The sequence below is a fragment of the Sitophilus oryzae genome, unplaced genomic scaffold (genome assembly GCF_002938485.1).
Source record: "Sitophilus oryzae breed Bouriz unplaced genomic scaffold, Soryzae_2.0 scaffold_357_pilon_pilon, whole genome shotgun sequence".
In the NCBI taxonomy this organism is placed as follows: Eukaryota; Metazoa; Arthropoda; class Insecta; order Coleoptera; family Curculionidae; genus Sitophilus; species Sitophilus oryzae.
In genome coordinates this window covers 2,235,614-2,523,971 of record NW_022146926.1, presented here as the reverse complement: position 1 = coordinate 2,523,971, position 288,358 = coordinate 2,235,614, and the positions used below count along the sequence as shown (strand labels likewise).

The window sequence follows — 288,358 nt, the reverse complement described above, 5'->3', positions numbered from 1 at the left end:
CCACTATATGGGATACTGGGACAAAAGCATCATTGCCCTTGGAAATTCGAATGAAATTTGGTATCTGGGGGTTTTCGAGGTCAGGGATCACGAATTTGAGGTTAAAATTGAGTCCCTTTAAATTTCTTTTGATAGAGACCTTATACTCTTTGGAGAAATATTGAAATAAAGCAGGGGGAATCTGTTGCCTTTTACCAATATTTAATTCCATAGGACTGATCTTTTTACCCCCAATAAATTTATTATACTTAGGAAAATCTGGATACTTTTAGTTTTCCAGAAATTAAAAAAAAAGATACTTTAAACTCAAAATTTTTCCTTGGAGTGTATTCTAATTTGGCTGTAAAAAGCACTTCATCTAGGACATTTTAAAAAATCTGGAAAAGTTGAGTAACAATAATTTATAGCCATACCGTTAGACCTTGGAATGGTTTTAAGTGCTTCTCTACAATAAAATACCAAGTGGTATCTTTGCCCTTTGTAATGCTTAAAATAAAGATCGCACTCTAAACTGTAATCTATACCATCTATACTAAATATATAAAATCCTTAAGGACTGACATACTGATTAATCATGATCCTGCTCAAACCCACTCAACGTAAGAAGCCCAATTTTGGCATAGGTTGATTCTAGGGTAAACAGGTTCGATAAGAAGGGGATTTTCTAAATTCCAGGTTCCGAGTGGGTGAAACCACCCTCAAATATTAAGTAACATTTTTATTTAAAACAAAAAAAAAAAAAAAAACGCTTAAACACGTATATTTTATTTTTGTTTTTTTACATTTTAAGATTTTAAAATGCATACAGTGTTTCGGTAACCTGATCATTGATTAATCGATCCTGCTTTAAAGCGCTTGACGTAAAAAAGCTGATTTTAAGAAATGGATTGAGTCTTTAGGGTGTAGAGGTCTGATAAGAAGGGATTTTTCTGAAATTCTATAAGTGAAATCCATCCCTCAAATATTAAAATATTTTTGTTTAAAACCGGTGAGTTTTCGGAAAACCTCTTAAAACAATGTATATATTTTATTTTATTGTTTTGCTATATTTTAAGATTTGGTATATTTATACAGGGTGCTCTGGCAAATAGCATTGAGTAATCATTGATCTGGTGTAAACTTCGTCTGACGCGTTTAAAGTTGATTTTGGCAAACAGATTGATCTGTGGTGGGGTGTAGAGGTCTGATAAGGGGCTCGAATCTCAAAACCCAAGAGGGTGAAAACGCCCCTAAAACTGTTACACATTTCATATTTAAAATTCCGTTATTCTTTCAAAACAAGTTTCACAAGGAATTTATTTGTTTTACATCTTGAATTTTTTAAAAATCACAAGAAGTGTTCCAAAAAGTTGTGTAATTGATTAATCATGACTTGCTTAAAACTGCTTGACGTAAAAGTCTTCTATTTTGGCAAATGGATTTTCTAAAAGTCAAATTACTAAGTGATATACATAATTATCGCCATATTGTTTTTTATCACGCTGACATAAATGTGAGAAAAATTTTTCCAGTTTATATGTTAATTTGAAATTGCCGCTTTGTTTTTCTTATCATCAATCATCACCATTACAAATGATTAATCTGACGAATGAAGTCGTTGGTACACGTTAGTATATTTATATTCTTTAAAACAATTTTTAACATAAAAAAAAAAAAAAAAAAAAAAAAAAAAATCCAAATAATCTTGTTATAGACAACTGTACTCATACAGTTAAGTGTTACACCTATAATCCCAAATAAGAAGTCCATTAATATTACTATATACTTGTCCAATTTTTAAGTTTGACACCTACTTTAAAAAATATATAAAAAAAAAAAAAAATAGTTATTTTTATTACAATATTTTAAAATTAAAAAAGCTTTTAAATTCAAATACTTTTATTTCTTTTAATAATTACCTATGACTCTTAGACACGCTATACATAATGAAAAATTGAGTGGTATAATGAGGGTTGAAAAATCTATATTTAACATTTCACCCGTCTTAATTTGTTTTGATAACTATAAATTTCACCAAGATTGTGCAGTCCGGGACCAGAAACAAGATTAGGAGGTTTTTTTCGCGAATGGTTCTTTTAGGCCTGAGAAATTATTTGCACTTAATTAAGAGTCAATGTGTAAACCCATCCATAGTTAAAAAATACAAAGAAACCCTTTTTAGTGAAATAAATAAAATGGATTATAATGAATCAAAATTGACTGCTTTTTTCTGCCATGTCGCATCGTCTGTCGAAATTCACCTGAGAAAAACAGAGTATATTTTTTCACCTCTATATGTAAAATATAAAAATAATATCAGTTTGATCGCTAGTAGTAGCACATGTTACTTACGATTACTACTTTACAGGGAAGATATTACATTAAATAATTCAAACATATTTAACAAAATATTAATCTCTACTGTTTCCTCTTTTCAGTTACAATGGATTCCTTCCACAGGGAGACCGCGGCAGAAGACGTAGCAAATTCGTCTTGTACAAGCGACCGGCTGCCACGGGCGTCAAGAAATCCAGGCACTATGTCGTCAAAACACCTCATTCGTCCCAAGCGATATTGGACACGATGCAACACTCAATATCGTACACGCTCAGTAGGAATCACGCAGTAATCGTCGAGTACACTAATGATGAGGAGACTGATATGTTTCAGGTTCGGTTTGTTATATTTATTTATGCTACAAGGTTCTTAGTAGAATAATTATGATTTTACTAACAACTAGTTTTTAATCACCAGTCAGAAAAACCATTGTTCAAAATTGTTTTTTTTATAAAGATAGAAACAAATTTTTATGGTATATATAAAAAATAAAAAAAAAAAAAAATTATTTGAAATCTTGATTGAGACAAATATGTACAAAAATAAAAAAAAAAAAAATTAAAGTTATATTTTTCTATATATTTTATTCTCAAAAAAAAAAAAAAAAAAAAAAAAAAAAAGCATTTATTATAAGGGTCAAACATGTTTCATTATGTTTTGGTTTTTGAGACATTTAGAGATACTAACATGCATGCTATAATAAAATGTTAATATTTTTTTTTTTTTTTTTTTTTTTTTTTTTTTTTTTATTGTTTTTTATATTTCAAAAGAAATAAACTTTCACTGAAAAAAATTGATTGCTTCTGTTTTTTACATAGGTATCAAAAATTGCTGGTCTATTTTAAATATTTATTTTTACATAAAATTTTTTTTTTTTTTTTTTTTTTTTTTTGTATTTTTAAATAAATAAAAAAAAAAAAAAAAAAAAAAAAATAGATTTATTTATATTCAGATTTTGAATAAAGAGCAATTTTCAACAATATGGCAAACCAAGAAGACTAGTAGATCAAATGTTTTGGCAAGTCTTTATTGTGTTAGTAGCCATTTCTCAAAATCGAAATAACTATTATGAGTTTATTTTAAATTTATACCCAAGCCATTTCAGTTACTAGTATTTTCCATATTCTATAGTAGAAGTAGTTCTTTGACTTTATTTCCCTACGACCTGTAGATATATGGATTTTCTATAAAAGTAGCAATTAATAAGGCAACCCATTTTCTTTACTTCCAACGATAGGTTTCTATCTCTCTCGATATATATCGACCTAAAGATGCCTTTTGCAAACTACACTAGCAGCTCTGTGAAATAGGACAAGTAGTTTTCAAAGGAACGCTTAACAGGAAGATTCCTATTTGATATCTCTTTGAGCACAAGCCTTTGGGGCCAAGATGCTAAAATATAAAATAATAAATAATTCTTAAAAAAAAAAAAAAAAAAAAAAAAAAATAAACTGTTATAAATCTAAATCTAAATAATAATGTCCACAAACCAATGCCGATTTTGTAAATAGTTAGTCACTGAAAAATTGCCATGGTTTTATTGAAAAATCGCTTCTATTCAAAATCTGAGCTAGATAGGTATAGGAAACCCTAATGAGCATTTTTCCCGAACCTAAAAATCAAAAATAAAAATTTAAAAAATACAGGGTGTTTTTTTTTTTTTTTGTTTTTATATAAAATATAGCCTTAAAATAGATCAACAACTTTTTGTACCCCTGTATAAATTTAAGGAAGTACACATTTTTCAGTAAAGTCATTTCCCACCTTTAAACTCATAGCAGAAGAATAAATTCTGAAAGTAAATGTACAGGTGTTAATAATATATTCAATTGTATGCGTATTTATATATATATCTTAAATTTTTTTTTTTTTAACATTTTAAAAACATACTTAAACCTTATAATAAAATGCCTTTTGGGGCCCAAGAACTAAAAATGAAATCTTTAAATAAAAAAAAAAAAAACATAATAAAAAATATAACTTTGTAAAATCTTAGTTCTGAAACACCTGTACATTTGCAAAAATAATTTGAAATTGTACATTGCTCCCAATTATTATAATCACTCATAAAACATTTTGTCTCTACATCTTTACGTTTTCGTATAATCAACAGAGGGGAATGAAGTGCGCCACCCTGTACTCAAAATATAAATTCTAATTTTTGCCTAGGTTAACAGGGTAAAGGAAACTAGGGGTACCTCGAAAACAGCTCAAATTCATCTATCCAAATATCCCAAGGTTTCTAAATTCAGGCTGTATGTATGTTGGTAGCAGTGGAAACACTGTTGCTAAAATGTTCTTGGCTTTAATGTAATTTCTTGTTTATTTTAGATTGGTCGATCGTCGGAATCGCCAATAGACTTTGTAGTAATGGACACAATACCCGGAGACAAAAACGGAGAGGTCAAAGTGAACCAAAGCACCATATCCAGATTTGCCTGTCGAATATTGTGCGGTGAAAGAAACAACCCAAAGTGGGCTGTGAATATATGCAGCCGGTTTCGATACATCAATGAAATATATTTTAGGGGGTATGTAATAATTTTAGTAAACGTGTGTCCCATTTTGGTTGGAATCATAGGATATCTCCGTTAGTGAAGATAGAAGGATGGCCTTGCGCAAACTTGTCCCAATTTTTTTTGTCAAACGGAAGGTGCCGTAAACAAAATTTCATAGCCCCTTGCTCTGAGCTTCTAAAGGGTCTTATGGAAATTCTCATGCACATAGGGAGCTCCCCCGTGCAGGTAATATCCTGTGTTATTATGAAAAGATATCGAGAAGGTGAAACTGTTTATTGTAGAACTTTTACGTAGAATACAGCGCGTAGTCTGTTATTCTATACACGGTGCTATAAATCGGGGTACGAGCATTAGCTGCAGGGGTATCTCGGTAACCGTAATAGATTAGAATTAGAATAAGTGGGAGGGGGGTTAATCTCAAGTAGGACTCCTAGAGATTCATTGTGTCCCCCTCTTGAGTTGTAACTCATCATACAGTCCTAGGACTTCCTATGGAGACTCCGTGTCTTCTACAGTCGAGGAGCTATGACCCAGGCCGGGTAGAGACGAAACGGTAGCTCTTGTGCCGCCTGTTGGTTTAGGGAGGTGGCTCCCGACCCTTGGATGAGGTGGTAGCTTGTATGGCATTTGCGGAGGATGGTCTCACGCAAGTGTCAGCCACCTCACCTGTAGTTCTCTTTGGGTTTGGCTCCTGCCCCCAGTGCTAGAGGGTTTCTCCACAGCTTCATCGGTGATGTTTTTATTACTATTATTACTGTAGGGGATCTCATAGTGTTCCTAAGAGTCGCTAGGGACAGTCAATCCACTTCTACAGAGCCCCGCAAGTAAAAGTGGCAGGTAAATACAAATGGGGTGCCCCTGCTTGGGGCTGTCCGTAGCCCCGCCTGGTATCGCTATATGCCTTGGTGCAATTCTCTGGCCACGACACTACAGCCAGGGACAAGACGATGAGTGAGATGCTTTTAGACCAAGCCAAGTGCTGGAGGGGGTTCCCCCAGCATCTGACCAGGAGCTTCCCACCAACGACAAGGTCTTGCATCTCGTAGGGGAAGAACCGTAATAGATAATGGAACATAGTTAAATTAGCAAAGTTGGGTACTTTGGGATGCCTCACCAAGATGCCAATGTAAAAAGTTTTAAAAATTTTTTTAAGTTTTAAAAATTATAAGGATTGCTGAGTTTTGGAAAATCAATTTTATTTATTCCTGTCGTGTTATTTTTAGAAAATCAAAAAACTAATTCACATTCCTCATAGCCATTTTATTAAAGCTATCTGAGAGTATTTTTAAATTTTGAAATTAGCTGACAATTTTTGAGATACAGAGGCCAACTTAATTTTTTAAATACGGATCTGCATTTATTTCAGATCTTTGAAGAACCCCGGTCCTGATTTCATACCGATATGCCATAATCTCTATTATCTTTCTTTTGTTTTAATTGTTGATATTTGAACACTATTTATTTGGAAACTAATTTCCTTTAATTTTAATATATAAAAACTGTTTTTTTAAATATTTAATCTATTCATCCCATAGCAATAATTGAGATAAGCTTTCAAACTTAATGACGTGAGGTAAAACATTGAATACGGAAAATGCAATAAAAATAATATAAAGCCAATTAGCTATAAATTTAATATAATTATAAAATAATAAAATCATTTTCCTAAGATCGATTGAAATGGTGAGTAAAGGATGTCCATAGAAGTGAGTAGTCCCTGAACCTATCGCTATTACTTGACGTCATTTGTAAAAGTGTCTAATCAATTCTTCCTAACATTTACAATACAAAGAGTACAAAATGTATCTGGAATTATAAAAAGAAAGTTTAAAGAGCTTATAAATAAAATTGTACCAAAAATAATCTGTGCAATAGGGATGGTGGTAACCCTTTCGAGCATGTATAACATTAGAAACTAGTTTCATTATTAATATTATACATACCATTAGATCGCGCCATTTGATTCTTAAATTCACAATAAAAAATTTTAAAATTTGACCTGATACATATTTATTTGAATCTTCCAACTGACTGATTTTCTTTATTCAGTGTTAATTAGCGTTGATCAATATTGTTGACATGAATAGTAATAAGATTAAATAATTTAAGAAACCAGAGTCGGACTTGAAATTATTTTGGGGCCACAATCAAATAGCCTTGTTGCTGCTAAGGTATCCAAAAATAAAAAGAGCAAGTGTCGCATATCATTGTGTTCAGGAGACTGAGTTCTTTCAAACCTGAAATAAAAATGCAGGTGCGTATTTAAAAAAAATTGTTGGCCCCTGAATCTCTGCCAAATATATCAGCTGAGCTGGAGTAAATCTAAAAAATAATTACACAACAGCCGTAATAAAGTGGCTATGGGAGAATGTAATTAGTTTTGATTTCCTAAAAGTTTTCTGCTCTTCCAAAACTCAGCAATCCTTGAAAAAAATAAATTTTTTAAACTTTTTAATGGCATCTTGGTGAACATCCTAATACGCAACTTTGCCTCAATTTAACCATACATAAAACTCCATGATACTCAACTCGTAAATTCCTGAATTTGTAGCACCCTGTATAATGAAAATAATATTTTGAAGGTATGAACCAAAGTTGTAACGCAACGTAATAAAAAAAAACGTCTCTAAAAATGATATCAGGCAGTTTTAAGATATTTGCATAATTCAAAAAAAAAAAAAAAAAAATGGAAAATTATATTCAGAGTTTCATTTATAATAAAGTAAAGAAATAAAAAATAAATTTTATTTGGGTCAAGTAAATGACCTAAATGCAAAATATTTTCATGGGGTCTGTCCGTCTGTCTGTAACATCGATAACTCAAAACCGCTAAACTGATTTTAACTAACTCTGCACACAAAATACTCGTAAGCAATCTGAGAATCTGGGCTATTGCCTTTTGTGGGAGTGGGGCTGATAAGGGGGTATGGGAGGGGGTTAAAATTTTAAAAATCGTAACCCCAAAATTACAGTAGCTAATGAAACGCGGTTTTCAATTTAAGATTAGAATAATATTTGTACAAAATTTGTAAAAACATCAAAATCACCTAAAGTCGCAGTTTTGAGATATTCCGTAATTTCCGTAGTCCGTTTTGAGAAAATCCGTGTAAAGAACTCCAACTCCCATCGGACGCGACCTCAGGTGGCGGATAGGGAAAATAACCGTGACCAAAATTGGAAAATTCCTTTACTTTGAAAACTAAAAGAACTGCCTACCAACTTTTATTTATATATTTTAGTATATATGTACGTGCCTCCGGGTACACTTTGTTGGTCTTATATCATGGTCTACTTCAATAAGAAATGATATCTTTTAAATATTGCACTAAATAGTGAAAATAAATATAGAGTGTTATATATTTTTGAGCTCATAGCAAGCCGGATCATATAATTTATAAATATACAGGGCGTTCTATTTGAGAAAACATAACTTTAGTTCATATCTTCAAAAATATTTTTTTCGTAGAAAAACAAAGCCACTGTATCTTAAGCCACTTCTTGATACCTTTCACAATAACACAGATATAGGGAGTGTCCCAAATTAAAAATTTCCATAAAGACCCTGTAGCTCAGAAACGAAAAGGGCTATGAAAATTTTGTTTACAGCATCTTCCGTTTGACAAAAAAGTGGGATAGGTTAGTGCAAACCACATCCTTCTATCTTCATTAATAACGGAGATACCGTATGCTTTCAACCAAAATGGGACACACTGTACAGGGTCCGGAAATAGTTCGTCGGACATCTGTAGCTCCTAATAAAAACCTTAAGGATTTTTGTTTAAGTACAAACTTAAAAAAAAATTACGCGTAAAAAATAGTTTTTATGTTAAATTGCGCTGTAATGTCAAATATGTGTCCAAATAGTACCAAAATTAAATTAAAATATTTTGAAATTCGTTGCATAATTCGCCGTTACTCTTATTTAAAATTACTTTTTTATTAAAAATGGCCACTTTTTGATCAAAAAAAGTGAAATGCAAAAATTGTGCCTCTGGATAGTTCACCGGACCCATATACAGTATGTCCCCGGATTGTCTTTACAAAAGGAAAAACTTTTTTATTATTAACGTTTTGAGAAAAATGCATTCTTCATAAAAATTTTTACTGGTTCTAAAATGGCAAATTCCGTTTATCCTTTTTTCATACCGTTTTAGAGAAAATTAAAAAAAAACATGAAAGTATAGTTGAATTTTTTGAGATCCTAAAAATTTAAAGACGTTTCTATGGTAATATAATTTCGACGAGCGTGTACCAGCGACTTCTTTCGCGTCGAATTAATCATTTGTAATGGTGATGGTAAAGCAAAGCAAAAATTTCAATTAACATACAAACTGGATAAAATTTTTTCACATTTATGTCAGCATGAGAAAAAACAATTGGGCGATATTATTATATAACTTGGTAATATTTGAGGGGTAGTTTCATCTTGTTGGAATTTGACTTTCGAAAAATCCGTTTTCCAAAAATAAGCTTTTTACGTCAAGTAGTTTAAGCAGTATCGTGGTTAAGAAATTAGCCAACTTTTTGGAAAAATCTGTACGATTTTTTAAAAAATTTCAAAATATGTAAAAAAAACAAATACATTATGCTTGTCCAAGCGTTTTCCCGAAATACTAACCGTTTCTTAAATAACAAATATTGTAATATTTGAGGGGTGTTTTCACCCTCTTGGAATTTAAGATTCGAGAAACCCCTCCTCATCGAACCTCTCTACACCCCACATCCATTTGCCAAAAATCAGCTTTAAACGTCAAGCAGTTTAAGCAGAATCGTGATTACTCAGTGGTTATATTTTATGAAATACCCTGTATAAATTTATAAAAAATCTTAAAATATGTAAAACAACAAAATAAAATATACGTGTTTAAGAGTTTTTCCGAAAAACTCACCGGTTTTTAAATAAAAAAATATTTTAATATTTGAGGGATAGTTCCACCCCTTTAGAATTCATGAGTTTCGAAAATCCTTCTCTTATCGAACCTCTACACCCTAAAGTCAATCTGTTTCCAAAAAATCAGCTTTTTACGTCAAGCGCTTTAAGCAGGATCGTGATTAATCAATGACCAGATTTTTCGAAACACCCTGTATACATTTTTAAAAAATCTTAAAATATATAAAAAAACAAAATAAAATATACGTGTTTAAACGTTTTTTCGGAAACTTGACCGTTTTTTAAATAAAAAATATTGTAATATTTGAGGGGTGGTTTCACTCTCTTGGAACTGGAATTTCGAAAGATTCCTTCTTATTGAACCTCTACACCCTAGAATCAACCTGTATGCCAAAATTGAGCTTCGTACGTTGAGCGATTTGAGCAGGATCGTGATTAATCAGTATGTCAGTCACTTGGATTTTATATATTAGTATAGATTTCATTCTTTGATAGATGGTTATTTATCATTTTGATTAACGTCATATTTTTTGCGGTTGTTAAAGTATCACATTTTTCGATAACTATTCGTAGCAATGAACTAAATAAATGTTGTGCTTCCTTAACATTTTATAATAGCAAAAAATATAACATTAATTAAATCTATTAATAATAATCTATCAAAGAATGAAATCGAAATTTTATTACCATAGAAACGCGTTATGAGTTTTAGGACTTAAAAACGGTATGGAAATTTGAAAAAGTATAAACGGCATTAACAACATCAGAACAAGCAAAAATTTTAATGAACATAAAATTTTTCTCAAAATCTCAATAAAAAAGTTTTTTCTCTTGTAAAGACAATCCGGGGACATACTGTATATTTAAATATTTAACTGTATTAGAAAGGTTGCTTTACTTTTGTCCAAGAGCCTATATCTATAATATTAAAATTGTGTAGTTTGATTACCATTGCCTTTATCTTAATTATTGTATCGTGTGTACCGGTTTGCGACAATCCAATTTTTTCTTTCTCCGAACTGGAGTAGATATGTGTGTTCAATTTCTTTTTATGGTGCAGGAAAAAGCGTGTAAATGGCAGGAGAACGGCCGAGAAATCGACGGCCAGACGACGAACGGGGTGTTAATAATGCACCCGAGCGGCGGTTTCTGTGGGGGAGAGGCCAAGTGCGGAGTGTGGCTGGAAACGTCGGTGGGGGGTGGCATTTTCACCAAGCGAGAATCCAGATCGGCTCAACAAAGGGGACAAATGGTAAGATATGGGTATATTTAGGATTTTGATATACCGTGTTGTTTTTTCTAATTTTGAAAAGGTCAAATATCTCCCCAGATAATTTTACGCAAAAGTTGTATTAGACTTTTTTGAAGAGGCGTTGTACTTTCGTCTAGAATTTCGTTTCATTTGGAATTCGCATGTAAATGTTATTTGCAAAAATCTACTTTCAAATTAGTAAAATTTATAATACGGCCCTGAGAAAGCTATAATTAAAAAATTAAAGTACCAGCCAAAATATGATTTTATCATTGTGAAATTCGATGTCACATTTTGTTTACCATAATTTGGTCCAAATAGGCTTGGTGCATTCTCCGCCAGTGCTGCTACCATCGGACAATATCGTAAACAACTAGTACCTACATATATACAAATACATGGGTTTAAATAGCTAGTATACGAAAAATTTATATTATATAATTATTCTAAAAGTATTAGGAAGTATAATATGTGAAAATTCTAAAATAGAAATAAAAAGTAAATATTTTGATTTGATATCTTCAGAAGGTCTAACTTGTATTATAATTTACTACTTGAAGCCTGGCGCATCCGCCACACCAGGAAAAAAATACTTTTTATTTTTTTTTAATTAAATGAAAAACAAAAGATCCGGCGACGACAGTTTTTAGAAGAGCCAATTAGTAAAAAAAAAGCAACTTTCTATAGTAAGTCGTTACTTTAGTAGAGACGACACAGATAAACATTAGCATTTTATATATGTAGATTATTCCAGCTAAAAAACTTTTTAGACGAGTTCAACTACGGTAGCGAGCATAGTTTTAATCACCGGTTTTGCTAGTGGTGTCATTCAATGGCACTATTTGTCAATTGGCGCTATTTCGGGTATAACGACATTTTTTAAAGGTACATAATTATGATTTTAGATGTCCATAAAACATTTAATCACTCGTTGATTAAAAAAAATATACCATTAATATTGCAAATTATATATCCTCTCATAGTATATGTCTATTTAATTTTTTGATTATGTAACGAGCACTTTGTTTACTCACTTGTTTCGTCGTACTGCTTGAATCCCTTTTTGCTTTTGATCAAATCGGTGTGAGAAATTATGAATCTATGTATAAAATGTTGTTTCGGGAGAGTTGAATATCTGGGAAAGTTGAGTTATTGAAGGTTATGCATCCAAAAACGACCTAATTACGCTCTCCTTTACGCGTTAACATTTTTTCGGCAATTTTGTTAACATTTTAAATTGTCACACGACGCCTAGTTCGAATTCTTTTTCACTTATTTTTTACTACCTGAAACAGTGTTACATTACACAAACCTCGTACCTGTTTTACAGTCACAATAACTAAAATACTTAAATGTTATGACAAAGCCACGATTTCGATATTATTTTATGAAATACATAGCGAAAATTTCTGATTTCTGCCGTATACAGGAAGCCACGTTCGGAATTTTTTGAAATCAACTGATATACACCAAGCCTATGCAGTAATTTTCTATAAAATATGATTTTCACAACTTCCGAAAAAGTTACGATGGTTAAATGGCATTTTGCTGGTATCCCCGCTGGGTGAGATATATTAGCAGCTTAGTACCAAATAAGTCAACGGTTTAAAGAATAATCCTATAACAGGTATGAAACTAAAGCCTCGGTAAGACGAAACAAGACGAAAACAACAATGATTTGAATATTCTTCTTCATGCTGAAGAAAGGAAAAACATTGACTCCCGTCTATTGGGGAGATAGTAGGAATAAAGAGCATTATTATTAGGACACTTAAGATCATTAGCTATCACAAGAAATAATTGTCTTTCGCAGACCACGACTTCTTCCTTTGAAACACACCTGAACTGAACTTTGAATCACACCTTGAACTGAACAGCAAACAAGTCATACCCCGCGAATACTATTCTCAGTTCAGCTACTTCCTTTGTGGAAGATTATTCCAAATCAGAAAATAATTAACCACCCTTTCCAAACTACAAATTCTTGTAAATAAAATGTGACATCGAATTTGACAATGATAAAATCGTATTTTTGCTGGTATTTTAATTGTAGCTTTCTCGGGGCCGTGTTAGAAATTTTTAGTAATTTGAAGGTAGACGTTTGTACATAACATTTAAATGCCTATTTCAAATAAAACGAAATTCTAGAAGAAAGTACAACTTTAACGCCTCTTCATAAAACTCTAATACGACTCTTGCATAAAATTATCTGGTGAGATAATATTTGACCTTTTCATAGTTTACATGGTATGTCCTATGTCCCGTGTTCTGATAGAATACCGACTGTAGAATACCGAAAAACGGTATAATACTAGTAATAAGCAAAGTAAGTATCGATGTTATATATGTTATATCGATGTTTGTGCGTGGAACAATTTCTGGTCATGTGTAGTCAATATCTATGTTAGGATTTCTTATCGTTTGTTGCAAGTAGAGAACTTGTTGACCTGTTCTGTTATTGAATTACGTACATAAAAAATCCTATCTAATATGGAAGTAATAAAAGCGCGTATAAGTGAAGTCGCGTAAAACAAAGCACTCCTGTTGTTAGTATTAAATATATATTTTATTTGTATTACAGGTCGAAGATGTAACAAATGTATTACAGGATGGTACTTTAATAGATCTATGTGGGGCAACACTCTTATGGAGATCTGCTGAAGGTTTAGAAAAAACACCTGTAAGTAGCGTGAATAATATCTAACCGTAAGTGCTGTTTCACCTATTGTTTTTTTTTCATTCAAACATTTTAAAAAACCCATCCATTTACTTTTAGTGCATAGCAATTTTCAGCAATCGTGTAACTTTTTTATTTATAAACATTTTCACATACTGTCTGCGAAGAAAGTATAGGAGAAATGTTAAGAAAGTCTTTGAAAAAAAACTACAATCAATTATTTCTAATGGATTTCGCGATATTAATTTTTGAATTCAGTGGGATATTAATTTTTGAGTTCTAATAGCGCGACCACTGTCGAACACCAACTCAATTCCACTAATTTTTACCAAAACTGCAAGTGTTTTTAACTTGCACTTAAAAATTTACAAATTATAATAGACCGAGAGACCTACATAAAAAACCTTTTTATCGGTACATGGCTAATTTTTTGTGTGAAGTATCCTTATGTGTAGCCATTGTGAAATAGTCATGTCTGCCAGCGCGATCCCGGGGCTTAAAGCGGGGGCGGTCAATCGAAAGGGTGAAATTTTGACACTAAAAATATTATAAGGTACACGAGTTATAATTGCCAAATAGCTGTTATTTATTATTAGGAAACGTGTAAAATTGTTGACAAACATTTTTCTCGTGGCTGAAATGCCGGCAGACAACGCGAAAGAGGCATAGAATTTTGACAAAATAAAATCATCGCATACATGCATGTCGATTAGTGGAATGTCATGTTCATTGTTAATTAATTTAAAAAGCCGTATATGCAAAAGGGCAGACAAAAAAAATCGTTATTGAAATAATAAAAAATATATTTATAATATAATCGTATATTATATGATTTATCTATACTTAAATGGATGAGGCGACCAGCGTTCCCTAAATTAAGCGCTAGAGTAATATCGCGCTTTTGATAACTGTCTGCAGCTGATTGAGCCACGATCTTTCTGTCTGCCCTTTTGCATACGGCTTTTAAAATAAATAAATATGAAATTTCACCAATAGGCATGCAAATATGCCATAATTTTCTTTTATATATTTTCTTTTAATCAAAATATTTTAGGAAACAAAAATAAATTAATTATAAATATACAGGGTTGTTCACCACATACGACACGGAGTATTGTAGCTAAACGATTAGATTTTTACAAATTGTAAGTTTTGGGTTCGTTGAGGGACTATTAGAGCTACAATTTAAAAATATTTTTACAAGATACAGAGTGTCCCAAATAAATAAAAAATATCAAAGTTGTATTTTTTTAAATGGAACACCCTGTATATTATTGCATTTTTAGTTTCTACGATTAAAATAAAGGTAAATTTGATTAAGGTTTATTGCACTTAAACCTTGCCGTTTTTGAAATATTTTCAATTTTGCGAAATTGCAGTATAAATTTTAAGGCTTCATTTCTCCGAGGATATCAAAGTTTTTAATACTAAATATTTACTGAAGTTTATTTATTGATCAGTTATTGTGTTGTAATAATAAAAATTATATTACCTTATACAGAGTGTCTAAAAATTTATTTTAAATAATTACTAACTTTAAACGGCAATAACTTATTTACTTTAAATAGAACACCCTGTATATTTTATGAGAATCGGATGCACAATTTAATTGTCTATCAAATTGTATTATACCACTTCTTACCTATTCCTTCAAGTTTTCGTAGAAAATGCATTTTCTTCTAATTTAGACCTCATTTATCAATATACCCATGGTATATTGACATTTTAAATTCTTTTTAAAACAACAAATGTACAAAATGTACAGGCTAGTAATATATATCGTTTTTAGTAAAACGATAATATTACTAGACCATTTGTATGCAAAAAGAAAACTATTTAAATCTTTATAAAAGAGAAGAAGAATAATACCCTCGAGTATACCATTAATTAAATATACCACTGCGCAAATACTAATTAATTACATACTTAATTGTGTTCGTTAATAAATTATTCTAAATAAATGTGGATTTGAATCAGAAATTAATATAATAATAAGTTATGAAAATGAACGTATTTGTTGTTATAAATAAGCATTTGTCAAAAAATTAAATATCATTTTTAAGGTGTTACTTTTTACCACACTGTCTAATACACATACATAATTCAGTTTTTTAGTATTTGGAGCAATTATTATTAATCAACGCAAACAGTCAATTATTGTAGTTTGAATACTGGAATCATATTAATTGGTCCTTTTTAACAAATATTTAAACAGTTTTTTTTATTTTTTAATGAAATAAACGAACTATATCGACAATATCAGTATTTGTACTCTTTAAAAATTTGGTACATCTTTAAAAATAATCTAAAATGTCAGTATTCCATGGGTATATTGATAAATGAGTTCTAAATTACAAGAAAATGCATTTTCTACGGAAACTTGAAGAGATAGGTAAAAAATGGTATAATACAATTTGATAGACAATTAAATTGTGCATCTGATTCTCATAAAATATACAGGGTGTTCCATTTAAATTAAACAAGTTATTGCCGTTTAGAGCTAGTAATTATTTAAAATAAATTTTTAGACACTCTGTATAAGGTAGTAAAGTTTTTATTATTGCAACACAATAACTGATCAATAGATAAACTTCAGTAAATATTTAGTCTTAAAAACTTTGATACCCTTGGAGAAATGAAGCCTTAAAATTTATACTGCAATTTCACAAAATTGAAAATATTTCAAAAACGGTAAAGTTTAAGTGTAATAAACCTTAATCAAATTTACCTTTATTTTAATCGTAGAAACTAAAAATGTAATAATATATAGGGTGTTCCATTTAAAAAAATACAACTTTGATATTTTTTATATATTTGGGACACTCTGTATCTTGTAAAAATATTATTAAATTGTAGCTCTAATAGTCGTTCAACGAACCCAAAACTTACAATTTGTAAAAATCTAGTGGTTTAGCTACAATACTCCGTGTCGTATGTGGTGAACAACCCTGTATAAACAGTTATTATTTACATCAACAAAACTCACCTTCTTAACGGCCCTTAAAGGAACATAAAAGACCATTATTACCGATTTCCCGTTCAAAATATTCTAATAAAGTTGCAATGAGTTTTTTATTGCTATTGCGCTACCTTGTACACTTCACACTCTTTTAGTGCTAACCTCTTTTAGGTTCTAAAAATAATGTTCGACGAGGCAAGGTCTGCTAGTAAACATTTTCAAGCTTAACGTATCACAACACTATTTATTTAAACCAAAAACTCGTAATACAAAACTAAAGTATCAAAACGAATGACAATGTCAGGAAATAAATAAATAAATAGCAACTGGACGTTTTTTACAACAGAGCTACCACCTGAATCCCCAGCGCGAAATTTAAATTCCAGTTAGTCAGCGCGGCGCCGAATATGTCCATTAGTAGTGGGAACTATCGAATGAATACTATCGAAACATTCGATAGTTGCAATTCATTCGAATAATTCGATAGCTAGTAAAAAAACATTCGTTGAAAACTATTCGAATAAAAATTATCGAATAGATGCCTCATCTGCCTTGAAATATTGTATTCTAGTAATTCGGCAGCAAAAACCATTCATTTATAAAATTCATTCATTTATTCGTCAGGATCGATTATAATAAAATATTAACTGGATTTTAGTTGTCGCCCGGCCACGTAGGTTTCTTTCCGAGAAGCCCGACAGCGGTCGGTGGCAATGCTATGAAAGAAGCCGGCATCTTTGATTTTTTGCGGAGTCATATAAAGATAAGGACACATTATTTTTTTTATTGAGGTGCTAGTATTTACACAGAAAATACATTATGGAGGGCGCTGTTGCCATATATTGGTATTAGTTGATATTAGCAAAGAATATTATTGTTTGGCTTTAGTTAGTTAGGTATAGTATGTCTATATATTTTGCATTTTTTTATTAATATTCTGTTGTTATACTGCAATAATACTTGTTATTTTGGATGTAGGAAAATGATTTTTAATGTTTTTAAGCAAAGACTGGTTTAATAAAAATAATAATAACAGTAATAATTTGTTATACCTATTAACAACAAAATTTAAAATAATTTATATAAACATTTTTTTTACGTAATAGCAAAATATAAACAACAAATTAGATGTCAAAATTATTTATATTAGATCCTATTTAAAAATAAAATAGTCTTTAAATTTTTTGTGGCAACGTTGGTTTATTAAATATTAATAATTACAGAATTAATTTGTTATATTAACAACAAACTTTAAAATCATGATATATAAACATTTATTAATTTTCTAAGCATGCAGTGTAATGGAAGGAAAATATAAATAAAAAATTAGAAATCAAAATTATTTATATTAGGTACTTTATATTACTGTTTAAAAATAATATTTACTTTTACTGGCATTTACTTTAAAAAATAAATGAAATATTTCTTCGCAAAAAACTACATGTAAGAGAATTAGCATAAACAAAATGCAAACATCTTTAACTTATTTTTTTAAATTGGCACGTGTCAAACTTTCAATTTAATTTTCTCACCCATAGTTTGAGTTCGAGAACCGTTTACTTAACCACATTACTTAAATATGATTATTAAGTTCAACTAATTCGTATTATTAAAACATCTAAAATACAAATATGTATTTTTAAAATTAATTCTAAGTTCATCTCATCTCTCTTAAAAATTGCTACTTCTCAAAATTTCCCATTAAAAAATAGACCTATAGACCATATAAAATAAAATAATTGAAAGATCGGGCTACAGAAAATCACACAAATTTTCGGAAAAATTTTGACACCTGCATACGCACACAATCGTCAATTAAAAAAAAACTACTATTTTAGTATTTTAAATATTTTAATAAACGTAAAAATAGTACAGTATTTATAAGGTGAAGTTATAAAAATTTGGAAGAACTAATAATGCACTGACGCACACAAAAATCAGACGAATACTAAATTTCATTTATCAAAAGCATTCGATAGTCGTGGCTAAACGATAACCATTTAGTCGCACGGCGAGGTTGTCACATATGCTTTAGTATACAAATGAATGAATGATTTTATTCGAATAAAACCATTCGATAGTTGAAATCATTGATTCAGTAACCATTCGATAGTCTAATTCATTCGATAGTTCCCATCGCTAATGTCCATGGTTGGCAACAATGAATTTAAAAATCGCGCCCTCGATTATGTAACTAAAAGTTTAATTATTGTTATGAAATATAATTATTCATTGAAACTGTAGTAATGAGAATGTTTTTGTTTTTATTCTTTCCAGAGCAAACACGATTTAGAAAAAGTAATAGACGAAATAAACGCGGGCAGACCGCAATGTCCGGTGGGACTGAATACCCTCGTCATACCAAGAAGGGTGTCGCCCAACGAGAACCAGCAACAACCGTACGTTTACCTAAACTGCGGACACGTGCAGGGATTGCACGATTGGGGCCAAGATAAGGATTCGGGCGCGAGAAAGTGCCCTATATGTTTAGAGGTTGGTTGGGTTTTGTTTTTCATACACCATTAATTGATGTTGGTAATTATTACAACACGCTTGTCGAATGTAATACCACAAGATGTTTCGAGATTACCGAATAATACTTTTTAGTCCTCCCTCGGAGTCGTAGTGTTGCCGGGTACCGCATTGAGTGTCAGGCAAAAGTATTAGGTAATACCAAACATCGAGTTGTATTCAAAAGATTATACAACGAAATAAAGTACATATATCCTTCTTATTTTTTTGCCATTTTGTAATAAGAAATGACGGGATATTTTGTGGAACTGACAGAAATGACTTCTTTCTTTTCAAACTCTCCTTTTCATTAGAGAGTTGCGTTGCCTAGGCTGCCAGGACCATTCTAGCAAAGTACTTTTCTGCTTTTCTTTTTTCTGGGTGGTCACGTTTTATGAACCTTCACCGATTTATCCTTCTTAACGACTACTAACAATTATTGAGGCTATTAAACAGGTTGCTTTAAGCTCTGCAACTATTCAGTTATGCACGCATTCTACAAGTACTAAGCAGCTCTAAATCGCAATAATTACTGTGCATTTCAAGAAAATGTGATTATGACATTTCAAATTTAATTATTGTTTAAATTTAATTATTTAATTTACTTCTGAATTAATATTTTAAAAAATGACAATTGCAATAGGGCCACCATGCGAAAATCACTTAAATGATTAGGTATCACTTATTAATCACATCCTTCTATACATAGAGTTGTATAATTAAAGTTTTATTTACCCACAAACATTTCAAATATCGATATACAGGGTGGTCCGAACTGTATTCCGGAAACTTCGCCAGCATATTCTGCAGATAAAAACAAGTAAATAAGTTCGTATAAATGTATGTCCTAAAATGCTTACTTTTGGAGAGACAGGGTGTAGAAGTTTCATTTTTATGTCAATTTTTTCCAAGTAATTTCTTAAGTAACAGCAATATTTGGATGAAAATTGGTGTCTGGGATTTTTTTTTGACATGAGAAATTTGATTTTGATGCCAATATGACTCCTACTTGTAGAGGGCGCCACTTACATATTTTTTAACTGGTTTGAAGGGTAATAACTTTTCTAAAAAAGGTCTCTTGGTAAAAATCGCTACAAGTAATGGGTCTCGAGATATTTCAAATCGAAATTATCAATACCTGTCCTCATTGACATAAATTAAACATGTTGACTGAATAGTTATTAGACTGGAATCATAAATTTGAAATGATTTTGTGTCAAAAGTTTAAATCTAGTTAATATTTTAGAAAAAAAATGTTTTATCATTTTTTCGAGGAAAAATTTATTATTAATTTAAAACAATAAGAAGTTCCCAAATTTATCATTTCAGTCAAATGACTTATCTATTCAACATTTGTTTTATCATTAATAACATGTATTGACTACTTCCATTCTAAATATCTTGAGAACGGTTGCTCGTAGCAATTTTTACCAAGACACATATTTTACGTAAAAAATCACGGAAATGTATATTTTTTCACTCGGTAGTTTTATACAGGTACGGACGAAAAGTAATTACTCTTCAAAACAGTTAAAACACATGTAGGTGTGGCGTCCCCTACAAATAGGAGTTATATTCACATCAAAATCAAATTTCTCAAGTCAAAAAACTCCCAGACACCAATTTTCATCAAAATTTTGATGTTACTTCAGAAGTTATTTGGAAAAAATCGAAATAAAAATGAAACTTCTACACTCTGTGTCTCCAAAACTAAGCAATACATACATTTTGACGAACTTTTTTACTAATATTTTTATCTGCTGAATATGCTACCGAAGTTTCGGGAATACAGTTCGGGCCACTCTGTATACTTAATTAATTTTCATGCAAAAAAATGGACTGGAATGATTGTAAATTGTAGATTTAATTTAATGCATTAGCAATTTAGTAATATTTTATTTTGATCTTTTAGCAGGGACCAGTTGTTAAAGTTTGTATGGGATTGGAACCGGCATTCTATGTAGACTCAGGATTACCAACTTTTGCTTTCAACCCTTGTGGCCACATGGCTACAGAGAAAACAGTAAAGTAAGTGTGAAAATATTCGAGTTATACAGTTCTTTCCAGCGAAATAACTAAATAATCATTTGTATACGGTTATACAGGGTTGTTCATCACATACGACACGGAGTATTGTAGCTAAACGATTAGATTTTTACAAATTGTAAGTTTTGGGTTCGTTGAAGGACTATTAGAGCTACAATTTCAAAATATTTTTACAAGATACAGAGTGTCCCAAATAAATAAAAAATATCGAAGTTGTATTTTTTTAAATGAAACACCCTGCATATTAATGCATTTTTAGTTTCTACGATTAAAATAAAGGTAAATTTGATTAAGGTTTATTACACTTAAACCTTACCGTTTTTGAAATATTTTCAATTTTGCGAAATTGCAGTATAAATTTTAAGGCTTCATTTCTCCGAGGATATCAAAGTTTTTAATACTAAATATTTACTGAAGTTTATTTATTGATAAGTTATTGTGTTAAAATAATAAAAATTATACTACCTTATACAGAGTGTCTAAAAATTTATTTTAAATAATTACTAGCTTTAAACGGCAATAACTTATTTAATTTAAATAGAACACCCTATATATTTTATGAGAGTCAGATGCACAATTTAATTGTCTATCAAATTATATTACACCACTTCTTATCTATTCCTTCAAGTTTCCGTAGAAAATGCATTTTCTTATAATTTAGACCTCATTTATCAATATACCCATGGAATATTGACATTCTAGATTGTTTTTAAAACAACAAATGTACAAAATATACAGGCTAGTAATATCACCGTTTTTAGTGAAACGATAATATTACTAACCCATTTGTATGCAAAAAGAAAACTATTTAAATCTTTATAAAAGAGTATACCATTAATTAAATATACCACCAGTATTTCCGCCCAAATTCTAATTAACTACATACTTAATTGTGTTCGTTAATAAATTATTCTAAATAAATGTGGATTTGATTCAGAAATTAATATAATAATAAGTTATGAAAATGAACGTCTCTGTTGTTATAAACATTGCCTGGAAACTTATATGGTGAAATTTTGATAAAATAATTTAGTACACACTAAAAACACGGTATGTCGCATAGTGGTAGGAAAATTAATTTTTAGAGGTTACTAGTTTATTTGGTTGCCTGTGATATGCATATTATACAGGGTGTTTCCTAATTAATCTAAAAAATAAAAAATCGTTAGAAAACGAATTAAGGCGGGCTCTTAATAAGTATTTTTTTTTTCTCGACAACCGTTTGATGAACAAGAAAAACTCAAAAGATCAATTTTGTTGAAAAAGGATGGCCAGTCAAGAAAAAAATATATTTTCTGTAAAAAAGCAGTGGTGTACCATTTATGTTAAGCAAAAAAATCGATTTTTTTAAATTTTTAACACCCTGTAGATCAGAAAGGAAGTACTTTAGACCTAATGGTTATATAAAAATTGTTTTAAGAACACATGAGGAATCACACCATAATTTTTTAGACTAATTCGAAAACACCCTGTATATTGTCAACTTGACAATGACTGCTGATAAATCAAAAAATACCTTTTCAGTGAAAAAAGCCTGATTTTCGCAAGAAAAATTTTGATTTTTATTGAATTTGGGCCTGCGTTTGCAAATACTGGTTTGTTTTTTAATTTTCTATATATCTAAATTATAAATATCATAGTCAGAAATAGTTTTATTATTTATTAACTGTAAAAATGGTGTTTTCTTGTTGTGTTGCATCTTGCAAAGAAACAAACAAAACTGCAAAACTGTACGTGTTTCCAAAAGACGATAAGGTATGTATCTTAGATAAAAGAAAAATATATGGTATGTATTCGTTGTTTGATTTTTTTCGTTCGCTTTAAAATCTATAAATCTCGGTCTATTCATTAGACAGCCAGTCGACTTACGATCATTTACATGAAACTCTGTAAAATAAATAAAAAAATAAATTGTAAAATATATATATTCTTATGTTTTATTAAAGTTACTCTGATATACTAATATATCAGTGTAACTTTAAAAATAAATCCTTTGAATTCAAATATAAACATAAAAAACATTTACAGCAGAAAAGGCGAAGGCGCTGGGTTAAAGGTAGTCTTCACTAAAAACACGGAGGGGCGCTTTGACCCAAAGTTTTACTGTTAAGTTTCATATCTATCTTAATAGTAGATTATTTTCTTTTATCTATGGTTATAAATAAGCATTTGTCAAAAAATTAAATATCATTTTTAAGGTGTTAATTTTTACCACACTGTCTAATACACATACATAATTCAGTTTTTAAGTATTTGGAGCAATTATTATTATTGAACGCAAACAGTCAATTAATGTAGTTTGAATACTGGAATCATATTAATTGGTCCCCTTTAACAAATATTTAAACATTTTTTTTTATTTTTTAATAAAATAAACGAACTATATCGACAATATTAGTATCTGTACTCTTTAAAAATTTGGTACATCTTTAAAAATAATCTAAAATGTCAGTATTCCATGGGTATATTGATAAATGAGTTCTAAATTACAACAAAATACATTTTCTACGGAAACTTGAAGAGATAGGTAAAAAACGGTATAATACAATTTGATAGACAAATAAATTGTGCATCTGATTCTCATAAAATATACAGGGTGTTCCATTTAAATCAAACAAGTTATTGCCGTTTAAAGCTAGTAATTATTTAAAATAAATTTTTAGACACTCTGTATAAGGTAATAAAGTTTTTATTATTGCAACACTATAGCTGATCAATAAATAAACTTCAGTGAATCTTTAGTATTAAAAACTTTGATACCCTCGGAGAAATGAAGCCTTAAAATTTATACTGCAATTTCACAAAATTGAAAATATTGCCAAAACGGTAAGGTTTAAGTGTAATAAACCTTAATCAAATTTACCTTTATTTTAATCGTAGAAACTAAAAATGTAATAATATATAGGGTGTTCCACTTAAAAAAATACAACTTTGATATTTTTTATTTATTTGGGACACTCTGTATCTTGTAAAAATATTTTTAGATTGTAGCTCTAATAGTCCTTCAACGAACCCAAAACTTACAATTTGTAAAAATCTAGTCGTTTAGCTACAATACTCCGTGTCGTATGTGGTGAACAACCCTGTAGACACTTTAATCTCCGTGGTCTGTATTTTAATGCATGCGACACAGATTAATTAATGACCGGTTGATAGATAGAGAGATGAAATAAAAAGCGACATACAGTTTTGCCGGTTTGGTTTGGTTTGGTAATTATTTAAAATAAATTTTTAGACACTCTGTATAAGGTACTTAAGTTTTTATTATTGCAACACAATAAATGATTAATAAATAAATTTCAGTAAATATTTAGTATTAAAAACTTTGAAACCCTCGGAGAAATGAAGCCTTAAAATTTATACTGCAATTTAACAAAATTGAAAATATTGCCAAAACGGTAAGGTTTAAAAAAAATTTACCTTTATTTTAATCGTAGAAACCAAAAATGTAATAATATATAGGGTGTTCCACTTAAAAAAATACAACTTTGATATTTTTTATTTATTTGGGACACTCTGTATCTTGTAAAAATATTTTTAGATTGTAGCTCTAATAGTCCTTCAACGAACCCAAAACTTACAATTTGTAAAAATCTAGTCGTTTAGCTACAATACTCCGTGTCGTATGTGGTGAACAACCCTGTAGACACTTTAATCTCCGTGGTCTGTATTTTAATGCATGCGACACAGATTAATTAATGACCGGTTGATAGATAGATGAAATAAAAAGCGACATACAGTGTTGCCGGTTTTTACGCGTGTAGGCAGCATTTCTTCTATGCGGTAGTACCGCATAGAAGAAATGTATCATCCAACTTTTATCTCTTTTTAATACATTTGATTTTTGATTAAGCTGTCTACATCACTGTTTTAAGGACCGCTTAGACTCTCCGATAATTTGCGCAAACTGATTTCCGCAGGCCAAACTGTACAAAAGTTATTTATTTCAAACTAATTTTTTGTTTACACATTCAGTTAGTTTGTGCTATTTGTGTCTGACGGTTTTTAAGTAAATAACCTAAAATACATTCGACAAACAAACTTTACCGTTAAATCCATAGGTTAATTCTTAATCAACAAATGTCAGAATTTCTAAAACCGTGGTAAAATGTAGATTGTTTAGGAGGGGAGTTAATCACCGCGACCTCTTACAGATCTATTGTGTGTTCCTCTTTCTTGAGTTATAACGAGTTATAACTGATGTCTCAGGTCTTTAATAAAAGCCAGTATCTGAGACGGCTCCACAGAGGCCAGCTCCTCGATATTAGCCGTACCAAAATTCATGGCACGAACGGTCGTCGTCTCGGCGCACTCAGTGATAAGGTGTTCTGGTGTTTCCCCATTTTCCCGACAGAATTTGCATTCGCTGTTGTTCCTCACCTTCAGTCTACTGAGGTGTTCGTTGAGGAGACAGTGTCCTGTTAGAAACCCCGTGACAATCCGAAGATTAAAACAAAGTAACAAAAAAAAAACTTAAAAATAAAACTTAGTTTTTTTCTGCATAAGTTTTATTTTTTAATCCGAAGATTGTTTTTACTTAAATCAACGAAAATCTTTGATTTTTGTCGGTCGTAAGTACTGAGGAACTTTTTCGAGTGTTGGAGGACTCCCATTCCAGGTTACGGATGGAGTCTTCCGGGTTCCTCAGTTCCGCCTTTAGTGGGTTTCCGCCTTGGAAAACCGAGCGGTTCTGGTCTAGTTAGTGGAGTGTTCGCTCCTTTTCTAGCTAGATCATTTGCTATTTCATTGCCTTCTATCTCTTGGTGAGCGGGCACCTAGAGTAGGAGTACTTATTTTCTTTGCCAAATTTGTTCAGCTTCTCTAGACATTCTTTGACCAACTTCGAATTGATGGTTGAACTAACTTGATCGCGTTTAGTGCTGCTTGACTATCAAATAAGATGGCTATTTCCTGTTTTTGATAGTTTCTATCTAAGATAAATTGTACGCATTTTTCGATAGCGTAGATTTCTGCCAAACCAAAACCGTGGTAATGTTCAGTTGAAAATCAAGATAAGACAGATTTTACTGAAGACAAATTTTTGAACTGTACAAACCATAGATTTAGTAAGAACAGATATCACATTGTGCATTTTAACCCGATCAAACAATCGGAGGTTGACTACGTACTGTAAAAACCAACTGAGATAGAGAAGGCGACATTGCCACATCTCAAATTTGCGCCTATCTACTTAGTTTGATTTGCAGAAAAGGTGACTTTAAAACCTTCACCGGATATCAATAAATCTCAATTTCTTAATTAAATTAATAGTTTATTTTTAAAGAAGCATGCGTAATAATATGTTATTAACCAGAGGATATATGCGTTACTATTAAAGGACATGTTTACTGTTTAATGTGCTGAAACGTCTAGAACTATTGGTAACGTCGCTGCTAGTCTCTCCGTCCCACCACCCCTCGCGACGGCCCTTGGTCCGTTATAGCGTACTACGTTTAGCTTACGGTGTGTTTGAAGTCGGAATCAAGGCCGAAGTGAACTTTTCAGTGGTTTTCAGTAGTTTTTGTTTTTGTTTAACATAGTTTTGAATCGGCGAATTTTCAATATGGTAGGACAGTGTCAAATGTGTGGAAAAATAAGCTCAAATTACCCGAATTTGCCTTTTCACCTTGTTTCCGCCGTAATCGTACATAGGCGTCCCACAAGGGAGCCTCTTAAAATTAAAATAATTTCTAATTATATTTGTTGAATTTTGATATATTAAAACAAGAACGTAGTAGCCGGTAATTGAATTATAATTCGTCTCAATTACTACCTAACTGTTGTAGATCATAACAAATTTGAATATAAACGTTGCATTTGAAACTTTATTATATGCCAGAAAGTGACATTTTTTTATAATTGCGTCATATTTTGGTCATTATATACGATATTCTAAAGGAATTTTGCTCAACAAATAAACAAAGGTGTTTACCCGACCTTTTTTACATTTTATTGCTTAATTATATATCTGCCCTATATATCTGCCCCTTCGGTCTTGTTTTTACCACCGTACAATACAAATACCTCTTCCTAGAGTTATTTGTACGGTGTGTTTACCTTTTTTTAGAATGGGACGAACTATAAATAATTCTTAGGCTACTAGTTTTATACATACCTATATACAGAGTGACCCAGGCCTCCAAAAAAGCCTTTTACCTATTACGTTTTTGGTTTGTGATTTTTATTTCAATCTTTTCATAAGATCGGGGCCATTGTAACGCACATTTTCAAAATATTTTTGTCAACATACAGGGTGATTCAAACCGCGATACATATGCTTAATACAGTTCATGAAGATTGGGACGTTTAACTAAAATTTGATTGTCAGATTAAGCTACCTAAGTAATGGATTTGTAAATAAACGTAATATTCATTATTATGCGACAGAAATCCCATACTGTAGCACACAGATTTGATACTTTTAATGATAAATGCCCTCTATTGAGAGACTAAAAGGATTAAAATAAATATTGATTTTAGCTATAGAAGCTATTAATAATACAAGATTAAACAACTATTACACAGTACTTCATAGGAAGCTATCGATTGCGGACTAACTAAATCGTTACTAATTACTAATTTTGAAAAGTTCTTTTTAAGATCAAATAAGGTAAAACTAAAACCTAAACTATCATTTGAAATTAAATGGGAAATTCTAAATAATGTTGCCTATTCTAAACAAGAAAAATTTATTTATAAGTTTTATAACATCTCTAATTAAATTTGGACGAAAAGAATATTTCTGTTTGCTGTAGGTAATTTTCTCAGAGATTAAACGGGAAGTTCTAAGTTATCTTCTTCTCTGAGGGAAAATACGTAAATAAAAATGACTTTTTTAAGTCAAAAAAAGTTAAAAGGACAAGTTATTACAAAAAAGGACTGTCCTTTTCAAAAAAGGACAGGTGGCAACCCTATGAATGGCAAATCTACAACTTTAGTTTGAAAATATGTTCCGGCCACCTATGATTACAAAAATGTCTAAAACGTGCTTTACCATTGCCTCCATATTCTAAAAAAAAATTGAAAGAAAAGTTACTAACCACAAACCTAATATAGAACTGTTTCGGAAGCCTGAGTCACCCTGTAAGTATTCAAAAGTAACTGAGTGTTTATATAGAAGTAACTGAAAGTTTAAATTGAATATCGACGTTGGAGCGATTTTCGAAAACTACCTACTAACGTTTCAACATAAGTATATGTGGGATATTAATTATATTATTATATTAGACCTTATAACAAAACACATCTAACGAAAAAGTGTTAATGTAGTATATTAATATGGAGTAAAAATTTTACTAATTACTTTACTTTTACTTTACTAATTAAATTCGTTCCAAAAAACGATACGCCACTGGCCATTAGAACAATCCAAATGCGCCTAGTTGCCGGGGTCGGAAATTTTAGACTTCTCTGTCTCTTCTGTCCTTGTTTGACACATTGGAATGTTTGATACACTACCAACGAGTATTTATGAATGAGATGTTTGGTGTATCTTTATAATGTCTTTGGTACAAACTAACGACTTCTGTTTATGCTTTACGATCTATTAATACTACAGTTTGGCTTGCACAAGCCGATTTGCGCAAATTATCTGAGAGTCTCAACGCCCCTATACATAATTCAGACAACGCTTTTACGATGACCTGACCGGTATACACTACCAATTGATACTAAACTCAGTGTTTTTAAAATCGGTTATTTGAAATTTACGCTCTCAACAGGTTAGATTTCTTTAAGTATAGAGAAACGTAAAGTTCTACTCACGACATTTTATTTAAAATTAAAATATACAGAATAAACAAACTATTCTGGTCCGTCCTAGAAATCTGCAGCGCATGCGTACCGCAGTTCTAGGATGGTTTAAAACCAAATACGTTTAAAAGTCTTTTAAACGTATTTGTTTAGAATCGGTAATCAGAAAAACCTGAATTAAGCTACTTCATCAATTATTTCAGAGCTGTTATCGACCGTTTTATCGTCTACACAAAAAGTTTTATACGGGCCATACATTATACGATTTAAAGTACAAGTTGTACAACACCAAATCGTTTCAACCGTTGGATCAGTGGTGGATGGATAGTTAGTGGCATTGTAGTACAACTTACAGTTAGATGCGGTCGTATCGTACGGAAGTACAGCATGCAGAAAATCTAGTACAACGCAGTTGTAGATACGATATGTTTGATAGTGTGTGTGCAAGCGCTTGTTGTTAAAACCCAATCTAAACATTTTTCGTGGCAAATTAAGTACATAATTGTGAGATGTAAAAATTAACGAATACTTAAATAAACATAAAAGAAGTGCAAATTATGACAATCTATTGTAAAAATGATATACCGGGTGCGTCTCAAAAGTAGCTCACCCTTATAACTTTTTTATTTTTTTCAAATAAAAAAACGAGATTAGGTATGTTAGTATACAACATAAATTCGGACTGATTGACGTATTCAATTGTTTTCAGTCACTTCCTATTTCACCGGAAATGACTACAACTTTTGATTTTTAAATCAACCAAACCAACTCGGAATTTTTTACTTTATTCAATAGAAGATTACACTTTCTGAATAGAATAACATAATAGATATGATTAAAAATAGGATTTTTGAGAATATTTTAACCGGCCAGGACAAGACACGAAAAACATTAGACGATCAAATCTATTTTTCCAAGGCTCCTTGATTAAAAATTAGCGTTTTTAACACAACCATGGTACTCTAGATTGAAATTTAAAATACTATTTTTTAAAGCGAAAATGTCAAAAGTTGACATATGGCATGTCATTCGATTCAGAGCGTCATTTTCGATCGAATAAAGTAAAAAAATACCGAGGGTGCCATTTAAAAATCAAAAGTTGTAGCCATTTCCGGTGAAACAGGAAGTGACACTACAACCTAACATATACCAAATATGTTTTTTTTTATCTGAAGAAATAAAAAAGTTATAGGGGTGAGCCACTTCAGAGACGCACCCGGTATAAAATAAATACAAGCAGATGCTACTTTGGAACTACTTTTTTCTTTTTTTGGGATGGTTCTTCATCTTCGTCTGCAGCTATTGTCCTTTTTAACAGACACAAAACCGTGGCGAACAAGACAAAATCAACTGGGAAATGATTTATTGTATGGTATACATTAAAGTAGTAGTTTAAATTTTTGGACAACAGTGCGATCTGTCGTTCAAACGGTCGAATCAAATTTGTGTTGTACAGGGTGGGTCAAATTCGACGCTTTTAAATGGAAACACCCTTTTCTATAGGAGATAGACAAAAACTAATATCGGTGTCTGGAACTAAATTTTTGTCAAAAACATGAAGGTGAAAACCGCATATCGATATCTGTTACCGTTTCGGAGTTACGGGGTGTTTTTTCAAAAATATGCATTATTAACAAATCGCTGTAACTTTTTTGCTATGGAAAATTTTTGTATTTTTATGAAACATTTTCCAAAAAGCACCTTTTCACGTAGAATTTTAATGGCGTTTAAGTATTTAAGTTTTTTAAAATTAATAATTTAAGAATTATCAACAAGAAAATTTGATTTTATATGGGAACAACCCTGTATATTTTTAATTGTATTGAAAAGAATTTAAAATTACCTTTTCCAAAAAATATAACACACTTGATATTTTTTGCTCGATTTCCTCTTCGAGATATAGAGTATATAAAAAATTTCGCCGCTTTAAATAAGGCTTGAACGGCACCGGCTGTAATGCAAAAAAAATTTTTTTTTTTTTTTTTACAATTTAAAAACGAAAATAATATTTGCTATTGAGAGATGCAGAATTTTATAAACCAATTTAAAAATATATTTAACCAACATCAACACATTTTAAACTATATCTGATAAAACAATAAAAAATAAATAGCAAACAGACATGAGAATTTGCTGCAGGTGTTCGACCGTCTTTTTCTTTGTGTATATCGACCAATCTTCTGTTAATGGGACAGACGGGGCCGTTTCTGAACATTTCTCGAGGAATTCATTAACTCAGTGGGAATGAAAGATACCCTCTCATAACTGCCTAAGTATTTCTAATTCTTTTCTAGATTATACGGAAGGATAATAAGGAACCTTTATTCTTCCTCAAATATATCCATTAGGATTTAGATCTATGGGCACTAAGTCAGGGTTGCCTCGACGGCCAACGATTGGGATCTTGGTTAGCTATTTAAATATTCTAAAAAAAAAAAAAAAAAAAATTTGCTGATAACTTCAGCGTTCAGAGGCGCCGCCTCTTCTTGCTTGGAAAAATATGTTTTCCGGTTCCATTAAGGGCATATCATCATATCGGGTCAATAGTATATTGAAGGGGAATATAACAAAATATCAAGTGGGGTGGCTATATTTTTTGTAACGGTAATTTTAAAATTCTTTTTCGGTTAATTAAAATATAGAGGGTCTCCCAAATAAAAAATCAATTTTTTGTGAAAACTCTTCTTTAAATTATTAATTTAAAAAAAAAATTATATTATACCATTAAATTCTACGTAAAAGGTTGCTTTGGAAATGTTTTTCATAGTGATACAAAATTTTCCATAGCAAAAAAGTTACAGCGATTTGTTAAAAAATACACATTTTTGAAAAAACACCCGTAACTTCGAAACGGTAACAGATATTGATGTGGGGTTTTCACCATCATGTTTTTGATGAAAATTGAGCTCCAGACACCGATATTAGTTTTCGTCTATCTGCTATAGAAAAGGGTGTTTCCATTTAAAAGCGTCGAATTTCACCCACCCTGTACAACCTGCAGTATGATAAATCGTATGTGTGGCCCGTTTTACTTGATACGTTTTAACTGAACAGGTAAGACTGACGGGTAAAACGTTAAGTGTAGACGGGGCTTTACAGAAAGAACTTGAATGTGATTGAATCGGGGAAACGACGCAAGATGGATGCATATAAAACCACACTAAGACTGAAATCATTTTAATTTCTATTTTAATTTTTTTGTAAAATGTTTAATTTCCTTAAATAATTCTCAAGACTATATTTGCGATTTCTTTTTTAGATACTGGGCTAATGTCGTAATTCCTCATGGCACAAACGGATTCCAGTCAGTTTGTCCGTTTTGTGCTTGTCCACTTTCAGGATCCCCTGGATATATCAGACTAATATTTCAGGATAACGTCGATTAATTTCGATACACGTATTTTTAAGTTTAGGGAACTTTTTTGTTATAAATACGTTCTTAATTATGAAATATCTACTGGCTGAATACATTATTCGCAAATACGTTCTTTTTTAAACGTTATTTTTTTTAGAAATTCGACTTTTAAACGACTGCATCTTCGTATTTTAAAAATTTTTATTGTTTTTTTAAAAAAAAAACTTTTTTACATTTTGAGATATTTTACACTATATAATTTTAAGTATATGGCCTTACATAAGTTGTAATTTTTTAATTCTAGAAGATTCTAATTTGATTCTATAGTATATTTTTAACTTTGTTTTTTTTTTTTTTTTTTTTTTTTTACTTTAAAGATTCTAATAAAATTACTACTCCAAGCATCTTAAAAATGAACTAATTTGCCAATATACACATTAAAAATATTGACAGTTAATAACTTTAAACGGGATGCAATCTGAGTTATAACTGAATATTTCAACAAATTTCAGATTAACCTCAGGTTCTATACAGTTATTATTGCTTTATTATTTACATTTCTATTTATTTTGGACAGAGATGCGAATAATATTTGTCGTGATTGTAAGACTGAGTTAGTGGTATAGCATTAATATATTGTAATCGATTTAGGAGTTCTTAAGGGCTGATTTTTTTTTTTTAATTAAATAATAATGTCCAGGATTACTTAACATGTGTACATATGAACAGCTGAATATATCAGCGATGAAACCAGAGTCCCTACTTTTGTGTTAAAATTTAAAAAAAAATTAAAGTTTAATAACTTAAATTTGAATCAAAAATATATGAAAAAAGAAAAAAAAACTTTTTAAACTTTTTTAAATATTTGAGTTTTAATTTATTAAGCATAAAAAATAATATTTATTATTACATATATATCCTAATCAACAATTATATGTTTTTCAAAAATAAAATGCTAGACATATGATATTGTCTTTAAAAACAATTATCTCAGGTGAGCAATTTAAGTTATTTAATTTATTATAGATATTTAAAATTTTTTTTTTGTTAGTAATTTTTATAGTAAATAATGTTGTTATTCTATTCTCTCTTCAAAAACTTATTCTTGCTTATTTTTGAGGTTACATAATATTACACCGATGATGTTTTGAGTATAAAACTAAGCATGTACATAATGTAGAATAGGATTTCAAATGTAATTTAAAGTTAAGTTAATTTTAATAAATATTATTCACAAAGAATTTATCTGTGCCTGGATCATTATTCACTAATAAAGTGTACAAAATTTGATGCATGCCTTTCTGTATAATAAATTTCTTGAAAGTAAATTCTTTGTGTATTACAAATTTCCCCGTAAAAAAATAGCAAAAATTTCCTAAGGATGGTTACTTTCCAGTCTAAACTTGTTTCGTTTATGTGTGCTACAAATTTTTTGATGTAGTCATATGACATTGTACATTTTGACTGAAATGTTTGAAGACAATAAGTAAGAAAAAGGCCCGTTCTCAGAACAGCGGCACTTTTGTATTCTTCTTCTTTTCCCTGCTCTCTATTTTTCCATCAGCTATTCAATCAACTTCGCACCACACACACTTTAACCATTATTAAATAATAAATAAAGTACAAAATATTGATAAACAATAATTATTTTATATTCAAAAACGTTAATAAAAACAAAACTTTTTGGGTAATGTTTGGTTATATTTATTTTTATTCTCTTATCTATGGTTACTTTTCATTTTTTAGATTCATGCGTTTTTAGCGCCACTGTGGTCATTTATGTACCCTTATTCTTTCCATTTTGTGACCACTTTTTCAATAAAAGTTCCGTAAGAGTTGTTTCTCCTTACCTCTACACTCTATATGTTGAAGGTTTGCGCCATAACAACCACTGGTACCGGTAACTATAGGTTCGTTCCAACCATGAATCATAAACAGATTTGAAACAATTTGCAAATCTTGTCCAATGCGCATGTCTGTAAAATAAATTGTTTTCTAACCAATTTGAAACTACGGTTGGAACACCTGACACATTTTAATATTTCCGGTGACAAATTCAAATTACTTAAAAAACATAGAAACTCGATAAATAATCCTATTTATTGAACTAATTTTCACATTAAATCTATCGGCAACATCTCGAAAACTTGTAGTCTGGTGTCCCGTATACCACAATAGATGAGAACCTGAAATTAAGTTGTTCCCTTAAAGAAAATACCAATTTCAGCAAATGATTATTTTACTTGATGCAAAGCAGGAATATTGCCATATTGGCCAACCTGGCTATTAAATTGGAATTGGTACCACTCAATCTTGAGCACAGTTTCCTCTTGAAAATATTAACAATAAGATATTAGATAAATTTATGTGCAAAAATGTCGATTTTGATCAATTTTGATTATTAATTTGTGCTCATCTAGTAGTAATTCTAAATCCTCCTCATCACTACTTTCCATGAACGACACGTCACTAATCTCACTACTATACTCTTCGTCACTCATTGCGATTTAATTATGATATCTGTTTACAAGTCTTTAATTAGTTGAACAGCATGTTTAAATTATTCAAACAGATACGAGTATAATCAAATTTGCTGGGTTTTTTATTGGTTATGCATTTTAAGAGAAGTGAATTCTAATACGCATGCGTTTGATAAATGATAGGGAGAAAGTTTTGCAAACCGTTCTGACAGTTTTCAAACAGTTTTCAATTTAAGTTGGAACAGAAAACAAATGATTTACTAACCGACAGTAAATCCGGTTGTAACGCTTTTCAACTTCTGCGCAAACTCCTGTAAGAAACCGTTTCTTACGCGGGTTGGAACGAACCTTATAGATATGGAAATGCCAAAACAGAAAAAACGACAAATTTTCGCATACCTATTTTTTTTTTTTCAAACAAAATACTGTCCCTATTTTTTAATTAATGATGGTTGTAAAATAAAAATAGTATATAAAACCTCGAGGAAAGTTTTTATTATTGTCTCGAGATTTAGCTAATCTCTCGACAGTAATGAAACACTTCCTCCTCGATATGTAATATACTATTATTTTACAATTCATCATTGTCTTACCATTGAACTATCAAAAACTTTATTAATCTGTTTTGCTAATATCATCAAAGCAGTGTGGAGTTGAAGATATCGTTTCTGGCGGTCGTACAAAAAGATACGTCACCACTAAAGGATGGAACAAAAGAAATTTAACTTATTAGTAAGCAACAGACCAAACAAAAAATACTAACCCAAAATTACATTAACTTGTTAATTTTAGCATATCAAATTGGTCATCAAAACTAAATGAAGACACTGTAGCAAGCAATATACAAAAAGCCTTAGATATTTGGGGATCGTATGGCAGATTAACTTTCACGAGAAGTAATAGTCAGTATGCAGACATTATAGTATCGTTTGCATCTGGTTATCACGGAGACAGGTTTAACTGATACAACTCTATTTTCTTTTGTTTTTCTCTCTTCAAATAGTCAGAGAAAGATGGATTCTGACGACTACAGTTAGATTTTCAATTGCCTGGAATGCGTATTAACAGAATATTTTGATTTAAAAAAAGCGAGTTAAAATTAATCATGTCATGATCCATGGCATTCACTCAATTACTACAAAAATGACAGCAACTTTTTATTTTTTTTTTTTTTCATTATACTATACTGGGTCCAATATTTCGCAGACATAGAACTACTACGTATTTTTGGAATCTGCAAAATAATTTATGTTCTTGTTAAAAAAACGCCACCGTGCATATTCTTTGAGAAAAAACTAGCATTTCTTGGCACATCAAGCTAGGTAGGCGCATAAAATCTAGTTGGTAAACTTTATTTGTAAGTATATTAAAATAATTATACAGGGTTGTCCGAACTATATTCCGGAGACATCGGCAGCATATTCTGCAGATAAAAATAAGTAAAAAAGTTCCTATAAATGTATGTCCTAAAATGCTTAGTTTCGGAGATACAGGGTATTGTAGAAATTTCATTTTTATTTCCATATTTACCAAATAATTATTTATGAAGTAACGTCAATATTTGGAAGAAAATTGGTATCTGAGAGTTTTTTTAGTATGAGAAATTTTATTCTGCTGTCAATATGACTCCTACATGTAGAGGGCGCCACCTACACGTTTTTTAACTGGCTTGAAGAGTAATAACTTTTCTTCCGTACCTGTATAAAACTACTGAGTAAAAAAATATACGTTTCCGACGTTTTTTTACGTAAAAAAAGTGTCTTGGTAAAAATCAGTACGAGTAATGTTTCTCGAAATATTTGGAATCGAAATTATCAGTAACTGTCATCATTGACATAAATTAAATATGTTGACTAAATACCGTATGATCGAATAAAAACGGCGTCAGCGATGGCTATGAAATGAAGATCGCTGTCATTTTATATGTAAAATTATATGGGAAATGTCATCGACCGTCATTTCCAAGCCAACTGGACGCCAATTTTTTTCGATCATACGGTAGTTATTATACTGAAATCGTAAATTTGAAATGTTTTTGTGCCAAAAGTTCAAGGGAAACTGGTTTATCATCGCTACCTGTACAAACGTTGATATAATGTTATTATATCAAACATTGATATACAAATTAATTAATTTATAAATTATTGTACAAACGTTGATATAATGTTATTATATCAACGTTTGTTTTATATATAATAAAAACTATAGTCTCCATTTGATAATGTGATAAAATAAACATTTTAGAAAATGAAAGCTCCAAGCCAAACATCAGTATTTTTTCCTTATAATCCAAATTTCTTTTCAGCTACCCATTTGATGGTCCTGGTTTAGTATTGGCACATGCCTTCTTTCCATACAGATACGAAGAAGTCGGCATTGATGGAGATATACATTTTGACAACGATGAAGACTGGGCTGACAGGGCCAACAACGTAGGCAACCCGGAAGGTACTGATTTTTTCACAGTAGCATTACACGAACTAGGCCATTCGTTAGGACTGGCCCATTCTACAGTACCTACTTCTGTAATGTTTCCGTACTATAAAGGCTACGAACCTGGAGCACAGACGTATTTAGACTACGATGACATAATAGGAATGTACCAATTATACAGTAAGCTCTTTTTAACTATTTTAACTAAATATTATACAGGATTGTTCACCACATACCACACGAAGTATTGTAGCTAAACGATTAGATTTTTACAAATTGTAAGTCTAGGTTCGTTGAAGGACTATTAGAGCTACAATTTAAAAATATTTTTACAAGATAAGTAAGAAATATTATAGTTGTTTGTTGTTTTTTTAAATGTAACACCCTGTATATTATTTTATTTTTAGATTCTACGATTGAAATAAAGGTAAATTTGATTAAGGTTTATCACACTTAAACCTTACCGTTTTTGAAATATTTTCAATTTTGTGAAATTGCAGTAAAAAGCTTCGTTTCTCCAAGGGTATCAAAGTTTTTAATACTAAATATTTACTGAAGTTTATTTATTGATCAGTTATTGTGTTGCAATAATGAAAATAATACTACCTCATACAGAGTGTCTAAAAAATTATTTTAAATAATTTCTAGCTTTAAACGGCAACTTATTTAATTTAAATGGGACACCCTGTATATTTTAGGAGAATGAGATGTACAATTTAATTGTCTATCAAATTGTGATATACCATTTTTTACTTATCTCTTTAAGTGTTCGTAGAACATGCATTTTCTTATAATTTAGACGTCATTTATCAATGTACCCATGGAATATATTGACATTTTTGCGACAAAATGCGGTAAACCTTAACTTTTATATTTTTTTATTTATTTGGGACACTCGTATTTTGTAAAAATATTTTTAAATTGTAGCTCTAATAGCCCTTCAACGAACCCAAAACTTTAAACTTGCAAAAATTTAATCGTTTTGCTACAACAGTACTCCGTGTCGTATGTGGTGAACAACCCTGTATAATAAATTAATTTTTAGTCGCTCGAAGTATACCTGATAGCGGTATTCCCAGCAATGACATACCTGATCGTGAACCAGTAACAGAAAGAACCACCACAAGACGTTACCCATACCAAACTACAACTCAAACTCCATGGTGGATAACGGGTACAACTCGAAGACACGATTGGCATCATCCAAGACATCCAACCACCACCGAATCGCCTTATTGGACGACAGAAACATCAAAAGAAGTGACAGTTTCGTATCATGGAGACTCAGAATCGGTGGATGAGCATAAGGAACACGATCCAACCCATCATATACCCAAGGATAACTCACCAAGCCTTCCGTATATTTGTAACGGATACCTGGATGCTGTGGCGACCTTAAGAGGAGAGCTGTTTGTATTTAAAGACGAGGTACAGTATTATTAAGTAATTTTTAATAATAGATATTGATTAATAAGGTGGTAGACTAGATATAGATACGTACTGATTAGTTTAATCTGTTAATAATATTAATAACTAACTGAATATTGATTTATCTATTTCGGTTCACTAATAAGGAAATAATATATTTACTAATTTCCTTAATACAGCTAATATATTTGTCCCTTCGATATATACAGCGCTTGTACAGGGCGAGTCAACAACAAAGTAATATTATCAGTATCAGTTCTATAAAATAATATTATCAGTATCATTCTACTAATGCTGAATCAATAAGCTGTGCGAGAAAATCACCCTTCTTTAACTATCCTTTATATTCTTTAATTCAAACAATTAAAGGTCTAGATGTTTCAGTAATAGGAAATTTATATTGATGAAAATACCTAGAAAAAAACAAAACGAGTGATTATAAGTTTACAGACCAGTACTATTTGAAATTGCATATTTTATTTACTAAAATTAACCTATTTTAGTATTTGTGGCGATTCAGAGATATGAGACGTCTCGAGCCAGGGTACCCCACAAAAACCCGAGAAATGTTTCCAGAGTTACCAGAAGATATAAAGAAAATCGATGCAGCATATCAAAGAACCGATGGCAGTATAGTGCTGTTTACTGGAAACCAGTACTGGGTATCTGACGGTTCCAGATTTATTGAAAACAGTCCTTTACCATTATCAAATTACGGTCTTCCTGATTACCTCGACAGTATCGATGCTGTTCAGTTATGGGCCAAAAATGGTATGTAATGTAGAGTTTAGAAATAATTATATCTAAGCCTTTTTTAACTTACGAGTTTTCTGAGTATTGTACCGTGCAGTATTGTCACAGCTTATTCACTACCAGCTAAGGATCTTCGCCTTTTTTTAGTATGTGATGCGTTTCACCTACAGCGCCTGTACCAATCTATTTTACTAAAAAAAGTTTCTAATATTTTTTAAGTTAACTATGGATGGGTTTAAATATATATTCGTCATGCGTCGTCTCTTGTTTTTAACCAGTTTTATTGGTTTATTTCAAAAATGACAGACCATATTTCAATTTTATTGGTTTGACGGAACGATGAACGACAAACGGACGCCGATGCGTATAAACTCGCCTTTAGATTCTTAAGTCATAGTCTTGCCAAATTATAGGTTATAATTTTGTGTCAACTTATGTCAAATATCTGCGTTTTGGAAGATGATGCATTTTGATTCGTGTTATTACGTGTGTTTTGTGTCTTTTGAAGTCAAGTGGAGGAAAAATCCAGGGAAAATTAACTGTAGACCCAGAGCACAGTTCATAGTTAATGCTCGCTGCCCAGGCAGAAAGTCTTCGATTACATTTTTTCAGTTTTATACAGTTTTTTTTTCACAATATTTTGAAGTAATCACTTATCAGTCAAATTTTATATATATATATATATATATATATATATATATATATATATATATATATATATATATATATATATATATATATATATATATATATATATATATATTAATTTCCTGCTATGCGTTCCAGTTGTACCAACTTATTTCTTTGTAAAATATGTGACACATCTATCACTGTCAATGATCTTGTCGTTGGACAGGCTATATACTCGTCCAAATACCAGTCAAAGCATAGTCAACATGTTTTTTTTTAAACATAGTTTCAATAGAACTGAGAACCCGACTTGTAACATAGTACATACGCCGATTTCCATGCAAATCATTGTAAGTCGACAAGCTGGCTATGAATAGGCTGTGGTACTACTTTTTTCTAGTGCCCAATGCTTAATTTATATTATAAGTACTCCAGTATGTTCGAATAAGGAACGAAATAATCCCATTCTTTTTTTACTAGGTGAATTTTTCCTATTTCATACATCTCGTGTATTTTTCAGTGCGATTACTATACAGGGTCCGGCAACATAGTGCGTCGGGCATCCTTTTTAATAGTTTCAGAGATATTAATAAATAAATAAAAAAAATGTGTTTTCAGCCTTTTTTAAAAAAAAATATTAAAAATACAAGAACTGTCCTGAAATCAAAACTATATTAAGTGTTATTTTAGATTCTGTTCTGTACTTACTTTGCTATAAATATCGTAATCTTAAATCATACAGGGTGTTCAAAATTCTACACCAAACTTTCTAAAATATGAAAGTTTTTCTCTTCCTTATTTTAAATGAAACATTTTGTATATTATTCTTTTAAAAGATGGAGAATTAAAAAATGGACATTTTTTGTATTTAGAGTAGGTATTTAAAAATTTTTAACGGCTTCGCAGATACTCGAGGTATTATTTCATATATTATTATTTCATAATTAATTATATCATTATAATAATAATAATTAAATTCCATAAAATAATTGGAAGATAGAGTAATTTTTTGAAGTTGAATTAATTCATTAGGATCTCATGACAACATCATACTGTTCATTGTTTTAGGCAAAACATATTTTTACAAAAACGATCGATTCTGGAGATACAACGAATTAACCAAAACAATGGATGAAGGTTATCCGATGCACATGGAGAGATGGCGTGGTGTTCCGCAAAATTTAGATGCAGCAACAACATGGAAAGACGGTAACTACTAGCTTAAAAAGGTATTAATATTTGTTGTACCAAGCTAAATATTTCTTTTTCAAAGGAAACACGTATTTTTTCAAAAACGAACTCTTCTGGAAGTTTGACAACGACTGGATTATCGCTACTGAAACATCTCCCTTCCCTATTGGTCCTATTTGGTTCGGATGTGAAGAAGAAAATAATATGATGCGATTATTTGGAAACAATTGATTGTTTTTTATATTTTTTATAAATTGGAGAATGTGATTTTGTAAATTCATTTTCTGTGAAATTATAGAAAAACATTTGTTATTCACATGTTGGTTAAATACTCGTGGGTGTTCAATATATGGCGGTGATCATATACAGGGTCCGGCAATAGTGCGTCAAGCACCTGTAGCTCTTAGAATAAAAAATTTGGAAATTTTGTTTTTAGTGCAAACGTAAAGTATGTACTAGGATGTATTTCAGGATCATATTTTAACTTCTACAGGGTGGCTCAAAACAGTGTAAGTGGATCCCCATACAGCACGTCCAAATGAAATTACGTTTCTACAAGGGAGACACATGAGGAACAAAATATGTTAAAGTGAACCTAAGTGTTCATCTAGTTCTAACATATACATATGAGATACACGCAGGTTTATATTGCTAGAATTGTGTGATACAGTGTTTACTAGTCGTATACCGTATGCACTCAAAATTCTAAAGAGCTTTTTGTAACTTAACAAATAATTATTAAAATGATGAAATCTGACGTCGGTATATGAGCCATACAATGTATAAGTCATATGTATATGTGATACTTCGTATCATAGTTGTGCCTATAGTACACACCTTGTAAAAATGTGACATATACACATAATATAAATATCTATATAGACACTTTGTAATAGTGTACTGTTGTGTCTACATTCTATGAAGGCATGAAATGAAGGTATGCGCATGCGCGGATAACCTCAGCGTAGATACACCGACCAAATGTATCTTATGTGTCCTCTCTTCTTTCTCCTTTCTAGGAGTTGTATGTGTTAGCAGCCATTATTGTTTTATCATTCGGAAGCTCTATATAAATGTTCTGTTTGTGTGTAGTTTAAAAGAGATTTTAAGGTAAGCACAAGTTTTTAATTACCTTGTTATACCTTCCTAAGAGTATTATTAATATTATAGCAGCGACTCTTCCCTTACTCGATACCCAATTTACCAAATTTTGACTCCAATGAATGAAAACTCCAAATATTCTCGTATAATGATAAAGAGGTCAGCTCTGCAATATAATTTTTTTTAATTTGGAAATAATAAAAATCTAAATGGACCAGAGAAAGAAAGATTTAAACACTTCAAAGAACTTCTTACACTGATATTTGGTTTATTGATGGATCAATATACAGATATGTTTAATATTCAATAATCAGTTTCATATAAAATTTAAGGGTGAGATTGTTAATCTGGAAATAAAATACAACAAAGTCCAACAGAGTGCTCGTTAAATGAGTATGCTAACAAACCAACTGCTTAGAGGGAAAAGAGGAGAAAAAAATAACTAAACGAGGTCCACCAAATCGTGGCGATATACCAGTGTTTACTATTTTAGTATGTTGTTATACTAGGTACTTATATTTTTAATGCATTTTATACAAATTCTGTTCTTTTACAGCGTTTTCTTACTTCTGGTTACTGCAGTGTAAATAATTATTATCATTGTGTTATGTGCGATATTGCGTTTCATGATATAAATATAGGAATTTTATTTTTTAACCACTTAATCCATTTTATGGAATCAAAGTGGTACATTTAATATAAAACAAAAATCGAACAATTTTAAGGCTACCCCTCTTGAACTTACGATCGAGATACTTTTGGAAAATACAAAGTTTTGCCTTCCTAATTTTCGTTCTAAAAATATATAATTGGTGTCATTGAATAAATATTTCTTAAAAAGAACGAAAAGTTAGGCATCAAAACTTGTATTATTTCCTAAATTCGTTCATAAGAAGTAGTTTTATCTAGCACAAGATGTATATACGAAGCAAAATACATAGGTATACACGCGGTAGTCACAACTGCAATGTGTAAACAGAGTTTAAACGTAATACACAAGCACTGTGTATCCCTTACTGTGTGTATACGTAATTGTTATACTGTGGCTACATTGTGTGAGGCGGACGTTTAACCTTTGAGCATACGTGTTGAACTACAATGTGTAAACGTAGCATATTTACATCGGGGGAATTGTGTCACCCTGTGTCTACGTCTAATAATGTAAACACATCGTAAATGTGATTTGATGTGCTGTATGCGGGTTAATCTTTTTTAAATGGAACACCCTGTATATTCTTTTTTTTAAATAAATGAATAATTTAAAGACGAACATATTTTGTATTTAGAGTACTTCAAAATGTTTAACGGTTTCGTAGATATTTTCCACAGTAAATTTTTATTAAAGCCAGCCAAAGATTTTGGTATTTACGTTTGCACTTTAACAAAATTTCCAAGTTTTTTTATTCTAGGGGCTACAAATGCCCGACGCACTATTTTCGGACCCTGTATACAAAATTGTATATTAAATCGTTTCATGAAACTATCTATAGATACCATCTGTGTGCAAGTATTGTCCTTTAATAAATAGATACGCCTCTGGATGTGTGATGTTTTATTCATTTTAGCCTCGCAAACTGTCCAACGAAATTAGAAGCAAACACTGTTGCAAGTAATATTCAACGGGCTTTTGATATATATAGGAAGCATATGCAGGAAAAACTTTTAACAGCAGCCAGCGTCAATAGAAGTACGAAAATTAATATGTATTTTAAAACAGTCATTACTTTTACATAATGTATTGCAAGAAAGTTAATAACAGTAGATAATTAACAGTAAAATCCCGATAATATTTTTAGTAGCACGATTTTAAGTTGTTTCTAAAGGAAGTTAAGATGCGAGATAGAAAACACCTAGACAAAAAGAAAATGTCACACAAAATTAAATCCTATTTACTAAGTTCTAGTACTACATAAAAAGGTAACAGCAAATATTCGTGCGATATATTATATAAAAATCGAGACAATGTAAATAGTGATATCATCAGTTTTCTAAAATCTCAGTAGTCCCACACTTCCGAACATTTATCAAATACAATATAATTATTAACCTAATTAAATAATTTTAAAAGATTAAATTCGCCAGATTTTATTAATCATTTAAATAAATGATATGAAAACATGGGAATTCGATATTATAATAAACTATTAGTATACTAACTATATAAAAATACTACATAATTACGCATATAGTAATATAAACTATGTCACAATAATTTACAGGACATATACAATACATAAACTGTTATCTATAAAGTCTGCAGAAATGGATTTTCTTTAAGGAAATTTACTGTATTTATTTCAAAAAAAATTGTTTCTATTACTATTGCGTTTGTACCTAACTTAACAAGTTCAAAATTTGTTCACTGCAGAAAAGTTTTCAATTATTTCATAGTGTTACTTTTCAATATTTAAACGAGTTTTTCAAATTTCAAAATAGTCAAATTATTTATCTTTTTTTTCCTAGTCAATGAATATAACTATCTAAACAATAGATACAATTTTCATTTCATAAAATGATACGTATGTAAATTATAATTTGTAAATATATCTGTTGCTAATAATATTTTTTTCAAACGTTACAAAACAATTAATTTTCGCGACGTGATTAACAACATAAAAAAGTAATTTTAATGCCTAGGTATAAAAGTAGAGCACTTTTACGCTTAAGCATAAAAGTACGAAAATATATTATTCCACTGACATAAAGTGTCAAATTCAACGAGCGTGACCATAGTTTCTCGATATACAGGGTGTCCCATAAATAAGTGCAAGTATTTTAAGGGATGGTAGATCTCGAGAAAATAAACATATTTTCTCTTTATCGTTTTTCAAATAAGTCTTTACTTTGAAAATTTCCAAAAAAAGTATTTTTTGGTTTGGTTTGGTTAAAATTTTCAGAACCACTGGATCTTTTCTGGATGTTCTTTCTTGTAAATTTAATCTACTACCTATGTTGCCATATTATGAAGAAATTATGTTCTTTAACTAAAAACTAGGCATGTTTCTGGGGTTGCAGTTAAAATAGTTGCACTTATTTCTGGAACACCATGTATAATTACTTACAAGGTGTGACTTTGAAATCTTTTTATATTATTTGGACCGTTTGAAATTATTTAAAAAATTATTTGTGGCGTTTGAAAAAAATAACATGTTCTATTCGGAGTAAAAATGACTCTTTGTGCATTGCCAGTATGTCAAACGTACAGCTTCGCCGCGAAAAGTGTCATTTTTACTCCTAATAAAACAATATACTAGTACTTAATAATATGAAATGCACAAGATAACTGCTGTCACAGAGTTCTAATCATTTTAATTCAAATTAAACAGAATAAAATTAATTAATATTAACAATTAGCTTAATTTAAATTTATACTTAAGTTTTAACAACATTGTATAACAAGTAGAGTTTATCAACAACATTTTTTAAGATATAAAAACAAAACAAAATTATAATGATATTTAACATGTAAGATAGGCTCTGGTGCACAATAGGTCCCCACGCATTTAACACTTTTTTGGGATTTTTTTGCAAGATTATCTTAAACTGAATATTTTTAAGCATAAAAATTGTTGGATGAATGTGTTTTATCTTTAAAAAGCGGCAAAAAAACGTATTTTAGGTACAGGCGACGGACAGTAAATATGTTAAATTTTCTACACGGATTCAGTAAAAACATCACATATTAGTACTTTATTACCTTATATAGACGTGGAATGATCTAATTTAAGCACAAAAATGTAACGAATCTTCTTTGTAAGCATAAAAATTAAGAAAATATATTTATTTACATCAGCTCAAGCTAGCAATTTTATGACTTTTTCGATTGACAGTTAATCGATCATCGGTATGTCATCTATGGCCTTCGCATAGAATTTGCGACGTTGTCAATAAAATTACTTTATATGATTTTCTTCTGAAATAAAGTTGTTGTGGAGGGACTTAAAACGGTAAGTTATCACTTTAGTGCAACAAAAATTGAACTGTCTAGTAGCTTATTCGTTAGTGTGGATTATTTTAAAGCAATTTCTGAAATAAAATTTGCGGATTTTTCAGGTTCTACGAAAATATAAGTTTTTTTAATATATACTGTTTTTCGACGCGTAATCAATGAAGTTTTGTCATTAGGCTCAATTAGGTTAGCCTGGTTATTTGGAAGGTGGTAATGCATTGGTTAGCCTGGTTATTTGGAGGGTGTTAATGCAATGGTTAGCCTGGTTATTTGGAGGGTGGTAATGCATTGGTTAGCCTGGTTATTTGGAGGGTGTTAATGCATTGGTTAGCCTGGTTATTTGGGGGTGTTAATGCATTGGTTAGCCTGGTTATTTGGAGGGTGGTAATGCATTGGTTAGCATGGTTATTTGGAGGGTGTTAATGCATTGGTTAGCCTGGTTATTTGGGGGTATTAATGCATTGGTTAGGTTAGTTAGGTTAGATAGGCTGGTTATTTGGAGGGTGGTAATGCATTGGTTAGCCTGATTATTTGGAGGGTGTTAATGCATTGGTTAGCCTAATCTAGTGATTTGGAGGGTGTTAATGCATTGGTTAGCCTGGTTATTTGGGGTGTTAATGCATTGGTTAGGTTAGGTTGGTGGGGGAGTGTTTGGAAGTACGCAGATCACATCGATTTCGGAATCTTACTGAACAAATCCGGGAAAAATATATTTTTAAACAATTGTGCTAAATACTGTGTAATGATTTTATTGTCAATTTATTTTTATAGTGTTTTTGTTTTTGCCTCGTTTATTATATTTTTAATTTTTCGTGTTCTTAAAGTGCGTACTAAATGTAAAAAAAATGAATATAAAGTAGAACGTTTTCGTCGATTTTACACAGGGTGAGTATGGCAACACGGTGCATAACCTTGTATTTTACTGTCTTTATGAAGGTTATAATAGGGAGTTTTCGCATTGAAATGTAGTGAAAATTTGGAATTTTCAATTATTTTTTTTCGTAGAAAAAGTGGTTCATCCAACAATTTTTTTCTTTTAAACCATTCCATTAACTATGGGATCCACATTAAAAATTAAAAAAACCACGATTTCGTGGGGACCTGTTCTGCACAAGACCCTGTAAGATACAGCATATTTGATATATAAAAAGATACATACATCTTGAACCGAATGGAAGCATCTTGATACAGCATTATTTGGTTACGCAAAATATACATAAGAAACATTATTTGTTTATTGCAGAATACTACCCTATTGGTCATAGTGCTGATACGAATAATGTCAATGTTCTCTGAATCAACGTTTTCTTCAAAGCGATTCTCTGTAAAAAATTGTTTTTTATTTATTTATTATGTGGACACATGTGCTGTATCTTCCGATATATTTAATCTAAAGTTCCGCGGCTTTGGGCTTGTTATGTTGATGGACGTTATTTGATAACAGTAAATTCAACATCTCCATTTACCACGGTAGTTCCTTTCCATCCCATTGGACAAATCCTCCATTATGTTTTTCGTTCAGCTCTTTTATAACCTTTACAATTCCAGAACAGCTCGTATCTACAGAAAGTGGTGCGTTATTGCCACCCATGTCTGTTTTCACCCATCCCGGGTGAATGCAGGTCACCAACACGCCTTGACTTTTCAAGTCGATGCTTAGGGATTTTGTAGCCATGTTTATTGCAGCCTAAAAACACAGAATTTATTCTTCACTAGCAATAATAATGAGATTTACAGTTAATTGATTGAAACAAAAATATACAGTCATAAATAATGGTCATTCTTTTTTATAAAACAAAGGGAGTTTATCATTAAATAACTTTCAATTTGACGTTTAGTTACAAAATTATAATATTATTATGGTATGTCATAAAGAGAGTGTTCGCGTTTAAACAGCTAATTCACTCTCCCAATAGTTCAGTCATTGGGGATCAAAAAAGGGGCCTTCTTGGAAAAAAGTCCGGAAGTTTTGAAACTTTGCAGGTTTATAGGTTTTGGGGTCCCTAACTAAAATCCATAAAATGCACATCTCCAGACTTGCCGCCGGCGCCGCCACCTTGCAAAGATGGCGCCCAAAATCGGTATTTTGTAAATATCTCGAAAACTATGCGTTTTTCGTAAAAACTTGAAGAGAGAAAAATTAAAGAGAATGAAATTTCCTATAAAAAAGGTTCTATGGAAATTTTCGCGAAAGTCAACCGTTTAGGCGCAAAGTCCCTGGAAATTTTACAATTTTGCTTAAAGTATGATATATTATGTATAGGCGATTTTCCGAAACCAAATGTCGATTAGGGTTTACTAAAACTAGTTTTAGTTTAGTTTCTTCAATTTTGTCATAAAACAGTGGCATATCATTAATTCTTAATTAATTGTCGTGCTGGACAGCATTCATTGCGAACTTACCACCAGGTTCAGCATTGGTCTGGTTGTACCAAAGATGCCGAAGAACGGGGTTGGAAGAAAACAAAAACAGGCATTACTCCAGTCACAACGTTGACAGATCCAGCTCCGAAATCCCTATTAGCATTTTTATCCTGTAAATGCAAAACCAACAACTGTGGTAAATCCTGCGGATGCAGAAAAGCAGGATTAAAATGATCAATGATTTGTGCATAGTGCAATGGGAAATCCTGTGACAACGTCACTGAAGTGTCACTTGACGAATCCGATGAAGAGGAGTTGGGCTTGCCTGTAGTTATCCCTCTGGCGTCTGAAGATGAAGAGTTGGACGAATTGAGAGACTACCCTGAAGAGCCCAGCACAGCAGACACGATCGACTTTACATCAAAGAGCCAGGTCCGTCGGGCTTGTGCAGATAAGTTAAAGTTTTTAATTTATCTAGTGGAATAGGCCTCCGGGGAGACCACGTTAAAATAAACGCCCCATGACTTTACCTCTTGGGTGGTGTGGAAACAAGTACACATTTTCAATAATTAAAATTAATTATTCATAAATGAACGACCGAATTAATGATACGCCACTGTTTCATGACAAAATTAAAGAAACTAAACTAAAACTAGTTTTAGTGAACCCTAATCGACATTTGATTTCGGAAAATCGACTATACATAATATATCATATTTTCCGCAAAATTGTAAAATCTCCAGGGATTTTGTGCCTAAACGGTTGACTCTAGCGAAAATTTTCATAGAACCTTTTTCATAGAAAATTTTATTCTCTTTAATTTTACTCTCCTCAAATTTTTGCGAAAAACGCATAGTTTTCGAGATATTTACAAAATTCCGATTTTGGGCGCCATCTTGGCAAGATGGCGGCGCCGGCGGCAAGTCTGGATATGTGCATTTTATGGATTTTAGTTAGGGACCCCAAAACGTATAAACCTGCAGAGTAACTTCCGGACAATGACTGAACTACAATACATTACCCTTAATTTATTATATTAGCTCGAAGAGACCCATTTTCTCATGATATTTTGACGATGTTTCGAGCACTATGAAACCCCATCATCAACGGCAAAAAAATCTTCCGATTTAAATGATATTTGGTGTGTCGATAGACTGGACCAAGGCCAACTTGGCCGTGTACGACGCGTGTCACTGTGACAGTTTAGTTTTGACGTAAGAAACGTCAAAATTTGATGTCGTCCGATAGCGACCAAATTTGATGGGTAAATATGAGCGACGGTGTACGCAGGGTGTCCCATTTTGGTTGAAAATCATACGTATCTCCGTTATTAGTGAAGATAGAAGGGTGCGGTTTGCACAAACCTGTCCCTTTTTTTGTCAAACGGGAGATGCAAATAAACAAAATTTTTCATAGTCCTCTTCGTTTCCGAGCTACGGGTCTTTAGGATTTTGCAATTTGGGACTCTCCCTGTATCTCTGTTAAAGCTATTTAGTGAATTTGTTTTGTGGAACTTTTACGTAGAATACAGTGGCGTAGTCTGTTTTCTACCAAAAAAAAATATTTTTGAAAATATGATCTAAAGTTATGTTTTTAAATGGAACACCCTGTATAATTTATAAATCATATGATCTGTCTTGCCATAGGCTTCTCAAAAATATATATATCACTCTATATTTATTTTGACTATTTACTGCAATATTTAAAGTTTTTGTGGAAAATACCATATTTATTAGTAGGCCATGATTGATAATAAAAGAAACTAAAAAGAATTATTAAAAGTATACTGCTATCTGTCTCTTGTTTTATTTTGGGAACCGCTAATAAATTCTTTATATATTAGCGAAACTTAACTCTCTACCACCGCTATTTGTAAATCTTGGAATACATGTATACATAAGAATAATTTATCGTATCGGAAATTTTAGATATTCCTTAAGCTAATTTACGTGAAATATACTTTCAACAAGATGGGAAACATTCCCCTTCACTTAACTATGATATTAGAATACTGTTAAATTATTATTTTTCAAATCAATGAATTTGAACCAATGAACGCATATGATAGCCTCCTCGATTCCCGGATTTCGCCGTTCTCGATTTCTGATTTTGAGTATTTTTGAAATATGAAATATATCGTAGGCACTACAACAATGTCGAACACCTGAAAATGCTTTAATAATTCAAGATTTAGATAGTTGCAAACCCATCCCGTTATAAAAAAAGAAAAAAATATATTCACAGTTTCAGTGGTAGCAGTTATTTCAAAAGTAAAATATATCAGTCCCAAATAAATTTTTAATATGTGTATGACTATTTTAGTAAAATACCATTTTGATTTTTGTTATTTATCACGGCCTACTAATAAGAAAATGATATATATTTTAAATGTGTCGGTAAAATAGTGAAAATAAATATAGGTGATATATATATTTTGAGAAGCTCATAGCAAGACAGATCATATGATTTATAAATATACAGGGTGTTCCATTTAAAAACATAACTTTAGTTCATATTTTGCAAAATATTTTTTGGTAGAAAAACAGACTACGCCACTGTATTCTACGTAAAAGTTCTACAATAAGCAGTTTCGCCTTCTCGATACCTTTAACTATAACAGAGATACAGGAGGTGTCCCCAAATTGCAAAATTTTCCGAAAAAGACCCTGTAGTTCAGAAATGAAGAGAGAATATAGAAATTTTTGTTTACTAGCATCTTCCGTTTGACGAAAAGTGGGACAGGTTTGTGCAAACCGCACCCTTCTATCTTCATTAACAACGGAGATACCCTATGATTTCAACCAAATGGGACACACTGTACAGTCCACCTCTGAGAGGATTGGATACGACGTTTTCGTTTACATCTTCATCAGGGTAGGACTAAGGATAGGTGAGAAGAAAAATGTGGAGTCGATTCGGCATAGTTGGGGACGGGCTATAAATTTTAATAATTTTTTTTTTATATAAATAAACTTTTTATAGTATTTTTTTTTATATAAAACTAAAATTTACAAAACAGTTTGCATTTTAACTATTTTTAAGTACAGAAAAAAAAACAAAAAAAAAAAAAAAAATTTAAAAAGAAATGCTAAAAATGTGTTAATTTCTCGTTTTTTTATTTATTTATTTATAACAGACATTATAGGTTAACAAGGCAAAGGAATCCTGGCGGATTGGGATAATTTATCCTAAGATTTTTTAAACGATACGATTAGATAAAATAATATCGTACTTATAAGTTTAGTTTTGTTTTGCAAATTCAGAAATGCTAATAGACAGGTATGTCACGAGAAGGTAATTGATATTATGTCTGTATCCACAGTATATTATAATATAAATTTAAAAGAAAAAATTTTTTTTTTTTCAAACATCACAAAAGTATTAATTTTTTGCGACGTAATTGACAATATAAGTACAAAAGTCATTTTAACGCCCAGGCATAAGTAAAGCACTTTTGCGCCTAAGCATAAAAGTGTGAAAATAATATACAATTAAAACTCCCATATAGCGGCCACAAAATTTTCAAAGGAATGTGGCCGTTAAGGGAAGTGGCCACTATTGGGAACAATAAAATACAGATACCAATGTAAATTGCCTTTATTTTTGGAAACGTGCAAAGTAATTAAAATTAAGAGTACAGGCATGTAGTACAAACACACAATAAGTGTTAATAAATGATCTTCAGTTTTAGATTTTTGGCACAAAAAATAATTCAGTTGTTACAAAAAAACTTTATTACGCAAAAAAAAATTTTTTTTGAAAAAACATTTTTTTTTTATTTATACATATGTATTTTACACATAGGTATTCTTATATACATATGTACAATTGACTTTAAAAGTTACAGTGATAACCTTATTTTATATGGTGAAAAACTGATTAATGGTAGTCTGCTTTACAAATTTTTAATTTTGATTTTTGTAATTTCACTTTCAAATTTCATCAAAGTATGGGCAATATCAACCGCTAGTTCGTCTTTGTTTTTGGATACCAAAATTCTGAATGTCTCTTAATTTTTCACATACTTCATTCATATTATTTATAGATGAACACAGAATGTCTTGGCCTTCATCTTCTTCCTCTTCGGCTTGAGTGGAGTCCTGTCTGTCCTTGTTGTTTGTAAATTCCTGGATTATTCCCTGCATCTCTAAACGAGGATTTTCCGTAGGGACATCTGGAATCGACATCCAGATGATGCTGAATCTGAGGACTTCCCTGTATATTTTTAAAATTGAAGATAACTGACTTAAAGGAATGTCGTCCTCTTCGTCAAATGCATCGTCCCCTTTGACAGTTGCAAATCCCGCTTTTAGAAGCATTTTTCACATTCGATGTAACATTTTTCTATGCTGTACTTATCCACACCATAGTACTTGCCAAATTTATGCTCTCTTTAGCCTTTTCCATCGTTTCTTCAGTATTAGTAAAAGTCAAAAGTCTTTTAATAAAAATTGACGATATTTTAATTTAAAATTTTGAATAATTCCTTGGTCCAACGGCTGGCAATGAGATGTCGTATTTGGAGGGAAAAAAATTATACGAACATTTTCAGTTCTATTTTTAGTTGAGACGTATCAAAAATAAAGAACTTTTTCTACCCTGCCGTTTCATTTTGGTTTCAAAGGTTTTGAGCCAAGATGTCATTATATCTGTCGTCATCCAAGCTTTTTGTTGGATACCCATTCTATCGGCAATTTATCTACATGCGCTCCTTTAAAACATCTCGGGTTTTTGCTCTTACCTATAACTAGCGGATTTTCCTTCTCACCATGCATGCTGCAACAGAAAAGCAGTGTCACTCGTTGTTTAGCTGATTTTTTGCCAGCACATTTATCATTGTTTAAAGCAAAGGGTTTGTTTGGCATTGCCATATAATAAAGCCCTGTTTCGTCTGCATTAAAAATGTCTTTAGTGTCGTATTCCTTAATAATTGCTGTTAATTTTGTTTTCCAGTCTTCAACAGTCACTTCATCCACATCTGCAGACTCACCACAAATTGTTTTGAAGTTAATATTATGTCTCTTGCAAAACTTATTTAACCAGCCAGTTGAAGCCTTAAATTCACTAAGTTTCAAGGATGTAGATACCTCAAGAGAAGCTCAAGAGCTTTTTCCCGAATTAAGGTTCCCGATATAGGTATGTTTTTGTTCCTTGCCTTACAAAACCATTCGTAAACTAGTTGATCGATTGCAAATCCTTCTGTTTTAGGAAACTTTCGTTTTTTATCTGCATTGCATCCTTCTTCTTCAAACATTTTTTTTTTAATTCCACTTTGTTTTTAAAATGTCGTTCACTTGCGTTCTTCCAACACGAAACTTTTCCGCCAACTTCCGAGCACTGCTGTTATATTTTTCACTTTCCGCGACAATATTTTAATTTCTCTTTAATAGACAAACGTTTACGTTTCAAAGACATGGTTGCTGTTCTTTCAGAGTAAGAAACTAAACTGATTCTATATCTCCCAAAAATTTCAGCAAACTACTGACGAACTTGTATTGTATTTGTCACTCTCTGTACCTACTTCTCAAACAAATTATAAATGTTTATTGCTTGGAATTTCCTAAAGTGTACTGAAACAGCTCTTGTTAGACAAAAAAGAAGGTTCGAAGGGTTCGGTTTTTGGCCAAATTATTGGGGCAATAAATTTAATGGGTTTTTCCTTAAAATGTACCTTTGAAGCGGCCGGTGACCGCTTTCAGATTAACGTTATTGAAATATTTTAATGGCAGGAATTCCCCTAAGATTAATTCAAACAACTGAAAATTGACCGCTAACAGAAGTGACCGCTTTTTAGAAGTGGCCGAAATGGGAAGTTTTACTGTATTATTAAATTGACATAAAGTGTCAAATTCAACGAGCGTATGTCATAGTTTCTCGATATAATTAAATACAAGATATGTAACTTTTAAATTTTTTATATTATTTGGAACGTTTGAAATAGTTTAAAAACTTATTTTGTGGCGTTTGAAAAACGGCGTGTTCTATTCGGAGTAAAAATGACTTTTTGTGCCCTCGGCTGTATGTAAACGTACAGCCTCTCCACAATAAGTGTCATATTTACTCCTAATAAAACAATAATTTAAAATACAATTTGTTTTTGAGCGAATATGTCAAAAGTTGCTATACGCAGTGCCTTCTATTAAAAGATCAGCCTGGGGGCGGACTTTTGTTTACTTCATCAGCTGTACATACTTAGATATTGGGTTAGATTCCGTTTCATATTTTGTCGGTTGATTTTTGGTTTTAACTCTTTGATTTTTGGTATTATTTATTATTGTAGTGCAAAAAACTAATTATTTTGGTGTTGAAGTGACATAAACTACTACCAGATATATGGTCACTCTCGGCTTCGCATAAAAAATGAAATTTTAAAAATTACACGTTATTGTAGGTGATTTAACCTAAAAGTGCCCATACATTTTACTTATCATGATTTTTGTGTGTGTCTTTTAAGACTCTAACAATTCATCAATAAAGCTTGAGTGGAGTGTGTTTTTGGTTCTATGCCTCATCTTTGTTGTGTTCCTGGTGGGAAGGATAGTTACTAAGGATAGTTATTATACTAGGCAGCCTAAAGTGTCTGGAAGAGCAAGAAAAGTGGGTTGAGTTATAAATCAAGAGAGATTTTATTGAAAATATCTTTAATAAATTTAAAATAATATTCTCCCATGATAGTATTAATGAAAACTGGACAATTATGTTTATTTTATTCATATTGTGGAATCTCACTCCAAGTGTTGCTGGTTCAGCTTCGATAGATTCAAACACGTAAGTAGGTTTTATGATCTAGGGAAAAATAAAGAATATGTGTATTAGAGATCATGAAAAAGATTATTATTTTGAGTTCAAATTTTAAAAGAGATTTTTGTAAAGACAAGACTGATACAGTTTAAAGAAGAATGTGTTTTTGTTTGATAATATATAATGTATGTTAAGCATAACATATATTTGTTCAGTAATTTTAATGAATAGTATTGAGTTATTTATAATGCAAATTAATATCAAATATTTAAGTGATGGATGAATACAATATGAATAAAATAACAATAAAATTGGTATAGTTGCATAATACAAAATTAAGTTTTAAGAATAAAGGTGTTACTAAAAATGCTAAGAAATTCATATTTCTTTGTTTAATTAGTCTAATGTTATTTACATTTTACGTAAGAAATTATAAATATCATCGAAAATCATCTAGTTGGCTTGGAAATGAACATCGATGACATTCCTAAATAACTGTACACATAAAGTAATTAACTAAATTTTGCAATCTTTTGGAAAATTTGATATTCATGAACCTTGATTCTAAATATTCTAAATTTTGATTTTTTGAATTTAGGTTCGGGAAAAACCCTGATTGATTTTTCATTGGTTTTCATTATTTTTATTTGGTTTAAAAAAAACTGGTTCGGCTAACAGTGGCCTCCATCAGTGTATCATATGAAAAAATAGTGTCAGATATAATCAAAATTGCATATAAAATATTCACACCACGCACATAATGTTTACTGCATTACTCCATAGTCCAATGGAATAGTTTTAGTGTTAAAGAATAATAATTTTTAGAAATATGTGGTCATCTTTTGATAAGTTTATATTAGTTTATTAATTGCAGTAAAGATTATGAGGAGTGTGAATTATATTGTATATGTAATTTTTTTGGATTATATTGAACTGCAATTTTCTCATGACACAACACTAATAAAGGCTATGATGTTTTTTTAAATAAAAAAAAAACAAATAATGAAAACAAATGAAAAACTTAATCAACGTTTTTTTTTTTTTTTTTTTAGAAAATCAAAAATTTTAGAACAAACTAACATATAAGTCATGCTTGTACCTTTTTTTTAGATAATGTGTATTATTTGTAAATATAATTTTTTCGAACATTGATACTTGCAAAATATACATATAAATTTGTGAATGCAAATAATAATACATCACTATTAGTAGATATTAAAAAAAAAATGTTTTTGTTAAATTAGATCGATTTTTCAAGCCCCAATTTTAAAATATATTTACATTTTACCCATTATCTTATGTACTGCCTATTCATTATTTGTACATTGTAAAACATTTGCTGCATTTGTATGGTTCGTAGTTTATTTGCCAAAGTATTTGTTACCTGTGGAGTATATATGTTGTAGTTGTATGTATATTATGTATATTTCATTTAAAACTATATCATTTTAAAATACAAACCAAAAATCTGAGGAATAATTATGTTTTCCATGTATTCTACAATATATTTACTAATCCGTTATATCTAACTAGCGTGACGTCATAAATCTCGCCCGTAGGCTGATCTTTTAATAGAAGGCACTGCTATACGATATGCCATTCTATTCAGAGTGTCATTTTCTATCGTATAAAGTAAAAAAATACCGAGGGTGCCATTTAAAAAACAAAAGTTGTAGTCATTTCCGGTGAAACAGGAAGTGACCGAAACCAATTGAATACGGCAATCAATCCTAATTTATGTCATATACTAACATACCATGCAAATCTCGTTTTTTATGTGAAAAATAAAAAAAAGTTATAGGGTTTTTTTTTTTTTTTTTTTTGTTTAAAAAATCAAAAGAAATAGTTTCCGATAATTAGTCTTTTGCTAAAATTCGCAATTACTGCACTTTTAATTAAGTTGTGAATAATGGACTATACACAACTATAAAAATTTGTTAGTTACAACCACATCATTAATCTACATTTCAAATATCATATATCGATCTTTTCAAAGTAATCGATATATTTCTCGCCATTCCTAACAAAAAAGGAAAAAGTCAGTTTAAAGGTCAGAGGTCTTGTAGAATACATACAGTTCTAACATAATTAGAATTTGTATTCATACGTTTTGTTTGTTTTATTTTTTCATTGTTGATTCTTTTAACATAATTTCTTCTTTATTTTACTGTACCTAATTAACTAAAATTCTATTTCAACAAATAGAGTAATAAATATTAAAAATAGCCTCTGACGAAACACAATCCTTTTGGAATTTGCAAGTCAGAATCCTTCAACAAGTAATTACTATATTATCCTGTTAGGCATTTCGCGCAATGCTAAAAACATAAATATCACACCGACAACGTATGCGTCACAAATTATCCTTTATTTATCCGTTATCCTGCGATAATTACTGTGGTTTTTTGCTTGTAACGCTGATCTGATCTCCGATAAAATAACAATAAGATTTCTGTTGCTACGTGTATAGATAAACTAGAAATATAAATTTCTAGTTTAGTCTATGATTAAAGATAAAACTATTATTGTAGATTATTGTCTAAAAACTTTGGATAACTATTTTTCAGGTCTCAAAGAGATTTATCTCTGTAATAAAATAATTGTCATAAATAATATCTAATATAAATAAAACTAGCGTGTACCAGCGACTTCGTTCGCGTCGAATTAATCATTTGTAATGGTGAAGCAAGAATTTCTATTAACATACAAACTGGATAAAATTTTCTCACATTTATGTCAGCATGAGAAAAAACAATATGCGGATATTATTATATAACTTGGTAATATTTGAGTGCCAACCCTAGTCTGCACTAGTTTGGAGAATCATTTTTGGGTCGAAACGACGTTGGATACCGACGTTGGCTAGAAGCCTAATTTAGTACAAACTGCAACGTTGTTTAAAATCCTAATTCCCAGAAATACAAAACTAATATGGCGTCTAAGTCGCGTTTTATCCTAAATTGGGATAATTATAGTAAAAATATTATTTTTATGATTTAGTTAGAGACTCCATTCCACAAGTTTCTTTGTCCACCGTCCATCTGTCATCCTAGCCACATGTCCTGCCCAATTCCATTTAAGATGTAAGACAGATATCACCGCATCTCTTACTCCTGTTCGATTTCGTATTGTATGATTGGGTATTTTATCCCTGAGTGTAACTCCCAACATAGACCTTTCCATTTTCCGTTGAATGACCTGTATTCTATGTATGTTCTTTTTTGTCAAAGTAAGCGTTTCAGCTCCATACGTGAGGACAGGCAAGACACACTTGTTAAAGATCTTTCTTCTTAAACATATGGGAATATCAGATCTCAGTATATGCCTTAGTTTGCCAAATGCCGCCCACGACAAACCTATTCTTCGTAGAATTTCGTGGGTCTGATTATCTCTTCTAATACCGACCTCATGCCCTAAGTATTTATATATATGCACTTGTTCCAAAGGTATGTTATTAATGTTTAAATTTCCACTTAGTACTAGGTTTGTCATGTATTGTGTCTTTGACAAGTTAATTTTCAAACCGACTTTTTCTGAAGCATCATTCAGCATATCCAGCATATTCTGTGCCTCCTGTATGTTGTCTGTTATTAAAATAATGTCATCTGCAAAACAGAGATGATTTATCAATTTGCCATCGATGTTAATTCCTGTTGAATCCCAGTTTATCATTTTTAGCATACTTTCTAGCACAGCAACGAATAGTTTAGGGGACAGTGTGTCGCCTTGTCTTACCCCTCGATCGATATTGAATTTATCTGTGCATTGATTTGTCGATATTCTGACGTTTGCCGTGGCATTATCATATATATGTCTTATGATTGAGGAGTATCGATGATCGATGCGACTCTCACTTAGTGTCTCTAGAAGCTTCCGCTGGTCTACCGAATCGAAGGCCTTCTCGAAATCCACGAAGACAAGCATTAGTGGTCTATTATACTCAATGCATTTCTCGATAAGGACCTTGACTGTTAGAAGATGGTCATTTGTTCCGTAACCTGATCGGAAACCTGCTTGTTCGCTCGAAAGAAAAAAGTCTATTTTATTTGTCAAACGCTTGGTGAGTATTTTAGTAAATAATTTGTATACGTGGCTAAGAAGGCTGATGGGCCTATAGTTTTTAAGGTCTGTAACGTCACCTTTCTTGTGTACAATAATGATGGTTGCGTTGTTCCACTGTGATGGGGTTATTTCTTCTTCAATGCATTTATTAAATAGGACATTTAAAGCTTTGATGATTTCTGGTCCTCCTTCTTGGATTGACTCTATTACCAGTCCATCGTCGCCGGCAGCTCTATTGTTTTTCATATCTCTAAGGGCACTGATAATTTCTTCCTCGGTTATTTCTGGAATTTCTTCCGACCCCTGATTTATTACCTTTCGGATGTCGGTTCTGATCCCCTGCTGTTTTGATGTGTAAAGTTCTTGATAGAAAAGTTTAATAGAGTGTAGGATTTCCTGTTTGTGTGTTACTATGTTGCCGTGCATATCCTTGATCTTTTGTATTTCTTTTCTTCCCATTGTACTATTTCTCAATATCTTCAAACTTTGATTCTTCTCTATGACTTTCCTAATTTTTTCCGTATTCTGTTGCCTCCTATGCTTTCTGATTTCTTTGTTTAAAGTTCTATATATATTTATCTTAAGTTATAAGCTCTCTCTGTTTAAAGTTCTATATTCTTGTGTACTCTTGTCCTCCATATCTCTTCTCTGTTTCATTAAAAGTTTTGTTCTTTGATTCAGTTTTTGTTCTTTTACTTTTTTGGGACAACATTTTTCGATAGCCGTTTGAGTGGCCCCTTTGATGTTTTCGTATATTTCGTCTATCGTAGTAGTATTTTCATAATTTAGATTTGAGGCTATACATTCCTTATAAGAATCTTTATTTTCAGGGGCTACCCATTTCTTGTGGTTTTTCTTGAGTATCATGTTAGTTCTTTCCTTCTTTATATTTATTTTTATCTCGGCTCTTATAATGCGGTGTTCGCTTCCTATCGAAAATCTGTTTAATACACTTACGTCTTTGATTATATCTTTTCTATTGCTGATTATGAAATCTATTGCGTTTTTGGTTTTGCTATCTGGACTGGTCCATGTCCACTTTTTGCTGTTTCTTTTCTTGAAGAAGGTGTTCATTATATATAATTTGTTGTGGTGTGCGAAATCTATCAGTGTATCACCTCTTTCGTTTCGGCTTCCCAATCCATGATAGCTGACTGAAGTTTCCGCTTCATCTTGTTTGCTACCAACTTTGGCATTAAAATAGAGATATTATTATATAACTTAGTAATATTTGAGGGTAGTTTCAACTCGTTGGACTTTCGAAAACTCCGTTTGCCAAAAATAAGCTTTTTACGTCAAGCAGTTTAAGCAGAATTGTGGTTAAGAAATTACCCAACTTTTTGGAACACCCTGTATGATTTTTTAAAAAAATTCAAAATATGTAAAAAAACAAATAAATTATGCTTGTCCAAGCGTTTTCCCGAAAGACTAACCGTTTTTTAAATAACAAATATTGTAATATTTGAGAGGAGTTTTCGCCCTCTTGGAATTTGAGATTCGAGAAACCCCTCCTTATCGAACCTCTACACCCCACAGTCAATCCGTTTGCCAAAAATCAGCTTTAAACGTCAAGCAGTTTAAGCAGAATCATGATTACTCAGTGGTCATATAACAACAGAATAAAATATACGTGTTTAAGAGTTTTTCCGAAAAACTCACCGGTTTTTAAATAAAAAATATTTTAATATTTGAGGGATAGTTTCACCCCCTTAGAATTCGAGTTTCAAAAAATCCGTTCTTATCGAACCTCTACCCCCTAAAGTCAATCCGTTTTCCAAAAATCGGCTTTTTTCGTCAAGCGCTTTAAGCAGGATCGTGATTAATCAATGACCAGATTTTTCGAAACACCCTCTATACATTTTTAAAAAATCTTAAAATATGTAAAAAAACAAAATATAATATACGTGTTTAAGGGTTTTTTCGGAAACTTGACCGTTTTTTAAATAAAAAATAATGTAATATTTGAGGGGTGGTTTCACCCTCTTGGAATCACCCTAGAATCAACCTGTATATAACAACCTGTAATCAGTATGTCAGTCACTTAAGGATTTTATATATTAGTATAGATTAATCCACAAAAATAAAAATCCTCTCCAATTTTATGTGTTCGAATAAAAAAAACGTTATAGTAGGCGTAGAAATAATATTTCAGTTCGAGCTCTACTATGCTTATAAAAATGTTAAATATATGAATTGTTCAGCAACTTATATTTTTTTATAAATTTCTATCATCCCCTAGCTTCTAGCCACCCTATCTCGGTTAATTTTGATCCGAACAAAAAAAGTCATCTCAATCATTTTTATGTAAAATTTGACGCCCCAAAACATTTATTTGAACTTTTTTTTCTAATTCTTACCGTTTTTCCAAACGTTCGAAAACATTATTTTATTTATTTATTTCACCCCTTCTCGGGGATGAATATAAAAAAATATTTCACAATTCGTTTTTGGATCTTTCGAAATAAATTATATCAAAAATTCAAACTTTTACCAAAACTTTTGCGCATTTAAAGGCTTATTTTCTTGGACTAGTTGTTGAATCGCTTCCTCATCTAAAAATTTCACCACGCGCCACTGCAAAAATAACACAGAAACGATTAACTATTAAGTAAATTTATAAAAGAAATTATGATGAAGAGTATCGAGAGATGGCGCTTCATGGCGTTCTTGAATCGTACAGAAATAAAAAAAGCGGTCAAGGAGCAAAAAGTCAATTTTGAATAAAAAAAAAGTGAAAAGAAATCAATCATCAATCAAAAGTGATCGAACATGGATAGCCAGTCGTTATTGTGATATTTTTATAGTCACTTAGAAATATGCAAAAATATCCAGTTGGTAATTACGAGCCCTAACAACTATATGTTGGGACCAGGTCATATTATGGAATTATTGCCCTGGTTTTCCAAAATGACTGAAAAATATATGTTTAATTTTTTAAATATAAACATAGCCATATATCCTAAACAACTTGACAATATTTTTATGAATTTGTAAATCAATCCATATTTACAGTAGCGGATTTTGTTCATAAAAGGACAAATTTGCTGACAACTAAATGTCGGGACAAGTATTTTTAAATAATTAATATTATCATAGGCGGCTTTGCTATAAACGTCACAAATGTCGCAAACTGTTTACTTCAGCATTGACAGCTTGTAAGTGACTCGATACTTTGAGTAGTGAGATTTACTGTAAGAAATTTTAATTTTTTTAATTTTCAATTTTGTTAATTTAATCTAAAGTAATGGTCCGTGGAAAAGCTACAAATCAAAATCTACGCGAAATTATCATTCGTCAATACAGTACGGGAAAAACAATTCGAAAAATTTCTGATGATTTCTGAAGTATTCCAAAAACCACGGTCTTTAATACAATAAAAAAAATACGGCGAATCTGCCAACGTAGACGTTAGAGGTAAAAGTTCGGGAAGGCCAAAAGTTGTATCTCAGAGAGATTTACGAAATTTAGTAAAAATTTGCAAGTCTGCGAGAAGAAGTACTCTTAGCGAAGTAACAGTTAAATGGAATACTGTAACTGGTTTAAATATATCAAGAGAATATTGCCGAAAATATATCCACAAATGGCGGTCTGGAGTTTTACAAGGTAAACTTTATTTTGTGTGGATAATCAATTACCTGAAGATTATTGATACATATTCATATTTAGGCCAAAGAAAAACCGCTACTGACAGAAATTCAAAAGAAAAATCGCTACACTTGAGCAAAATCTAAATTATCGTGGACACAAAATGATTGGAATAAGGTCATATTTAGCGATGAGTCTAAATTTGATGTTTGCGTTGGAGATCATCGAAAACGAATAATACGAAATAAAGCAGAAGACTTTCATAAAGATTGCTTAAAGAGGGTTGTTAAATTTCCTAAGGAGATTATGGTTTGGGGTTGCATGTCAGCAAGAGGTTTGGGCAAATAAAATTTTATAGATGGCACTGTTAACGCCCAAAAATATCAACACATTCTTGAGACCTCACTTTTGCCTAGTACTCAAGAATTGTTTTCAAACGAAGACTATATTTTCCAACAAGATGGAGCATCGTGCCGTTCAGCAAGATCAACTAAAAATTGGTTCGGTAATAATAATATAAAAGTTCTATCCCATCCTTCAAGTAGTCCGGACCTCAATGTTGTAAAAACTGTGTGGCCATAAAATGAAGCAATATTTAAGAAACCACCCTCAACGAACAATTTTTGATTTGCGGACAAATCTGCAGGAAATTTGGGATAATTTTTCTCCTCAAATGTGCCAATCTTTGGTAAATACAATGCCAATTAAGAGTTCGGGCAGTTGTTAAGGCGAAAGGTTATGTAACTCCGTATTAAACAAATTTCTTGTTGTGCTGTCCCAATATATAGTTGTCAGCAAATTTGGCTTGATTTTGTCAAAATGAGCTGTTATCAAAAGTGATTTGTTTGCAAAGTTATAAAAATATAGTAAAATTGTCTAGATCATATTGTAATGTTTGAATTTAGAATAATAAACAAAATAAATTGAGTCGCTTTAATAAATTACTATTTTTATTGCAAAAAAAGACCTTGTCCCAACATATAGTTGTTAGGGCTTGTATAATTAAATAAGCTACGATAATAGTTCTTTGGTAGCATACTAACCTTAGAGCATCGATAAGGATACAAACCCCCATCCGTATTGAGCTCTACAGAGCCTAAAAACGATGACATATTTATTACAGCCGCTTTTGAACATGAAACTGGTGCGTTCACATTTTTTGCTGCTGCTCTGTATAGAAGCGGAAGTAGCGCCTAAAAATTGCGTAAAATTATTTTCTTTTCATTCGTCTCAAAAATCTTTTTTAATAAAGTGATTTTGTATGTAGAATAGAAAATAGAACATACAAATATGGGGAATTCATTAAGGTGATACGTGAGTCATGTAACCTTGATTTTTAATTAACTATTTCAATGTATGATAAAAAGACGGCAATAAGTCGTTACATTATAAAATAAAAGCGATCTTCATTTCCAAATCAACTCTGACGTCTTTTTTTATCGTATTGCACATAAAAAAAACCCGGTGCAGTAGGTAAACTATTGGAAAAAATTAAAACAAATATTTATATTTTCATAAAATTGTGTACTTATAACGAAATAACAATCTTTTAAAACAGAAAGTTCATGTAATGATATTGATCTCCAATTTATAAAGAGCCCCCACACACGCCCATTCTTTAGCACGGGCTGACTGTGCAGGCCAGTTTGCGCAATCTAACCTGGTACCACAGGTGGTTTTTTAATTTCCCCCATAAAAAAACTCGAAAGGAGTTAAATCACTGGACCTAGCAGGCTAAGATATGGGCCCCTTGTTCCAACCCAATTCTCTCTAAATTCTCCATTTAATAGTGCAATTGTAACTCTGGCGTTTTAATTGTAATTGGTAATACCATGGGCGCCGGAAGAATGAAATTTAGGGGGGGCAAGGTAAAAATGAATAAAAAATTGACATTTTTGGTAATTATTGGGAAAACTGGAAATCATCCGATTTTCACCAAAATTGGTATACACCCTATTTTGAAGTCGTAAATTACGAATCTGAATCTTTTTTCTTGGCGGTCTCTTACCGTTTTTCACAAAAACGAAAAATTATTTCAACATCGAATTTTTCTTATTTTCTCATATTTTTAAGGTTTTCTAGCACATATTTTGTTAGGTATTCAATAAACAATGATGTTTTAGCTATTTTCTGTTACTTTTTTAACCAATTCTATGCATAATAGAGGAAAATTTGCTAAAATAAATTTGTAAACAATCTGAAAATGTTAGATTATAGCTTTGTTCGGGTTCTTGATATTACCGATTCTGAACCGTCCAAGAACTTTGCAGCGCATGCGCAAATGAAATAATGTCTTCATATTTCCTTCTGCGCATACGCATCACAGTTCTAGGACGGTTCAGAATCGGTAATAAGAGAAACCCGAAGTAAGTTTATGTGTTTCTGGCATTTAAAGCAACGTTTTCGCTCATTCTGGAATCGGAAGGCGGTTGCCAGAAGAACGGCTCCTTCCCATAACTGCTATTTTACCAACGAGATCTGACTATTTATACCCACGAAGTTGCACGAAAGAGTTTTGATTGCATTGGTTACAACTTCCATGCAGAGGGTGTTAATCTTTTGTTGTTATATTATTAGATTAACTAAAAAAAGATTAACCCCCTCCGCAAAGAAGTTAAAACCAATGCAATCAAAACTCTTCCGCGTAATTTTGTGGATATAGGTGTATATTTAATTATTGTCGATCTCATAATAGGTAATTTATTTAAAATCCCTAATCACCCGAAAAAATAGAAGATATGGCAACGTTGTAAATTTTCAAATTTCTAGATTAGGTCTAGAATATATTTGTCTCTCTTATTACATAGGAGAGAGAAAGAAGGATATATCAAATGTCAAACTTCCATCTGGTCTCAATTTTCTTTGCTATTTTGTTAAGAAAAGTGTTTTTCAGTAAAATGTTGGACACTTTTCTATCCCCAATCAAGTGTGGCTTTTAGATAAACTATAATATAATGAAAATATAGTGAAATTATTACTTTACAGGGCCGAAATAAAGAAAAATTCAATGTTGAAATAATTTTCCGTTTTTCTGAAAAACGGTAAGAGACCGCCAAGAAAAAAATAGATTCGTAATCTACGACCTAAAAATAGTGTGTATACCAATTTTGGTGAAAATCGGACGATTTCCAGTTTTACCACATTTTTTATTTTTGACAGGTAACACCTAACAATTTCATAATAATGATTATTTTTTTTACAGATGGATGTAAGAAGATAGCTTTTATTTTTATTGTTTCAGTGATCCAGGGGGGGGGGCAAATGCCCCCTCCTGCCCCCCCCTGTCCGGCGCCCATGGGTAATACTAATATAGAATGTTGATTCACCTTTTCAAAAGTTTTTAATTATGCAGATAAATAATAATATAGAATATTAAATTGTGATAAAAAAATAATTAGGCAACTAGGTCAACACAAAATCAAGGCCCGCTTCGATATAAAGATAAAAAACCTAATATTTCTCTCATTCTTAGAAATAAATACACGTAATATCGTTGGAAAGGGTTAAACGCCAGCATTTGTTTAAGTTCATAGCCAACTATGATGTCCATTTAAAACATTATATTTTTTATTATTTCTGACTAAAAAAGCCAGTATAGAAAAAAACTGACTGCGCCACTGGATTGTGCATAAAAAAGTGCCTTAAGAATGTTTTTACAGAATTTTATTATTCCGGTAATAATATATAATAATGGTAAAAAAATCAAAAAGACTGCGTATCTCGGTTGGCAGTGAAAATATGAACAGGCCATTAAACGTTTCCCAGAAATCGAGCCTATGATATCTATGTCGGTTTTGCTTTATCTAGTTAGGAAATAGGTTTTCTCTGTTAAATCAGACCAATTTCGACCACCCTGTAAAATAAAGATTTTTTTATATCTGTCACTGTACTATTTACCACTTTTTTATTTTCCATAAACATAGCGGGCTTTTTATAATGACATAAAAACTATTTATTTAAGTTTGACATTTTGTTGCAAATTAATAATACGCTGAACTTTCTTTACGAGCACAATTGGCCGAAATTTCCCACACACGTGCCCATATATGATTGTACAAATCAGGTTTGGACAGGCGCACAGTGGGGTATTTGACACAGACAGTTGATCGAAATTATTTTTTTTTTAATTATTGCTAATTTCAATTAAAGAGGAAATAATATGAACAAAATAAAGGATAATTCGTCGATTCTAAAAAAAGAAAGAAAAATCACTGTTCCAGTGTTTGTCCGTGGCAATGCCACTAATGCCAGTAGTAATATCGCAACTAATATTACTAATGCTACGACTGATCCGCGAACAATGCCCATACCACTAAAGTCGCTACTAATGCCAAATTGTGTTATACTGCTAATGGCACTAATGCGATCGCTTTGTACACAACGATTCCATCGCGGTTTACACCTCGCATTAGTATATCACTGATTGGCAAATTAGAGGAAACCAAGAATGTTTTTCTCATTTTATCAGCAAAGTCGCAAAAAGTCGCAGTATTTTATTTTACTGTATGAAAGCCCAATGTTTACTAAGTAAAACGTATATAGACAATATGCTGAATTCTTCGAAATGCGCAACTAAATCTCTAAGTATAATAAAAATGTCACAAATTTAATCAAATTTCCTGAACGCCCAACTTTTAGTTGCAAAAAAAATCGTTGGTATAGAGAATATCAAAATGAATAATACGTTTTTGTCGAATACATACCTGCAGCAATCAAAACAATAATATAAACGTAAAAAGAGCACAAGAACAAAAACAATTTATAATTTTAGACATAAAATTTAGCCATTTACCTCTTATCTTTGAGAAGTAACAACTTTGACGTTTCGTTGAAACAAATGAATGCAACTAAACACACCCATAGCAACGCCATTCATTGCAGACATGATTTAACTTATCATTTATCTTTTTTTGGGAAATCTTAAACACATTTGGTTTTTCGAATTTCGATCACCTTTTTCATGCTAATACCCCACCGTGAGGCGGCCTGTGCGAAAAAAAACTGGCGTCTGTGGGGAGCTTCAGTAAGTATGAAGAGATTTATCCGTATCTCTTATGCCGGGTCCAGACCAAGGCGACTCAAAATAAACACGATTTTGAGACAAAAACAAGACAAACTTGTGACAAAAAACGGGGAATTCTGACAAGACAAACTTGAGACAAATTGTCCACACTGCAAGGACAAAAGTACAACAAAGTCAAAAGTTTAGTTGTTGCGAATGAGTTTTATTAACCATGTGTGATTTCACTGGTCTCCTACTGTTGGCAACACACGCCATCCACACTGCGATCTTTACCGACTCGAGACGGGATATTGAAAAGTCTCCGAATTTTGAAAGAAAACAAAAATGAGACAAAAATGTCGCAGTTTTGTCGCAATTTTGTCGTAAAATTTGTCGTAAAACATGAATGTTTCTGTCTTGTCGTTGTTTTGTCTGCTTGGCCTGGACCCGGCATTAAATTAACTAGAAACATATTTCCAGTCGGTGGATACCTATTCTAAAAAGACGTCACGTTTCCTTAGAACTGACTATTGATGAGATTTTATATGTAAAATTAGTAGGTGGTGAATATCATCGACAGTCATTTCCTAGATAACTGGAACTGGAAACCATTTCTTTTTTATCACACGGTAGATACCTTGGTTAACATTATAGGTCCAATAGTATTGATGGCAAATGTTTCAGCCAATTGTTCGGCTTTTACCATATTTATCCTGGTGGATTTCGGAGAATATCCGGCATTATTGAATAAAACATTCAAGCCATCATCTCCGACAATAGATTCCACGTCTTTTGCAAAGCGGTCAAAAGTATCCGTATTTTTTACGTCTACGAAAGAATGGCAAATATGAATTTTACATAATCAAAAAAAATTTCCTTACCTAGCGTTAAGATGTGGACATTTCTATTTTTTTCAGCTATTTCCCTCAATTCCTAAAATAAAATATATAATATATGCCTATTTTCGTAAAACTTATATTTTAAGGAGATAAAAATAAAGTATACCTATGACTAAACAAAATACGAAATATACAGCGTGTTTTAAAAACCATGTGCTATCTCTCGTGGGAATATTGCTCACGTAAAAAAAATATTTTTATACGAACATTCTGCTTTTGTTTTGTAGCTACAGGGAGTTAAAGTAATAATAAATAATAAACAACGGTTTATTGTACAAAAAACCAAAATAGCTTCATCGACAAAGCATTTACAAAATAAACAAAAGCACAAAAAAATATACAAATAATAAAAAATATCATAGAATACAAATCAATTCAAAAAAAATAAAAATAAAACCTATGTACATGGACATTGCTGGACACAAAAAAAAGGCGTATCAATAAAATTTTACAATAGGAAAAATGTAAATGAATATAATCATGTAAAAGTTATAAAATATTAAATATTAAATAATACTAGATCTTTAACCAGTGTGTGAGATGATCAACATTTTAAAATTCAAAATTGTTCATGATTAAACATCAACAAAAAAGTCGTTTACCGCATATAGGGCTCTCTCCCAGTAAGTACACACACCGGAAAAATCTAGGAATATCATTTTATTAATGTTAAAAATAAATGTTTTGAATAAACAACCACATATTTGTAGGCCGATTCTTTCTACTTCGATTGAAACGAAGTAGTCACACTAGTTATTTCTAAATTTGGGATATTTGCAGAAGTGTTTGTGCATTTTTGTCAAATGTATAAAAAGCACCTAGCATCAATTGTTCGAATTTAACCTGTACTGGCTATGTTTTTATGATAACTGGCCAGAATTCATTCAAATAACTCTGTTTAGTATTAAACGACATTATGGAGCGTAGACATCTTAACAGAGACGAAATGCTAAGGGCCATGGATATGCTCGAAGCTGGAATGCGCCAAATCGACGTAGCTAGAGTGTAATATCGCGATTAAGTGCACGCTACCGTGAAAGTGGTGATGTTGCTGAAAGGCACACAGGGCGACATCGCATTACTACCCCTCAGCAAGATCATTTTTTACAATTAAATGCTCGACGCCGACCGACTCTTACAGCACCAGAGCTTAGTTTAATTCTCCAGGAAACACATAATGTAACCGTTAGTCCTGACACTGTTCGCAATAGATTAAGAGAAGTCAACTTAAGAAGCAGACGCCCCTGGAGAGCTCAACCCTTAACGAGAGGAAATCGAGAGGTACGATATTTGTGGGCTCAAGATCATGTTCAGTGGTCGAATGAACAATGGGCCAATGTTCTCTTCACGGATGAGTCACGCTTTGGAATTCATCCGGATTCGAGAAGGCTTAGGGTATGGAGAGAACCGGGAAATCTTATTCGGTTGGATCATGTTCAGGAAGTGCACCCTTATCAAGGTGGAACAGTTATGGTCTGGGGAGGAGTCCAGTTAGGCCGAAAAACCGATCTCGTTTTTCTTGAAAAGTTTCTAATAGGAATCACATATCGTGATTTAATTGTTGAGCCTGTCGTGTTACCATATGCCAATGATTTTGGGAGAAACTTCATTCTCATGCATGACAATGCACGGCCTCATACAGCCAGAGTGGTAAGTGAGTTTATCAATTAAACATCTTACCCTGGCCGGCACAATCTCCTGACCTCATCCCCATCGAGCACGTATGGGACGCGGTCCAAAGAAGAATTTTGAGAATGGGTATGCCTCGTGAAACTCGTAGGGATCTGGTTCGGGCCGTGAATGCACCGTGGCAGGCTGTACCTCAAGAAGAGATTGACAACCTGATCAGGAGCATGGAGAGACGATGTAGGGCTGTAATGAACAGTAGAGGAGGCCATACCCTTTATTAAGTAAAAATGGTTTTATCTTTTTTTTTAATTCACAGTTTAGAATAAAAAAAATCGTGCATTTTTCTGAATTCAATAAATATCAATATAAATTTGGAAATTTCGGTAAATTTCGCATTTTTATTTCCAATACGTCCTTTATTTGTTTATTTTAATTTTATTATATCAGAAATGCAAATAATAAAATTACTGACGATGGCTGGATAAAATTGTAATATCTCTAGACTTTTCCGGTGTGTGTATTATTTCAGAGCTTTGCGAAATGCGGGAAAGAATGAAAGTGACTTGATATTGTTGCGGGCCCGTGTGGACTCGACCTAACCTCACAATATGGCCCGCCCTCGTATGACCTTAACATCGCATAGACACCGCAATGATTCATTCGTTCGAGAAGAATCGAGTCCCACTGGAATGGACGAGTACATACGAGAACATTCGAAAACCTTGTCTACGCACCTAACGATCTATGGACAATTCTAGAGTTCTTTACCTGTCGGTATAAAAGCCGGCGGCGGTGGCCTACAGGGGGCAGTTATAAATATACAGTTGACGCGCTAAAATTCAAAATAACTTCTTAGTTATAAATCGTTTGTAAATAGTTCTATAAGTCTTTTATCGTTATTATTTTTGTTAATTAGTGTTAAATAAATAGTGTTTAAATAAATTGTGACTTTCTATCCAACGGAACCGACGAAAAACGTAACAATTGGTGTCAAGTGTGGCGTGTGTGATAGACTAGTAAAATAAAAAGACAGACAATGGCTCCGAAAAAATTGTTGAAAGACTTGAAAGTGTCGGAATTAAAAAGCGTTCTGGAAGAGAGGGAATGCGAAACAGATGGAAAGAAAAGCATTTTGCAAGCTAGACTAAGAGACGTTTTGGTGGAGGAAGGTGAGGATCCTGACACATTTTGCTTTGAGTTGGAAGGTGACCTTGACTCGTGCCTACAAAAATTAGACGACAACTTGAACAATTTGAATAGTAAAATAATTGACTTGGAATTTAATTTAGAAGAGAAAATCAGTGATAAAATTATGGAAAATTCCCAGGATTTAATCAATACATTAGAAGATAAGATCATCGAAAATTCTAAAGATATACAGGCCAGCTTTAATAATAAAATAGTAATTTTGGAAGAAAGTTTTAACAATAAAATAACAGAGATTGAGGAAGATGTAAATAGAAAAATCGAATTTTAAAACAAGAAATAGCAAAGGCAAATTCACCAAAATGTCAAGAAACATCGGAGGCACCGAAACTAGTCGAAAATAAGTATATCTCAAAGTCAGTTATTAAGCCTCCACAGTTTGACGGAAAGACCGCTTGGGCCAATTATTTTTGCCAGTTTGAGGCCGTTGCGAGAGCGAACGGATGGACAATCGCTGAAAAGGCTACCGCTTTGACTGTCGCACTGCGAGGAGATGCGACTGATATTCTGCAGACATTGTCACCATCGGAACAGGGAGATTATCAGCAATTGGTACGACATTTAGAAATGAGGTACGGCCAAGCTCATTTGGAACATGTCATTCCCAGCTAAAAAATCGCATTCAAAAGTCAAATGAGTCTCTGCAGGAGTTTGAAGCCGACGTAGCCCGCCTCGTTCGCCTTGCGTACCCTGCTACGCCAGAGAATGTTATGGAGCGGTTGGCAGTACAGGCATTCTCCGACGACTTACGTGACAACGAGACAAGACAAGCACTTCTCCTAGCCCACCCAACGCACTTGGTGGATGCTTTAGCACGTGCCCTAGAATTTGAGGCCGCGAAACAAAGTTCTCGGTCTTTAGGAAGAGTACGGGCCATCGACGAATGTTCTGACGAATCCGTGGAAGGGATTATTCGGAAGATAATGGACCAGTACATGGGCAAGAAGGGACCGATTGTTGCTGGAACTGCGGACAGGTGGGACACGTGCGAAGCCGTTGTAAGGAGAAGAACGAAGAACCGGCTTCGTCGAGGTCGGAAAACTACTAAGGGTCGAAATGAAGGCACACGTCGACCTGCACCCAACATGCCCCAACGAAAACTGTTCAAGTCGCCTCGCTACAACACAAATTCAACAGCATTTTTGTGGATGGTTTTGTTGATGGAGAGTTCCGGACCATGCTGTTGGATACAGGTGCGACGAAAACTATCATCAGACCGGACATTCTTAAAACATCGAAGAAGGTTAAAACAACACAATGGCGACTACGTACAGCTACAGGAAGCTCCGCTCTCATCCATGGAGAGGTAGATCTTAATTTTGTTATCGGAAGCACCTGTTTTAATCATCGAGTGTTAGTAGCAGACATCGAAGATGAACTTATTCTCGGAATGGACATCATGACCACTAGAGGTTTTGAGCTAAACCTCAAACAAGGAATTTTGAAAATAAATGAAGAAGAAGTGGTTCTGCATCGAAAATGTGAGGAGACGCTTCGCGTGGTGGTAGCAGAAGATGTTTCGATCCCTGAGCGCTGTGAGATATTTTTGGATGGTTGCCTAGAAGGTAAAATGAATAATGGGAGTATTATTCTGTTGGAGCCAAGGAACCATGACAGCGAAATAGGACGAGGGATCGCTGTTGGAAAAGCCCTGCTACGAGCGAAGAAAACTGTACCGGTGAGAGTAATGAACACGAATTATTATTCTGTATCCTTGAAGAAGGGAACCCTCTTAGGGTACTGTTGTTCGGTCTCCTCAGTCGTTCGAAGCGTGGAAGCCTCCAAAGTTTCGACTTCAAAAATTCCGGACAAAATGGTGAAGGAGTTAGTAAACGTTAAAGGATTATCTCCCGAAAATAGAAGAAAATTGAGAAACCTGATAATCAAGTATCAAGATGTGTTTGATAAAGGAGAAGCAGGACAGAGAGGTCGTACCAATTTAGTACAACACAAAATTGATACCGGAGATGCACGACCAATCAAACAAAATCCGAGAAGACTTCCGCTCGCCAAACGTGAAGAAGCTGATAAAATCCTTCGAGAAATGAAAGAAGAGGGTGTCATCGAACCATCTAACAGCCCGTGGACATCGCCGGTAGTACTAGTAAAGAAGAAAGACGGTACCACCAGGTTCTGTGTTGATTATCGGCAGCTCAATAATGTTACCAAGAAGGATAGTTATCCCCTGCCGAGGATAGACGATACTCTAGACACGCTGGCGGGGTCAACGATATTCTCTACGTTAGATCTGAAGAGTGGATATTGGCAAGTCGACATGGCGCCGAAAGACAGAGAGAAGACAGCGTTCTCGGTGGGCTCCGGACTGTGGCAATTTACCGTCATGCCTTTTGGATTGTGCAACGCGCCAGCTACCTTTGAGAGACTAATGGAGTCTGTGTTAAAGGGACTATCCTGGATACCTGTTTGGTGTACCTGGATGACATCATAGTGGTTGGGAAATCCTTTGACGATCATCTGAAGAATTTGGAAGAAGTTTTCAAGCGACTAGGGAGCTCTGGTTTGAAACTTAGCCCCAAGAAATGTCATCTGTGTCAAGAAAAGGTACACTACTTGGGCCATGTAGTCTCCTCCCAAGGAGTTGCGGTAGATCCACAGAAGACCAAGACAGTGGAAGAGTGGCCGATACCTAAAGATAAACATGAACTACGAAGCTTTTGGGACTATGCACATACTATCGCCGCTATGTACAGGGTTTTGCCACCATCGCAAAACCATTGACCAGACTTTACCGAAGGCGAGAGGCGTTTCTCTTGGGACTCAGATTCTGACGAGGCATTCCGAAAATTGAAGAAGGCCCTGACTAGTGCGCCCATACTTAGCTACCCTCTTGGCAACGGAAACTTTATATTGGATACCGACGCTAGCAATGTTGCGTTAGGCGCTGTTCTGTCTCAGATCCAGGATGGTCAAGAAAAGTCATTGGTTATTTTAGTAAGACCTTGTCAAAACCGGAAAGGAACTACTGTGTAACCAGACGAGAATTACTAGCAGTAGTTAAAGCAGTGGAACACTTCTACAAGTATCTCTATGGAAGAAAGTTCTTGTTAAGAACAGACCATGCTGCTTTGAAATGGCTGTTGCAATTTAAGAATCCTGAAGGGCAGGTAGCTAGATGGATTGAACGATTACAAGAATTTGACTTCGACACAGAACATCGAGCTGGGGCAATCCATCGGAATGCCGACGCACTTTCCAGAAGACCTTGCGCTAAGGACTGTAAGCATTGTTCCTGAGCTGAAGAGAAAGAAGTGAAACTCCTAAGAACAACTGTGGTTAATGATAGTTGGCAACCCGAAGATCTTGCAAATGACCAAACCAGTGACCCAGAATTAGGTTTAGTAATTAACTGGAAAAACGCAGGCCAAAGACCAACGTGGGAAGAAGTCTGCAGATATTCGCCGAACGTAAAGTCATACTGGGCTCAGTGGAATTCTTTGGTAATAGATAACGGACTACTTCGCCGTGTGATCGAGAGACCGGAGGGACAAGAAGAGAGAAGGCAGATCGTCATTCCAAAGAAGAGGGTCCCAGAAGTATTGGAGGAAGTTCACAATGGAACCAGCGGTGGACATCTTGGTGTTACCAAGACACTTGGCAAGCTGCGTGAACGGTTCTACTGGGTGAACTGCAAAGAAGATGTGAGGGCCTGGTGTAAGAAATGTGACATTTGCGCAGCCATTAATGGGCCACAAAAGCGTGGTAAAGCCCCTATGCGCCAGTACAATGTTGGTAGTCCCTTCGAACGAATAGCGATCGACGTGGCTGGTCCTTTCCCGGAGACGAACGATGGCAACAAATACATTGTGGTAGTAATGGATTACTTCAGCAAATGGGTCGAGGCCTACGCGTTGCCAAATCAAGAAGCGTCCACGATTGCTGATGCCCTTGTTAAAGAATGGATCTGCAGGTTTGGTGTTCCCATGGAGCTTCATTCAGATCAGGGAAGAAACTTTGAGTCCAATCTGTTCCAAGGCGTCTGTGAAGTCCTGAACATCCGCAAGACCAGGACGACTGCTCTACATCCACAATCCGATGGGATGGTTGAACGCATGAACAGAACTATCAACCGTTATCTGGCCAAAGTAGTCTCTGACCACCAAAGAGACTGGGACAAATTTCTTCACCTGTTCCTGTTGGCCTACCGTTCATCCGTCCAAGAATCTACAGGGCAAACTCCAGCCAGCATCGTTATGGGACGGGAAGTGCGCCTACCCTGTGATCTGAAATTTGGTTGCCGACCGGGAGAAGAAGTCGCCGGAGAAGATTATGTCCACACACTACGTCAAAGGATGGACGACATTCATCAGAGAGTCCGCCTAAATATTCAAAGTGCTAGTGACCGAATGAAGGAACACTACGACATTCAAGCTGAGCATGGAGGATACCAACCAGGGAAGTTGGTGTGGCTATATAACCCGCAGAGACGTCGTGGGTTATCTCCGAAGCTACAATCCTCGTGGGAAGGGCCATACGAAGTCATGGATAGAATTAATGACGTCGTATACCGTATCAGAAAATTGCCAAAAGGAAAACCGAGGGTAGTCCATTTCAACCGTTTGAGCCCCTACCAAGGCGAAATAGAAGATCGTGCTGGGACCGTGAGAACCTGCAGCTTTGATCCCCCTGATTCGGAGATGTCCTTTGACGATTTCATGGCCCGATACAACAGCAGTGAGAAGGCTCGCTATGGTGTAACCAAAGAAGATCAACGAGACCTCTTTTCCGTGCCTCCTGATTATTCGCTCGCTCATTGTGTGGCTCGAGATTTGCGGATGTCCAGAGGAATCGCTGCGACGTTCAATGAGAAGTTTGGGCGTGTCGGAGAACTACGCCGACAGGATCCAGAGGTTGGAAGCGTCTTGAGGCTAACCGACAATGCACATGGTCAAGCAAGGCACATCTTCTACCTGGTCACCAAGGAATGGTCCCCGAGTAAGCCGACTTATCTCAATCTATGGAAGACCCTGATTGAACTGAGAGAAGCCCTGCTAAACAACAACATTGCACGATTAGCCATTCCGAAGCTGGCGTGTGGACTCGATGGTTTGAGTTGGCGTACAATCCGGAACATGATTGAAGTCTTGTTCAGATTTACGGGAATCGAGATCCTCGTTTGCTGCTACAACCCAAAGCTGAGATCGGGAGAGAAAACTGTAGACTGCTATTTCTACCAGACTTCGCAATGTACCAGGGGCCAGCTTTGCAAATACCTTCATTCACCGTATAATCTCGGGACGAGCATGTGCCTAAGAAGGGGCAGTGTTGCGGGCCCGTGTGGACTCGACCTAACCTCACAATATGGCCCGCCCTCGTATGACCTTAACATCGCATAGACACCGCAATGATTCATTCGTTCGAGAAGAATCGAGTCCCACTGGAATGGACGAGTACATACGAGAACATTCGAAAACCTTCTCTACGCACCTAACGATCTATGGACAATTCTAGAGTTCTTTACCTGTTGGTATAAAAGCCGGCGGCGGTGGCCTACAGGGGGCAGTTATAAATATACAGTTGACGCGCTAAAATTCAAAATAAATTCTTAGTTATAAATCGTTTGTAAATAGTTCTATAAGTCTTTTATCGTTATTATTTTTGTTAATTAGTGTTAAATAAATAGTGTTTAAATAAATTGTGACTTTCTATCCACACGGAACCGACGAAAAACGTAACAATATTCAAAGGCAGATGATTGTACTTTTTTTTGGCATTGTACAGTATGAGCCTTTAACTAGTTCTGAGCTCGGGGTTGGCAGATAAAGATCGTGCTCCGCATTCCTATGTGGATATGGCCTTTCGGGAATAGCAGATATGTGCTTGCGGATTAAGCAAACGGATTCAAAAATGAATAAGGAAGGAAGAGTCGTTATTTTGAAATTTTTTAAAGAAATTCTGGCAGTGAGTTCTACTGTTCAGTCCCAAATAAATATCGAACTGCTTTCTTTTGAAGTTTGAAAATACGATCAAAGTATTTTTTTATTTATAATAATTTTCCTCCAAGTGCTTTTAGTGATTCCAAGCACATCATAAGTGATACATATTTTAATGTTAAAAATGTGTCGACAGATTCACCAGAGACGTTCATGTGGGTTATGTTTTATCACTGGTATATTTAAAAAAAAAATGTACGCCACTGACTTTTTTCTCTTATTATCAAAATTGTGTAGACCGTTTAATGCCGATTAAGTTGTATCTTGATATTTTGTCGATTTCAATCTCCTTGATGAGATAAACAAAATTTTATATATCACAATAATTAATAAAATTAAAATAAAAAAAATAATAAATTATTTATTTAATCTAATTTATTATTAAATTTTGTTAAAAAAATTTTAAAACTGATTTAGAAGATTAAAAAATAATAATGGCAAGTTTAAAAAACATTTTTTTAAGAGTTTTAGCATTCTTAATCTAAGGTTTTAGCTGTAACTTTCATATTTTTTGATGAGGAATTATTGAGTACTTATATTTAACACTTTGGTCAGTTAAGGGCATGACGAATTTTAAAGATTGGTATATTAGACTTGAACTAAGCCAAATTAATAAAATTGCGTTTATCTCTATGGTGTATCTCATCAAGGAGACCAAAATCGGCAAAATATCAAGATACAAGTGAAAAAAAAAGTCAGTGGCACACATATTTTTTTTTTGAAAAATATTCCAGTGATAACACTTCTCCATCAAATATAACAACGCTTTTTTTAGTATTAGAATAGTAACTTTTACCATCAAAATTTCATTCAAATCGCTAAAAGCACTTGGAAGAAAATTATAACAAATGGAAAAACGAATGATTTTAGAAAGGGGGTTCCCTGGAACACAGCCTGTAGCTTCGAAAAAAAGCATAATCGGACCTATATGTTGATATGAATTTACGCGAGAAATTTCCCCACGAGAAATGACAGATGTTTATTCAAACACCCTGTATAATATCCAGAGAAAAAATGAATAGAGGAATTCCGATGATTTATGGAATGATAGCATTCTTAATCTAAGGTTTTAGCTGTAACTTTCATATTTTTTGATGAGGAATTATTGAGTACTTATATTTAACACTTTGGCCACAGTTAAGGGCATGACAAATTTCAAAGATTGCTATATTAGACTTGGACTAAGGCAAATTAATAAAATTGAGTTTATCTCTATGGGTGTATCTCATCAAGGAGACCAAAATCGGCAAAATATCAAGAGACAAGTTTTAATAGGCATACGGTTTACACAATTTTGCTAACAAGTGAAAAAAAAAGTCAGTGGCACACATATTTTTTTTTTGAAAAATATTCCAGTGATAACACTTCTACATCAAATGTAACAACGCTTTTTTAGTATTAGAATAGTAACTTTTACCATCAAAATTTCATTCAAATCGCTAAAAGCACTTGGAAGAAAATTATAACAAATGGAAAAACGAATGATTTTAGGAAGGGGGTTCCCTGGAGCACAGCCTGTAGCTTCGAAAAAAAGCAAAATCGGACCTGTTGATATGAATTTACGCGAGAAATCTCCCCACGAGAAATGACAGATGTTTATTCAAACACCCTGTATAATATCCAGAGAAAAAATGAATAGAGGAATTCCGATGATTTATGGAATGAACGATAAGCTTTTATAAATTCACAGTCTTAAAATCTATCAGACATATTATCTAAAACTTGCGTGCTAATTACCTACTATACCAGCCTATCTCTATTAATTGACTGTGTTTGTAGGGGATAATGGAGTATTATTTACTTTACAGAAAATTACACGTAAAAGCAGTAATTATACGAACATCAGATCAAAGTAGATAATTCAGAATTGCTATTAGAAAAATGCGAAAGAGCTATAACAGGTCAACTCCAGTCAACTCCAAGTTTTTAACTCTATGGACACGTTAATACGTCTGTCATTATCAAGGACGCAAAACTGTCATTTGTTTTTCATTTTCCGCGTGGTTTTCCGTTAAGTTTTTAGAAAACGTAGTAGGCTTTCGTGATAACTATCGTTTTATTAGTAAATTAATTTAATATCCGTTTTTAGAACAATCAAGCATTTTTTTTCTGTTTCGAGTGTTTCTGACTTGTTCTCCACTACAAGACAATACGCGAAAAAGATTAAATAATTTATATACCCAATTCGGTGGAAGAATAGGTGTTGGGTTTATTTATTTCGAATGATGTAATTTCGCAGCGCACCGGTTTGCATTACTCATTAATAAGATTTTTGCCTCGATATTCTCAGTTCTAAAAGTTTCCTTAGTCCTTAAATTGAATTAAAATGCCGTGTTGGGGTTGTAGAGCCAAATCTTACAACACGAAATCAGTGCAAAAGACGGGTAACGAGAAGAATAAGAATCAGTCCAATTTAAAAAATAAACCCGAAAATAACGAACTCGGTTGTGCCGCTAATATTTCAGCTAAAAATATTTCTGGTAAGTTTATAAATTTATTTTTTTAAACAGAATTTGAAGAGTATTCATATAACAAGCTGGTGTTCTTCCAAATTAGAATATAGAAAAAAATAAATAAACGTTTTAAAATAACTGTCAACGCCTAAAATTATTGAAAAATGTTTGGTAAAATTGTACATTAACGTTACAATCTAAATTATTTTACCGCAAAACAGTTATCTATATAGTTATATAGATACTCTCTGTAAACTTAAGAGTATGAGTTAGAATACGCTAGAAATTCGATATAATCAAAAAACAATAATTTTTAGAACAAAATAATAGTACTTAGAATCAATGACAAAGCAAGTTTCTCGAGTTGCCGTGTAGCCTCGATTTCAAGCGCAACCGCGATAAATTTACTTGTCTATGGTTATAAATTTAAAATTCGTGACGTAACTCCAGAGCAGTGCGTTTCGTTTCGTTCTTCATTTGACGTTTACCTAGCGAAGGAATACCAGTAAAAGTTTACTTTTGTTTCCTTACAATTTAATTGTATTTAAGTGTTAATAGTATTCTGTAGAGAAATAAATCAATTAGAAATGGCTCCGGCTGGTAAGTAATTGTTTTTTACAGCTGGTTTATTTCTTTTCTAACCTACAAAGTAAAAAAGTTTTACTCACTGGTGCTTTTTCAATAATCCGGCAAGTTGCTATGACGTTTTGTGGTGGATTTGTGTCATTTACCAGATGTTTTACAATTCCTAAACCCAGTCCTCTGTTACACCCCGTAACTAAAATAGATTTCATCTCGACACCGCACCGAACCAATTGAATTATTTTGAATTTATGATTTCAAAATTCAAGGACGGCCGAGACGGAATTTTTGATAATATCGCCCTGTCATTGTCATAATGGCGTCAATTTTTTCTGTGAAACATGTCATGTTTACTGGTGTCTGTAAGTTTAGAAGTACAAAGTTTGTCCTTTTGAAAAATGTTCTAAGTACTCCCAGATTTGCCAGCACACTGAGCCGAACCCGTAAGTAAAAGTGTGGCATTGATCTAAAAATTGTACATCTACTATTGAGATTTGTGATGCAATTTTCGTTTAACCTTCAAAGATCAATTATTTTAGAAAATCCTAGTTTATAATTAATTAATCACCCCCACTAGTTTGTGATGTATATTATTGTCATTGTCTCTTTAAATTTCATTAAAAATAATACAGCTACTGATAGTATTTATGGTATATAGCAGCAATATTGGGATTAATCAACATTTTTTTTCAACATCAAAACATCACCTGATTTATTAATTATAGGGCACTTTTTTACTTACATTTTCCTAAGAATATATTTATTTCTACCAACTCAAAAGCCAACGAATATCATTTATTTTTAAGTAGCATAGTTGTTTGAGTATCATAAGTAGCTGACTTTTAAAAAGTAAAGTCAAAAAATTTAATTGTTAACTTTGTGAGATGTCATTGCAAAATGGCAGATGGTTTTTTAAACCTATCCTAATAATTAGACATGCAACCATGTAATAATTCATTTGCAAATAGTTTATATTATACTAGAAGTCATACAAATATAATGTCTTTTTTTAGCAGGAGAATATGATTACGATTTAGTGGTTATTGGAGGAGGATCGGGAGGCTTAGCCGCTGCAAAAGAAGCTACGGCACTTGGAGCTAAAGTAGCTGTTTTGGATTACGTCACTCCAAGCCCCATAGGGACAAAATGGGGCCTAGGAGGTACCTGTGTCAATGTGGGTTGTATTCCAAAGAAGCTTATGCATCAAGCTGCTTTACTAGGTGAATCAATTCATGTAAGTTTCCAAAACTATTTTTTTTTGATCTTATTTATTTAAAATGTTACTGGTTTACTGCGAAATATGTCAGGTGAAGAGGTTCTAATTAATTTTGATTTGATTTTACACAGGCATTGTATTCTAATAACCATAAGTGCTAAAAATAGTTTGCGTTCAAACTTGTAAATAATTGAATTCCTTAGATATTGCTGATAAAAATTGGAGTGGTTTTAATTTTTCATTACACTTGAGGGGACTCAGGTCAATTATTTTAAAACCAAAGTAATCAATAATTCCCAAAACTTCAATTATTTGGCATGATTTTTATTTTTGTCTGATATGATTTTTTCTACGTAGGACGCTAAAAGTTATGGTTGGCAAATAGGCGATAATGTAAGCCATAGTTGGGAATCATTAAGAGATGCTATACAGGCCCATATTAAATCTGTTAATTGGGTTACGAGGGTAGAACTTAGAGATAAGTAAGTATACTGAAACTTACCCAAAGAGAACACTTTTAACGTTTTCCTTTATAGGAAAGTTGAATATATAAATGGATTAGGAACATTTAAAGATGCTCATACAGTTCAGACAGTTACCAAACAGGGTGAACGTAATCTTACCGCCAGATATTTTTTGATTGCTGTGGGAGGCAGACCGAAATATTCAAATATTCCTGGAGCTCTGGAATATGGCATTACTAGTGATGATATATTTAGTTTAAATCGAGTACCAGGAAAAACTATCATTGTTGGAGCTGGATGTATCCTTTTTATTTTATTATGTACACTCAGATGAAAAAAATCGCAACGGAGAATTTTTTTGTCAAATTTAAAGTGTTATATTTTTGTTATTTTTAGCTCTATATTCGTGAATTTTTCAGCAAAGTGTATATAATTATATTAACTTTAATTTGTTTTTGAGTGTATTATTATTATTTATTACGTTATAAAATGATTATTTAGTTTCCTTATGTAGTATATAGACATTGGTTTAGAATGTGCTGGTTTCCTAAAAGGTTTGGGATACGATGCTACCGTGATGATTCGTTCTGTGCCTTTGAGAGGTTTTGACCAACAAATGGCAGGCATTATTGTAGAAGAAATGCGAGATAAAGGTGTTAAATTCTTACACAAGTAAGTAAATCAGTATTGTAAATATTATACAAAAGCTAATTTAGGGTGCCTTCATAAACATTTAACCACCATTGGTCATCAATGAACACATTTACTTTTAGACTTGACGCTGTTTTGCTAACTCATATGTTAGCATCATCAGCAGATGATTATAATGTAAAGTGACAATCTGCGTTGAGTTGCCGGAAGCCCAGTGGGCACCGATAGCGGGCGTGGCAAAATCCAGCCAATCAGTCAGAGCCCACTGAGCGTACAGTTAGATTTCTGCCACTTTAGAACAAAGAACAACTTGAAAGAATTGGACAGTTGTTACATATTCATTGCCAGCCTCTGGATGTTTACATGCATTAATGCTGATGCCGACTTGTTTAATTAATTTTAACTTAAGATTTATAGACTTCTTTAATTAATTTTATTATTCTGGCAACGCAAGATTTATCCGTCTACACGTGATCTTATCTGAGCTAACATGCTTCTTAAATCTAGTTAATATTGATCTTCTAGTTTGCCCAACATGTTTCTGATTACAATCTTTACAAGAAATTTCATAAAATTCCCGACCTTTCCAGTGGAGGTGTTTTATCCTTTGGATTACCTAATAATTGTTGTAATTTATTATTAGCACTATACACAAGTTTATAATTGACATTCTTAAAAATTCCTTTTTAGACCACGGATAACTCTCTATCAGACGGTATCGAAAAAAAATATTTAGACGTATCTTTCTCCACTTGAAAAGTCGAATTTTCAGAAATCATTAACCTATACCTACCTTTTCTAATTAATTTATCAACTAGTGAAGGAGAATATCCATTACACTCAGCTACATTCCTAATGTAATCTCTTTCTATTTCATATCTTTCGTTGGAAAGTGGGAAACTAAGTAATCTATGAACTAAGAAATTTAAACTAGCTATTAGGAATATATCTGCGTGTGGTCGTATTTTTCCTATAGATATCAAATTCCAGGCAATTATTGCCTGGATAAAACACCTCCACTGGAAAGGTCGGGTATTTATGAAATTTCTTGTAAAGATTGTAATCAGAAATATGTTGGGCAAACTAGAAGATCAATATTAACTAGATTTAAAGAACATTTAGCTCAGATAAGATATGGTAGACCGGATAAATCTTGCGTTGCCGAACATATTGTTGATAAAGAACATTGTATAGATCTTAATAATTTCAAATTAATTAAACTCAGTCTCAAATTACAGGCAATTAGATGCATATGAAAGCATCAGAATTAATAAATGTAAAGATGGTATGAACAGAGGCAACGGTCCAATTCCTTCAAGTTCTTTGTTCCTACTACTCTAGTGGCGGAAATCTAATTGTTACGCTCAGTGGGCTCTGACTCGGTTGGCTAGATTTTGCCACGCCCACTCGGTGCCCACTGAGCGAGTATATAAACGCTCAACTTGTAGATTGTACTTTAGTTTATAATCATCTGCTGATGATGCTAACATGGTTAGCGAAACGCGCGTCCAGTGTAAAAGTAAATGTGTTTTGGTGTATTGTGGTGATTTAGTGTTTTTATTTTGCTGTGTAATCACCAAAGGTTCCAACCCTCAACTTTAATTTATAGTTTCCAGTTGACAATATTTCGAAATAAGAAATAATCTACGTTATATATTATTAGCAGTTGTGATCGATTAGCAATTGTGAAAAATCCTTTTATTTTCAGTTTTATTAATCAGTTTAAGAAAAGATTCATTAATTTTTTCATTTTTACTCCTAATTTTCTTATAGGTATTATTTTAGCCTTTAGAGCTTGAACTCACTGACGACCAGGTTGCAACGACCTGGCCGGATGTATTGCGTTTATAGCTCCGGCCAGATGAACGACCAGTTTCAACAGAGTTGTCAGATCTAACGATTTTTTACGTTTTACCAATTAGAAAATATTGTTTCAGAAATGTTAAAATGTCCGAGTTAACTAAAAAGCGAAGTTGCTATTCATGAGCTTATTAAATGTTCTAATATTAAATAATGCATTTAAAATATTCTTGGATTTTTCGTTAATAAATACTGGTGTGGTAAATGGAGTAAGTAAAATCTCCAACCCCGACTACACGATAACGTCGTTATTTCCACGTTTATCAAATCCGCGATGTCTGCTATTCCATCAGTCGTTTCATAACAGAATATTCTACATCCTACCTCTATGTAATTTAATATGTGTAGAGTGAGACATGTAACTCGTGAGATTTTCAGCATTATATCAATTAAGGACAAAAACAGTATTGTTCCTAAAGGTGCGTCCAGACTTGAGCATTTTAGCCCGAACGAACCGAGCGCGCACGAACCAGCAAGACAAATAGGCCGAACAAAAACCATTGTATACACGCGACCGACAAAAAGGGAGATATTCTGTTTCTTTTTTCTACTGATATGGACTTCTACTGATGGTTCTTATCGACTTCAGAAGTAAACATATTAGGACCATCGTAAAAAAAGGTCGTCAGACACTGACTCTAAATATAAGCAGGTAGAAAGTTTAACTTCCAGTTATTTCAATGTTTACAATATAAATTCCTCTTTTTTATTGTTACTGAGAATCTACAACAGTAAATACTTCTATTTTTATGAATGTTTAAGTTACTTTTACTCTTAATTTTTTTTTTAATATTGTACCTAGTAAAATAAAAACACTAAATCACCACAATACACCAAAACACTTTTACTTTTACACTGGACGCGCGTTTCGCTAACCATGTTAGCATCATCAGCAGATGATTATAAACTAAAGTACAATCTACAAGTTGAGCGTTTATATACTCGCCCAGTGGGCACCGAGTGGGCGTGGCAAAATCTAGCCAACCGAGTCAGAACCCACTGAGCAAAACAGTTAGATTTCCGCCACTAGAGTAGTAGGAACAAAGAACTTGAAGGAATTGGACCGTTGTCTCTGTTCATACTATCTTTACATTTATTAATTCTGATGCTTTCATATGCATCTAATTGCCTGTAATTTGAGAGTTGTTTAATTAATTTTAAATTATTAAGACCTATACAATGTTCTTTATCAACAATATGTTCGAAACGCAAGATTTATCCGGTCTACCATATCTTATCTGAGCTAAATGTTCTTTAAATCTAGTTAATATTGATCTTCTAGTTTACCCAACATATTTCTGATTACAATCTTTACAAGAAATTTCATAAATACCCTACCTTTCCAGTGGAGGTGTTTTATCCTTTGGATTACCTAATAATTGTTGTAATTTATTATTAGCACTATACACAAGTTTATAATTGACATTCTAAAAAATTCCTTTTAGACCACGGGATAACTCTCTATCAAACGGTATTGAAAAATATTTAGACGTATCTTTCTCCACTTGAAAAGTCGAATTTTCAGAAATCATTAACCTATACCTACGTTTTCTAATTAACTTATCAACTAGTGAAGGAGAATATCCATTACACTCAGCTACATTCCTAATGTAATCTCTTTCTATTTCATATCTTTCGTTGGAAAGTGGGAAATTAAGTAATCTATGAACTAAGAAATTTAAACTAGCCATTTTATGTTCAACACTATGATGTGATTCATTAGGAATATATCTGCGTGTGGTGGTATTTTTCCTATAGATATCAAATTCCAGGCAATTATTGCCTGGATAAAACACCTCCACTGGAAAGGTCGGGTATTTATGAAATTTCTTGTAAAGATTGTAATCAAAAATATGTTGGGCAAACTAGAAGATCAATATTAACTAAATTTAAAGAACATTTAGCTCAGATAAGATATGGTAGACCGGATAAAACTTGCGTTGCCGAACATATTGTTGATAAAGAACATTGTATAGATCTTAATAATTTAAAATTAATTAAACAAGTCTCAAATTACAGACAATTAGATGCATATGAAAGCATCAGAATTAATAAAAGTAAAGATAGTATGAACAGAGACAACGGTCCAATTCCTTCAAGTTCTTTGTTCCTACTACTCTAGTGGCGGAAATCTAACTGTTACGCTCAGTGGGCTCTGACTCGGTTGGCTAGATTTTGCCACGCCCACTCGGTGCCCACTTGGCGAGTATATAAACGCTCAACTTGTAAATTGTACGTTAGTTTATAATCATCTGCTGATGATGCTAACATGGTTAGCGAAACGCGCGTCCAGTGTAAAAGTAAATGTGTTTTGGTGTATTGTGGTGATTTAGTGTTTTTATTTTGCTGTGTAATCACCAAAGGTTCCAACCCCCAACTGTAATTTATAGTTTCCAGTTGACAATATTTCGAAATAAGAAATAATCTACGTTATATATTATTAGCAGTTGTGATCAAAAATTCTTTTATTTTCAGTTTTATTAATCAGTTTAAGAAAAGATTCATTAATTTTTTCATTTTTATTCCTAATTTTCTTATAGGTATTATTTTAGCCTTTAGAGCTTGAACTCACTGACGACCAGGTCGCAACGACCTGGCCGGATGTATTGCGTTTATAGCTGCGGCCAGATGAACGACCAGTTTCAACAGAGTTGTCAGATCTAACGATTTTTTACGTTTTACCAATTAGAAAATATTGTTTCAGAAATGTTAAAATGTCCGAGTTAACTAAAAAGCGAAGTTGCTATTCATGAGCTTATTAAATGTTCTAATATTAAATAATGCATTTAAAATATTCTTGGATTTTTCTTGGATTAATAAATACTGGTGTGGTAAATGGAGTAAGTAAAATCTCCAACCCCCACTACACGATAACGTCGTTATTTCCACGTTTATCAAATCCGCGATGTCTGCTATTCCATCAGTCGTTTCATAACAGAATATTCTACATCCTACGTCTATGTAATTTAATATGTGTAGAGTGAGACATGTAACTCGTGAGATTTTCAGCATTATATCAATTAAGGACAAAAACAGTATTGTTCCTAAAGGTGCGTCCAGACTTGAGCATTTTAGCCCGAACGAATCGAGCGCGCACAAACAAGCAGAACAAATAGGCCGAACAAAAAGCATTTTATACGCGCGACCAACAAAAAGAGAGATATTCTGTTTCTTTTTTTTTTAAGTAAACATATTAGGGCCATCGTAAAACAAGGTCGTCAGACACTGACTCTAAATATAAGCAGGTAGAAAGTTTCCAGTTATTTCAATGTTTACAATATAAATTCCTCTTTTTTATTGTTACTGAGAATCTACAACAGTAAATACTTGTATTTTTATGAATGTTTAAGTTACTTTTACTCTTAATTTTTTTTTTAAATAATGTACCTAGTAGAAATATAGTCTAATGGACCCTGTTTGAAAAACGTTAAATTAAATATAATATTTAAAATACAGTTGTCCTCCTTGTGCATGACTACAATACAACTAAAAAACTAATTTAATAAAAAAAACAAGTGGTTGTAGAAAAACTTATGTGATTTTTTTGAAGGTATAATAACAAGTATAGTCTATAAAATGAATAACTTTGAATTTTGACCGTTATTTTTTACCAACATGGCAAATATAAAATCCCTCTATCCAAAAAGTTACTGATATTCTTTAAAATGAGTGCCGGAACGAATCAGATAGGTAACTCTTTTTACTTTCGTGAAATAGAAAAGGAAAATAACCAAACAAGTGACAGTTCTTCCTCTTCTTGCAAAAATCAATGCGAAATTTATGCGAAATGTCATTATTGACAAAAGTAAAATGTCATCAGCCTTTCACATTTCTAAATATCAGACCAATGCCGTCTCTAATAGAACAGCCTCGGAGCGAGATTTATGACGTCACGCTAGTTAGATACCACGGATTAATAAATATGTTGTAGAATACATGGAAAACATAATTATTCCTCGTATTTTTGGTTTGTACTTTAAATAATAATGTATTATTATTTGCATTCACAAAATTTATATGTATATTTTGCAAGCATTAATGTTCGAAAAATTATATTTGCAAATAATACAATATCATAGAAAAAAAGGCGTCAGCGATGGCTATGAAATAAAGATCGCTGTCATTTTATATGTAAAATTATTCTAAAACTTTTGATTTTCTTCGGATTTAGGTTCGGGAAAAACGCCGATTAAATTTTCATTTGGTTTTTCATTATTTTTTTTGGTTTAAAAAAAAACGTTATAGCCTAAAATATATAAAATAAGTAAAAAAAATAAACGTTTATAGCCTTCATCAGTGTTGTCATATGAAAAAACTAGTGTCGAATATAATCCAAAAAATTACATATACGAGGAATAATAATTATGTTTTCCATGTACTCTACAACATAATTAATCCGTAGTATCTAACTAGGGTGACGTCATACATCTCGCTCAGAGGCTGTTCTATTAGAGACGGCATTGCATCAGCATGGCCGCAAGTTGCTAACCTAATAAAATTTACACTAGCAAAGCCCGCGGGAACTGTCAAATTCAAAGTTATTCGTTTCGCAGACTATATCATACCAACCATAAATAGAGTATGTCATATAAAAATGTTTTGAATTTTTACTAGAATCGACCCTTGATAAAAAAAGGGACTAGATTTAAGTTTCCCTTTGATCCAGTCTCTATACTATTTCTTTGGATTTTCTGCACGTGTGCAAAAACTACACTAAAACACTATATCTTATAGAAAATAAAATATTGTGCGTTGAATTTGAGGGATTTCATCTGAAAAATTATTAATTTGGAAGAAAACCGGCAACAAGCGGCAGAAAATAATAATATTTTAGTGGAGTCTACTGGTCGCAACGACCAACCGACGGCCTAGGACGTTAGTGTGCGCGGTATCATTTGATTTAATGGTTTTAGAGGTATAGTAAACGCCACGAATGTTTGGGAGTGATTCATCGCTTGATGAAGTTAGAATCGACACGCGCGCTATCATTTTTACATTAAAAACATAAATTTTTACCGCAGACGTAGGTTTTTAAAGGCCCGGTCTAATCATCTGCCTGCGCTCCTCCTACTTATTCTAAAATGTTTGGTTTGGTGATTGGTTTGGTGATTGCGTGATTGACAAAGACGATACTATATCGCGTTTCTTTGATTGATTCGTTTTTGTGCGTCAGTCCATTGGTGTGCTTGCAGTGCGACCAACGGGGCATTCCATTTTATATTTATAACCAAATATATGTTTTGACAAGACTTTGACAGTTAAAACAACAAATTACAACAGATTATATATTGATTACTATAATGATTTGAAACACCACGGCACTGAAATTAAGTTTTATGTCACCTTGAATAGATTAGTTCACATGGTAGAGACCGATAAATCACTCCCAAACATTCGTGGCGTATACTATAGCAGCGGCCTGGCCGGTGCGACCTGGTCGTCAGTGTGTTCGAGCTCTTAATGTATATGTTGTTATAAATTTTATCATCGTTCTTAGGTGTTTACCTAAATCAGTCGAGAAGCTTGATTCAGGCAAACTGAAGGTATCATGGGTGAACGAAGCCAGTGAAGAGTTCAATGACGAGTTCGACACTATTTTGTTCGCTATAGGTCGTCGGGCCTTGACCAAAGAATTGAATTTGGAAAATGCAGGCGTTAAAATAGCTGGTGATGGTGAAAAGATTGATGCAGTCAACGAACAGACCAATGTTTCACATATATTTGCTGTAGGCGACGTTCTTTATGTAAGTATTGCTATTTCCTGGTTATATTACTCATTAAAAATCATATTGTTATATACGGTAACCGCAAAAAATTTTCCGATGCACGTCATCATATCAAAATTGACACTAAAGCCTATAAACCTGACTAAATAAAATTTTAGCAAAAATGTTGGTTGCATTGCGCATGTTGGTCACATTGCGCCGTGTTCAGCAACGTTGTCGTTTGTTATTTAACAATTATCATGTCAGTTATTGTTTTGTATAATATTGTGTTGTTGAATCTTTGTGAGTAATTATCGTTTTTTTTGCCTATTTTCATAGTATTTTTTTAAAAATTATACTTTTAAGCACAAACAGTTCTTTTAAGAACTAAATTTTCGAGTTTTTGTATTGCGTTTCTTGAAATTGTGTGTTGAAAATATCTAAGCATTTAAACAGTCGAAGCAAAGAGCTTGTAGCTTCCCTATAAGCTATTTTGAATGATAACGTGACAATAAAGGTGCTTTATTACCCTTGATTGCAGTCGAAGAAGTAAGTTTGATTGGTAACGTTTTAGTAAATTCTGTGACTATTAGTTTGTGCATTAATGGCACCCTCTTACTTGTTATTACCACTTCTGATGTAAGTTGTACATCAATAAATTAAATAAATAACCCATAATAACGCTTAGAATAATCTTCATAATGAATTAGTTTTTGCCAATATGTAATAAGTAAAATAAAACGAATAAATAAATTAATTACTAAAATATTAATTATTAAATTAAAAATAATATAATATATATTATAAATATTTTGTTTCCCAATTTTACACTAAGATGCATCCCATAAATCGATCACAATCTGGCAGCGCTGTCAACATCGCTTGTAACTAAAAGTTGATGACGTGCATCGAAAATTATTTTGCGATTACCATATTTCAAGTTTTTTTTTGTTATTTAAAACTATACTACTAAAATTTCGTTAATTTTTTGCAGAAAAAACCTGAATTGACTCCTGTAGCCATTCATGCAGGCAGGCTACTTGCAAGGAGACTTTTTGGAAACAGTACCATAAACATGGATTATGATAATGTGGCAACTACTATTTTCACTCCATTAGAATATGGATGTGTTGGTAAGTTCTTTATTTTTTTTTAATTGCTACTGAAAAATTCATACTTTTGAATCAACTAGTCATAGTTTGATCAATTGAAATTGTAAAACTTGTTGAAAACACTAACTGTATTTTTTTTTCAGGTATTAGCGAAGAGGTTGCCATCAAACGTTATGGCGAGGACAACATCGAAGTGTACCATGGATATTACAAACCAACAGAATTTTTCATTCCGCAAAAAAGTATAGTGCACTGTTATTTGAAGGTGGTCGCTCTTAGGGAGGGAGACCAGAAAGTACTCGGCCTGCATTTCATTGGTCCTCAGGCTGGTGAAGTCATACAAGGTTTTGCGGCGGCCTTAAAGTGAGTAGCCCATACATTTCAGTTTGTTTTGTCTCATGTTTCCGTTTTAGTCAGATTGCCACTCCTGAGTTGTTCCAAATATTTTTCTGTACTAAGTCAATTTTTTTTCTCTCAAAATTAGTAACAGTTTGTTTTTAATTTGCCAATAATTGTAGTAAACATAATGAATTAAAATTCTAACTCATACACCTCTTAAAATGAATTAATCTAAAATGTTGGAACTCTTATTATCCCTTAATAATATTCAAAAACCTTCAGGATAACATATATGGCAAACTAATTTCTTAATTCTCATTGAATACATGTTCTCCACAATAAAACATTTAATTAATTATTGTGGAGAACATTATCTAGAACGTAAACCAATCTGACTCATTTAAGCTTGAGGTGGACTCAGTCAAAGTATACTTGTATCAATTACACTTGGACCATTCATTGAAAGTATTGGGAAGATGGAGATACGGTGGAGACACCACTCGTTCTGCGGCCAACGCATAAAAGACTCATTTTCTCTAATTCGGCCAGCGAAGGCATATCGAAGATTGTGTGTAACCGAAAGCTACAATGTTGCCATATTAAAATGTATAATTTCCGTAATACGTTTGGCGAAAATACCCAAGAACAGTTAACCTAATAGGACTGCTCATTCAACCAAAAGTGTTAGCCAGGTGCATGCGAAAACTCCTCGCTTTGTGACGCCATTGTAGTCCTTGTCATGGTTATTAATCCTTATCCGACAAGCAATAATACACACACGAGCATTATTGGTTGCCGGCTGCAAAAGGTTCATTATTTAGTTTATATATAACACCTTATATGCATGCAGTATAGAAAATTAACTGTGTAAATCGTATTAAATACTCGGATAATGCATTTTCAAGAACAGTAGTTCCCAGCATCACCTTTTTCAGGCATTCTTTTTAGAGTATTTCCATATTTTGCTTTAAAATAATAAACAATATCGTAAGCACTTAGTAAGCATTTTGTCACAATCCACAACACAAAATGAACGTATTTATACACTCTATAGCTCTGAAAACTTTAAAAACACCTTTTTCACATTTAAAATTGACAAAATAATTAACTCAAAATTGCTCAGCTGTTATTTTTATAAGTATACCATATGCAACTAATAATACACACTATCATGACAAGGACTACAATGACGTCACAACTGTCAGCTGAAGCGCGGGAAGAGGCGAACGTACGTCTTATGAGGATGAGCGATCCTATTAGTTTACCGTTCTTGGAAAATACCTGTATTGTTTATGTATTGAAAATTTATTCGTGTTAAACATAGAATGGTAATTATTGGGAAAACTGGAAATCGTCCAATTTTCACCAAAATTGGTATAAAGCTTGATTTTCATGCATCCGTTCTCCGACGATACGTTGATACGATATTAATTTCATTGGTTGTATTTAAAGGCTTCGATTGGTTAACCGTTTCTAACCAATCGAAATTTTTAAATTCAACCAATAAAATTAATATCGTATCATCGTATCGTCGGACAACGGATGCATGAAAATCAAGCTTAAACCCTATTTTGAGATCGTAGATTACGAATCTGAACATCTTTTTCCTGATGGTCTCTTACCGTTTTTCAGAAAAACGGAAAATAATTTCAACATTGAATTTTTCTCTATTTTAGCCCTATAAATATAATAATTTCACTATATTTTCATTATATTATAGTTTATCTAAAAGCCACACTTGATTGAGGATTAGAAAAATGTCCTAGGGAGGATTAGCACAAATGTAGAAGTTTGACATTTCATATATACTTCTTTCTCTCTCCTATGTAATGAGAGAGACAAATATAGTCTAGAACTAATCTAGAAATTTGAAAATTTACAACGTTGCCATATCCTCTATTTTTTCGGGTGATTAGGGATTTTAAATAATTCGGGGGGAATCAGGGAATATTTCGCATGATCGAAAAAGTCGTTCAGTTCGCTTGGAATTGACGATTATTGACATTTACCATAATATTTTACATTTGGCGCACAACGGTCTTTCATTTTAAAGCCAACTTAAATTGTCTAATGAAAGAAAAATCCGTTTTATTAACGTACGGTACCCAAATCCGTAAATCTACGGAGTAATCCTTAGTTCTAGGAACACTGTCTCCGGCAACCCCCACTCTTTCCTCTGTCGACTGAAAGCAGAACACGACTATCAAGGTACGCCTATAAGATAAGGATAGTTCGATTCTTATTTTCCTGCACTGTCAGTTTTTTTTACATCATCTACTGACCGAGTTGAAGTGGGCGCTAAAGTTGACAGTGACAGTTATTTTTGCATTTGACGGACGAGCGCACATTGCGTTGGAAGATAAATTTAGCGGACAAAAGCGTTTGGTTAGAAATAAGCCAAAAATGTGTACTGATTAAGATTAAATATAACATTCCAATTGATTACAAAAATGCAGAATATTCTTTGTATTTCGATACATTTTTATCAACCAAATTTGGTCGTTTTTCTGCTCAGCAAGGCAGAGATCATACGAAAACAAAACATTTACAAGTGCTTATACATTTTATTAAAAGCCAAATTTATGTATGAGATTACTTAAAAGATATATATTTTAAACACCAAAAAAAAATATATTATTTGTTAAAATCCCTCGTGCCTTTGTTCTGTAGATATCAAATTTCACTTTTTTTTCAAATTATCGAATCGATATTGAATGATTTTAGATCTTTTGAGTTACCAATAGTTTCCAACACAGGTAGTCACATTCACAAGGAGTTCAAGCTTAACAGTTGAATGCTCAAAAAGATCCATTCAATCGGACTTAGTATAAAAACAAAACAACTCCATCAAAAAGGCACTGAGTTTAAAAAATTTGTATTCCTTAATACTACTCTATATATTGAATTTACAATGATCCGAGTGTAAAAATTAAAATATCATCTTATTATTATTTTTCAATTAAAATATATTTTTTTAAAATAAATTATTAGAGGGTGTCACAAGATTAAAAATTAATTAAAAAAAATTGCTAAAGAGTTTATTTATTCATAATTTTATGTATTTGGCAATAGTTTACAATACGTTTTTGTGTGTCAATGTACGAATTAATACATAGTTTTTTATCTTGTATTTATTTATTAATAATTAAGTTCTTAATAAAGAAATTAAATTTAGACCATATAGTTGCTATATATTAGACCGTTTGCTACGTTCTTAGATTTTAAGTCCCAAATAATTGCTCTTGAGATTTTGTCCCGCTAGAATAACCATCCGCCGCACTGTGGAGCGCTGGTCAGCGCGTGACGTAGCATTCCACGGCGACTACGGCAGCGGCGATTTGACGCGATCGAACAGTCCTTTACAATATACACTGCTGGCAAAGGAATATTAGCAATAGGAGGTTTTCAATGCGATAAAAAAAGATGGTAAGGCTGCAAAATACACTGCAGTGCAACAGAGACGGATAAAGTGTCTTTTCCCTACCATCGTATAGAGGAAGTGATCATAGAAGTGAAGTACGACGATAGAGCCCCTGCGAGGGGGGGCGTCGGGCGGGTCTTTAAGACCTTTGTGTGGGGGCTACCGCCTGCTAATAGAACAGAATCGAAAAAATAGAAAAGCGGACGGACATGTTGCCATTCAATTAAATCGAAATTATTTTGGCTTGTCAAAATCCTAAATCTTCTAATCCTATTATCTTGCCTACTTTAGATGAAATATTAAATAAAGTACGAAACAATTATAAGAATGTTTTCTCTAGGCACATTATAAACTTTCTTTCTTAAAACGAAAAGTAACATGCAAAACTTTGGAAATCATTCTAAAATAGCAAGTGCATTTCTATGAAATGGCAATATTGTACGATCTTCCTAGCAGTCGCCCCGACTCAGTCGGTCGGCGGCGGCGCTTTACAAAGCCGCGGCTGTGACAAAGGAATTATGCCGAAAAAAACTTTATAAGGAGTAGCCGAACAGGGTTGCCTGGTTTCTTAGATTATAATTCCATAGGAGAACAAAATTTATCTGTAGCATCTTCAAAAAATAATTAAAATTTTTTTTTTTGTCAATAAAATATAATATTTAAGTCCAAACAAAATTAGCATTCCTATGTGTCGTAATAATAGATCACTCAAATAAACATACAAATATAATAAATATAACAAGAATAGAAATAGCTTAGGTTATTATTTATTTGATATTAAAAACAAATATTTGAATTAAAATAATATTAATATATTAATAAAACATATATAACTAGACAAGTAGGGATAGCAGTCAAAAATTAGTGTAGCAGTCACTTTTACCTTTGTACAAATTTTGATCAGTGATATCTAAACTTAATTTCATTTCAATGGGGAAGCTGTAGCAACTTTCTCACCCTCTTTTTCATATTAATAATAAAAAAAAAAAAAAAAATCACTAAAATATTTGTCCGAATTTAGGTTGTTTCTTAACTTTTAAATTTTGTTTTGTTTACATTTTTTGGGAAAATATGGGTTCAACTTTAGTAGATGAATGAAATAAATCTTTTTCAAAAGATATCAAACTTCTTCGGCTATGTGTCGCCAATACCGCACCTAATAAGTAGTAATAAGGATTTTTAGGAATATCTCTGTAACTCTGCACTAGACAGAACGATGACCTGTATGTGTTGTTATACTAAATTAAAAATTTAATCGAAACAATTAAATAAGTCAGATCATACAGATTCCAACGCGGCAGTCGCTTAATTTTAAGTCAAATAAGTCAGCTTTTTAATAGTGCTTCTATTGTAAAACTAAAGACGCAGTTGAATATATAGTTAGACTTTTTCCTTTAATCGGGTTTATCGGTGAGTTACCAGACGAAACCGGTAGTCCTGGCAACTCTGTGATGAACTGACGGGATTCGGAATAGCGAGGTGCGAATGTGGCGCGGGAGGGAAATAAAATATGGCGATAAATAAAGGGCAGGGAAATAAAAACACTAAATCACCACAATACACCAAAACACTTTTACCTTTTTACACTGGAGGCGTGTTTCGCTAACCATGTTTAGCATCATCAGCAGATGGATTATAAACTTCTTTTTGAGTTATAATCATCTGCTGACCTTTGATCGATGCTCAACATGGTTCAGCGAAAACGCGGATCCCAGGTTAAAAGTAAAAAGTGTTTTGGTGTTGTGGTGATTTAGTGTTTTTATTTGCTGTTTAACACCAAAGGTTCCAACCCTCAACTGTAAAAGGGCAGGGAGATGGGTATCATGAGTGGATGGGAGGTGGCGGAACTTTCCAAAATTCTTTTATCCCCCTTTATTTGGGGGGGGTTGTCTAAGTAGGACCAGTCGTAGTGAAATGGAAAAACGGGAGAAGTTGTTGTCGCCATCTCTGTTTAAGCATAGACTTTTTATAGGCGTTTCATTCCAATGCATGTAATTCCTATGCCTAGAGATCCATTGCCGGGCCTGTATACAGTCCTTGGGTACAGTATCCTTTATCTGCTGCGTGCAATGACTATCAGCGTGCAGCGGCGCAGAGCTAAACTAAATCTCGCTACATATCGGAGATATTTTGTGCCACGAATAGCTAATAAGGTTGCGCATATTCTTAGTTCTTCAATCAACGTTTGGACGCTGGTGGGATCTTACCAACTGATTTAAAATAGGTTCATATGATCCAAGTGGCGTCCAATTGATCCAAGTATACTTTGACCATGTCAACTAGGCTTTAGTGTTTTTAACATTTTTTTTTATTTTATTGTGACATTTTCAGGTGCAATTTAACTGTAAATGCTTTAATGAGCACTGTTGGCATTCACCCAACAATAGCGGAAGAGTTCACTAGGATAAATATAACCAAAAGATCCGGAAAAGACCCCAACCCAGCTTCCTGCTGCAGTTAAGCTAATTTTACAACACACTGTAGCCTAAATCATGTATACTTACGGCATATAACTTGTAACCATACAAATCTGACCAATATATGTCAGATTATCTTTTTTTCTGTGTTTTTTAGACATAAGATAAAAAATTCATCTTTTTCCTTTTTGAAATTTTGTTGAAACTATCACCATGCGCACTGATACAGTTTTACAAGTATTACTTCATGCGTAAGTCGTTGTATTATAATTCGGCCACTTGGTGATAATCTACATATCAACATGTACTTCACACTAGCATAAATGTGATGTTTCTGCAAATAATCCGGGATTATTATTTGTCTTTTTAACACTTACACCCAGTAAATATTGATGTAATCCAAATTCCATTACATTTTTAAAAACAGTATATTTTTAATTACTTTAAAATTATTTCACTGAGTGATGTTGAAACCTAATTTTACATTTTTTTGTTAACTTATATTTACACTCGGTTTATATGAAAAACACAATGTATTAGATCAAAATCTATTAAGTTTATATTTAAAAAATAAAATTTTAACTTTTTACTAGCTAGGTCTTTCTTATTCGTATACTTATTAACTACAGTTACTTAGTGATAAGTTCCAGAAGGTGATTACCTATGATTTCAAATATCATTTATCTTTACCGTGTCATAGGTATTAAAAATATCTTTTTTATTTAATTTAATCTAAATATACTGTAAAATTACATGCCTGTCTAATGAATTTGATAATATTATAGAAGTGACAACATAGTACTTCTCGTAGTCTAAGGTGCATATCTTTACAATATAAAACCACAGATTAGTTACAGACATACCTAGTAATACGCCATCGAATGTGTTGGGGAGATTGAATTCTATCTCTGCTTTGCTGAAAGTTAGAATGCAGCCATCGCGTGCCGCCACAGCGTATCATTGTTTTACATTACTTAAACGGGTTATTTTTACCGCAGACGATACGTTGTTTAAGGCCCTTTACGCTCTAATCCATCTTGCTCTCTGCCTCCTGCAACAGCCTGACTTATTGTCTAAAATGTTAGCCGGTGAATTGAACAAAGAACGATATATTTTCGCGTTTCTTTGATTGATTCGGTTTTGTGCGTCAGTCCATTGGTGTGCTTGCAGTGCGACCAATGGCCATTCCATCTTATATTACCTTTGAATAAGAGTACTAAGGAAGGAGCATATCAAAATCTTAGGTACACCGCGATGGGCCTCAAATTTGGCCGACTTAAATTCCGTTTATCAGTGTCGTTCTCAATTTTATTTTAAAAAAATGTAGAAATATTTTTTTTTTTTAAAAATACAGTGAGAGTTTGAAAAATTAGACTACAGAATGATTTGTTAGTTTTACTCTTTTACGTTGCTGATAAATGTTCGTCTCTGATAGGTACGTTATTAACGTCGTTATAAAAAGGACTGATTCCTTGAGTCTATCAGTTCTAATAAGTAAGCTAGATAGAGTTTCTATAATAAGCTAATGTTTTTCAGTTATTGTCACAAACATCCGATACGCATAGTGAAGCAGGTAAGTCAATTAACGTATCTAAAATCTTTGAATCCTAATCTGTCCGACAAGTAAATTATAATAAATTTTTTTTTTTTTTTTAAAAATAATAAATTTAGTAAATCCTTAAGTGAATATCATAAAAGATCGGCGTTTTACTACACGTATGTATATCTATATAGTACTTACTAGCGAAAAAGTTGTTCCGATTATTTCACTCAATTTTTCCCGAGATCTACCGCACGCTACACAACCAATATTTTAGAGTCTTTTTCGATAATAATCGCGATAGTGTCCACTGTTAATTTAATTGCTGCCACAATTTCCATCTAGATTTACTACCTTTAATCAAAACTATCAGTAGTAGAATAATTATATAAAATAAACATAAAAATAGTCCGTTAAAGAATGACAAATCCACAAAATTTCCAATCAAATTCAAATGTGTCAAATTGAAACGTCAAACAGAAAAACTGTCAAGGGACCCCACCCTAGAGGCTTTCTATTGGCGCTTTTTTCGCCCTCATGCCATGAATACATGGATAGCCATTATGCTCCTTCCTTAGTCTTACTCTCCCTTATTCACAAAGTATATTTCTTACATATAACCAAAGTATATGGTCTCTTGACAAAGACTTTGACAGTTAAAACGACAAATTACAACAGATTAAATACTGATTATATTGATTATTATATGACTTGAAAACGACCACGCACTGGAATTTAAGCTTTATGTGACCTTGAAAAGATTAGTTCAAGTCATATGATGGTGATCGCCCGATGGAATCAACTCCCAGCATTCTTACCCGTGTCTGGCGTTTACTTATATTTCCAACTTTGGTGTTTCTTTACTAGTGTTTTATTTCGTGGGCTATCCATATTTTCGGAATCCGCCGGCCACTAGTTAGGTTACTAGGTTGCGCACATAGCACGCCAATTTATGGCCTCTAAAACAATTTGTGCACTCAGCGCTGACCGATGGTATGTCACTTTCGCTGATCGTGCACAGCTATTGAGATATTCAGATAGAAACACCGCAGAAAATAGCCGTCATGCGATAGTATTTACGCGTTCTGTTCCGTATCACCCACTGAAGTGTACGTACTGACAACGATCATGCGCGAGTCAATTTTTAACGCAACACCCGCTAATAAGGTTACCGCCTGACGTAATCTGCGAATCAATTACACCAAGAGCCCAATTTCTTAAATAACGTTTAAAAATTGCTTAATGGGCATGTGCGGGTATTTGGCAACCGGAGCCGGCCGGCAAGATCTTTTATATTTAGGTTCATGTTTGAATTGGTTTTGAATTATTTTAGGTTTTATTAGGTAATTTGATAGTTAAGTAGCTGGGACTTCAGTTTTAATTAAATAAATATGGCCCAAAATATGGATTCCACCTCCTTCAATATTAAAAGACCTATAAAGAGGCTTAGCTTTACAGCAGATGACGAAAACTTGGCCCTTCCATTAGAGAATTTGTTGCTGGTTGCCCTAACCCACTGGCAGACGTTTAACAATAAAGCACTGGGAAGATAAGCACTTTACCCTTTAGTTTTAAAATAAACAAAAAAAAAAAAAAAAAAAAAAAAAATAATTCAAAGTTAGGTTAAGTTTAAATAGCGGACGCGACGCGAACAGAATTCTTTCCGATCCGAAACTATAAATGAAGAGAGTTACAGTTAATACCACCTCACGTAAGGAAATAACACCTGGCAACGTCCATGCACGCTATTCGGTTTAGCGATATCTCTCTATTACGCTGTTTATTGTTATTTACGCGAGTTTATTTTTGCGCACAGGAAATTTTACTCGTTTGCACATCGTCATAAAAAACAATTTTCGTACCACGAATTAGGGATAAGATTTTTATCTGTATACATATAGTATACTTAATCTGTGATAAAACTAAATTTTAACGGTATACAGTGTGTGGCAAAAAGTTCTCAAAAATGATTTTTTTTCTTCCAAAAATAATTGAAAACTCATATTTTTTTTTAAATCCCTCTATACTTATGAAACTTTAGTACAAAGACATGATACTAAATAACTGATATTTTTTAATTTGTCTTTTTTCAATATTTAGTGACCTAACCTCACTTTGTGCATACCGGGTGCGTCTCGAAAGTGGCTCACCCCCTATAACTTTTTTATTTTTTCAGATAAAAAAACGAGGTTTGATATGTTAGCATATGACATAAATTAAGATTGACTGATATATTTAATAGTTTTTAGTCACTTCCTGTTTCACCGGAAATGACTATAACTTTTGATTTTTAATCGGCCCCCTCGGCATATTTTTACTTTATTCGATAGAAAATGACATATTATACGTCAACTTTTCACATTTTTGCTTCAAAAAAATTGTATATTAAATTTCAATCTAGAGTACAAAGACATTATAAAGATAGACCGAACATCTCATTCATAAATACTCGTTGGTAGTGTATCAAACATTCCAATGTGTCAAACAAGGACAGAAGAGACAGAGAAGTCTAAAATTTCCGACCCCGGCAACTAGGCGCATTTCGATTGTTCTAATGGCCAGTGGCGTATCGTTTTTTGGAAAGCATAATTAGTAAAGTAAAAGTAAATTAAATTAAGTAAAATTTATACTCCATATTAATATACTACATTAACACTTTTTCGTTCAGATGAGTTTTGTTACCTATAGGGTCTAATATAATAATATAATTAATATCCCAAATATACTTATGTTAGAAACGTTATAGGTAGTTTTCGAAATTCGCTCCAACGTCGTATTTTCAATTTAAAACTTCAGTTATTCTATATTAACTTTCATTACTTTGAAATTTACAGGGTTTTCAGGCTTCCGAAACAGTTCTATATTAGGTTTGTGGGTGGTGACTTTTCTTTCAAAAAATTTTTTTTTTTCACCCCCCCCCCCTCCCTGGCATAATGGAGGCAATGGTAAAGCACATTTAGACATTTTTGTAAACATAGTTGGCACTCGGAAACATATTTTTCAAACTAAAGTCTGTAGATTTGCAATTAAATTTCCATTCCAGAAATACCTAGGCTTGCCACCTGTCCTTTTTTGAAAAGGACAGTCTTTTTTTGGAATAACTTGTATTTTGATTAAAAAAAGTCCATTTTTATTTACGCATTTTCCCTGAGAAAATTACCAATAGCAAACAGAAATGTATTATTTCGTCCAAATTTAATTAGAGATGTAATAAAACTTATAAATAACTTTTTCTTGTTTAGAATATGGCAACATTATTAGAACTTCCCGTTTAATCTCAAATGATAGTTTAGGTTCTAGTTTTACCTCTTTTTTTTGATTTAAAAAGAAACTTTTCAAAAATAGTATTAGTAACATTAGTTAGTCGCAATCGATAGCTTCCTGAGAAGTACTCTGTGTAATAGTTGTGTTAATCTTGTATTATTAATAACTTCCTATACTATATAATCAATATTAATTTTTTTTTTTTTTTTTTTTTTTTTGAAAATATAAGACAAGGTCTTTCGATCAACAAGGTAAAGACAAGGAAAATATAAGACAAGGGCTTTCGGTCTTCTTGTATTATGATGGCTCTGACGCGAGGCAGTTGCCTTTTAGTCTCTAAATAGAAGGCATTTATCAAGTATCAAATCTGTGTGCTGCAGTATGGGATTTCTGTCGCATAATAATGAATATTACGTTTATTTACAAATCCATTACTTTTAAAGGTAGCTCCATCAGATTAATCAAATTTAGTAAAGTTCCCAACTTTTCGATTGAACTTGTAATTAAAGCATATGTATTGCGGTTTGCATCACCCTGTATGTTGACAAAAAATATTTTGAAAATGTGCGTTACAATGCCCCATCTTATGAACTAAAAAAAAATTGAATAAAAATCACAAACCAAAAAACGTAATAGGTAAAATGCTTTTTTGGAGGGTCACTCTGTATATAGGTATGTATAAAACTAGAAGCCTAAGAATTATTTTACAGTTCGTCCCATTCTATAAAAAAGATAAACACACCATACAAATAACTCTAGGAAGAAGTATTTGTACGGTGGTAAAAAACTTGTCTAAACGAAGCCGAAGGGGCAGATATAATAAGCAATAAAATGTAAAAAGTCGGGTAAACACCTTTGTTTATTGTTGAGCAAAATTCCTTTAGAAGATCGTATATAATGACCAAAAATATGACGGCTAATTTAAGAAAAAAAATTGTCTTTTTTTTTTTTTTTTTTTTTTTTTTATTTTTTTATGATCTACAACAGTTAGGTTTAAGTAATTGAGACGAACTATAATTCAATTACCGGCTACTACTTTCTTGTTTTAATAGATCAAATTCAACAAATATAATTAGAAATTTTACTTAATTAGTGAGAGGCTCCCTTGTGGAACGCCTATGTAACGGCCGTTTGATTCGCGCCAATGGCGCGGCGAAACAATATTCTACCTGTGAAAAGACAAATCCGGGTAATTTGAGCTTATTTTTTCCACACACTTGACACTGTCGTACCATATTGAAAGTTCGCAGATTCAAAAGTACTGTTAAACAAAAACAAAAATACTGGACAAAAACACTGAAAAGGTCAGTTCGGACTTGATTCCGACTGCAAACACAACGTAAGCTAAACGTAGTACGCTATAAGGGCCGTCGCGAGGGGTGGTGTGACGGACGGCTCATTTTCCTTCTGGAAGACTAGCAGCAACGTTGCCAATAGTTCTAGACTTTTCAGCACATTAAACAGAAAACATGTCCTTTAATAGTAACGAATATATCCTCTGGGAATGTCTCTCTCTTGCTTAACACTGGCAATTGTAAATTCATATAGCAGTAAAGTAGTCTAAGAAAAATTTTTAATTATAAAAGTACGTTTTTAAGGATTGTGATCATTATTATCCTAAATGTTATTGTGCTGTTACTGTAACTACCTGTGTTTAACTATTGGTAACTCAAAGGTTCTACATCATTCAATATATCGATATTTGAAAAAAAGTGAGAGTTTGATATCTGCAGAACAAAGGCACGAAGGATTTTAACAAATAATATACGCATAGTAAAAGGCATTTGAGAATTCTAACAAAATTGGTTTAATTTTTTTTTTTTTTTTTTTTAAATATTTTGTTTTCGTTTGATCTCTGCCTTGCTGAGTAGAAAACGATCAAATTTGTTGATAAAATGTATCGAAATACAAAGAATGCATTTTTGTATCAATTTGAATGTCTACTATTTATTCTTATCAGTAATATTTGCTTATTTCTATCTCAGTACTAAGTTTGTTTGTTCCACTGTGTGCTCGTCCGTCAAATGCAAAACTGTCACTGTCTAAAATCTTAGCGCCAACTTCAACTTGGTCATCAGATGACGTAAAAAAACCGACAGTGCAGGAAGATAGTAACGAACTATCCTTATTCTATATCCTTGTTAGGCACTATTTTAAAAAATACTTTTGTATATGAAAATACTTACACCTTCAAATAGATGCTTCTTGTCAGTGTACGACCTAGTGTCCACACGCCTTTCGTATTTGGAGGCTACTTGGATTTTAGGCTAAAAACAAACAGAATGTAAATTTTATGTAACGCAAAATATAGAAAATAAAGTGTAACTTACTGGGTATTTGCCTGTGAGGGCTTCAGGGTCTAGACCCTTTTTAAGGGCCTTGTGCCTCAGTTGCTGTTTCTGTCTTTCTTTCAGTTCTTTAAGCTGAAATAAATAGTCATATTTAAAATTGAATTATATACCTTAGGAAACAGCGTTGTTAATTTTGATGTACTTAGTAACTTATTTTTTCAAAACCTATAATTACGGTGCATTTCAGTTGATTAAAAAAACATTAATATAGCACAAATTATATTTCATCCTCTCATAGTATATGTCTATTTATTTTTTTGGATATGCAACGAGCACTTTGTTTACTCACTTGTTTCGTCGAACTGCTTGAATCCGTTTTTGATTTTGATCAAATCGGTGTGAGAAACTATGAAGCTATAAAATGTTGTTTCGGGAGAGTTGAATATCCGGGAAAGTTGTGTTATTGAATGTTATTGCACCCAACAACGCCCTAATTACGCTCTCCATTAGGCGTTAACATTTTTTGGGCAATTTTATTAACGTTTGCAATTGTTACAACACGACGCCTAGTTCGAATTCTTTTTCATTTATTTTTTACTACCCGAAACAGCGTTACATCACACAAACCTCGTACCTGAGTGTTTTATAGTTTCAATAACTGCACTAGCAAAAAACTAAAATACTTAAATATTATGACAAAGCCACGATTTCAATATTATTTTAATGCGATCAACATGAAGTGTTGAATGGCTGCGCTCGGAATTTTTTTAAATCAACTGAAATGCACCGTAATTATAGGTTTTGAAAAAATAAAGTTACTAAGTACATCAAAATTAACAACGCTGTTTCCTAAGGTATATAATTCAATTTTAATCTTATTATTTATTTCAGCTTAAAGAACTGAAAGAAAGACAGAAACAGCAACTGAGGCACAAGGCCCTTAAAAAGGGTCTAGACCCTGAAGCCCTCACAGGCAAATACCCAGTAAGTTACACTTTATTTTCTATATTTTGCGTTACATAAAAATTTACATAAATTCTGATTTTTTTTTGTTTTTCAGCCTAAAATCCAAGTAGCCTCCAAATACGAAAGGCGTGTGGACACTAGGTCGTACACTGACAAGAAGCATCTATTTGAAGGTGTAAGTATTTTCATATACAAAAGTATTTTAAAATATGGTACCTAGCAAGGATATTATAGAGATAAGGATAGTTCGATTACTATCTTCCTGCACTGTCAGTTTTTTTACGTCATCTGGTGACCAAGTTGAAGTTGGCGCTAAAGATTTTAGACAGTGACAGTTATTTTTGCATTTGACGGACGAGCGCACAGTGCGTTGGAAGATAAATTTAGCGGGACAAAAGCGTTTGGTTAGAAATAAGCCAAAAAATGTGTACTGATAAGAATAAATAGTAGACATTCCAATTGCATGAATATTCTTTGTATTTCGATACATTTTTATCAACCAAATTTGGTCGTTTTCTGCTCAGCAAGGCAGAGATCATACGAAAACAAAATATTTACAAGTGCTTATACATTTTATTAGAAAGCCAAATTATGTTGAAGATTGCCAAAGGTATGTACTTTTCTACTGTATGTATATTATTTGTTAAAATCCTTCGTGCCTTTGTTCTGCAGATATCAAACTTTCACTTTTTTTTCAAATATCGATATATTGAATGATGTAGATCTTTTGAGTTACCAATAGTTACCAACACAGGTAGTCGCAGTCACAGGGAGTTCAAGCTTAACAGGTGAATGCCCAAAAAGATTCATTTCAATCGGATAGTATAAAAACAAAACAACTCCATCAAAAGGCACTGAGTTTAAAAAATTGTCTTAGATACTTAATATATGAATTTACAATTACCGAGTGTTAAAATTAAAATTAAAATATCTATCTTATTTATTATTTTCAAAATAAAATATATTTTTTTAAAATAAATTATAGAGGGTGTCACAAGATTACAAATTAATTTAAAAATAACTGCTAAAGAGTTTTTTGATATCATAATTTTATGTATTTGGCAATAGTTTACAATACGGTTTTTGTGTATCATGTACGAATAATATCATATCGTTTTATTATCTTGTATTTATTTATTAATAAATTAAGTTGTTAATAAATAAATAAATTTAACCATATAGTTGCTATATATTAGACCGTTTGCTACGTTCTTAGATTTTAAGTCCCAAACATTGCTCTTGAGATTTTGTCCCTCTAGAATAACCATCCGCCGCACTGTGGAGCGCTGGTCAGCGCGTGACGTAGCATTCCACGGCGACTACGACAGCGGCGATTTGACGCGATCGAACAGTCCTTTAGAATATACAGGTTGTTAACTCGACAGTTACTTATAGGGGAACAGAATGGCAACACTGCCTATTGAGAACGCATGCATTATTGATTTTTCTGCCGATTCGTCCCGTCGCGTCGTCATCGACGAGCGGGCCGAGGTTGCCATATTTCAACCATAAAGCTCTTGCCGCGAGTAATAAACAAATTAACAACCTGTATACAGTCCTTGGGTACCTAGTACCTAGTTATACTTTGACGTTAAATCTTCTTTTTAAAATATTTTTAAAAAGTTCTACTACCAAAAAGTGGACCTCCCTATACAATAGCTTCATTTTTTTCCCATAGCAACTGTTAAAATTGCCTTATATCTATCAAAAATAGTAGATAAAATAGTACTTTAACCGCAATTGTAGATTAAATGATACTTTAACAGCGAGGATAGGTTAAAAACTTTATTTCTTCTCGCGCGTTTTTTAATTGCTTCCATTTTTGAAAATTTTTGTATTCCTTTTCATAAGTTATTCGGGATTTAAATCCTCAGCCTGAATATCTGTTATTAATTTACTTATTTCGTTTTGAGCCATTTCTGCCTCCAATTCAGTCAGCAATCGACACGAAAGAGAATTAAAAAATATTGACTCAAAACTGACAACTAAAGAGGCAGCTTTATTTATTTATCAAATTACATAGAAACCAATGCCAACCCAGCACAATATTTTTTCTACTCGTAATAAATTCCTTGAAATAATAATTTCTGATATTTTTTTTAAACGTAACTCGCTGTGGGAAAAAATATTGTTTTATACACGACGATAAAAGTTCTACTCAAGAAATTTTTTATTTAAGGGAACAGTTTTTAAATATCTCGAAGGACTAAATAATCTTTGGTTAAAAAGAGAAGAAAGATTTTGTACCCAACGTGAGTTTCAAAAAAAAATTATTTTTTTTATTTTTATACCCCTTTTGTTAAATTAATTTTAGTTGATTACCTTTAGTTGATGTTTTCTTTTTCTTTTATCAACAGGGATATGAAAACATTGTTAAAGACCTGAACGAAAAGACCTGGAAAGAAAAATTGGGACAATTCGATTCCAGACAGAAGGGTAAGATTTTTTTTTTCGTTATAATAAAGATCTTATTAAGCTCTAAAAATATTTTGACAATTTTTTCATATTTTTTATCTTATTCTTTAATTCCTGCCTAACTACCTTAACGTGAAACTAGTTTATAGAATTCCCGCCTTAACTTAGGCATTACTTATGCTATGAGAGGCCCGAGAAAACCACTAAACTGACGTCACGAAAGTGGACCAACTTAACTAATATACAGGGTCCGGCAAAAGTGTGTCGGGCATCTGTAGCTCCTAGAATAAAAAACTTGAGAATTTTGTTTAAGTGAACATACACCTAAAATACGTACTAGGATGTATTTAAGGAAAATATTTTAAATTCTACAGAGTGGCTCAAAAAAGTGTGAGTGGAACCGGATAATTTTTTTGTAAACGGAACACCACATATTATTGCAGTTTTGGCTTCCTTTCTGATCACTTTATATAATCCTAAGATATGAGTAAATATATTTTAATAGTTTCAGAAATCAGCTTTAAACCATTATGGTGAATATGTCGACACTTTTTAAAGCTAAAAAAGTGTCGACATATTCACCAGAATCCCTGGAATATTTTTCTAAAGAAAGCATGTACGCCACTGACTTTTTTGTGCGCGTCCAGCCCTACTTTCGTGACGTCACCGGATCTTTCTAGCGTTTTGGCCTCTGTATTCTGTCGTTTCCTTCTAGTTTTTCGATTACGTGTTCTTAATTACGCACTGTGTTGTACGTCCACAGCACGCCTGCCCAAATGGTTCGGCGAGCGCCCGGGCAAGAAAGCCGGCGAACCCGAGACTCCAGAAGGCGAGGAAGAAAAACAGGTGGTAGACGATGAAGACCTGAAAGAACCAGTCTTCGAACCCGAACCAGAAGAAGAGGAAGAAGAGGAGGAGGTTGAAGAAGAAGAGGAGGAAGAGGATGAGGAAGAGGAGGAGGAAGAAGAAGAATAAGCTTTCCTCTAAACGTCAGGTGAATATATTTTGTTATACAGAAGATTTTTGAGCGTGCCTTAGAGATCTAGATTGGAGATTTTTTGCACATCATTGTTTCAAAACGAGATCTGTCGATTAATAGTATTTTCAATATGGCGGCACTTCCGGAAATACCGGAAGTTGGCAAGCTAAATAAAATCAAGAAAAAAATACGCTTTAAAACTAAATCACTAACTTTGACGTTTAGGCTATAAAACATTTCTTGACAGGCACTTTTTTTTTCATTCAAAAATGTTTAATATTTTTTTTTTGTCAAAAACAGTTAATGTTAGATATAGAGTGTTTAGTGATACCAAAATTCATAAAATTTTACACTGAATTTAAATATGTAATAAAAAATGGGGCACCCGTTTAAAATAAGAAAGTTACTGTCAACTTCCGGTATTTCCGGAAGTGCCGCCATATTGAAAATATTTTTAATCGATAGATCTCGTTGTGAAACAAAATGCACGCTCAGCCTGGGATACCCTGTATATCTATTAGACCAATGCCGTCTCTGGCAAATATAAAATCCCTCTGTCAAAAAAGTTACTGATATTCTTTAAATTGAGTGCCTGAACGAATCAGATAGGTAACTCTTTTTACTTTCGTGAAATAGAAAAGGAAAATAATAAAACAAGTGACAGTTCTTCCTCTTCTTACAAAAATTAACACGAAATGTCATAATGTCAAAAGTAAAATGTCATCAGCTTTTGACATTTCTAAATATTAGACTAATGCCGTCTCTAATAAAACAGCCACAGAGCGAGATTTATGACGTCACGCTAGTTAGATACTACGGATTAATAAATATGTTGTAGAATACATGAAAAAAATAATTATTCCTCGTATTTTTGGTTTGTATTTTAAAAATGATATAATTTATATGAAATATACATAATATACAGTTAATAAATACAATATATATATACCTATTTATGGTAATAAATACTTTGGCAAATAAACTATGAACCATACAAATGCAGGAAATGTTTTACAATATACAAATAATGAATCGATTCATAAGATAATGGGTAAAATATATTTTAAATTTTGGGGTTTGAAAATCGATCTAATTTAACAAAAACATTCAATATCTACTAATAGTGATGTATTATTATTTGCATTCACAAAATTTATATGTATATTTTGCAAGTAACAATGTTCGAAAAATTATATTTGCAAATAATACAATATCATAGAAAAAAGGCGTCAGTGGTAGCTATGAAATAAACATCGCTGTCATTTTATATATTGGCTGTTCTATTAGAGACGGCATTGCGTCAACATGACCGCAAGTTGCTAACCTAATAAAATTAACACTAGAAAAGCCCGCGATAACTGTCAAATTCAAAGTTATTCGTTTCACAGACTATAGTAGGCATTCTTTTTACTTTTTTTTAATTTAGTTTTAATTTTTTTTTTCAGGATTTTTTCAATATATATGCGTCCACCCAAGACCCGGAGCAATGTGGACCTCCAATAAACTTATTTTTATTATTTTTAAGTTTAAACTTACATTATTTTATTCTGTTAATCATTAAAATCTGTTGATAAATAAAGATATATTCCTACATGTAACCGTCTTGTCTGTGAGTTTTATTTTAAACATTACTTTACTATTGTTTATTTATATGTTAATTATTAACTGTTTTAAAATAAGATCAATAAATTATTTGAAGGAAAACAATTTTGTATAATTATATGTAGCGTATGATAAAAAAAACGGCGTCAGCGAAGGCTTTGAAATGAAGATCGCTGTCATTTTATATGTAAATTTATATGGGAAATGTCATTGATCGAAATGGCTGAAGCCGTTTTTATTCGATCATACGGTATCTATTAACATAGAATTTTTTTGACTGCCTTTGACAAAGATCGATATGGAGTAGGATGCACTAAATTTTCTTTCTCTTAAGAGAAAATTAATTTTGATAGTATTGAGCACTGGGCAGTAAAAACTTCCTTAATAAATAGCAGGATAGACTATAGATACGCACTTAATAGCCAACATATATAGCGAAGCAACAACAACAATTAAAATCCACGAAGGAACAAAGCCAATTCGCATAGGAAGGGGTGTCAGACAGGGTGACACAATATCCCCTAAATTCTTTAACCAGGCATTAGAAGACGTTTTCAAAAATTTAGACTAGGAAGAAAAAGGTATCAAAATATGTGGACAATACTTGAATCACCTAAGATATGCGGATGATATCGCCTTAATAACAGAAAAGAAAGAAGAACTGGTAGAAATGCTGGAAGAACTGGATACAGCAGCTACAAGAATAGGCCTCAATATGAACTACACTAAAACTAAAATCATAACAAACACAGATGAAAACATAACAACCAGAATAAACCAAGAAAATATAGAACAAGTTGAAGAGTATATATATCTGGAACAAATGATTAAACTGAAAAAGAAAACCAAACAGCTGAAATAAAGAGACGAGTAAGATCATCTGTGGCTAATTCATATCCATTTTCCCTCCAATTTTTCTCCATTTGCTCCAGAGCGACCATGTCGAATCCCTAATATACAGGGTGTATACAAAAGTACCAAAAAAAAAGGTTTTCAATAAAATTCTCACTTACCTCCTGAAATAACTTTGTTTGTCATCGAACGATCTTATATCGACTCTCCGCTCATATTTTGAGGCTAGTTAATTTTTAGGCTTAAAGTATCAGTTAGAGCAACGTTTTTATATTTTTGATAAAGTTTTGACTACGCTTATAGTGTATGCGGTAGCAATACGTAACCGAACGAAGTACAACAGTATGCAACTAATAATACACACTATCATGACAAGGACTACAATGACGTCACAACTGTCAGCTGGAGCGCGGGAAGAGGCGAACGTGCGTCTTATGAGGATGAGCGATCCTATTAGTTTACCGTTCTTGGAAAATACCTGTATTGTTTATGTATTGAAAATTTATTCGTGTTAAAACATAGAATGGTAATTATTGGGAAAACTGGAAACGTCCAATTTTCACCTCGTGGGCTCAGTTATGCAGCTCATTTGACGATATGTTGATAGATATATTTCATTGGTTGTGATGAAGGCTCTGATTGGTTAACCGTTTCTAACTTCAATCGAAATTTTTAAATTCAACCAATAAAATTAATATCGTATCATCGTATCGTCGGACAACGGATGCATGAAAATCAAGCTTAAACCCTATTTTGAGATCGTAGATTACGAATCTGAACATCTTTTTCCTGATGGTCTCTACCGTTTTTCAGAAAACGGAAAATAATTTCAACATTGAATTTTTCTTTATTTTAGCCCTATAAATATAATATGAATTTCACTATATTTCATTTATATTATAGTTTATCTAAAAACCACACTTGATTGAGGATTAGAAAAATGTCCTAGGGAGGATTAGCACAAATGTAGAAGTTTGACATTTCATATACTACTAGCACCTCTCTCCTATGTAATGAGAGAGACAAATATAGTCTAGAACTAATCTAGAAATTTGAAAATTTACAACGTTGCCATATCTTCTATTTTTTTCGGGTGATTAGGGGATTTTAAATAAATTCGGAATCAGGGAATATTTCGCATGATCGAAAAAGTCGTTCAGTTCGCTTGGAATTGACGATTATTGACATTTACCATAATATTTTACATTTGGCGCACAACGGTCTTTCATTTCAAAGCCAACTTAAATTGTTTAATGAAAGAAAAATCCGTATTATTACCGTACTGTACCCAAAATCCGTAAATCTACGGATTAATCCTTAGTTCTGGCAACACTGTCTCCGGCAACCACCCACTCTGTCCTCTGTCGACTGAAAGCAGAACTACGGTACAGTACAAGGATACTATAGAGATAAGGATTGTTCGATTCCTATCTTCCTGCACTGTCAGTTTTTTTACGTCATCTACTGACCGAGTTGAAGTTGGCGCTAAAGATTTTAGACAGTGACAGTTATTTTTGCACGAGCGCACAGTGCGTTGGAAGATAAATTTAGCGGGACAAAAGCGTTTGGTTAGAAATAAGCCAAAAAATGTGTACTGATAAAATAAATAGTAGTTTTATTCAATTGATACAAAAATGCATGGATATTCTTTGTATTTCGATACATTTTTATCCAGCAAATTCAGTCGTTTTCTGCTCAACAAGACAGAGATCAAAACAAAAATATTTAAGTGCTTATACATTTTATTAGAAGGCCAAATTATGTTGAAGATTGCAAAAGGTATGTATTTTTCTACTGTACAGTATATTTGTTAAAATCCGTGCCTTTGTTCTGTAGATATCAAACTTTCACTTTTTTTCAAATATCGATATATTGAATGATGTAGATCTTTTGAGTTAGCAATAGTTACCAACACAGGTAGTCACAGGGAGTTCAAGGTTAACAGGTGAATGCCCAAAAGATTCATTTCAATCGGATAGTATAAAAACAAAACAACTCCATCAAAAGGCACTGAGTTTAAAAAATTGTCTTAGATACTTACTATATATGAATTTACAATCACCGAGTGTTAAAATTAAAATATCTATCTTATTTATTATTTTCAAATAAATATATTTTTTAAAATAAATTATAGGGTGTCTAAGATTAAAAATTAATTAAAAACTGCTAAGAGAGTTTTCATATCATAATTGTATTTGGCAATAGTTTAAAATACTGTTTTGTGTGTCATATACGAATAATATCATAGTTTATTATCTTGTATTTATTTGATAATAAATTAAGTTCTTAATAAAGAAATAAATTTAACCATATAGTTGCTATATATTAACCAGTTGCTACGTTCTTAGATTTTAAGTCCCAAATAATTGCTCTTGAGATTTTGTCCCGCTAGAATAACCATCCGCCGCACTGTGGGCGCTGGTCAGCGCGTGACGTAGCATTCCACGGCGACTACGGCAGCGGCGATTTGATGCGATCGAACAGTCCCGCACTATACACTACTGGCAGAGGAATATTAGCAATAGGAAGTTTTCACGACAAGATGGTGGGCGGCTGCAAAATACACCGAGGCAAATAGAGACGGATAGCGGTCTTTCCCTACCATCGTATAGTGGAAGTGATCATAGAAGTTATACGACGAGAGAGCCCCGGCGAGAGGGGGCGCCGGGCGGCTCTTTAAGACGCTTGTGTGGGGCTACCGCCTACTAATAGAACAGAATCGAAAAATAGAAACAGGACGGACAGTGTTGTCATTCAATTAAATCGAAATTGCCAATGTATCAAAACTCTGCAAATCTTCTAATCCTACTATCTCGTCGGCAATTTAATGAAATATTAAATAAAGTACGAAACAATTTTAAGAATGTTTTCCCTAGGCACATAACACAACTTCTTTCTAAAACGAAAAGTAAATTACGTAAAATCCTTTATATCATTTCTAAAATAGCAAGTACAATTCTATGAAATGGCAACGATCTTCCTAGCAGTCGCCCCGACACAGGTCGGTCGGCGGCGGCGTTTCACAAAGCCGCGGCTGTGACAAAGGAGTTAGACCGAAAAAAACTTTATAAGGAGTAGACGAACAGAGTTGCCGGGTTTGTTAGACTATAATTCCATACGAGAAAAAACCGCAGATCTCAACAAAACTAAGTACGGAAACGAAATAAAATATATTATTAAAAAAAAAAAAAAAAAAAAAAAAAAAAAAAAAAAAAAAAATAAAATACATAAATATAATAAATATAACAAGAATTAGAAATAGCTAGGTATATTTACTCGATATTAAATACCAATTGAATTAAACAATAATAATAGGTTAACAAAACATAAAACTACAAAAGCATAGCAGTCACAAATTAGTGTAGTAGTCACTTTTTACCTCGAAATCTTTGATCGCGATATCTAAAACTGAATTTCACTAATGGAAAGTTGTAGCAACTCTCAACCTCTTTTTTTTTCTGTATTAATATATTTTCATCGAGAAATCACTGCCATTTGTCCGAATCTTAGGTCGAACATTTAAACCTTAAATTTTGTTTTTGTTTAATTTTAACACAAAAAATAAATAAAAAAAAAAAAAAAAAAAATAAAATAAAAATCTTTCAAAAAGATATCAACTTCTTCGGACATGTCGCCAATACCACGCCTAATAAAGAGTAATACATTCTTTGCGAAACGAGTCCTCACCCTAACCTACACCCTCATGTGTGTTATTACCAAACAAAATTCTAATTTCAAAGTCAAAATAATAAAGTCTGATTATAATGTAGATTCCACCGCGGTAGCCTGCCGGAATTCTTTAAACAAATAAGCTTCCAGCTTTCAGCGCTTCATTGCAAAACCAAAGACGCAGCTGAACAGTACTGTTAGATTCTTTCTTAAATTGGTAGATCGTTAGCTTACAGACGAAACCAGTAGACCTGGCAACTCTGTGATAAACTGACGGAAGTCGGAATAGCGAGGTGCGGAGGCGCGGGAAGGGTAATAAAATAATGGCGATGCGCGCGGTGAGATGGTAATTGAGTGGATTGGGAGGTGGCGGGAATTTCCAAATTTTTTTATCTTATTGGAGTTTGTCTAAGCAGACAGTCGTAGTGGAAGTGAAAACGGGGAAGTTGTTGTCCATCCCTGTTTAAGCATAGACTTTTATAGGCGTTTCATTCCAATGCGTGTAATTCCTATGCCTAGAAATCCATTGCCGGGCCCAAGGCCAGTCCCTTTGGGCAATAGTATCCTTTACCAGCTGTTGTAAATGAATATCATGCGCGGCGCAGAGCTGTTCAAATCTCGCTACATATCGGAGATATTTTGTGCCACGAATAGCTAATAAGGTTGCGCATATTCTTATTTCCTTTCTTCAATCAACGTTTGAACGCGCTGGTGGGATCTTTAAATTAAACTGATTTAAAATAGGTCTAGCGCTAATCCGCAAATCCACCTGAACGCTACCTTAATTCAAGGCGTCAACTAGGCCATGCTTTAACATTTTTTTTATTTTACGTGTACATTTCAGGTGCAATTTAACTGTAAATGCTTTAATGAGCACTGTTGGCATTCACCCAACAATAGCGGAAGAGTTCACTAGGATAAATATAACCAAAAGATCCGGAAAAGACCCCAACCCAGCTTCCCAAGCTGCATTGGTTTTAATTTTACAAACACACTGTAGCCTTCCAAATCATGTATTAACACTTACGGTATATAACTTTAGCATACAAATTCAATCCAAAGTATGTCGATTATCTTTTCTGTAGGTTTTAAGACATAAGATAAAAAATTCATCTTTTTCCTTTTTGAAATTTGTGAAATATCACATGCACAACAGTTATACGGTATTATCTGCGTAAGTGTATATGATTTCGGCACTTTATAATACACAAACATGTACTTCACACTAGCATAAATGTGATGTTTCTGCAAACAATCCCGATATTTATTTGTCTTTTAACACTTACACCCAGTAAATATTGATGTAATCCAAATTCCATTACATTTTTAAAAACAGTATATTTTTAATTACTTTAAAATTATTTCACTGAGTGATGTTGAAACCTAATTTTACATTTTTTTGTTAACTTATATTTACACTCATTTATATGCGAAAAACACAATTAGATAAATTATAATTTAAGTTTGCATTTAAAAATAAATTTTAATTTCAAAAAAAAAAAAAAAAACTTTTATTTATAATTTATTAATAATAGCTTCACTGAAAGCTGTACCTATGATTTCAAACTTATTTCCACTGCTATAGGTATAAAAATCTTTTTACCTCTCATTTTTCATTGTGATGAGATAAACCGTTTGGGTGCCATAATAATATAGAAACGTGGAGAACTTATAAATTTAGTAGTGCATATCTTGCCATAAAACCACAGGGATTATACAGATATAAAATGAATGGGTTTCATGATTCCATCGTTTGATGAAGAATCGATACCAGCAAGGGCTTAATATTTTTTACATTAAAAATGTAAATTTTACCAAAAAGACGTAGGTTTTTAAAGGTCTGGTCTAATCATCTCGTCTGCGCCTCCCAGTAATTTATTCTAAAATGTTTATTGGATTTTAATAAAAGACTATACTATAATCAGTTATCTGATTGATTCGTTTTTGTGTCAGTCCATTGGTGTTCTTGCAGTGCGACCAATGCATTCCAGTTTATATTTACCTTTGAATAGCAAATGACTAAGGAAGGAGACAAAATCTTAGGGTACAATCCGCAAGTGATTAGCCCCAAATAAGGGCCTCGACTTAAATCTGGTTTACTGAAAAAATGTCCTTAATTTTATTTTAAAAATGTAAAACTATGATGTAGTAGACGTGGGGTAGACCAAATACCCGTTGCTTTATTTTACGCTGAATAATAAATGTTAGTGTGTTGGCTAAAATTGTTATAAAAATATAATTCAATAAAAATAGATAAGTTATAATAAGTACGCATTATCACAAACATCCGATACGCTACTGGCTATAGCCAAATAACGTATCTAAACTTTGACAAGTAATACAAATAAAAGCTAAAATGTACATATTTTTTTTAATTATTTGAATTTCATAAATGATCGGTTTTACTACATGTGGTTACTATATAGTCAAATTTACTAAAGGAAAAGTTGTTCCATTATTTCACCTACCGTTTGCTTAGATCTACTCGCACGCTACACAAACTAAACTATTTTAGAGTCTTTTCGATAACTGCGATAGTGTCACTATTAATTTAAGTGCTGCCACAATTACCATCTAGATTTACTACCTTTATGGCTGTAACTATCAGTATAGTAGAATAAATAATAAATAAATTATAAAATAAGTCTGTAAAGACTGACAAATCCACAAAATTTCCAACCAAATTCAAATGTGTCAAATGAATCAAAATGAATCGTCAAACAGAACTGTCAAGGATCCCCACCCTAGAGTGCTTTCATGGCGCTTTTTCCGCCCAACATGCATAAATACATGGAGAAAGAATAAGTGTTCCTCCTGTCTCTTTATTCAGCAGGTCACATATGTAACCAAATATATGTTTGGACACGGACTTGGATAGCTAAACAACAACAAATTGCCAAATAGATTATATTGGGACACATGATTTGAAACACCACGGCACTGGAATTAAGCTTTATGTGACCATGAACAGATTAGTTCACAATGTAGCGACCGATGAATCACTCCCAAACATTCGTGGCGTTTTACTTTTACAAACTTTAGAGAGCTTTTTCTTTATTGTTTTTCAGTCCAATTTTCGTGAATCGTGCACTAGTTAGTGATCTGCTTCAGGCAATAGCACGCCCAATTTAAGTGGGTCTTCAAAATAGTACAGCGTCCTGATCGGCAATAAAGTCATTAGAGAGATATCGCAAAACTGAATAGCGTCATGCAGTAATTACGCGTACCTTATCATGGTTACGATATGCGCGAGTCAATTTTTAACGCAACGCTCGCTAATAACGTTACCGTTTGACGTAATTTGCGGATCTATTACACCAAGCGCTATTCCTAAATAACGTTTAAAAATCTGTTTAAATGGGCATGTGTGGGTATTTGACAACCGGAGCCGGCCGGCAAGATCTTTTATTTTAGGTTATGTTTGAATTGTTTTGAATTATTTAGTTTTAGTGATTAGGTAATTTGATATTTAGCTGGGATTATTTTAATTAAATAAATATGGGCCCAAAATATGGATTCCACCTCCTTCAATATTAAAGAACCTATAAAGAGGCTTAGATTTACAGCAGATGACGACTTGGCCCTTCTAAAAGAATTTGTTGCTTGTTGCCCTAAAACCCACTGGCAGACTTTGAACAGTAAAGCACTGGAAATAAGAACTTTAGCCCTTTGGGCCTGCAACACCTACCTATAAAGTACCAAAGTTTTAAGTTCAAAGTTAGTTAAGTTAAGTTTAAATAGCGGACGTGACGCGAACAGAATTCTTCCGATCCGATAACTATAAATGAAGAGAGTTAATACCCCCTCACGCAAAGGAAATAACACCTGGCCCTATTAACGTCCACGTATCACACCTATTTAAAGGATATCTCTCTATTAGCTAGCCACGTTATTCACAAGCATTTATTTTCAGCAAAGCACAGGAAATTATACTCGTCTGCATATCGTCATAAAAACAATTTTCATACCAATGTATTGGGATAAGATTTTATCTGTATGTATATATAGCAGGTACTGAATCTGTGATAAACTAAATTTTAACGTACAGTGTGGCAAAGTTCCTCAAAATGATTCTTTTCTCCAAAAATAATTGAAACTCCATATTTTCTTTAAACTCTATATCATGAAACTCAGTGCCAAACATTGGCCGATACTAAATAGAACTGATATTTTAATTTGTCTCTTTTCTTTATGGACCTAACCACTTTGTGCATAAATTGGTAAAAGTTCTTAAAGTGGGTTCCACCCCTCTGTTAACTTTTTTATTTTTTCAGATAAAAACGAGGTTTGATATGTTAGCATATGACATAAATTAAAGATTGACTACATACTATTAGTTTTTAGTCACTCCCACGCACTGGAAATGACTAAGTAACTTTGATTTTTAATCGGCCCCTCGGCATATTTTTAATTTATTCGATGGTGAAAATGACATATTATACGTCAACTTCTCTACATTTTGTCGCAAAAAAAATTGTATATTAAATTTCAATCTATACAAAGACATTATAAAGATAGACGGAACATCTCATTCATAAAAACTCGTTGGAAGTGTATCAAACATTCCAATGTACAAACAAGGACAGAAGAGAGAGAGAAGTCTAAAATTTCCGACCCCTGCAACTAGGCGCATTTGGATTGCTCTAATGGCCAGTGGCGTATCGTTTTTGGAAAGCATTTAATTAGTAAAGTAAAAGTAAATTAATCAAGTAAAATTTATAATTCCATATTAATATACTACATTAACACTTTTTCTTTAGATGAGTTTTGTTATAAGGTCTAATATAATAATATAATTAATATCCCACATATATACTTATGTTGAAACGTTAGTGGTAGTTTTCGAAAATCACTCTAACGTCGATTTTCAATTTAAACTTTCAGTTACTTCTATATGTATAAACTTTCAGTTACTTTAATATTTACAGTAAAAAAAAAAAAAAATTCTATATTAGGTTTGTGGTTGGTGATTTTTCTTTCAATTTTTTTTTTTTTTTTTTTTATTTAAAGCATTTTAGACATTTTATAAATTTAATAAAAAAAAACATATTTTCAAACTAAAGTTGTGATCTACAATAACTCCATTCCTGAAATACCTGTTGCCAATTCGTCCTTTTGAAAAGGACAGTCTCTTTTTAAATAATTTGTATTTTGACTTAAAGTCATTTTTATTTACGCATTTTCCCTGAGAAAATTACCAATAGCAAACAGAAATATTATTATCGTCCAAACGACTAGAGGATGTTATAAGTCCTATAAAATAAATTTTCTTGTTTAGAATAGGCAACATTATTTAGAACTCCCCGTTTAATCTCAAATGATAGTTTAGGGTTCTAGTTTTAATTCTTTTTTGATTCTAAAAAAGAAATTTTCAAAATTAGTAATTTAGTAACGATTTAGTTAGTTAATCGCAATCAATAGCTTCCTGTGAAGTACTGTGTAATAGTTGTTTAATCTTAATCTTGTATTACTAAATTTTTTTCTAAAAAAAAAAAAAAAAAAAGTTTTTGAAAATATAAGACAAGGTCTTTCGATCAACAAGGTAAAGACAAGGAAAATATAAGCATTGTATGCGCTTCGGTCTCTTGGTATTATGATGGTTTGACGCGAGGCAGTCAGTTCTTTTAGTCCTAAATAGTTGCATTCTACCAAGCATCAAACCGTGTTGCAGTATTGACTTCCGTCGCATAATAATGAATATTACGTTTATTTACAAATCCATACTTTTAAAGGTAGCTCCATCAGATAATCAAATTTTAGTTAAATGTCCCAATTTTCATGAACTGTATTAAGCATATGTATTGCGGTTTGCATCACCCTGTATGTTGACAAAAAATATTTTGAAATGCAAGTGCGTTACAATGGCCCCCATCTTATGCAAAAAATTGAAATAAAACCACAAACCAAAACGTAATAGGTAAATGCTCTTCAAGGGTCACCTGTATATAGGTTTGTATAAAACTAGTAGCCCAAGAATTATTTACAGTTCGTCCCATTCTAAAAGAAGGTAAACACACCGTACAAACAACTCTAGGAAGAGGTATTTGTATTGCGGTAAAATTGTCTAAACAAGGCCGAAGGGGCAGATAAAGCAGTAAAATGTAAAAAGGGTCGGGTAAACACCTTGTTTATTTGTTGAGCAAAAATTCCTTTAGAATATAGTAATGACCAAAAATAACACGCAATTTTAAGAAAAAAATGTCACTTTCAACTTTTAAAACAAAAAAAATTCAAATTTGTTATGATCTACAACAGTTGGGTAGTAATTGAGACGAACCACCAACACCGCTACTACGGGGTTCTTGTTTCATTAGATCAAATTCAACAAAATATAATTAGGAAATTATCTTTTTAATTGTGAGAGGCTCCCTGTGGGACGCCTATGATTACGGCGCGGCGGAAACAATACCTACCCGTGAAAAGACAAATTCGGGTAATTTGAGCTTCTATTTTTCCAATAATATATCTGACACTGTCAAAATTCATGTTTGCACCCTGGGTATCTCAGCACGTTAAACAAAACAAAAATTACTTGCAAAACACTTTGGCAGATCAGTTCAATTTGATTCCGACTTCAAACACACCGTAAGCTAAACGTAGTACGCTATAAAGTGGTGGGACGGACGGCTCATTTCATTCTGGAAGACTAGCAGCGACGTTGCCGATAGTTCTAGACGTTTGAGCACATTAAACAGTAAACATGTCCTTTAATAGTAACGCATATATCCTCTGGGATGTCATTATCATAACGCATATATCCTCTGGGATGTGTCATTTTCTATCAAATAAAGTAGTGTGCGGAGTCGGAGAGTGCCATTTAAAAATGAAAACTTGTAGTCATTTCCGGTGAAACAGGAAGTAGCCAAAACTAACAATAAGTCAACAATCCCACTGAGTACAGTACCATGATACAAAGAAAACAAGAAGGATACGGTGCAGGCTGGTCGTCACTACGTCGTGAACGTGATAACGGCACCATTGGTCGAAAGGCTCTGCGCGCTAATTTCAAATTGTCAACAGATGACACAATAAAACATCAATTCTTTTCAAACAAGTCAAGTCGATTTGATTTGAGCATTAGTTTTGGGGGTTAAGGTCGTAATTTTCCATATTTTAGGAACTTTGTTTCATAATTAGAAAACGTTGATTTAAATTAATTTAAAAAAATTAAAAGTTATGAAGTGGTTTCACTTTTGAGATCGCACCCCGTAGATAGAGGTACCTTTTGTAATTCCCATCGTGTATTGCTAGTTAACTGATATACATTAAGAAAAAAGTTATTTAAAACATCTATTAAACATATCATATAAATTATATAAAATTTTAAAAAGTCAATAATTAAAAAATTGTTGCGAACTTTCTAGCACTCCCTGTATTTATAAATCACGCTTTGAAAACATCACTAAAAATGCCACGTGTACATATCCTTACTGGACTATATAGATAAATCAACAAAAGCAAGACTCTTCAGCAAGATTATAAAGTCGACCATTGCTCTTTGAAGGCCAGTTGAGTCAGAAATCATCGCTCAGTCGCACTCGTCAAACTAACCCAAATAAAACGAAAACGTTTTTGCCTTGAACCATCCTTGAAAGAACTGTTGAATTCTGATTTTGTGTTTGTTTATTATTACTATTATCTTTATTAGCGTACAAAACGAAAACAAAACAATTCTATTATATTTTATATCATGAAGAAATATAATAATTGTACTGTGATTATACATATTATTGTGATTGCATCGCTAACGTAGACAAACCGAAGGTCCTACAAATTGGATCCGTAAGTTATAAGAATCTGCATTCCTTTAATCTTTTAAGGATTTAAATTTTCGTGTTTCATTTTATAATAATTTTTAAAAAATGTTTTTTTGATATATTTTCAATTCTGTGAAAATGCAGTTTATACTTAAAAAAGTTGTATATTTTACAAGCAAAAATTAAAAAAAAATATTATAAATATATAATTATTTCGTACCCTTTGAAGAATAATGCTTTTATTCCGTTTACCATAACTGTTGTTTTTACCATCTTTTGTTATTCTAATAAGAGAAATACGTTTTGCCGCATTTAACTTTTTATATCTGTTATGTCCAGAAGTTATTGTTTATTTTACCGATGGAAATAAATTTCTATTTGATTTTAATAAACGCTTTACCAAACATCCTTGCTTCCTGCGCTACAATTTCAAGCAAATACACAATCCATAAGTAAACCGTCCTCGTCTAAAAGGCCAGTTGACGCAAGCGCGGTAATAAACACTTATCAAACTTGTTACCGTTTTGCAGTACAGCGTTGACGCGTCTTGCTTTTGTTAGTTTGTCTATGCTCATTGACTTAATAATTAATTAACCATGCTACCGTCATTTTACAACTAAAACACTTTCCCTATAGCATGACGGAAAATCTAAAAAGATCACAACCGTAAATTGTTTTATAATTTTACAATTTTCATATAAAAAGAAAGTTCATTGTTAAAAAATATATCAATACAAAAATAAGTTTAAAAAAATTGTTTAGCTTTTTTAAGGACACTTTCTGTCAATTTGGGATTTGCCTGACTCTTGGTACTCCTGCATAGACATCCACATTTGTTGGAATGTACCGATTGCTGCTAAAATTGATCCACCTACCCAGGAGCCAAACCTCCTCTCCACAGATCCATTAGCAGCTATCATTTTCAATCTTGCTGAACTAGGAGTTCTAACTGACAAGTCTCTACTTAAACGGTCACTAAAGCCCTTAAAATGAAAAAAAAACTATGTAATTTCACTTATATAAATTTAAATAGCATGTAAACTATACCTGTACCAAAGAATTTCCTCCTGTTAACACAACCGAACTGTATAAGGCTGGTCTAATATCAACATCGCACATTCCTGCACTTGTAGCAGCTGAAAATTTTAATTTAGTGATGCAGAAACCGAATTATGTCACCCATGTCATACCTATGTAACCGGCGCCCAACATTGCATGATCAAACAATCCTTCGGCTAATTTAAACCGCTCGGTACCAAAATCCTGATGATAACCAGTTGGAAATTCGTAATGTACAGATGGAATGTTACTTACTACCCTTTCATCGTACTGACTTTCTGAAACCTAAATATACAATGATAAATGAGTGGGATAAAAAATAAATAAAATGTATAGGCGTGGCAAGGATACTATAGAGATAAGGATACGCAATTCATGCTAAGCGATACGCCCTCTACGCCCGAATTTTCGAACTATCGTATGGGCCATTCCTTTTATTGATTTGCATTGTTCGAAGCTGACGACTCTTATTTCCCGTTTATTCTTTGTGTTTTATGTTGTGCTTTTCGTTTGAAATTAAATAAATATGAATCATTATTGCTGTGTGCCAAAGTGTAATTCTTGGGCAAAGAAAAACCCCGAGATTCGTTTCCAAAGGAAGGATTGTCGAAAGAAAAAAAAACGCTTTATTGTACAAAAAGCCAAAACAGCTTCATCGACAAAGCAAAACAAAAAAAGCACAAAAACAAATATACAAATAATACAAAAAATACAAAAAATTTCATACAATACAAATCAATTCAAAAAAAAATTTACGTCATAAAATTACAAATAAAACATATATGGACATTGCAGAACACAGGCGTATCTAGAAAATTTTACAAAAGGAAAACTGTAAATGGATAAAATCATGTTATAATAACATAAAATCAAGAGTTATAAAATATTAAATACTAGACCTTTAACCAGTGTGTGCGATGATCAAAATATTAAAATTAAAAATTTTGCCATCGATAAAGTTTGTATGCCATTTCGTCGTAGATAAGCGCATCTCGTATATGGTTGAATTGTTCATGATTAAACATCAATAAAAAGTCGTTTACCGCATATAGGGCTCTCTCCAGTAAGTATGATTTCAGAGCTTTGTGAAATGCGGGAGAGAATAAGAAAGTGACTTGATATTCGAGAAGGCAAATGATTGTACATTTTCTTGGCATTGTACAGTATTGAGCCCCTTAACTAGTTCTGAGCTCGGGGTTAGCAGATAAATATCGTGCTCCGCATTCCCTAAGTGGATAGTTGTGAGAAGGCCTTTCCGGAATAGAGAATATGTGCTTGCGGATTAAGCAAGTTAGATTCAAAAATGAATAAGGAAGGAAGAGTCAGTATTTTGAAATTTTAAAGAAATTCTGGCAGTGAGTTCTACTATTTAGTCCCAATACGTGTCGAACTACTCTCTTTTGAAGTTTGAAAATACGATCAAATTTTGTCGCGCAGCAAGTACCCCAGAATGAAAGGGCATAACGAAGATGCGACTCAAAAAGAGGGGCAGCGAATAGACCATTCTAGAGGTTGATGAGTTAAGTTCCTTAGACACTGATCTTAGCGCAAAACAGGCAGAGCTTAGTTTCTTTGATAAGGCTTCGATGTTGCAAGTCCCATTTTAAAGAGTTGTCCACAACAGTCCTAAGAATCTCACGATCGAGTCCTCGACGTCAATAGTGGTGTTATTAAGTACAAAAAGGTTGTATAGTACTTTTATATGACAAAACTTTAGTTTTTGAAAGGTTGAGGCATAGAGAGATTAGAATCGCACCAAGATTTAATGGTGCGTGACACCTGCGATATAGTATCATATAGTAAGCGTAACATCTGGGCCGCTCCAGTGAAACTAACTATCGTCCGCAAAGAGGCAGATTTTACCGCTAATGTCTAGATTTGCAATGTCGTTGATGCGCACCAGAAATAAAATAGGGCCAAGTACTGAACCCTGAGGGACACCACATTCTATAGCTTACAAGAAGACATAGACGTATCAATCCTCACAAGCTGCCTTCTGTTGCCAAGATACGACTTAAGCCATTCGAGCGGCACTCCCCTGAATCCATAGTTTTGCAATTTGTTAATTAAGATATTATGATTTACACAGTCGCAAGCCTTAGAGAAAGCCTTTTTATATTATTATTAACACAACTTATTATATTATTATTAACGATTTATTGGGTAGTGATATTTTTTTTCACTTGTTTTGGTACTTATTTTTTTTTAATAATATACATATATTTTTTTGCATGTTATTTTTAGTCATACATTATATTTTTACTTTATACCTATTGACATAAAAATAAATACTACCATTATATAGACACACATTTTTTATTTAATTAACTAGTTACTACTCTGTGCATGTACATAGCAGAGTTTGGCAGGTTTTGGCAAAAAAAGGTCCTAATTCCATTGTCATCCGTTTCAATATTGGAATGTTTTACCTTGTCTATAAATAAAACAGGGCATTTCATCTACAGGAATAGGCTTATATCGCTCTTTGGTAACTACCTTTTGTGTTGACCAAACACATTTTATGTCAGTTGGAGATATTTTTTTTAAACTCTCAATGTCCTCTCTAAACAAAATACAAATAAATAGCAATCAAACTCAAAAATAAAACTAAAAATGTTGATTTTGCCTGACACATTTTACAAGAACGGCCGAAACATGTTTGTATTTACCACTGTTACCGGCTTTACAAGAACAATGCATTTCTTTAATCTTTACAGTGGCTTCCTCAGTGGTTAAAGTTCCCTTAATTTCATTGGATCCGAATTAATGGCACTGGATTGTAAACACAAGCCATAAACATTAATCCAGTCGCTTGTGAATTCGGTTTTTCCAACCAAAATTAAATGCCCTGCATTAAGGACATTTTCCCCTTCAACCACACATTTGGAATGTGTGGATCCGTCCAAATACCGCATATATTCCAAAATGCTTAATCGCATGATGAAAACCGAAGTCTTTTAACAAATAATAAATGTTCACAAATCACAAAACTGTCCCAAACCAACTAAAAAAACTCGAAAACAGACATCAAACACACAACGCAAACCACAAGAAAACAATTAAATGGCGAAATTATGCGGAATGGCCCATAGATTAGTACGAGTTGTCGCCGCTATGGCGCTGCGATCTTATTTTGAATTACCTATAGTTCGATTCCTATCTTCCTGCACTGTCAGTTTTTTTACGTCATCTACTGACCGAGTTGAAGTTGGCGCTAAAGATTTTAGACAGTGACAGTTATTTTTGCGTTTAACGGACGAGCGCACAGTGCGTTGGAAGATAAATTTAGCGGGACAAAAGCGTTTGGTTAGAAATAAGCCAAAAAATGTGTACTGATAAGAATAAATAGTAGACATTCCAATTGATACAAAAATGCATGAATATTCTTTGTATTTCGATACATTTTTATCAACCAAATTTGGTCGTTTTCTGCTCAGCAAGGCAGAGATCATACGAAAACAAAATATTTACAAATGCTTATACATTTTATTAGAAAGCCAAATTATGTTGAAGATTGCCAAAGGTATGTACTTTTCTACTGTATGTATATTATTTGTTAAAATCCTTCGTGCCTTTGTTCTGCAGATATCAAACTTACACTTTTTTTTCAAATATCGATATATTGAATGATGTAGATCTTTTGAGTTACCAATAGTTACCAACACAGGTAGTCGCAGTCACAGGGAGTTCAAGCTTAACAGGTGAATGCCCAAAAAGATTCATTTCAATCGGATAGTATAAAAACAAAACAACTCCATCAAAAGGCACTGAGTTTAAAAAATTGTCTTAGATACTTAATATATGAATTTACAATTACCGAGTGTTAAAATTAAAATTAAAATATCTATCTTATTTATTATTTTCAAAATAAAATATATTTTTTTAAAATAAATTATAGAGGGTGTCACAAGATTACAAATTAATTTAAAAATAACTGCTAAAGAGTTTTTTGATATCATAATTTTATGTATTTGGCAATAGTTTACAATACGGTTTTTGTGTATCATGTACGAATAATATCATATCGTTTTATTATCTTGTATTTATTTATTAATAAATTAAGTTGTTAATAAATAAATAAATTTAACCATATAGTTGCTATATATTAGACCATTTGCTACGTTCTTAGATTTTAAGTCCCAAACATTGCTCTTGAGATTTTGTCCCGCTAGAATAACCATCCGCCGCACTGTGGAGCGCTGGTCAGCGCGTGACGTAGCATTCCACGGCGACTAGGACAGCGGCGATTTGACGCGATCGAACAGTCCTTTGTGCATTTCAGTTGATGTTAAAAATTTCGACAGTAGCTCTTGATATCAAGTATAGAGAAACGTTAAAAGATAGACAAATATTTGTGACTCTAAAGATACATTTATTTTTTTTATAGTTATATTAGTATGTATTTAATTTACCTGAAGTACAGATTGCTGAAAATCTTGTACGGTTTTTTTGACCATGTATGTCATCCATGAATTGGAAGGTTGAAACGACAATTTCTTTTTAACAAACCTAGGTTTATCTTTATCCCTAACAACATCTTTGCTGGCAATTAGAGCTGCAGGTGTTAAGTCAATTCCCATTTGTTCAAGCATTTCTCGAGCTCTAATAACATTTTTTTTTTAAATTATTTAACACATAATCAAATCATATATTTTACCTTAATATTAAATAGTCCCCTCCTAAAGGAGATTTTACAACAGCATTTGATATGACATAGCCGTCTAACACTGGAACAGCACTTGTGTGTGTAGCACCACTGTCTATAACCAAAGCAGTGGCCCTACCGGTAGCAAAAGCAGCCAACACTGCATTTTTAACTAAGAAGAATGCAGGTACTTTGTATTTTTCAAACATTAACTCTGTTAATCTTTCTCTTTTTTGTCGCTGGTTCCAAGGAGATTCTGAGAAAAGCACCGGATGGTAATGAGATTCTGACTGTATAATCTAAATAAATTAAATGAAAACATTAAGTAAATATATAATTAATAAGCTTTGTGTTTTACTTTGTCATAAGAATAATCCAATATTTTTTCAAACATGTCCCAATTTTCTATCATACCATCTTTCATATAACTATGCAGCTCCATATTGACACGTGGGGTATGTAGAAATGTAGTATCAATATAATATTTATGCTCTAAAAGACATTAATTCAACATTATTTTATTATTTATATAAAAGCTATTGAAAGAAAGAGGCAAATCCAAATTACGTATTTCAATTGATACAAAAAAGAAAATGGTTGTTGTGAAATATTATAAATACGTACGTGATTGAGACGAAACATTACTATCGTCAGGTTTAGACTCTGCTTCTAATTTAATAGCTTCGTCAGGAGCTACACCGACTACAGCCGGTATTTCAGCCTTTGGTGTGTCTTCTTGAGCGTATCCTACGCGAAGTGAATGATGCCCTGGATCAAAAACCAACGCTCCAATTTCATCGCCTCCGTACAGCATTCCACCAGACATTGTTCTAATCTCTAAAGAAAAATCTAAAACAACTAAAACGAATCGAAACGCTCAAATCACAAAACAAAATTAAACATTGAATTGTGCATTGAATCAAACTTTTAAAAAATAGGTTAGGATTTTGACATTGGATTTTGACTTTGACGTTTTACAGAATTGTTTAATTGGTTGTATAATATATTCGGGTTTTTAACTTAAAGAAATTATGAAAATGTTTTAATTTGTTCATAAAAAATAATATATTAGAATAAATGGGTTCTATTCAATTAGATATAATTGTGCAACTTAACAGTTTATTTGTAGCTATAATATAAATATATATCTAGCAAATTAATGTGGACGTAAAAACTATTTTTGTAAATAATTTTGTTCAAGCAACATTGTTATAGTATTTTCCCTTTAAAGAGTTATTAATAAATCCTGGTTAATCAGAGAAAACTGCTGGTTTTGGAATTTATATAGAATTTTGTAATAGAGAAACTGAGAAGTTCAATTTCACACGGTTCCTAAGAATTATCCTAAGAATATAACTGATATAAGCATCTATTTTACCAAACAATGAAAAACATATTGATCACAGGATGGCCAGGTAAATTTTTGAACTTTTTAAAAATCCACTCGTAAAGCCATAAAAACAAATTATTGATATCTGAAATAGAAAATACAATATCAATCGAAACGTTTCAGTAGTTCTTTCAGAAATATTTTGATTTTTTTATGCAATATCCAAAAACAATATAATATGTGAGTATGACAGATTGTCATTCATGGGTTGATTTCTGTTTAATGATTTTTTAAGTGTAAATTAGTAGGTACTTCGACGTGCAATCAGGTGCAATTTTCTAATTTGGAATCTTCTTAATTGAAAAAGTAGATGAAGCATTCGTTATGTAGCTATCATAAAAATCACAGATAAAAATGCTAAAAGAACAATAATGAAAGTGTATAACTAGTTGCCTATACTTCAACTATACTTGTCTACCTTAATCCTTATTTAATAATATCCCCTTATAATATCAATATCACTAATAATAATAAACTAATATTTCGTGATTGAATGCCTATATGCCTACTTACTACCTATACCTACTGTACTAGTATACAATATGATCGAAAAAAAACGGCGTCAGCTATGGCTATGAAGTCAAGATCGCTGTTATTTGATATGTAAATTTATATGGGTAATGTCCTCGATCGTCATTTCCCAGACAACTGGACGCCGTTTTTTTTCGGTCATACGATCTAATGTATTATCGAAAAACAAATGACATTAAGTCTAGTTGTTCCCCATATAATTTTACGTATAAAATGACAAAGATCTTCATTTCATAGCTATCGTTGACGCCGTTTTTTTTTTCGATCATACGATATTTACCAGCCAATTCTGGCGCAGCAGGTGAAGTGCGGGTCTGATATTTGCGAAATCGACTGGCTGTTTAATGAATAGGCTGTAGTTATTTTGTTTTAATTATTTTGTTAAATTTTGTAATTTTAAGTTTAAATAATCACTTCCTGCATTTTTTCACATTTACAATCATGTATGTGATGACTAACATTGTTCCCTATATGCTCCTTCATTAACCATTAAAAAATTCTTGGTTTTAGGTATCGGTAAAACTACAACAATCAAAAAAATAACTGATAATTTACGAGGTAGAAATGTAACGTTTGATGGATTTTATACAGATGAAATAAGAAATGAAGCCAACGAACGTATCGGATTCTCTGTTCATATGTTGAATTCCGGCCAAACAGGCATCTTGGCAAAGAAAGTGTTTGTTAATATGTTCTGTAGAATTATTATACGAATATTATTAAAATTAATTTGTACTTTGCAGCGACAATTCTTATGGCATCGGCACTCATATGGTTGGAAAGTACATGGTATGTGTACAAGACTTTGAAGAAATGGTCATGCCAATGCTTACCAACTTTGTAAGTATAAGCTCTGGTAAATGGTAAAAGAGCTCAGAAGTTGTTAACAGTAGTTGACAAAACTGATTTCATGCGAAATACGTAATCACAGTCTATTCGTAACCAGCTTGCCGACTCCCGATCATTTGTATGGAAATCAGCGTACCTATTTAGATATTCGCTTATATTATGTAATATATCAGGTTCTAAGTTCTATTGAAACTTCTTTTAATATAACGGAGACTGACGTTCTGAGTGTTGGTATGGGTACGATAACAGGTGCGGTAGATGAAAACAATTTTGGGAATACTAAATTTAAGCAAACGTAACATGCGAACAGCTGGTAGCGGATAAGCTGTGGTACCTACCTAAATATCCAAGTATATTATTCATACCATATTCATACTAACAGCTGGCAAAGGTTAGTCTTGGGTCGAGATTTCCGTATGTAAGAAGAGTAAAATGCGTTTATAATGTACTGAACAAAGAGAAAACAGTAAACACGTTGCCAAACATATGAAATAAACCGAAAAACTGTGCATATTTCTAAAACGGCCTACACACGTAACGATTTATCGTACTGCGCGTTGAACTGCAGATCGTAAAGAAAATCGTACGGCTTGTAGTACAGCCATTTTCTATACACACGATGCAACACATTGTACTGCGCAGTTCAGCTTATTCACTTTTCGTCGAGAAGGGCTACCGTTATGTCAAGAATTTCAAAGAAGAAAGCTGCCGTGCTTGTAGCTGCGGTATTGCTGATAGATAAAGATGATGAACAAAAGGAAATCAAAAAGCGAAAATGATGTAAAAAGTGGTTACTAGAGAGAAAGAAATATTCACATATTAAAAACAATTGATTGTAGTTTTTTCAAAAACTTTCTTAACATTACTGTTATACACCCAAAAGTAACAGTTGCCAGCACGGTATGTCATACCTATACAGGGTGTTTCAACCAAGTTTCTGCCAACATTTGCCATCTCTCGTGTGGGGATTCCTCACGTAAAATTTAAATTTATTTTTCATACCAACATAGATCCGATTCTGCTTTGTTTCCAAGCTACAAAGGGGTTTAAATCTACATTTTTTTTCAATTTACAATTTTCTTCTAAGTGCGCGAATTAAATGTTGAGGGTAAAAGTATGGTTGGTGGGTTGTATGTAAACTTTTTAATGTGAACCGTTTTTGAAAATAAAGTCCCAAATTTAAATAATTGTAATTTTAGCTAACCCTGTATAACGGTTTAATTTTCATAGATTTAAATATACACTTTTTTTAGAATAAAGATATTCTTATAATCGATGAAATTGGTAAAATGGAATTACTCAGTAAACGGTTTGAAGAAGCTATCTTCCAGTCCTTTAAGGATAGGAAATACCCCATCATTGCTACTGTTACTCAAAGACCTTCTAGTATTTTAAATCGCTGGAAGAATGATGACAATCATTATTTATTCACTGTAAGAATAAAATACTTTTTTTTATATTACAGGCACGTTAAAAGCTAATTTGTAAATTTATTTTTACATTACAGGTTAATCAACATAACAGAAACACTATATATGAGGATATATTGAATCATATTGATTTGCATCATTAAGTACCTTCACAGCCTCTTCAGTACCAGCCGGTCAACTTATTTTTTTTAATTATTATTATTTTCGCTCCTACCTAGATATTTGCCTGTGAGATCACGTGTCAGATAACAAGTGAGATTATGAGCTCTAAAAAAAATAATTTTTTGCTAAAATTTTGAGAACCACTGGATCTTTTCTGGATTTTCTTTTTTGTGAATTTAATCTAATACCTATGTTGCCATATTATCAAGAAATTATGTTTTTTAACTAAAAACTAAAAAAAATTCCAAAAAATTTTTCAAAAAATTTCGAGTTTTCAAATTTTTTTTTTGCGAAAAAAACCTCATAGGCGTGTTTTTGGGGTTGAACTATACTACCAGTTAAAATATTTGCACTTATTTCTGGGACACCCTGTATATACTGTGTCAATCATCTGCTGATGATGCTAACATGGTTAGCGAAACACGCGTCCAGTGCAAAAGTAAAGCGTTTTGGTGTATTATCATGAATTAGCGTTTTATTTTCCCAAGCAGCATTTGGACGTTGGGACAACGTTGTGTCACGCGACCAAACGTCGGCACAACCTCGTGCCAACCCTAGTCTGCACTAGTTTGAAGAATAATATTTAGGTCGAAACGCTGTTGGATACCGACGTTGGCTAGAAGCCTAATTTAGTACAAACTGCAACGTTGTTTAAAATCCTAATTCACAGAAATACAAAACTAATATGGCGTCTAAGTCGCGTTTTATCCTAAATTGGGATAATTATAGTAAAAATATTATTTTTATGATTTAGTTAGAGACATATGTCAGATGGCAGTGAAGGAAAACAAAACAAAAGTATTTAAGTGTGGAGGATGTTTGAAGATCATAATTATTGAAACACTTTAACCGACTCTGTAACTCGTTACCCAAGGTAAAAAGTTAAACGCAAACAACTTTATTGATAAATGTATTGTTTCTACTTTAAAAAATACTAATGGGCCTTGAAATTAAAGAAGTTTTAAAAATTTTCTTGAATTTTTTTTTTAGTAAAATGAGAATAATTTATTCGCATTCGAAAAAATTGTTTCCGCGTATTTTTTAGGGTCAAATATTTCAAGTTAATGTATTCAAAAAGCAGGAATTGCTATTTTAAGAACGAAACATTTTCTTATTTAACAACATGGCGGCTTTAACTTTGTTGTTTTGGAGATTAAGATGGAGTAGTTCGAGTAGTCGCATACTGGACTAATAAAGTCGCAGTTCGGCCTTAACAGGTAGTATACTAGTCGCAAGATTGCCTAATTTAGTCATTCTAGAGTCTAGCTTGTGCCGCCCTCTATAATCTAAATAAACGAGGAAGTGTCGGTAATATATGTCGATGTATATTTAAATTTAGTTTTATATGTACCTTTCTTATGTCCCATTTTAATTAAGTTTTTTTTTTATAAAAACAAAAACAGCACTGAACTGTCTGACTGAACAGAACAATGAATTGAAAATTTAAGATTTAAGGTTATGGTTCAATACAGTTGCAAAAAGGTAGTGACTCTACGTCCTACCAACGTAAGAATAAGGAAATCTAAACAACGTTGGAATTAGTAAAACAGACGACGTTTGCATAACGTTGGAATAGGTCCTGAAACTGACGTCGGAAAACTCTATATTGTCCAACGTTGTAACTACGTTGTCCGAATCACCTGAAGATCACTTAAGCAAAAAAGGTTACAAGACAACGTTTATTCGACGTCGCAGAAGCTTCTACTTTGCTGTAGTACTAGTCCAACGTCGGCACAACGTTATAAAAACGTTTAAATTTATTTTAATACCCAAGATAGGGAGCTAACTATTTTTTGTAGCTAATCCAACGTTGTGTTTAGTAAACATGTGGTCGCAAGTCGTGAAAATGCTACTTGGGTTGCTCTTAAAAATATATTTTTAACTTATTTCATCAATATCGATGTTTTAAAAAGATCGATTTAATTCGTGCCTCCCTAAATCGAACGTCATTAGCACAATGCTCAAATGATACGGTAATGGAGCTGTTAAGTTACGTCTCCCCATCCGATCTAATGGAAGGAGCATTTTTCGTGACTGCACGTCTATTATTGTAATGTTTTAATGCACGCCCGATTACTACAGATTACTAAATGATAGGGTTGGTCCCCTTTCTAATAGACTAATGCAACGGCGACAGCACAAAGGCACAAAATAGGGTGTAAAGCCCCGATTTACATTACTCGACCCTAAATTCCCCCGAAGTTTTCTTACTTTAAAATATTTGATAATTGAGAAGAACATTAAGAAAGTTTTTCTTTTTATTCTGTTCAGGTCGTTTTAGAACGTTGAACTTAAAGAATAGGTGATAACTACTAGGTGAACCACAGATTAGGTATCCTATAAGTATACAGATAAAAATCTTGTCCTTAATTCGTGGTACGAAAATTGTTTTTTATGACGATGTGCAAACGAGTCAAATTTCCTGTGCGCAAAAATAAACTCGCGTAAAATAACAATAAACAGCGTAATAGAGAGATATCGCTAAACTGAATAGCGTGCATGGACGTTAATAAGGCCAGGTGTTATTTCCTTTACGTGAGGTGGTATTAACTGATTAACTCTCTTCATTGATAGTTATCGGTTCGGAAAGAATTCTGATCGCGTCGCGTCCGCTATTTAAACTTAACCTAACTTTGAATTTATAAAACTTTGAAAGAGCTAAAGTGCTTATTTCCAGTGCTTTATTGTTCAACGTCTGCCAGTGGGTTTAGGGCAACAAGCAACAAATTCTCTTAGAAGGGCTCGTCATCTGCTCTAAACCTAAGACTCTTTATAGGTTCTTTAGTATTTGAAGAGGTGGAATCCATATTTTGGGCCATATTTATTTAATTAAAACTAATCCCAGCTACTTAAATATCAAATTACCAAATAAAACTAAAGCAATAATTCAAAACAATTCAAACATAACCTAAAATAAAAGATCTCGCCGGCCGGCTCCGGTTGTCAAATACCCGCACATGCCCATTTAAGCAATTTTTAAACGTTTTCAGAGGTTATTTAGAAAGAGCGCTTGGTGTAATTGATCCGCAAATTACGTCAGGCGGTAACGTTATTAGCGGGTGTTGCGTTAAAAGTTGACTCGCGCATATCGTAACCATGATAAGGTACGCGTAAATACTGGATGACGCTATTCGGTATTCCGATATCTCTCTAATAACTGTGCCGGTCAGGCGCTGTGCACAATTTTAGAGGCCATAAGTGGGCGTGCTATGTGCGCAAACTAGTCATCTAACTAGTGCCCGATTCCGAAAATTGGAACCACGAAAAACAATAAAGAAAAAACAAAGATTATAATCTGTATAATCTGTGCTTGAACTGAAAAGCATATTCTGCAGATAAAAATATTTCGTATAAATGCATGTCCTAAAATGCTTAGTTTCGGAGATACAGGGTGTAGAAGTTTCATTTTTATTTCGATTTTTTCCAGATAATTTCTGAAATAAAATCAATATTTGGATGAAAATTGGTGTCTAGGAGTTTTTTGATATGAGAAATTTGATTTTGATGTCAATATGACTCCTGTTTGTAGGGGGCGCCAGCTACATGTGCTTTAACTGTTTTGAAGAGCAATAACTTTTCGTCCGAACCCGTATAAAGCTACTGAGTGAAAAAATATACATTTTTGTTATTGTTTACGTAAAAAATGTCTCTTGGTAAAAATCGCTACGGAGCAACCGTTCTCAAGGTATTTAGAATGGGAATAGTCAATACCTGTCATTATTGACAAAAAATAAACGTGTTTAGTAGATATAGTGAACTTTTTATTTTTTTAAATCAATCAAAAATTTTTCGAAAAAATGATGATAAAACAGGTTTTGTTGAACTTCTTGCACAAAAACATTTCAAATTTATGATTTCAGTGTAATAACTATTTAGTCAACATATTTAATAATTAATTTATGTCAATTATGACTGGTATTAATAATTTTGATTCCAAATATCTCGAGAACCATTACTCCTAGGGATTTTTACAAAGATACCTTTTTTACGTAAAAAACATCGTAAATGTATATTTTCTTACTCAGTAGTTTTATACAGGTACGGACGAAAAGTTATTGCTCTTCAAACCAGTTAAAAAATATGTACGTGGCGCCCCGAACAAGTAGGAGTCATGTTGATATCAGAATCAAATTTCTCATGTCAAAAAACTCCCAGACACCAATTTTCATCCAAATATTGAAGTTACTTTATAAATTATTTGGAAAAAATCGAAATAAAAATGAAATTTTTACACCCTGTATCTTCGAAACTAAGCCATTTTAGGACATACATTTATACGAACTTTTTCACTTACTTTTATCTGCAGAATATGCTGCAGAAGTTTCCGGAATCCAGTTCGGACCACCTTGTATATGCAGAAGTGTTATCCTACCACTGCATATTATATATAGTATAAGTCTGTCCAACGAGAAGATCCTTGACAGTGATAGATGTGTCTGTCATTTTAATTTCAAAGTAGTTTATTTTATTTTACAAAGAAATAAGTTGGTACAACTGGAACGCATTGCAGGATATATTTAAAATTTGATTGACAAGATGACAAGTGATTACTTCAAAATATTGTGAAAAAAACTGTATAAAACTAAAAAATGTAATCGAGTTATTTTATTTAATAAAAACGGTATGTGTTAATACAAAACAAACAAGAACAAGGCACTACATACCAAAAAAATATAAAAAATAACTATTATTTACTTTCAAGCTTTATGAAACTACCCGCATTTATGATTATATTTATCAATATAACTTATGTACAAATACAAATTTGTAATATTCCACAGGTATAAATAAAACAACATAGGTAAATACAACAACTATTTTATTAATAATAACACCTACCAAATTTTATACCTTAAAGGTGGATTAATTACCTTTAATCTTAATTTTTTTAAACCAGTACCTTTTGACATTATTTTTCTGCACCAGTACTAAAATCCATTATTTACCTATCGTGTGATGTCGATATTTTACAGCTACTCCAGTTTTTAGTATGTGTTTAGTTTGATCCTTATATACGAAATGCACTTATCTACGACGAAATGGTATACAAACTTTATCGATGGCAACTTCATTGGTGTATAAGACTTTCTGCCTGGGCAGCGTGTATTAACCATAAACTGTGCTCTGGGCCTACAGTTAATTTTCACTCGATTTTTCCTCCACTTGACTTCAAAAGACACAAAACACACGTAATAATACGAATCAAAATGCATCATCTTTCAAAATGCAGGGTATTTAACAAAAGTTGACACAAAATTATAACCAATAATTTGGCAAGACTTTGACAAGCGTCAAAAATGACAAAAATCTAAAGGCGAGTTCATACGCATCGGCGTCCGTTTGTCGTTCATCGTTCCGTCAAACCAATAAAATTGAAATACGATCTGTCATTTTTTAAATAAACCAATAAAACTGGTTAAAAACAACAAAACACGACGTATGACGGATTTATATTTAAACCCATCCATAGATAACTTAAAAATTATTAGAAACTTTTTTTAGTAAAATAAATAGATTGGTATGGGACGTCATCTGCTTTTCTTCTGTCATCGTCTGTCGAAATCTTAAGCCGGAGTCTCATGCATCCGAAATCCGATGGTACGACATCCGAAATTTGAAGTTATCGTGTGAAATAAAAAAAGCCTGTCACATACATCCGAAAGTTCGTTCCGAAATTTGACAGTTTTAACATTTTTCTGCTGCGCTGAATAGATATTCATGTCATGTTTTATTGGAGAAACACTTACAAAAATAACTTCCTCGCCAAATATCCCGAAATTGCCCACTTCCCACTAAACTTGTTTTTAAAAACAAATGTTTTCAAAAAAAGTGAGGTTAAAAAACACACGATATCGTACAAAAGTTAAACAAAATTTAACTTTATACGACGTCGGATGATTAGTTAAAATTATCGGATAAAAATTGTTGTCAAAATATTTCGACCAATAGGAGCACCGTCGGATCGTCGTGTCATCGGATTTCGGATGCATGAGACTCCGGCTTTACCTGAGAAAAAAAACAGAGTATACTGCATATTTTCTAAAATAACTATAATTAAAATCCTATACAGGGAATTTAATATGTATTTTCAGAAAAGTTTCATCACTATAAGCTTTTGGTTAACTAACATTCTCACGTTTGACTACCATAACATTCACTAGGTACCATAATAATCTTAAAAATAAAAAATATTATAAATGGGTAGTATTTTTGCAAAAACTGCTTTAAAATGAAGGAACTGACTAATTGCATATTAATTAATAAAAAATAAAAAAAAATCGATTTCATCCAGACTGTCTGGAATGCGTCCCCCCGTACTCGAACACCTGTTACAGAAAAAAAACCCACCCCCGCATCACAAAATAAGCCTAAACAGTGTACGACATCCTAATAAAAACAGGGAGTAAATAAAGTTAAAAATCCATTAATTTCCCAAGATCCACTAGGAGCCTACGCCACTTGCACCACGCAGGTTTCCAGAGAGTCATCCAGACTATAAGGGGGGCGTGTCGCTGGATAGTCCCGCCCACGGTGGCCGCCCCGGGTCCTGCCGGGTCTCCGTTCAGCAGGAGCAATCCAGTGCCGTTCGTGCACCCCTCAACACCGCTCACTGATGCAACGGCGATGTCAAATTATGCGGTGCGTTCGCTGAATCTGTTGTTTCGTGTCACGCTGCGGTAAATCGACGAAACGTTGTTCCATGTAGAGCGTGCGGGTTTGTTATTCACGTTGAATTCGCGACACATATTTTTTCCAGTAGGATTAGACGAAATGTTGAGGTATTTTGTGGGGATAGTTACCTTAATTCATATAGGTAAGTGAAGCATTATTATACCGGGTATTCCGGAAACTTCGGCAGCATATTCTACAGATAAAAATAAGTAAGTTCGCATAAATGTATCTCCTAAAACGCTTAATTTCGGAGGTACAGGGTATAGAAGTTTTATTTTTATTTCGATTTATTCCAATAATAGTCTCTGAAGTAACGTCAACATTTAGATGAAAATTGGTGTCTGGGAGTTTTTTGACATGATATACACACACCGGAAAAGTCTAGGGATATTACAATTTTATCCAGCCATCGTCAGTAATTTTATTATTTGCATTTCTGATATAATAAAATTAAAATAAACAAATAGTTTACAGGACGTATTGGAAATAAAAATGCGAAATTTACCGAATTTTTCAAATTTACCTTGATTTTTATTGAGCTCAAAAAAATACACACATTTTTTTTTATTCTAAACTGTGAATTAAAAAAAAGATAAAACCATTTTTACTTAATAAAGGGTATGGCCTCCTCTACTGTTCATTACAGCCCTACATTGTCTCTCCATGCTCCTGATCAGGTTGTCGATCTCTTCTTGAGGTACAGCTTGCCACGCTGCATTCACGGCCCGAACCAGATCCTTACGAGTTTCACGAGGCATACCCATTCTCAAAATTCTTCTTTGGACCGCGTCCCATACGTGCTCGATGGGGTTGAGGTCAGGAGATTGTGCCGGCCAGTGTAAGATGTTTAATTGATGAGCATTGATAAACTCACTTACCATTCTGGCTGTATGAGGCCGTGGATTGTCATGCATGAGAATGAAGTTTTTCCCAAAACCATTGGCATATGGTAACACGACAGGCTCAAGATTTAAATCACGATATGGGATTCCTGTTAGAAACCTTTCAAGAAAAACGAGATCGGTTTTTCGGCCTAACTGGACTCCTCCCCAGACCATAACTGTTCCACCTTGATAAGGGTGCACTTCCTGATCATGATCCAACCGAATAAGATTTCCCGGTTCTTTCCATACCCTAAGCCTTCTCGAATCCGGATGAATTCCAAAGCGTGACTCATCCGTGAAAAGAACATTGGCCCATTGTTCATTCGACCACTGAACATGATCTTGAGCCCACAAATATCGTACCTCTCGATTTCCTTTAGTTAAGGGTTGAGCTCTCCAGGGGCGTCTGCTTCTTAAGTTGACCTCTCTTAATCTATTGCGAACAGTGTCAGGACTAACGGTTACATTATGTGTTTCCTGGAAAATTTAACTAAGCTCTGGTGCTGTAAGAGTCGGTCGGCGTCGAGCATTTAATTGTAAAAAATGATCTTGCTGAGGGGTAGTAATGCGATGTCGCCCTGTGTGCCTTTCAGCAACATCACCACTTTCACAGTAGCGTGCACTTAATCGCGATATTACACTTTGCGGTGTATTTAATGCTCTAGCAACGTCGATTTGGCGCATTCCAGCTTCGAGCATACCCATGGCCCTTAGCATTTCGTCTCTGTTAAGATGGTCTACGCTCCATAATGTCGTTTAATACTAAACAGAGTTATTTGAATGAATTCTGGCCAGTTATCATAAAAACATAGCCAGTACAGGTTAAATTCGAACAATTGATGCTAGGTGATTTTTACACATTATATATTTTGTTTGCTTAATTTCAACGAATATTGATCTACTTGATTGTTAATTGCTGCCGTGATCTCTACGAGGGAAAACAAGAACACAAGAGCTCTTTCTATTAAATAGTTTAATTTTATTTTTAAAAATATGTGTTCAAAATTTATTTTCATTATATGTATTTAATTTTAACTGTAAGTCTTATTTGTTATATCAACAAACGTTTATGAATAATTTTTACCTTTTATTTCGATTCAATAAAGGTAAAACAATTACTACAAAATGTCAATTTCTATTTGACATTTTTAAATTTGCAATTCTCTTTCGGCTTCAAGAATCAAAATTCTAGTTTTCTCTCAAAATTCTCCGTAAAAAATGGTTTTCGTGTGCCCCACGAAGGAAATATCCGAAAATATCACAGAACTATCATCAAAAATTAAGAAAACCTTGAAAGATGTTGAAAACTCGATGAAGATAGGTGTCAAACCAATATGTTTACCTTGTTGTGTTCCTATGTATGACTATCCTTCAGAAATTAAAAATAACGGCAAGGAGGACAACAATAAAAATAATTATAACTTTGATCCACCTCAAGTAATGGTAAGTAGCACACGATTTTATAATTTGAGTTTAAGAAATATGTCAAAGAATTGTCATCACCAGAAGTTATTATCATGACAATTATTTTTGTAGGTTTGTTATAGAGAACCTTACCAGAAATCTAAAGAAAGTCACAACGGTTCTCACAAAGAGGAGGGTGTTATTAGATTGAAGACTTCGAAATCTAGAGAATTAAGAGCGAGTATTTTGTATACTGGGTGTTTATGCGAAAAACGCAATGGATTACAGGTATGACTACCATACGACTGAAAAAAGTGTGAAAGTTGACTTGGACACCGTTTCTATGAATTGCCTGAAATTTTTAGTCTGTCTAACGACAAAATCCTTGACACTGATAGATGTGTCTGTCGTTTTAATTTCAAAGTAGTTTATTTTATTTTACGAAAAAATAAGTTGGTGCAATTGATATTATTTACTTCATACCTTGTTACTTGTTAGCCATTTTCTTAATTAATTTTTCTTACAAAAATTGGTTAATCACACCTCATGAAATTATGTAATTTTTTTCATTATGATTTAATATTGTTTTGTATTAAAAAAAGCAGAGTAGTAGACACCAATATACAGGGCATAGGTGTGACCAGACTTCTTAATAAGGGAGGGGCCAAAGTTAAAGATTACGATTTTTTTATACGAGCGTGCGCAAAGAAACATTTTAAGGTTTTTTATGGGTTTTCGTTTGCGGTCTTTTTTTATTTATTTTTTTGGTTTGATATTTTTTGAATCAAGAATAAACTACCCTTAGGACAGTATATATTTCATATCCGATAAATTATATTGAATCCTCTCTACACAAGATACTTAAGTTCTAATTTTGATAAATATTGATACAGGGTGTGTTATTAAAATAAGACATTTTTATTTTTATTACTTTTTTAAGTACTTACGACGCCACTAGATAAACTTATCAATAACCAATTATAACCAATTATCAATTAATAATCGTTTTAAGTTTTCAGATAGCTTCCATGCCTAATAATTAAGATGCGATACAAAAAAACTAAATATTTTCAATTTATTTTGTTTACTTTAAAAAATTGTTTTTAAGTTTGCTAATACAAATGAATAAAATGAGTTACAAAATAATTAAAAAACCCAGTTTTCAATGGAATCTGAAATATGATTTTTATTCGTTTTATTGAGGAATATTTTAAAAAATCCTAAAACAATCACTATTAACTTTGAAAAATATGCTCTAAACAAAGATTTATAATACTATAACGAACTAAAAGTCAACATCTTCGATCATCTTCGACCAAACTTAAATCGATTATTAAGTAATTAATAATTGGATATAATTGGTTATTGATAATAAACAAGTTGTTTATCCAGTGGCGTCGTAAGTACTTAAAAAATAATAATAAAAATAAAAATGTCATATTTTAATGACACACCCTGTATCAATATTTATGAAAATTAGAACTTAAGTATCTTAGTTAAGGAGGATTCAATATAATTTATCAGATTTGAAATAAATACTGTACTAAAGGTAGTTTATTTACTCTCGACTCGAAAAATATCGAACCCCATTAAAACGTACGTTTATGAGGTAACGCATTTCTTACCCTGGGCAAAATGTACGTCTTATAGCCATACAGCCTCCTGCAAAAAATGAAAAGATCGCTCAACAAACAACCAAGATATTGACTTGTATCCAATTTAAGTGGGACACTCTGTATATAAAATATGGCAATTCTTTCCCGATTTAACCGACTCTTTAGCCCCAGTAGTTTCCGAGATAATCATAAAGAACATCGTAGAAAACTCACCCTGTATATAGAGTCTTCATTAAAAAATACTATCAAGTCTGGCATTTAAACTTAACTAAAGTAAACGCCACGAATGTTTGGGAGTGATTCATCGCTTGATGAAGTTAGAATCGACACGCGCGCTATCATTTTTACATTAAAAACGTAAATTTTTACCGCAGACGTAGGTTTTTAAAGGCCCGCTCTAATCATCTGCCTGCGCTCCTCCTACTTATTCTAAAATGTTAGGGCGATTGACAAAGACGATACTATATCGCGTTTCTTTGATTGATTTGTTTTTGTGCGTCAGTCCATTGGTGTGGTTGCAATGCGACCAATGGGGCATTCCAGTTTATATTTATAACCAAATATATGTTTTGACAAGACTTTGACAGTTAAAACAACAGATTATATATTGATTATTATATGACTTGAAACACCACGGCACTGGAATTAAGTTTTATGTGACCTTGAACCTTTGAATAAGAAGACTAAGTAAGGAGCATAATGCTATCCATGTATTCATGCATGGTGGGCGGAAAAACCACCATAAAAGCACTCTAGGGTGGGGATCCTTGACAGTTCTGTTTGACGATTCATTTGACACATTTGAATTTGATTTGAAATTTTGTGGATTTGTCAGTCTTTACGGAGCTTATTTTATGTTATTTATTATTTATTCTACTACTGATAGTTGTATAAAGGTAGTAAATCTAGATGGAAATTGTGGCAGAACTTAAATTAACAATGACACTATCGCAATTTATCGAAAAAGACTCTAAAATAGTTGGTTGTGTAGCGTGCGGTAGATCTCGGCAAAAATTGAGTGAAATAATGGAACAACTTTTCGCTAGTAAGTGACTATATAATATACATACGTGTAGTAAACCGATCATTTATGAAATTCACTTAAATTAACTAAATTATATATTTTTCTTGCATTTTAGCTTTTATTTATAACTTGTCAAAGATTAGATGTCAAAGAATTTAGATACGTTAATTTGACTTACCTGCTTCAGTAGCGTATCGGATGTTTGTGTTAATAAATACTTATAACTTATCTATTTTTATTAGAATTATATATTTTTATAACAATTTTAATAACTACCAACATTTATTCACAACGTAAAATAAAACAACAAATTATTGAGTCTACCCTACATCATAGTTTTACATTTTTTAAATAAAATTAGAACGACACTGATAAACCGGAATTTAAGTCGGCCATATTTGAGGCCCATCGCGGTGTACCTAAGATTTTTGATATGCTCCTTCCTTAGTCTTCTTATTCAAAGTTTATAACCAAATATATGTTTTGACAAGACTTTGACAGTTAAAACAACAGATTATATATTGATTATTATATGACTTGAAACACCACGGCACTGGAATTAAGTTTTATGTGACCTTGAACAGATTAGTTCACATGGTAGCGACCGATGAATCACTCCCAAACATTCGCTGCGTTTACTTTACTTTGTTTTTGTTTAATGAATGTCCTATCTCTAAATAATAAAAAAGTTAATGCCTGTTTAAAGTGGGACAAAATACAAACAGTGCATACAGAAAGGACGAAAACTTTCACTTTCAAAATAAAATAAACCAGAAATAATATAATTTTTAGGATGACTGTCCAAGGACCGGTTGTCACGGTTCCCCTGAGTGTCTCACCAGTCCTCCGAGTTGTGGCCCAAGCGAATTCTGTGACGGTAAACATTTAGGCAAGAAAAATTCGTACCGTCACACGAATGGCAATGGATCGTCCAATAATAAGTCGAACGGAAACTCTCACAATAATGGAGGAAATGGAAAACCTAAAGCTAGATATAAGTGTTTTACGGCTACTGTCGATAGCCCGGTATTATGTTATCCACCTCGCCAGCCTTGTCCGTGCCCTAATGCATCGTCACAGCAATAATTTGTGATATGGTTTTTTTGTTGTTACGTTTAAAAGTGTTTTGATAATTGAATAAATTTAATTAAGAGTTATATGTATAAAATGAATTTTAATTTTAATATCTGTGTTGATTGTAATCGCAAAACATTTTCCGATGCACGTCATCAATAATATCGACAACGACACTAAAGTCTATAAATCTGACTAAATGAAATATTGGCAAACATGTTTAAATTTGCAAGCTAATTAAAATCACCGAGCAGTTCTTCATTTTACTTTATAGAGCCAATGATTGTAACAGATATTTTATTTAGATTAAAGCTGCAAAAATTTGTTTAAACCTAATTTTATTATCGCTGTGTTGGTCACATTGCGCCGTTTTCAGCAAGGTTGTCGTTTATTATTTGACAATTATCCTAATGTCAGTCATTATTTTGTATAATATCATGTTAAATAAAAACACTAAATCACCACAATACACCAAAACACTTTTACTTTTACACTGGACGCGCGTTTCGCTAACCATGTTAGCATCATCAGCAGATGATTATAAACTAAAGTACAATTTACAAGTTGAGCGTTTATATACTCGCTCAGTGGGCCCCAGAGGGCGTGGCAAAATCTAGCCAACCGAGTCAGAGCCAACTGAGCGTAACAGTTAGATTTCCACTAGAGTAGTAGGAACAAAGAACTTGAAGGAATTGGACCGTTGTCTCTGTTCATACTATCTTTACATTTATTAATTCTGATGCTTTCATATGCATCTAATTGCCTGTAATTTGAGACTTGTTTAATTAATTTTAAATTATTAAGATCTATACAATGTTCTTTATGAACAATATGTTCGGCAACGCAAGATTTATCCGGTTTACCATATCTTATCTGAGCTAAATGTTCTTTAAATCTAGTTAATATTGATTTTCTAGTTTGCCCAACATATTTCTGATTACAATCTTTACAAGAAATTTCATAAATACCCGACCTTTCCAGTGGAGGTGTTTTATCCTTTGGATTACCTAATAATTGTTGTAATTTATTATTAGCACTATACACAAGTTTATAATTTACATTCTTCAAAATTCCTTTTAGACCACGGGATAACTCTCTATCAAACGGCATCGAAAAATATTTAGACGTGTCTTTCTCCACTTGAAAAGTCGAATTTTCAGAAATCATTAACCTATACCTACGTTTTCTAATTAATTTATCAACTAGTGAAGGAGAATATCCATTACACTCAGCTACATTCCTAATGTAATCTCTTCTATTTCATATCTTTCGCTGGAAGTGGGAAACGTTTCCCCGATAGCGGCTCCAATTTTGTTAAGTTTGCGCATACCACCTGTAACGTCATACGCCATACAAAAAATATCCATATTGTTCAATTGCCACTAATAAAAAAAGACCTAAAATAGGGAAGAATTAGGACATAACCCCAAAAGTTATGTCAAATCATCGAGCTTGACATCTGAAAAATTATTTTCACATTTTGACACAATCAAATTTCACAGATGACACAATCTGTTTGACAATTTGAAATTGGCGCGCAGAAGCTTGCCGACCAATGGTGCCGTTTATCACCTGTGACGTAGTGACCAACCTGCGCAATATCATACCTTGTATTCTTTGTATCATGGTAGCGACCCATGGTACAAAGAATACAAGGTATGATAATTGCGCAGGTACGTCACAGGTGATAACTGAGGCACTTATTGGTTAGCACGCTCCGCGCGCCAGTTCAAATCGTCAAGATATTGTAGTAAACTTGTTTTTTTTTTTATATACCGTCATTGAATTAACGCTAAGCAAGTTACTGTGGAGCAGTGCGTAAAGAGTCAGGATAGGAAGCGAGAGACCGGATTTCGAATCTCAGCCGGGACATAACTTTTTATTTAATTTTTTAAATACTGTTGTATTCTATAGTTTATTTTTGTAGTATAAAAAAAACTATTTATTCTGTTATTTTTTAATCTCCGGTATTAATAAAAATTGATTGTTGGTACAATACCTCATTTAATATAAAATAATATTCTACTTTTTGAAATGTATCGGGCCCTAATTGTACCTAAAAGTAATATATTTTTAGTGATATACCATATTGTAAACTATTTAATATTTCAGTCACTTAAAAGTTAATTTGCATTGAATAATTGCCTACCATTAAAGGAAATTTGAGCTATAATCCTTGATGGGCATATTCTGGGTATGCAAATAGGTACTTCCTCTAAATTTTGGGTTTTGTTCAACCGATTTATTCTCAAAACTTGAAACATCTACATATAAAAGAAGCACAGGTCACTAATTATAATAAACTTCACCCTTGGAATTACTTCTATCACAATTACAATACATTCATCTGCATTGGCATTTTCTACTTTTCGATGGGAAACAATAAAATTCCCAACATTTTTTAAATGATGTAACAATTCCTCTTGTGGTTACTTTTCCATAGATATCCTCACCTCTGTCCTCATGTGAATTCAGAGACAATGAACATGAAAATTATTTACCATAAACACCGCAAACTAAAAACCTAATAAACAATTTTATACCTAATATAGAAATAAATTTAGTATTCTTACCTATTATCGTCCAAATCCATGTTAATAGATAATTAATATTTTGGATTTTTGTCTTTTATTTTAAATATATTTTTGGAACTACTGGTTTTAGTAATTATTAAATTAAATGAACTAAAAGTCTTAAAACAAACAATTCTTAACCATAACCCCAAAAATGCAGATCTCCTGTCAACTTTCTTTATTTTTTATTTATTCCTGATTTTCCTAGTGACGTCACAGGTGGTATGCGCGAACTGAACGAAACTGGAGCCGCTATCGATCATACCTTGTTTTCTTTGTACCATGGTAGCGACCGATGAATCACTCTCAAACATTCGTGGCGTTTACTATAGCTAATCTTAAGAGTATTTTATCTTATTCCAGAATATTACAAAATAATTTCATTCTTAAAATTCGTCAGAAACCAACATAACAACACACAGTCATGATACAAAGAATACAAGGTATGATATTGCGCAGGTTGGTCACTACGTCACAGGTGATAAACGGCACCATTGGTCGACAAGCTCTGCGCGCCAATTTCAAATTGTCAAATAGATTGTGTCATCTGTGAAATTTGATTGTGTCAAAATGTGAAAATATTTTTTCAAATGTCAAGCTCGATGATTTGACATAACTTTTGGGATTATATCCTAATTCTTCCCTATTTTAGGTCTCTTTTTATTAGTGGCAACTGTACAATATGGATATTTTTTTGTATGGCGTATGACGTCACAGGTGGTATGCGCAAACTTAACGAAATTGGAGCCGCTATCGATCATACCTTGTTTTCTTTGTACCATGACACACAGTTCTGGTGATGAATAGCACAAGCTTATAAAAAGCGTACTTTTATCAAAAAGAGGGTGAAAAAGAAAACGGTGTTAGATTTTTAACTCTCCCTAGCCAGAGATCAACCGGACCGAGACGAGTTGCAGAAAAAAAGACCGGTTGCACGAATCTACCACGCACGAAGAGGGTCTCCGAAAACAGGAAATTGCCTTTTTACATAAAAAGCGCCACTAACAATAAGTCACTTAGGCTCGACGCGTCATTTACTGTCATTGTTCAACGTCACGATAAAGCGTTACTTGTCATTTTGGGCAACGAGTTCACGAAAAGTCATTCCATAGACGATTCGATCGGAATATATTTGAGGTTAGTATTTTAACAACCGTCTTCATTTGAGATGTCTATTATTTTACCAAGCAGTTCTTTATTTATTTATCCGATATTTTCCAGGTGTAAATAAATAAATAAATGCCTTTATTGTCAAAAAATTTTACAATTTGTAGACAAAGATAAACTAAAACAAACAAACAAACAAAAGAAAATACAAAACATTATACAAATTACATTGTCAGCCTTATTGTTTAAAATAAATATTTATAAATGTTTACAATGTCAAAGAATAAAAAAATAAAAATAAGGTTCAAAAATATTTAGTAAGTTTATAGTAAATATTAATGAACTCTAAATAAATTCATTTCGATGTCATTGGTAAATATAGTAATAGCAAACATTAGACCAGTGTTAAGCGTACAAAATTTATCACAGAACTTCAATACGCTGACGACTGCGCTCTAGTTGCAAACACGGTACAACAATTACAAGAAATGTTGAACACATATACCTGGGCATACGAGGCTTTGGGCCTTAAGCTGAACATCGGCAAAACTAAAATCATGTGCACTCCCCCGGAAGATCACAACAATGCTATAAAATCGGAGAAGAACTATTCGAATATGTGGCGGAATTCAATTACCTTGGCAGTTTGATTTCGGAAAAGGCCAATATTGACTCTGAAATTCAGCACAGGATTAGTAGCGCCTCAAGAGCATTCTGGAAATTAAAAGACAGGGTTTTCTACAATCATGACTTGAGTACAAAAACAAAACTTGCAGTATACCGAGCAATTATAATCCCCACCATGATATATGGGAGCGAAACCTGGGTGCCTTACCGCCGACACATGAACGCATTGAACAAGTTGCAACAGAGACACCTTAGACAACTCTTAAGAGTCCGGTGGTTCCATCATGTCTCAAACGTATCGGTCCTTGAAAAATCTAACTGCGAGAGTATTGAAGTCATGGTCACAAAATCCCGCTTAAGATGGGCTGGTCACGTATGCAGAATGCAAGAAAACCGCATACCAAAATCTCTGCTTTACGGTGAGCTTGTGGACGGTAAGAGGAGGCCGGGTGGACAACTGAAAAGATACAAGGACATTTTCCACGAAAATTTAAAGGGAATTAACATGCAGAATGAGTGGGAAAAAGCAGCTCACAATAGAACTCAATGGAGAAGGGTTGTAAACTCAGTTAACAGCGGCAACCAAAAAGTAGAGAGGCAACAAAGCAATGAGATTTTTGAATGTCCGGAGTGCGGTAGGCAGATAACATCACGTATCGGGCTTTTCAGTCACAGAAAAGCTCATGAAAGAAAACGCCTTGCGTGACCATTTTCTTTATGTGTGTCGAATACTCGTCAGCGAGTAACGGCTGTATGTATATATGTATGGTAAATATAGTAATAGCAAACATTAGACCAGTGTTTACAAGATCAAATTCGATTATCAAAATATAAGTCATTTACTGCATAGAAAGCCTTGTCTAGTAAATAAGATTTGAATGCTTTGCGAAATGAAGAAAATGATGTTATGGATTTGATTTCAAATGGCAGGTGATTGTGCATTTTTTCCGAGTTGTATAATACTGAACTTTTAACTAACTCTGAGCGTGGGGTAGGTAGATAAAGATCTTGCTCCGCGTTCCTGAGTGGATAAGTGTGAGATGGCCTTTCTTGAGAAGCTGAAGCATCCTTACTAATCTTGTCTCATGATCCTCACTAAGTCCAACGCGTTAGAGAATATTTCGAGACGTCAACCAAAAAATGATGGAAACACAATTTACCCTGTGAATTAAAATGACAGATACAACTAAAAAAAGCTTTTTCCATATAAGTTAATACACAGCCTCCTTTTTGGCACTCACAGATTGAAATTTAAAATACATTTTTTTAAACGAAATTGTCAAAAGTTGATATATGATATGTCATTCTATTCAGAGTGTCATTTCCTATCGAATAAAGTAGAAATATACCGAGGGTACCGTTTAAAAAACCAAACTTGTAGTCATTTCCGGTGAAACAGGAAGTGACCAAAAACAACCTAACCTAACCAAATCTCGTTTTCTTAAAACCAACTAAAAAACTCAAAAAGTTATAGGGGTGAGCTACTGTTGAGACACAGTTAATTTTCTTTACAAAAATTGACAATCATATCTAACGAAATTATGTAATTTCTTCTTTTTTTCTTTATTAAGACTTGATATTGCTTGAAATTTAAAAAAAAGAGTTAACTCCAGAGAGGATAGAGGACTAAAAAAATGTTACTTGTCTTTTTGGGCAACGGTGTTCACAAAAAGTCATTCCACAGGAGATTTGATCAGAATATATCTTTCTAGAAATCCAATAACAATTATTACTTACAAACAACTAGTTTTTTGTGAATATTTAGTAGTTAATTTGGAATTTTAACTGGATATTGCCACCTCAACGGATATCTTCACAAAATAAATTTAAGTGACCGACTCAGCAAAGTATGTAGATAGGAGAATGTAACGATTTAGTATATGCTATACCACTACTTTTAGGCGCGGTCTCTTCAGTTATAAATAAATAACTTTTATCTAACAAATAACCATCTAAAAGATAAACAATCTAGAGCCTGATATCTATAGGATATAACATTTGGGTATTTTCATACAAAATAATCCAATAGATAACAATTTGGAGGACGGCCGCCTACGGACCGGTAGACACTCCGTAGAGAAAGTGTTGCCAATATAAGATATTTGAAATTGAGATGGTTATATATGAAAAGTCGATACAACAGACAGAGACAAAAACTCGGAATTTCAAATCGTTAGATTAAAAAGTGAAGTTATTGTTCAGTTGTCAAAAGATCGTCAAAATGAAATTAAAAACAATAAAATTCAACTAAAATATATTTTGTGTTTAACTCCAACTAGTCCTATTATGGTATAGGCTATTTAAATTTACCTTTATGGAAAAAGGGAAAGATAATTCAATTTTAGCAGTGGTGGTGGTGCAATAGATCTATTGATGGAATGCGATTTATAAGAAATTAAAACAAGAAAAAATAATCTGTAAGTAATTTATAGTTTAATTACATAATATTACTGTTATATTTATTATATTAACATTTTAGTACAATTGATAATTGAAAATATGGAAGAAGCTGGTGAAGTGCAAGCAGAGATTTATAAACCAATCCTAAAACCACCATCTGGTAAGTTATTAATATTGAAAATTAAAAATAGCATAAGACTGTTAGTAATAACAAATATGTTGTTCTAGGGCTTCTCATAGTAAAGAAATAGGTAGGATAGCATCAATGATAGTAATTAAGGTGAGTTTTTATTTTATAAAATAGATAAATGCACTTATACTTTTGTCTTAATAATAATAAATGAATAGTACCTATAATAATTGTTACAGTTACACATTATATGTACAAATTATTTATTAAAAAAAATTAAATAAAAACAATTTTGTCATATTACTTTTATTTTTAAGAACTCAAAGTGATGGAACTTCAAAAAAATAAAGAAAAAATCTTGTCTAAACAAAGTTGAACTAACTGGAATTCAAAGGACCACAATACAGTGTTTTAGCAAGGTTTAGCTAGAGAGTTACTTAAAAAACAGCATGGAGAAAAGATGTACCGTATGATCGAAAAAAACGGCGTCAGCAATGGCTATGAAATAAAGATTGCTGTCATTTCATATGCAACTTTATATGGGAAATATCATCGATCATTATTTCCCAGCCAACTGGACGCCGGTTTTTTTTTCGATCATACGGTATAAGGTACATAGTGCAAGAAATTAAACTAAAATTGTAACACAAAAGAAATAAAAGCAAATGTGAGTTGAATAACAGGTTTTATAAGGTTCCTGTTATAATATTAATGAATTAAGATATGCGAATTAAAAATGAAATAAATAGTTTGATTTAAAAAGTTTTATTTATTTTTTACCTACTTTGGAGCTTTATTAAAAACTAGTTGAAGCCTGGCGCATCCGCCACGAGATCAGGAAAAGAAATACTTTTTATTTTTTTTAATTAAATGAAAAACAAAAAATCCGGCGACGACAGTTTTTAGAAGAGCCATTTAGCTATCTTTTAGTAAAAAAAGCAACTTTCTAGAGCAAGTCGTTACTTCAGTAGAGACGACACAGATAAACATTAGCATTTTATATAATATGTAGTAATGGTTTATAATTGAAAGGATTTAAATAAAATAATTAAAGTTACTGTTTTATCACTATTATCCTAACTTAATGCATTCTCTTCGTTCTGATGCTCTAACAGAACAGAGACTCTCTTTATTTTGTAACAGTCCTTATAAAGTCCGGCACTAGCAACAATAGTTTTTTGCACCATTTCAATGTGTTTATTAGTGTTTATACCCCATACGCTCTAAAATGATTATAGCCTTCATACTCAGAATAGGTAAGTCTTTTCCAAATAATCTAAAATCGAATTTATTGGAATAAACGAAATCTTCAATAATAACAATGTTTTGGTTATGTTAAGCAATTTTGTCAAATAACAAATAAAATCAATATCTCCTCATGCCTTTGCTCATGCGTCAAATTTTTATCCGACAAATAAAGCACTATTTGGCAGTTCGGGCGCCAGATAGGATATCTGGGAGATAAGTTTAATTTATCTAATAGATACTGTTATCTATAGGTGAAGATACGTGTTTTTCTGCTATCCGTCAAATAAAATATATCTGGCAGATTATAACACGCTATCCGTACCTGAAAACACCGGGGGTTAAGGTTATTACCGTTAATCAAAACGTCGATTTTTGGCAAAAAAATCAAGTACCTATTAACCCCAAAGCCATTTACCATTGGGGTGTGCTGGTGTTACATTTTTCCTGCAAATATCTACAATTTTTGTTGGTGCAATCGGACATAATTCACATTAAATTCCAGCCAGCGTTGCTGGTCGCTATTAGCTCATTTGTACTTGTCACTTTTTGGACGATGTGTGGTGGCGAAGATGGAAATAAAAGAAACATATTTTTGCGACCCGTGGCCACGACAGCGTCATCGACTTGCCGTAATGAAGTAATTCATGTGAGAAGATGATAAGAACGAGGAACTGGATCGATAGAGTCACGGCTCGACGCCGATTCCTGGATTTCGGTCTGCAGTCATCAGCGTCGTGCTGAAACTTGTGTGTTTTCATTTGTGACAATGTCTGTCTTGCACCGAAACACTAGAACAACAGCGTACAGAAACTGTGTATGATGTACTCTAACTGCAAATAGGTGCGTAATATTAATTGTATTTAATGTAATGCGTTTATTAATATACAGGATGAGAACCGGTGAGAGGATTTTTGTATAGAGAAATCTGCTCCATCTGTCTAAATTATTTTTAGCATTACAGTGTTGTCACTTCACACTAAAAGGGGTAGCATCTTTGTTATTTTATATGGAACACCCGGTATAACTATTTTCATATCTCATTATACTAACCTATACCAATCTCTAATAGTTTTCGAGATAAAAATACAAGTGTTAAATAGTTAGGTTACTAGTGTGTTGTAACTTCGAAGCCACACCATTTTATAGAAATTATTAAGCCTTATTAATAAATTAGTAATTCAATTATTTATTTAAATTAACATTAACATTAAATGAAAATGATTTTTTTTGTAGTTGGAAGAAATTGTAAAATCTTGTATGCCGCCAGATGCTGTCCTTCCACTGCTTGAAATAGGCTCTGTCATTACAACGGCTCGTTCTGGAACACTTACAGCACCTTGAATCTTTTTCGCAAACTCTATTTTATTGTTGATGGACTCTTAGATATATCCTTCCGCAACCGTTGCAGATCGCCATCCTCCCTGTCTTTTTAACGTTATCATGACTTCTCATGTTCACTTTTGCCAGACTGGCGGATGATTTTCTCATTGTATTGGCCAGTGTATTGCTCAGGATGTTGTAGGCCCCAGTACTTGCGGAAGATCTTCCTGAATCATTTTTCTTTAAAATCTGACTTGCTGGTTGATAATTCACTATTTTATAGTTAAAAAATCGCGATTTATCTAAATGACGTCAGTGTCAGAGACAGAAGAAATAAAAGAAAATAAAAATGGATAATTTTCGGACTGTGCCAATTGGTTACTTATCGACCAGATACTTTTTATCTATTAGATATGCTATAAAAGCTGGTAATTATTCAATTCGACCATTGTAAATACCCGACAAATTCCGCAAGGCCGACGAGGCCGATGCTTTTCACTGATAAGAAAAAAAATTGTTTGTTTAGATAAATTTCGAGATATTTTTTCTTTCTGAATGCACATTTTTAAAGTGTTTTATATTCTTTGTCAGCTTGATCTATTATACTGGTCGCACGTATCGAAGTTCTGTTTCTTCTAGTTTTAAAAAATGTTCTTATTTCTTTGTAGTTGTAGGGGTTGTAGTGTAAAATTAGATTTATTTTATTAAGTTTAATTATAATGTTTAGTGTAGAATACCAGAATTAGTTTAGTAGTGTTTTTATAGTTTATTATTTTGGAGTTAAGTAGTAGGTGAAGGGATAATTTGGTTATTTTTATTTTGTTTGGTTAATTAGTAAGTTTGATCATTTTTTCAGTGTAAAATACAAGAAGTAGTTGTGTAGTGTTTTTATAAGAGATTATATTCGTTTATTTTGTAGATGAGTAGTAGGTGAAGGTATTTGGGTATTTTTTCTTTTTGTTTTTCTTCTAATTGTAGTAATTCTATTAAGTATTGTGATAGATACACTATATCTTCTTTCAACTTCAACAAATCAATTCCATTATAATCTACCGTATGATCGAATAAAAACGGCGTCAACGATGGCTATGAAATGAAGATCGTTGTCATTTTATATGTAAAATTATATGGGAAATATCATCGATCGTCATTTCATTGCCATCGCTGACGCTGTTTTTATTCGATCATAGGGTATTTTAGACAAAAAGTTTTCAGATAAAAGTTGTAGATAATCACATACCTAATGAGTTTGTGTTTTCTGTTTTTTTTCTAAAGCCTGTCATTTTTGACATATGACACAAACATTATGTTTTTTTTTTAAATGGAAACCCTAGTTGGCCATGACTTCATAAAGAGCCCCATTCTTTAAGCTTTTCAGCGATATAGGTATAATATGTTTTTTTTGAACAATTACAAGTTATAGCCAATTCTTTTCTTTCTTGGCTAATTCCCATACCAATAATACCATGCCAATTAGTTGGCATCAAAAATGTAAAAAGTTTTATGTTTTCAAAAAAAATATCGTAAAATTGGTAAAGCACTCAATTTAGAATAAAATAATCTAAAAATGAAATGATTCTTTTATAAACCTGCATTAAATCAAATTAAAATAGGTATGTAACTTTTTTTAAATATTAATTAACACCAATTAGCATTATCATAAATTATAAATAATGTACCAACATATCGAAATAATAATTTCTTTGTTAATACGGTTTAGAATTCTTAAAATAAGAGGCAAAATTAATCCACAATTTACAATAAAATAAAAGTTTCGTTTAAATTTCTTAATCAGTTGATCACTATTAAAGTTCGCAGAAACCCGGGCTATATTATTACATTACTCTGAGGAAAATAACGAAAATAATCGATATTTTGACTCCGCCCCGAAAGGTTCACGATTTGTCCTCCAGTTGGCAGCACATTTTGTCTAGTCGGTTGAACAACTTTAAGAATATATAAACAAGGCTTATATGTATACAGATAACACACTAGTACCATAAATATCTATTATCCCACTAGTAGGCAAAATGTCACTTTAAACGCTTATTCATATTAGTGGATAAAACTCCATTATTATATAAATGTATTTTCCTTTACTTCTAGTTGCGATCAAAAAAACCCAAATCCACTAAATCTGGAGAAACAATTTCTTAAAGCCGTTAACCGGAGGTCGAAGGCACGAAAATAAGGAAACAATAACGGAGGGCAATGATTGGAGAGTAGTGGCGGGGTGGCTTCGCACGTCCCGTGGGGTGGATTATTGCAAATCCCGGTCTCGAATCCCGGCAGATTCGAAACCGAAACTGGAATAATAACATGATCGGGATCGGCCGTTCGATGCCTATCGATCGATAAACGCGTGTCTAGCGGCTCGGGAGCGGAACATTCTTCCGCGCCACTGACACGGAGCTGACAACGCGATCGGCCTACTATCGCGAAAACCGGCCATGATAAATTCAAAACATTCAGTTTTAAGGCACTCTGCATACAAAAATAAAATTATTGAATTTTAAAATATTATTCGCAAACTAGGAGAGGGAAATCAGGCGACGAACAGAGATAATAGTTGTTAAATAATATATATTATTTTGGTTCTTGAGTTTTGTGACAATGAATGTTATTAAAGGTAAAGCAAAGTAAATGTCTTCTCATTATTTAACTAATGTTAACTAAATCATATTATTTTGTTTTCTTGTTGTAATTCTGTTCTGAAGCTTTTTCTTATTTATTTGATCTGATAAAGATAATATATAACATGGGTATGCATTTAATGGAATCTATTTATGCTGTAAATAATTTCAGTTTAAAAGTAATCTAAATAAAATCGTTTACTGTTTGTTCCTCCGTGTCGATGTTTGTGGTTTGTGACAATAAGGGCCTTATTGAGTGTACTAACATTTTTCGGCCGTCCATGGACGAATATCTTAGCTCGCAGAAGAGGAACCAGAAACAATAAATAGAATAACTTATGATCTAAAGATATTTGTACCAAACCTTCAACTTTAGCGTCGATCTCCGGAACCCGGGACTTCGTACCTACGGGTGGGGACCCGTTAAACTAACTCTCTTCAGTTTTGAACGATATAAATGTGGCATGTTTTGAATGTATTAAACTATAAACCTAGGTATGAGGACAGTTTCTATATTATTATTATTATTTCTCTTTTATTAAAGTTCAGGACAATATACTGTTGCGTTTTTTAAACAACTACCACTGCGAACGGCAGCTTTTCATCGGAGAGCAGTCGTGGATAAGGTATTTCACTGGAAAGAAAACTAATTAATAACAATAAACCAAAGAAATAGATATTGGGCGCCAGGCATGTACAATTTTAATAATTATTATAGTGGTTATTTGTTGAATAAAACTATGTATGTAAATAATATTAAATATGTTCTATGAAAAGACTATGAAAAAATACAATGCGTGTAACGTTATAGAAAATATAAGAAAAGTAGCATTACTTTATTTAAATTGTTAAATTTTATGCGGTGTTAAATCTGATGTGTTGCAACCTGTAGATTCTAGAATCTATGTCTCATTATTCATCTGTTAATATAGTGCAATAATAATATCTATAGAAAGTAATACTATTACAAGGCGTAATATAATGAAACCTAAAATCTAAATCACATTGTAACTACTGAATCGACATAAATGTTCTTAATAATCTAACCACTAAATATAGTCTGTACGATATTATTTAAAATGTACGTTACTGTTTAAGACTGTAAATATAGAAAATCTAAAACATAAAAACTAGAACGTAAATCTACACTTAGCTGTTCTTTATGTAATCTTGCTTCAAACAGTAGCAGCGTGAGGTGGTCTCGCATCTCTGTACTCAGCCATCCAACACAACCAAAGGGGCCAGCATGAGACACCATAAATTGGTACAGCCGTAACTAACTAGCTTACAGCTGGGAACGAAGCAGCATAGGACTCAAGCTACATCCACGCTGTGGCACTTATATGTAAGAAAAAATCATTCTTACTGGGGACACTCGTCCACAGGACATCCGTACATAAGATAATGTCCGTACATAAGATAATGTCCGTACATAAGACACTACCCGTACCTTGGACACAGTCCGTACCTTGGACACAGTCCGTACCTTGGAAATAGTCCGTACCTTGGACCCTCGAAATACTTCCGAGGGCTCAATAAATAATAAACAACATGTCCTTTCTTCCATGTGACATTCTGGAGGACAAAAGAAAAGGGACGCCAACGTGCCAACAAAATACAAATACAAGTTGGGACATCCGTAACTCTACCCTAAAAATATTCAATAATAATATCGAATCTATAAAAGGTAATAACTCATCTTTACCTGTAGCCTCGAAATAGCAGCTGATTCAAATTACACAGCAAGACTTAAATAATCACCATTTCCAAAAGCTGGGATACAACAGAGCGTCAAAACAAAGTGAGGTTAAGCACGGAGACAGTTGACAGAAGCGATGTTGACAGCGCCTCCTCAGAGCAATAATATCATATATATTATATATAAAATATATTATATATAAAAAAGACATGTAACGAACTAAAAACGTTACAATACCTAGTTAGATTCCCTGGAATAGTTATCGGGGTTTTCTCTGCCGTGCTCTTTTACTCGTGAACTCCATGCAGAGTACGGCATTCCTTTCATTTCATTTAATAAAATAAGTAGGGCTATTTAGCGTTTTATTTACATAACCTATTCTCCTCAAATTTCCCAAAATATTGCTTCTGTCGAAGCGCATCCGAGTTAATCACAATAAAAAATTATTTAACACAACGTAGGTTCCTTTCTTTCATTTAAATTATTTGTTATACAGTTGGCCAAAATATTACCTGTTCAACTTTGTTGATGAACTTCGGCGGCGTCACGACGCGACGTGACGGTGGCAGTGAGACAAACAATTGATAATTTTTGAAAATTCCCATATTTGAATGAAAATTGGTCCAGATATTTTTAGTCATCTAACCCTAGTTTGCACACCGTTAAAAAGCAAATCTAAATTGAGCATATACAAATTTCTTGCACATGCAAAAACTTGTCATAATTTAGTCATAAATTATTCACGTTTTTTTGTTACTTCGTTTTAAGGTGCTCCTTAATGCCATGCTAATTACTTAAGGAGTTTTCTTGGACCTATTTTAAGAGAAAATCTTCCTATAAATGTACTTCCTAAACATCTTAACTTCTGAGATACAGGATGGTAAAATTTTCTAAAAAAAAATATTTTTTCATAACTGTGATTTTATTATAGATATCTTTGTGATAGTTGATACACGTCTTCTATGGGTCAAAATACCTTTTTTGGTGTACAAATAATTTTATATATTTCAACCAGTGTCCATACGGGTTTTACATTGAATATTTTTGGAGAAAAAAGTGGTACACCACTGACTTCTTTTAAACTAAAAGTTATTTTCAAAATATCCATTCATTTCTAAACATTTTTTATCTCCTGACTTTTTTGCCCGCCGCGCGCCGCGTAGTTTTTACTTAAAAAACATTCAACATCAAAGATATTTAAAAAAAAATAGAAAATTTTACCACCCTGTATCTGAAAAGTTAAGATGTTTGGCACATATATTCATATGAAGTTTTTTTCTTAGAATAGGTCCAAGAACCACCCCCTTAAATATTAACATGTCATTAAGGAACACCCTGTATATTATCGATTTTTTACAACATTTAATACACCATAAGCTGTAGTACAAAAACAAATATAAATTCCGAAATCTCCGTAATAAAATTTGTTAATACTTATTTAGCAAACTGTCTGTTAACCTGTCTATTAAGCTCTTCTTCCCCCTAACGACGACTCAACGCTGCTTGGTGATTCATAAGAGATTCCTTTTGCGCCCCCGTCCCCTACTCGTTCCTTTGAAGTGGTCCAGTCGTGCCGAGGCCGTGTTCTGCCGGTTTAATAAAAATCCACGTTTCAGGCAGAATGGAAAAGGATTTTGTTTGGAAAACTATAGATAAGAGAACAATGTTTTACTTGGATTGTATACTACTGAGAGATATTATATTTGGTGCACAGGGTGTCCCATTTTCGTGTGTTTTACAGGGCTTCTCGTATAGGAGTAGGAATGCAAACATGCGGTTTTCACATTCCTGGACTTCTTTTATGACATTAAACTCTTGGTTTCTGAAATACAAGGCGAATTTGAAAATGCTGCATTTTTCCAGTCCATTCGTGTCTTGGTAAACTTATCTATTGAAGAGAGACCCTTTTTAATGGGATACCCTATATATTATTATTTTTTTTTAACAGAACGTCAATCCGTCAATTTCGTCCTGTATTTCAGGAACTAAAAGAGCTGGGGCAAATCTGTGTTTAACATCTTTAGTTACTGAATATCAATTTGGATTTCTAAGCAACAAGTCCACAAATGACGCTATGTTTTCCCTCCTTAATAAAGTTTACTCCAGCCTAAACAACCATCATTCTACAGCAACAATGTTCTGTGATTTTTCGAAGGCGTTCGATTGTGTAAATCATAAGATCCTAATTAATAAACTGCAGCACTATGGGTTCAGGGGATCATCTCTCGAATGGTTTAAGTCGTATCTGAGCAACAGAAGTCAACTTGTGAGGGTGGATACCACGTTGTCTTCTAGCAAGACAATAGAATGTGGAGTACCACACGGCTCAGTACTAGGCCCTATTTTGTTTCTTCTTTTTACTAACGACATTGCTGACATAAACATCAGTGGCAAAATATGTCTTTTTGCGGACGATACTAGCTTCACTTGGAGCAACAAGGGCATCACGGCACTTCATAGGATTATATCAAACGATTTAATCACCATTAAATCTTGGTGCGATTCGAACCTCCTGAGTCTCAACATTTCTAAAACTAAAGCTTTGTCGTATAAAAACTCGTTGCAGCCTTTTGTACTTAACAACACCACCATTGACGTCGTAAAATCTGTAAAATTCTTACGGCTTGTTGTGGACAATTCTCTGAAATGGGACATACATATCGAAGCTTTGTCGAAAAAATTGAGCTCTGCCTGTTTTGCATTAAGGTCTGTTTCTAAGGAGCTTAACTTGTCAGTGGCTAGTTTATTATGCACTTTTTGAGTCGCATCTCAGGTATGCTCTTCCATTCTGGGGTACGTGTTGTGCGACTCAATTTGACCCCATTTTCAAGCTCCAGAAGAGAGCTGTTCGATATTCACTGGGACTAAACAGCAGAACTCATTGCCGGGACTTTTTTTAAAGAATTAAAAGTATTGACTCTTCCTTCCTTGTTTATATTTGAATCCGTTTGCCTAATACGTAAACATGTATCAGCTTCTCAAGAAAGGCCATCTCACACTTATCCACTCAGGAACGCGGAGCAAGATCTTTATCTACCTACCCCACGCTCAGAGTTCAATATTATACAACTCGAAAAAAATGCACAATCACCTGCCATTTGAAATCAAATCCATAACATCATTTTTTTCATTTCGCAAAGCATTGAACTCTTATTTACTAGACAAGGCTTTCTACGCCGTAAATGAATTATATTTTGAAAATCGAATTTGATCTTGTAAACACTGGTCTAATGTTTGCTATTGCTATATTTACTAATGACATCGAAATTAATTTATTTAGAGGTCATTGATATTTTGCTATAAACTGGCTAAATATTTTTGAATATTATTATTATTTTTTTGTTCTTTGACATTGTAAACATTTATAAATGTTTATTTTAAACAATAAGACTGACAATATTATTTGTATAATGTTTTGTATTATCTTTTGTTTGTTTGTTTGTGTACCTTGTTTTTTTACTTTGTTTGTTAGTTTACCTTTGTCTACAAATTGAAAATTTTTTTGACAATAACGACATTTATTTATTTAGTTTCATAAAAAATTGAATAGTGATGTGAAAACCGCATCTTTGTATCTCTACTTATAAAAGAGAAACCCCATAAAATACACGAAAATGGGACACCCTGTACAATGAGATAAAAATACAATTAAATCCTTTAAGTTTTTAATCATGTTTGTGCCACCCGATATAGCCTTTAAAGACGTCGGAAAAAAGAGAAGCTTTTGGAGTTAAAGCGGACGAAAATTAATCAAAAATCATATCTTTCCGTTCGCAGCGGCACAGTCGCAGCAGGAGCAAAGCTTCGGTCCCTCGATTAAGCAAGCAGAAAAAAAAACGCTAAAAGCTGGTATTCGTCAAGCTTTATTTGACGAAATGTCACTCGGCCTGTCTATTACGCGCTCTTTGTCCTCTTTTCCAAAAGAGCGCCTTTCATGATTTTCGTTTTAGTATCGTCATGTTAATCATATCTTTCTTTTAACTCAACAGCCCATTTTAGGATAGACAAAACTTTATATCAAATAGCATAATGGTAAAAATACTAGAAACGTAAAATTCATATAGAAAATTTTATGAAAGTGCTGATAGATCATGCATCTAGCTCGTTTGCCAGCTCAGAATGAGAATTTAGAGTTAGTAACTTGTATTTTCCTTAGAGGACACTATCATATTTATTTCAAACCAATAATCAACGAGAATATTCATATAATTTAATAAAATTACTGTAGATTACTATAAATAATGAACTGTAATTTCTGTATTATTAATCCGGTAAATGATGGTGTTAAATAATTGTGATTGATTAAAATTTTATTTTAAGATCAAACTTTTGTTAACAACATTCTGAGAATTTGAATAATGTAATGACAAGACAAGTGACATCTGTCTAAAAAAGACAGCGATTTATAGTGACAATTTGCTTATGTAAAATTTAGAGTGACAATTTTGATTATGCAAAAGAAATACATATTCTATGAGTTTACTGGTTGCCTCACAATTAACATTAATTTAAAAATAAATCCCCAACATGAATAATGAACAAAATATTTAAACAAAAACAGATCACACAAAACAAATTGTTGGTTAGTAGAAGTTAGTAGAAGTAGTCAGAGATATAGATGTAGTAGTATTTTGGTTTAATGGCCACAGCTGCCAAAACTATCCGGTCGGGTGATAGAATTATTGTTTTTTAATAAATATTAAAAAAAAACATTATAAAATTATAAAGCTAGAATAGTATACGGTTTTATATTAAACTCTAATTTTAAGTTTATAAAAAGCACTCATAAAAAAATACATAGTGCACAGACAAATTTTTTTATAATAATTCTTAGACTAGCTTCTTAAGGTAAAATGGAACAAAAACTAACATCAAAGACCCATCCAATAATATAATATCTTTATAAAATGAACTATTCGTATCTGAACATCATTATAAGACCATGAATGGATCATTGCTTTTGAATTTGTCGTTTATAGAGATATTTTTATTATGGACGGTGGCAACAAGAAGTCATAAAATCTCCCCCATCATCCGGAGCATCCGGTAGGGGTGGGTGACATGGCCGGAGGGGGTCACTCCTCCCCCACCACCACCTAACTCGATATATTATTTGGACTTTTATTGGGTTGTGCCTCAGAGTAACAGAGAACAATACCCGCTGCTCACTAAGGTTCCCTTCAGATGTTTGACGTTTGTATAGTTTCAGTATAAACGTCTCTCCAGCTTTTTCAATTTCTTCAGGTGTTGACTTTGCGTTGTTAAAAATATCGACGATACTATCAAGGTCATTTTCTTTATTAAATATTTGTACGTGTTGTTGTTTTCCTTTTCCAAAAAATCCTTATGCTGTGTCACGCCCGCTAATAGCGTGAATATATAAAATTGATTTTTTTAAATTACGTATAGTACTGGATGATTGTTCTCGAACTATACATTCGTTGTTTCACATTACCTATGAACATCAGCAAACAAGATTGTCTAAAAAGATGCAGCTGCATTAAAGCTGGCATGAAATGTACAACTATGTGCGGAACCTGTCGTGGGCAAAGTTGTTCGAATACTGAGCACTGAGGAATATTTTTAATAAGAATACAATTTCCTGTGCGACTAATGGTTTTCGAGAAAAACCACCGCAGTGCGTATTGGGGGTGAAGCTCACACTTCAGAGTTAGGAACTTACAGTTGAGGGTTGGAACCTTTGGTGTTACACAGCAAAATAAAACCACTAAATCACCACAATACACCAAAACACATTTACTTTTACACTGGACGCGCGTTTCGCTAACCATGTTAGCATCATCAGCAGATGATTATAAACTAAAGTACAATCTATAAGTAGAGCGTTTATATACTCGCCCAGTGGGCACCGAGTGGGCGTGGCAAAATCTAGCCAACCGAGTCAGAGCCCACTGAGCGTAACAGTTAGATTTCCGCCACTAGAGTAGTAGGAACAAAGAACTTGAAGGAATTGGACCGTTGTCTCTGTTCATACTATCTTTACATTTATTAATTCTGATGCATCTAATTGCCCGTAATTTGAGACTTGTTTAATTAATTTTAAATTATTAAGATCTATACAATGTTCTTTATGAACAATATGTTCGGCAACGCAAGATTTATCCGGTTTACCATATCTTATCTGAGCTAAATGTTCTTTAAATCTAGTTAATATTGATTTTCTAGTTTGCCCAACATATTTCTGATTACAATCTTTACAAGAAATTTCATAAATACCCGACCTTTCCAGTGGAGGTGTTTTATCCTTTGGATTACCTAATAATTGTTGTAATTTATTATTAGCACTATACACAAGTTTATAATTTACATTCTTCAAAATTCCTTTTAGACCACGGGATAACTCTCTATCAAACGGCATCGAAAAATATTTAGACGTGTCTTTCTCCACTTGAAAAGTCGAATTTTCAGAAATCATTAACCTATACCTACGTTTTCTAATTAATTTATCAACTAGTGAAGGAGAATATCCATTACACTCAGCTACATTCCTAATGTAATCTCTTTGTATTTCATATCTTTCATTGGAAAGTGGGAAACTAAGTAATCTATGAACTAAGAAATTTAAACTAGCCATTTTATGTTCAACACTATGATGTGATTCATTAGGAATATATCTGCGTGTGGTCGTATTTTTCCTATAGATATCAAATTCCAGGCAATTATTGCCTGGATAAAACACCTCCACTGGAAAGGTCGGGTATTTATGAAATTTCTTGTAAAGATTGTAATCAGAAATATGTTGGACAAACTAGATGATCAATATTAACTAGATTTAAAGAACATTTAGCTCAGATAAGATATGGTAGACCGGATAAATCTTGCGTTGCCGAACATATTGTTGATAAAGAACATTGTATAGACCTTAATAATTTAAAATTAATTAAACAAGTCTCAAATTACAGGCAATTAGATGCATATGAAAGCATCAGAATTAATAAATGTAAAGATAGTATGAACAGAGACAACGGTCCAATTCCTTCAAGTTCTTTGTTCCTACTACTCTAGTGGCGGAAATTTAACTGTTACGCTCAGTGGGCTCTGAATCAGTTGGCTAGATTTTGACACGCCCACTCGGTACCCACTGGGCGAGTATATAAACGCTCAACTTGTAAAAAAAAAGTCTCCTTTTAGTATGTATAACCTCAACATATCAAAACTTATATGCTAATATCAACGTACTACTATCTAGATAACTTTTTACGTTCTGCAGACCAAAACCGTTTGACTGTTTATGTTTTTTTCGTCGCTCTGAATATCGCGTTTGGGCCTTTATTAGGTTGTGTTGGGGCGTCGCCTATAATCATCGCTAAAACTGCCAAATTGATTCGGTTACGGTCGTTTTCGTCGAGTCAGCCCGAATGCGATTTACGACTCCTGCTGCAGCGGGTGATCGGGGAAAACAGTAAGTCGGAAAACTTAGAGTAGGTGTTTATTATCGGATTAGTTCTGGAGGAAATACTCGGGAAAACTTGTTTGCTTTATAGCGATATAGTTTATCGGCGACCGGTTGGGCTGATGTGTTTTTGCTACTTGTTGTTTACCCAAGTAGCAAAAAGAAATTCTAAAAGGATTGAATTATTTTATAACAGTCGAATAGCGTTGGCTTAAGGACTGCTTGATTTTATTAAGCATTTGGTTTCGACCATTCTGTTTTTTTAATAAAAGTTGTCATATTAAACTATTTTCTAGTGGTTTTTACAACGTATCCTATAACGCATTAAACGATAATTTCTTTTAGTATGATATAACACTTAATAAGACAATGCTCTATGATAACAAACATATTATTTTATTAGACTCTTATACCCACCATGTAAGAGTTCTATAATATTCATATAACTAGTAGTCACAAGATCATATAATAGTTACTTAAACTTGTCTTATTAAAGTTGTATTACGTTGTATGATAGAATGTTTTATTGCGTTAAACTACGGTGCTGTATACAACACCAGTTATATAGCCTTATATGATAAAATTATGATTAACAAAATAAATTCGCTGTAATATGTGCATTATAAAACTGGTAATGTATAATATAACCTCATTTTAAATTAAATGGTATACCTAGTTATTTATTTTGTTATTGTTGTTGTTGCAAAATTAATATCTACGTACGAGTATAATCAATCACAGCTGTTATGAATTCTGGACAAAGTTGGAAAAAGTTAACAAACGCAGTGGTAGTTATAAAGAGCATGTAAGAAAAAACTCCTCGAAATTACGGCAAATAATTCCGTAATTCCCTGGGTTCTCAAAAGCCAAAATCTCTCGGGTTGTCTGGCTTCTTCAAAGCATTGTTGCCACGTTGATGTAAAAGTTTTACTGTAGTAATGTTTGTATTGTTTTATTGTTGTTTTTCCAAGTCCTTAGGTTGCCGCTCACTCGTCGGGCACGCATGAAATGCATTGCGTGCATGAATCCATGAAAATCTGATCATATTTGTTAGTTTAAATACTAATCAAATGAGATTTGGCAACATCTATTTGTCACAAATCTCAATATGTCCAAAATAGTTCTATAGTGCCTGGAAATTCTGCGTAAGATCAGATGCAGATCAAATCATGTAGATGAAAATATCTAGGAAAATCTTTGTTTGAGGGGTAGGCAACCTTAATAGCATTTTCAAGAGACATGAATTCTCCATTGAATATAGGAATAATATACTGGGTGTTCCATTTAAAATAAAAGAGTAACATACTTTTGAAGGTGACCAATGTTCAATATTAATTTTGTCTCACCCTGTATAACTTTTTGGATTACGTTTTAATTTGATTTAAAGTACAATAGTTAACTTAACTACATATTAGGTTATACCGGGTAAATTCCAATTTAGGTAGCTTTTATTGTAATTTAAAAATTGTTCCTTATTTCCTTGAAAATATTAAATATGTCAAAAACCTTACATTTTAGTCATATACTTTTCTTATAAAACTCACCTTTGTTTTTCTCCAAGAATCCGAAAATCAATTAATATATAGGGTGTTCCATTACAAAAAACAAAACTTTGATATGTAACTTTTTTTTGAGGACACCCTGTAGAACTCTCTATATTTTTAAAAAGTGCTCTGAATTAACCTACATATACTCAGAAAATTTCATTTCAATACGAACTGTCGTTATCCTTGGAGCCTCCGTGGCGTATGAGAGGCGCCACCCTGTATACACATTCACAACATTTCCTATTTTCTTCCTATTTGATATACGATATTTTAATAAAAGCTAGTCGTATCCGTTCCGGTCCGTTCCATTTGCTCTGCAATCCTCAAAGTAAACTAAAGCAAAGTTCGTTAGAGCTTATTACTGCTTGTTTATGAGTCTCGTCCTACTCGAGTTTCTCTGCTTGCCGCCATCGTCTCTGGCTGCCGGCTTTTAAACAAGTTTTCGAGATCTATTTGCACAACTGGCACCGGCTTTTTCTCTCCAAGTTTCCCTCTATATTGATGTTTGCACAAGCGAGCGCTGATATATGTTGACTTTTCGCCCTGGGAAATCGGGCGCCGGGCTCTTAGAAGCCGGAGAAAGTCGATCTGGATGCGGTCCGAACCGAACGCAATTGACCTCCTTCGATTGGCAGATTTTTTAAGAACTAAAGAGAGTAATAATACTATTTGGTTCTCGAATGGTTTAAGTCGTATCTGACCAACAGAAGTCGACTTGTGAGGGTGGATACCACGTTATCTTCTAGCAATCCAATAGAATGTGGAGTACCACAAGGCTCAGTACTAGGCCCTATTTTATTAACGACATTGCTAACATAAACATCAGTGGTAAAATATGTCTTTTTACTCACGACACTAGCTTCACTTGGAGCAACAAGGACGTCACGACACTTCATAGGATTATATCAAATGACTTAATCACCATTAAATCTTGGTGCGATTCGAACCTCCTGAGTCTCAACATTTCTAAAACTAAAGCTTTGTCGTATAAAAACTCGGCGCAGCCTTTTGTACTTAACAACACCACCATTGACGTCGTAAAATCTGTAAAATTCTTAGGGCTGGTTGTAAACAATTCTCTAAAATGGGGCATGCATATCGATGCTTTGTCGAAAAAATTAAACTCTGCCTCTTTTGCATTAAGATCTTCCATTCTGGGGTACGTGTTTTGCGACTCAATTTGACCGCATTTCCAAACTCCAGAAGAGAGCTGTTCGATATTCACTGGGACTAAACAACAGAACTCATTGCCATGACTTTTTAAAAAATAAAAAATATTAACTCTTCCTTTCTTATTTATATTTGAATCCGTTTGCCTAATACGTAAGCATGTATCAGCTTCTCAAGAAAGGTCATCTCACACTTACCCACTCAGGAACGCGGAGCAAGATCTTTACCTACCCCACGCTCAGAGTTTGGTTATACAACTCGAAAAAAATGCACTTATCACCTGCCATTTGAAATCAAATCCATAACATCATTTTCTTCATTTCGCAAAGCATTAAAATATAGTGAATAATTTTGAATCTTTATTAATCTTATTTTTTTACTCTTTGGCATTGTAAACATTTATAAATGTTTATTTTAAACAATAAGACTGACCATGTAATTTCTATACTTGTTTTTTATTCTCTTTTGTTTGTTTACTTTACCTTTGTCTACAAATTGTAAATCATATTTAAGACTCACCCTGTATAGCATACAAAAACCTAAAATTGACATCTTGATTTTTTTCTTTTTGATAGCAATTTTTGATTTGCAATTAATACACTTATTACATGACATAAAATATTACATATTATACGTTTTGGATAACTAAATAAATTAAAAATTTGGTATTAACTGTAAAATTCTGACAACTTTAGAAATTTTTTCGTGTGTATGCGGTTAAAAATTTCGAGTCCAGTGAGCCAGAAACGAAATGAATGGGAGGCATAAAATCGATTCATCATACTCTGTTGAGACGAGGATCTCGGTCCATCTTTAATCCTCTTGCTCCCCATAACCAATCGGAAAAAGGATTGTTTTCGGTACAATGGCCTTTTTTACGGCGAATTTCGAAAAGGCTACATGATTGAAGTAAAAATAAATCCGTATAACGTAGTTCTGTTTCTAAATTTAAAAATGTTCCAGTGATATTCTTTTATATAAATAAAATATTAATTTTAGAAATTTATTTTTATTTCTATATTCATTATTTGTATATACAGGCAGGGCCGTTCCTGGCGAGCGTGCAGTGCGTGCACGCACGTAGGCGCAACATTTTGGGGGCGCAAAATCAAAGGGCCAATCAGTACTTTGTAACAAAAAACCGATACGCTTTCTTGCCAATAAACAAATACTTAAACCATCATAGGATAAAGTTTGCTTAGCGTCTTTTTTGCGTTGGCCGCACCGAATAAACAAGTCTAGGGCAATCTGTCGGCAACACATTGATCTCATCTATTTATTTTTCATTTTATTCATTTTATGGAAAGCACTGTTCATTAAAATCTTGTATCCTATCTTATAGGGCTTGTTTCTCTCTACAATTTCCTGTCTCACAATGTACTGTTTGTGTCGGGGAAGGGATCATAGTTTCATAGATGTCGATTTTCGAAAGAAATCGGTATATTTATTTTATTTCGTATATTTTTCATTTTATTGATTTTATGGAAAGCACTGTTCATTAAAATGTTGTATCCTATGTTATAGGACTTGTTTCTCTCTATAATTTCCTGTCTCACAATGTACCGTTTGTATCGGGGAAGGGATCATAGTTTCATAGATGTCGATTTTCGAAAGAAATCAGTACATGTATATAATTTCGATTTTTTTTTTCATTTTATTGATTTTATGGAAAGCACTGTTCATTAAAATGTTGTATCCTATATTATAGGGCTTGTTTCTCCCTACAATTTTCTGTCTCACAATGTACCGTTTGTGTCCGGGAAGGGTTCATAATTTCATAGTTGTCGATTTTCGAATGAAATCAGTACATGTGTATTATTTCCGAATTTTAGTTTATTGTTTTTATGTATTTCATATAAAATGGGTCAGTTTTTCTTTAGGGTACTATTTATGTTACTAAATATTTGTGGTTTTGTTTGTTTTATTTATTTAATAAATGTTTTTATACTTTAATTAGAATAGTTTTTTTACATTTCCAATTACATATTGCTCGTTTGTCGCAGAATATAAATTCTTTAAATTTTTGAGGTTAAGATTAAAATATATAATTGATTTAAATATAAAAAGGGCGCACCAAAGAATGCTGCACATAGGCACCAGATACCCCAGGAACGGGCCTGTATACAGGAACATATGTTATTTAAGACTCAACCTGGATATATATCAAAATAAGTGCAAATATTTTAATGTATAGTATATTTCAACCCCAGAAACACGTTTTTGAGGCTTTTTTTCGCAATAAAAAATCAATTTTTTCAAAAAAATTTCGAAAACGTTTTATTTTTTTGATAAAAAATCTTACCAGCCCTGAAAATAACTGCACCTATTTAAGACTCACCCTGTAGATTTATATATTTAAATAAATAATGTCCTCCTCATGTCCTAACACGTCTTAAGAACAGATTTTGAATAGATTGTATCCAGAGTATATCTCTTTAAATATTATTCAGAAATTCAAATATGCATATAAAAATACTAGTGAAACTTTAAAATATAAATTTGGTTTTAACGTAGAAAAAAGAAGAGTTCCTCATTACTAAAACCATTACATTAATTACATGCAACATACAATTTTAAACTAAAAAATATAAAAGAAAAATTGGCTCTCTTGTTTTTAAAAAAAATATTTTATTATAATATAATAAAATAATTTTATTGATACGCCACTGATTAATATATCTTTCATCGATTTTGTCATTTATGGTTATAAATCGTCGGCTTTCGAATTCGATATCATTCCTTGATAGACTTATAAAATATCGTTCTGCTGAAATTCAACTTCTATATTATTTGTCTTGGCTTCATCAATTACAAACCTTTTTTTTCGTTCATAGTGTTACAATTTTATTAACTTTCCATTTGCTTTAATGGTTTGTCCACATAATACTTATTCTTTTTTTGAAAATGTATACGTTTGTTTTATACACATAAATATAAAAAATGTCTGTAACTCTGTGATGGATTCAGCTCTTCAAAAAAGTCGTATAGTTATATTATATATGTTTTTACTTTTTGGTCGGTATTTACATGTGTGGAAGTAAATCGTATAGGGATTTTATTAAGTCGGAGTGAGAGAAATGCGACGGTGTGCTGTTGCGGCGTTGCCGGTACGCCTTTCACTATCAAGTAAAGTAAAATCACGATCGCAAACCGATAATTTATTTTTAAAAACTTTTTTTCGAAAATATATCTAGATAAAATCATTAGTTATGTTTCTGAGCATCTAAAATGGAATTATAAAATATAGGTTAGGGTGTCCATTTTGAGAAAACGTCAGTAATCGCGATAATTTGAAAACTCAACTTTTGAACACATAACACGCGATAACTTAAGAACCAATTTAGATATTGAAACTTTTTTAATTTGGAAGATCGGATCTTTTTCAATATTTTTAGATGAGCTCTTTAGATCCATTCAAAAAATTTAAACAAAACATCCATATACTTTTAGTGCATAGCAATTTTCAGCAATCGTTTAACTTTTTTATTTATAAAGATTTTCACATACTGTCTGCGAAGAAAATATAGCAGAAATATTAAGAAAGTTTTTGAAAAAACTACAATCAATTATTTCTAATAGATTTTGAGATATCGATTTTTGAATTCAGAGTTCTAATAGCGCGACCACTGTCGAACACCAACTCAATTCTACTTATTTTTACCAATAATGCAAGTGTTTCTAACTTGCACTTAAAGATTTTCAAACTATAAGAAAAATTACAACGACTCGTTAATAAATAAACAAATTAAGTATCACGAGACATAATTAAATCGTAAAGCTGAACGCACGATGTACACCTTTTCCTAGAACTTTAAGTACTGACAGAGGTACTGATTGGGTCGACCAGTCGACTGTGACAAATCTGCTATATCCCGATATCCCCTTCCACGTCTCTTAGCGATGTGCACAGTTTCTCGGTTTATTTCATACGTTTGGCAACGTGTTTACTGTCCTCTCTTTGTTCAGTACATTATAAACTAGAGATGAGCAGAAAATCGCAAACTGCGATTTAATCGCAGCGATTGTAAATTCGCAATTGCAACCTGTGATTCCTTTCCATAGCAAACTGCGACTTGCGATTGAAACATATATTTGCCGATTTTGGATTATATTTTTTGATTTTGGTTTTTTAGGCAACCAATATTACACCAGTTGCGATTTGCAATCGCAGTGGGCACGCGAACGAAAATCACAGCATTGCGATTTTCGTGCGCACAGGCGGTGCATCGACACGGCACTGAGAAGCCGAACGATGAGCTGGGAACGAAACTCGCAATATTGCGATTCTCGTACGCACCGGCCGGCGGCGGCGCATCATCAACACGGCAGTGGGCAGGCGAACGAGGAGCTGAACGAAAATCGCAGCTCATCCCAGCATTGCGATTGCGATTTTCGTTGGCACCGGCGCGGCGCGGCATCGGGAGTGGGCACGCCAACGAAGAGCGTCGATTGCGATTTTCGTTCGCAGCTCCCAACACATCGGCCTAGACTAGATCGCAAGATCACATTCGCAATCAGGGCCCCGTAATTTTTATGAAGCGTTGGAAAATAGGCTTATATATGTTTGTATACCGCATAATATATATAATTTATTAGTTTTAAATTTTGTTAATAGTTTTAGATTTATAATATAATTATGGATTGAGAAGGTTAAAAAATTCTTGTTTTCGGTTATGACTAATTATAGTTACAGTTGCTCCCAGGTAATGATTCAGGTAAAATGATTCATAAGGACAGTTTTGGATTCAAATTATAAAAAGTTACCTATTTTTATCCTTTATTTACTAAAAGATATAGAGCACGGAAAAGAAACAGCCCTTTTTATTTATTATATTTTGTTATATACTATATTATTATAAACATTTTTATAACAATCCATAATATAATATAATTTTCTGAATATAATAACAGTTGTGGATCGGCTGCTATGTTAATTTAAATACATCCTTTACAATCAGTTTTTTCATTTTAGAGAAATTTCAAATATAATAAAATGTGATATTGTCCTTTCATTTATCTAAAAGTTCGAAAGTTTGCACTTGCACTAGACGGGCCGTATCAAAGCTGTCGGCGTCGGCTTCTTTTGAGTTACATATTATAAAGAAAATGTTTTTAAAAGAAAAAAAGATGAAATAAACAGTTTTTTTTTCTAGTTATCTTAATTAAGGTTTGTTGCCGCCAACCTTTTTTATAATAAATTTTTCGTTAGTATACCTACAGACTGTCTAAAAGCACATTCGAATATTTTGAACATTTTATGTATTTTTAATTTCCCTCTTAAATTTATTCGGTCTGTTCTAATCAAAAATGTTTAAATAAAGGAACTAAGTTATTTGTAGATTTTTTTGGTATTGAATTTTTAAAATTTTAAGTGCAATATGTGTGCAGCAAAAATATCATAAAAAACACGCACTACAAATTTTAAAAGGCACATGGCATCGAAACACCCAACAGTTTCTTTGTAAGTTTTTATTAAAAAAAATTATTCCGCTATTTATTCTGTTTTTTATTAGAAATTTTGGGATTGAGCTTCCCAGTTTACAACGTACCAATTTAAAAATATCAAAATCGCAATCGCAGGTTACAGTCGCAGCGATTTATAAATCACAATCGCAGTTTCAACTGCGATTGGAAAATCGCAGTTTTGCTCATCTCTATTATAAACGCATTGGACTCTTCTTACATACGGAAATCTCGACCCAAGACTATCCTTTGTCAGCCCTTAGTATAAGTTTTCGCCAAGATTTGTGTGTCTAGAAGCGTTATATGCTTTTTAAATCTTTCTATAATTAGTGTTAAGTTTTTTGTCAATTTTTAGTAAATGATGTCTACAGAATGACTTCTAAAAAATTATCATCTATTGTCATTCCCCAGCCGTTTTTGACGCCGTTTTTTTTTCAGTTATATCGAATTAAATATTTTTTACATGTTAACTATTACTCTCAAAAACTTTAATACAAAACTTCTACGCCTACTATTACGTCGTTTTTTTTAGTATCCTTATGTTGTTTTCATACTTTACTAATCTATGATTTGCATATTCCTTTTTCACGTCTATATTTAATTAGCGCCCACATCAAATTTAGCAGCCAATTCACAAGTAATTAGAGTAAATATTAGAAGCCTACGTAACATATCCGATAGCAGTTTAATTTGATTGTTAAGTATTCTGCAAGTGGGAGTTTGTAAATTTCGCGTGGGATGCGCTTTGTACTTTTGACGCAAAATACCTTTTGCTAACGTAGGATTACTGAAAGGGCCCTTTCGCTACAATTTAATTTATGTATTAAAGTGTAATTACTCAAATTAACATTATAAATGTCGAATTCAAAATCTAATTTAATTTGAAGGAAGGTTTATAATGATTTTATGTTTATATCAAGTTATGCCATAACAATTCGTCTGCAACTTCTGGGTCGTGACTGTTGTTATAATCTTCGAAAAGTTCACAACATTTGGTACTCCAGCCCGGAATATAATCTTTCCTGTATCCTCTCGAAATATATTTTTTTGCCATGCTATTAATCAAACCAACAAATCTGGGATAGTTTTGCGAGACTGGAGGGATCCATTTAATGTTCTGATCTAGCTCTAGTGTGAAACCCTTCCCTTCTTCGATTATTGAAATTAATCGGTTTTTCCCATCACTAATTATTACATACCAGGTATGACTTAAATCTTTTTATGTTATTTGGAACGTTTGAAATTGTTTAAAAACTTACTTGATGGCGTTTGAAAAAATAGCATGTTCTATTCGGAGTATAGCCTCAGCTATATGTCAGACGAGTCAGTCAAACGTACAGCCTCGCCACAAAGAAATGTAATTTTTACTTCTAATAAGACAATATACTATTGTAACAAAATTTTACTAGTAAAAACTATTGAGTTGAAATATAAAAATAACATAGTAAAAATATTTACTTCCGTTATTTCTCCCTCTTTTTATGCAAGCGATAGTCGATTTACTCCTATGAATACAAAAAACTCTTGTCGCATACGGTGTAGACTTAATCGGAACCGTATCCCCGAAACCCCGTTAAAAGGGGAGAAAGCGGTATAGGGGCTGAAAAGCGACAGAAAAACCGCTTTCCCAAATACCGAATACATTCCGCCGATATCCTCACGTAATACACTTGAGCGTTTGTGGATCTGAAAGACAGCTATTGAGACATCGACGAGAATTGGGTCTTCGGCACGTTAAGAAATACTCGGGCGCATAACTTTTAGGGGTTATATTGACAGGTCATTCTCTAGAATCGCTCTTATTTTGTATTATGAATATTTAATTAAAATATAAAGACAAATATTTTGATTTTTGGAGTATGACGCTGTTTTTGTCATCGTTTTCTTGAAATTTTTGATCAGTGGTGTCTCCCACCAACGGTCTCCCTATTGAACAAAAAAATTATTTTTACTGTTAACTTTTAGTAAATGAGCAGATACAAATATATAATATAAATAGACATAGACAGTTACTTGTAAATGTCTATTCAATATACCGGGTGTCCCAGGCTGAGATTTTTTGCACATCACTGTTTCAACGAGATCTACCTATTAAAAATATAGCTGTCATGGAATTGGGCGATTAAAAAAAATTCATAAATATTTTTTTTCAAATGGAAACCCACTTTTCTTTATTTCACTAGTGAAAAGGTTTTTTAATTCGTTACTTTATGATTATACATGTTCCTATACCTAAAATAAATCGTTTTTAAGTTATTTAAGATTTAGTTTTAAAGCATAATTTTTTCTTGATTTTATCTAGCTTCCTTTGGAATTAAATGTCAAATCATCCGACAATTTATTTCCTTCTGTCAAAAAGCTAATTATTTGAATTTCGTTTGTTATAAATACTGCTCTGGTAAAACTTTATTAAGGTGCGTATTCACTATCCGAACAAACGAACGAGCGAACGAATGGAATTCGGTATATTTGGACGAGGAACCGAACGCATGCGGCCGTTCGTTCGTTCGTTTGCTCGACCATCCGTTTCGAGCTTTGAATAAGAAGACTAAGGAAGGAGCATAATGATATGGGAGGAAAAAGGACTCTAGGGTGGGGATCCTTGACAGTTCTGTTTGATTCATTTGACACATTTGAATTTGGTTTGAAATTTTGTGGATTTGTCAGTCTTTACGGAGCTTGTTTTATGTTATTTATTATTTATTCTACTACTGATAGTTGTATAAAGGTAGTAAATATAGATGGAAATTGTGGCAGAACTTAAATTAACAGTGACACTATCGCGATTTATCGAAAAAGACTCTAAAAATGTTGGTTGTGTAGCGTGCGGTAGATCTCGGCAAAAATCGAGTGAAATAATGGAACAACTTTTCGCTAGTAAGTGACTATATAATACACATACGTGTAGTAAACCGATCATTTATGAAATTCTCTTAAATTAACTAATTATATATTTTTCCTTGCATTTTTGCTTTTATTTACTACTTGTCAAAAATTAGATGTCAAAGAATTTAGATACGTCAATTTGACATACCTGCTTCAGTAGCGTATCGGATGTTTATGGTTGTAAATAATTATTGTAACTTATCTATTTTCATTAGAATTTTATATTTTTATAACAATTTTAATAACTAACAACATTTATTTACAACGTAAAATAAACTAACAAATTATTGATTCTACCCCACGTCTACCCTACATCATAGTTTTACATTTTTTAAATAAAATTAGAACGGCACTGATAAACCGGAATTTAAGTCGGCCATATTTGAGTCCCATCGCGGTGGATCTAAGATTTTTGATATGCTTCTTCCTTAGTCTTCTTATTCAAAGGTTTAGAGTCGGTACATCAAAGGAGTTCAAAAACGAATGGGTAGATGTTACTCGTTCGGTTCTAAAATTCGGTCCCGTCCATACTACTACCGAACGAACCAACAAATGTTCGTTCGTTCGTTCGGATAGTGAATACGCACCTTTAAAATGTATCAATAAATAATATCACATGGCAAGATATAGTTTTCCATCGCGTGACGTTTAACGTCATAAGCTACAGGTTAAAAAGACAAAAAAATTATACCCTTTAAAACTAAATATATATGAAATCAAAAAGTAACGAATTAAAAAACCCTTTCACTAGCGAAATAAAAAAATGGGTTTCCATTTCAAAAAAAAAATGATTTATGATAATTGTTTAATACCTCAATTCCATGACAGCTACGTCCAATATTATATGACATTCGAACAATTTAATTTTTGTAATAGATAAACACAGGTCCTCTCTTTATGGCACAATGGCTGTGGTAATCACTAAATTTGTCGTTTAGGCCAGAGAGAAACTAAAGTGAGAGGGCTTGTGGAATAGGGCATTTCGTAGGCAAGTTTGTCACCGCGCATCCCAGACGCGCATAGCGTTTAGGCGGTCAAGAAAGGAAATTTTCAACTTTGCAAGTTAAACATTTGACAGGATTAATTAGATTGTCAGTAACTTTTTCTATTTCTTAGTTCTAGAAGGAGATAACTAAAAGCTGTTGATAATCGGAGCAAATCGGAGTAATAAATTGTTTTTGACTGAATGTGCCTGTTCTTTTAGCTTGTCAGAAGAGAAGATTATTGTCATTATTGATTATTTCAGATTCCACGATTATTCGGCATTTTCGTAATTTTTGTTTTGTGGTTGAGACCCAGACAAAACGTTTCCTTTAAGGGTAAGTTTTATCTCGGTAATTATTTTAACATACCTAATAGTAATAGTGAGTGCACATAATAATCGTATATTGCTAATTTAATTTTTTTAATTTAAAACATCACATTCTTTTTTGATACCTATGGAACGACTAGGTATTATACCTGGTATTATTTCCAGTAATACAAATTATTTTCTTCAACTGCTAGGTTCTTGTTATAGAATAAAGACTATCAAAAACATTGAATACCTACGGGATACCTACTGATACTCTATGCGAGCTTCCAACCGTGCTTCCCTGTTCACTCCCAACCAAGTTAGATAAAAAAGATACTGAAGACTGCAGCCTTGAGTTGGAGTATGGCAAGGAGTATGGAGTTAAATAAATTATTATGTTCCTACACAGTATTTTATTTATAGGTTTTAATGCTTTAAAGTCTAATAATAAATTTTCGTTGTCAACAAAATAATCTAAAAAAACTACGAAGATTTCTTATTATAAACTTGAAAGATTAAGATTCGGTTCAAATATACAAATTTTAAATTTTTGGCGCCAGTATATAGGTATGAATGCAACCTACTATATCGATAATGCGCTCATAGTTCGGGTTAGACGCCAAAGGTCGCGCCACTAATACAGTCTTCAAAAATTAACGTTGATCGGTCTCTCTCACTTTAGTTATTAGTGTTCTCTCTGGTTTAGGCTATACAGATTCTTTTGACAGGAAGTTTTTTTTCCAAAAATTTTAAATAATTTTTTTCTCAAAAACGGTTAACGGTGTAGATCTCTCGAAACTTCTAATGCATGCTCAGCCTGGGACACCCAGTATATATCTTAAGATTAAATGATCAGAAAGGAAGCCAAAAATGCTATTATAAACAGGGGTTCCGTTAGGTTAGAACATTTTCCTAAAATACATCCAAAAATTCCTAAGTTTTTTATTATAGGAGCTCTACAGATGCTATTATTGCCGGACCCATATAAAGTATAGTAGGAAAAACTTCGAACCGTAGCAACCCCTATTTGCTGAATGAATTCATTTGATTTAATTCATTAATTAGATTACTGAATTTCCCAAATACGTCACTATATTTATTTAATTATAATATGTTTCAGGTTTATCTAAAAGGCATCCTGAACCCTACTACGGAACGAAAATCGGACCGCTACAAGAATTCGCTCATGGCATCAAAGGCACCGTGTACGCAGTGGACGAGAGCACGATATTCATTAAAGGATTCTCCTACGACGGCACTGGCCCGGACGCTTTCTTCTGGATTGGGAATTCACCCAGACCTAGTCCAGAAGGGACGATTATACCGTATCCCGAGGATTACCGAGGAAGGTAAAACGAATCTTTAATTCAATTTGATTAGTGTTACACAGAGCACAGGGTCGTAGAAATGAGAATAAAATATTTTTTAAATTCTAAAAAAATTATACCGTGCTGGGAACTGTTGCTTTTGGGTCGGTGTTTACATGTGTGGAAGTAAATCGCATAGGGATCTTATTCGGTCAAGTCGGAGTGAGAGAAATGCGACGGTGTGCCTTTCAAAGTGTTTCCCTATCAAGTAAAGTAAAAGTTTATAAGATTTTTTATTCGAAAAGATAACTAGATAAAATCATTAGATATGTTTCTGAGCATCTAAAATGGAATTATAAGGAGATCGTTAGGCTGTCCATATTTTTATAACGAGAAAACGCCAGTAATCGCGATACTTCTTATTTTCTTATTTTGAAGATCGGTTCTTTTACAATATGTTTAAATAAGAAAAATTTGATAAGGTTGTTTTTTTCCATTCAAAGATTTTAAAAAACAACCCATCCATTTACTTTCAGTGCATAGCAATTTTCAGCAATCGTGTAACTTTTTTATTTATAAAGATTTTCACATACTGTCTGCGAAGAAAATAGAGCAGAAATGTTGAGAAAGTTTTTGAAAAAGCTACAATCAATTATTTCTAATGGATTTCGAGATATCGATTTTTGAATTCTAATAGCGTGACCACTGTCGAACACCAACACAATTCCACTTATTTTTAACAAAAATGCAAGTGTTTCTAACTTGCACTTAAAATTTACATATACCCATAAAATTTTTTGTTTCTACATCTTTCCGTTTAATTAACCGAGGCGAATGAGGTGCGCCACCCTGTATAATAATGGTCGATCTTCAAGTATCACAACATAATTGATTTAACCCTTAAACTCGTAATACAAAACTAAAGTTTCAAAACGAATGACAATGTCAGGAAATAAGTAAATAAATCTGGCAACTTGACATTGTTTACAGCAGAACTATCACCTGAATCCCCAGCGGGAAATTTAAATTCCAGTTAGTCAGCCAGGCGCCGAATATGCCCATGGTTAGCAACAGTGAATTTAAAAATCTCGCCCTTAATTACGTACCTAACTAAAAGTTCGATTAGTATCAAATATACGTATATTATTCGCAACGTTTTATTTTCTAAGAAGTATTTTTAAATTCGACGGTAAATTACTGAACCGACAAGCTTTTACTGCCCTTTTCTACCTTTTTCTCAATTGCAAAATCGCAGATAATTAAAAATCGAACCTTTGACTTTTCCTTTTTCGTCCCTTGTGCCTCCGTCCTCATCACTTTTATTTGCGTCACTATCCGTCCACCCTCCGGAACGAAAAAGAAAAGGTAGAAGGTAAAACGTTGGGGGTTGGATGTCATTAAAGCAGATTAAATTCTCAGAGTAATAAATGATATTGAAAGTTTGAAACATCCCATACAATCAACCCGCAACTGATGACATGGCAACTTGGGAATATCGTGAGCCGGGGGACTCGCAGACTATATTTAGAGAGGGGAAGCCTTTTAAAAGGGGGCCTACGAAAAAAGGGCAGGCCGGAAAGGCATAACGGTGATTTTAGTAATAGTCTGATATATGATCAAGCCAATAAAATAAATATAAAATTAGAAATATTTCGATATAAAAATTTATCTTGTTGAAATATAATTTTATTAAAATATTATTTACAAACATTAGTAAAATAGAAGTAAAACTTACTTACACTCTTTGTGGCAAGGCTGTACGTTTGACGATGCATAAAAGATGCATCCAAAAGTTGCAAATAATATAAAGATTTAAAAGTAATGCCTTTTATATCTAGAAACTAAGGTTACACTCGTTGAATTTGACATTTTATGATTATAATAATCAATTGTTGTGGAGCGCATACGTTGCAAGGCGCTGCTATAGCGGTTGCCAAGAACAACCGCCAAACAAAAACAGAAATAATTTTCTTTTGCCAAAGTGAGAACCTTCAAAAATTATAAAATCTTTTAAAATTTAAATCACCCTCATTGAAAAAATACCGAAAAGTGTTTACAGCGTCCATTTTCAAAGTAATTATTGCTAGCTTGTGACTTTAATTTAAATTTTATTTACCCAAACCCGTAATAATTGTAAAAAAGTGGCACTTAAAAGCACTTAAGAGGCGAAATAACAAAAACAATGCCGCTAAATATAAAGAAATACAGAACCTGACTCGACGGAAGATCAGACAGGCCAAAGAAGACTGGGTCCGTAGAGAGTGTGAAGCCATTGAAGAGTATGAGAGAAAGTATGATAGCTTTAACTTGCACAAAAAAATCAAAGAACTGACTGGAATGGCGAAACATAAACAACCGACAGTAATTAAGGATAAAACTGGTACGTTAATCATTGATATTAAACAACAGCTGCTTCGTTGGTCTGAATATATAAAAGATCTTTTTTACGATAATCGTCCGGACATGGTGCCCAGTTTCTCAGAAGCCACAGGTCCTACCATTTTGCGAGAAGAAGTATTACACGCAATTAAACAGATCAAGAGTGGCAAAGCGCATGGTCCTGATGAACTTCCAATCGAGCTTCTCAAACTTATAGATGATGAAGCCATTGAAATTTTAGTTAATCTTTTTAATGTTTATACACTACGGGCATTATACCAAAGGATTGATTAATGTCTAGTTTTGTACCGTTGCCCAAGAAACCCAATGCCAAAGAATGTTCCGACCATCGAACAATTGCCCTGATGAGTCGAAAGATGGTGTTATCGGAGGATTGCATGGACTGACAAGGTTACAAATGTAGAACTGCGACGCAGAATTCAGAAGGACGCAGAGATGATTAACACCCTTAAAAAAAGAAAACTTGAGTACTTTGGACACATAATGAGAGGACCTAAATATGCTCTGTTGCAGAACATAATAGAAGGAAAGATAATGGACAGAAGGAGCCAAGGAAGAAGAAGAACATCATGGCCCAAGAATTTAAGAGAATGGTTTGGAATGACTTCAAACCAGTTATTCAGAGCAGCCGTTAACAAAGTTAGAATTGCCATGATGATTTCCAACCTCCATTAGGAGATCGAACCGCAAGAAGAAGAAGAAGGCACTTAAAAAGCTGTGTGAACTGCAAAAAGCATCGTGGATCGTGGCATAACGTCGGTTTCCAATGTTTCAGAAGTATTTCCATACATGTTCTTATATAAAACACGTATTCAGTAGTTGGATACTTGTAAATCAGCCTTAAGTTCTAACTGTTATTTATAAATAAAAGTATTTCCCACCACTACAAAAAAAGCATAATCATTATTAAAAGCTTAACGTCATTAAAAACTATGATTTATAGATCAGAGATTGAACTCTTATTATGCTATCCAATATTTATTTGAGGTTATTGAACTAAAAGCGAAAATATTTACGTTCGCTGCACCAGCCATCAGACTGTAAATACAAAATCAATAATATTATTATACTGTTAAAAATATATTTTACAAAGGAAACATAAATATACAAACAGGATTTACCCCGTCTAATGTTTTTAACGATCTGTCCTTTACCGAGATTACGAATAAAATCTATAGAGACAAACAAAGCATTATTACATGCAACCAGTTGTATAATATTTTCTTAAACTTTGAGGACTAGACGGGGTTTTTAGTCGGGTTCTTTGTTCGCTTTGGTCGACGCAGCTCGCCGTAAAGGGGTAAAACTGTAGCTACCGGCAACCGTTCTATAATCAGCTTATGTCAGTATCGCATTGATATTGCAATAGGTTTAATGAGAGAAAGAGAAGCCTTCGAAGGGGGAAGTAAGGAGCTCAATATCCCATGGAAATAAAACCCTTTGTTAAAAATGCTTTAATAGGTCGATTTTTTCGTATAGATAGATAGACGATGAATGGTGATTGTTATGGAGACCAGTGGCGTAACTGGTATAATTTCAATTAAGTTTATAATCGGCTAGTAGGGTGAATATGCCAGTGGTCGGACAGTTTAGAAAAAGCTCAGTTTAAATTGTTGATTAAATTTTCTTTTTTCCATAGCAACTGTTAAAATTGCCTTATATTTATCAAAAATGGTAGATAAAATATTACCTGAATAAGCATATATGTAGGGCTTTTTGGCCCCTTTTTCCGCTACTCGTATTTTTTTGTTCATTTATTACATATACTCTACCTAAGCCTTCTTAGCTCCATCTACGGTAACGTGGATGAAGCAAGCATGTTTGTCCAGTAGGCCGCTGGTTTTGAATTTTGGCGGTACGATCTGTGATTGTCACAGCTACCGCTAGATGGCGTAGAGCGTCTAGCACTCTCGCCATAGTAGTATGTTTTGTACTCAAATGCTATTCTCTGCTTTTCGTTGGTCAGATCGAGGGTTACAGCAAAGTCGGCCTGACGATGGAGAAAAATCTCCAAAACCGTTGGATATGGCGTTTGTCGCCTCAGGCTGAATATCTGTTGGTAATTTACTTATATCGTTTTGAGTCATTTCTGGCTCCAATTCAATCAGCAATCGACACGAAAGAAAATTAAAAAATATTGACTCAAAACTGACAACCATAAAATAATTAACTAGAAAGAAGTGTCAACTCTGTGTTAAATCGTGGAAACACGATACGCCACCGAAAGCCTTCGATGTCGTCTGGAGAACTAATTTTCCAATTGACAGATTGTCATGATAAGGACATGATGGCTTAATTTTCACTTCCGTTTCCGGTTATTCAATGGCGGGCCCTCTTTCAGTTCAAATGTATTTTGTATTTTTTCTTTTCATAAATAAAACCAAAAAATAATTTATTCACATATATTTATTTGAAGTATGGAACAACGTGACTAAATAAATATAAAAATATAGAGGATTGTATTGTTTCAATACCAATTAGTTAATTATATGCACTTTTAACGTAAATTAGTTAAGGTATAAGCATGACTTACAGTAATTTGTAAATAAACACACGTATTCGCAGACTTCAAGGACAGAAAACGGACACAGGGACATGAAAACGATTACAAAATTATTATTATACAAAAACCTGAAAACAGAAAAAAAAAGGTTTTATGCTAAAATTAACAATGTAAAAATATCAATAGGTATATAGTTATTAACGTAATAAGGCCGATAAACAACAAATAACGGCCGGGCTGAAGTTTGTGATCCGAGGCGATAGCCGAGGATCATAAGCAGCCAAGGCCGTTATTTGTTATCGGCCGTGTTGCGTTCTAGATTTTTCGTCATACTGCAGATTTTTTAGAGCAATAAACACTACTATTTAATAACAAATTTTATTGAACAATAACACAAGTAAGGATAAAAAATACATAATGTCTTATACTAAAATTCATTTTTCATGATAATGAACATGGAAATTAAAAAGTGCACTTGTTGTTCTTAGAAATCTGTAATCCTTCCCAGGGATTTACAGATTTTATAGAAGAAGATGATGCTACTGAAGAATGGCAAATATTTGTATCCACTAAAGACACATTATTTTTGGAGCTATCATGAAAAAGTTGATTTGTTATTTTCATTCTTTTGGAAACTGATTTTTCTATGTAAGTTTCTGCCACTGTTGAAGACTCCCATCCTCCTAGCTCCTTTAGCGATAGTAAATCACCACCATTTTCGGCGAGCATGGTTGCTGATGATCTACGAAATGAATGCCCTGTATAACGTTCTGGATTCTCCAAGTTCAAAAAATTTTGCAATTTTCTGCGGTACGCTCCCGATGGTATGTATACCGACGATTTGCTTAACACACTTGCCTTTCTTGTAACCAATGAAAAATTTTGGATTGTCAAAGTTACGAGGACGCAGGTTGATGTATTTTTGTATAAACCATAGGCATCAAGCGGAAGGCCCGTTTTTGAATAAGAAATTTCCTATCTTTCTTATTTTTAGTATTTCTTAATGAGACAAGAATATTTTTCTCCGAATCTTCGAAATCATCAACTGTGAGTGACCAAAGCTCGCTGCGCCTACAAGCTCCAAGAATACCAAGCACCAATACAATTTTTCGAGTAACCAGGTGTAATCATCGGCATCCAGTAGAAAATTATTTATGTCATTCTCCGACAGAACTTTGGCTTTTTTGGTGAATAACCTTTGTTTTTGCGCCTCAGAAACATGAACAGTTTACCAAATCTATGAACAAATATAATTTAGATGAGTATGATTAAATATCGAAGAATATAATGGCTTTTTACCTTGATATGTCGATGTTTTCATATACTCTCAACGCAAGCTTCAGCATGGATATCTTGTCCACAGTGATGTAGGAGAATACATTTCAGACATTCTTTTAGCATAAGCCAGCAATACCGCTTCATTTACGCTGTTTATACTTCTATCCTGCCGCCACTTCAAAAAATTGTCATATTCCTGCTGATATCTCTCTCTGGTTATAGTCGGAAGTATAATTTTGAGTAGCCGCAGCCGCTTCCTCCTGTATTTCCAACGGAATTTCTCGCGACATCTCGCTATGGTCTATTTTCCCAATTTTTGAAAAGTCCAACTGACAATAAATAGTCATTGTTGCAGGTGACAGACGTTACGATTACCTTAGAAACTTAACGGCCGCCGGCCGTTATGATAACGTCCGGCGGACGTTATATGCATCTTTCCCATTCTGATTTTGCTTATGTTATAATAATATAACAATATAGTATGACGAAAAAATATAAATATACTGTTTAAAAAAGCGTCCATTATTCCCAAAGAGACCTGGCTTATAAATCAAAAAGAAGCAAAAAGAGACTTTTAGTCGGATTACATAATCAGATTATCAGTCCGATTTATTGCATTATTGACAATAAATCGCACATATTGGAGATAACTAATGTCAGCTATAGTTAAAAATGATCTTACCTTGCTGTAAATTGTTTCCATTTTCAAAAAAATCGCCGATCAAAGAGATTATAACACCATTTTCTTGCATCTAAAAAATGTAAAAACAGTGTTTATTTACTACCTATTTTCATATACATGGGACATACCTACTACTGCAGAAACGTCATTTTCTCCAGGATTCTTCATGTAATATATATGTTTTATATACTTTATTACCTTTATATTTATAAATTTCAGCCGAAATATTAAATTGAACTTCCAAAACGAAGCTAAACGGAATGAATTAAAATGGCGTCGAATATTTTCGAATTTGTTCTAGAACAAATCTGAAGTTGTCTCTGAAACTGAAATCTGTCAATTCTAAACTGTGAAGTTAGACAATAGTTAGACAAAAACAATGCTGTCTTTGTCTAGGCGGCCATACTTGTCGTGAGGAGAATGACAGGAATGACACTAATGACTGTTTCCAATTTTCCTATTTCACTGTCAACCCCCTGCTGACAACAGAGACAGCTTTATTTATTTGTCAAATTACATAGAAAGCAACGCCAACCCAGCACAATATTTTTTCTACTCGTAATAAATTCCTTGAAAAAAAAAATCTTTGAATAAGAAGACTAAAGAAGGAACATATCAAAAATCTTAGGTCCACCGCGATGGGCCTCAAATATGGCCGACGTAAATTCCGGTTTATCAGTGCCGTTCTAATTTTATTTAAAAAATGTAAAACTATGATGTAGGATGGACGTGGGGTAGATTCAATAATTTGTTGTTTTATTTTACGTTGCCAATAAATGTTGGTAGTTATTAAAATTGTTATAAAAATATATAATTCTAATAAAAATAGATAAGTTATAATAAGTATTTATTAACACAAACATCCGATACGCTACTGAAGCAGGTAAGTCAAATTAACGTATCTAAAATTCTTTGACATCTAATCTTTGACAAATAATAAATAAAAACTAAAATGCAAAAAAAATATATAATTTAGTTAATTTAAAATTTTTCATAAATGATCGGTTTACTACACGTATGTATATTATATAGTCACTTATTAGCGAAAAGTTGTTCCATTATTTCACTCAATTTTTGCCGAGATCTACCGCACGCTACACAACCAACTATTTTAGAGTCTTTTTCGATAAATCGCGATAGTGTCACTGTTAATTTAAGTACTGCCACAATTTCCATCTAGATTTACTACCTTTATATAACTGTCAGTAGTAGAATAAATAATAAATAACATAAAATAATAAGCCCCGTAAAGACTGACAAATCCACAAAATTTCAAATCAAATTCAAATGTGTCAAATGAATCGTCAAACAGAAATGTCAAGGATCCCCACCCTAGAGTCCTTTTTTTGCCCACCATGCATGAATACATGGATAGCATTATGCTCATTCCTTAGTCTTCTTATTCAAAGCTTGAAATAATAATTCTGAATATTTTTTAAAACGTAACTCGCTATGGAAAAAACTATTGTTTTATACACGACGATAAAATTGCATTATCGTCTCCCGAAATTAATCTTTTCGGTCGACGATAAAATACCATTTTATCGTCTTCTATAAATAGCTAAAATTTAAATGATTTTAAATTAAAATTAGGGGTTCTTCATATTTAAGCCATCGATTTTTAAATTGTCCCTTTCCCTCTATGCAGCTGACATTGTTAATATACTGATGTGTAAGAGATAACTAGGTGTCAGCAAACCGACAAAGATTGATTATCGAGATTTTCTTGTTGGGGTTTAACCCCTCTATGAATATTTATAGTGGTTTGTGCAGTTCGCCAGCATCTGTTGCTTTTTATGGGAAGAATGATGACCGTAATGAAAATGCACTAAGTTAATTAACAACACTAGTGTAGGAGGTCATTCGGACTATCATTGTTTTTGTTTATTTTGCTTACGTAACGTTTCGGTCAGAAGTATTACTGACTATATACAGGGTGTCCCAGAAATAAGTGCAAGTAGTAGTATAGTTCAACCCTAGAAACAGGCCTATAAGTTTTTTTTCGTAAAAAAAAATTGAAAATTCGACATTTTTTGGAATTTTTTTTTAGCTTTTAGTTAAAAAACATAATTTCTTGATAATATGGCAACATGGTATAGATTAAATTTACAAGAAAGAAAATCCAGAAAAGATCTAGTGGTTCTGAAAATCCACAAAAGATTTATACAGTGTTCTTTATCAACAATATGTTCAGAAACGCAAGATTTATCCGGTCTACTATATCTTATCTGAGCTAAATGTTCTTTAAATCTAGTTAATATTGATCTTCTAGTTTGCCCAACATATTTCTGATTACAATCTTTACAAGAAATTTCATAAATACCCGACCTTTCCAGCGGAGGTGTTTTATCCTTTGGATTACCTAATAATTGTTGTAATTTATTATTAGCACTATACACAAGTTTATAATTGACATTCTTAAAAATTCCTTTTAGACCACGGGATAAATCTCTATCAAACGGTATTGAAAAATATTTTGATGTATCTTTCTCCACTTGTAAAGCCGAATTTTCAGAAATTAAAAACTTTTATCAACTAGTGAAGGAGAATATCCACTACACTCGGCTACATTCCTAATGTAATCTCTTTCTATTTTATATCTTTCGTTGGTAAGTGGAAAATTAAGTAGTTTATGAACTAAGAAATTTAAACTAGCCATTTTATGTTCAACACTATGATATGATTCATTAGGAATATATCGGCGTGGTATTTTTCCTATAGATATCAAATTCCAGGCAATTATTAGTATTTCTGTCTCTAATACATCTAGAAATGATAATCTGTCGTTGTTCTCAATTTCATGTGTAAATTTAATGGAAGGAAAACGATTATTTAACTTAGAAATAAAATTATCTATGGTGTCTGAATGTGTGTCAAAAACGGCAAAAATATCATCCACATGCCTAAACCATACTCTTGGAAAATACTCAATCTGATTCTTAGCCTCCACTTCAAACCTGCTCATGAATAAATTAGCCAAAAATGGATTGGATGTAAGCTCAATATATTCAATCACAGTTTTGTTGTCGAGACCATTTGCGTTCAGTAATTCCTTCAAGTAGCCTAAAGTATGTGGAATTGGAACACTTGGGAACAACGAAGATACATCAAAGGCACAAATTAACAACAGATGCGAAAGAACACTGAATTACGCGTTCAGGTTTCTGTGACCTTCAGAAAGAGTTCATAGACAATCCGCATCAATGTATAGTTAGGGTTATTATTTGTTTGGGTGAAAATAATCTGCACCAATATGTTATCGAGGCATATAAAAAGGTCCACAGACTTCGAGACATACGAAAAATCAAGTCCATTTAGCGTGTGTCGCAATTTTCACACCTTAAAAAATTAGTTTTTTATAGCCATAGCAACTGCAGCGACTATGAAAAAAGCTGTGTGATTTTCATAGAAAATAAGGGCACATGTAATTCATTTGAGAATGTTATAAATCGCTAAAAGAGGTTTCAAATCTCTTGGATTTCTATTAATATTAAATAACTTTTATTAAAAATTGAACTAAAATTGTTAGTGTCATTAAAAACAATTCAAATTCAAAAATTGTATCAGTCAAATTCCCTCATTTAAGATGAATATTAAAGTAAATATAAATACAGCTCATTCTAAGCTCTACTTATCTTTAAGAAAAATTTAAATCATTGTTGCAATTGGGCCTTAATGCCATTTCGAATGAACAATAGTATTAATAATGTACATTATAATAATAATAAATTTTATATCATAGTGTGTATTAAAACTACTAAAACACTTTTAAATTGGTATTATATTAACAACTTTTGTTTTTTAATCCAAGAAAAGTTACCAATTTTTTCAATCAAAATATTTGTGGTCCTGAAAAGGACCTTCGTTTTCCCATGTTCGTCAAGGTAGATAATGGGTAAACGGTAAAAAAACAGGATAATGAAATTTAAAAAATTACAAAAATTGTTCAAAAGTGCCTCCCTCTTGCATTAAATAGGCGTGTCGGGTTTGCCGAGCGGTTTCCGATGCAGTCGCTTTCTTTCGCATCTGTTATAGGTAATTTGTAGCGATGGGAACTATCGAATGAATTAGACTATCGAATGGTTACAGAATGAATGATTTCAACTATCGAATGGTTTCATTCGAATAAAATCATTCATTCATTTGTATACTAAAGCATATGTGACAACCTCGCCGTGCGACTAAATGGTTATCGTTAAGTCAAGACTATCAAATGCTTTTGATAAATGAAATTTAGTATTCGTTTGATTTTTGTCTGCGTCAGTGCATTATTAGTTCTTCCAAATTTTTATAACTTGCCTTCTAAATACTGTGCTATTTTTGCGTTTATTAAAATATTTAAAATACTAAAGTAGCAGTGATTTTTTTAATTGACGATTGTGTACGTGTGCAGGTGGTCAAAATTTTTCCGAAAATTTGTGTGATTTTCGGATCTTTCAATTATTTAATTTTATACGGTATATGGTCTATTTTTTTAATGGGAAATTTTGAGAAGTAACAATTTTTAAGAGAGATGAGGTGAACTTACAGTTAACTTTAAAAATACATATGTATTTGTATTTTAGATGTTTTAGTAATATGAATTAGTTGAACTTAATAATCATATTCAAGTAATGTGGTAATGCGGTTAAGTAAATGATTATCGAACTCAAATTTTGGGATGAGAAAATTAAATTGATTGATTAAAGTTGTACACGTGCCAATTTAAAAAAAAAGTTAACGATATTTGAATTTTGTTTATGCTAATTCTCTTACATGTAGATTTTTGCGAAGAAATATTTCATTTATTTTTTAAAGTAAATGCCAGTAAAAGCAAATATTATTTTTAAATACTAATACAAAGTAATAAAAAGTAATACACATATAAAATTTTGATTTTTAATTTTTTATTTATATTTTTCTTGTATATATACACTGCATGCTTAGAAAATTAATAAATGTTTATATTTCATGATTTTAAAATTTGTTGTTAATATAACGAATTAGTTCTGTAATTATTATTATTTAATAAACCAACGTTGCCAAAAAATTTAGAGACTATATTATTTTTAAATAGGATCTAATATAAATAATTTTGACTTTTTTGTTTATATTTTGCTACTACTTAAAAAAATGTTTATATTAAATGATTTTAAATTTTGGTGTTAATAGGTATAACAAATTATTACTGTTATTATTATTTATTAAACCAGTTTTGCTTAAAAACATTAAAAATAATTTTCCTACATCCAAAATAAAAAGTATTATTGTAGTGTAACAACAGAATATTAATAAAAAACATGCAAAATATATAGTCATACTATCCCTAACTAACTATAATACCAAAGAATAATATTCTTTGCTAATACCAACTAATACGAATATACGGCAACAGCGCCGTTCAAAATGTAGCACCTCAATAAAAAAAATAATGTGTCCTTATCTTTATCTGACTCAAAATCAAAGATGCCGGCTTTTTTCATACCATTGCCACCGACCGCCGACCGCTGTCGGGTTTCTAGGAAAGAAACCTACGTCGCCGGGCGACAACTAAAATCCACTTTATATTTTATTATAATCGATCCTGACGAATAAATGAATTTTACAAATGAATGAATTTTATAAATGAATGGTTTTTGCTGCCGAATTAATATATTTCAAGGCAGATGACGCATCTATTCGATATTTTTATTCGAATAGTTTTCAACGAATGTTTTCTTACTAGCTATCGAATTATTCGAATGAATTGCAACTATCGAATGTTTCGATAGTATTCATTCGATAGTTCCCACTACTAGTAATTTGTGTCAAAGGAGACTAAAATTTCACCCTCGTGTATTGTTATATTTTTAATTTTATTTGTATTTGATATTTTAATTAGTATGATGTGGGTAGTAAGAACTCTTTTTCTAATATAATCGACAATCTAAAAACTACTCATATAATATTCAAACTCCTATATTATTGAATTCAAGCATTTTATTGATGTTAATATGACAATAATTTCTGCTGCCACTAAATATAAGATGCAACAGTTGCTATGTTGGTCAAACCATGTAATAAACCCCACAGAAAGAGACTTTTAAACATTCCCACAATCCCACAAATATTTCTAAGGGAGCCGAGCCCCAATTATCCTAATGGTAATATCCGTATCCTCTGAATGATTTAAGTATATTCGCCACCCATAGTGTATCCGTTCAAAGGGTGCCGACAGACACCCCCTTTTTACTCCCCTTCACTGTTGCAACACTCCCCCCCTCTCCACCTCACACCGCCCCCAGTCGTCTAGTGCCCGGGGCGCATATTTAATCAAACGCCAGCAGCCAGCCAGCAGGACGATATCTTCTCTATGCTGGAGCACAGCGGAACAATATCCGTGAACATTAGCCAAAATTATATCAAGTTGAAAAATAGAGATCCTAGCGTAATTCAAGGTCTTTAAACTGTAGAGGGAGAGACGCTGATGTTGCCGTCGATCTGAACGTTGTGCCATAGTTAAAAAATAAGTTTTATGATTATTTTCTTTGTGTTTTTTTATTAGTTTGGACGTTTTACTAAATTTAATTTCATAAGGTTGGAAAAATAGGAAAAGGACGAAATACCGGGTGCGGGTCTCTAAAGTGGCTCACCCCTATAATTTTTTTATTTTTTTAGATAAAAAACTAGATTTCGTATGTTAGTATATGACATAAATTAGGACTGATTGGGTTATTCAATTCTTTTCGGCCACTTCCTGTTTCACCGGAAATTACTACAACTTTTGAATTTTAAATGGCACCTCCGGTATTTTTTTTTTACTTTATTCGATAGAAAATGACACTCTGAATAAAATGACATATCATATGTCAACTTTTGACGTTTTCTCAATGCAAAAAAAGTAAAATATCTAACAACTATCTCAGTTCGAAGAACTTAAGGTGTAGAAGCAATACAAAGCCAGGACAAATATTATGACATAGAACTTTTAGAAAATAATCTGCCGTATAAAGGGAGCTTAGTAGTGATGGGCAAAACTGTTATTTTTAGATAGCAGTTGAAACTGTTATAGTTATTTATAAAAAACAGCTTAAAATAACAGCTTAAAAATAACAGGTTTCTTTATTTTATTGCTAAATATCTGAAAGAGTATGAGGCGGTCACCGCCAGGCGTATTAACGCAGTTGCAAGTTGCAACAATGACGTGCTCGGTGGTAGTATTTCCAGGGTGTCATAACATTTCTAAATATCGATTGTTAACTAAAATACCTCTCTAAAAATGGTGGTTGTTTACAAATAAGTGCTGTTTACAAATTGCGATATAAAAAAGCCAAAATGCCGCCACTCGTCTATACCTATACATTCCGATCTACCTACGCCCTGCATCTCGATCCGCGTAGATCCTGAATTGCGTAGCAGCGTACAGGGTGCATCTCACTCGACGGGCGAGAAGCTCTTAGTTATGATTTTACCATTTGCGGTCAAAAAATAGCAATATAAGAAAATGTGTAGTATATTCTTCATAATTAAAACTTAATAACCAAGTACTGAAACATACAGCGCTATAATATCTCGACCTCCGCCCGTTATGCTCGCAACAGGTTGAATAACAATGTATCTAAAACAACTGATGCGTTATTCTCCAACCTGTTTCGAACCTCCATCGACAATCGACCGATGCAGCAGCGTTACTTTCCCACTCCGATTATCTCGACCGCCGCTCTGTTATGCTCGTAACAGGTTAAAAAACAACGTAGCTAAAACAACTGATGCGTTATTCTCCAACCCGTTGCGAGCCTCCATCGACAATCGACCGATGCAGCAGCGTTTCTTTCCCGATGGTTGTCGAAATAACATGTTTTCCATCCATACTAGTTGTTTTTTGGAATTGCTTCAAGCAGCATCGAATTTCCTGGCGGTGCAGAGCGCCGACTTCGTTTCACGAACAATCGATCTCTGCGTGTCGTTATTTTATATCTGTTATTTTTTAAAAGTAGTAACGGTTGCGTTATGTTATTTCTAAATAATTGTTATAAAATAACAGATAGTTAAATAACAACCCATCACTATTAACTAGGGTGTTTTTGATAATGCTGATACTATCAAATATGTTTCTTAACTTGTTAAACCGTTATATTATCTTATTAACATTTGAAGACATAGATACAGTTTTTTAATATATTTTTTTATTTAGATGAAGACATAATTTAGATTATGCACGAATAGTCCCAATCAATTGAAAGCCAGAATTGTCCAAGTCAACAAATTCAAAAATACAAAATAAACAAACAAAAAATTGGTCAAGTGCGAGTCGGACTCGCGCACGCGCACGAAGGGTTCCGTACCATTCATTACCCATACAACATTATATATATATATATATATATATATACGCATATATATATATATATACCATTCATTACCCATACATATATATATATATATATATATATATATATATATATATATATATATATATATATATATATATATATATATATATATATATATATATATATATATATATATATATTATATAAATATTATACTATATTATTATAATTTTTTTCCGATTTATCTAAAATTTTGAATGAGCGTATAAGTAATTTAAAAAAAATGAAGGAACACATTACTAAAGATTGTATTAATCAATAATAAATATGTAAAAAGTAAAAATAAATATGTAAAAAGTAAAAATAAATATGTAAAAATATGTAAAAATTAAAAAAACGATTAAAAAAAAGTCGCCTGGACTAGGATTCGAACCTGCCTTACTACGGCTCCGACGTCATAGCAGCGTTAAGTCCGAATGCTTTAACCACGCGGTCACTGAGGACTTGAAAGATTCTATGTAAAATTCTTACTTAAAAGATAATGTTTAGTGAAAGTACTTTTTTATTTATAAACATTTATTTAATTCTGTTTTTAGTATTTTTTCTTATATCGGCATCATAGATACATTATCTATAAAAATTTCAACTATCTAGCTATAACGGTTCATAAGATAGACTTTGTGACAGACGGACGGACGGACAGCGAAATCTTAGTAATAGGGTTCCCGTTTTTAGCCTTTGGGTACGGAACCCTAAAAATACTTTTTTCTACAAAATCTACTTTCAAGCGAAAATTTAAGTTGGTCCCAATGGGTGTTACAATACCAAAGTTAATATCTTATGTGAGTATTTTACAGTAAGCCGTTAACTTTGGAGCCACATATCTCAAAACTACGTTTTTTGACTTAGACCACTTTGGTTTTCAACAGTTCAACTATTCTATATCATTCTACCAATCAATTAACATATCAATTATTTTGACTCGTTTTTGTGCGACTCGGTCCACTGGGCGACGCCGTTTCATTTGCATTTAAATCGAGACGGCAGGCGTTCGGCCGGTAATGCAGATGCCGATTCGACCGGCGAATCTCGCCGACCAATCACGGACTGGCGTAGATGAGTTGATTATTTTAAATGGGCCACGGGGCAAGGGGAAACGGTATATTAACGGACTCATAATGAGACCTCGTTATCAGATCTTGTTAATTGAAATTTGTTTTATTTGTTTGTTTAACAAAATGAAACGTCGCCGTTGACGTGTGTTACGTCAGGGTAACGTCGAGCTATATGTGTTTTGATTTTATGTGTAATTTGTTTTATAAAATTATGATTTATGTCAGTTGGTCAAATCTATTTGACCGATTTTGAAACGCAGATGTGTTTAAGTTGATTCGTTCATCATTTTTTGGATAGATTCATCTATTTCTACTTCAACTATTTCTATTTCACCAGTCCAAACAAAAGTACAATACGCCGGACGAGAATTAAAAACAAAAGCAAATAACGAAGTTATAGCCGAAAAAAAAAAGGCGAAAACTGCGAATCTGCTGTTGTTAATGCCGGCTTGTCCGGGCATTAGCGATTACATTCCGGCCGATTGATCCGGTATATTTTCCGGACGGCGGCAATTGACGAGCGCTTTGTTTCAGGGATCCGCCGCTGAAAGCTCACAACAACACCGACATAATCCTCAGACTGCCCAACGGGAAGAGGATCAGGGATATACGGTGGCTGTCCGTTTGGTGTCGACGCTTTACGGTGAGTGAATTTTTATAATTTTTATTACAATCGTTGATATATTATACATCATTTATTTATTATTATCATCAAAGTATTATATTATTAGTTATCTTTTACTCAAATTATTTGTGCCTTAATTAGTTTTACTATACTACAGGGTGAGTCTTAAATAAATGCAAATGTTTTCAGGGCTGGTAGATTTCGATAAAAGAAACATATTTTCTCTTTACCGCTTTTCAAATAAGTACAAAATAACAGAGTTATTTTACTTTGAAAATTTCCAAAAAAAAAACTTTTTGCTTAAATTTTGAGAACCACTGGATCTTTTCTAGATATCCTCTCTTGTAAATTTAATCTACTATCTATGTTGCCATATTATGTATGTACCTAACATGATACTGGTACGCCTCACTGATATTTTGACGATTGTTTCAGATAAACCAAAAAACTATCTGATGAAATATTTGCTATAAAAGTTTGTCCAAAATGGTTTAGAAAAAAAAAACAGAGAATTTAACAATTTTTAAACTTTAATAGAGAAATGTCTCTCATACGTTGACAAATTATGCATAAACATTATTCATGAATTATGTCAAAATATGAGTTAGTTGTATAGTGTATAATAGAGCTTTTACTTTTCAACACATTGGCAACACTGTTAAAACAGAACAAATTTTATATACTTTTTATTTTTATTCATGTATTATTCTTTATACTATTATGACATTTGGGGCAAATTAAAATTTTCATGTATTTTAAAGTTATTTTATAGTATATATTGTGTTTTAGTGTACCGATTTTAATGATTTTTTAAGCAATTTGTAGTTAAAATATTTGACTTTTTAGTATCTCTTTCTAAATTAAAAAGTTGCCATCTGTCAATTACACGAAGGAAAACAAAATGAGGATATTTTGGTGAAAGTTCCAAACACCCTGCGGAGTACGTTAAAAAAGCTATCTAGGTCTATCTATTCTCGATAGTTTGTTTTTTGATTCATCTCAAAAGCTTTATTTTTTTGGAGAAGTAACCTAGCCAACAGACCTATAAAATAGAATTTATAATTTATGTAACGCCACTGTCTTTGAAAAATCATATTATTATTGTCTGTTAGGTAGTTACACTAGCAGATATGGTTTTAAAAAGTGCCAAAAGTACCATGATCAATTAAAGCAGCAATAGCCAATCCTTAAGAACTTAAAACCATCTCTACTAGAGTAAACATCAATAAACAATCATAATATGACTTTTCAATGACAGTAACGTTAAAAAAGCAATAAACACTATTGTAACGTTTTTAGTTCGTTACATGTCTTTTTTATATATGATATATATGATGTCTGGCGTATCGTCATCGGATTCCATATCGTTCAGGCCTGATAATTTATTTGGCACGCTTGGCGTAATTTTTACGTTCCCTAGTCGCCAACCCTGTTATCGTTTGACACAACCCTGTTATCGCTCTGAGAAGGCGCTGTCAACATCGCTTCTGTCAACTCTCTCCGTGCTTAACCTCACTTTGTTTTGCCGCTCTGTTGTATCCCGGCTTTTAGAAATGGTGATTATTTAAATCTTGCTGTATAATTTGAATCAGCTGCTATTTCAAACCAACAGGGTAGAGTTTTGGATGTCCCAACTTAACTTGTTAAATTGTTGTATTTGTATATTGCTGGCACGTTGGCGTCCCTTTTCTTTTGTCCTCCAGAATGTTACATGGAAGAAAGGACAGTTTCTTTGTTTATTATTGAGCCCTCGGAAGTAATTCGAGGTAGGTTTATTTTGTTTATTAGACCTTGTTTGGTTTTAAACAAGAGTTTCATATTTTTAGGGTCCAAGGTACGGACTATTTACAAGGTACGGACATTATCCAAGGTCCTAGTAGTGTTCCAAGGTACGGGTAGTGTCCCCATATTGCCACAGTATGGATACAGCGTCAGTAGCTACGGCTGTAGTGATTCATGGTGTCCTCATTCTGGCCCCTTTTGTTGTTTGGGCCAACAGGATCGCCGACAGACAGTGCAGAGATATGACCCCACCTCACGCTGCTACTCTTCGAAACAGGATTGACTCAAGAACAGCTAAGTGTAGATTTAGGTTCTGGTTTTCAGTCGATTTTCAGTTTTAACTTAACGTAAATTTTAAACGATATCGTACAGACTATATTTAGTGGTTAGATTATTAAGAACATTTATGTCGATTTAGTAGTTACAATATGATTTAGATTTTAGGTTTCATTGCATTACGCCTTGTAATAGTATTACTTTTTTATAGATATTATTATTGCACTAACATCATATAAAATATATCAAATTAATTAAAGTAATGCTACATTTCATATATTCTCTTAAACGTTACATGTCTTGTATTTTATCATAGTTACTTTCATAGATATTTAGTACAACTCTTAATACCATTTTTTTGACATATAACCACTATATATTTATTAGAACTCTACAATGTCATGTACCAGCAAAGAACATCATGAATAAATATAGTCATTAGTTTTAAGTAATATACAACTGTGTTTTCTTTCTTTGTACATGCCTGGCGCCTAATATCTGTATTTATTTGTTTATTGTTATTGATTAGTTTTCTCTCTAGTGAAATACCTTACCCACGACTGCTCTCCGATGAATAGCTGCCGTTCGCAGTGGTAATGTTTTAAAAAAAAACGCTACACTATTTTATAAATGTGTTGATAAGGACCCAAATCCAATGCTAAAATTGCAAAAACTAAAAAGCCACTACTGTCCCCAAGCAGCATTTGGACGTCGGGACAACGTTGTGTCACGCGACCAAACGTCGGTGTGCAACGTCGGCGCAACCTCGTGCCAACCCTAGTCTGCACTAGTTTGGAGAATAATTTTCGGGTCGAAACGACGTTGGATACCGACGTTGGCTAGAAGCCTAATTTAGTACAAACTGCAACGTTGTTTAAAATCCTAATTCACAGAAATACAAAACTAATATGGCGTCTAAGTCGCGTTTTATCCTAAATTGGGATAATTATAGTAAAAATATTATTTTTATGATTTAGTTAGAGACATATGTCAGATGGCAGTGAAGAAAAACAAAACAAAAGTATTTAAGTGTGGAGGATGTTTGAAGATCATAATTATTGAAACACTTTAACCAACTCTGTAACTCGTTACCCAAGGCAAAAAAGTTAAACGCAAACAACTTTATTGATAAATGTATTGTTTCTACTTTGAAAAATACTAATGGGCCTTAAAATTATAGAAGTTTTAAAAATTTTCTTGAATTTTTTTTTAGTAAAATGAGAATAATTTATTCGCAGTCGAAAAAATTGTTTCCGCGTGTTTTTAGGGTCAAATATTTCAAATTAATGTATTCAAAAAGCAGGACTTGCTATTTTAGGAACGAAACATTTTCTTATTTAACAACATGGCGGCTTTCACTTTGTTGTTTTGGAGATTAAGATGGAGTAGTTCGAGTAGTCGCTTACTGGACTAATAAAGTCGCAGTTCGGCCTTAACAGGTAGTATACTAGTCGCAAGATTGCCTAATTTAGTCATCCTAGAGTCTAGCTTGTGCCGCCCTCTATAATCTAAATAAACGAGGGAGTGGATAAACATCGGTAATATATGTCGATGTATATTTAAATATAGTTTGATATGTACCTTTCTTATGTCCCATTTTAATTAAGTTTTTTTTATTAAAACAAAAACAGCACTGAACTGCCTGACTGAACAGAACAATGAAGTGAAAATTTAAGATTTAAGGTTATGGTTCAATACAGTTGCAAAAAGGTAGTGACTCGACGTCCTACCAACGTAAGAATAAGGAAATCTAAACAACATTGGAATTAGTAAAACAGACGACGTTTGCATAACGTTGGAATAGGTCCTGAAACTGACGTCGGAAAACTCTATATTGTCCAACGTTGTAACTACGTTGTCCGAATCACCTAAAGATCACTTAAGCAAAAAAGGTTAAAAGACAACGTTTATTCGACGTCGCAGAAGCTTCTACTTTGCTGTAGTACTAGTCCAACGTCGGCACAACGTTATAAAAACGTTTAAATTTATTTTAATACCCAAGGTAGGGAGCTAACTATTTTTTATAACTAATCCAACGTTGTGTAAACATGGGTCGCAAGTCTTGAAAATGCTACTTGGGTCTTATTCAAAAGTGAATATCTCCAATAAAAATAAATATATTGAGATGAATCAAAAAACAAACTATCGAGAAAAGACGTACCTAGATGATAAAATAATTTTTAAATTTCTTGCTTTGTTAACGTACTCAACAGGGTGGTCCAAACTTTCATCAAAATATCATTTTGTTTTTCTTCGTATAATTGACAGACGGAAACTTTCATTTTTAATTCAGAAAGAGATACTAAAAAGTCAAATAATTATTTTAAACTTTAAAATACATCAAAATTTCCAGGTGCCCGTTTTTCCTGCAGGTGAGTGTATATCGCAGGTGTATATTAATAATTAAAAAATAGGCAAGGAACTTCCAATTAAATGTAATTCTATATCTTAAACGCACCCAAAGGAAACACGACAAAAACATTTACGAAAAAAAGTTATATCCCTCAACTAATGTAATCATCCGAATTTCCCGACAACGAGGCTCTATATCATAACTGACAACTTCATCGGGGGCCCCGGCTCGCTCTCTCAACTTTTACAAATGACCACCTCCGCACAGAGGCGCTCAAAAATTAGCATTTTATCTAATATGCAATAAATAGTAGGGGGGAGTGGCGTGGGAGGCGCGCGTTTTGGGGGAAGCCGGCGCGGCGCGGCGCTATGATTTACCGCCCGACCGTAAATGGGAGCAGTTTAGCGTGAAGGACGCAGTCGTTCGGAGACGAATCTGAGGCTGTCCGATTAGGAGGAAAGCGAAACGTCGTCGGAGCCTAAAAGGGGGCCCACACAGCATCGACCGGAACGAAATATGAGAATGCGTTCGGGTGGCGGAGCGTGAAGCAATTGCGTGATAGGGTAAAACCCCTACATGAATTTTTAACATTACTTCCCAAAAAGAAAGCTTACAAAGCACGTTGGTGTATGTACGGGGTATTTTTTCGAGAGTGGCACGCCCCTATAACTTCTATATTTTTTCAGATAAAAAAACGAGATTTGGAATATTATTGTATGACACTAGCGTGTACCCGCGACTTCGTTCGCGTCGAATTAATCATTTGTAATGGCGATGGATTAGAAGAAAATGCAGAGATGCAAAGGAACAGTGGATGACCGAGATGTGTAGTGAAATCGAAAATCTTCAAGAAAAATACGACACATTCAATTTACACAAGAAGGTGAAAGAAATGGTAAACTGTAACAAGAAACGTTCCACAGCTATCTTACGGGACCAAAATAATGACATCATCTTAGGAATAGAGAATAAACTACAACGATGGAAGGAATACGTAGAAGAACTATTTAATGATAGCAGACCGAACACTCCACCGAAAGCGGATGAAAACATGAACGAAAAAGGACCTGAAATTACCAAAGACGAAGTAATTCACGCAATACGATCCCAAAAAGGCGGAAAAGCAACTGGCCCAGACAATATTCATGCCGAAGTTATAAAACTGATGGCTGAACAGGACAGAAGGGGGTTGCAACTGCTGGTATTCATATTCAATAAAATCTACCGTACAGGGACTATCCCAACGGATTGGCTACGCTCGACATTTATTACCCTTCCAAAGAAAACCCACGCTTCGAACTGCGATGAATACCGCATGATAAGTCTGATGTCCCATGTCCTCAAAATATTTCTCAGAATAATTCACACCAGAATTTATAAAAGATGCGAATACCAACTAGACGAAACTCAATTTGGATTTCGCAGTGGCCTAGGTACTCGTGAGGCGTTATTCGGATTAAACGTTATCACTCAGCGTTGCAGAGACATGAATGTCAATGTAATCGCTTGTTTTATAGATTATAGAAAAGCCTTTGACTGCGTTAACCATCAAAAACTTATAGAAGTCCTCAAAACAACCGGAATAGATAGAGAAGAAATTCGATTGATTACAAATCTCTACTGGCAGCAAAACGCAGTGGTTAAAATTGAAGGAACATCGTCAGAAGAAATCACGATTAAACGAGGTGTAAGACAGGGCTGTGTGCTGTCACCGCTCTTATTTAATATATATTCAGAGGCTATCTTCAAAGAAGCTCTAGAAGGAATCGAATGTGGAATTAAGATTAACGGGAAAGTGATCAATAATATCAGGTATGCCGACGATACAGTTGTGCTGGCCGAGAATGAACAAGATTTGCAGAGGCTAATGAATGAATTAGTTCGGCATAGTGAAAACTGCGGTCTCCTCATAAATACCACAAAAACGAAGGTTCTTGCATTCACCAAAACACCTGTGCAGATTCACCTGGATATCAACGGTGACCCAGTAGAGCAAGTGTCTTCATACAAGTATTTGGGGTGTATTGTAAATGATCAATGCGACCCGAAGAAAGAAATTAGAAGCCGCATAGAACAGGCTAGAAAAACATTTATAAATATGAGACAATTTTTCACAAGGTCAGATTTGAGTTTGGAGCTACGGGTACGCATGGTCAGATGCTACATTTTTTCAGTTCTCCTGTACGGGTGTGAGAGTTGGACTCTTGACATATCGTTAGAAAAAAAACTAGATGCCTTCGAAATGTATATTTACCGCCGTATATTAAGAATATCATGGGTCCAAAGAGTTTCAAATGTGGAGGTTCTTAATCGAATGAGAAAACAGAAAGAACTCATGCTTACCATCAAAGAAAGAAAAACACGCTACATAGGCCACATAATGAGGGGTAAAAAGTATGAACTTCTCAGATTAATAATTAAAGGCAAAGTCCAGGGCAAAAGATCTATCGGCAGACGCCAGAATTCCTGGCTAAAGGACATTCGTAGATGGTTTGGTTGCTCATCAATCGACATATTTCGTATGGCTGTATCTAGAATGACGTTAGCTATTTGGATCGCCAACTTTTGAAAGGAGACGGCGTCGTAAGAAGAAGAATGGTGATGATAAAGCAAAGCAAGAATTTCCATTCACATACAAACTGGATAAAATTTTCTCGCATTTATTATTATATAACTTGGTAATATTTGAGGGGTAGTTTCATCCCGTTGGAATTTAACTTTCGAAAAATCCGTTTGCCAAAAATAAGCTTTTTACGTCAAGCAGAATCGTAGTTAATCAATTACCCAACTTTATGGAACACCCTGTATGATTTTTTAAAAAAATTCAAAATATGTAAAAAAAAACAAAATAAATTATTCGTTTTCCCGAAAGACTAACTGTTTTTTAAATAACAAATATTGTAATATTTGAGGGGCGTTTTCACCCTCTTGGAATTTGAGATTCGAGAAACCCCTCCTTATCGAACCTCTACACCCCACAGTCAATCCGTTTGCCAAAAATCAGCTTTAAACGTCAAGCAGTTTAAGCAGAATCGTGATTACTCAATGGTCATATTTTATGAAACACCCTGTATAAATTTTTAAAAAATCTTAAAATATTACAGTTGAGGGTTGGAACCTTTGGTGTTACACAGCAAAATAAAACACTAAATCACCACAATACACCAAAACACTTTTACTTTTACACTGGACGCGCGTTTTGCTAACCATGTTAGCATCATCAGCAGATGATTATAAACTAAAGTACAACAGTTAGATTTCCGCCACTAAAGTAGTAGGAACAAAGAACTTGAAGGAATTGCACCGTTGTCTCTGTTCATACTATCTTTACATTTATTAATTCTGCATCTAATTGCCTGTAATTTTTTTTTGTTTCGTTTCTTTGACCTGTATACTATATATTTTTTGTTTTCACTCTTGGCTTTAGGTCGTTGGGGTTGCAAAGATGTTTCTAGATTTTGTTCATTATTTTTTTATTTTATGAAGACATTTCGACAGTATATGTCTTTTTCAAGCCTCTTGAACGTAGATTCTTACAGAGTTAAAATTTGTTAAAACTGGACAACACAATAACACATATTAACTATTGTTTTAATTCTTTTTGGACATTACACTTTACTATAGAGCACGTACGTATTTCCTTGCAGATCGCTCTGTATACAACACATTTATCATTTCAATACCCGATGTCTACTCATAAATATGATCTCATAAAATAAAATGATGATCTCATACCGATGATCTCATAAAATAAAAAAATAATGCACAAAATCTAGAAACATCTTTGCAACCCCAACGACCTAAAGCCAAGAGTGAAAACAAAAAAAAATTGCCTGCAATTTGAGACTTGTTTAATTAATTTTAAATTATTAAGATCTATATAATGTTCTTTATCAACAATATGTTCGGCAACGCGAGATTTATCCGGTCTACCATATCTTATCTGAGCCAAATGTTCTTTAAATCTAGTTAATATTGATCTTCTAGTTTGCCCAACATATTTCTGATTACAATCTTTACAAGAAGGTAATCCAAAGGATAAAACACCTCCGCTGGAAAGGTCGGGTATTTATGAAATTTCTTGTAAAGATTGTAATCAGAAATATGTTGGGCAAACTAGAAGATCAATATTAACTAGATTTAAAGAACATTTAGCTCAGATAAGATATGGTAGACCGGATAAATCTTGCGTTGCCGAACATATTGTTGATAAAGAACATTGTATAGATCTTAATAATTTAAAATTAATTAAACAAGTCTCAAATTACAGGCAATTAGATGCATATAAAAGCATCAGAATTAATAAATGTAAATATAGTATGAACAGAGACAACGGTCCAATTCCTTCAAGTTCTTTGTTCCTACTACTCTAGTGGCGGAAATCTAACTGTTACGCTCAGTGGGCTCTGACTCGGTTGGCTAGATTTTGCCACGCCCACTGAGCGAGTATATAAACGCTCAACTTGTAGATTGTACTTTAGTTTATAATCATCTGCTGATGATGCTAACATGGTTAGCGAAACGCGCGTCCAGTGTAAAAGTAAAAGTGTTTTTGTGTACTGTGGTGATTTAGTGTTTTATCTTAAAATATGTAAAAAACAAAATAAAATATACGTGTTTAAAAGTTTTTCAAATATTAATATCAATATTTCTACACAATTATATAATTAATATTAGAAAACAAATTCATCCTGTCCAAATATCCGACATATTTTTACACAGGTTATAGTTTTTATAGGACCAGAACCCGTCGGCGACGTTGCCAAAGCAAATTTTCTAGAATATTGGAGAAATTTACCGGGCAGAAACAGGCAAAAAAGTTCATAGTAGAACATTCGCCAAAATTCACGGCAGACCTAATAGGAACAGCCCGAAAGACAGTCAAAGCTGTAGTGGATCTACTAACAGGGCATTGTAAGCTGGATAGGCATCTAAAGCTAATGAGATTAAAGCTAGGCGCAGGTTCTGTGAATCTGAAGAAGCAACTACATGTCGGTTATGTCGGTGCGACTTCCCCTAGGAGATGCAAGACCTTGTCGTTGGTGGGGAAGCTCCTGGTCAGGTGCTGGTGGGAATCCCCCCTAGCACTTGGCTTGGTCTAAGAAACATCTCACGCATCGTTTTGTCTCTGACTGTAGTGTCGTGGCCAGGGAATTGCACCAAGACATATAACGATACCGGGCGGAGCTACGGACAGCCTCAACCTTGGGGCACCGGGGGGCACCCCATTGTATTTTACCCCTTACTTCTACATGCGGGGCTCTGTAGAAGTGGACCGACTGTCCCTAGCGACTCATAGGAATACTATGAGATCTGGTAATAATAGTAATAAAAACATCACCGGTGAAGCTGTGGGGAAACTCCCTAGCGACACTGGGAACAGTAACAATCCCCCTCCACTTATTCTAAATTCTAATGTCGGTGCGACAGCTTGGCAAATGTGCGTTTTTTTCTACTAGACAATGATAGGTCATTGACCGAGAGATATGGAGGGTTATAGTTCTAACCAAATTAATTCAAGTTACATCCAGAGAGGACCAAAATACGACCTAATCACCTCAAAGAATCTAATGAGGTTATAGATACAGATCAATTTTTTGTAAAGGAAATATCTAAAATGTTCTCAGAATATTATACTATCAAAATACCGTTATCGCTTTGTATGCAATAAATGCACCACAGTAATTCAAGCCGTTTACCCAGCATTACAAGCCCGTAATTAGCCAAACCCGTTCAGCTACATCTATTTTTCAATCGGCCATTAGCGCCACCACACCGGCACCTTTGTGCGCTCGCCGCAACACCACTAAATCATTAATTAAGTTCGGCCTGTTTTGTCGTTAATTATTCATGGCCTCCCGCGTCATCAACGCCAGACGCAGCAGCGACACACCGCACACACAGACATCGGCGAGAGTGACACTTGTATTGTCAAACCGTTCCGCTCGTCTTTTGTCTCTGCGACCGATCTAATTTGGCTCGAGTGGGCTCGCAGGAACAAGGAAACGGTCGGTCGACGTTTTGGACCTCGATAGAGTTCGTTTTCGGGAGCCTAATTGGGCTGTCGGAAAATGCTGGCCAAATTTGCTGAACAAAACAATTTGTATGCTTTAAATAGTTAGATTAGAATTTTTTCACAGAGTAAATAATGTTATACTAAAAATGTCTATCAAGCCTATAGTCTGTAAAACGAATAACTTTGAATTTGGCAGTTCCCGCGGCCTTTTCTAGTGTTAATTTTATTAGGTTAGCAACTTGCGGCCACGCTGACGCAATGCCGTCTCTAATAGAACAGCCTCAGAGCGAGATTTATGACGTCACGCTAGTTAGATACTACGGATTAATAAATATGTTATAGAATACATGGAAAACATAATTATTCCTCGTATTTTTGGTTTGTATTTTAAAAATTATATAGTTTACATGAAATATACATAATATACAGTTAATAAATACAATATATATATATATATATATATATATATATATACCTATTTATAGTAATAAATACTTTGGCAGATAAATTATGAACCATACAAATGCAGCAAATGTTTTATAATACGGCTGAAATCGTACTCCATAGTCAATGTAGATAGTTTTTGTGTTAAGAATAATAATTTTTAAAAAATATGTGGTCATCTTTTGACAAGTTTGTATTAGTTTATTAATTGCAGTAAACATTATAATATATAAATAAATTTTGTGAATGCAAATAATAATACATCACTATTAATAGATATTGAATGTTTTTTGTCAAATTAGATCGATTTTCAAACCCCAAAATTTAAAATATATTTTACATTTTACCCATAATCTTATGTACCACCTATTCATTATTTGTATATTGTAAAACATTTGCTGCATTTGTATGGTTCATAGTTTATTTGCCAAAGTATTTATTACTATAAATAGGTATATATTATATTGTATTTATTAACTGTATATTATGTATATTTTATGTAAACTATATCATTTTTAAAATACAAACCAAAAATACGAGGAATAATTATGTTTTCCATGTATTCTACAACATATTTATTAATCCGTAGTATCTAACTAGCGTGGCGTCATAAATCTCGCTCCGTGGCTGTTCTGTTAGAGACGGCATTGGTCTAATATTTAGAAATGTCAAAATCTGATGACATTTTACTTTTGTCAGTTATGACATTTTGTGTTGATTTTTGCAAGAAGAGAAAGAACTGTCACTTGTTTTATTATTTTCCTTTTCTATTTCACGAAAGTAAAAAGAGTTACCCATCTGATTCGTTCAGGCACTCAATTTAAAGAATATCAGTAACTTTTTTGATAGGGGGATTTTATATTTGCCATGTTGGTAAAAAATAACGGTCAAAATTCAAAGTTATTAATTTTATAGACTATATCAAGATAATATACATGCAGGGTTGTTCACCACATACGACAAGGAGTATTGTAGCTAAACGATGAGATTTTTACAAATTGTAAGTTTTGGGTTCGTTAAGGGACTATTAGAGCATTGGCGTAACTACAGGGGGGCCCGGGGGTGCCGCCCCCCCCCCTGGTACTGCTGGGCACCCCTCAGAGAAATCCTGAATTATGACTCTTAGTTACGTATTAATTTTTATTTGCTTGTGATGACGTTTTCTAGTTTTGTTTAGTTAATATTATTTTGTTGTGTTCAAAAAATATGGTAATTGTTATTTTTTTAGAAAATTTATAGGTATTTAAGTAATCTACAGGAACACGGTTTGATAACCAAGGCTATGAAATTTATTGATAGAGAAATTCATGTAAACGTTTTATTCAAAAACTGTGTTTTTTAAAATTATTTTTCATTTTAAAAAAAACAAAAGCCCTAGGCCCCCCCTAGGCTCAACACCTTTTAAAGAGTACAGATACTAATATTGTCGATATTTAGTATTAAAACTTTGATACCCTTCGAGAAATGGAGCCTTATTTTTTACTGCAATTTCACAAAATTGAAAATATTTCAAAAACGGTAAGATTTAAGTGTGATAAACCTCAATTTTACCTTTATTTGAATCGTAGAATCTGAATATAGAATAATATACAGGGGGTTCCATTAAAAAAATGCGACTATAATATTTTTTTATTTATTTGGAACACTTTGTATCTTGTAAAATAATGTTTAAATTGTAGCTCTAATAGTCCTTCAACGAACCCAAAACTTACAATTTGTAAAAATCTATAATCGTTTAGCTACAATACTCCGTGTCGTATCTGGTTGCGAACAACCCTGTAAACGTATTTTTTATTACGAGAGGATTGAACGGATTTTTTAAACCAACTTATTTACCAAAATTTATTTTTCCAATCCACTTCAAACTGAAACATGCTTTGACTATTTATGTTTCTATTTATTTATCAGATGATTATTATAAAAACTCAACTCTACACAAATTTATTTAATACGATAAGTCCCGGCAATACTTCCTCAAACAACGTTTCGTTTGAAATTTTGCGCGAAACAAGTCGGTAAATGCCATTCTCCCTTTTGATAAAGTCTCTTTAATGCTCACAAACGACGACCATCCTGCGCTAATTGCCCGATATTGTTTATAAAAACGGACGAAATAGACTTTAGTCTCGCTCTCTTAAGCCTCTCCTCTGTCACTCGTTTCTTCGTCTTTCACCGCCACCTCATCATTTCTCAGTGGCGTGCGTATAATGTAGGTAAAAAAGGCGTTGATTAACCTAGAAAATATAATAAGTTTTTTATATAATTACTAACTCTGTGGCGAATTTATCTCTTCAAAAAGTCCTATGGGTATTTCGCCACTTTCATCATCATCATCATCATCATTTCAGCTTATTCAACCATTTTCAATTATGGTGTAGCCTACCTCACATACCCTTTATGTAGTTGCACCTTGGTGATCATGACGAAAAAAGTTGCCAAACTAATAAAGTGAGTGTCCTCCGCGGTTTCTTCGCACTTCTGCACACGAGTTTGCCATAGACTGAATGAGGCTCCGAATAATCTCTTAAGGAAAGGCGTTCCACTCCTCTCGAAGATTTTATCCCAAAGTTTAAAGATCTGGTGCTTGTAGACGACTTTGTAGTCTTCTCTTTAGTAGGTCCGAAAGGTACTCAATAGGATTGAGATCAGGGCTATTAGCTGGCCAATCCATAATTGTGATATTGGATTCTTCAAGGTATCGAATACCCAAGTAGCAAATTTTATTTTATAAAGGCTGTATAAACAGCTATGTGATAATTTTTATAGGATACCTCAATTCATATAACGTGCTATAAGACCGTAATATGATAGCTTTACAACCAAAAAAGGCCCATTTTTATACAACCGTTTAGTAGTATAGAAGTTCTATAAAAAGTGTATACAACTCTTATGCAATTATTTTACACAGCGTTATATAACTATTATAAAACTTGTTTTATTGTGTATTACGTGGTCGCATCTAAGAAACAGAACAATAAAAACATTTGATCATTTAGCGAGGTAAAAGAATATTTTATTTTTTACCGAAGAATATTAGGAGCAAATTATATTTTAAGCGTGTCGTAAAATGAATCTAGAGGATGTGGATTGTTAAAAAGGAGACTTTACTCGACAATGAAAATGGCGAGTAGAGCCAGAAGGTACAACAAATATGTAATATAAAAGATCATTAATAGGGTTTGAAAACTAGGGACAATTTTTGTTGCGCCGAAAATTTTACTGGTAGATTATAGGTATGTATTTGGCAAAAAATTAAAGCGCTTTAATTTCGATTAAGGTTTACGTATAAATTTAAACAATAAAATAAAATAAAATTTTCAAAAATTCTTGTTTTTAATTTAATTAAACACTTTATTACTGTATGTGGGAAACTTATACAAAATAGTTCTCAAAAATAACATTTTACAATGTATTTTGATGTTTTTAATTTTGCTTCATATAATGGCGGCCATAGGCCATACACAAATTCTGCCTTAAACATGGCGAATTATAATGCAACCATTTTATTATAAATGAATCCCTTAAATAAGTCTTTGTTTTAAAATAAAACGGTATAGGATAAATATCTATCATTACGCAGAATTTCCAGGCACTATAGAACTATTTTGGACATATTGAGATTTGCGACAAATAGATGTTGCCAAATCTCATTTGATTAGTATTTAAACTAACAAACATGATCAGATTTTTATGGATTCATGCACGCAATGCATTTCATGCGTGCCCGACGAGTGAGCAACCTAAGGATTTGGAAAAACAACAATAAAACAATACAAACATTACTACAGTAAAACTTTTACACCAACGTGGCAACAATGCTTTGAAGAAGCCAGACAACCCGAGAGATTTTGGCAATTTGAGAACCTAGAGAATTCTCGGGATTATTTACCGTAATTTCGAGGAGTTTTTTCTTGCATGCTCTTTATAACTACCACTGCGTTTGTTAAGTTTTTTCCAACTTTGTCCAGAATTCATAATAGCTGTGATTGATTATACTCATGCGTAGATATTACTTTTGCAACAATAACAATAAGAAAATAAATAACTAGGTATACTGGTATACCATTTAAATTAAAATGAGGTTATATTATACATTACCAGTTTTATAATGCAGATATTACAGCGAATTTATTTTGTTAATCACAATCTTATCATATAAGGCTATATAATTGTGTTGTATACAGCACCGTAGTTTAACGCAATAAAACATTCTATCATACAACGTAATACAACTTTAATAAGACAAGTTTAAGTAACTATTATATGATCTTGTGACTACTAGTTATATGAATATTATAGAACTCTTACATGGTGGGTATAAGAGTCTAATAAAATAATATATTTGTTATCATATAGTATTGTCTTATTAAGTGTTATACCATACTAAAACTAATTATCGTTTAATGCGTTATAGAATACGTTGTAAAAACCACTAGAATATAGTTTAATATGACAACTTTAATTAACAAACAGAATGGTCGAAACCAAACGCTTAATAAAATCAAGCAGTCCTTAAGAATACGCTATTCGACTGTTATAAAATAATTCAATCCTTTTAGAATTTCTTTTTGCTACTTGGATATAACTACTCTTGCATTATGAGGTCTGGTATTATTCTGTTGTAAGATGAATTCTGGGCCATGCTGAGCAGCAAATGGAATAACATATGGTTCAAGAATCTTATCGCTGTAGCGTTCAGGAATAATTATGCCGTCTAGAAACGCATGCAAGTCCGTACGCCCATTTAAAGTTATACCTCTCCATAACATGACGAAACGTCATGTTAGTAGTGTGTGTCCAAATACCGTTCATTCGGTCTTCTGTATCTCTCCGCCGGGCATTATTATGACTTAGTCGAAAACGAGACTCGTCCGTAAAAAGGACGTACCTCCACTGATCCACGCCTCAGTGAAGATGTTCTTGAGCAAATATCCCTCGTACCCTACGATGATTAGCAGTTAAATCTTGCCTTGATCGAATGTTAACTTCATGCAGTCTATTTCTTATAGTTTATTTGAAATTTGAGTTCCTGTGGCGATCGTAAGAAGATCTTGTAGTTCTTGTAGAGGACACTACCCACTAAACATCACCCCTCGCTCCTGCCACGTCTACCTGGACCCGCTGGACGCATCTCCTCAAGTAGACGCCGGACTGTTCCTTTTTTTTTCTTTACCCTTGCTCTTCGCTATAGTTTGCCTCTAGTATATTTTGGACCAGTTTTGAGATGGCATCAAAGTTTTCTCTTCTTTCTGTTACCGATCTTAAGAAGGTATCTGCGGAGATGTTGCCACCAATCGTCATGCGTGCCTCACATCTTTCCTGTTCCCATCTTGGACAAGCAAACATTGTGTGTTCTGGAGTATCATTGGGTTCAGCACAGTATCGGCAGTCCGCGACTTCCCTCTTTCCAATTTTACACAGGTAACTCCCAAAATTTCCGTGGCCACTCAATATTTGAGTAAGATAGAAGTTTACCTCTCCATGCTTTCTTTTAATCCACATATTTATATTTGGGATGAGCTTATATGTCCATCTTATCTGTCCTTTTTGTGATACTTCCCATTCTGCCTGCCACTGCTGCACTGTGCGGTTTCTCTCCATCTCTCTGCTTGCCCTGGTTTGTACTTCACCCTTGAGAAAGAGTCGTTCTCTTTCTCTTGAGAGAAGATGCAAGGGCACCTGACCCGATATCACCAAGGCTGCCTCAGTTGAAGTAGTCCGATACGCCGAGCAGACCCTCAAAGCCATGACTCTCTGTGCACCTTCAAGTCTTTTTTTATTTACGTGCATATTGGTTGCTTCGTTCCACACAGGTGCTCCATACATAATAATATTCTGGCACATATGCTAACACTCTTCTCTTTGCTGGTGTTGGGCCCCGAACGTTTGGCAGTATTGCGGACAACGCTTTAGCAGTTCGTTGTGATTTCAGACACACCTCCTTGATGTGCAGGCCCATCGTGAGTGCACGGTCTATGTGGAATCCAAGATAGTTGACTTGCTTTACTGGATTTATTATTATATCCTTAAAATTAAACCTTATATGGTCAACTTTTCTCTTGCGGCTCAGTAAAATCGCCTCTGTTTTTTCCACAGCTGTTTCGAGTCTGTGCTCACGCATCCATCTGGCTATGATCTTTAGTGTATCATCCACAGTCTGCATTAGGTCGAGGTCGTTTATTTTTTTTTGTTATTATCACAGCAAGATCATCGGCGTACCTAGATATTAAGAATAATATTAACTTAATATCTAACCGACACTTTCCGACAAGTCGGAATTAACTATCTCTGCGCTGTGGTTGTCATTTTGTGGATCTGCCCAAGCTCACCTGATGATGGAGTAGGGCTCCGAAACCGGTAGTGAGAGCAGGTTGATCCACATTATGATAAACACAGCGTAGAATTAAATTTCTATATAAGCAGTTAAGTGGCAAGAATCCTTATATAATTTTATTATTAAATATAACTTTATAATAGCTGTCTTAATAATATATGTAAACATCAGACATAATAATAAGTAAATTAAAAAATAAGTAAAGTTCATTTATTTCTTTTAGTTGCCTTTCTCACCTGGTATCTGCCAAGGTTTCACAGGGCGAACCCCACAAACACGCCAGTATTCAAAGCACATGAGAGCACTACTGAGAGCCTAAGGTTTCATCCTTGTAAAAATAAGGGGATCTTACTCTACGTGTGATCCCTAATTCGTTTTGATTAGTTTATATTAATTACTTATGCTATTCTTATTTTATTTGATTTTGCCAATTCTTGCTTTTGAGTTGCACTGCACGCCACTGCCGTTTCCCTCTCACCCCGTTATTGAGCGCCAAACGTACGCCTTCATTAGAGGTGAAATTTCCATGCGGCACGTTTCGACAGAAGGTTGTACTCGTGAAATTACAGTTTCACATTTTATCGACCTGCGTGCGATGGTGCGTCGGCGCGACGCCGCGCTCCCCCTCGGGGTAAAATGGCTACCGGTGTAGGCTCCCCCCCGTTTTGACGGCGCCCCCCTTTCCCCCCGATGTCCGTTAGAGCGCGTAACGTTATTGTAGAATTTATTATAGTCGCTCGCTTACGGTATTGTATATTATGTATATACCTAGACGTAAATATAGACTGTAGTACGTACGGCTTTGGGAAAGTGGATTATATCATTTTCCGGCTTAGTTGCTCGGAATGTCTCCAGTTTTCCGTAGATTGTTTGCTCTATGTGCTTCGGTAGCGGACTATTTATTTGAAGAAAATATAAAGATATAATAATCCCATCAAAAACGTAGAATGTAAAAAAATGCCAAGTCTCGCAACCACTATAAAAAATATGCGAGATCTCATGTAAAACCAAGTCAATTTATTTTATTTAGTCTTTCTTTAAGCACCTATTCAACAATTTTGTTATAAATTGTTAGTATCAATATTAGTCATCTTTATTTCTGTAATAATTATAGTGACTTGGCAATTGAACAGCAGCATAATTATAAAAGAATAATTTACTATCTCGATTACTAAGTAAATATAAGATAAATTTAATTAGAATAAAATATCATATCGCGCAATTGCCAAGTCGTTATAATTATTACAGAAATAAAGGTGACTAATATTGATAGTAACAATTTATAACAAAATTGTTGAATAGGTACTTAAAGAGAGACTAAATAAAATAAGCTGACTTGGTTTTGCATAAGATCTCGCAACTTTTTATAGTGGAAAAATTATGTTACGAGATTTATTTACAGGCTATGTTTTTGATGGGATCTCATTTCTTTTTGTAGGTTATCCTCCTATTTTAAGCCGACCATATACCAACAGGCATGGTAGGCTACTAAGATCGGCAAAAAAAGTTTTTTTAATTTCACTCAAAATAAGTTATTTGGGTCATAAATGACTGTCTGTCTGTCCGTCTGTCCGTCTGTAACACGATAACTCAAAAACTGCTAAACCGATTTTAACCAAATTTGGCACAAAAATACTGTGGCACCCGAGAATTTGGCCTTTAGTTTTTGGTGGGGGTGAGGGGTTGGTAAGGGTGTATGGGAGGGGGTTAAAAATTTAAATAAATCGTAACTCCAAAATTACAGTAGCTAGGAAAACGCGGTTTTCAATTTAAGATTAGGAATAATATTTGCAACAAAATTTGTAATAACATCAAAATCGGTCAAAGTCGCAGTTTTTGAGATATTCCGTGTTTCCGTAGTCCGTTTTTGACAAAATCCGTGTGGAGAACTCCAGACTCCCATCGGACGCGACCCCAGGTGGCGGATAGGGGAAATAACCGCGAACCAAAATTGGAAAAATTCCTTTACTTTCAAACTAAAAGAACTGCCTACTAACTTTTTATTAACATATTTTAGTATGGGCAGCTACCAGAACAGTTAACATAATAGGACTGCTCATTCAGCCAAAAGTGTCCGCCAGATGCATGCGAAAACTACTCGCTTTGTGACGTCATTGTAGCCCTTGTCATGGTTATTAGTCCTTATCCGGCAACCAATAATACACACACGTGCATTATTGGTTACCTAATGCAAAACGTTCATTATTTAGTTTATTTATTTAAACACCTTATATGTATGCAGTATAGAAAATTAACTGTATAAATCGTATTAAATACTCGGATAATGCATTTTTAAGAACAGCAGTTCCCAGCATCACCTTTTGAAAGCATTCTTATTAGTGTACTTCCATATTTTGCTTTAAAATAATTAATAAACAAAATCGTGGGCACTTAATATGCACTTTGTCACAATCCACAACACAAAATGAACGTATTTATACACTCTATAGCTCTAATAACTTTAAAGACACCTTTTTCACATTTAAAATTGACAAAATAATTAACTCAAAATTTCTCAGCTGTTATTTTTATAAGTTTACCATAGGCAACTAATAATACACACTATCATGACAAGGCCACGAAGGCTTTGACAAGGACTACAATGACGTCACAACTGTCAGCTGAAGCGCGAGAAGAAGCAAACGTACGTCTTATGAGGATGAGCAATCCTATTAGTTTACCGTTCTTAGGGCGGCTATACATGCCCCGGCACCATTTTTTTTCTCAGGTTATCCACTCACACTTTTTTGAGCCACCCTATAGAAGTTAAAATATTTTCCTAAAATACATCCTAGAACGTACTTTACTTAATTTGCACTTAATCAAAATTACCAAGTTTTTTATTCTAGAAACTAAAAATGCTCGACGCACTATTGCCGAGCCCTGTATATTTTCAACCACGATGCACCACCACCCGATGTATGCACTATTAATGATTATCATTATGTAAATTATCAAATATCTCAAAAGACAATATTATTTTAATTGTATCAAAGTATTTTTGTAGAACAAATATGTTTTTGAAATGGTGTTCAAAATATACGCCGGTTTTCTATTGTTATGCAGTTTTTAAAAATATTTAACAAAAGTTAGAAAGAGTTAAAAACAATATTGAATTTGTTCTTTTGTTTATAAATGATTTAAAAATATTTTTCAATCGACAAATTCAATGAGGATGACATTTACAACCCACTAAAATCAGTTGAGCAAAACGGCTATATTTACCTCGGATCTTTTTTTAACTCCCACATTACCCAGGCTTTGTACGTATTTGAAAAACATAGTAATTTATTTATTTCAAATTTGTTATGCAGAAAAAACTAATATTATTTTATTTATGAAAACAATTGTTTGAAGTGACCACGGGATGATTTAATTTTTTAGAATAGGTTATGTTATTATAAATATTTTATTATCCATACTACTTTAACATAGCGATATTTTTAGAAGTATAATAATAAAAGTATCTAAATTCCCCTAAAAATGCTTAACTATTTTTTGATTATAAATTTTGAATTACAATTTTCATAATAATTCGGGTCACGGTACGCATTTTCTATAAAATTATATATTTAATAGGTCGTTTTATATTTATATAATACATTGTAAAAAATATTAAATTATTTTTTGTTGTAAACAAATTATTTAACTAATTTCAGTCACATCTATCACTTTAAAATCATTTATGCGATACAAATATCGATATTTCCTTAAATAGTCTGTATAATTTTTCCTTAAATTTAAGGTCAAAAATTTGGGTTATAAGTTAAAGAAAGTCAATATGTTCGATCTGCCTAAGTCAATTGATTGTATATTACACAAGGAAAGAAAATTGCTCAAATCTTTGTTATTTTAAATTCAACCCTATGCATATTGTTTAAAAGAATCAAAAGACTAATGAAATAGCTTTTCAACGATACCTATATCATATTCCTATACCTAAACATTCCGGTTTCTTAAGCAGAGCTATTTAAAAATGAATAATTCTACTATCATAGTCTTATTTCAAACATTTTGTTACCATGTCAATTTTAGAAATTTAACAAGTAAAAACAAATTGATCCTTATAAGGTTTGAATATTTGTCATGGTAACGATAAACTTTAAACGAAACGACTATAATAGAAGTCAATTTTTAAATGGCTTTACTGAAGAAACCAGAAGGTCGTATATGATGGATAAGCAATTTTATTTGTTTCGCGTTTTAGAATAATATACATAGGCTTGCGTTTAAAATAACAATGATTTGAGCTATTTTGTAACAAAGGGAAATAAATACTTTTTAATCTTCCTGTTTGATATCCAATAGATTGATTTAGATAGATTTGGCAAATTTCAGCATTAAATATGCGGAATTTTTGATTTAACCAATGCTTACTCAAGATCATGTTTTTGACAATTTTACACGTTTTATTTTTTATCTCGAAAACTGTTAGAGCATGGTATAGGTTAGTATAATTAAAAAATTATGCGATACGAAAATAGTTTCAAAAATGTAATAAATCATCAGGTGTTCCATTTAAAATGACCAAGATGCTATTACTTTTATTATGAAGTGGTGTACACTGTAACACAGAAAAAAAAGTTTAGACAGATAAAGCAGGTGCCTTTAATATAAATTAAATTTAAATTATATTAGTACTAGCTAGTTTAAACTAATCCAATAGTTACACCTAGGAATAAAGATTTAATTTTCAACGAAAAATACCAAACACAACTTTTATATAGTTCAATTTTGAATTTTTAGGAACTCTTTAAACTCTGACCTGTTTTCAATGTAAACTGAAGGTCAAAAATGAGGAAATTAAAACTTTGATAAAATCTATTAACAAAATTATTATGAACCCACGTTTATGTATTTTTAAAGCATATTTTTAAACATTAATACACATTATATTATATTAAAACAGATAATATAATAATCTGAAAATACCTCCAATTAAAAAAATTAAGAAATTTTTATAAATAAGTTTTTTACTTACATTTGTAGGTCGACTTTGGAGAAGTATTTATCCCACCTAACCTAGAAGTACCCAGACCTCGAGTCCTGCCAGAATTCAAACGCATAGCCCACGGCCTTAGGTCTGATAACATCAGCATTTTAGATGCCAAAACGTTCTACATTCCGAACTTGCATTACGACGGCGGCGGTCCAGACGCATATTTTTGGGTTGGAAATGGATCAGACCCTGCATCATTTGGAATTAAGGTTCTTATTTCGCCTTTAAAACATAAAAGTAGAAAGTTATAATATATTCCAATATTATAAAAAAACATGTATTAAAAATAATTTTAAAAGCTAACTTACTAAATGTTAAATAGAACTAGTGGAAATGTATTTAATTTTTTGTTTAATTTTTTATTTAATTTTTTATTTAATTTTTTTATTTAATTTTTTATTTAATTTTTTATTTAATTTTTATTTAATTTTTTATTTAATTTTTTATTTAATTTTTTATTTAACTTTTTATTTAACTTTTTATTTAACTTTTTATTTAACTTTTTATTTAACTTTTTATTTAACTTTTTATTTAAATTTTTATTTAACTTTTTATTTAATTTTTTATTTAATTTTTCATTTAATTTTTTATTAAATTTTATATTTAATTTTTATATAATTTTTATTTATTTATTTTATTTTTATTTTATTTAATTTAACATTTTAAAAATTGTTATGTAGCAAAGAATGTTTGAAACAAACTTGAATGATTAATATGAAACCAACTTAGCTCTAAAAAATGTCTATACCTATGTATAAGGGTATTTCGCCACTATTCAGTGGCGAAATAACCATATATGATTTTTTAGTATCTAGTACAATAAAATAAAAAAACGGCGTCAGCGATGGCTTTGAAATAAAGATTGCTGTTATTTTATATGTAAAATGGTATGTGAAATGTTCGATTGTAATTTCCAAGCCAAATGAATGCCGTGTTTTTTTTTCAATCGTACCATATTTTATAAGGCGTTATAATAGACTGTAATGGAGCATAGCAACAATGTTCCAAAATTATTTCTCTAAGGTGCCCAATGAAATGGGCTCTCTGGAACCGTTAAGGAGCTACCTAGGAGAAGACATAGAGATACAGCTTCCTGGATCACTCACCGTTTACGACATCGACTGGTTGGGTGTGTGGTGTGTACAATGTCGGCAAAATTTTGGACACGTCATGATTCCTAAAGATCTAGATGTGCCACCCGCTTTGGGACAAACTAAGATATCTGTGAGTAATGTCTTAATGCTACTTAAATATTTCCTGATCAAAAAGTCAGTCTATGAAAGTCTTACTTTACGAGCTGCACTATTTTCTTTTAATAATAAGAATTATTCATCCATAAAAAAGAGTTTCTTTAATTCTAAACTTCTGTTATTAAAATAAAAATATGTTCATGCTCAACATTGTTTTTTTCAGCCTCCATGGTGGTATAATCCAGTAAGTACAACAGTTGACTCAACTTCAACAGTAGAAATTTAGATAAGTTAAACTAAACATACTATTATGCTTGTAATTCTTCAATATATTAGTTTTGCATATATTATTTCGGTATTTTCTTTAGCCCTAATTTTTCTTTTATAGCTCCGATTTGAATAAAGCCGATTCAACAAAAAAAATACCCATATATAAATTTTATTTTAAGAAAAAAACTAAGCAAATAAACTAAACAAATAAAAGAAGAAGATATCTATATAACACAAAATTAATATAAGACAAAAGCATAGAACCCATTAAACAGCAACATTTCACCTAGTTACCGATAGTTAGCAAGCAGCTTTATTTTTTACACCCTTTGATTTTGGTCTTGCAAAATTTTTATTTGTATTTTTATTCATTTTTCGTTCGTTTTGTGGTTGTTCATATTCTGTTTTCTCTTTTCTCCACTAAAGACGACCACAACACCCGTTCCCGCACCCACAAATTGCAGAGAATTTTTAGATAAAAGGTTACAAGTGAGGTGGATGATAAAAGATGATCAAGTGGAAATAACGCTATCGGCTAACATACGAGAGGGTCGCTATATGGCTTTTGGATTGTCTGGTGTGCATGGAAAAGCTCACATGGTAAGTTGTTTATTTAGAATATCCTAAAACGTACAATAGTATTACGTCGTTTACTTTAAAATCATTTACTTGTTTACATATGGTCACTTATGCATTGTGTGATCACTTATGCAAATGTAAGACCAAACCAAGACTTCCTTCGTCTACAATACTTCGAAGTATTGTAGCTAAACGATTAGATTTTTACAAATTGTAAGTTTTAGGTTCGTTGAAGGACTATTAGAGCTACAATTTAAAAATATTTTTACAAGATACAGACTGTCCCAAATAAGTAAAAAATATTATAGTTTAATTTTTTTAAACGGAACACCCTGTATATTATTCTATTTCTGGATTCTATGATTGAAATAAAGGTAAATTTGATTAAGGTTTATCACACTTAAACCTTGCCGTTTTTGAAATATTTTCAATTTTGTGAAATTGCAGTAAAAAATTTAAGGCTTCATTTCTCCAAGGGTATCAAAGTTTTTAATACTAAATATTTACTGAAGTTTATTTATTGATCAAATATTGTATTGCAATAATAAAAATAATACTACCTTATACAGAGTGTATAAAAATTTATATTAAATAATTACTAGTTTTAAATGGCAATAACTTGGTTAATTTAAATAGAACACCCTGTATTTTTACCTATCTCTTCAAGTTTTCGTAGAAAATGCATTTTGTTATAATTTAGACCTCATTTATCAATAATCCCATGGGATATTGAAATTTTAGATTTTTTTAAAGAAATAAATGTACAAAATGTACAGGTGCTAAAAACGATAATATTTCAAACCGATTTGTTTACAAAAAGAACCCAAGACTTACAGTGTGGAAAAATCTAATCGTTTAGCTACAATACCCCGTTGACTCCGTGTTGTATGTGGTGAACAACACTGTATTATAGAGAATCAATCAAAGACATAATGAACTAATGTAAAAGTAATAGGATGAAAATTAATAGTATATCTCCGGTAACAAATATTTTCTGAATGAAATTCATTAACTTAATTCTTTTAATTTTACTATAAAACAGCTTATTTTAGAATAATAATAATATTACTGGAATAGTATTATTAATGGAATTTATCTATATTATTGGAATAATTAGTTATCCAATAATAGATAAATTCTAATATTTATATATTCTAATATATTCTAATTCCAATATAGATAAATTCCATTAATTTATTACACAATTTGCCTTTTGCCTTTTTCAAATATGCTAATGAGCCACCCTCCTTTCATTTGAAAAAATTGAGATATGATTAAAAATACAAGATGGGCAGCTTTTAACCGGCCAGGACAAGACACTGAAAACATTAGACAATCAAATCTATTTTTCCAAGGCTCCTAGATTAAGGATTAGTGTTTTTAACATAGCCATGGCACACTAGATTGAAATTTAAAATACGATCTTTTAAGCGAAAACGTCAAAAGTTGACGTATGATATGTCATTTTATTCAGAATATCATTTTCTATCGAATAAAGTAAAAAAAGACCGAGGGTGCCATTTAAAAATCAAAAGTTATTAAAAAAAAAAACAATTGAATACGTCAAACAATCCTAATTTATGTCATATACTAACATACCAAATCTCGTTGTGAGCCACTTTTGAGACGCACCCGGTATATAATTTATAGAGCTAATTGAACGAAATATTTTTTTAGCTCATATTAATTATTGATTTACATGTAGGTAAATACCTACAAGATATAAATTTAAAAACATAAATTAACTATTTTAGGTGGGAGCCGACGTGACCGTGGCGTACTTTGATAAAAATTCAAGGAGCTTCCACGCAGATGATTATTACATATCGAATTTCTCTCAGTGCGATGGAAAGTCCGGAGTGTGTCCTGATGAACGCATCGGAGGTCGAAACGATGTGGTAGTTCTGCATGGAGAAGTAGAAAATGGAATCACCACAATTAAATATTCCAAGTAAGTCAATAGTCCAAACAAATTAGAGGGGTCATTTGGTCACTGCGTTGAAAAGCTAGTTAATGTTTTGACTGGTTCACTTGACGTGAAAAACATACCTAGATTCTAAGTTTGCACGGTTCCTCGAGCGCCGCTGGAACCAGAAAGCCGCAACGTAAATTAAAGAGATTTAAATTCCGAGTCGAATGAGTACCACATTCATTCAATTCAAAGATGAAGAATGGTGATATTTACCTATTTTTATTTCAATTATTAAATGGAGGCCTTAGGCCCATTGTGATACCTTTTTGTATTGTTGTACCAAACCTTCCACTCATTCTTTCTTTGCGTTAAAGCACTGCCAGCCCCTCTTTGCAAAGTTCCAGATGTCGCTGATGTTGGTTTCTGCTGCTTCCTCTAGTTCCTCCAAAAAACCGAGCCCTAAAGTTTAAAAGCGTCGGTATTTCAATGCCGGACAGTGGCACAGCAGGTGCTCTATGGTTTCTTCTTTCTCTCCGCATTCACTGCAGTAGTCGTCGTTGGAAATCTTCCATCTCACGAGGTTACCTCGTTAATAGGTTCTTTTTGTGCTCTAGTAGCAGAGCTGCAACAAGTCGGTTTTAAAAAGACTTAAATCTTGAGTCGTTTCTAAAATCAAAATGCATGCACGGCACCATAATTATAAAAAGGAATAATCTACTATTTCGATTACTAGAATTTTAGAATTAGAATTAGAATGAGTGGGAGGGGGGTTAATCACTTCGACCTTACAGATCCATTGTGTCCCCCTTTCTTGAATCATAACTCATCATACAGTCCCAGGGCTTTGACAAAAGCCAGTATCTGGGACGGTTTTATAGAAGGTAGTTCTCCATCTCCAATATAAGTCGTACCAAAATTCATGGCACGAATGGTTGTCGTCTCGGCGCACTCAGTGATGAGGTGTACTGGTGTTTCCCCATCTTCCCCACAGAATCTGCATTCGCCGTTTCTTCTTAGTTTCAATCTACTGAGGTGTTCATTGAGGAGACAGTGTCCTGTTAAAAACCCCGTGACAATCCGAAGATTGTTCTTACTCAGACCCAGGAGGATCTTTCTTCAGATCATAAGCCCTCAGAAACTTCTTCGAGTGTCTTAGACCATTGCAAGATTTCCATTCCAGGTTGCGGATGGAATCTTCCAAGTTCTTGAGTTCCGCCTTGAGTTGGTTACCACTTGGTCCAGTTAGTGGAGTGTTCGCTCCTTTCCTAGCTAGATTATTTGCTTTTTCATTGCCTTCTATCCCTTGGTGAGCAGGCACCCAGTGTAGGAGGACTTTGTTTTCTTTGCCTAATTTATTCAGCTTCTCTATGCATTCTTTGACCAATTTCGAATTGATTGATACTGAGTTGATCGCCTTTAACGCTGCTTGACTATCAGATAAGATGGCTATTTCTTGTTTCCGATAGTTCCTATCTAAGATAAGTTGTACGCATCTCTCGATAGCGTAGATTTCTGCCTGTAGGATACTAGGGTAAGTGCTCATTGGTTCGGAGTAATTAGCTCTAAGTTATGGTATGGTCTTTTAACTGCTGGGCAAGCGTTTCGCTCTTCCAATCCTTCTTATTGCTCAATACTACATTGACATGTTTGTCAAAGTTGTACGTTCTTGGCATATCGTCCACTGGGAGTTGCAGGAGTGGTATTTCCTTTTTGATTTCGATTACTAAGTAAATCTAATAAACGGTGCACTTAAGAATAAAGTTTTTTGATTACGATAGAATATCATATCGTGCAATTGCCAAGTCATTATAATTATTATAGAAATAAAAATGACTAATATTGATTCTAACAATTTATATCAAAATTGTTGAATAGGTGCTTAAAGAGAGACTAAATAAAATAAACTGACTTGGTTTTACATGAGATCTCACAAATTTTTATAGCGGAGGAATTGTGTTGCTAGACTTGGCATTTTTTTACATTCTATGTTTTTGACGGGATAATATTTTCTATTCAAATTTTAGGCCTCTTCACACCAATGAAGCCATCAACGACAGAGCCATTCCCGAGGACGAACCTGTGAGCGTGATAGCCGCCTTCGGCCCGTTGAATTCCCGTATGGAAGCCAGCGGCCATTCTGCTAAAGACAAAACCGTCGTGGATCAGCAGATTAATTTTGGGGATTTGTACGATAATCAGTGCACCCTTAGGCCGGACCAAATCCCGGCAGCCGATGGCATCGTTCCGTGGCCAGCCGCAAAAATAATCGGTAATAGAGTTTGATTAAATTTAAACAAGGTTAGGAAAGAGAGGAGATTATAATTTGAAGAAAATACAATACACATAACAAATATCGCACAAGTATTTCTTAAAACATATTGAAACCGACTTTTCTATTTATTTTTGCTATGATATTTTCAGGTGAGACAGTATTTCATGTTAAAATAGGACCTACTGGAGGTGCAAGAGGATACTCGAAGATCACTGGTTTAAGTTCATGGGGAATATGTTACTATATCAATGATAAGCTGATACCTGAACTTACAGTAGAACGAGGTCAAACGTACATATTTGTGGTAGAAACTGGAGAATATAACACAAATCCAGCTAGGTAAGTCCATTAGCGTAACTAGTGTGACAAAACTTTCCAGATTTGTCCGTTAACATGGTAGTGTGGCCTTTATATAATTATAATTAAAATAATTTATTGAGCGGTAGGCAGAACTTGGATAATGAGAACACCGACTTTTCAGAGCGTAAATATAGTTTATCTTTTACATATAAAAACAAAATATAACCAGCTAAAAATCGAAATTAAGGCATCGCACTTTTATGGCAAGGGCTCTTTCTAAATTCAGTTATTATAAACTCTATTGCCACTTACCTTATTACGTCAACATCCGTCAGCATTTCATCAACAACAAAAACCTGTCGAATATTTCATTGATCCCCTTGTAGATTTACCTCTTCGGTCTTGGACTCATACTTTGGATTGAACCACTCGACCGGTTATCACAGTGTTCTTTTAAATAACTTAATATTTTAGTGATTAGGCGAAATAAAGAAATAAAATGCCGATTTTTCACAACACCTAACTATATTTAATATAAAGAAATAAATAAATAAAAAAATAAAGAAAAAGATTTAACAACAAAACATTTACAATTAATGAAAAAGAAAGAAATTGAATCAAAAATAATTAATGACAATTAGAGAATTGAAATTAAAACTCAGAGATAATAAAGTTAAAAAAAAAAATACAAAATATTCTTCTTATTAGTCCAATTTAAATTATCAACAATTAGCATACACTTTCAAATCTCTCTTAGAATTATCATTGGCAGAAAATTAATATATTAAAAAAGTATTCACTGAACAATTAAATTTAAATTAGAATTTAATAAAAAGTACAATTGCAAAATAATCACTTATGCAATGACATCTAAAATTTACTAAAGCCTTTAGAACAAACAGAAAGTCTTAAATCATTAATAAAGAAAAATATTAGAGTAAATCCAAAAACAACAATTAAAATACTGTAAGCATGAATAGCTTAGAATTTCCTAACTTGAGAATTTATTTGAGAAAATCTTTAGATAGAGAACTTACTAAAACAATTAAAAAGACCACTGGATAATATAAGATCTACACGGAGTAAATTCGACCGTCTAATTTAAAAGTCAGTACCGAACTAATTTTGAAGATGAAAATACTGATGCTGGTACTATCTCGGACAGGCGTTACTACATCTTCGGCACGCCCCTGTTTGAGGAACCTTCGAATACCCATCAAATGCATATTTCGCACCTTTTAATTGGCCGAAGGGCTGCTTCCCCGAAAGATCCCTAGATTTCTTTCACCCTTGTTTCTGGTCCTTGTCCCGTGAGGGCATCAGCATGTCCTATTTATTAATTAAATGTAATTTTTAAACCCTTCAGTGTAAATCTTACTCTTTTACCAATTTGCTGAATAACATCCATAATCTACCTTAACTAATGCAAATGATACCGAATCATAGGATTACCTTAAAAAAAACCGCCTAGAAATGAAATCTTTATTTCTTCATTCATTTGTCTATTTCTATTTAACTCTAGGAACGGAAAAAAAGATAATCCTATTTCTATCATTTTCAGACATTCATCTCGTGAACATTTGCATTCTGATTTTAAAACATATATTTAATACTTTTAATTTTCAATTTAAAACCTCTAGCGAGGGGATGATTTAATTTTACTTATTTCGTTAAGCATGCCTATGTGCTTTTTCTGCGTTGTTTATTTTGAGATATCCCTAGGGTACACACAACTGGTACCACTCTGTCAAATAGAGTCTTGATAATAAGGGATGAATGTTTGTTCTACCTTACCCTCGTTTATGTGACTTTAAATTATTTAGAAGATTGTATTATTAATTTGCTTAGTTAGTTTCTCAGGATATATGCGTACTTTTAGAGAGTTTATGTGTCTTGAATATCATTAGATTATTTGCTTAGGCCTTTTAAAATTCGTTTGCCTATGTCAACTGATAACTTCGTAAACTGAAATGGTTCCATCTTAGAATAACAAACCAAAAAGATAAAGTTTTACAAAGCTTGATATTATTCTATTACACTAGCAATTCATCCTGGGGGGGGTGTGTGCTAGTGGGAGCCCAGTATTTTTTTATAAATTTTATAAAACATTAACAATAATAACAATAAAAACTAAATACATTTAAATGAAATCTTTACATGAATCTCTCTATCAATAATTTTGATAGACTGCTTTATCAACCCGTGTTCCGATTTACTACTTAAATACCGACAAATTTAAAAAGAAATAAAAGCTAACACACATTTTTTGAACAAAACAAAATAAAAAATAGTATTAACTATAAACAAAACCAGAAATAGTTATTTGTGTAACTAGCTGCAATCATGCTGAATACAACAAATATACAGGGTGGCCCATCGAAAACGTTCCGCAAGGCATAACGGCCAGAGTAATTTTTTTTTTCAGAAAATTCAAAAACACGTCAATTTTGTTTGTGAGGGGGACAACTTTTGCCCCAAAAAAGATTACAAAATCTTCAACCTTCTCTTCAGTGAGTATTATCAAAAAAATACAAGAGATAAAAAAGTTTCTAAACAAACTAAACTATCCAATTTAATTTTTTTGCAAGTGTTTGATAAGATTTTTCTTTAAATTTCGTTAACAAGAATGATAGGGGTCGTTTATTTCAACCCCTTCCACTCATTTTAAAAAATAATAAAAAAAAAACAGCAAAATTACCAGAAAGTGTGTTTTCATAACAGTAATGCTTCCATAAAATTTTATTAGTCTATCTCTTTTCGATTTCAAGATAAAAAATAAAAACATTATTTTTCCGCCATCTTTGTACCGCAATATCTCCCTAATGGTTGACTTTTGACCCAACGTTTATGAAGCAAACTACCCTTTATTTTGAACAAGGAATCACCCCCTGAAGTTTTTCGCATTTGTTTTGAAACACCCTGTATATATGCCAGAAGGCCTAGTCTTGGAGCTTACGCGATGTTATTAAAAAAAAATAAGAAACGAAGACCCAAAGCATTTAAACAATTTTCTGCGAATGTCAGAAGTCGATTTTACTTTTTCTTTTTATAATGTTGTTTCACTCCTGGTTTGCTTGGGTACGAATATTATGTAGCTTCCGCTGAATCTCAGCCTCAGTTGTGTTGAATTTGTCAGCTAAAAATTTTATTGCTTTTTGCTTTTCCGATTTTTTTGCCACAATTCCGGAAATTCTTCAAATGAATTAATCACAGTGATGGTATCTTCTTTCGACCAAATACATCTACTTTAATATCGTTATTTAACACGCCTTCGAAGATCACTTGCACCAAAAACTTTCAACAAGACGGAAATAAATTTTAACTTGCCAGAGCACTCTCCCAACCTGTTTACACTTGCAAGCGTCTTTCGCCGTAACCACTTCCCCGCCAGTTTTGTGACTTGCTGGGAGAGTACTTTCGGATACTGTTTACATTATGCAAGTTTGGTAGAAGTGCTCTCAGACATATACTTGTGATAATTTACTTGCCCGTGTAAGAATGAGTGGGAGGGGGGTTAATCACTTCGACCTTACAGATCCATTGTGTCCCCCTTTCTTGAATCATAACTCATCATACAGTCCCAGGGCTTTGACAAAAGCCAGTATCTGGGACGGTTTTATAGAGGGTAGTTCTCCATCTCCAATATCAGTCGTACCAAAATTCATGGCACGAATGGTTGTCGTCTCGGCGCACTCAGTGATGAGGTGTACTGGTGTTTCCCCATCTTCCCCACAGAATCTGCATTCGCCGTTTCTTCTTAGTTTCAATCTACTGAGGTGTTCATTGAGGAGACAGTGTCCTGTTAAAAACCCAGTGACAATCCGAAGATTGTTCTTACTCAGACCCAGGAAGATCTGTTATTTTTCTTGATCATAAGCCCTCAGAAACTTCTTCGAGTGTCTTAGACCTTTGCAAGATTCTCATTCCAGGTTGCGGATGGAATCTTCCAAGTTCTTGAGTTCCGCCTTGAGTTGGTTACCACTTGGAAAGCAGAACGGTTCTGGTCCAGTTAGTGGAGTGTTCGCTCCTTTCCTAGCTAGATTATTTGCTTTTTCATTGCCTTCTATCCCTTGGTGAGCAGGCACCCAGTGTAGGACTTTGTTTTCTTTGCCTAATTTATTCAGCTTCTCTATGCATTCTTTGACCAATTTCGAATTGATTGATACTGAGTTGATCGCCTTTAACGCTGCTTGACTATCAGATAAGATGGCTATTTCTTGTTTCCGATAGTTCCTATCTAAGATAAGTTGTACGCATCTCTCGATAGCGTAGATTTCTGCCTGTAGGGTAAGTGCCCATTGGTTCGGAGTAATTAGCTCTCGGCCCAAACACTCCGATCCCTGTTCCCGTATTGGTTTTGGAAGCATCAGTATACCAAGTTATGGTATGGTCTTTTAACTGCTGGGCAAGCGTTTCGCTCTTCCAATCCTTCTTATTGCTCAATACTACATTGACATGTTTGTCAAAGTAGTACGTTCTTGGCATATCTTCCACTGGGAGTTGCAGGAGTGGTATTTCCTTTTTGAGGGTGTTCCAAGCCCCTGATCTGCCAATTCTCCCAGTACTAATTCCGTTAGTGACCATTCTAATCATTGTCGCATTGGCATATCTACCAATGACAAAATGTGCAGTAGTGTTAGATCTAGAATGACCTCCATTGCTGCTGTTGGACAGGTTCTCATGGCTCCTGTGATGCAAACACATGCTAGTCTCTGGACTTTGCATAGGTTTAGCCTTGCCGTCCGTTGCCCTAGTTTTGTGTACCAGGCAACTGCTCCATAAGTAATCATGGGTCTTACTATCATGGTATACATCCAGCGCAAAATGTTAGGGGAGCAGCCCCATGTAAACTACGCTTTGTTATGATTTAGCCTATAAGTAATCATTTACAGATATCACCCGTTATACATCACCAATTCGAAGGAGGGCGCTTATGGTCAACTTACTGGAGAGAGCAGACGCAACCAAGAGATATACGCCGGGGTTGATCTAGATTCTGAGGGTCGTCCTCGACCAACAGCTGTAGGCAGGTACTGCGAATGGGCACACAAAAGTATCGACAAGTCAATGGAATCAGAAACCTTCGAAGACTATCTACGCACTCTTCGAGTGGAGTGTGACGAAGGCGAGCCGGCGTACTTGAACTGGACGGTGCCTATGGATGCACCGGATTTGTTATACTACCAGGTAAAAAATAAAATAATTAACTAAAAAGAATAAATTAATAACTAATTTATAACTGAGAGAAGTTCGTTATGTAAAAATATGTTGGCTCCTTTCAAAAAACGCTAACCGATATTTTTAAAGCGGGTTGGCTTACTTACTTACTGCCATTATTCCATAGATAAATTAAACAAGTTTAGATTGGAAAGTGCCCATAAGGACAATGTAAACACTATTTGGCGCTATTCTTGCAACGGTCGCGATCCAAAACTTTTGAAAATTTCGGAGCGGTTCGGCTTTTTCCGGAATTATATCGCCAAATATTGGTTATTCAAATTTATGATTATTTTCGTTTAATTTTATAAATAAAATACAGTGTGTTGCATACAAGAAACTTTATTTTATATAAGGACGCATATATGAAATACCTATGAAACATTGGAAACCGACGTTATGCCACGATCCACAATGGTTTTTGCAGTTCACAGTTCACAGCACAGCTTTTTAAGTTTTTAATGCCACTTTTTCACAATTATTACCGCTTGGAGTAAATAAAACTTGAATTAAACTCACAAGATAGCAATAATTACTTTGAAAATGGACGCTATAAACACTTTTCGGAATTTATTTAATGAAAGCGGTTTAGATTTTGAAAGATTATTATGATTTTTGAAGATTCTGACTTTGACAATAGAAAATTATTTCTGTTTTTGTTTGCCGTTGTTTTTAGCGACCATAAAATAATTAACTAGAAAGAAGTGTCAACTCTGTGTTAAATCGTGGAAACACGATACGCCACCGAAAGCCTTCGTTGTCGTCTGGAGAACTAATTTTCCAATTGACAGGTTGACATGATAAGGACATGATGGCTTAATTTTCATTTCCGTTTCTGGTTATTCAATGGCGGGCCCTCTTTCAGTTCAAATGTATTTTGTATTTTTTCTTTTCATAAATAAAACCAAAAAATAATTTATTCACATATATTTATTTGAAATATGGAAGAACGTGACTAAATAAATATAAAAATGTAGAGGATTGTATTGTTTCAATACCAATTAGTTAATTATATGCACTTTTAACGTAAATTAGTTAAGGTATAAGCATGACTTACAGTAATTTGTAAATAAACACACGTATTCGCAGACTTCAAGGACAGAAAACGGACACAGGAACATGAAAACGGGAGCCTTATACAAAACCCTGAAAACAGAAAAACAAATTTTTTCATACTAAAATTAACAATGTAAAAATATCAATAGGTATAAAATATAAATATACTGTTTAAAAAAAGCGTCCATTATTCCCAAAGAGACCTGGCTTATAAATCAAAAAGAAGCAAAAAGAGACTTTTAGTCGGATAACATAATCAGATTATCAGTCCGATTTATTGCATTATTGACAATAAATCGCACATACTGAAGATAACTAATGTTGGCTATAGTTAAAAATGATCTTACCTTGTTGTAAATTGTTTCCATTTTCAAAAAAATCGCCGATCAAAGAGATTGTAACACCATTTTCTTGCATCTAAAAAATGTAAAAACAGTGTTTATTTACTACCTATTTTTCATATACCTACATGGGACATACCTACTACTGCAGAAACGTCATTTTCTCCAGGATTCTTCATGTAATATATATTTTATATACTTTATTACCTTTATATTTATAAATTTCAGCCGAAATATTAAAATGAACTTCCAAAACGAAACTAAACGGAATGAATTAAAATGGCGTCGAATATTTTCTAATTTGTTATTTGTTCTAGAACATGAAATCTGTCAATTCTAAACTTTGAAGTTAGACAATAGTTAGACAAAAACAATACTGTCCTTGTCTAGGCGGCCATACTTGTCGTGAGGAGAATGACAGGAATGACACTAATGACTGTTTCCAATTTTCCTATTTCACTGTCACCCCCCTGTTAGCGACCGCTATAGCAGCGCCAGATCGCGTATAACGGTCGCGACCCAAAATAATTTCGCGACCTAAAATTTTTACGGGCTTTCCAATCTAAACTTGTTGCATTTATCTATGCATTACTCGCTGACGAGTATTTGACACGCATCAAAAGATGGTTATGCAAGATGTTTTCTTTCATGAGCTTTTCTGAGACTGAAAAGCCCCGATACATGATGTTCCACTCTTCCGCACTCCGCACATTCAAAAATCTCGTTGCTTTGTTGCGTCTTTACTTTTTGGTTGTCGCTGTTAACTGAGTTTACAACTCTTCTCCATTGCGTTTGACTGATGCTGCGGGTTGACACAGTCCAAGTGTACAGGGTGGGTCAAATTCGACGCTTTTAAATGGAGACACCCTATTCTATAGGAGATAGACAAAAACTAATATCGGTGTCTGGAGCTCAATTTTTGTCAGAAACATGATGGTGAAAACCGCATATCGATATCTGTTACCGTTTTGGAGTTACGGGGTGTTTTTCAAAAATATGCATTTTTAACAAATCGCTGTAACTTTTTTGCTATGGAAAATTTTGTATTTTTATGAAAACATTTCCAAAGCAACTTTTTACGTAGAATTTAATGGTTTAAGTATAATTTTTTTAAAATTAATAATTTAAGAGTTATCAACAGAATAATTGATTTTTTATTTGGGACACCCCCTATATATTGTTAATTTACTGAAAAGAATTTAAAATTACCTTTCCAAAAATATAGCACACTTGATATTTTGTTATAATCCCCTTCGAAATACAGAATTTTTAAAAGTTTGTCACTTTTAACTAGTAGGCTTTGGACTCCTTATTGATGATATGTCCTTAATGGAACTCGAAAACATATTTTTCCAGCAAGACGACGCACCGCCTCTAAACGTTGAAGTTATCAGGAAATTTTTGCAGCCAATTTCAAGAATAATTGAATAGCTAACCAAGAGCCCAGCCGTTGGCCGTCGAGGCCGCATGACTTAGTGCCCATGAATCTAATCCTATGGATATATTTGCGGAAGAATAAAGGTTCCTTATTCTTCCATATAATATGAACAAGAATTAGAAATACTTAGCAGTTATGAGAGGGTATCTTTCACCCCCACTGAGTTAATGAATTCCGCGAGAATTGTTCAAAAACTGCCCCGTCTGTCCATAACAGAAGATGGTCGATATGTCGAACACCTGTAGCCAAATATCATGTCTTGGTTTGCTATTTATTTTTATTGTTATTAGATATAGTTTAAATGTGTTGATGTTGGTTAAATATATTTTAAATTGTTATAAAATTCTGCATCTCTCATAGCAAATATTATTTCCGTTTTAATTGATGCTCATAGCTAGCTTTTTTTTGCATTACAGCCGGTGCCGTTCAAAGCCTACTTATTTAAAGCAGGCGAATTTTTATATACTCTATATCTCGAAGAGGAATCGAGCACAATATCAAGTGTGTTATATTTTTGGAAAGGTAATTTTAAATTCTTTTCAATAAAGTAAAAATATACAGGGTATCCCATATAAAAAATCAAATTTTCTGTTGATAATTCTTAAATTATTAATTTTAAAAAAATTATACTTATACTATTAAATTCTACGTAAAAAGGTGCTTTGGAAATGTTTTCATAAAAATACACAATTTTCCATAGCAAAGAAGTTACAGCGATTTGCTAATAATGCATATTTTTGAAAAACACCCCGTAACTCCAAAACGGTAACAGATATCGATATGCGGTTTTCACCATCATGTTTCTGACAAAAATTGAGCGCCAGACACCGATATTAGTTTTTGTCTATCTCCTATAGAAAAGGATGTTTCCATTTAAAAGCGTCGAATTTGACCCACCCTGTACTTGGAACAATAGCAATAACTATATTAGTGGTTTTATTTAATATTTTTACGACTTTATGTATAGAAAACAATCACAACTTATTCAATACTCATCTCATTACAACTATGGAGTGTAGAGGTGGGGGAAAATATCTTCGTGCATTAAAAATGATCATAAAAAAGGGACTAAGGACTTAAGATGGCGCTGCTGTAGCAAAAATCCTAAAATTTAAAATATGCGCCAAAAATTTTAAGAACAAGAAATGATTCGAAAGAGATAAATAATAAATCATCGATTTTTATTCGGCAGCAGTAGGCTGGGACTCTAATATATAAAAATAATTATTTTATATTCTAAAAAATAAAAACAAAGCTTTTTTGGGTAATGTTTGGTTATGTTACTATTATCACAGATTAGGTATCCTATAAGTATACAGATCTTGTCCCTAATTCGTGGTACGAAAATTGTTTTTTATGACGATGTGCAAACGAGTCAAATTTCCGGTGCGCAAAAATAAACTCGCGTAAAATAACAATAAACAGCGTAATAGAGAGATATCGCTAAACCGAATAGCGTCCATGGACGTTAATAAGGCCAGGTTTTATTTCCTTTACGTGAGGTGGTATTAACTCTCTTCATTTATAGTTATCGGATCGGAAAGAATTATGATCGCGTCGCGTACGCTATTTAAACTTAACCTAACTTTGAATTTAAAACTTTGAAATTGTTTTGTTTACTAGGTATTTTAAAACTAAAGGGCTAAAGTGCTTATTTCCAGTGCTTTATTGTTCAACGTCTGCCAGTGGGTTTAGGGCAACAAGCAACAAATTCTCTTAGAAGGGCTAAGTCGTCATTTGCTGTAAACCTAAGACTCTTTATAGGTTCTTTAGTATTGGAAGAGATGGAATCCATATTTTGGGCCATATTTATTTAATTAAAACTAATCCCAGCTACTTAAATATCAAATTACCTAATAAAACTAAAGCAATAATTCAAAACAATTCAAACATAACCTAAAATAAAAGATCTCGCCGGCCGGCTCCGGTTGTCAAATACCCGCACATGCCCATTTAAGCAATTTTTAAACGTTATCAGAGGTTATTTAGAAAAAGCGCTTGGTGTAATTGATCGGCAAATTACGTCATTAGCGGGTGTTGCGTTAAAAATTGAGTTGCGCATATCGTAACCATGATAAGGTACACGTAAATACTGGATGACGCTATTCGGTTTTCCGATATCTCTCTAATAAATGTGCCGGTCAGGAGCTGTGCACAATTTTAGAGACCATAAGTGGGCGTGCTATGTGAGCAAACTAGTCACCTAACTAGTGCCCGATTCCGAAAATCGGAACCACGAAAAACAATAAAGAAAAAACAAAAATTATAATCTGTATAATCTGTGCTATTATTCTCTTATCTATGTTTACTTTTCATTTTTAGATTTATGCGTCATTAGCGCCACTGTGATCATTTGGTAAACCCTTATGCTTCCCATTTTTGTGACCACTTTTTTAAATAAAGTCCCATAAGAGATATTTCTCCTCATCTCTACACTCCATAATTACAACTCATCAAATATACAGGGTGGTCCGAACTGTATTCCGGAAACTTCGGCAGCATATTCTGCAAATAAAAATAAGTAAAAAGGTTCGTATAAATGTATGTCCTAAAATATTTAGTTTCGGAGATACAGGGTGTAGAAGTTTCACTTTTTTCTATTTTCTCCAAATAATTTCTTAATTAACGTCAATATTTGGATGAAAATTGGTGACTCGGAGTTTTTTGACATGAAAAAATTTATTTTGATTTTAATATGACTCCTACTTGTAGAGGGCTCCACCTACATATTTTTTAACTCGTTTGAAGAGTAATAACTTTTAGTCTGTAACTGTATAAAACTACTGAGTAAAAAAATATTCATTTAAGACGTTTTTAAGTAAAAAAGGTCTCTTGGCAAAAATTGCTGAGTAATGGTTCTCGAGATATTTTGAATCGAAATTATCAATACCTGTCATCATTAACATAAATTATGCATGTTGACTAAATAGTTATTAGGCTGAAATCATAAATTTGAAATTCGTTCGACAGAAACTTTCAACAGTTTCATCATCATTTTTTCGTTGAAATATTCATGATTAATTTAAAAAACAGTTCCCAAATTTATAATTTCACTCAGATAACTATCTGCTCAACATGTTTTATTTCTATAAATTATAGATATACCGGGTGCGTCTCAAAAGTGGCTCACCCCTATAACTTTTTTATTTTTTCAGTTAAAAAAACGAGATTTGGTATGTTAGTATATGACATAAATTGGCATTGATATGACGTTATTGTTTTCGGTCACTTCCGGTTTCACCGGAAATGACTACAACTTTTGATTTTTAAATGGCACCCTCGGTATTTTTTTTTACTTTATTCGATAGAAAATGACACTCTGAATCGAATAACATGTCATATGTCAACTTTTGACATTTTGGCATATGGTTTATTTGAAATTGTAACATGCGGTTCATAACGACAATTTGACTCAAAATACCAAGTGTTTGGTATCAAATTATTCGTAAAAAATTGCTTTTTCCAAATATGCTAATGAGCCACCCTCGTTCGATTTGAAAAAATTGAGATATGATTAAAAATACGATTTGGGCATCTTTTAACCGGCCAGGACAAGACACTAAAAACATCAGACGATCAAATCTATTTTTCCAAGGCTCCTTGATTCAAAATTAGTGTTTTCACAGCCATGGCAGACTACGTTGAAATTTAAAATAGAATTTGTTTTTGAGTGATTATGTCAAAAACGGACATATGATATGTCATTCGATTCAGAGTGTCATTTTCTATCGAATAAAGTAAAAAAATACGGAGGGTGCCATTTAAAAATCAAAAGTTGTAGTTATTCCCGCCTAAACCGGAAGTGACAGAAAACAATTGAATATGTCAATCAATCCCAATTTATGTCACATACTAACATACCAAATCTCGTTGTTTTATCTGAAAAAATAAAACAGTTATAGGGGTGAGCCACTTTTGGGACGTATATATTCCATTCTAAATATTTTGAGGACGGTTGCTCGTAGCGATTTTTACCAATAGACATTTTTTACGTAAAAAATGACGGAAATGTATATTCTTTCACTCAGTAGTTTTATACAGTTACGGATGAAAAGTTATTACTCTTCAAAACAGTTAAAACACATGTAGGTGGCGCCACCCTACAACTAGGAGTCATATTGACATCAAATTTCCCATGTCAAGAAACTTCCAGACATCAATTTTCGCCCAAATATTGACGTTACTTCACAAATTATTTGGAAAAAAATCGAAATAAAAATGAAACTTCTACACCCTGTATCTCCGAAACTAGGAATTTTAGGATATACATTTACACGAACTTTTTTACTTATTTTTATCTGGAGAATATGCTGCCGAAGTTTCGGGAATACAGTTCGGACCACCCTGTAGAATATGTGGATTTCCCGATACAAAATAATTTATTTTACAGTGTTACGTTCACCTCAACATAGGTTGGAAGATTCACGTGGTGGATCCAGGATACATTTCAGAACAAAATGGTTCAGCAAATATCAGCAAAACATCAACTATTAAAATATCACCGCTGGTTTATATTTTCACGACAATAATATCAACTGAGACAATAATTAGGTCAATATATAAGAGTTTGTAACAATTTAATTTAGCCTCTATTTTGGATATTTTCTGTCTGATAAATTTTACACTATATCATAAAGAACTATAGTTTGTTCTATGGTTTTTTTCCAACAAAGTCAAAAACTGCTCCAGAACAGTTTAGGTACTATACTTTATATGTTCTGTCCCAACTAATGGGACGCCTTTCTCCATAGTTGAAACAAATGTATGGTTAAAACATACTGAAATGTAACTTTTAAAAGTAAGTAATAAAAAAATATATACAGGGTTGCGCCTCTCACACGCCGCGGAAGCTCCAAGGAGAACGGTAGTTTAAATCGAAATAAAATTTTGGCAGCGTATGTTGGTTAACTGAAAGCATTTTATAAAAATATATAGAATTATACAGGGTGTCCCGAAAAAAAGTTACACATCAAAGTTTTTTTTCCTAATGGAACACCCTATATATTAATTGATTTTCGGATTCTAGAAAAAAAATAAAGGTGAGTTTTATTAAAGAAGCATATACCCAAAATCTAAGGATTTTGACATATTTCACATTTTATGAAAATGAAGAGTAAATTTTAAATTTCGATAACAGCTACCTACCTAAATTTTAGTTGACCTTGTATAGCCTGATATTTAATTACAGTAACCATTGTATGTTAAACCAAATTGAAATTTGACACGAAAAATTATACAGGGTAAGACAAAATTAATATGGAACTTTAGTCACTTTTAAAAGCAAGTTACTGCTTTATTTTAAATGGAACACTCAATAATTTTCCGGTGTTCAATGGGGAATTTATATATCTTCAAAATATTATTAAGGTTGCCTACCCCTCAGACAAAGATTTTCCTAGATATTTTATTTTTTATGATTTTGCGTCAGTAGATCCTTATTATTTGAAAAAATCTAGGTGGCTGTGTGATATACCTTTTGTTAATTTAACAAAAATTAAAGATTGGAGAGTAAAATACTTAACGGTAATAAAAAGATACACGTTTAAAACATATTTTAATTATTACAGAATTAAAACTAGGTATAAACCTATAATTATGTGACAAAAATTAGCTAAATGAAATCAAATGCTCAAAATGCTTCCTTTCCTGTTAAATGCATAAAATGATTGTCTTTTCAAAGGGATCTTTTCATTTTAAAAGGCATTATGTGGAGTTCTACCTCGAAAAGCAGCTACAATAATTTCTCTCATGTTGTCGACAATAGTTGGTCGAGTTTTGTAAACACTGTCTTTAACATATCCCCATAAAAAACATACTAGATAAAATCAAAAGCATTTAGGTATTCTATTAATTGGTAAATGCACACTGCATTCACCATCTAATAGAATCATATCAATTCTTTCTGATGTAGGATAAGTTTGCATTTTCGGCAAATTTCTGAAAATTTTTTTGTTTTAACTGACACAAAATGATAACTAGTTGTTAAAGTTGGACCTTTTTATTTGTTTGTCTATGAGTTGGACTAATTAGACAGCTATATTGAAGTAACGTCAGATATATCACAGATTTTATCAAATAATAAAGATCTACCAAATCATGTAAATGAAAATATCTAGGAAAATCTTTGTTTGTGGGGTAGGCAACCTTAATAGTATTTTGAAATACTATATACTAGGTGTTCCATTTAAAATAAAAGAGTAACATGCTTTTAAAGGTGACCAATGTTCAATATTAATTTTGTCTCACCCTGTATAACTTTTTGGATCAAGTTTTAATTTGATTTAAAATACAATAGTTAGTTTAACTACATATTAGGCTATACCGGGTAAATTCCAATTTAGGTAGCTTTTATTGTAATTTAAAAATTGTTCTTTATTTCTAGAAAATGTTAAACATATCAAAAACCTTCAATTTTAGTCACATACTTCCATTATAAAACTGGCCTTTATTTTTCTCCCAGAATCCGAAAATGAATTAATATATAGGGTGTTCCGTTACAAAAAACACAAGTTTGATATGTAACTTTTTTTGGGAAAGCCCTGTAGAACTCCCTATATTTTTAAAAAGTGCTTTGAATTAACCTACATATGCTCACAAAATTTCATTTCAATACAAACTGTCGTTCTCCTTGGAGCCTCTGCGACGTATAAGAGGCGCCACCCTGTATTAATTTCTCGTGTACCGTATGTTGAAGAAAATGTATTCAATAATTTTGTCTAATATGAACATACCCACAGTTATTAATTTATTTCTCTAATACGGTATTTTCTTCAAAAAAAAAAATTAATAAAATTAATTTAAAGAAGCCTTTAGGGATTATTTTCTACTCAATGAGCATTTTACTCTGTAAACTTTATGTTTTTTGTTTCTTTTAATATCGTTACATATCACACAATATTAAAGTATAGTTATGAATTAATTCTAAGGTTTGTAATCTGTCTAATATTTATGTAATATGACGTCAATTTTTTATATTTAAATTTACTCTAGAGGTAACTGTACCGTTAATTTAGGAAGATATCCTGACATTTTGATCTATAATAATAATAATAATATTTAAACTAAACTATTTAGAATATCCAAAACAAATAAAACTTTATGTATTTTCTCGAAGTTTTAAAATACTCGGTATTAATTCGATATATAAATGTGTAATTTTAAAAATATACATATTTTGTTAATATTTTTAGTAACGTAATTTAGGAATGTGTCGCTTTTTCTATTATTGACAATAATATTAAAATTAGATGTACAATAATTATCGTAACTTGACAATAACAATATTAATAATAATAGATTTAACTTGTCAAAATATGAATAGATTAAATACTTTTTTATCTACTATACTACTTACATATGTATTTAAATAAATTTTAATGATATATCAATATTGATTTATATTTAATTTTATTATAAAGTATATTAATGTACTATTTGTCGTAAAATTTAAACAAGTATATTTAAATGGATAATTACTAATAACACTCTTAGTAAAATATATACGGTACGATCGAAATAAACGGCGTCAAGTTGGCTTCAAAATGACGATTAATAACATTCACCGTAAAGATTTACATATAATTTTAACAAGGATTTTCATTTTCAAGCCCACTCTGGCGACGTTTTTTTTTTCGTGGGTATGTTATTTTTTCATCATAATTTTATTTTGAAATAAATATTTTATAATACATAAAAAATAATTTGGAGAAAGTCATGTATAAATGTCTAGATAAGGATAAATGTGATATAAATAAAATGCATCTCATCGTTTCATCATCATTTTAATGCCTAGGCATAAAAGTAAAGCACTATTATCTATCTAGGAAATATATTATTAAACTGACATGAAGTGTCAAATTCAACGAGCGTAACCATAGTTTCTCGATATGTAATTACATACAAGGTTGCAGGAACGTTTAAAATTGTTTGAAAATTATTTATGACGTTTGAAAAAAAAATAGCATGTCCTATTCGGAGTAAAAATTACTTTTTGTGCCTCGGTTGTATGTCAAACGTACAGCCTCGCCACGCAAAGTGTCATTTTTACTTCTAATAAAACAATATACTATTTATTTATATACAGGGTTGTTCACCACATACGACACGGAATATTGTAGCTAAACGATGAGATTTTTTCGGTTCGATGAAGGACTATTAGAGGTACAATTTAAAAATAATTTTACAAGATACAGAGTGTCCCAAATAAGTAAAAAATATCAAAGTTGTATTTTTTTAAATGGAACACCCTGTATATTATTACATTTTTAGTTTCTACGATTAAAATAAAGGTAAATTTGATTACGATTTATTATACTTAAACCTTACCTTTTTTGAAATATTTTCAATTTTGTGAAATTGCAGTAAAAATTTTACGGCTTCATTTCTCCAAGGGTATCAAAGTTTTTAATACTAAATATTTACTGAAGTTTATTTACTGATCAGTTATTGTGTTGCAATAATAAAAATAATACTACCTTATACAGAGTGTCTAAAAATTTATTTTAAATAATTATTAGCTTCAAACGGCAATAACTTGTTTAATTTAAATGGAACACCCTGTATATTTTACGAGAATCAGATGCACAATTTAATTCTCTATCAAATTATATTATACCATTTTTTACCTATCTCTTTAAGTTTCCGTAGAATTATTTATCAATATACCCATGGACTATTGACATTTTAGATTATTTTTAAAGATGTACCAAATTTTTAAAGAGTACAGATACTAATATTGTCGATATAATTCGTTTATTTCATTAAAAAATAAAAAAAAACTGTTTAAATATTTGTTAAAGAGGACCAATTAATATGATTCCAGTATTCAAACTACATTAACTGACTGTTTGCGTTGATTAATAATAATTGCTCCAAATACTAAAAAACTGAATTTTGTATGGGCATTAGACAGTGTGATAAAAAGTAACACCTTAAAAATGATATTTCATTTTTTAATAAATGCTTATTTATAACAACAGAGACTTTAATTTGATAACTTATTATTATATTGATTTCTGACTCAAATCCACATTTATTTATAATAATTTATTAACGAACACAATTAAGTATGTAATTAATTAGTATTTGGGCGGAAATGCTGGTGGTATATTTAATTAATGGTATACTGTTTTATAAAGATTAAAATAGTTTTCTTTTGCATACAAATGGGCTAGTAATATTATCGTTTTACTAAAAACGATAATATTACTAGCCTGTATATTTAGTACATTTGTTGTTTTAAAACAATCTAAAATGTCAATATTCCATGGGTATATTGATAAATGAGGTCTAAATTATAAGAAAATGCATTTTCTACAAAAACTTGAAGGGATAGGTAAAAAGTGGTATAATACAATTTGATAGACAATTAAATCGTGCATCTGATTCTCATAAAATATACAGGGTGTCCCATTTAAATTAAACAAGTTATTGCCGTTTAAAGCTAGTAATTATTTAAAAAAAATTTTTAGACACTCTGTATAGGGTAGTATAATTTTTATTACTGCAACACAATAACTGATCAATAAATAAACTTCAGTAAATATTTACTATTAAAAACTTTGATACCCTCGGAGAAATGAAGCCTTAAAATTTATACTGCAATTTCACAAAATTGAAAATATTTCAAAAACGGTAATGTTTAAGTGTAATAAACCTTAAATCAAATTTATCTTATTTTAATCGTAGAAACTAAAAATGTAATAATATACAAGGTGTTCCATTTAAAAAAATACAACTTTGATATTTTTTATTTATTTGGAACCCTTTGTATCTCGTAAAAATATTTTTAAATTGTAGCTCTAATAGTCCTTCAACGAACCCCAAACTTACAATTTGTAAAAACCTAGTCGTTTAGCTACAATACTCCGTGTCGTATGTGGTGAACAACCCTGTATAAGAGATGCATTTTTAGATTAGGGTATAAAATCAGGTGCTTAGCAAGTAGGTACATAAATTTTTGGAAGATAGACGTTGAATATCTTGGAAGTAGATTTTAAACCCTTATAGGGTTTAAAATCTACTTATTACAACCTTCTAACAGCTACGCACCTGTTAATATTAAATAAAATCTCTAAAAGAATACTTATTTTGCACGGTGTCATATTCTGTTAAAACATATAATGCCGTTTAAAATAACAATTCAAATCAAAATATCTCAACAAATGCAAATTAATTGATTAGTAGTAAGGAAGTGAATAATATTAATTGATTAATTTACATGTTGCAATCATGAATATCATGAGAGACATATCGAAATCTAATAATATATTAGATGAATGCACGTATATAGTTGGTTATAATATGAGATGAAAGTATAAAATGTTTAAAAAAGAAAATTTAATTTTTTTAACGATAAAAAACGGCGTCCGGGATGGCTTGGAAATGAAGATCGCTGTCAATTTGTATGTAAAATTATATTGGGATCGATCGTCATTTCCAAACCCACTGGACGCTGTGTTTTTTTCTACATACGCGGTATAACAGATAACTTACTTGAACTTAGAAAGTCTAAATCAGGGCAAAAAACTCAACTGTTAATATTACAGATCTCGTAGATTACAAAAATGTTTTAAGTGGCATTTTGTAAATAATTGTCAAGTGACATTTTTTTAATACGTACTTAAGTTATCCCGATATTTTTGACTATGTATTTTTTGCAAAAAAAAATTAAAAAATTAAAAATCTATAAATAATATACGATATAAGTATTAGCTAAAAAACTTGTAGATTACTAATAGAGAAGAAAATATATTGAATGAAAGATGTTAAGAGTGGATATTTTCAAGTAGCTTTGTTTTAAATAATACCAAATAATAAGTGTTGTTATTGATTATCCATATAATATACCTATGTACTTATAAAATGATCTTACATATTCTAGTATATTGGAAAAAAATATCCCGCTGGATTAATCTTTGTACTTAATTAATCCTATACTTATTCAAATTCAACAAATTTCTATATATTCTAAAATATGTAGGACTCATTTAAGCTATATTTAATATATCATAAATATTGTGGTTTGATAATAAAAGTAACATACTTGACAATACATATAATATTCATAAATATCTCTTATACTTAAGAACTCAAATATCTATTTCGTAATTGTTGTAAATTTTCTGAAAACCGTTTATATCTATTTATATGTGCATTATATCCTACATTTATCATTATACAAATTAAAATATCTTTACAAAAATCTTAAGATGGTATCGAGACAACTCTAAATAAGAATAATACATCATCTATTTTGTATGTAACTTGCTATATATATTTCTAGAATTTCAATGATTTATTTGATATCGTAACTTTTTTAAAACAAATATCGATAACTCAAAACAAACCAAACCAATAACAAAGATTGCAACGAAGTGTTAACTCACAGTATTTGTTCTATATTTTTTTAATTATAGTGGAGGTTTATATTTATAGTGCATTTTAATAATTATTATAAAAACATTATTAAAAATTTAGAAATCTTCAGATAGTACATAATTCAAATAGTTATGTCAGCTTATTTATAAAAATAAAAATTGACAATAATAATCATGCAAATGCAAACAGCATACTAAAAATATTATTCACAAATGTTTTTGCGTCAATTTATAAAATACTAAATATATGAAATTTCAACAACAGATTTTATATATTAATGATTCTGAATTTGGAACGTAACAAAACTACTTTGAACAAATTTTACAAATTTTTTGAGGTAGAGAGTTAAGTTTGATATTCGCATTAAAAATATTAAAAAGAGTTTATATTTATATAAACATTATTAATATGACAGTACAAACACTCCCATAATCTTTAATTTGCTATTTATGAACAATGTCGTCCCTACAATCCACTAACAATACGATATGCAGTAAAAAGAAGTAAAAATAATAATAACAGATAAAATCAATATGTATATATTCATAACTTTTATTTCCTGCTTTGAATAAGAAGGCTAAGGAAGGAGCATAATGCTATCCATGTATTCATGCATGGTGGGCGGAAAAAGCACTCTAGGGTGGGGATCCTTGACAGTTCTGTTTGACGATTCGTTTGACACATTTGAATTTGATTTGAAATTTTGTAGATTTTTCAGTCTTTGCGGAGCTAGAATTATGTTATTTATTATTTATTCTACTACTGATAGTTGTATAAAGGTACTAAATCTAGATGGAAATTGTGGCAGAACTTAAATTAACAGTGACACTATCGCGATTTATCGAAAAAGACTCTAAAATAGTTGGTTGTGTAGCGTGCGGTAGATCTCGGCAAAAATCGAGTGAAATAATGGAACAACTTTTCGCTAGTAAGTGACTATATAATATACATACGTGTAGTAAATCGATCATTTATGAAATTCACTTAAATTAACTAAATTATATATTTTTCTTGCATTTTAGCTTTTATTTATTACTTGTCAAAGATTAGATGTCAAAGAATTTAGATACGTTAATTTGACTTACCTGCTTCAGTAGCGTATCGGATGTTTGTGTTAATAAATACTTATAACTTATCTATTTTTATTAGAATTATATATTTTTATAACAATTTTAATAACTACCAACATTTATTCACAACGTAAAATAAAACAACAAATTATTGAGTCTACCCTACATCATAGTTTTACATTTTTTAAATAAAATTAGAACGACACTGATAAACCGGAATTTAAGTCGGCCATATTTGAGGCCCATCGCGGTGTACCTAAAATTTTTGATATGCTCCTTCCTTAGTCTTCTTATTCAAAGATTTCCTGTTTTGAACTGTTGTCTATAAATAACAGCTGTAAGTGTAAGATACCGTATGATCGAAAAAAAAACGGCATCCAGTTGGCTTGGAAATGAACATCGATGACATTTCCCATAAAAATTTACATATAAAATGACAGCGATCATCATTTCATAGCCATCGCTGACGCCGTTCTTTTCGATCATACGTTATATACACTATATAAATATCCATTTTTGTTGCGAATATATACAGGGTGTTCCACTTAAGATGGATACAAGCCAATATCTTGATTGTTTGTTGAGCGATCTTTTTCATTTTTGGCAGGAGGCTGTATGGCTATAAGACGTACATTTTGCCCAGCGTAAGAAATGCGATACCTCATAGACGTACGTTTTAATGGGGTTTGATATTTTTCGAGTCAAGAGTAAACTACCCTTAGGACAGTATTTATTTCAAATCTGATAAATTATATTGAATCCTCCTTACCCAAGATATTTTAAGTTCTAATTTTGATAAATATTGATACAGAGTGTGTCATTAAAATAAGACATTTTTATTTTTATTGTTATTATTTTAAGTACTTACGACGCCACTGGATAAACAACTTGTTTATTATCAATAACCAATTATCAATTAATAATTGTTTTTGTTATGGTGGTTTGGTCGAAGATGTTGACTTTTAGTTCGTTATAGTTTTATAAATCTTTGTTTAGAGCATATCTTTCATAGTTAATAGTGATTGTTTTAAATAACTATTTGGATTTTTTAAAATATTCCTCAATAAAACGAATAAAAATCATATTTCAGATTCCATCGAAAACTGGGGTTTTAAATTATTTTGTAACTCATTTTATTCATTTGTATTAGGAAACTTAAAAAACAATTTTTTAAAATAAACAAAATAAATTGAAAATATTTAGTTTTTTTTTGTATCGTATCTTAATTATTATGGAAGTATCTGAAAACTTAAATCGATTATTAATTGATAATTGGTTATAATTGGTTATTGATAATAAACCTGTTGTTTATCCAGTGGCGTCGTAAGTACTTAAAAAAAATAATAAAAATAAAAATGTCTTATTTTAATGACGCACCCTGTATCAATATTTATCAAAATTAGAACTTAAGTATCTTCGGTAAGGCAGATTCAATATAATTTATCAGATTTGAAATAAATACTGTCCTAAGCCCACGGCCACACAGAAAGCATTTTTAGCGTTTTGCGTTTTTAGCGCCTCAACCGCTTTTTGCGATTTTACCGTTTTAAGCGCTTTTTTTGATTTGTGTCCATTAAACACACGCAAAAGACGCGACAGGTCTGCAGTTTCTATCAAGATGTCAATTAGTAACGTCGCAAGCTCGTGGATTCCCGGCCCGTCCAACAATCAATCCTGTGAGAAAGAGATAGGCGAGATCGGCGCCGTTAGCGTTGAAGAGACGAAGATAAAAGATGCTGGGATTGAATTGTGGACGGGCCAGGGCATATATTCGGAAACAAACACAATCTACTGCTAGTGCCAGTGGTGTGTGTAAAAATAATAATTATTATTTGCCATTTATTTTACGAATTTTAGTTTATATGTGTATAGTTTTTTTATGTTGTAGTATTACGGTTACTTGTTATAATTATAATATAATATAATAAATAATTATTATAATTATATAGTAGAATAGTAAATATTACTACAGTTGCTAACGCAATTTTAGGACATGATTTATGAAACTTTTTAGAGTGAAACTTTTTTACGCGCTCTGGGAGTAAAAATTCAAAGCCGTGACATACGAGCTAGTGAGTCGGCCCTGACACACGAGCTCGCTGTAACGAAACGTGTTGACGGCTTAGAAATACGTAGTGACGCGACATATATTTGTGAGCAGTCCACGTGTTTATCAAAAATATTGATATTTTAATACAAATTTTGTAAAAGTGAATAAAATTATTACGTGTAAAAAAACATTTGTTACACGTAAAAAACTATTTTTATTATTTTACGCGAATAAAACTGTTACACGTAAAAAACTATTTTTTACGCGTATAAAACTATTTGTTACTGGTAGAAAACTATTTTTTACGCGTGTAAAACTATTTGTTACTGGTAGAAAACTATTTTTTATGCGTTTAAAACTATTTGTTACTAGTAAAAAACTATTTTTACGTGTATAAAACTATTTGTTACGTGTAAAAAATTATTATTTTACGTGTCAAAAACTTATTGATTCTGGTAGAAAACCTTTCTTACGCAAAAAAAAAATATTTTTTACGTGTAAAAAACTATTTGTTACACGTAAAAAGCTAATTTTTACGCGTCAAAAACTTATTGTTTCTAGTAAAAAACTCTTTTACCCAAAAAAATATTTTATACGTGTAAAAAAACTATTTGTTACACATAAAAAAGTATTTTTTACGCGTCAAAAACGTTAAAAAACTTTTTTACGCAGAAAAAAACACTTTTTACGCATAAAAAACTATTTTTTACGCGTAAGAAAATATTCCTTTAATTTATTACTTTTTCAACATTTCAGACTACACTTTTTCAAACATTTCCTTCAAATTTTTGAATTTGATAAAATCTTCCTAAACAGTAGATGTTCTTTATAAAAATATTTTTAGATACCTGATATTCTAAAATGAAAAAAAAAACATACTATTTAATTTATTTTTATTGTATTATTAAATATAACGTCCGCCTATGACGGGGTCTCATCTTAGAAAACGCCAAAGACGCTACAGAAAACAAACTGATTTGTTTTCATTTGCGTTTTTTGCGAGACACGCCGAACGCTACACGCTTTTGGTGTGGCCACTCCTATATAATCCTGTTATTTTATTTTAGTCGCTAAAGACGCTTCACGCTAAAAACGCAAAAAACGCTTTCTGTGTGGCCGTGGGCTAAGGGTAGTTTACTCTTGACTCGAAAAATATCAAACCCCATTAAAACGTACGTCTATGAGGTATCGCATTTCTTATCCTGGGCAAAATGTACGTCTTATAGCCATACAGCCTCATGCCAAAAATGAACAAGATCGCTCAACAAACAACCAAGATATTGGCTTGTATCCATCTTAAGTGGGACACCCTGTATATACTTTTCTTAAAAATATATGTTTGTACGTGTAAATGTACGTCTTATAGCCATACAGCCTCATGCCAAAAATGAACAAGATCGCTCAACAAACAACCAAGATATTGGCTTGTATCCATCTTAAGTGGGACACCCTGTATATACTTTTCTTAAAAATATATGTTTTAATAAAGTGTAACGCATTTATTAAAATATTAAAAACAGGTAGTTTGATCATATTATACTATAGGTATATCTAAAATAAAACGCGTATGATGGGCAAACACAACAACCATGGGTAAAAAATGGCATTAGTATTAAAATTTTGCAATAACAAAGCATGATAATATAAATAATTATACCAGAGAGATTAATGAGTTTTCAGTTTAAGTTAATTTACAAAACCTGTAGTTACTAAATAGGTAAATAGAAAATCTAAAGACAATAATCATTTGTGAATTTATTGAACAAAGTGGCGAACGTCAATTACCAACTTATATAAATATCATGATGATATCAATTTACTGATGACAATAACTATGGACACTAATTTTTAATAAGTATATAAAATATAAGACAATAAAACTTGCTCTACCTGAATGTAGTTATTAAAAATTATTTATCTTAATTTTTTTCAGGCAAAGTAAAAATTTATTCTTTGTACCGTTTTATAAATATATAGACAATTTTTGAAATTTGATGTTATTCTATAATGTTTAAAAATATTATGGAAAATAATAAAGCTTCATTTTTCTTCAGGTTTGTTATTTATTTCTGTTTGTGTGTTAGAACATTGTTAATTATTTATTGGAAAAGTGTATATTTATGTTTAGAAAAAAAATGTTTATCAATAAATATTATTAAATTTTATGTGTTATAAGATCTTGGTGTATGAAATAATTATGTAAATAAAAATTCTTTTATGTAAAGGAAACTGTTTCATTTTATATCCAATATATGCAAATCAATTACTAAAGAATACAAGGACGAATAACAGTTGCAACCAAATTATTACCATACCACCAAACAGTGCCGTGGTACACATTTTTCTTAACATAGCCGCTTGAAGAGATATTTATATTTCTGATAAATGTTTTGACTACGCGTTTGATGTATGCCGGTGGTATCATACTAATTAATTAGGAAAAAAACGTATTAAAATGTTAACAAAAGGTACAAAACTAGTATCGACGAATAGTACATATCAAGTACATATAATATCAGAAAAATAACTATCCACCCAAGTAGCATTTTCACGACTTGCGACCACATGTTTACTAAACACAACGTTGGATTAGTTACAAAAAATAGTTAGCTCTGTACCTTGGATATTAAAATAAAGGTAAACGTTGTTGTAACGTTGTGCCTATGTTGAACTAGTACTACAACAAAGTAAAAGCTTCTGCGACGTCGAATAAACGTTGTCTTCTAACCTTTTTTGCTTAAGTGATATTCAGGTGATTCAGACAACGTAGTTACAATGTTGGGCAATAAAGAGTTTTCCGACGTCACTTTCAGGACCTATTCCAACGTTATGCGAACGTCGTCTGTTTTACTGATTCCAACGTTGTCCAATTTCCTTATTCTTACGTTGATAGGACGTCGAGCCACTACCTTTTTGCAACTGTATTGAACCATAACTTTAAATCTTAAATTTTCACATCATTGTTCTGTTCAGTCAGACAGTTCAGTGCTGTTTTTGTTTTGGCTGTACTTAAACTGCCGTTAAACGGTAGCTTACTAAAATGCCGTTAATAGGTATGACGTCGTTGATGTGACGCACTTGACGGTTTTATGAAATATAGGAATTTTATAAGGACTAACCAACGCTATCCACCCCACCAAATAACCAACTTAACCAACGCAACTAACCTCGACACTGATAAAAAATATAAAAAAACAAATATAAATTAGTAAAAATCAACCAGCCCCACCAAATAACCAACTAACCAATGAATTAACACCCTCCAAATAACCACGCTAACCAATCCAACCAAAAAGAGTGAAACCTTTGAATAAGAAGACTAAGGAAGGAGCATAATGCTATCCATGTATTCATGCATGGTGGGCGGAAAAGCCACCATAAAAGCTCTCTAGGGTGGGGATCCTTGACAGTTCTGTTTGACGATTCATTTGACACATTTGAATTTGATTTAAAATTTTGTGGATTTGTCAGTCTTTACGGAGCTTATTTTATGTTATTTATTATTTATTCTACTACTGATAGTTGTATAAAGGTAGTAAATCTAGATTGAAAACTAGAAATTGTGGCAGAACTTAAATTAACAGTGACACTATCGCGATTTATCGAAAAAGTCTCTAAAATAGTTGGTTGTGTAGCGTGCGGTAGATCTCGGCAAAAATTGAGTGAAATAATGGAACAACTTTTCGCTAGTAAGTGACTATATAATATACATACGTGTAGTAAACCGATCATTTATGAAATTCACTTAAATTAACTAAATTATATATTTTTCTTGCATTTTAGCTTTTATTTATTACTTGTCAAAGATTACATGTCAAAGAATTTAGATACGTTAATTTGACTTACCTGCTTCAGTAGCGTATCGGATGTTTGTGTTAATAAATACTTATTATAACTTATCTATTTTTATTAGAATTATATATTTTTATAACAATTTTAATAACTACCAACATTTATTCACAACGTAAAATAAAACAACAAATTATTGAGTCTACCCCACGTCTACCCTACATCATAGTTTTACATTTTTTAAATAAAATTAGAACGACACTGATAAACCGGAATTTAAGTCGGCCATATTTGAGGCCCATCGCGGTGTACCTAAGATTTTTGATATGCTCCTTCCTTAGTCTTCTTATTCAAAGAGTGAAACCAATGCAAGAAGATCACGCTATAAGCAAAAAAAAATAAAAAAAAGTCTTGGTCGGAGTGAGATTTGAACCACGGACCATCGCTTACGAAGCGATCGCCTCAGCCACTGACCCACAGGTGCTCTTGCAAAATTCTTAAGGCCAGGCATTACTTTTCGCCGACATGAACGACGTCACAATATCTATTAACGGCATTTTAGTAGGCTACAGTTTAACGGCTGTTTAAGTACATCGTTTTGTTTTTATAAAAAAAACTTAATTAAAATGGGACGTAAGAAAGGCACATATAAATAAATTTAAATATACATCGACATATTACCGATACTTTATTCACTCCCTCCTTTATTTAGAATATAGAGGGCGGCACCAGCTAGATTCTAGGATGACTAAATTAGGCAATCTTGCGACTAGTATACTACCTGTTAAGGCTGAACTGCGACTTTATTAGTCCAGTATGCGACTACTCGAACTACTCCATCTTAATCTCCAAAACAACAAAGTGAAAGCCGCCATGTTGTTGAATAAGAAAATGTTTCGTTCCAAAATTAGCAATTCCTGCTTTTTTAATACATTAACTTGAAATATTTGACCCTAAACAACACGCGGAATTTTTTTCGAAGGCGAATAAATTATTCTCATTTTACTAAAAAAAAATCAAGAAATTTTTTAAAACTTCTTTAACTTTAAGACCCATTAGTATTTTTCAAAGTAGAAACAATACATTTATCAATAAAGTTGTTTGCGTTTAAATTTTTTGCCTTGGGTAACGAGTTACAGAGTTGGTTAAAGTGTTTCAATAATTATGATCTTCAAACATCGTCCACACTTAAATACTTTTGTTTTGTTTTCCTTTACTGCCATCTGGCATATTGTCTCTAACTAAATCATAAAAATAATATTTTTACTATAATTATCCCAATTTAGGATAAAAAGCGACTTGACGCCATATTATTATAGTTTTGTATTTCTGTGAATTAGGATTTTAAACAACGTTGCAGTTTGTACTAAATTGGGATGCTAGCCAACGTAGGTATCCAACGTCGTTTCGACCCAAAAATTATTCTCCAAACTAGTGCAGACTAGGGTCGGCACGAGGTTGGGCCGACGTTGCGCCCCGACGTTTGGTCGCGTGACACAACGTTGTCCCGACCGACGTCCAAATGCTGCTTGGGCAATTCAATAAAAAAAAACGCTAAAAAGGTGGAGTGGACTGTTTATTTACCTATGAAACGTGACTCCTGGCTCTTCCTTATCGCTGCGGCTTTTACACTTGAAAGCTGAACAACTAATCACCATTGTAACAAAGTTTATACAAGGTTCACTACACAGAAACTATTAAAAATCGCAGAAATTATCGCTGATGACTTATTCGTTAAAACCAAAAAGATGGCGTCTTCACAAATTCTCCTGCAACCTGTATATATGGGCGTATATTGATGCATATAAAATGTTAATGTTTATCTGTGTCGTCTCTACTGAAGTAACGACTTTCTCTAGAAAGCTGCCTTTTTACTAAAAGATAGCTATTGGCTCTTCTAAAAACTGTCGTCGCCGGATTTTTTGTTTTTCATTTAATTAAAAAAAAATAAAAAGTATTTTTTTCCCGATGTGGCGGATGCGTCAGGCTTCAACTAGATTATCATAATTTCAGGTTTAATCTTTTTAGCATATATTTATAAACAAAACGTTTTTTTATTTACTATAATTTATTACTGAATATTCACACCAAAAAATGAAATATAGATATATTACATAATTAAAAAGCAATAAATTTGAAATAATATAAACTTATAGAATATAAAAAAATATCAATTTAGGAGCTAAGATAACTAAAAATTAATGTTTTTCAGCTATTCTTAAGATTAAGGTACTCAATACAGTTCACAATATACATAAGTTTCATCAATATTTCTAATTCATTTACACATTAGGTATCTAAAAATAAGCCGCAAAAAAAATGAATTTAGACTACACTTAAGTTCTAATCTCTACATATTCAGATCAAATTCACCGCCTTATGATCGAAAAAAAGGCGTCAAGTTGACTTGAAAATGACGTTCACGATATAATTTCACATATATAAAAAGATCTTCATGAATAAGCCAACTCAGACGTCTTTTTTAGATCGTTTCTTACTTATTTATATAATAATAATAATAGCTCCCTTATATAGCGTTTAACGCCTTGGGAGTAGCAAGGTACAGCTTGCCGTGCTAGAGCCGTTCGGTATACAAGAAAGGTAATTTGGCTAGCACTACGCTTCAACCGCCTATATTACCTCAGGATTGTGAATCCCAAGTACTCATTTAAGGCTGAGTCGACCAAGGTACCCAAACTATTTTTATTTTAACAAAAATAGTCGGCTGATGAAATGCCGGGTGTGGGATTCGAACCCACAACCTTGAGATTGGTAGATGAGAGCTGTACCTCTACGCTTATTTATAATCTATACTGTTACTTATTTATAATCTTTTTTATAAAGCTTTTTATAACTATTTTGGTATTTTGTTCCATATATATGCTATTAATATTCAAGTTTATTATTACCTACTTACTATACTAAGTTTACTGATAATCATTTAATTATTTCATTATGGCAGAACATGAACCCCCAAAAATCGTTTTTTTTTTAAATTATTTTTTAGATTTAAAATATATTTATCATTTAAAACAAAGTGAACTGAGTTTATTAAAAGCAAAATAAATTAAGGTAAAATGGTTTACTGAAACAAACAATAAGAATATTTTACTATTAACTTCAAATTCTAATTACTCAGTATCCAAACACGACCTCAAACGTCAGTACCAGAGAAAATAGTTTTTTTTAATACAGTATCTAAAAGTTTGCAACAAATAGGAAAAAATTAGAGTTAATGCAAAAAAAATGTTGCACAATCGATTTAAAGCCAATAATTTTTTTCTGGAGATTTGGTATCCAAATAATCATATTTTATCCGCTACATTTCCAGCCAGTTAAAAGATGCTCAAATCGTATTTCTAATCATATCTCAATTTTTTCAAATGGAACCAGGGTGGCTCATTAGCATATTTGGAAAAGTTGGAATTTTTTACGAATAATTTGGTACCACACACTTGGAATCTTCAAGTCAAATTATCGTTATGAACGGCATGTTACAATTTCAAATAAACCATATGCGAAAATGTCAACAGTTGACAGATGATATGTCATTTTATTCGGAGTGTCATTTTCTATCGAATAAAAAAGAAATATACCGAGGGTAGGTACCGTTTAAAAATCAAAAATTGTGGTCATTTCCGGTGAAACAGGAAGCGATCAAAAACAATTGAATTAGGACATAATCCCAGGCCATAACACATAATAATTACACAATACATAATTAGGACAATAAAGTTATGTAAAATCATCGAGCTTGACATTTGAAAAGTTATGACACATTATACACATTTATTATGTGTCATATGTTTGAAAATTTGAAATTGGCGCGTGGAGCTTGCCGACCAATAGTGCCGTTTATCACCTGTGACGTAGTGACCAACCTGCGCAATATCATACCTTGTTTTCTTTGTATCATGATAATTACTTATAAGGTATGAGTTTTAAGTCTTTTTATATTATTTGGAACGTTTGAAATTGTTTAAAAAATTATTTGTGGTGTTTGAAAAAAATAGCATGCTCTATTCGGAGTAAAAATGACTTTTTGTGCTTCGGCTGTATGTCAAACATACAGTCTCGCCACGAAAAGTGTCATTTTTACTCCTAATAAAACAATACACTAGAAAGTTTTATGGTTTAACGGGCTTTGTGAGTTAAAACATAATGATATTTTCAGTTTCTATAATTCTTGATCGAAAATAAACGGCGTCAGCGATGGCTATGAAATGAAGATCACTGTCATTTTATATGTAAATTTATATGGGAAATGTCGTCGATCGTCATTTCCCAGCCAACTGGACGCCGTTTTTTTTTCATATGGTACAAAGTTAAAGCAAACTTGACTCTGATTTGTTTTACGCTAAGAAAGATTTATTTCGTGTAATAAAGATTTAAATGGTGTATTAAGTACATAATATTTATTTAAATGTCAAATAATATTATTGAAGCAAGTGCCAAGTTTTATTTTTAATTAAGAAAAAAATTAATCAAGAATGTATAAAAGTTTTGTTTTTAAAAAAAAATTATCGTAAATTCGTAAAACCTCAATTTAGAATAAAATGATCTAAGAATGAAATAAAATTTTATAGCCCTGTGTCAAATCGAAATAAAGTAAGTGTATGTAACTTTTTTTAAATATTAATAATTACCAGTAATTAGCATTAATGTACCAACATATTGAAATAATAATTTCTTTGTTAATACGGTTTAGAATCCTTAAAATAACAGCAAAAATAATCGAAAATCAACAATGAAAGAATAGTTTTGTTTAAATTTCTTATTCAGCTGAGCCCTATTATAGTTCGCAAAAATCCGAGCTATATTATTACATTACTCTGAGGGAAATACCGCAAATAATCGATATTTTTGACTCCGCCCCTAATCACATGCTTCATTCCTTTAAAGCTTCACGATTTGTTCACCAGAGGTTGGGCAACTTTAAGAATATATAAACAAGGGTTATATGTATATGTCTAATCCCCCTTTTTACATATTTAAAGTGAAACGCCATATCAGTTGACACATGACATGTACCAAAGTTATTTTTTTATTGGGCACTGAATTAATTCCGCAAATTTTTTTTTAATAACTCAGTAATAAGAAATTTTCCAATTTGTTGCAAAATTTTTGGCATCTACAACAAATATGCTTCTTACTTATAGAACTGACATAGCCTTAATAACATTCATTAACTTTAAATATCCAAAATAACGCTATAAAATGACATAAATGTTTCTGCTCCAAAAAAAATATAATTAGAGCAAATATTTCAAGTGAACTGTATGATTAAAAATTCATAAATTTAAATTTTTAGCTTTCATTTAAAAGCTAGAGAAAAAATGGCTAATTATTGGGAAAACTGGAAATCGTCCGATTTTCACCAAAATTGGTTGTAGATTACGAATCTGAACTTTTTTTCTGGCGGTCTCTTACCGTTTTTCACAAAAACGAAAAATTATTTCAACATCGAATTTTTCTTATTTTCTCATATTTTTAAGGTTTTCTAGCACATATTTTGTTAGGTATTCATTAAACAATGATGTTTTAGCTATTTTCTGTTACTTTTTTAACCAATTCTATGCATAATAGAGGAAAATTTGCTAAAATAAATTTGTAAACAATCTGAAAATGTTGGGTAATGTGTTTCTGGCATTTAAAGCAACGTTGCCAATGCTAAACCTAAATTTAGCGTGTTTTTTTCGCACATTCTGGGATTACAAAAGGCGGTCGCCAGAAGAACGGTTCCTTCCCATAACTGTTAACATGTTTTACCAACGAGATCTGACTATTTATAACCACGAAGTTGCATGAAAGAGTTTTGATTTCATTGGTTACAACTTCCATGTGGAGGGTGTTAATCTTTTGTTGTCAAAAAAAACTAACCCCCTCCGCAAAGAAGTTGAAACCAATGCAATCAAAACTCTTTTGTGGTTATAAATAGTCCTTATGTAACTTCTTTCCGGAGGGGGTTAACCTTTTTTTAATAGAATATAACAAAAGATTCACACCCTCCGCATGGAAGTTGTAACCAATGCAATCAAAACTCTTCCGCGTAACTTTGTGGATATAGGTAGGTATATTTAACAGTCAGATCTCATAATAGTCCCTAATCACCCGAAAAAATAGAAGATATGGCAACGTTGCAAATTTTCAAATTTCTAGATTAGGTCTAGAATATATTTGTCTTTCTCATTACATAGGAGAGAGAAAGAAGGATATATGAAATGTCAAACTTCCAACCGGTTTCAATTTTCTTTGTTATTTTGTTAAGAAAAGTGTTTTTTCAGTAAAATGTTGGACATTTTTCTATCCTCAATCAAGTGTGGTTTTTAGATAAACTATAATATAATGAAAATATAGTGAAATTATTACTTTATATGGGCCGAAATAAGGAAAATTTCAGTGATGAAATTATTTTCCGTTTTTCTGAAAAACGGTAAGAGACCGCCACGGATAAAGTTCAGATTCGTAATCTACGACCTCAAAATAGGGTGTATACCAATTTTGGTGAAAATCGGACGATTTCCAGTTTTCCAAATAATAATTACCAAAAAATGAACAAACATGTTATATCTAGTTTAACTTGGAGAATAGATTCGAGTTAACATCTTGTTTCATACAAACCACTTCTACCAATATATCTAACCCATTTAATAACGTCGTGATCCGAATAATTGAGTTTGGGCTCAAAAACTTTCAAATACCTAACCTTAAAACCTGAAGGGGCAAACGGAACTTCGAAATTCATGGAAATTGGTGGACGCGTCCATTTCTTTTTTGTATCCGTTTCCAATAGTTCAATTTCAGCAGAGAGTTGGGTCTCCTTCATACCAGCCATGCGTTTAATCCTGAAAAACAACACATTTAGATTTTTAACAACATAAAAGGCTATAATATATGGTAATCGCAAAACAAATTCCGATGCACATGATCAACTTTGAGTGACAAGCAATGGCGACAGCGTTGCCAGATTGTGATGGATTTATGAGATGAATCTTGTGATTACAATAAACACTTACTTCCATACAATGGCATTTTCTGAAGCTTTGTACTTAGCCTTTCCTTTTAAGCAAATTAATTGAACACCTGAAGTATTCAGCGGTGTTGGAATCTTAACCTCAATTTTCTGTCCTAGCAATGAAGGTTTAAAGTTGCTCTTGAGAACAACTTTCACTTCCATTTTTGTGCGTCCTACTTCCCGAACTAGAGGAATAACCCTAAATGGCAATGATATGTCTTTTGTTGTTCTGTATCTATAAATAAATATTTTCATTATTAAAATGAAAAATTTTACCCGTATTTTCTGTTACCTCATAAGCTCAAATTCTCCATCGGGCGGAATAAAACTAATGGAATGCTCAGTTTCAAATTTGCTGAGTTTCACGCATTGATGGAACTGACAATCGTCAATAACCACCACAGGTTTGCCCGAACGAGCTGGATCTGAGTCAGTAGTGGAGCCCAAACTTCCTTTACCTTTTGCCTCCATAACAATTTTATCATTAATTCCAAACTTACATTCTGGCATTCCGGAAAGATATGACTTCATCACTACCTTTCCAGCTACATGAGCAGAAAGAACTTGCCCTTAAAAATAAATTTTAAAAATTTAGACATTCAAACAGCTGTGAAATTTAAAAAAAATACCTTGTGGTGACATTAATAAGTTCACATATTCCAAAACATCTAGGAATAATTCATTTCTCCGATACTTAATACCCTCTCTTCTCCAACCTATTTGACCTGTAACTTGGGAGGTTATTTGAGCTTGTTCTTCTTTAGTTGCTGATTTTATTCCTTGCTGAGTAATAAACGTCTTTAGAACGCCAGTATCGGTGTTTTGTGGGTATCCAAAATCAAGAATTTCTAGAATGAAACAATATTAAACAGGTCAAAATATAATAAAATCGTACCATCTAATAATTCGTAAATCAAAACAAAATTGTTTTTAATGTTCTCCTCTGATATCTTTCCAAAATAAGACTGCATCACTTCAATAATCTTAAGCAGAAATTCAAATACCATGGCAGCATTAACATTTTGTTTAGTAACAGCAGCAATCCAAATGTTAGCTCTCTGAAAATGCAACTTTAAATATCTAATAACTGCTGGTTATTTTATTGTTACCTTTATATGAAAAAAGGAAGTACGAGCTATATTGGTTACTGGAGACCTCACTTGCTGTCTGGCATGGATTACATTCACTCGAAACGCATCAACAGCATTTCGTCCGATATCGTCTCGATATACACGCGAAATCAGGACTTCGCCCTTATGGTTATAAACAAACAACCCACCAATCATTGTGTCCTGTTTTCCGACCTCTCGACGTGGTTTTAACTAAATTAAATGAATGCAAAGTTAATTATTCCTGATACTAAATTAGATGACTATTTATGTTTAAATCATCTTAAATATATAACTGAAAAAAACTTACGCAATTTCTAAGCCTCCATTAGCTGAAAATTTTAATTTTACCCTCTTTCCAAACGCCGAAAAGGCAGGTCAATAATTTCCTTACAAATTTCCACCCACTTTTTGAATGTCAAAGAAATCAGCTGTCAAAGGAAAATCTGTAAACGTCATCATTCTTCTTTTCGAAAAAAGTGGTGTCAATCGCTAAAGCCTACTGTCTGCTATTGCCTGATGTGTAGCCACAGAACAGATTAAATAAAATCTGTATAAATCTACCCAAAGATTAAACTATAAAAAATCCTTTGAATAAGATAAAATCGGTCACAGAGGAAATCCCAGAGATATAGCAGCGAGATATCCCTTCCATATTTCTGGGAAATCCGTAGGAAATAATCAATTATCAATGGATAGAGCATAAATAACAAAAAGTTTCATGTAATTTATTTACAATAATAAAATTTTGAAAACAAAGTTATCATTTAGCGTTGAACTACCACCATTAACTGTGTCTTTTTCAAAATTCAACCTATGAAATTTTCACTGTTCAAATGTTTTTGTTTAATATATACAGGGTGACTAGGGGGTGAGTAAAAATATGTTATAATTTTCTGCGCCCTTTTCAGATACAACAAATACAAAATAAATCAAAATTTTAAGTAAAAGAACCCTATATCTTGTGACATAAACAGACAGTAATATAAAAAAACAAACAAGTAGTAGTATAAAATTAAAAACCGTTTAATTATCACAATAATAATTAATATTGTTCACTTAACGAATTAGTAATTCAGATTTATTGTACCTAATGCTACAGCATTTGATTTTATATTTATACAAATAATGTATAGTACCTATAATCACGTGGGCTGCGATGTACCGAAAAAACTATACAGGGTGTGAGTCTTAAATAAGTATTTTTTCATTTTACTCATCATCTCGCGCTATTGAATTTTTTTTGTAATTTTCAGTTAAAATATATAAAATCTTGATAATATGACAACATATAGGTAGTAGATTAATTTTATGAAACTGAAAAATAACGAATAAATGAGTGTTAAGAAAAAAAATAAAGAACTATTTTTAATTTATTTGAAAACTGGTAAAGATAAAATAGACAGGGTGAGTCTTAAATAAGTGCAAATAATTTTAGGGGTAGTATATTTCGACTCCAGAAACAAGATTATAAAGGTTTTTTTTTGTTGTTAGTTAAAAAATATAATTTTTTGATAATATGGCAACACAGGTAGTAGATTAAATTTAGAAGAATTTTAGCGAGATCTACCAATCCTGAAAATATTTGCACTTATTTATAAGACTTACCCTCTGTATATATTGACATGGTAGTTTTCTTTTTTCTCGAACTCAAATACAATTCTTAGAATAAGCAAACCTGCAAATTCAGGAAGTAATGCGTATATTTTTCCGTCAATTACATTAAAGACCCATTCATTTCAAGAGTAAAGTTTACCTTACAGTTTTCTTTGAAAATTAATTTCGGTTTATTCAGCATTCAGCGTAACGAACTGCACAAGGGTAGAAAACAGTTGCCAAACCTCTCAACTTAAAGTGACATTTCCGATTTTTTTATTAAATCCGGTTTTTTTATCTCTACTGTTCTGATAAAATTGAATAATTATCAAACCCTAATTTATTCTAAAACAAATAACTAGACACAAACGCTTGAAATCGTGGCTTTGTCATAATATTTAAGTATTTTAGTTTTTTGCTAGTGCAGTTATTGAAACAATAAATCACTCAAGTAAAAGTACGAGGTTTGTGTGATGTAACGCGCTGTTTCGGGTAGCAAAAAATAAGTGAAAAAGAATTCGAACTAGACGTCGCGTCGTATTGTGACTTTGCGACAATTTAAAATGTTAATAAAATTGCCGAAAAAATGTTAAGGCGTAAAGGAGAGCGTAATTAGGGCGTTGTTGGGTGTAATAACATTCAATATCTCAACTTTCCCGGATATTCAGCTCTACCGAAGCAACAATTTATAGCTTCATAGTTTTCCCACCGATTTGATGAAAAGCAAAAATGGATTCAAGCAGTTCGACGAAACAAGTGAGTAAACAATGTGCTCTTTACATAATCAAAAAATTTAATAGACCTAATTATTCTGATTTAGAAATAACAGTTTTGCACACACAAATCTGGCCTAATGTTTGTTCAAATATGGCAACGCAAAAACGGCATGGAAGAAAAGTGGAAAAATTAATAAAGGCACAATTTCCTCGATTCGTTCGGGAAAACTCGGGTCGGAAAAGTCGGGCCAAGTCGATTTACAGGTGGTTTAAACCACGGAGTTTTGGAGAAAATCAAGCTAGTTCCTGCACAGGCCAGCACAAGTGCAGCGGCTATCGATCCAGCAGGCCCTGTCGTATGTATGCCTTCCTAAATTTTCTACAACTTTAGTCGAATTGTTTAACCTAGAAATATTCGAATTTTTCCTCGATCTTCTTCAACTGTGCTGATCAGATTTAAGGGAAAAAGGTAAGTTGAATGATTAGTTTCTGTGCTGTATAAATTTGAATCATTTTCTGGTCGTCAATATGTTTACAAATAACGATTGTTATAATTTTTTTCGTGCTTATAATGATCTTGCTGAGACATTTTCAAAATATTTTCTTAACAGCTATATTAAATATTTATATGAGTGACTACCTAATTGAAAATATAATAAATAGTAAATAAACTATAAATATTACACTTATTATATAAGCTTTATAACAATAACAATATTACCGACTAAAATTTCATTATTAAGATGAAATATTAATTAATTATTTTTTATTTAAAATATAACTGATAAAAACATGTTAATATTTAATATTTTTTATTTCCTTTGTGCTAATTTTTATATTTTATATAAAATTTGACTAAAAAATTATAAAATAAACTAGTTCATCTAATAGATAGATAATATAAAAAATTTAGTACATTATAATAAACACCTGATATACAGGGTGGTCCGAACCGTATTTTGGAAACTTGAGCAGCATATTTTGCAGATAAAAATAAGTTAAAAAGTTTCTATAAATGTATATGTCCTAAAATGCATAATTTCGGAGATACAGGGTGTAAAAGTTTCATTTTTATTTTTCGATTTTTCCCGAATAATTTCTGAAGCAACGTCAATATTTGGGTGAAAATTGGTGGCAGGTACAGTACGTCTGTCCATTCTGTAGCTACGGGGTATCCGTGAGAGGGGAAACGATATTCTCTCGATGGTTTTCGTAAAAAAATAGACGACGCGTCCCATCAATAAAAAGTCAACAAATTTGCAAGTAGCCAATAAAATGAGTGGGCGCACGGTGGGGTATTAGCATGAAAAAGGTGATCGAAATTCGAAAAAGCAAATGTGTTTAAGATTTGCCAAAAAAAGATAAATGATAAGTTAAATCATGTCTGCAATGAATGGCGTTGCTATGGGTGTGTTTATTGCATTCATTTGTTTCAACGAAACGTCAAAGTTGTTACTTCTCACAGATAAGAGGAAAATGGCTAAATTTTATGTCTAAAATTATAAATTGTTTTTGTTCTTGTGCTCTTTTTACGTTTATATTATTGTTTTGATTGAAAATGGCTCAGCAAGCTGCAGGTATGTATTCTACAAAAACGTATTATTAATTTTGATATTCTCTATACTAACGATTTTTTTTGCAACTAAAAGTTGGGCGTTCAGAAAATTTGATTAAATTTGTGACATTTTTATTATACTTAGAGATTTAGTTGCGCATTTCGAAGAATTCAGCATATTAGAGAATATACGTTTTACTTAGTAAACATTGGGCTTTCATACAGTAAAATAAAATACTGCGCATTTCTTATATTTTTGTTGATAAACACGAGAAAACATTCTTTACGTTTCCTCTAATTTGCCAATCAGCCGATATACCGTATGCCGAGGTTCTAAACCGGATGGAATTGTTCTGTACAAAGCGATCGCATTAGTGCCATTAGCAGTATAACACAATTTGGCATTAGTAGCGACTTTAGTGGTATGGGCATTGCTCGCGGATCAGTCGTAGCATTAGTAATATTAGTTGCGATATTACTACTGGCATTAGTGGTATTCCCACGGACAAACACTGAACAGTGATTTTTCTTTTTCTTTTTTTAGAATCGACCAATTATCCTTTATTTTGTTCATATTATTTCCTCTTTAATTGAAAATAGCAATAATTTATATAAGGTCTACATAAAAAAAATTTCGATCAACTATCTGTGTCAAATACCCCACTGTGGGGCGGAGCGATTTGCGGTGACGCACTCGTCAAATCGACGTATAAAATATATTGCTGTTTATTTAAATGTTTTTGTCCGCATTCCTTTCATAGACACAGATCCAGCAGATGTACTGTATATATAGTTTTTTGACATAAGACATTTGATTTTGATGCCCAATATCACCCCTAGAGGGCGCCACCTACATATTTTTAACGGGTTTGAAGAGTAATAACATTTTGTCGGTACCTGTAGAAAACTACTGAGTAGAAGAATAGACTATAAAAAAGTCTCTTGGTAAAAACTGCTACGAGTAATGGTTCTTGAGATATTTGCAATCGAAATTATCAATACCTACCTGTCATCATTGACATAAATTAAACATGTTGACTAAATAGTTATTATAGTCTGTGAAACGAATAACTTTGAACTTGACAGTTCCCGCGGGCTTTTCTAGTGTATATTTTATTAGGTTAGCTACTTGCGGCCATGCTGATGCAATGCCGTCTCTAATAGAACAGCCTTAGAGCGAGATTTATGACGTCACGCTAGTTAGATACTACGGATTAATAAATATGTTGTAGAATACATGAACATAATTATTCCTCGTATATGTAATTTTTTGGATTATATTCGACACTATTTTTTTCATATGACACAACACTGATGAAGGCTATAAACGTTAGCTATGACGTTTTTTTTTGAAACTTAAAAAAATAATGAAAAACCAAATGAAAACTTAATCAGCGTTTTTCCCGAACCTAAATCCCAAGAAAATCAAAAATTTTAGAATAATTTTACATATGAAATGACAGCGATCTTTATTTCATAGCCGTCGCTGACGCCTTTTTTTCTATGATATTGTATTATTTGCAAATATAATTTTTCGAACAGTGATGCTTGCAAAATATACATATAAATTTTGTGAATGCAAATAATAATATATCACTATTAGTAGATACTGAATGTTTTTTGTTAAATTAGATCGATTTTCAAACCCCAAAATTTAAAATATATTTTACATTTTACCCATTATCTTATGTACCTATTCATTATTTGTATATTGTAAAACATTTGCTGCATTTGTATGGTTCATAGTTTATTTGCCAAAGTATTTATTACTATAAATAGGTATATATATATATTGTATTTATTAACTATATATTATGTATATTTCATGTAAACTATATCATTTTTAAAATACAAACCAAAAATACGAGGAATAATTAAGTTTTCCGTGTATTCTACAACATATTTATTAATCCGTGGTATCTAACTAGCGTGACGTCATAAATCTCGCTCCGAGGCTGTTCTATTAGAGACGGCATTGGTCTGATATTTAGAAATGTCAAAGGCTGATGACATTTTACTTTTGTCAATTATGACATTTCGCGTTAATTTTTGCAAGAAGAGGAAGAACTGTCACTTGTTTTATTATTTTCCTTTTCTATATCACGAAAGTAAAAAGAGTAACCTATCTGATTCGTTCGGCACTCATTTTAAAGAATATCAGTAACTTTTTGGATAGAGGGATTTTATATTTGCCATGTTGGTAAAAAATAACGGTCAAAATTCAAAGTTATTCATTTTATAGACTATAGACTGAAATCATATACTTAAAATGTTTTTTTAAAGAAGAGACATTTTCTGCGTAAAAAGTCACGGATATGTATATTTTTTCATTCAGTAGTTTTATACAGGTACGGACAAAAAGTTATTACTCTTCAAAACAATTAAAACACATATAGGTGGCGCCCCCTACAAATAGGAGTCATATTAACATCAAAATCAAATTTCTCATGTCAAAAACCTTCCAGACATCAATTTTCATCCAAATATTTATATTAATTCAAAAATTATTTGGAAAAAATCTAAATAAAAATGAAACTTCTACACCCTGTATTTCCAAAACTAAGCATTTTAGGACATACATTTATAAAAACTTTTTTACTTATTTTTGTCTGCAGAATATGCTGCCGAAGTTTCCGGAATACAGTTTGGATCACCTTGTATAAATTTTTATTCTGTAATTCCATGATTAATTTCATAAAATTGTTTCAAAATAATTTTAACTATTTCATTTATTTTTCAGTTTTATTTTTTATTTTATCTATTTCTTTTTTCTTATTAATAATTTTAATACTTGTTTAATATATTTAATTTTAGATATGGAATGTTTATTTATTTTATTATTTTTATATATTTATAAAAATAATGAAATATTTTTCGATATTTTGTAAAATTTAAGTTATAAAAATGAACTATGAGTTGACAAAAATTGTATTGATTGGTATTGATCTAAAAATATTCTATTTTTTCCTTAAATATAAAGGACAACAAAACAAATGGATAGATATAATTATTTTCACATTTATTTAGAATTATCTTTTAACCTATAACAATAAATGGCCTATGAATTATTTTGTGGTGCCAATTATATTTGACATTACCTTTTTTCTATAAATCAAAATACAATATTGTTAGCAATTAATTTAATAACCTACTATGCAAATTTATTAAAATTTAAATATTTGTCCATAAATATAAAATATATATTTATTCGATTTTATTAGAAGAGATAATTTTGAAATTAACTAGATACAATAAATATTATTATTTAAAATTGGAAAAGAAAATGTCTGAAAAAAATTGGACAAATTGGTAAATACAATAATAAACATGTAATATAAAAATACATATATTTTATTATTTTATCACATTTATTTGGAGGTTAACTTTAAACCTATAGCAATTAAAGTTGTATGATTTATTTTTTGTCATACGCTCCCAAAAACAGCTATTTTACGGACTCATTTCAGTCCGTAAAATGTTTCTTTTTCGGCCTAGGCCGTAAAGGTCGTCATGGCAACCTTTATGGACTAAAATGTCTAAATTCGTTATTTGGTTGTTTTATTTTGTCATTCGAAATTTGTCACAAAATCACATAAAATTATACATATTTATAATTAAATTATTAAATACTAACAATATCAAAAGCTAAGTTATTTGTTTAAAGTAAGTACCTAGGTACTTACTTTTCGTGAAATAATTTAACAATACATCTTCATTTACAACAGGTCATTTTTGTCTTTCCATTCATTAAAAAACATCATATTCTTTCTGGTAAATGGCACGAGACTTCACAGAGTAAATCCAACACGATTTCTTTGGCCTTATTAACCAATATGTTCGGGATTTTGGAATTTTAAAATTGTTGATAATTTGTGTGATTTTGTGACAAATTTCGAATGACATGTCAAAATGCGATGAAATAAACAAACTCGTTACTAAGATGAATTTATAAGCCAACTTTTTCAAACATTATAATTTCAAATATGGAAAATTTGCAAATATTAGAAGAGATAATTTTGAAATTAACTAGGATACAATAAATATTATTATTTCAATTTTGAAAAGAAAATGTCTGAAAAAAATTGGACAAATTGGTAAATACAATAATAAACATGTAATATAAAAATACATATATTTTATTATTTTATCACATTTATTTGGAGGTTAACTTTAAACCTATAGCAATTAAAGTTGTATGATTTATTTTATAATGCCAATATATTTGAAATTACCTTTTGTTTTTAAAATTTCAATTTCGTAAACATTTAATAAATTATTCTCAATAAAGATAAGTTAATTAATTATTGTCTATAAAACCAATACATTATTTCTCTATATTGAGTTTCTATTGAATAATCCAGTGGCGGTGCACTGATACAGAGCCGACTGGTTGATATTGAGGCATTGGAGCCAGGGACCCAATGCCGAATGTTGCAAGGATGTCCAAAATTTCTAGTTACGCCACTGGAATAATCTCTTATTCCTTTCTATGAAATTCTGGATAAAATATATATTCCTACCTTAAAATTATAATTTCAAATATTACAATTAGATTATTTTAAAAAGTAATTAAAGACACTGCAAATATTAAAGAAAATAATTAAAGAAACCACACATATTAAATACGTATTTGGCAATTTATACATGAAAATATGAATTTATTATTTAATGCAGCTAATAAGATGCAGAATTACCTATTGTTTTTAAACAATTAATTTAAATAATACTAGTTTTGTTGTCATTTAACTAATTGAATATGTAATGAGTAGTAGTGGGAACTATCGAATGAATACTATCGAAACATTCGATAGTTGCAATTCATTCGAATAATTCGATAGTTAGTAAGAAAACATTCGTTGAAAACTATTCGAATAAAAATTATCGAATAGATCCGTCATCTGCCTTGAAATATTGTATTCTAGTAATTCGGCAGCAAAAACCATTCATTTATACAATTCATTCATTTATGAAATTCATTTATTCGTCAGGATCGATTATAATAAAATATTAACTGAATTTTAGTTGTCGCCCGGCGACGTAGGTTTCTTTCCGAGAAACCCGACAGCAGTCGGTGGCAATGCTATGAAAGAAGCCGGCATCTTTGATTTTTTGCGGAGTCAGATATAGATAAGGACACATTATTTTTTTTATTGAGGTGCTAGTATTTACACAGAAAATACATTATGAAGGGCGCTGTTGCCATATTTTGGCATTAGTTGATATTAGCAAAGAATATTATTGTTTGGCTTTAGTTAGTTAGGGATAGTATGTCTATATATTCTGCATTTTTTTTTATTAATATTCTGTTGTTACACTGCAATAATACTTGTTATTTTGGATGTAAGAACATGAAAGTGATTTTTAATGTTTTTAAGCAAAGACTGGTTTAATAAATAATAATAACAGTAATAATTTGTTATACCTATTAACAACAAAATTTAAAATGATTTAATATCAATATTTTTTTAAGTAGTAGCAAAATATAAACAACAAATTAGATGTCAAAATTATTTATATTAGATCCTATTTAAAAATAATATAGTCTTTAAATTTTTTGGCAACGTTGGTTTGTTAAATAATAATAATTACAGAACTAATTTGTTATATTAACAACAAATTTTAAAATCATGAAATATAAACATTTATTAATTTTCTAAGCATGCAGTGTAATGGAACGAAAATATAAATAAAAAATTAGAAATCAAAATTATTTATATTAGGTGCTTTATATCTCTATTTAAAAATTATATTAATTAATTATATTACTTTTACTGGCATTTACTTTAAAAAATAAATGAAATATTTTTTCTTCGCAAAAAACTACATGTAAGAGAATTAGCATAAACAAAATACAAACATCGTTAACTTTTTTTTTAAACTGGCACGTGTAAAACTTTCATTTTAATTTTCTCACCCCATAGTTTGAGTTCGATAACTATTTACTTAAATGATTATACAACCACATTACTTAAATATGATTATTAAGTACCAACTAATTCATATTATTAAAACATCTAAAATACAAATATGTATTTTTAAAATTAATTGTAAGTTCATCTCATCTCTCTTAAAAATTGCTACTTCTCAAAATTTCCCATTAAAAAATAGACCATATACCATATAAAATTAAATAATTGAAAGATCGGACTACGGAAAACCACACAAATTTTCGGAAAAATTTTGACCACCTGCACATGCATATAATCGTCAATAAATAAAATTAAAAAATAACTACTATTTTAGTATTTTAACTATTTTAATAAACGCAAAAATAGCACAGTATTTATACGGCGAAGTTATAAAAATTTGGAAGAACTAATAATGCACCGACGCATACAAAAATCAAACGAATACTAAATTTCATTTATCAAAAGCATTCGATAGTCGTGGCTCAACGATAACCATTTAGTCGCACGGCGAGGTTGTCACATATGCTTTAGTATACAAATGAATGAATGATTTTATTCGAATAAAACCATTCGATAGTTGAAATCATTCATTCATTAACCATTCGATAGTCTAATTCATTCGATAGTTCCCATCGCTAAATGAGATGAACTGCTAATTTAAAAAAATAGACAATTTCTTTAAATTCAAAACATTCATTTTTAAGACACTCTGTATACATAAATAAAATTATTGATTTTTAAAATATTATTCGCAAACTAGGGAGAGGGAAATCCAAAACTCCAAAAAGTGAGAGAATTAAATTATAAAATATTAAAATATAAGTAAATTATCATTTTAAATTTCTTTCAAATTGTCACACCTACATTTCTTATCACTACTTACCAGTAATTAAGTTTATCTTACCAGTAAGAAGTTGAAGTCTGTATGACCATCGTTTAGCAATTTCAATTAGCTTTCCAAAGAAGTGTCACAAGTGGGGTATCGCTATCTTGAGATTTAAGAAGTGAGGGGGTGGCACCTAGGGGTGGGTCGGGGTGGTTTGAAGAATACCTCATTTGCCTAATTTCCCACTTTGTAACTTATGCTGAAAAAAATCACTTTTTCAGCTAATGTCCACCTAATTTTGTGTTATGTAGTTTTTTAAATTCACCCCAATAACTTTATGATCATTGTTTAGGATTTTCATGGCTTTCCAAAAGGTGTCACAAGTGGGTGTTGCTACTTAAGATTTTCAAGTGAGTAGGGTGCTGCCATAGACTTTAAAAATAAAATGTCATGGACTACACTATTTACATCTCAACGCGGACAAACAACCTTTTTGTACACATGCTTCATTTCTGGGCACAGTCGACTGAGCCTTCCTCATCGAGCCTATGTTGTCATTGCCTCATTATTATCAATATTTTTCTTGTTATAATACACATATACATTGGAGATATTAATCTCTACAGCTCTAATAAAAGTAGGTTTTAATATTCCATAGATGCTTAAATAGTCCCACTACTAAATTATAAGTCGATACTGTTTAGTAAGGATAAGTTCTTTACAATATGACAACAACACTGATTAGAGGCGAGGAGCCATTCATTCATTTATTACCTTGTAGTACGTAACACGTGGTAGTGCTTGTTGCCGCTATCTCCTGGCTGTATTAACGCATTTTCTTAGCTTGTAGTCCTAAGTGTTTATTTTATTGACTTTCTGTTCAAAACTATAAAATATGGTTCACAGTGCCACCTCTAGAAAGGAAATTTGACTTTAAATAATCCATTCTAAGTCTTGAAACGATCTTGACCGGTAGCAACCTCAATTTTACCCATTGGCAGTCAATGTAGTGGCGCTATGCAGAAAGGCTATTTAGATAATATTTTAGCAAATGTAAAATCTGAATTTTTCTTTTGACATTACATTATTTACGTACTTACATTGTAACAAAATCATAATTATAACTCTTACACAATTAATAAATGTTTTATTAAAAAATATATTCCGGTTTATTCTAAAATTACCTCAGAATCTAAAATAACGTACAAGAATTTTAAAATGATATTACATTATGAAACAATATTTTTAATATACCGGGTCGTCTCTGTTGTGGCTCAACCTCATAACTTTTTATTTTTCAGATAAAAACAGATTTTGTATGTTAGTAGGTATATGACATAAATTAGATTTATTGACGTATTCAATTGTTTTTTGGTCTCTTCCTGTTTCACCGAAATGATTACATCTTTTTGATTTTAAAGGCACCTCATATATTGCTACTTTTATTCATAAAAATGACACCTGAATAGAATGAAATATCATATGTCAACTTTTACATTGTCATTAAAAATATATCCCATTTTAAACTTAACCAGCTTTTCAATCCACTAAGTTTTAGACCCCATGAGCCTTGGAAAAAATAGTTTTGATCGTCTAATAGGTTTCTGTGTCTTGTCACGGTTAAAAGTGATGTACAAATCGTATTTTAATCATACATATGTCAATTTTTTCAAATGGAACACAAGTGACTTGTATTAGCATATTTGGAAAGCATTTTTATGAATATATAGATACCACACACTCTGGTATTTCCGAGTCAAATTAATGTTATGAACTCTGCAAGTTACAATTACAATTAAACCATATGTCAAAAGTTGACATATGATATCTCATTCTATCTACAGGAGGCTACTTTTCATCGAATAAAGTAGAAATATACCTATGGGTGCCGTTTAAAAATTAAAAGCTATAGTCATTTCCTGTGAAACAGGAAGACCAAAACAATTGAATGCGTCAATCAACTGCACTCTATTTCATATACTAACATACTAAATCTTTGCTTTTTATTTGAAAATATAAAAAATTATGGGATGAGCCACTTGAGACGCAAATCTGCATGTTTACTATCTGTACAGTCGACCGAGTTAAATAAATGTCGAGCCTATGTTTCAACAACATTCCTAATATTCACAATCATTGCTTTAATTGTTATATTGCACTTTCTAATTGAACATAATAATTCTACAGTTTCTAAACCAGGTTTTAAAATTACAACAACTATATTTAAATAGTTCTCTCTCCTCTCGCCGACTCATAATTCTGTGAATAGATCCTGTTTTAGATTTAATATTCAGGTTTAAAATTTGACTAAAATTAATAATTTATTATTAATTTCAAAATTACCTATTTCGATTCAAATTTATCTATAACGTGTAGTATTTTATTATCATTATCCTTTTGGACTCTCTAAATTGTTTTTTTCTAAACTTTTTATTTAAAAAATGTCTAAATCTTAATAAAATATAAGTGTTTTAATGACTGATATATTTAAAACCATAAAATATAGTTTGCCATGCCAAAATTGGTAAGAAATTTGCACTTCAAGATATGGACATTTAAGTCAACCTCTGAGAAACGAAAGACAGTACAGGTTTCTCGGCAGAGTCGTCAGGGAACGACCGTTACGACAGAGACAACCTATCTATCGCTCGTGTCGCACTCGTTATAACCTAAAACAATAACACAACAATAACAAGACAGTGTCTGACCGCATGTTCCAGCTATTTATGAATGAGATGCTCAGTCTATATTTTATTTTAAGTCTATGGGTGCCGCCTAAGGGTAGGTAGGGGTGGTTCAAAAAATACGTTATATGTATTCCCCCTCGATATTATAGAAACGGTATTTTTTATTTTTTTGATATCTTTTTTGGTTTAAAAATTATAGCCATTGTAAGTTTTCAGTGGCCCACCCCGTATAAGTTTAAATTATTTTCCATAAATGTCAAATAAACAATTCTTTGTTCGTATTGTTTGCCATAGTCTCATCTTGTTCTATTACAGTAAAATTATTTTTGAATCAGATTTTCTTTTACAACTATATTTAACACTTGACATTTTATAAAGTATAAAAATAATGCCGAAGGGAATGAACTTATTATATATTTAGATTTAGATTGATTCAAAAGATAATTGTTATACTGATTATGTGTAGGTACAATGTTTATAGTTATAAGAAATATTGTTTTTTGAGAGATAAATACATAATAAATTATGAATTCGATGCTGGCAATGAATATTTTCGAAATGTTAAATAATACTAAATTCGATATAAACTTAATATACCTGCTATTTATAAAAATACTAAATTTAGTCGCAAAACTATAAATAATGATGTTTAAAGTATCAATCTGACTTATCTTATCAGATATTTATGATTAATTGAAAAAAAAAACGTCTTAGCTATATTTTTTTCAGATGTAACAATCGTTCAGTACTAAATGCACAACTCGGGCCAAGATTTTGGCAACTCCATTGCTATGGCAGAAGTGGACAAGAACTGGAAGTGTTCCGAAACTAAAAATGGATATCTTAAGGTAATGCTATGAAATAATAGTTTTCATAATATGTGTCCAATATACAGAGTGGTCCGAACTGTATTCCGGAAACTTTGACAGCATATTCTGCAGATAAAAATAAGTAAAAAAGTTCGTGTAAATGTGTGTCCTAAAATTATTAGTTTGGAATATACAGGGTGTAGAAGTTTCATTTTTATTTCGATTTTTTCTTCAGACTTCAGAAATTATTTGGAAAAAATTGAAATAAAAATGAAAATTCTACACCCCGTATCTCTGAAACTAAGCATTTTTGGAGATACCTTTACACGAACTTGTTTACTTATTATTATTTGCAGAATATGCTGCCAAAGTTTCCGGAATACCGTTCGGACCACCCTGTATAGGTATACAGGGTGAGTCTTAAATAAGTCTAAATATTTTCAGGGCTTAAAGTCCAAAATATCCGAGTTATTTTACTTTGAAAATTTTCAAAAAAAAACAGATTTTTTGTTTAAATTTTAAGAACCACTGGATCTTTTTTATCGTTTCTTTTTTCATGTAAATTTACCTTTAAATGTTGCCATGTTATCAAAAACTTTTGTTTTTTAACTAAAAACTATAAAAAAACAAAAAATGTTTCAAAAAATTCTAAAATTAAAAAAAAAATACGAAAAAAACCTTATAATTGTGTTTCTGTGGTCGAAATATACTATTCCTAAAAATATTCTCACTTATTTAAGACTTACCCTGTATAAGATTACCAATATAATGTTGCACCCCATTACCTGTCATTAGAGTTTTGTTTTGTACAAACCTACCTCTGACCGATCATAGCTAAAAAAAGGCTGGGAAATGACAATCGATGACATTTCCCATATAAATTTACATATAAAATGACAGCGATCTTCATTTCATAGCCATCGCTGACGCCGTTTTTTTTTTTCGATCATACGGTATATAGTTTATTTAAATCTGTTCATCGTCACTGAAGAAAATTACTAATTACCACAAAATGACTCGAATCTAGAAGTAAAACAATCTTCCTTAAAAGTAGAAATGATTCGCCCTATTTAATAAATAGATTTATGAAACACGATTTAAAATAGGAAAAGGCTCGATTTCCGGAGAAACACAAAAAGAAAATCTGTTTAAAATTGATTTTCCATTATTAGAATTTATTTCCATTTTCAGGACGTTTTTATTATCTCGGAACTGGCGCTGTTTCTTATTTTTCTTTCCAGTCTCTTTTTTATTCGAGGATTATTCCGTAATTATTCGTTGATAAAATTATTTCTGCGGTATTTTTAGACAGACAAGCACTTCTTCATTTTTATAATGAATCAATTATTTGCTTTGAAAATTCTTATATTGAATATAAATTTTGTTTGAAGCAATAATTGTCACTATTTTCGTATAGGCATGATAAATAATTTTCAGTCAAATATCTCTCAATTCATCATTTAAGTTTTTTTAATAGTTTTGTAATGGAAGAATGGTTGAACATAGTTAAATACTTGATAAATTAATATAAAATACACAGAAACTACAAACAAAATCAAATAAAAAAAGTATTGAAAATTTAGTAGGTATTTTTCTAATTTTCTAAAATTGACGGCCTTTTTGAATGAAAGTCATAGCAAATTTAACAAAGCTGTACATATTTGTTTATAGTTTTAAAAAATAAATTAACTTGTAATAATGCCAATTATTTTATTTTTTCAGTATTTTGTGGAGAAAAATTACCATATTATTAGAAATATCTAATAAGAAATAATTTATATGTCAGAAAAGTTATTTTAAAACATTTTTTTATTAAACACACTTTATTTTTTTGTATTATTTCAGCACTATTATAAATTAATTATTCGCTAACTTGACAATTTAAATATAATTCGGTATTCCAAGTTAATAATGACATTTAATTATTGATGTCAAGTAAAAAAAATAATATACCGTTAAACATAAATATTTTTTAGAGCTGGTAACCCCTATATCTACTTTTGAGGCAGTTGTTTCTTGTTTGTTTTTAAATGTTAGACAACTGTCCTAAGCAAATTTGAAACAGTTTCTCTGTTTACAAAACAACTTACGTAAATACTGACTAGTTTATGTGCATGTAGGATATGAAATTCTTTTAAAATGAAAATATTTTATTCATATTTGAGAAATATATGTGGTTATGTAGGGAAAAAAAGGTTGTTGGAAAATAGTTCCCAATTTATAAAAGAAAATTAATGAGTTTTCTCTTTCACCCTTATACTATTAATGAGTTTACACCCAGTTACAGTTTAACCAAAACGCTTTAATTCAATAACTTGAATTAAGGCGTTTTGGTTAATAATGCCAATATCATTTTTTCTATTCTAGGCCAAGAAGCCAAACCCGGAGCCGCATCCAGTGGCCACAGTAGTCCAAATGTCTGGAAGTGGTCCGAAGACGATCGTGGTGCCCAACGCCAAGCCATCCAAGGAGAAGTGCCTGTTTGCGACGGTGTTAGCTTTGATCATCTTCTGCGGCATTCTGTTGTTGATGTTACTCAGTAGCAAAGGAAAAAACTGTCAAGGTAAGTGAATTAAAATAGTTATTTGTGTAACTAGTGCATAAAGCACATATTTGTCGCACGGCGCATGAGTCATCATGCTGAGTGCAACAAATATGCTTTTTGCACATGCTGCGCACAACATTTTTTCTACGATCGAAATGAAATTCTTATTTAAATGTTTATTAAAAAGTTTTTACAGTAATTTACAGAATAATATTACCAATAACAATGACACTGTAAACAAATATTATTTTTTTAATAACTTTTTCTGAGTTCATCTTAATTTTAATCTTACACATTATTTATACAAGTCGAACGAGTGTATAGTCTGTCCAACGAGAAGATCCTTGACAGTGATAGATGTGTCTGTCATTTTAATTTCAGAGTAGTTTATTTTATTTTACAAAGAAATAAGTTGGTATAACTGGAACGCATAGCAGGATATATTTAAAATTTGATTGACAAGATGGCAAGTGTTATAACTTATGTACAAATACAAATTTGTAATATTCCACAGGAATAAATAAAACAACATAGGTAAATAAAACAAACTATTTTATTAATAATAACACCTACCAAATTTTATACCTTAAAGGTTGATTAATTAACTATAATCTTAATTTTTTTAAACCAGTACCTTTTGACATTATTTTTCTGCAGTACTAAAATCCATTATCTACCTACCGTGTGATGTCGATATTTTACAGCTACTCCAGTTTTTAGTATGTGTTTAGTTTGATCCTTCTACCATATACGAGATGCACTTATCTACGACGAAATGGTATACAAACTTTATCGATGGCAGCATACAAACTTTATCATTGGTGTATAAAGCTGGATTTATAAACTCGGGAGTTGAGGTTCAGTTGAGGTTCAGTTGCCGTTCAAAATGTTCAACGCTATGAAATGAACGCGCGCATTTATAAAGTCAGTTGGTCGAAAAGTTGGCAGTTCGTTTTACGTTCAGCGGAGTTCAAAGATGGTCAATGTTTATGTCGGCAGTTGCGGGCAGTTGGCGACCGCTGGCGACGTAAGGCGGCGACAGCCAATGAATAAGCGCCTGTCGATCACGTGAAGCACAGTACGCCGATGCATTGGAAAATGACCCTTATAGTTGTTTCATTATTTCTGTTAATGTGATGTTTATATTTTTGCGTAATCGTGGATTACTGTGTTTGAACTTTGACAAATACCAGAAGTATTTTTTAAATCAAAAGAAAAACGTTCGAAATTTTCACAATTCCAAACCTAACCAAAATACCGAAACTGACAGTTAACTAAATGCTTAAAAATATTGAACCAGTAACTGCCGCGAACATCCAACTGCAACTGAACCTCAACTGAACGCCAACTTTCGAGTTTATATTTTCGCAGCTACTCAGTTTTAGTATGTGCTTAGTTTGATCCTTCTACCATATACGAGATGCACTTATCTACGACGAAATGGTATACAAACTTTATCGATGGCAGGTGTATAAGACTTTCTGCCTGGGCAGCGAGTATTAACCATAAACTGTGCTCTGGGTCTACATTTAATTTTCACTCGATTTTTCCTCCACTTGACTTCAAAAGACACAAAACACAAGTAATAATACGAATCAAAATGCATCATCTTCCAAAACGCAGGGTATTTAACAAAAGTTGACACAAAATTATAACCTATAATTTGGCAAGACTTTGACAAGCGTCAAAAATGACAAAAATCTAAAGGCGAGTTCATAGGCATCGGCGTCCGTTTGTCGTTCATCGTTCCGTCAAACCAATAAAATTGAAATACGATCTGTCATTTTTTAAATAAACCAATAAAACTGGTTAAAAACAACAAGACACGACGTATGACGGATTTATATTTAAACCCATCCATAGATAACTTAAAAATTATTAGAAACTTTTTTTAGTAAAATAAATAGATTGGTATGGGACGTCATCTGCTTTTCTTCTGTCATCGTCTGTCGAAATCTTACCTGAGAAAAAAAACAGAGTATACAAAGAAGTTTTCGAACGAGTTTTTTACGCTATTTTTTCTACGACTACAAATTAGCAGCAGACTCACTCAGTTTTCGCCAGTTTTGTGAAATAATTTGCGATGTAATGATGACACTTTTCTGACGGCTGCGTTGCGTTTGGCGTTTCAGCTAAACATTGGAGGTTAAAAATGTTAAAATTGGCACATGTCGTGTGCAAAATGACACATGTCGTGCGCTAAACCTTAGCACACAGCAGTTTGCAAAACGCCAATTTCAGATGAGTTTTCCGTGTGTCAAACTGCATTTTCTAGGCTAGTCGTAGAAAAAATAGCTACTTTTTGCACGATCGCACAGTGGGCAAAAATCCAGAAGTATGTTGCAAAAATTCTTTTATTGTACGATTTCATTCAAATTTGGTAAAAACATTCTATGCCAGTAGCCCGTGAACCCAGTTAGTTTTGGCTGACTTGAGATTGGCTGGGGGTGGTGAAATGAATTCATAAAATGGAAAAATCATCTTTTGACTAATACATAATTGTTAGGTTAGGTATATATATTGACATCCTCTGTATCTTTTTTATTCGACGTTTTCGAAAAAAGTGTCTTGAATTAAAGTTTAATGGTCTGGAATACATTTTTCAAAACAGTCTTCTTTGCATATACAGGGTTCCTTAGAAATCCTGTGCGTGGCCCCAACTTTCTTATTTAAAATTTGTACCTAATTTTTTTATTTTTTTTTTATTTTCTCCTAAAAATCCTAACTACTTTTATGTAGCATATCCTATACCTAATTTGAAATAAGATAGTTGAACCACGCCCAGATTTTTTGAAGCACTTTGGATATGCGAAATAGACTTTTTTGGCAAATTTATTCAAAACCACTTTCATTTGAGACAGTTTTCGGAAACGTCAAATAAAAAAGATAAAGGGGGTGTCAATGTATAAAAGAAAACCCTAAGTATACTAATCCAATCGAACTTTTATTCAAGATTGTTTGTCATTTGAATTGTTGGGTCTCTAATAATACCAGACAATATGTGAACAATATTTTATTATTATATTTTAAATAAGTAACAATATTCTGAGACTTAAACAATGACAATTTCGAAAATAACAGAATTTATACCTATTAAAAATATCTAAATTTTATTTTACCACCTACTATTTACTGATATTTTGTTTTATAACAGCTGGAAGCAATGGTCACGAAGTGCACATTTTTAAATCTGAAAGAAAAATCCATTTCATTTAATTTAAAAAATTAGGTACTGTCAAAATTTGTCAATTTGTCAAAAAATGTCATTTGACATTTATGACATACCTCTTCGGAAATTTTGAGAAAAATTACGTAACTTTATATTTCATGTTCTTCTCTAGCTACTATTACAATTAATTTATGAGAAGTATCCACATAAAGGATCTTACTATACACATACGCATGGAGACATACGCTTCCAATAAGTTTAAAGTTGCGATTTTTTTGACTTAACTTTTCTAAGAAATATATATATATATATATATTATATATATATATATATATATATATATATATATATATATGCCACTATCAAAAAAAACCTTAAATGATTATGTTCTACTTTGACCTTTACCTAGTTTTTATCCAAAAATCAAAATAAAAGATCCTTTTTACTTACCTTGACATTAAATTTACCGCAACCGGGAATCTACGTAAAACACATTATGACAATTTCACAATAATTATTGACAGCAAGCTAAGGTCGTTCGATTCAATTGTTATAATACTGTGTCACTTGAATGCAACGCCTACTATTTAAAAAATTGTAGAAAAAGGCAGTTATTGGACACAAATTAACTGAAAATGTAGGTTTTGCGCAAAGTTCGTTTTACAGCCCCTCGAAAGAGACTCCGAATATGTTTTTTTGTTAGTTTTATGTGGTTTCCTCTTAACTAATATGTTTCCAATCTAATGTTATTGCCATAAATGCTAACTGTGGATGTTATTTTTGGCAACTTGGTTTGGACATATTGCCTACTGTGGATCGTAGGGAAATATCATTTTTGCGAACATCGGTTAGAAATTAATCTCATAATATATTATAACTTTGACATTATCAGTAGATAATGTCCTAATATGAAATATGTAAAAATAATTATTAAAATCGCAGACAGTGATTTAAATTTTAATGAATCGTTGATAAGTAATACGCATTATACCGTATGATCGAAAAACATGGTATCAAAGACGGCTGGGGAATGATAATCGATGATAATTTTGGCTAGGTCAATCTCCTAGACGTTTTTTACTAAAAATACATAAAACTTCAATCTAACCTGACCTAACCTAAACAAAAACTGCGTCAAATTAAAACTAATTATGGAAACATTAAAAAAACTAGAAACTGTCCAGACACACAATTCTATATATCTCCAAAAAAATCCCTAATTTTAAACTACGTTATTTAAAAATCATTTTTACTCAATATAAAAATAAATAACAACCTTATTAAGGCTACTGGCAGTAATCCATTAAATAGTAAAGAAAGGTACAGGACTAATGACGCTAATTATGCAGTATTGGTGTTTTTCGTATTTTTAGTGATTTCTCAAAAATTCTTTTTTGAGAAATCTCTAAAAATACGAAAAACACCTATGCTGCACAATTACCCTAATGACGTCAAGGGCTTGACCCTACCAAAATTATCCAATTATCGTTCCCCAGTCGTCTTTGATGCCGTTTTTTTTCCATCGGATGGTACTTTTGTTATTTACTGTATATAAGATTAATTGTCAAAAATAATTTTATTAACATTTCGAATAGTTTTTTCCACAGCCGTGTTGGTTTACCTCTAAACTCTTTGATTTAATAAACGTAATAAAAAATTATATAAGTAATTTTAGAGATTAAATCAGTTAGAACTTAAGAGAGCGAATTAAAAGAGTATACTGAACATATATCATAAAGCATTTCAAGTGTAACTTTAGTATAAATATTTAACCCCGATATCGATTCCGTTTCAATCCAGCAAGGAATGTAAGTCCGGAGATATTTATTATTTATTCCTCGTAACTTTAGAGAAAGCAATGTTCAACTTTGCAGAAGTTAAATTTAGGTTTATTTTGGTATTTCCTTTTTCTTAAGGAATATTAAATTAAGATTACTGCTATAACTTTAACCTGTTTTTAATATTTGTATTTTATTTAAAATCATACTTATAATAAGAAAAAACATTCCTGGATATTTGCATTATTCTGAATAGTTTAACTTTATTTTGACCATAACACGATTGTGTTTAGTCAAACAATTTAGGTAAAATACCACTAGTGCTTTTGGTTTCATACCGACCCAATATTGTTACCGATACTCGCCTATTATATCTCAAAATAAATGTATGGGAAATATGTGCATAAAAATAAAAGCGCTACATCCATATAGATCGTTATTAAAATTATTAAAAAATGAAAACTTACAGAGGCATGTTTCGATAAAGTTTAAAAGCATATTATGTGCTTTAAAAATTAATGGCTTTATATCAATATATTGACTTCTGTTGTACACTTTTGTGTATTATTTATTTTTTTTGCATAGAGGTCATATATTTTTTAAAATATATGATTTACGTTCATGTTTTTAAAGTATAAAAAGTACATTGGTAAAAAATGCAATTTTGAACTTGATCTAAAATTGAAGGAGGTAAAGTTTAGAAGAATAAATTGCAAATAACTTAGGAACTTCACTAGGAATCTAAATCCCATGTAAATTTTAATGGGGCCAATTATTGGCTTCCCTAATTATTTTAGAGAATAATTCTATTTAGGTTTATTGAAGAGCACTAAAACCCACATTCAAAAGAATAACTTTAGATGTTTTTGATTAGCTCGTTTACGAGTTATCGCCGATTTCTTTTTAAATATTTCTCCTTTCTTCTGGTCCTGTATTTACTTATGAGCACCAGTCAAGGTAAAAGATAACTGTTAAATGAAGTTGTCATTTCAGAAATTTACCTAATTAGTGCTTTATTATTATTGAAAACTCATTCCTACATCGGAAATCTTAAAGATGTATTTATAAATATAAATTAATATGAATTAAAGTAAAATAAAGTAATCAATTACAAGGTTAATTATATTATTATTACAATATTCAATAACTTATTAATTTAGGTACTATTAAATTGTTAGAACTTTAGGATTTAAGAAGATGTTCAAATATTCCTCCATCGACTGTTAGACAATAACCCAGGCGATCATAAAATTCTCTTTTTACATTCGTTAGTTGGTAAACTGAAATTCTATTGCATTCGGCAGAAACAGCATTTTTTAACTCGTCTAGATTTGGGTATTTTTTATCCTTCTATATCCTGTTTTTTAAATTAAAATTGGCGAAATATCAGGAGACCTTGCTGGCCAATTTACTGATTTTTGTATGATTTAGGCCAATAACGTTTCCGTTAAAACTATTGTCTAAATGTTCCCGAACAGCCAGGGTACTATGTGCCGGGCGGCCATCTATTTGGTACCAAACTTCCTGATTTTTCCTAGCGGCATCATGTAAAGCAGGTAAAATATGATTTTCGAGTAGTTCCAAATAATATTCTGCATTTAAATTTCGCGTAAGAAATAATGGCCCGATAATATTGTGTCCGAATATCCCTGCCCAAACATTTACTTTCTGTGGATATTGCGTCCTTGTTTCGACAAACCTGTGTTGGTTTTCTTTGTTCCAATATCGATAATTTTGAACATTGGGTTCATTATTTAAGGTAAACGTGCATTCGTCAGTGAAACATATGTTTTTTAAAAATTCCCTATCCGTGTTTGTTCTTTCCATCATATCAAAACAAAACGCTTGCCGCCGTATTTCGTCCCCATTTCGTAGCTCTTGGTGCTTTTCATATTTGAAGGAATAGTATTTATGTCGTTTCAAAATTCGAAACGCTGTAGTGTGATTTATTCTTATTTCATCCTCAAGTTTCCTTGTGCTGATCTTTCGATCGTTCTCTTCCACGCACAATAAAACTTCCAAATCGGTATCATTTCTTGCATCTTCTCTTTGTTCCTGCCTTGCTTTACATCTGCAGTTATTTATTAGGGTACCTTTGGTCTCAAATCTCTGGATATTCCTTGCGATTGTAGATTTTCCAGGTATCGGTCTATTCGGATACAGAGCAGCAAACATGTCCGACACCTTTTGATAACTATTTCCTTGATAATACCATTTAATCATCATTATTTTTTCTTCGGTAGTGTAATTCATGGCTGATATTTTCGATGTAGGTATGAGTTTTTAATAATAATAATAAAGCACTAAATAGATAAATTTCTGAAATGACAACTTCATTTGACAGTTATCTTTTACCTTGACTGGTGCTCATAAGTAAATACAGGGCCATAAGAAAGGAGAAATATTTAAAAAGAAATCGGAGTTAACTCGTAAACGGGCTAATCAAAAATATCTAAAGTTATTCTTTTGAATGTGGGTTTTAGTGCTGTTCAATAAACCTAAATAGAATTATTCTCTAAAATAATTAGGGAAGCCAATAATTGACCCCATTAAAATTTACATGGGATTTCCTATGTCCCGCTCGACGATGCAACACCTATGGTACCTATACTTGTTTCCATATATTTGTCAACAACGAACTTTGTCAACAACGAACTACTATTTGTCAACAACTTTGTCAACAACGAACTACTATTTGTCAACAACGATATTGGACTTCCTCGCACTAATGGGCCACCCTGTATATCAATACTTATAAATGGAGTAACTGCCACAAACGTTTAGATATGGGAAATAAACATTTATATATTTGAGATGACGGTAACATAAAAATTTACTACTTTTATGACAAGCCCATGCCCCGCTCTCGGCAAGTTTTACGTGTTTATTTTTAAATTGCTCACTAGGCGATCAGTCGGAAAATTGTCGAGAGAAAATGGAAAATATGGTCTATCGATTTAAAAAAAAGACAACTCAGATCTGACCTCCGTGAAAGTTTTATTGCTACCTAACTTTACTGTCTGATAGCGTGAAACAGTTTCATTCCGTTTTATTCTAAAAATAAACATATATAGATTTAAATATAAAAATATTATAAAAAGACTATACCATTACCCTTATTTTATTATTGATAACTAAGGTTTTAATTTTATATTTCTGATACTTTTTACATTACAAACTTTAAATTTCTACTGAACTTGCAATCGTTGATTGAAAGAATTGGGAAGATACGCAACCTAATGGGCAAATTCGTGACAAGACTGATTTGATTTCCTCTTACGTTTCAAGTGCTGTACGGTGGAGCCACCAACCGTTCTGCGGCCAACGCATAAAACACTCCTTTTCAATGCGACAGTGTTGCCATATTAAAATGTGAAATATCTGTAATGTTTGGCGAAAATGTCTTTGGATGAAAAATCCGCGTTTATGAATTTATTCGTGTTAAATAATATAGAATAAACAACAAAAATATACATTCTTTTATAGATATTGAATAGGTTTGGAAATGACAACTATTGACATTTACCGTAATATTTTACATATGAAATAACTGCGATCTTCATTTCCAAGCCAACTCTGACGCCGTTCTTTGTTTAATCGTATAATATTATATTAAATTGTTGAAAATTATAGAAAATCTGTATTAATTACCTACTGTGCCCAAAATCCGTAAATCTACAGATTAATCCGTAGTTCTGGCAACACTGTCTCCGGCAACCGCCCACTCTGTCGACTGAAAGCAGAACTACGGTACAGTATTCTTTATCCGCTGCGCTTTAGACGACCATCAGCGCGTAGCGGCGCAGAGCTAAACTAAATCTCGGACATGTTTTGTGCCACGAAATAGCTCATAAGGTTGCGCATCTTCATTTCTTCAATCAATGTTGCAATGCTCTGTTAGTAGACCTACAGAAGTTTTGACAGTTTTCCTATATGTATTTCAGATAATGTTGTAAATTTTGGAAATTTAGATTGGATTAGTATTTCTTTGTAAGCATATAAACTTTTTTGGTGGTTATATATTTTTTTTTCTTAAATTTATAGGCGCATTCTCATGACTCGCGTACTTTACAAACATTTGTGCTTTGATTTAAACCTTTTTTGTTGTGATTCTGTTTTCTATTTAATTATTACGAATTAGGTTCTTTACGAATTATAATAGAATATCTATCTACTAATACTTACTAAAAGTTACTAATATCAAATAACAATCTAAGCTCCTTATAAGTTGCTCGAAAGCTGTTTTGTAATAATTAAAATTTTAGTCTCACTTCTCAAAATATAAACTCTCATATTCGGAATTTGAATGTCAATTCCTGGCATATCATATTCGGAATACCTTATCGATCTGGACCAGCATCTTGTTAACACGAGCTCAACTATCTCTATTAGCCGAAATTAAACCGCATTGGTGTAAGTGGGTTGGTTAATTCATTAGGAAGTCATTATAACTGATTAGTGTACATATCCAAGTTATTATCGTATTATGGTATCACCGAAATTACGAACTAATTTACAAGTTACACCACCTTTTTCTTTCACTAGAAGTATGTCCTGATTAGAGTGCAATATAGAGGGTACAAATTAAAATACTCGTATTAATATTCAATAAAATGAAAAATATACCAAATAAAATAAATGTACCGATTTCTTTCGAAAATCGACATCTATGAAAATATGAACCCTTCCTGGACACAAACGGTACATTGTGAGACAGGAAATTGTAGAGAGAAACAAGCCCTATAACATAGGATACAACATTTTAATGAACAGTGCTTTCCATAAAATCAGTAAAATGAAAAATATACGAAATAAAATAAATGTACCGATTTCTTTCGAAAATCGACATCTATGAAAATATGAACCCTTCCTGGACACAAACGGTACATTGTGAGACAGGAAATTGTAGAGAGAAACAAGCCCTATAACATAGGATACAACATTTTAATGAACAGTGCTTTCCATAAAATCAATAAAATGAAAAATATACGAAATAAAATAAATGTCCTGATTTCTTTCGAAAATCGACATCTATGAAAATATGAACCCTTCCTGGACACAAACGGTACACTGTGAGACAGGAAATTGTAGAGAGAAACAAGCCCCATATAATAGGATATAACATTTTAATGAACAGTGCTTTCCATAAAATCAATAAAATGAAAAATATACAAAATAAAATAAATGTACTGATTTCTTTCGAAAATCGACAACTATGAAAATATGAACCCTTCCTGGACATAAACGGTACAGTGTGAAACAGGAAATTATAGAGAGAAACAAGCCCTATAACATAGGATACAACATTTTAATGAACAGTGCTTTCCATAAAATCAATAAAATGAAAAATATACGAAATAATATACATGTTCTGATTTCTTTCGAAAATCGACAACTATGAAAATATGAACCCTTCCTGGACACAAACGCTACATTGTGAGACATGAAATTGTAGAGAGAAACAAGCCCTATAAAATAGGATACAACACTTTAATGAACAGTGCTTTCCATAAAATCAATAAAATAAAAAATATAGGAAATAATATACAAGTTCTGATTTCTTTCAAAAATCGACAACTATAAAAATATGAACCCTTCCTGGACACAAACGGTACATTGTGAGACAGGAAATTGTAGAGAGAAACAAGCCCTATAACATAGGATACAACATTTTAATGAACAGTGCTTTCCATAAAATCAGTAAAATGAAAAATATACGAAATAAAATAAATGTACCGATTTCTTTCTGAAAATCGACATCTATGAAAATATGAACCCTTCCTGGACACAAACGGTACATTGTGAGACAGGAAATTGTAGAGAAACAAGCCCTATAACATAGGATACAACATTTTAATGAACAGTGCTTTCCATAAAATCAGTAAAAT

At 32.4% G+C, this 288,358-nt stretch overlaps 11 protein-coding genes and 1 long non-coding RNA gene across 17 annotated transcripts in view; 8 read left to right on the top strand and 4 right to left on the bottom strand.

Annotated features, from left to right (window-relative positions):
* Nucleotides 1-32,423, top strand: part of LOC115884774 (protein pellino-like) — a 48,745-nt gene extending 16,322 nt beyond the window's left edge. Inside the window, exons 3-9 of the mRNA XM_030903449.1 lie at nucleotides 2,415-2,649; nucleotides 4,648-4,797; nucleotides 10,667-10,978; nucleotides 13,560-13,658; nucleotides 18,892-19,107; nucleotides 21,038-21,153; nucleotides 32,183-32,423. Coding sequence (XP_030759309.1) covers nucleotides 2,415-2,649; nucleotides 4,648-4,797; nucleotides 10,667-10,978; nucleotides 13,560-13,658; nucleotides 18,892-19,107; nucleotides 21,038-21,153; nucleotides 32,183-32,309 — 1,255 coding nt within the window. The 3' untranslated portion in view covers nucleotides 32,310-32,423. The remainder of the gene's footprint in view (nucleotides 1-2,414; nucleotides 2,650-4,647; nucleotides 4,798-10,666; nucleotides 10,979-13,559; nucleotides 13,659-18,891; nucleotides 19,108-21,037; nucleotides 21,154-32,182) is intronic.
* A 2,406-nt stretch (nucleotides 32,424-34,829) lies between these two features.
* Nucleotides 34,830-41,608, top strand: LOC115884773 (stromelysin-3-like). Its single transcript, XM_030903448.1, has 8 exons — nucleotides 34,830-34,856; nucleotides 35,405-35,490; nucleotides 35,551-35,712; nucleotides 37,064-37,371; nucleotides 38,237-38,619; nucleotides 39,123-39,390; nucleotides 41,071-41,211; nucleotides 41,276-41,608. The coding sequence occupies exons 1-8, from the start codon at nucleotides 34,830-34,832 to the stop codon at nucleotides 41,422-41,424; spliced, it is 1,524 nt and encodes a 507-aa protein (XP_030759308.1). The 3' UTR covers nucleotides 41,425-41,608.
* A 5,452-nt stretch (nucleotides 41,609-47,060) lies between these two features.
* Nucleotides 47,061-80,956, bottom strand: LOC115884808 (C-factor). The gene is made up of 5 exons (XM_030903500.1): nucleotides 80,804-80,956; nucleotides 68,879-68,930; nucleotides 68,635-68,825; nucleotides 64,039-64,188; nucleotides 47,061-47,930 (listed from the first exon to the last, which is right to left on the bottom strand). Exons 1-5 carry the CDS (start codon nucleotides 80,927-80,929, stop codon nucleotides 47,706-47,708), a joined length of 744 nt encoding a protein of 247 aa, XP_030759360.1. The 5' UTR covers nucleotides 80,930-80,956; the 3' UTR covers nucleotides 47,061-47,705.
* Nucleotides 79,843-116,816, top strand: LOC115884806 (thioredoxin reductase 1, mitochondrial). 5 transcript variants are annotated; one of them, XR_004050619.1, is made up of 10 exons: nucleotides 79,843-80,162; nucleotides 81,731-81,951; nucleotides 82,291-82,415; nucleotides 82,470-82,696; nucleotides 82,919-83,069; nucleotides 90,406-90,652; nucleotides 91,608-91,746; nucleotides 91,869-92,088; nucleotides 97,817-98,052; nucleotides 116,566-116,816. XR_004050619.1 is itself a non-coding variant. In XM_030903496.1 (9 exons), exons 1-9 carry the CDS (start codon nucleotides 80,009-80,011, stop codon nucleotides 97,944-97,946), a joined length of 1,614 nt encoding a protein of 537 aa, XP_030759356.1. In that variant the 5' UTR covers nucleotides 79,843-80,008; the 3' UTR covers nucleotides 97,947-98,119. The 5 variants fall into 5 exon arrangements, 4 of the variants coding, with proteins under 4 accessions (XP_030759356.1, XP_030759358.1, XP_030759357.1 ...); XM_030903496.1 differs by lacking the exon at nucleotides 116,566-116,816 and having other exon boundaries at nucleotides 97,817-98,119; XM_030903498.1 differs by lacking the exons at nucleotides 79,843-80,162; nucleotides 116,566-116,816 and adding an exon at nucleotides 80,565-80,735 and having other exon boundaries at nucleotides 97,817-98,119.
* Nucleotides 104,908-105,139, bottom strand: LOC115884809. Its single transcript, XR_004050620.1, has 2 exons — nucleotides 105,037-105,139; nucleotides 104,908-104,973 (listed from the first exon to the last, which is right to left on the bottom strand). It is a non-coding gene; the product is annotated as an uncharacterized LOC115884809 (long non-coding RNA).
* Nucleotides 105,874-110,955, top strand: LOC115884771 (troponin T, skeletal muscle-like; the record flags this gene model as incomplete). Its single annotated transcript, XM_030903447.1, has 5 exons — nucleotides 105,874-105,981; nucleotides 106,058-106,138; nucleotides 108,321-108,399; nucleotides 109,142-109,372; nucleotides 110,803-110,955. Coding segments are annotated over 4 exons (480 nt in total), but the record flags the coding sequence as incomplete, so codon positions are not given.
* A 6,862-nt stretch (nucleotides 116,817-123,678) lies between the features above and the next one.
* LOC115884795 (actin-like protein 6B) lies at nucleotides 123,679-129,871 on the bottom strand. The gene is made up of 7 exons (XM_030903478.1): nucleotides 129,566-129,871; nucleotides 129,300-129,433; nucleotides 128,954-129,240; nucleotides 128,709-128,898; nucleotides 124,428-124,581; nucleotides 124,285-124,373; nucleotides 123,679-124,220 (listed from the first exon to the last, which is right to left on the bottom strand). Exons 1-7 carry the CDS (start codon nucleotides 129,765-129,767, stop codon nucleotides 124,005-124,007), a joined length of 1,272 nt encoding a protein of 423 aa, XP_030759338.1. The 5' UTR covers nucleotides 129,768-129,871; the 3' UTR covers nucleotides 123,679-124,004.
* Nucleotides 129,872-129,973: 102 nt separating this feature from the next.
* LOC115884796 (nucleoside-triphosphatase THEP1) lies at nucleotides 129,974-133,495 on the top strand. Its single transcript, XM_030903479.1, has 5 exons — nucleotides 129,974-130,356; nucleotides 131,373-131,541; nucleotides 131,606-131,702; nucleotides 132,965-133,144; nucleotides 133,219-133,495. The coding sequence occupies exons 1-5, from the start codon at nucleotides 130,326-130,328 to the stop codon at nucleotides 133,282-133,284; spliced, it is 543 nt and encodes a 180-aa protein (XP_030759339.1). The 5' UTR covers nucleotides 129,974-130,325; the 3' UTR covers nucleotides 133,285-133,495.
* A 6,397-nt stretch (nucleotides 133,496-139,892) lies between these two features.
* On the top strand, nucleotides 139,893-239,083 carry LOC115884777 (protein Skeletor, isoforms B/C). Its single transcript, XM_030903453.1, has 12 exons — nucleotides 139,893-140,117; nucleotides 180,609-180,837; nucleotides 197,599-197,707; nucleotides 219,884-220,102; nucleotides 220,917-221,117; nucleotides 221,307-221,327; nucleotides 221,780-221,953; nucleotides 223,687-223,883; nucleotides 225,869-226,113; nucleotides 226,266-226,455; nucleotides 231,309-231,603; nucleotides 238,859-239,083. Exons 1-12 carry the CDS (start codon nucleotides 140,075-140,077, stop codon nucleotides 239,039-239,041), a joined length of 2,106 nt encoding a protein of 701 aa, XP_030759313.1. The 5' UTR covers nucleotides 139,893-140,074; the 3' UTR covers nucleotides 239,042-239,083.
* Nucleotides 141,986-146,071, top strand: LOC115884778. Its single transcript, XM_030903454.1, has 3 exons — nucleotides 141,986-142,302; nucleotides 142,396-142,551; nucleotides 145,696-146,071. Exons 1-3 carry the CDS (start codon nucleotides 142,078-142,080, stop codon nucleotides 145,987-145,989), a joined length of 675 nt encoding a protein of 224 aa, XP_030759314.1. The 5' UTR covers nucleotides 141,986-142,077; the 3' UTR covers nucleotides 145,990-146,071.
* Nucleotides 239,084-259,051: 19,968 nt separating the features above from the next.
* On the bottom strand, nucleotides 259,052-261,318 carry LOC115884797 (AP-2 complex subunit mu). The gene is made up of 7 exons (XM_030903480.1): nucleotides 261,191-261,318; nucleotides 260,881-261,093; nucleotides 260,667-260,829; nucleotides 260,401-260,619; nucleotides 260,064-260,340; nucleotides 259,773-260,006; nucleotides 259,052-259,601 (listed from the first exon to the last, which is right to left on the bottom strand). The coding sequence occupies exons 2-7, from the start codon at nucleotides 261,055-261,057 to the stop codon at nucleotides 259,355-259,357; spliced, it is 1,317 nt and encodes a 438-aa protein (XP_030759340.1). The 5' UTR covers nucleotides 261,058-261,093; nucleotides 261,191-261,318; the 3' UTR covers nucleotides 259,052-259,354.
* Nucleotides 261,319-263,194: 1,876 nt separating this feature from the next.
* The window catches only part of LOC115884764 (neprilysin-1-like), a 58,853-nt gene continuing 33,689 nt past the window's right edge, over nucleotides 263,195-288,358 (top strand). For both annotated transcript variants that reach the window (XM_030903435.1, XM_030903433.1), the window contains exons 1-4: nucleotides 263,195-263,232; nucleotides 263,297-263,661; nucleotides 274,899-275,017; nucleotides 277,346-277,541. In XM_030903435.1, the coding sequence (XP_030759295.1) occupies nucleotides 274,922-275,017; nucleotides 277,346-277,541 (292 nt within the window). In that variant the 5' untranslated portion in view covers nucleotides 263,195-263,232; nucleotides 263,297-263,661; nucleotides 274,899-274,921. The remainder of the gene's footprint in view (nucleotides 263,233-263,296; nucleotides 263,662-274,898; nucleotides 275,018-277,345; nucleotides 277,542-288,358) is intronic.

Coding starts and splice junctions, on each gene's coding strand:
- LOC115884797 (XM_030903480.1), bottom strand. CDS start 261,057: ATGATTGGTGGGTTGTTTGTTTATAACCATAAGGGCGAAGTCCTGATT. Junction 260,830..260,880: donor CTTCCTTTTTTCATATAAAG/GTAACAATAAAA, acceptor TTGCATTTTCAG/AGAGCTAACATTTGGATTGC. Junction 260,620..260,666: donor GATTTACGAATTATTAGATG/GTACGATTTTAT, acceptor GTTTCATTCTAG/AAATTCTTGATTTTGGATAC.
- LOC115884808 (XM_030903500.1), bottom strand. CDS start 80,929: ATGAAATCTATTTTAGTTACGGGGTGTAACAGAGGACTGGGTTTAGGA. Junction 68,931..80,803: donor GGATTATTGAAAAAGCACCA/GTGAGTAAAACT, acceptor ATTTTATTTTAG/GAATTGAGGGAAATAGCTGA. Junction 64,189..68,634: donor GACCTATAATGTTAACCAAG/GTATCTACCGTG, acceptor CGCAATTTTTAG/GCGCTACTTCCGCTTCTATA.
- LOC115884806 (XM_030903496.1), top strand. CDS start 80,009: ATGCCGTGTTGGGGTTGTAGAGCCAAATCTTACAACACGAAATCAGTG. Junction 82,697..82,918: donor TATCATTGTTGGAGCTGGAT/GTATCCTTTTTA, acceptor TGTAGTATATAG/ACATTGGTTTAGAATGTGCT. Junction 91,747..91,868: donor ATTAGAATATGGATGTGTTG/GTAAGTTCTTTA, acceptor TTTTTTTTTCAG/GTATTAGCGAAGAGGTTGCC.
- LOC115884777 (XM_030903453.1), top strand. CDS start 140,075: ATGTTGAGGTATTTTGTGGGGATAGTTACCTTAATTCATATAG. Junction 140,118..180,608: donor AGTTACCTTAATTCATATAG/GTAAGTGAAGCA, acceptor AATATGTTTCAG/GTTTATCTAAAAGGCATCCT. Junction 221,328..221,779: donor CTCCATGGTGGTATAATCCA/GTAAGTACAACA, acceptor TCTCCACTAAAG/ACGACCACAACACCCGTTCC.
- LOC115884795 (XM_030903478.1), bottom strand. CDS start 129,767: ATGTCTGGTGGAATGCTGTACGGAGGCGATGAAATTGGAGCGTTGGTT. Junction 129,434..129,565: donor TAATGTTTCGTCTCAATCAC/GTACGTATTTAT, acceptor AATGTCTTTTAG/AGCATAAATATTATATTGAT. Junction 128,899..128,953: donor GGGGACTATTTAATATTAAG/GTAAAATATATG, acceptor AAATGTTATTAG/AGCTCGAGAAATGCTTGAAC.
- LOC115884773 (XM_030903448.1), top strand. CDS start 34,830: ATGTTTAAATTATTCAAACAGATACGA. Junction 35,491..35,550: donor AAAAGAAATTTAACTTATTA/GTAAGCAACAGA, acceptor TGTTAATTTTAG/CATATCAAATTGGTCATCAA. Junction 39,391..41,070: donor TCAGTTATGGGCCAAAAATG/GTATGTAATGTA, acceptor TCATTGTTTTAG/GCAAAACATATTTTTACAAA.
- LOC115884796 (XM_030903479.1), top strand. CDS start 130,326: ATGAAAAACATATTGATCACAGGATGGCCAG. Junction 131,703..132,964: donor TGCCAATGCTTACCAACTTT/GTAAGTATAAGC, acceptor CACTTTTTTTAG/AATAAAGATATTCTTATAAT. Junction 133,145..133,218: donor ACAATCATTATTTATTCACT/GTAAGAATAAAA, acceptor TTTACATTACAG/GTTAATCAACATAACAGAAA.
- LOC115884778 (XM_030903454.1), top strand. CDS start 142,078: ATGGTTTTCGTGTGCCCCACGAAGGAAATATCCGAAAATATCACAGAA. Junction 142,303..142,395: donor TTGATCCACCTCAAGTAATG/GTAAGTAGCACA, acceptor TTATTTTTGTAG/GTTTGTTATAGAGAACCTTA. Junction 142,552..145,695: donor AAAAACGCAATGGATTACAG/GTATGACTACCA, acceptor TATAATTTTTAG/GATGACTGTCCAAGGACCGG.